Consider the following 288,358-nt stretch of genomic DNA (forward strand, 5'->3'; position numbering starts at 1 on the left):
TTCAGGGATCTCCATGAGAATCATCGGGGCTTGTCTGGTCTTCAAGCGTTTGTCACTATTGAGACACTTGTGGCATCTCTCAATCATGGAGCATATTTCCTGGTCCATGGCAGGCCACTAGTACGCATCCCACCCTCATTGCCAAATATGTGGTATGATAAATGAGCAATCAGCCAGCTATAATTGACAACTTTATTTGTCGAGGAAATAACTTGGAATAAACAGAGAACGAGGTTCCTTGAATGTCTCTGAGCAAGGAAGTTTATATGGTGCTGGACAACAGTGTCCTGGGCTGCCCTCAGGCACAGGGGTAGTCTTGGGTCTCCGGTAAGGAGGATGTCCAGACGTGGATTACCGTGTGGACTAGAATACCTCCCTCCCCAAGCATCAGTCAGGGAGAGTATGTTCATTCGCTGACCGGTTATTGAGGGGATCATACCAGAAGCCGTTGCCAACTGCATGGCCCCTTTAATGAATGTACTTGCCCTCTCCACTAGACCATTTGACTGGGGATGGTACAGCGCAGCTTTCCTCTGCTTTATGTTATGTTTGCACAGGAATGACTCAATTTCCCATGAAACTAGTTGTACTCCATTGTCCGTGACTAAGTCTTTGCGGAGGCCTTCCCTCTGAAAAATGGATGTGAGGACTTCTATGACGGTGGCGGTAGAAATGTTGGAGACGAAATCTGTGTCTACCCATTTTGACAGTTAGTCTGCCATCACTATACCATAACGATGCTCCGGGGCCATTTCCTCCAATGGTCCTATGAAGTCCAACCCCACTTTGTGCCACACCGCTTCTGGGATCTCCGTGGGAATCATCAGGGCTTGTCTGGTCTTCTAGCATTTGTCACTATTGAGACACTCGTGGCATCTCTCAATCATGGAGTATATTTCCTGGTCCACGGCAGGCCACTAGTACGCGTCCCATCCTTGTCACCAAATATGTTGTATAATAAATGCGGAATCAGCCAGCTATAATTGACAACTTTATTTGTCGAGGAAATAACTTGCAATAAACAGAGAACGAGGTTGCTTGAATGTCTCTGAGCAAGTAAGTGTATGTGGTGCTGGACAACAGTGTCCTGGGCTGCCCTCGGGCACAGGGGCAGTCTTGGTTCTCCGGTAAGGAGGATATCCAGACGTGGATTACCTCCATCCCCAAACATCAGTCAGGGAGAGTATGTTCACTCGCTGACCGGTTATTGAAGCCACAGGTGGCTGAACAACAGCACTGGGCCTCCAGGTAGCTGCAAAGGAAACAGAACAGGTAAGAAACTATACAGTGTGTGTTATGAGCTGATAACCTGCAAAACCCAGCCATCTCACCTACCTACAAGGAGACTGTCAAAAGGCGCCGAAATGAGGAAGGATGAATAGCTCTCGATGTACAGGAGGCGCTTCCCCACCGGACGTGTTGCAGTTCAGATAACAAGCTGGTTCCAGCGGCCAAAGGGGAGCCCCAGGGGAACCTGGATACAAGGCGCAACCCACCAGCGTAGCGCAGAAACAGTTCCAGAAAAATTCAGGAAAAAGATGCAGAAAGGAAGGTCAAATGCGAGGTACAATGGAGGTAGTCCAGTAAGCAATCAGGGGTCATACACAGAAGTAATCCAGTACGAAGAAAAATCAGAGGAAAACAGGTACAGGAGGATCCAGTAGAGCAATCCAGGATAGAGTAGCCAGAGGTCAGGTAGAGATGAAAAACCAGAAACCAGAAACGCCAAACGCCGGCCAGAGACACAGCTGAGAAGCAATGAGTGCCGTGCTGTATGCACGTTTATACTTGGCAATAGAACACGTGACCTCCTATGCGTCACGTGAGCGGATGCGAGCACTCCCTGAGCGTCATGCAGTCGCCAGGGCAACCGCCAACAGGAACATGGCTTGAACCGCAAACGGCATGTTCTCTGCAACAAATCAGCACGCCCCCATGATGGGAGGCGGGAGTGGAGGGAGCAGCTGGGTCAGAATGCAGACAGAGTCGGCGAAGAGCTAGATGGCGAGGGGTTAGCCGCTACGTGGCCGGGGTGTAGTTGAGTGCATGACAGAGGAGCGCCGGGAGCTTGACCTGCTCCGGTGCTGTGGCACCTTCAGCGTCCTTCACTAGCCTTTAGCTGCTCTTTTCCAGCTCCCGCTCAAAATCTTGTGAGACCACGCAACCACGTAGTCTCGCGAGGTCCCTACAAATGTGTATGCGCATTATCTTGAATCCCCTTTTCCCTGTCCATTTTATGGACATCAAGGCCCTGTACCTTCTTATTGCTTTTGGGCATCTCCCTCGCTTGTCTCCATAAGATTTCCGAGGCAAACTGCACTAAAGGCGTAGGAAATGGAGGGGGCAGACCCCATCCCCCACAATTGTATGCAGGGGGATATAATGCCATTTATCCCTCCCTGTGGTGGCCCGCCTTGGGTCACCGGGCAGGCCACAGATGCCGTCTGGATCACCCGACATGGCAGATGCGCTGGGGGCAATCAGGGGATCGATGGTAGGGGAACACCCTATGGCGCCCGGGTCACCTGGCGAGGTCTTCACAATGTGAGGGATTACCCCCAGTTACCAGCAGATGCGGCTCCGAGGGCACTTTGGCCGCGCTGCAAGCCAGGCCACGATCACGTGGCAACCACACGGAACACACAGACACAAGTTGCCGCTTCCTGGGGCTCTGCTGCACTGCCGTTCGCGTGCCAGCAGGGACCCTTTTATTAGAAGAACGTTGACCACTAGACCAACACACAACATCCCTCCTTTATTATAAACAAACAAAACCATATCCCACTGCAAACGGAAACTCTCTCTACTGGGTTGCACGTGGTGCATTCTAGTCCGGGCACCCACCGTGCCCCTACATCATCACTATACCATATTCTAGTCCGAGCACCTCTTAATGGCTCCTAAAAACTTAACCATTTAGCACTGCAAACAAACAGGTGTGTTCTAGTCCGCACACCACGGTGCCCGACGACGGGCTCCTAAGACTCAGAGGATCCCGGGATCAAACTGGCCACTGGCGCTGCTGCAGGACAAAAAGAATATATTCTCTTCATATTCCTCCTCCCCCATATCATACAGTACTTCTCGGGGACCCTCTGCCACCTGGACCGCCGCCACTTGGGGGTCCTTCTCTCCTTCGACTCGTTCTCCCCCGATCCCCCTACCATGCTGGCTGGGGCGAGGCACACCCGTGCGAAGTGATCTCCTTTCCCGCACCTTCCACAGATTTGTCCCACCGCCGGGCAGTCCTGTGGGTGTGGAAGATCCCACCCACACTGATGACATATTGTGGAATTGGGGTCTCTCCTCGGCCAGTCTCCTCTCCTCATCACTCTTCCTCCTGGCCACTTGCTGACAGTGGCCACCTCCTCAATCTTCACTCGCTGCATGGGGGCCTCAATCTTGAAGTGATTCCTAGAGGAGTCCATGACCGAGGCCCGCACCTCCGCCAGTTCCTGGGCTAGGCCAAGCTCTAGTATTCGATCGAGGGTGAGCGTCGGGTCCCTCAGGACTTGTTTGCGTAGCTTCGAGGAGCTGCAGCCATAAATGATCTGCACTCTGATCTCATCCCCCTGGAAGTTCCCCAGGACGCAGGACAGTGCAATGCCACACAGCCTCCCATGGAACGCATCAAGGCTCTCCCCTTCCTCCTGCTTTGCACACCTCATCCAGAATCGTTCGTAGTCCCTGTTGACCATGGGACGAAAATACTCATTCAGGGCTGCAACAGCTGCATCGTACGACTGATCTCGGGGCCTCAAAGTCTTAGATAGCCTCTGAACCGCCAGGCCGGCGCAGTACAGGAATGTTGGGCGTTTTAGCTGCATCCTTGATCTCCATCACCTCGAAGTATAGTTCTAGGTTTTCAACCCAGGCTGTCCACCGGGGTCCCAGACTGGCGGGCGAGCCCATCACATCGAAGTTGGACAGGGGCGCAAGCTGTCCTCGACATATGCCCTCATTATCTTCCCCCGTCATGGTGCCTGCTGGGCCGGGTGACTGTTATGGCGATGGAGGCTGGCTGTTGCGGATCGTTCAGTCACTGCGCCGCTGGTGTTCTGACCCCTTGTGTGGATATTGACGGTGGCAGGGGTGTCCAGATGGGGGCAGCCCGTCAGGGTAGCACACTGGGCGAACCCCCCCATTGTTGCCGCTGTAGGCCCCACCCTCAGCACTCACTGATCATGGGCCTCCGTGATGCCACCCGGCAGGTCTTTCCCAGTGGGCGCACGAGCACTCCGAATGGAGCCGCTATCCCTGAGGCGGAAGGCATGCAAAGGGAACAGGGCGGATTAACATGGAATGGCTTTTGTTGTCACTGCTGCCCTGTCTGCCGCTCACCAGTTGTTCTGGAGCATGAGATGAGGCCCCGCCCCTTTTCTTTGTAGGGCTGCTGCTCCCCCTCCCCACGCAGCTCCAGCCACGCGGATTCCGCTAGACTCGATCGAGGCCACCTGGGTATGCTTGCAGCTCAGTTTCATGCGCCCTCCTCACCAGGCACCAGGTGACCCATGCACAGTTGTCAGTGCACGGTCCCTGGATCACAAGCAGCGTGGCGCCCCTCCTTCTCGCACCACGAGGAAAAGAAAAACCCGTTTGTGGCTTTTTTTTTCAAAATACAAACGTTGTCACCTGTCGGCAGCCCGGGGCTCAGCGGGTGTGCTCCCCGCTCTGGTAGACAATGCCGCCGCGGGCCGTAGCTCCAGGCCCTGCCCACTTCCTTTGATCTTGGGCAGGACGGCCGCACCGTACTTACTCACATGGCCGCCGGCTGCGGCCGTGTCCGCGGGTCCTTTCGCCCGCTGCGAACACCAGCAGGCGGGCGTGACTTCCTCATTGCCAATGTGGTGGCCCGCCTCCGGTCACCGGGGCGGGCCACAGATGCCGTCGGGATCACCCGACACGGCAGATGCGCTGGGGGCAATCAGCGGATCGATGGTAGGGGAACACCCTACGGCACCCGGGTCACCGGGCGAGGTCTTCACAATGTGGGGAATTACCCCCAGTTACCAGCAGACGCGGCTCCAAGGGCACTTGGGCCGCGCTGCAAGCCAGGCCACGATCATGTGGCAACCACACGGAACACACAGACACAAGTTGCCGCTTCTTGGGGCTCTGCTGCACTGCTTTTTCGCGTGCCAGCAGAGCCCCTTTTATTAGAAGAGAGTCATGACACAGTGATGACGCTCACGTAACGTTGACCACTAGACCAACACACAACACCCCTGGGCATGTGGGGCTGAATGACTGTCTGCATCGAGTGGGGAAGCGTGTGTCGAGGGACTGTGCAGTGTGTGGGGTGCCTTAGACTGTGGGACATTTTTTGCTTAGATGTGAGAGATATATTGTGGAGAGAGAATTGATGAGGGTTCTGTGATGTCCTCACTCTTTCTCTCCGTGGACGGAAGTCCTCTGTTTATGTTTGTTTGTTTCGCGGGCTGCGACTCGCGTGTGTTAAGGGGCGGGGTTACCGCCCGCAAGGCAGTTCGAGCCTGGGCTCACCGAATAAAGACGTGTTGCACCCCAGCTCTGCGTTGGCCCTCTCTTGGCATGAATGAGTATGATTCCGACGACAGAGCGTGAGGAGGTCCATGTGTGAGCACATTACACTGGCGACAAGGCGGACACGAAGCCCCACCGTGCCTGCAATCTCCGGTCCGCTGCTCGTGGTGTGCTACCTGACACCACTGGGAGCCTAGGACTTTGGTTGCCTGGGGGCCTGTCACGGTGGGTGGAGCGCAAAATCTCCCCACCATCCGCCCCCCCCGGCGCGAGCGGCTCTGCTGATCCGCGGGTGGAGCAGCTGCGACTGCTCCCCGCAGGAGCAGGTAATCCGGGCGGTGGAGAACGTTTTCTCCCGCCGACGGCAACGCCTGGGAGGCCCAGCCCACGCACATTGGAAACATCAGCGGGTAGAGCGGAGACTCCCCGTTTGCACATCCCGGGCGGTAGAGGAGCACTGGCCTCCCGCCAACGGCATCACGCGCAGTCGAGCGGTGGAGGCGCGAACCTCCCGCTCCAACGACATACATCAGAGGGGTAAGAGCAAGCCCCTCTCCCCTTCCAACACAACTTTCACGAGCCACACTACGCACCCGCTGACACACGGCACGGTGCCTTTTCCTTTCCCCACCAACCGGCACTCATCGCTGCAGAACATTTGAGCGGGAAAGGCCCACCAGAGACTCCCAACCCACTACAGCACCCCCTGCTGGCACCAAGGCGCCATCGCGCCAGGAAAAAGGAACGACCATCCAGCAAACTGCTATAGCACCGCTGCTGGTGCCAAGACTCCACTGTGTCTAAGCAAAGGAACCACCAGCCAGCTCAGCCACAACAACACATATTGCACACCTTCCCATGAGCAACTCAGAGGAGGACTCACTGACCGTTCCAGTGACTCCAATCAGCACAGGCCTTAGAAAAATGACGGACAGCCTGTTAACCCAGCTGCCAGCAAATTTCGACCTCACCGACACCGGCACTCTAGGATCAAGGTGGAAGAGGTGGCTGAGGGACTTCAAAGTGTGCTTGAAAGCAGCAGGTACTTTAGAAGACGAACAAAAGCTCAATCTCCTAAATCACGCTGTAGTACCAAATGTGCGAGACATTCTTGAGGAAATACCTGAGAGCAACATAGACACGTACATCAAGCTAAAAACAACGCTCATGGAATATTTCACACCTCACACAAATGTGGATTATGAACGGCACATCTTCCACACCGCCAAACAGCACAAAGGCGAAACCATAGATGCGTTCGTCATGAGATTCTGAGCAACAATGAAGCACTGTGATTTCAATAATTACTCCAATGAGGAGGCCCTCAGATCACAAATCATAGTGAGGCGGGAAAGTGCTGATTTCCGCAAACGACTGTTGCAGCAGCCACGCACCTTAGATGAAATCCTGCGCCTGGCTCGATCTGACGCGGCCCTTGCCGCACAAGTTGAAGGTCTGGACGACGTAAAGATCACCCACGGAAAATACGAAAGCCTCAACAAACTGGAGGGGACAGCAAGAAACAGTGACCCTTTCTGCTACCGGTGCGGACATGAATACCCCCACGAAGGAGCGTGCCCCGCAATGGGTCAGAACTGCTCCGTGTGTGGTGGAGAAAACCATTACAAAGCCGTATGTCTAATTTTCTGCAGCAAAATGAGAGGAGCAGGAAGAAACTACAAGTCCATGCCAGAACCGGAACAGAATCAAGCAACACCACAGCACCACCGGGGATCACACCAACCCCATGAGCAAGGGCGCCACAAACACCGCAATGAACCAACGGAAAGAAGGCACGACAGGAGAGAATGGAGGGAGAACAAGACCCCACTTCCCAAAGTGAGAAGAAAACCACAAATGTACATACAGTGCCTCATCGAAAAGTCACAGTCAGACAGCGACGAAAAAGCACACCAACCGGAAAGACACCAGGAAACACCAAGAAAGAAAGGATACCTATACGCCTTAGGAAACACCACAGCAAACTAACATAGCCCAATACTCAGAATACAGGTGAATCAGACGGCAGCAGAGTTCCTAATTGACACGGGGGCAAACATAAACGTAATCAGCGAAAAGGTCTATAAAAGCATACCAAATGCCCCCTGCCTGCAACCAGCTCGAACACTCATTTTTCCATATGGATCAAAGACCCCGCTGGCATGCAAAGGGTTCTTCATGGCATCGTGTCAATATAAGGAACATGAAAAGAAGATCCCCATGCACGTCCTGGAGGCAGCTACTGAAAGTGGATGCATACTGAGCTATCGAGCAGCTATAGAAATGGGACTAATCCACATATTGTACCGTCTCATGGTACACAAATATCTAGACCCCACCGCAAGCATAGACCAAGTCTTCCCATCACTGTACAAAGGCCTCGGAAAGTTGAAGGGCAGGCAGATAGAACTCCACATCGACACCACGGTCAAGCCCATAGCACAACACTACCGAGGAATACCCATCAATATTCAAAAACAAGTTGAGAATGAATTGACAAAGCTGCTGGAGGCAGACATCATTCAGCACGCGGAAGGACCCACCCCATGGGTCTCTCCAATTGTACCCGTGCCCAAAAGAGACTCCCAAGACATCCGAATATGCGTAGACATGAGAAGGCCAAACGAGGCCATATTAAGGGAACGCCACCAAGCCCCAAGAATAACCGACATGGTACATCTGTTGAATGGGGCCACCGTGTTCTCAAAGCTGGACCTCAACAAAGGGTATCACCAGTTGGAACTCAGCAAAAGCTCCCGATACATAACCACGTTCGCCACCCACCTAGGACTCTTCCGTTACAAACGGCTAAGTTTTGGTGTGTCGTCAGCGGCTGAAATTTTTCAAGCAGAAATTCATAACGTCATCAAACATGTACCAAACTGCCTGAACTACAGTGACGACATACTGGTGTTCGGACAAAATCAAGAGCAACACGACGACACGCTGATGAGAGTGTGCATGGCCTTGGAAGAGGCACCGCTCACACTAAACAAGGACAGGTGTGAATTTCGCAAGAAAACACTCCGTTTCTTTGGTCACATATTCTCTGAGAAGGGAATGACACCCGACCCGGAGAAAGTCAGCGCACTCCAAGAAGCCAAGCCGGCCGCCACCACATCAGACCTCAGGTCATTCCTGGGCCTTGCAAGTTACTGCACCAGATACATAAGAGACTTCGCCTCCATTAGCGAACCCCTCCGAGTGCTCACCAAGCTCAACACAGACTTCACATGGACATCACAGTGCCAAGAAGCGTTTCAAGCAATCAAGGACGGCATCTCCGACGCCCGAAACATGGCATATTTCGACCCCAAAAGAAAGACAGAACTTATTGTCGACGCTAGTCCAGTTGGCCTAGGCGCCATCTTAACACAACTGGACGACAGAGAAGAAGCCAGAAAGCACATTGTGGCCTATGCCAGTCGAAGCCTTTCCAAGACCGACCAAGCCTACTCCCAGGCGGAGAAGGAAGGCCTGGCTGTAGTGTGGGCCTGCGAACACTTTCATTTATTCCTATATGGGAAACCTTTTGTAGTCGTAACGGACCATCAAGCTCTCATCTTCATCTATGGCAATCCTCAGGCAAAAATGCTGCCAGGAATAGCTCGATGGGCACTCCAACTACAAGACTATCAATTCTCCATCATGCACAGACCCGGAAAGGAGCAGAACCCTGCAGATTTCCTCTCGAGACATCCAAAGGACGCGTGTGGACCAGAACCATCCATAGCTGACCAGTATATAAGATATGTCATTCACAGCAACACACCGCAAGGACTAGACATGGATCACATAACTCGTGAGTCAAACACGGACCAAGGAATACAAACTATCCTCCGATGCCTAGAAACAGGGCGATGGAAGCAAGCCAAACAAATTCGAGAGACGATGAACGAAGACACCAAGCAGGACATCAAGTGCTTTCTAGCGGTGAAAGAAGAACTTGCAAAATCAGACGAAGGAATGCTGCTAAAAGGCACAAAGCTCGTGATACCGCGCAGCCTGCGCCAGAAAGTACTAGAACTCGCCCATGAAGGACACCGAGGGATCGTATCCACCAAAAGGATGCTAAGGCAGAGACTATGGTTCCCACAACTAGACACTGCAGTAGAGGAACTATTACAAGACTGCCCCACCTGTGCACATGTAAAGCCATACACCTCCCCAGAACCCCTAAACATGACCGCACTGCCCGAGGGGACCTGGGAAGAAATAGCCGTGGATCATTTTGGGCCCATGGAAGGAGGAGAATACATTCTGGTGGCCGTTGATGAATACTCAAGGTACCCCGATCTACAGATAGTCCCATCAACATCAGCACATCATACCATACCAGCCCTGGATCGCATGTTCGCAACATACGGAGTACCTAAGGTAGTAAAGTCCGACAATGGACCTCCGTTCACCGGGCAGGACTTCCAAAGATTCGCCGAATACATAGGTTTCAGGCACAGAAAAGTGACACCCCTATGGCCACAGGCCAATGGAACAGTCGAGCGGTTCATGAGCAACATCAAACGCACTACACAAATTGCTCGCATTACGGGAGAACCTGTCGAGAAGCTGTTATACCAACTCATGCGAGACTACAGGAATACGCCACACAGCACCACTGGGAAAACACCTTCCGAAATAATGTTTGGGCGAACGATAAGAACATGAATACCTCACGTGGCCGTTGAGGAAGACCAATACGAAAGGAATGCAGAAATGAGGGAAAAGGACAAACGCATGAAGGAGAACATGAAAAGAGCTGCGGATACCACACGACGAGCCAAAACAAGTGATTTGGCACCCGGAGACATGGTGGTAGTCCGTCAGCCCCAGCATAGGAAAAACATAGCACCATTCAACGAGGACCCTCTCCTCATCGTCCACAAGAAGGGGTCACTCATCACTGCGGAGGGAGACCGCAAGTCCATAACGAGAAACTCCTCTCACTTTAGACGAGTGTCGAGGGTCCCAGCTTTAGGTGACACAAACTTGAGTGATGAGTTCACCCCATGGTACGTTCCATATGAAGGAGACAGAGTAGACTCGGACGGAGACGTAACTTCCAAGACCCGGACAGACCTGTCGACCAGGACCGAGAGTCGACCAGCGAGAACGAAAAGAAAACCCCATCGCCTCATCGAGGAAATGAACTGAGCCGGACTTAAGGTTTAGTGACGGGAGGGTGTGATGTCCTCACTCTTTCTCTCCGTGGACGGAAGTCCTCTGTTTATGTTTATGTTTGTTTCGCGGGCTGCGACCCGCGTGTGTTAAGGGGCGGGGTTACCGCCCGCAAGGCAGTTCGAGCCTGGGCTCACCGAATAAAGACGTGTTGCACCCCAGCTCTGCGTTGGCCCTTTCTTGGCATGAATGAGTGTGAGTCCAACGGCAGAGCGTGAGGAGGTCCATGTGTGAGCACATTACAGGTTCGGTTGTCTGTGCTGGGTGTGGTTGAGATGAGTGGGAAGGCTTTGCTGGGAGGTTACGGGTGAGAGGCAGGAGGAGGAGCAGGGTGTTGGATTTTGTGAGACAGACGGGGCGGTGGGAGGAGTTGTGAGTTTATGTGGGCTATGTGTTGATTGGTGGTTTGGTGCACATCATCCTATTCAGTGGTGGAAATGGAAAAAATGTGGTGGGGGATCCCACGAGTGCCGGGGTGGGGGAGGAGTTGGGGGGACACAGGGGGCGTGGTCTGGAAGGGGCGGGGTTGGTAGTGGCCATCCGATCAAATAAATACTTTTAAAAAAAGAAAGAAAAATAAGCACCCACAACGGTAACATTGCCTTTTACCGCTGGCCAGGGCTTTAAGTGGGACGGGGCCGGCCGGGGATTAGCCCCGGCAGGCTCCGAAATTTCCTTTGAGGCGGGGCCCTGTGGGGCCCACTAATCTCCCCTGGCACTACATGAAAAGGATTTTTTTCTGAAGCCTGAAGCTCTCGCTCGTGTGCGAAAGCTTCAGGCTCCAGAAAAAAATGCCTTTCAGCCATAATGGTGGCGCCGCACCTGCGAGGCATCCCTTTAAGCAAGAGATGCCCGTGGGCCGGCGCCACCAGTATGGAGAAAACTCGAGGCCGCTGGAAGCGGAGGCCGTTTTCCTGGAGAGTTTCAATCTTCAGGAAAACGGCCTCTGCTTCCAGCGGCCTCACCCCTTCAGCCTTAATGGTGACGCTGTGCCTACCCAGCTGGCAAGGGGCAGCGCCGCCATTAAGGCTGAATAGGCGAGGCCCTGTCCCCTGCCAGGCAAGCCTATAGAATATAAATGCAGAGATCAACATGTTGATCACTACAAAAGGTTGCCTGGCAGGGGTGCCATTAGCCCATTGAGCCGGGGCTCGTCAGGGGGGCGTGGCCCAACGGCCCGCAGGACCCCTGCAATTAGGCCAGACCCCCTTGATGAGCCCTGGCTCATTTTGTTGTGCGAAAAAAGGAAAAGGAAAAAAAACGCCCGCGAGGGTAGCATTGACTTTTACGCGGCTTTGGCACTGGTGTGTAATGCACGATGCTCGCTGTGTGTAATGCACAATGTTCGCTACATGTACAACTGATTCCTTTCAGTTGTACATGTAGTGAGCATTGTGCATTACACATCAGGGCCAAAGCCACAGTAAACGGCAAATGCTGCCGTCGCGGACGCTTTTTTTTTCTTTTTCTTTTTTTCCAGCGCGGTTCATGGGCTTGGGCGCTGACTCTGGCCGGATCCCGAGATCCGGCTACACATCTGGTGCCGGATCTCGGATCCGCCGAGAGCCTGCCCAATGACCAGCACTGATCCTATTGGATGGGGAAGCGCTATTCTGTAATTAAGAAGAAGAACCCCCACAATCAGAAGCAAGGCGAGGGAAAGCAGGCGTTTTATTTTTATTTTTCCAAGTGAAGTGATGAAGCAGCGTTAATAAAACCAGGGCTGGACTAGACTGTATTGGTGAAAGCGAACTTCCAGGCCGGTCCGAGTAGTTCGTTCATCGCTGTCAGTCACTCTGGCTGTGGCAAGCTGCCTGGTTGTGCTGGTGCACATAATTCATTTGTGCCCGGGCTCGCGCGCGCCTGCGCATTTCTAAGGAAGGGCTCCTCCCGTGCGTGGCCTCTGTGCTCGCATCACGTGATGGGCTTCTCAGCCCGCTGTCCAGTAGTGCAGGGTTTGCCTGCTGCTGGCTGAGCGGAAGGATAAGCCCGCGAGACGAGCGGGCAGCGGCAATGGCCAGTCACCAGTGCTTGTAGATCGTTTGACCTAGCCGCGAGACGAGAGCGCCTGGAAAGGTCAGTGAACCCCTGTGGGGAAAACAGATGTGCTCGCGTTAGAAATACGATGCCAGGGCCGCTCTGGGCGTGTGCAGCAACAGACTCCCTCTTCTGCTGCAGGCTGCACGGGCCGTGTGTTTGTCCCAGTGCCCAGGCTGCAGGCACACACACACGGCCGGCCCATGCACCTGCAGCAGAGAGGAGGTTAAAAGTAAAAGTTTCGATCAACACAGCTTGAAGTCAGTCACCAAGAGGTGCAAATAACTCTGAAAAGCCGAGCCAGCCAGTAGACGGAGCGGGCGGCGGAGTGACTCCATACATTGCCCTGTGCCTGGACTCTGGACTGGAGGACCTCTGGGCTTGCGCAGCGTTGAGTTGTGCCGATAGCGGCAACGGCAGCACCTGCAGCAGCATGGGCAGTTACCTTGAAACATTTGCCATTAGTAATGAAGGAGACAGTAATGCACGCGACGTCCATTATATGATTTGTATCTATTAGGCTGAGTAGTGTGGTTTCACTTTGCTTCTCTTACCAGATCCCTACCCAAGTAATACATTACTGACAACTTATGTGTATGGAAAAGTTGTAGGCCGTAGGCATTTTATTTTCTTATAGAAAATACAACACAACAAAATAATTACACTGCCATATGCTTTTGGGCACATTGTGTCCAGTTCCGAAGTTGCCCAAGGCTCCTCCTGAGTCCTTGTTATCCCTGAGCCTTCGTTCCTGGGCATATGCTGCCTACGACGTGTCTTGGACCGTGTACCGAAAGAGTACTCGGCGTTCTTACTTTTGCCCGCTCCTTCTTTTTTGGACCGTGTACCGAGAGAGTACTCGGCGTCCTGGCTCCTGCCTGCACCCCTTCTTCTTCTGTTCTTCTTGTAGGGTGGGTTGGGTGGCAAACATTTTTCCTTCCCCCTTCTCCAGGTACTAAGAGTCTACCTGAGAGAGGTGAGCTCTTACTTGGTTTGTGCCGCCTCTCCTTTTCCAGGCTTACTTATACCCCCCGGCCTCTTGTTCCTTCCTGGGGGCGGCCGGGTTACCCCCCTGACCCCTTGCTGTTACAATTCGCACCTTCCCAGGTGCTGTTTCCTGGCCATCCTGGGCTTTTGTTTCTTGTGGCGCCATTCAGACGCCCCTCCCTACGCTTTCGCGCCGTTTTCCCCCACCCCGCGCCTAAACTCCCAGACCCTCTATCGTCCTGCATTTCATGCCGCCCGGGGCCTGGGTCATAGGCTGAATAGTGTGGGTTCACTTTGCTTCTCTTACCAGATCCCTACCTAAGTAATAAATTAGACAACTTATGTGTATGGAAAAGTTGTAGGCCGTAGGCATTTTATTTTCTTACAGAAAATACAACACAACAAAATAATTACACTGCCATATGCTTTTGGGCACATTGTGTCCAGTTCCGAAGTTGCCCAAGGCTCCTCCTGAGTCCTTGTTCTCCCTGATTCTTCGTTCCTGGGCACACACCTGAGTGGGTGTTCCTTACGCCTGCTCAGGTCCCCCACAAAAGCACCTTGCGTACAACCCCGTTCCTGGAGTGGCCTAAAAATGTTGTTGGAAAAAACCCCCATCCCTTCCTTTGAAAGGTGCACCCCATCCTGGTGAAACATGTCCGGATTGTTCCGGTGTAAGCCATGTCTTATGAAATGCAGCCCTGTGCTCTTGCAATACGTTTCTACTGATTTATTTAGTTTCTTTCTGGCTATCTCATTTGCGTGCCTCTTCTGTGCCCCATGCCAGACCCTTCTTGGTATTATCTCTGACATAAAAATCTCGGTTTTCCACCAGCTGTGGGCTATGCTATGCAGTGACTCGCAGATGTTCCTTTGTAATTTACCCCTGTTTGTGCTCACCAGGTCTCCCCGCCCCCCCCCCTTGAGATGTATAACCAGGTACTCTTGGGGGGGGGGGGTAGGGGTCCCTGAAACCTATCAGGTACGATAGCCTGTCGTGGATGTCCTCCCAGTGCATCCCCGGGAGGCCCCACCATGACGTAATTGTGTTCCTGAAATGTAGTCCTTGCTTCACCTCTTCCAGCCACCTGCCTGCCCGGGTCACGAAAGTGTGCCCCACTAACCATGCCGATTTGTATGGTCCGGCCTCTGTAGAAACGGGGGACAGAAGTGTCATATCAGTTTCTCCCTTATGTATTTCTTAAAACATTGCGACTTCATCCCCCAATTCGTCTCACCCCATTTGCTCCCAAATTCGGCCGCATCCCATCCCGCTTTCGCCACCGCCTGTTTTAAAACTGGTACCTGCTGAGCGCGCTGCCGTCCCTATGGATCAATAACTGTCCGTCGACCTCTGGTCACAGCTCCAGGAATTCTTGGGTGATGCATCTGGGACAGTGGTCCTTTTCTCTGATGCAATTGAGATCTATTGCTCTCCCCTTCCCCATTTGGTCTGTCTTAGATTTCCTTAGCATTATAGACATCCCCTTGATACCCATACTAACGTCTTTTCTTGCCAGGCCGCTCCTGCCTCCAGTTCCCCTATTCTGAATGCTCCATAGTATGCTAGCGCAAATGCTGCCCTGAACAGCACGGTTTCGTACACGCTGCTGCACGTGTCTTGCAGCACTTTTAGCAGAATTATCAACTTCCCAGAATTTACCGGCCTTCTGCTATCTGTTTTTTTCCCCTCTAACTTTGCCCATCCCCTCATAGCGTATTTTATCTTAGCGCTGTTAGTCGGGTCCGGTATGCCCGCCACTTTTGTGGTATATGCCACCGCCGCCAGGTGCGCTGCTGCCCAGCTTTTCTTTTTCCCTTTGGTAAATGCCCCTTCAAGAAATTCACGAATTTTTTCCGCTGAAATTTTTTCCACCTTTTTCTACACCTGTTTCCATCAACACATCTTTTACATGTTTTTCGTATTGCTTACCTGTTTTGTATGTCAGGGCATTTCTGGTCAGCTTGTCAATGACCCTTTCTTTTCTCCGTTCTTCTCCCACTTCTTTTGAGTCGACTTTGAGGCCAACCGTGCTTTCCTTTCTAGTGCCTCAAACGGGACCCATGCCTTCCGTGGCGTGGGCGTTCTTTCCTTGTCGGCGTCCGGTCTCAGCTCCCTGAATTTCTCCCACTGAAAGCGAGAGATTGCATCAGCCACCACATTTTCTTCCCCAGCGATATGCCTCGCCTTTATGCATGTATTCATTTTTAGGCTTTCCAGTGTGATTGCCCTCATTAACTCTAATACTATCATACATGACGCACTTCCTTTGTTTAACACGTGCACCACCGCCATGTTATCTGACCATACTGCCAACTCCTTGTTCCCTAGCTCTTCCCTCCATGCGCATAACGCGACCCATATCGGGAAGAGCTCCAGCAGCGTTATGTTCTTTGTCCATTCCGCAACTTGCCACGATTTTGGCCACTTGCCTGCACACCATTTTTTTCCCAGTATTGCGCCAAAACCAAAGCCACCGGCTGCATCAGTGAACAACACCCTTTTACCTTCATCGTTCACCGGTGAGCGCCATATTACCGCCCCCTTGAAGCTTTTCAGAAATTCTGCCCATACTTCCAGATCTCTCTTGATTCCTCCCCCTAGCCTGACCCTGTGGTGCCCTTTGGTAGCACCTCTCGTTTTCAGCTTGATACTTCTCTGGAACACCTTCCCCTGCGGTATGACTCTTCCTGCGAAGTTCATTTTTCCTGCCAGCTCTTGCAATTCTCTCACTGTTGCTTTGTTTCTTCCTTGTAGTTCCTTTATTGTTTTCAGCAGTTCCGTCACCTTGTCCTCCGGGATCCGACACCTCCCCTTGTTTGAGTCAATTTCTATACCTAGGAATTGGATAACAGGCGTTGGCCCCATCGTTTTCTCTTCCGCCAAAGGAAAACCCCACTCGCTCGTTATTTCCACAAATTTCTCCAAGGTTGCCCTGCATAGATCCGCCCCTTTGGGGCCGACGAATAAGAAATCGTCCAGGTAATGCACCATCATGGACTCCCTCATCTCCTGTGTTACTGCCCATTGTAAGAATGAACTTACCCTCTCGAAATATGCGCATGAGATGCCGCACCCCATCAGGAGGCATTTGTCGATGAAGTATTCCCCCTCCCAATGCATGCATAACCATCTTTGTGATCTGCTGTTGACTGGCAACAGGCGAAATGCCTATTTAATGTCTGCTTTCGCCATCCATGCCCCTTCCCTTGCCTTTCTTACCAGTTCCACCGCCTCCTTGAAGCCTTAATATGATACTGTCGCCTCGCTCTGAGCGATGCCGTTGTTCACCGAGGCACCTGGTGGGTAGGACAGGTGGGGTATCAGCCTGTAATCCCCTTAGTCTTTTTTCGGCACCAGTCCTAGTGGTGAACATAAAAAGTCTTCGAATGGTAAGGCCGTGAACAGGCCCTCTACCCTCCCTAGTTCTACTTCCTTCCTGATCTTACTGGTCACTATCTCCCTGTTTTCGATTGCCGATTTTAGATTCCTAGGAATGTCATGTGCTCCCTCCCCGTTAAACGGGATGTTAAAACCTTCTCTAAAACCTTGCCTGATTTGTTCTGCCGCTTCTTGGTCGGGGTATTTCCGGAGCCACCTTTCCATCCTCTCGATTTTTACCGGCACGGCCCCTTTCCTGCCCCAATTTTTATTTCCGCGTCTCATCTCTTCTGCTGTTTGGCGCCGCGGCCATTGTGCACTTGGAGCAGCTGTGGTCACCTTTGCATCTCTCGCACTTGTGGCTGAATTTGCACTTCCATCCCCAGCTACATGGTACCCCCTTTTCAAAGCGCCTGCATTGACCTGGTTCCGCTCGTGCTGTCCCCGTGCTCCCACTGCCCCCCCACTCTGTGTTGGGGGGGCAGGCTGTTCTGCCATCCTCTCTGTGACCCGTAATTTCTGCTCCGAAAACTCTGGTCTCTATTCCTGTCATAGCTGGATTTGTACCTTCTGTCACTCGATCTATAATCTGTTTTGTAATCCTTCTGCCAGTACTGTCTTCTCTGCTGTCCCCCTGTGCTCCGCTCCTTGGAATCCCATTTCTCTTTTAGCACGTTAAAAATGTAGAGGTTAAAGTTTTCTTCGTCGCAGTCCATCTCCTTTCTGAACTCATGGTCATACTCCAGCCATGCATCCCCTCCAAATGCTGCGTGGACCTTCAGCACCCTCTGTTGATATGCAACTAATGCTACCCCGTCTTCCGGGAATTTTTGTAATATAATTGTAGACATTATGGTGAAGGCCGACATCCAATTGTCAAAACTCCTTACTACTGCCCCCTTTCATAGTAAGCTTTTTTCATCCTCCTTCATGTCCTCTAGGGCCACATTCATCCCCCTCTTTTGACAATCTAACAATGTAAATATATCGCTTTCATTGACCTGCCCTGTGCGTCTTTACCCATAGTTGGCCTGCCATATTTCGTCATGAGTGGCCCCTCATTTTCTGCTGCTGCCACCGTCGGTGCTGCCCCCGGGGGTGTCCCCTGCCCATATGTTTGGCCCTGTCGGTACACCTTGTGGTGTCGGTAAAATTGATGCTCCTTGCGGCACCGAGACTACTGGTGCCCCCTGTGGTGCCGGGACTGGGGCCTCCCTGGGCTCAGCTGGTGCCCCCTGTGGTGCCGGGACCGGGGCCTCTCTGGGTTCTGCCCCTGCCCCCCCTGCACCTGCTCACCACTCCTCTCCATTTAACCCAAGCCTTTAGGTGATCCCTTTCTTCGTCATCACTGCTTGATTCGTCTGATGAACTCCCCTGCCACTCCTCCCTGCTTTTCTTCCCCCGTCTGCTCTTCTTGTCATTGGTTCTGGGCGACTTATCCGAAACCGTAACACAATTTTCTTAACATTCTTACTATTTTATTCCCCACATTATTATTCACAGTACCTTCCTTTTTTTCTTTCTCTTGGTCGGTGCCTCCGTCTGTTCCTCTGATCTCTTCGACTCCGCTCTTCCCCTTTTCTGTCCTTGCGGTACCTCGTCTTCTCCTTCGCTGTTGCTGGGCTCTATGAACAGCAGAGGTGACATTGCCTTTGCTCTTTCCTCCTTCTGCATTACTTCTAGCACCCATTGTGTCCCATACTCCTTCTCCGCCTTTCTTGCCCATTCTGAGAAATCTCGCGCCCTCTTCGCTCTTCCTTCCGCCATCCTTCTCGTCTGAATTCTGTCGGTCGTGCTTCCGTTTGACCACTGCGAAAATGTCCTTCGTTCGTTCGCAGCTGGTACTTCTGGGTCGCTCCTGCTCTGGCACCAATGTAACCACCGCGATAGTTTGACTTTTAGAGAGGTAGGAAAATGCGTGAGCCCGCAAGAGCAAACGTTTTTCCTTCCCCTTCTCCAGGTACTAAGAGCCTACCCGAGAGAGTTGAGCTCTTACCTGGTTTGTGCTGCCTCTTTTTCCAGGCTTACCTATACCCCCCACCCCGGCCTTTTGTACCTTCCTGTGGGCGGCCGGGTTACCCCCATGACCCCTTGCTGTTACAATTTGCACCTTCCCAGGTGCTGTTACCTGCCCTAGCTGGGCTTTTGTTTCTTGTGGCGCCATTCGGAAGCCCCTCCCTACGCTTTCACGCCGTTTTCCCCCACCCCGCGCCTAAACTCCCAGACCCTCTATCGTCCCGCATTTCATGCGGCCCGGGGCCTGGGTCAGTGGCAGTGTACGTAGCGCCGACAACCTCAGTGGGGGCATGGCCCACCTGCTGCACCCACACATACCACTGTTTTCCCTTGATTCCTACCTGCTACCCTCCTCCCAGTGAGTCCCCCCACCCCACTTGCAGCCCAAAATGAGAGGCAAAGACCAGTTGACTGAGTGGAAGTAAAATTGCCACAGCAAACTTTATTCACATTCGTAAAGTTAGGAGTTAACTGACAGGTGTCCCGTTTCACCGCTAGCCTCAGGATTCTGCGCTGAGGAATATCATCCTAACCCCCCCCACCCCTTCTGGTCCTTGCAGACCCGTTGAGGAACCCGTCCCTCCTTATCCGTCCCTCTCTACCCTTTTGGCCATTTTCTTTTTCATTTTTCTTTAATTTTCTTTTCCCCCATTCTATTTAAGGGCATTTTCATTTCCTTTTCAATTCTCTTGTTCTTCTTTCATTAGGATCGTCCACCTCTCCTTTTGCCCTCATCCTGATTCCCTTTTCCCCTAAATTTTCTTTTCTTCCCCCTTCCCTTGGGTGGCCTCTCTATTCCTACCACTGTGGCTCCCCCTGCGAGCATACCTTTTCCTGTCTGGAATTCCCCCCCTTAAGTGGAAACCCAGGGCTACCCTACCCCCTGGAGCCCAAAGTCCTTCCCACCCCATCCTACTCCCTTTACCCATGCTTAACAAGGTCCTCCTCAGCTCTCCTCCTGCTCTGCTTATGCCTCCACCCACCGGCTGCCAAATGCCTTGCTCAGTGATCTCCCTAAGCGGTCCCTTGTAGCTGCCCCCATATCTCCTCCTAACCCCCCCCTTAGCCGATCCCACGTCCCAGGTTCCCCTCCCCGTTTTAACCCCCAACCTTTCCACCTCCTTGCCCGAGCCAGTTCCTCTAAGATTCTTTCTTACCTTCAGCTCCCTTAGTTGTATTTGTTGTTACTCTCCTTTTCCTTTCCCATCAATGCACTTCCCCTTTTTCCCCCACCCCTGTTTGGAGATGGAAGGTCTTCCAAGCCCCCTATCCCTCCCCTTTTATCAGGGCCTCCCCTGAGCCTAATACTCCTGGGCGCCGTTCATTATAAGCTGATGGCTGTACAATTCCCTTGTAGTCCGCCAGTACTTTCTAAAGGGAACACCTTGTAACATCCGCTGGGCATGTCTGAGAGATACCTGTCACTGCGACCAGTGCCTCTGCCATGACTCACTGCGGGCAACCGGCAGCAGTGAGTTCCCCCTCAGGCACCTGGTCGCCTGTGCTGCACCAACCCCCTCATTATCGTCAGACCTGCTCTTTTCCCCATTCGCTCCATTCTCAAACAGACATTCTGGCCCTCCGGACTCTCCCGGCAGCGTGATGATTTGTGCTGCGGATTGCTGTCCCCGACCGACACCCTTGCGGGATGGCGTTCCTTGTCCGTTGCTGCTCCATTGTCTGTGCACCATTGCAGGAGGGCCAACTGTCTTACCAGTGGTGTGTTGGAAAAAAGGCCTTCCCTTGACCGTGTGGTTCCGGATCGGAGGCCCCCCTCCCCAAGTGGGGGAAGGGGCGTATTTAGCCCAGCCAGGGCATTTGTTTGATGTCCTAGCATATTGTATCCTTCTTCAACCCGACCTGCCGTTCCCACCCCCCTCGCGATTCTGCCCTCCCTCTCAGCTATGTGCAGCCCACCCCCTCCAAAGCGTCCTTCAGATTTGCTGGGTCCCCTTTTATAGGACTCTCGGCTGACGCCGACCTCGTTGCACCTCAGTGATGTCACCCCTTCGGGGCGTTGCTAGGCAAGGTGGCTGTAGCTGCCCCCCCCCGCCCTGCCATGCCCAATGAGGGTGTCGGCACTAAGGAGGGCCCCCGCCAGGGGCCATTCTGCGAATGGCGCGGGAGCCCAGCGGAGTGAGGCTTTATTTTAAATAGCAGATTTAACGAGAAGGGGAAACTCATCAAGGTACCCCCTGATCCTTCACTGGATGGGTGAGTGGGCTAATACTGTTTGGCGGGTTACCCGGTTACAGGAGTGGAAAGAAGAAGCAGAACAGAAACAGTGTCTCCATGTCAGCTGAGCAGGTTGCGTGGCTGTCACGGAGAGGTTGTTTTGTATCTTCTTGTGGATCATACAGCTTTCCCGTTCCTGCTGCTAAATGAGGTGGTTAAACAATGAGACGGCACGGTTCCCTCGCATCGCTAGGTGGGGAACCTCTGGCGCCATAGTAAAACATTTTCTTTTTAAAAAAGAAAAAGCGGCCCACACAAAAAGGAAAATAACATCTGCAGGATTGCAGCGTCTGGCCACATCCAGGACATGTGTATTTTGCTTGTCTGCTCATGGTTTCCCCCTCACCCTCTTGTTTGGCTTTGAACTGTACTCTGTTTTCACTGTAAAGTACATATGCCACAGTGGGGTAGTCGCACAAGTTATGAATGGTTATAGAATTATGTTAAACTACATTGGACACGTGTGGCATTATTCTCCATATTGAATGGGTGACTACAAATTCCAGAATGCTCTTCAGTAGTAGGTTACATGGCATTTGAGGCTTGGATATGCACTTTCATGACTTTACCTTTAACGCAATCTGTTTTGTATTTTAGTGTTGGACAAATACAAGCTTTAGATATGGTGTGAGGAAAACTTAACATTCTACAAACCATCTGTTGTTGTGTTAAATATGAGCATCTGGTAGTAATGTGTTTTGGAGCTGCTTTGTATGAAGTGTTTAAGTGAGGGGTAGATATGGGCAGCTAACTGGTGCTTTCTGTGTGCTTTGCTTTCTGAGCACGGTCTCTTAAATGATCCATGACACGGAAATGGCTCCTGCCTTGGAGCTAAGGTAGTACAGGGCCTGAAGCAGATAAGGGGGCCTAGGTAGTGCATAATAGCAAGGGTAAGTGGGCGGGACAGCAGGGACAAATTGACTCAACCGTGTTATATTGTGTAAAAATCTATTTGTATTTCAGTGAAAGAGCAGCGATGTCCGTTTTGCTCTGCTATGGCCAGGTTCATAGTTTAGCTGTTATCTCCGTTAGTCTTTGGGCATGGGAGTCTGGTGCTCCTACATGGGATGATGGGAGGAGGTTTGGGGGAGCAGAGTTTATTGTTGGAATTGGCGACCTTTATTAAGGGTGGCACCTCTTAGGTGGTTGAAGGCACATGGCGGGGGGTCATGTATTTATGGAACATAAGTACGATTTGTTGGGCAACGTATGTTGCTTTGGTGGTGAATTGCATGCATGCATGGAGGTGTTTTTTCCAGCACAACGGGTGTTGGGTTCCAGGAGGATGTAAGTGAGGTTTTATCGTAATAATGGCCACGGTGGCCTCTAAGAGCCTCCGAGTTAATGCTTTAGCCATACCCGTCAAGCGAGAGTCTTATATCTTGTATGGCGAGAGGTACTTGCCTTTGTGGACGCCGGGTCATTCTGGTTTGATTGGGGTTTAGTGTCGGTGGGTTTGGGCCTAGAGAAGGGCAAAGTTTTAGGAAGAATTCGTATGACTAGAGAGAGCGTTTATATGTGGTCACTGCATCATGGCACAGTCCTGAGTTAATTATATCTACCTAGGAGTGTTAAAAACTCTGCATGTAAACCACTTGGGAGGCCGTTGAAGCTACTCAAGGTGCATCCAAAGTGTTCTCGGGATTAATAAGGGAGGCTAATTGTACTGAGCACATTTAGCATACTCAGATGAAAGGAAATGCAGGCTTGCGGAGCGTCACCGTTTGACCAGGGTTTCAATTGGCCCAGCTGGGTACCTTTCCCACAGGATGTTTTCAGACGGGGGAGTTGGTGATCTGGTTGGAATTCAGGGTGGGTGGGTAGTGGTATACAACATTTAACACTGTGAAAGTGATGTGGCACAATAAGTATGCACCAAAGAATTGAGCATGTTTATTAGAAGAACAGGGATGTTTTATGATGAGTTCATAGACACGGACACCGCAAGTATAAGAACTAAGTATTTATTTAATAATACGGGGAGAGCAACAGGCACTCAGCCCGGCCCAGCTCCAACTGAACACTGGTTCCAGAAACCTGCTTGATACTGGAACCACATTAGAACATAAGCAGAAATAACAAAGTAACAAACACAACACATGCAACTTAACCACAATAAAAGTCTTTAAGCCTGATCGGAATTTGATCCTTCTTTGACTTGACCACTTCCTTAACCTCGTGAAAACGATCAAACCTTTTCTCAATCTCATCTTTCCTGGGCCACCCCCTTACTGTCGATTCCTTCACCCTGTTTAGCACCACATCCTCTCTCTCTGCGCCACCCATTCTTTTTTCCTCCGCTCCAAGTTTAATACTTGCAATAATCATTTAATCCTCCTTTACTGCCCCATCTCCTCCACAGGCAGCCGTAACAAGCAGTCTGCAACTACGTTCTCCCTGCCTGGCACATAACACATCTGAAAATTGTATCCCTGAAATCCCATCATCCACCTTGATATCCTGGGAGAACCTTTCATCCAACCTTCACTAGCCATAATTTGCACCAATGGCCTATGATCTGTTCTAATCATAAAAACCTGACCTCAAAACATTTTTGGGAAATGCAACACCGCCCAATATACGGCTAGGTCCTCCCTCTCTCACTGGGTAGTTCTCAGCACCCCTCAAAGGTCTTGAAGCAAAGACAATAACATGTTCTTCCTTCCCCGCATCCATTTTCTAAAGTGAAGCTCCTAGCCCTAACAAGCTTGCATCCACCAACATGACGGTTTTCCTGCCGCTCACACCCAAAGGAAAGGCGCACCACCAATACCTTCTTTAATTCTTTCGAAAGCATCCTGACATTCTTCTAACCACACAAACCCAGCGCCCTTCTTAGCAACTCTCTCAAGGGACCTGAAATAGTGGCAAAATCATTCACAAACTTGTGATAAAACTCAGCCATCCCCATAAAGGACCATAACTGATCCTTATCCTGTTGAGCATGATCTTTGCAAATACTCTAGTTTGGGCGTGATACCGTGTCCCGATATCTTGTGACCTAGATATTCCACCTCACATACTCCTAGCCTACACTTGTTCTTCTGCACTTTCAAACAAGTTCCTTCCAATCTTCCCAACACAGACTTCAAGATATCATCATGCTGCACTTCACTCAGACCAGTATATCATCTTGAAACGCTATCACATTCCCCATGCCCTCCAATACTTTCTCCATCACCCGTTGAAATACAGCAGCAGCAGATGTCAAGTCAAAAGGCATTCTGCAGGTATTTAAATGTTCCTTCTGGTGTGATGAAAGCAGTAACGTCCTGACTCTCCTTGGATAAGGGCACCTGGTTAAGCCACCGATAGGTCAATGACAGAAAACCAACTGGAGTCTCCCAAAACGACTAGAGCCTCCGAAATGATTTGGCAGAGGGTGTCTTCTCCCAAAAATGTTTTTGTTGAGATCTGAGATCCACACATAGTCTCATCCTGCCATTGCTCTTCGCCACCAAAACCACCGGAGACAACCATTCTGTCCCTTGGATCTGCTCTATCGCACCATTTCGTAAAAGGTTACTTAACCCTTCGTGTAGTTGCTGGCTCATTTATATGGAACGTGTCTCGCTTTGTGAACTACGGGACAAGCATTAGATTTCAGCTGGATGTCATGTTCAAAGTCTCTCAATTTCCCAAGAATCTCTGAAAATACCTCCGGAAATTCCAAAGCCCATTTATCGTTCACTTCAGTTATACATCTGGGTGTCGTGCGGTAGCCTGAATCCTCACCCACAGGCTCCCTTGCTCCTCACATCCTAGTAGCGAATCGCCTTTCCTTACCACCAGAATGTTGGCTGGACATTCTCTGCCCTTGTAACTCACATGTCCTTGGAATCTCCCCACCAGGTCTATCACACTCTCTCCTCTCCATAGCGGCACAGCTGTACTTGTGCCGGGGATTGATCTCTCACATTTTTGTGAAAAGTTCGTTTGAGGGTGTCTTCTGACACAATTGTCGAAGGTGATGCAGAATCCACCTTCATAGACAACTTGTACCCGTCTATCAGGAAATCGTCCACTGGGCCACTTGTTCCCTCTGACAGCAGAGAGATTTCAAAGATGTGTTGTGGCCTGCCCTCCTGACTGGAGATGATTGACGAACCTGGTGTTGAAGAACCTGACTGACCACCATTGCTCTCTCTGCTCCACCATGTTAATAGTTGCTTCTTTGCACACACATGCAAAGTGACCTGTCTGCCTGCCCTTAAAACACTCTATGTTTCTTGCAAGACAGAATGTACTGCTCGCCGGATGTCTCGGGTTTCCACATCTGATGCACTTATGTCCCCACCATTCTTTCTTAGGCCCAGGTGGTCTTCTCTTTTGAGCTATTGCACATACTTCTTGTCCTCCATGTTTCTCTACTCCTAAATGTACTGGATGGTTTGTTCCATACTTCTCACAAGTTCCACCGCTTGCTCCAAGGTCATGTCTTTTGTTAGCAGCTTCTCCTGGACCCTAGGATTGTTGGTGCACCTGATTAAAGATTTAGTTATGTCCCCAACGTCACAGATATTGCTCGGTGTCCTCAGCGTAGCCACATAAGTCTCTACATACTCAGCTGATTCTTGACTCCTCTGAAAAAATGTATGCCTTTCAAAAGTAAAATCTTTCTTTGGCTCAAAATGATCTTCAATCTTCTTTATGGCCATAGAAAATGCATCCAAATCTCCTGCCCCTACTTCCAGTAGATTTGGGAGGCCATCAAATACACAGCACCATTCCGGGCCTATATTGTGGAGTAAGAGTGCCTGTTTCCTTGATGGACTGAATCTGTCACCACCCATAGCCACCAGGTATGTCTCAAACATCTTGGGTGGAGCGCAGGTTTTGCCAAAAATGGAGGTGGAGTTGAGATAGCTGCTGCCATTATGGATACTGTGCCACCTGTCTCACACTCTGCCAGTGTTCAATACAATGTCTTTACACAAGCCTTTCATTTGAAGGCAAGTAATGTGACACAGTACAGTCTAAATAGGCCGCTTGGTTGCCTCTCTATTCAGATTCCTTCATTAATGTGGCCACTACAGTAGCATTAGCGTAATTACCTGGTTGGATAATCCTGCACATAAATTCCACTGAACTGTACCCTTTCCTCCTTTCTGCTTTGCCGTGCCAGCAGCGCTTCTATTGTCAGTTGCTTGGCAACGTAGGTTCTGTAACAGGTTGCGTATCTGAACACACGTCGTGGCTGCTACTGATGCAAAGCGCGCGCTTGACCTGCACAACAATGCCGGGATGCGCACGCATGGGGCTGATATTATGGGGCACTGGCTCCACCCCCTTCACTTTACGTGGCACTTGTTCCCTCTGACCTGATATTCTCCTGCTGCGGTGCCTGTCACTCTGCTGCTGCACTCGTTTAATGCCGGCAGGGCTCTGAATCTTCCGCCACAGCCTCGGGGCAGCCGACAGCTAACCTCCTGTTCGTTCTTCGGTCTTGTTATCTTCGTCGGCACTGATAAGTTCATAAACACGGACACCGCAAGTAGAAGAACTAAGTATTTATTTAATAGTATGGTGAGAGCAACAGTCACCCAGCTCCAACTGAACACTGGTTCCAGAACCCTGTTGGATTCTGGAACCACATTAGAACATAAGCAGAAATAACAAAGTAACAAACGCAACATTTTACTTGGGGGGTGCGGGGGTAATGACTTGAGGGCGCTAACGTTGGAGAATAAATAATTAATACATTGGCAAGATAACTTGGTTGGGAAGTAAAAGGGGGTGGGAAAGAAAACAAATTGTTATGGAGGATGACGCATAAGGGCAGGGGGGTGTCTAGGAGGTGGGGACACATTGGGATATCACAATTGACTGGGGTGGGGTGTGCGAATGATGACACCGCCAGGTCATTGGTCTGCGATGTCGAGCAAAAAAGGCCGGTTGGGGCGTATTACTTTATAAAATATAGAAGGAACTATTTACTATGGCTATTTCAGTGGAGTGTCCGAGATGGGAACAAGAAAAAGGGGGATGGCAATTGGATGTGAAATCATATCGGGTAGCGCAGTGGCAGATGGTGAATGCTGTCCGGAGGGTGGGGGGGTCCGTTAGACAGCACGAAAAGGCGACCTAGTTGGGAGCCGGTTCTGAGCGAAATAATAGTGGTACACATACCAGGGTCAATGCAAGATAAAGGTGACATGCAGAGGCAGTAATACCCAAGCGTGCAGGTGCAGTAGAGGGAGCATCCCACGTATCATAACAAATTACATTGCGGATGTCACCGGGAGCAGGGTTGTTCGGGACAGGTCGGCGGAGTGGCTGTAGGAGTAAATTATTAAGCCCAAGGCAACTATATCTGAAAGAGGCCTATCAACCGTAGTCAGAATTTTTCCCGTTTTGTCAGGATTATGTGCAAACAGGCCAGGCTCTGAGAACTCCCAGTTGCAGGCAAGAGGAGGGAGTGTAAATTGTTAGCCAAGGAGCACACACCTTGTCTAAGCAGTGTATCCCAGATCTTCAACACAAACGTCCACCCTGTTGTCAAAAAATAAAAAAGAATTGCGACTTCACTTTTACATTTCGCACCAGCAGTTATAGCTGTAAACGGAGCTTTGAAAGGGGAATGGTTAGTAATTATCATTAGTAGGGGTGGAACACTGTAAGATGGGCAATTGCTTCTAGGGTCCACATTAATGCCCAGACAATTGAAGTTGGGGTGTACTCCCACATAAGGATAGAGTAAGGGGGAGGAAGTGAACCTGAAATGGGAACACATTTGTAAAGCATGGGCATGGTCCACCAAACACCATCTAATCACATTGAAAAGGCCTGGTTACTTTAGGGGCGGATAAGGAACACCTGTCCACTACAACAGCCTACATTTGGCTGTGGGCCTGGGACAGGGGGTCCCCCTTGTAGTTCATCACGCCACCATCTGCAGGCTGAGGGCCCTACTGGTAAGGAGCTAAGTTTGTAACAGAACTTGAGACACCTTCCGTCGAGGGCCAGGTTACCCTCCATAATACAGCACGCCACCGTCCACAGATGAGGGACCCTCCCAGCATGGAGCCGTATTGGAATAAGGATGAAACGTAGGCCATCACGCCGCTGTCTGCGGACACACCTTAGAAAAGGACGGCACCCAGGAGTACCAGACTCTGGGGAGAGCCCCAGTAAATGTGAGGTGTAGGGGGCTTGGAAGTCCCCTGGGGAATGATGGTTGGTGTAAGGGAAGGAATATGGGAACGAAAGAAGTGGGGCATGGAAGGAAGACTGTAGATTTGGGGTCAGGAAAGAATTGGGGAAGATAAGACCTAGAGTTTGGAAAGTGTCAGCGAGGGGAAGAGTTGGCGAAAGAAAAGCATTGAGTGATAAAGAAGTGGGGCATATAAAGAGCTGGGGGATGCAAGGAATAGGGAAATAAAGCGAATTGAGGTATGGACAGAATTGGGGAAGGAATGTATTGGGAATGCATAGATTTGGGGAAATGAACAACTTGGGAACGGGCAGAAACGGTGAAATGGGGGTAGGGTAAATGATGGGGTGAATTGGGAAATTGAAAAAAAATTCACATTGATTGAGGGATGGACTAGGTTGTGAAGGGGTACACCCAACTGGGTCATCTTGGATGTTGACGGGGAGGGGCAGAGACAAAGCAAGCTATACCCAGTGCAGAATCTTGAGGTGTTGTGGAGAAAAGGCTTATATGTAATGCTCACAGCTTGCTGCAGCAATTTTGACTTCCACCTTGACAACTCTTTGTTCAGGGGAAATGACTAAGGAGGTTTTAGGGAGGGGGTGGGTTAAGGGAAGTATGGGTACAAGTCAGTGTGTCTGGTATGATTGCATGGGTGACAGTATGGGTAGCTGACATTGGAAATGGATGATCCCTCCGCTCCAGGGGTCGCAGCTCCTTTGCAGGACTGCTCGAGATATTCTATAGAACAGGGCTCTACCAGGGCAGCAGAAGTTGGTCGCTAAGCCTTCTTCCGGCGGGTCCACGGTCTCCTTGCAAGTCCTGTCGCTGGACAGGAGTCTTGGCTCTTTCCTTTTCTTCCAGGATCTCTCAAGATTGGGTGCAGGGGCCGTCTTATCCTAAAAGCCAGATAAGAGCAGCAGCCCCCACTAGCCAATAGTAGATTGACCCACACACACCCCAGCATTGGTCCAAGCAGGACCACTGGCGGAACATTCATGCATAGCACTAGACCCACTCATCAGTTTGTGGATTGGGACCAGACAGTCCAGCCCACTTCCTGGCAGCACACATAGCCCTCCAGTAGCCGCCAAAAGTGCCTGCTTTCCTGGGCATTGGAAGTCAATATAAGGATTTTTCCTGACCTCTTAGGCCAGGAAGAAGGCTTAAAGATGGCCAAAGACCAGCAAAAAAACCTTGTGGCATGGCAATGTTTGAAACGCGGTAAAGCAAAAACGAATTAAACAAAAAATTTGGAAAAGGTTGCTGCTGCAGCCAGTTTGTTCATTGAGCACACCTAGAGTAACCATAAATCCTCTGAGTGTTAGTCTAGGGCAAAACAAAAAGTGTAACCCATTTTACTGCATTGTAAGATGCTTTGTACAGTGATAAGTTACCTCAGGTGATACCGAAAGTAGAAACGAAGTAACTAGACTAAGGGAAACCTTCTTTCCCAGTATTGACAGCCTGAAGAACATGCCAGTTTCCCCATAACACATCAGCAAAGGCCAGTGTAGTGAAGCTTAAGGCTTCAGTGCACTGTCATAAGAGAAGGTCAGATTCAAAAATAAAAGCCAAAGGTTTGGGGGTCCATAGAAATGGAAGGAAAGGTGCAGTAAAGGGGAATCTTTCTTAACAACCGCTATGTAGGAGAATACTGATCCACTGAATTTACACCGAGTATTGTTTCGTTTTGAGGCGAACGTTGTTGCTGGACCTTAATGTTAGTTTTGGTTTGTAGATGGAGATTTTTTCCTTGCATGAATTCTGCTCCTTGGTCATGGTTTCTCTGTGTAATGCAGAGCATTTTGAAGAAAATCAATTTTTTGACCGTTAGCCAATGTAGTGTTCTCCGTGCCAGTGTGATGTCGTCTTGAGTCTGAGGAGAAGCCTTGCGGCTGCGTTCTGTAGTTGTAGTATTTTCATAAGGTATTCTGGCATTCTGAGATAGATGCGGTTAGCATAGTCTATTCTTGACTAGAGAAATAATGGCGAGTGTTCTGTGCGGTAAGGTGAAGAATGGGAGTATCCACTTAATAGTGTGTAGGCCGAAGAAACATTTTGTTACTACTACGTTCACTTGCGGTTCAAGGGTTAGTTCATTGTCCATTAATATTACAAGATTTATGACCACTTTGGATGGTTCTGCTGGGTTTCCCAATTCGGTAGGCCTTAGAATGTGGTGATGGTTCGATGGGTCGTTGGGCACGATCCCGATTTCTGTTTTGTGCGTGTTGACTGTTGGTACTCATTCAATAGTTTATTTCTGTGAGGCAGTTGGTAAGGATTGGGTTTTGTTCTTCACTAGCGTTGATTTCTTTTTAAATTATTTTATTTAGATGTGTTTTGTCTGCTTAGTTGTAATGGGTGAGGCCTTGTCTTTTGATGAGGTTAATGTGGGGTCAGGGAGGGTCCTGTAGATGTTGAATAGTAGTTATGAGCCTTGTAGGACTCCCCGTCATTTTGAGGGGTGGTAACTCGAATGGTGTAATCCAAGTAGTTTCCGTTCTTTCTTTCGTTAAGGATTTTGGCCAGAGTAGCGCAGTGTTGACGATTCGTAGGTCTTTGAGTCTTTTGATGAATGTTTTGTGGCGGACTGTGTCGAAGGCGGCTGATAGATCAAGTGGTATTAGTGCTGATTTGATAGGGTCTGCATTGGGTTTTAGGTTGCCCCATATCGATAGTAATGCTGTTTCCGTTCCCCTGATGGGTCTGAAGCCTACTTGTGCCGCTCATTGTTTTGAGATGGTTTCTGTGACGAATGCAGGAAATTTGTCCCTTCTCCCCAAAGGGGAGCCACCCCCTTTGGAGCTAGGGAGATGAGCTCACTAAGCACTACCATCTCTAGGGGTCAGAACAAGTGGGATCCCACTGGGAGTGACGCATCCTTCTTGGAATACCCAAGTAAGGATTATATTCTACCTCCCTTCACTTCAAACTCCCCAATGTTTGCTGGTTATGACAATTGAATATGGCAATTGGGGTACAGGACCTTTTTAAAGTGGATGGCCTGGTTTCTAACATGGATTTGTTACTGCTTTCTTGATAAAGACCAACACCAATGGAATCATCCCTTATATTCCACTGAGGTACCTAAATGCAGCAGGACACCAAGGGCGAATGTGGGAAACAGCCGTAGAGTGAGAAACGCCAGCCTGTGCGGAGGAGAGTTGCTCCCTTGCAGGAGGAGATGCAAGACATGCAGTCTGCGTGGTGGGTGGAGACTGAGGCAGCCCAAGGAGCACTGCTGCCTCAACAAAGGAGGAATACCCAACGAGCCAGGGACTACTGAGGAAGTAACCAGAACGGAAGTAATTCAGACCTACTGGCATCTTGGCCTGCCGATGCCCAGAGAAGGGCGAAGCAATGCGGAACAGCTGACCGTGCAGACCAGAGCAAAGTCAGTCACAGATCCGCATGGGCCAGAGAGACTGCCTCCATTACAGATCTGCGTCGCCATAGAGAAGGTATGTGGCAGCATGTGAGGTGCATCTGGAGGGTGCTGAGGCCACAACCAATCTCACGCTGGGTTGAAAATACGGATTCCCCAGGAGGGGGTGAGAGAACTGAGAAACAAAACCAGGCTGAGCAGGCTCATAGCCCACACATGACTAATGACCTGAATACCCCAGGAGAGGAAGCAATAGACCAAACCAGGCTGAGCAGGCCCGTAACCCACGCTTGGTTGAGAATACCAATAGTGCAGGAGGGGAGAGAAAAGAAAGAACCATAGGAGGACTAAGCAGACCTGTAGCTCGCTGTGGCTGCGAAACAGACTACCCCATGAGTGGGTGAAAAAAATGGAGAAATCAAACGGAGCAGAACAGACCTGAACCTTCACGAGGCACAGACTGTAAACCACCCAGGAGGAACAACACTTTTTGTTGTGAATACAAGCCTATCCAGGTCAAGAAGACACATCACAGGAAGAGACATGAGCCAGATATTTTAGACTAGACTACCTGACGTGGCCATTATCTGAATGAAAAGAACAGTTGAGACATTTTGTTTTTGTTGGAAGCACTTGACGAAAGCAAGAGCTGAAAGGGAGCATGAGACCTCTTTGGTGGGGGACGGGGACGGGGGACCGAGAACCAGCCACCACAAAATGGGGAGTAACCCTATATTAAGCTGGAGCTTCGATTCCATTCATTTCTTTTCATAGTGGTAGGGAAAATAGTAGGTTAGCATAGATTTGGACAGAGGACGGAGTTTATTTGAGACTTCCTGACGTCCACCCGTTGTTTTCTAGCATAGGGAATCCATCATAGAGATTGGGACTGGAGGAGGTTTACTTTAATAAAGCATCTGAATCGAACAGGTCCTCTTGTCCGTCTCCTATGTCTGATGTACCACATTTCTTTTAAAAAAAAGTTAGATCAGACACAGTTTTCATTTTATATTAAACACAATGTCGGGTAGTCTGAATTCTGGATGTTTTCTTAGCCATTGGCTCGGTTGATCAGTCTTGAGCTCAATAGCTGGCTCAAGCTGTTGTTGATGCCCATCCAGTACAGTCTTTCCCCTGAATCATTCTTTGATACTGCTGGGAATTTGAGCTTCAATTTTCAAAGGACCATGTAATTTATTCTCAATCTCTTCTTTAGTTTACTCAATGAATTTTGAATTCACTTCAGCAAAACACTGTTACTCTGTCACTTTGACGGAGGGTGTGTAAGCTTGGACTTTAGTTTCCTGTTTGCAATCATGGTTCACTTTGTCTTCCCAGCCTCAGAGGTCTGTAAGGAACCAGGAGTAAGATGCAGACACAGTCGTGTCATAGCAGTTGGTAAAGACTTTTATTAACCAAAGAAAAAGGGGGTTTGGAGAAAATACTATTCCACCCCCCCTGACGTTTCCCTGCCTCAACAAAACGAAATGGTGTTTGTGTCAGAATGTCCAAAGTAAAGTTCTGTCCTGTCCAAATCCTAACCTGACCCTTGCATGCTAAACTCCATATAAAGTGAAAAGGGAAATGTCTCTCAGCTGGTTACTCGCAGCTGTTTTCCAAAGTTCCAACATCAAGCTCCAAAGAAGGTGCAGAAAAAAAGTTCCACACACTCAGGAGTGGGGCTTCCCTTCCCCTGAGTTCCTTCAGGTATTGTAAAATTCACACTCAAGAGGTATGGGTCTTCCCTTGCTTTCTGCAATTCACAATCTCAATGGGTTTGACTCTTCCTTTTTGAGCTTTCGCAGATTCTTACAGTTCCATAATTCCGAGAAGCAGCTCCACTTCTCTTGGCTCTTTGATAACACCAGGAGGAAATTATTCACTGGTCACAATGTCTGTTCCGGGGGGGGGATTAGGGAGGAGGATTGACTCCATTCCTCTGGATCTCCACACACTCCAGAAAATGCAACAAATGTGAGAGTGAGTCTGTCAGTCGAAGTCTGGTACGCTCTCCTATTATGCTTTCAATGATTTGTATTAACACAATTGGGTGCGGGTCCCAGATTCTCGATCCGTATGCCTGGTATACTCCCCTGCCAGGGCTTTCTTTCGATGAACAGACTTCCCTTCTTTCTCATTGTTGAACAGTTCCACAATTTGATGTTTGCTTCCTTTTTATACATTGGGTCCTCGACCAGTTCTCATCTGCCTTTTGTTTCTCTCAACAAATGTCTCGGTCTTCCCAGCTCCCCTGTCGGGCTCACCCAGTTCATGATTTTTTTTTTTTTTTAACGGCACACGATATATGCCACAAAGAGCCCCGGCGTCCAACTTCCCTCTATGGGCTCACCGGCTTTACTCTGCAGCTTCTGTGTCCTTCGTGGTTTTTGTTTCTCAACCAGCAGTTTGCTCCCTTATCTGACGGGCTTCTTGTCGGCTCTCCGGTTCCCGTGATCTTCGACTTCCCTCAGCAGCTTTGTCCGCTCATGGCATTCACATGGTGAACTTCCCACTTCAGAGCTTCTTCTGGCGGTGCTTCCAGGAGCTAACTCATTCTACACTGCAGCTTGCTTCCATCAGGTTTCTCGACTCTAGAGTAGTGACGACTCCATCTTTCCTGATGCTTAGTCCTTTTGAATGTCCCAGAACCTATTGAATTCTCCCAACAACGAGAGCGCATATCTTGCTCCTCTGCCTCTGTAATCTTCATTGCTCTAGTCCTCCACCACCTTTGTTTTGTCTGAGGTTTTCTTATAAGGATATGACGGAACTTTGCTATTAGTCATGGATGTTCTTGACTAACATTATGTCATGGAGGATTGGGGAGTTACAGGGGTGTTGTCAGGCTCATAGGAGAAGGGGTGGGGGGTATACCATGTTCCATCTAGCGAATCCACTTCACTTCCATGAGGGTCCTCTCCCCTCATATGGCCCTCCCCCAGACAGCCCCAGGGTCTGTATTGCGTAGCTTCTGCCTTTCCCTGGTCGCATGAGGAGAGACTTTCCCCAAGGAGGTAGCAATGACCTTGCTAGATTCTTCCCAGGTTTTACAAAAAAATCATACCTTTTTGTTTCCACAATGCACTGATTCTTTATTTCACAATTTCTCAACACAACCTTGTTCTCAGTGGGATTTTGTAATGCAGACTTTAAGTTCACTGTGTAGTGTTGGACTGTTTCTCCATACAGCTGCTTCCTTGGATGAATTTGGAATGCAGACTTCAATTTATATGCTGCAGATTTTCTCGATCTTTGCTACGAAGAATGCAGACACTTCCCTGAAGGCTGGTTCCCTGTGTCACTGCTCCTATGCATCTGGATCAGTTCTGTTAGTTTTGCCGCCATCACAATTCCTCCTGACCATTCGCGCTCTGACTCTGCTTCTAGTCTTCCTGATTCTGTCCCCTGCTCTGGCCCTCATTCCAGATTGGCTGTGCGGGTGCATTCTTTGCTGCAACTGACCTCTGTCTGACTCCTTTAAGCGGTACTACTCCACAGATGGCAACACCTTTTTCCCCATCGCAGGCTCACTTACATGGCTCATATAAGGACTAGTCTTGCCTTCCCGCCTCTCTCATTTGCTTAGTTGGGTAGCTCCACATCGCAGTGCTTCTCATGGTGATGTTGCTTCTGCCCTTGCAGCTGCTTACAACTTCTATCTTGGACATAGGCCAGCGTTTCCTGATTGATTGATTTTTTATTTTTTTTTCTTCTCCCAACTTGAACATCACTCGTCTGCCTCTCCTCCACCCTCCCGTTGCTCACAGGTGTTTTGTGTATCCCGCACACAGCCTCAATCTGAATTCCCACGGTCCCTCCTCTGAATTTCCCATGAGTGGCGCCACACAATGAAAGGATTTGAAACAAAAACCTCTTGAAGGGGATGGCTCGCAGGTTCTGAGGGGATTTACCACATATACTTATTTATATCTGAACCTAGCTACCCCAATACACCACTATAGGTTTACATTATGTACAGTTGTCAATTTACCTTATGGCTACTAAGCAGAACATTGCCCGTTTCTATTCTTCCCAGCTGGCACATGGTGGCCAATTATCAGTATGCCCCATAAGACATCATTGGTAGTTTATATAATGCTCGCGTTCCACTTAATTGCCAGTATCTTTTGGATCCCAGGTCAAGACTGGTTTACAATATGTTTACTTAACCAATCATTGCCTGCACTTGACTGCCTTCTACAAGCAGGTTTAACTTTTCTTGTGGATGCAGGCACCTAATAGGCCAGTGCTTCTCCTGGTGATCTAGAGCCTCGGTGGACAGTAAGGCTGCAGCTCCTGCTGGACTCGGCAGTAAAAACTCGGACCCTCAGGCAATATCTGCTATTTTCTTGGAGGCTAGCCACGATGAGCTGAACTGCGTCTCCATACCATCCTGCAAGCAGACCGATCTGGATGGGGTATCTGACTGTACCTTTCTCTGGGAACTTTTTTGTGGCCAACATGTTACTTATATCAATATAGCAATTTCCCCATTTGCACTTGCCTTCGTGCTGGGTCAGTGTTTGGATCTTCACGTGTTGTAGCGCCAGTGGAATAAGTACATATGGATAGTGGCAGCACCTGTCTACAATCCCAGTCCACTCTCATTTTGACAAACCTAGGATAGTGTAAGTTTTCCCAATCCCACTGCATGCACAGATGTGCACTTTCTTTGCATGCAGCTTGAAAAACCCAGTGCACCCTCCATTTTAGCAATCCAAAGTTTGATTAACCTCTATTATATTTCTACTAAGACAACCTCAGTATAATCAGTGTGCACTATGTATTTCCAGTTTGAAAATCAGTGTACTGTTGCGTGATGAGTAAGGAGGTTGACTAGGTGTTATCATTTTGGCTATATATGGACTTTAATTCAAATAAAGAAAAAAACTTGCCTTTCTCGTATTTCTAGAGAGGTTTTCCCGACCTCAACACAGATTAACTCAGGTGCTCATCAGGATGCAAGTCCAAAACCAATATACCGTCTTCTGTCCAAACTGACTACTCTCTCCATGTCACTAAGAAATCAACCACAAAGGATTCAATAAACTTCTTGTCAAATTCACCAGGAGAATGGCTGCCTTCTACTGATGGAGCCATCCAGTCTAAAGCTGACTTAATAGCGGTCTCTTGCACCAGGGTCTGATTTTACCAAATAAACCTAGACGAGGAGAATGACTCCCTGCGACTGTTCCTTGATAGTCCTTTGTACAAGTCTCTTTACTTCTCACAAGGCTTGTTGCGAACAACAAAGTTAAGGCTTTATCAACTCTTAATATTGTTGGCACGTTGTTGACTTTTTTTATATCTTGACTATTGGGAAGATTATTCCTTGTGTTATCTTTCATGTGTGTTGGGTTTCCCACTGTGAGGAGGGAGTACACTCCTGAGGAATACTTGACCTTTTTGGCTCCTTGGACCCCACCTGGCTTTCCTGCAATTCCTGTTACCTGTAACTTCACTAGGGAGTGCTTCCCAGGTTCACAGGTCCCTGTTGGTTCTGCGCGTATTCCTGCTTTCCTCCTCTTTGGTCTGTGCTTCGCCAAGGAGCCGTTGATGCAGTGTTCTTGGCGTGTTTTGTGGAGCACACGGTCCACCTCGGAGAGGCCACACCACCGCTGGATCCTTTCTGCAATGAGTTGGGTTTGCTTCGGCTCACGAGGTTCCTTCAGCTTCTTCTTCTGAGACACTGTCTCTCAATACTTCGGGCAGCGCAGGTTTGAATTTCCCAGGCCCTGCAGGACGGACGCCCATTTCCCTCCCTGCACTTCCTGCTCCCCGGACACAGTCCTTCCTCGGTCTTTACTTTATATTGCTGGGACCACCCCAGCGCAGCATCAATGTTGGTCGTCCTTGCCTCTGAAATGACCTTCCTGCCTCCTGGAGGCCACCTCATCCCGCTACTGTGGTAATCCCTTCTACTGTTCTGTTTCTTTGGATCTTCCTTGTCAGTTCTATCTGGTCTTACAGGTGAGCTAATGGAGACTTCACAGGAACAAACAGTAGAAGTTTCAGTTTGAGAGGGAAAAGGAGTCAGTAGGGCCATGGCTTCTGGGCACATTCGTTTAGGGAAGTATTTCATGGGACGGGAGCCCTTATCTCCGGTAGGGCAGTCTCTCCTCATGAGGTCCTCCAGCTTTTTACCACCCCTAGGGGGGACTATTGGGTAGCAGCCTCACCTCTCTAGCCTCATAGTGAAGGGCTCCCCCCTGGGGAGAAGGGATGAGATCCTGTGACTCGTCGCAGTACCCACATTTGACATAGAGTATATTGCATTTGTTAATCCCAGTCAGCTCCCAGTTTGACAATTCCAACATACTCTGACTTGACAACGCAGTATGTCTCTAATTTGGCACACCCAATTGTGGTGTGATGGAGTAAGGAGGCTGATAAGATTATATCATTTTCGATATAGACTTTTATTCAAGAGAAAAGAAGAAACCTACTGCTCCCTATTTCTAGAGGGGTTGCCCCTAAATCAACACAGGACAACTGGTGCTCATCAGGATGCAAGTCAAAAGAAACCAAAATACTGTCCACTGTCCAAACTAACTACTCTATCCCTACCACTAACAAATAAACCAAGAAGAAAAGGGACTTAAGGAACGTCTAATCGAAGGTAAAATGGCTCCCTTCTATTGGTGAAAAGTCCAACCTTAGACTTCTCAACAGTCTCTTGCTCTATAGTCTGATTTACCAAATATGCTCAGATTAGGAGAATGACTCCCTTCTTCTGCTCTATTTGGAAAAGCTCTGGAGACTGTTCTTTATTCCTCCCAAGGGTGTGTGCACCACAGAGTTAAGACTTGATCAATTCTTTGTTTTATTACTGAAGCCTCATCAGGACCTTTTTTTTTATTTCTTGACCATTGAGGATATTACTCCTTAGCAGTTCTTTGGTGTCTTTCACATATACTGGTGTCAGTGAAAGATTTTGAAAAGGCCAACTGGTGTGGGACTCCACAAGACCTATCTGCTTGGTATTCTAGGACCCAACCTTTGACATAGGCTTGTACTGCACATGTTAGTAGAGTGACTGAGTAGTCGGGCGTATCTCAGAAGGGGTAATGTGAGCTGTAGAGTAGTACAATTAAATCAGTATGCACAAGGATCCAAGTAAAACACTTACAGACTTTAAAAGTTACATTAAAAATGTGTTTTATACATACACAAAGCAATTGATCACGTTTAAGCCAAGCAGCAACTAATAGTAAAATTCAGTGGCATTTCAAATAGTCATTTAAACTACAATAATGCAGGGGAGTAATTTATTTTTGTACTAAAACATTTCCAGCACACTGAGTGACTTCAATCAAGGTAAGTAATAGCACTGTTTGGTTCACCAGTACAATACTGAGTTTTTAGAGGGGGGAAAAAGTAGTTGATCATAGGATAACACACTTTAGCAACTATTACAATAGTCTTTTTTTTTCCCCCAGAGGGATGTAGAAGGCATGTTCCCCCAGCAATAAGAGTGAAATACAATTAAAACCCTTGTAGGGAACAAGCACTGCCCAGAGCCAATAGGGTACAGAATGGATGCCTTTAGGGAGCCAGGACAGCCAAAGTCAATGGGAAAGTTCAAGTTCTGATGCAGTCTTCTTAGAAAAAGTTAGTTGAATAGTCGGTAGTTCATTGATGGAAAAACACAGGAGCTCCAGTGAGCCACCTGATGCGCACAAGCTGTTAAGCCTACACAAGTGAATTGAGGATAACTCAACAGTAGATAAAGGAGCCCTTCCCAAGCTAGGAAGCACTAGTTTTGGCAAAAGGTGGTTAAACCCCAAGCCCACAATACCTGTCAATTGAAGCAGATGTCCAGCGGTTTTCCTTCTTGGTGCAGCGTGCAGACCCTTGTTCCTGGGCCGTGGCCGTGGTGACAAAAGGGAGGACGTCTGGCATGCTTCTGTGGCAGCACTCTCGAGAGTGACTCTGCAGCAATGTATTCCACATGATTTAGCGGCGCTTTGTGGTTTTGGCGCCTTTTCTTCAGCACCAAGAAGTGAACAGCTTGGTTGGATTTTCCTCAGTCCTGGACTCTGGACAAAGATTTCCTACTTGTGTAGATGCATAAGGGTGCCCACAAAGTTTTGCCCGTATTCGATCTTTGCAAGACTTAGCACTCAATGGTGGTTGCAGGTCCCCTGGTATTGGGCTTCTGTAGCCTAGGAAAGTTGGGGGATGCACCAAAATGAAGCAGGTCTTGAGGCTAGTTGGTCCCACCAGCCTAAGGAAGGAACACGTCCTTCACAGGCCTTCCCTGTCGAAACCAAAACTGGGTCAGCACAGTTGCAGGGCTTCACTGGTTTTGGAAGGTGCTGCTGGCGTCGCTCTGTGGATTTGGTGTTCCAGTGGTCGACTCTGCCTTCATTCCCTAAACTTTCGCCTTATATGCGTTATTTCCTTCACAGCCATAAGGCTGTCCCTCACAGGAGGGGCATCCTCCTGGACACCCTCCCACCCAGTTGGTACTGGTTTTGGTGAGGCATGCCTACAACAAAGGACAGTGAAGTTTCGGACTCCTCCCTCACTTCCTGTCTTCAGACACACTGGAGCCGGGGCGGATTTAGGGGCTGAAGCCCGCCAAAGGCAAAACACACAAAGGAGTCAAACCTGATCTAACTGACAGAGTAAAAGCCCAAAAAGAACTAACAAACAAGAAATGCTGATAAAAGAAGACCGGGGCCATTTTGGAAAGATGCTCACCCATGGGTGCTGCACTGCAGCCGAGAAATCAGCCTGCAAGTACTTGGCACAAAAGGTAGGTAAAAGTAACCACTGCCACCAGCCATTCAAGTAGGTTAGTGTAACAAAATGTTACATGTGGGATAAGGAGTTACTATGTAACCCTCAGCACTCCACATAGGGTGGTGTGCTGGATCCACAAAGGAAAAAGTTAAGTTATCGCACTGTTCTTTGGAATTGTAGTTCACACAAAAAAATGTATTTAACCATTTGGAGAATTCTTAAGGGTTCCTCAGTGGCACTGCACATGGGGTTCTGTGTGTCACTATAAGCCAAACGGTATAAGCCAAACTGATGCCTATGGAGTTTACCAGACTCCAGAAAAACAATAAGAACAAAATCCCAGTCAGAAAGAAATGCATGAGTGAGTAGAAAAAACCCTACTCAAGAGGTCAAAAAAACAAAAAGGTCCCAGATTCCAGCAAAGGGCTGCAGGGTGAGGGGCTCTCTAAGGTTAAAGGGAATTGTCAAAGAAACTGAAAATTCTCCATAACAGCCGGTCTTCCCTCCTGTGGCGAGGGAGTACAGACCAGAGGCACTCTTTGAGGTTTAGGGTTTTTGTCACCAATGGGATGAGGGAGGTTGCTCCCGAAGAATACTTGGCTGTTGGTCTCCAGAGTGTCACTACTGTGATAAGGCAGGTCCCTCTTGGGTAAATACTAGACTCTTTGGGCTCCCGGGACCCCACCCAGCATTCTCTCAACTCGTTTTACTGCATCTTCACTGGGGAGTACTACTGTTCTTCCCGGGGTCTTGTGTCGCTGTTGCTTCTGCATGCGTTCAGTGCGTCTGGTATGTTTTTCTCTGCTCTGCGCCTCCGTGGAGCCGCTGCGGTGGTCTCAGTATGTTTTATGGACCACTTGGTCAACCTTGGTGAGGCCATGACACTGCTGAGTTTTTCCTGCTTCTGCAGCAAGTCGGGTTCCCTCGACTTGCATAATTCCTTTCGGCCTCCTCTTGAGAGACCGACTGTCACTTGATACTTCATGCAGCCCAGTATGGATGCCTGCTTCCCTTGCTGCTCTTCCTGCTTCTGAGCACACTGTCTTTCCTGTCTTTACTTTATACTCCTGGGCCTGCCCAATGTTTGTTGTACAAGCCTTTGAGGTTGTCTTCATGCCTCCTACTGGCCACATTGTCCCAGTTCCTGAATAATCCCTTCTTCTGTATATTTCTTTGGTTCTTCTTCGTCTCAGTCCTATCTTATCGGGTAGATGCAATTGTAGAGACTTCACAATAACATACCGTAGTAGTTTCTGGTTGGGAGGGAGAAGTGGTCAAACAAGGGGTTAGTGAGGTCTTTCATAGGATGGGATTACTTATCCCCATGAGTCCATGGGGCTTGTAGGGTGACTATTGGGTTGCATCCTCACCTCTCTAGCCTCATAGGGAAGGCGACGAGATCCCTTAAATCGTCACACAATATACTTGCATGTTGATAAACAGTTTGTAAAACCCTGGTTTGACAGACATAAACGCTACTTTGTGAAATCTCAGCATAAGTTTGCAAAATTACTGTATATACACATTTTATCATCCAGGTTGCAGAATCCCAGTATTCCCCTATTTACTGTTAAACATTTTCAGTATATTGCTGGTTGCAAAATCTCTCTCGGGAAACATCATTCCAATGGCCATTTGGCTGGAACCTTCCATGTTGCTGACTGCATGTGATTGAGTAGTAAGGCAGATATAATGTGCCTTTCTTCAAATGCAACTGCATTGAGGATTTGCATGTTTTTCTTGTGCGGTGCAAACATTTTAACGTAATGTTCTCAAGTATTGATGACTTGTTTGTTTTTGTCAAACATTTGTTTTTCAGGTGAATTCTGTTTCCTTTGGCTGTGGCTAGAGAACCAGTGAAATAACTGGTCAAAGACTGTGGAGCAGGCCCAATGGCATCCCCTACGTGTGGAAGCAGCAGATCTGGGAACGATCATGGAGCTCCAAAGAGAAAAAGAGGACCAGGCGCTTTAGCTACAGCCTACTTGGTTATTTACAATGTAATCATGACAGCTGGGTATGTGTTCTGTTTTCCAATGTTTATTGGGTTGGGGTAATCCCATTATCTGTGTATAATCTGTTAGTCTTCGTAACATTAGTAGATTAAATGGTTTGGTGGTTTGGTGCAGGATTAGAGGGCTTGCAACTCTTGTCGCATGTTAGCCACATTTAAGTGTCTTCTTTGTAATTTGTTCAGTTGATCCTAGCTCATTGAAACTTTAGGAAAACTTCTAAGTGACCTATGCGTCAGAAGATCTGCCCGAGGTCTGACCCATTAGCCCCAGTCCTCGGTTATAAAAGTTTTCAGGCCAAAGAGTCATCCAATCCCATTTTAATTGCTGCCTTTGTCATGGACAAATGCTCAAAATGTGAGCATAAATGTGCCATCATTGCTGGGAGAGGGAATTCTCCTCACCACATTTACAACCTATACATTTAGCAGGTGGAGGAATGGAGAAATGGGAAGTTACCTCTTTGCGGATTTACTTTGGCTTTGTGTCACTTTTTGTATTTTGTTCTAAGGGAGAAAACCTAGATTGCTTGCTTACCTTTAAGAATCCTCAATATTGACATTTTGAAAAAAAAAATAAAATGAATGGTGGAATGGCCAGTTCATATAGATTGAGACTAGGTCAAAGATTGAGAATGGATGCAGGGCTCGCAAAATCTACTCGCCCATTTGCATAGTCAAGTAGATTTTATTAACTAAGAATGCCATTTGCATGGTACTTTACCTTCATGGTGAGTATGGGGATGTTTGACGCTTATTTGACTTTTTCTTCAAACAACCTTGTTTTCACTGAGTGGCAAATAAGTTTCACTGCGCGTGGTTGGCCTCTGGGTGGCTGCAATGCCCCAAATATGAACTGTTTTATCTTAGATGGTGACATGTACCATTTAGCAGAAAGCACAGGTAGTGTGTGTGTGTGTTTTTTTTTTTTTTTTTTTTTTTTTTTTTTTTGGTCACCCGTTCCTCATGGGGCAAGTGAATTTCTCAGGTTGAGTATGAAAATGAAGGCGCTTGACTTGCAGGGCCAATTGGATTTTAAAGAATTTGTAATGCCTCTGGCGTATTGACATTAAGCTCTTAATTTTTTTTTGTCTAATGTTGGAAAAGCCAAAGTTATTACTAAGTATATTGGCTTTACGATTTTTGTAACGAAAGAGTAGTTCAGCTTGCTGTTTCCCTGTTGAACATTCTTCCAATCAAACATTTGCCTAGCCCTTACATGACAATGTCTGGCAGACCCCGATTGGATAAGTACTCCTCACTCCATTCATACATCTAAAGCTGGTCCTCTGCCCTTCACAGCCCCATAGCAAAAAAGAAAAGAAAATAAAAGTGCAAATTATAATTTGATGGTTATGTAGTACTTGTAAGGCGAGACCAGCAGACAATAAAAACAATCCTTTAAGGAAAAAAAGCTTGGTGCAGCTTGTTGCAAGGAAAAGCCGATTTATTTTGAATACCAAAAGGAAAAAGGTGCTTGTCCCGTAGAACTGAACTGCCACAGAACTCTGTTAGTTAAAAGAAAACACAAGGTTTTAAGTAAAGAAATCTGCACACATGACATAGCAAATATAGTGTTCATCTCCCACACACATTGACTGTCACCTGTATACACACTACCAGTCCCCTATAGTCCCTTGACTGATTGGCCACATCCGAATCTACCACTGCCCTCTAACTGGTGGTGCCCCTAGTCTATCACCTTGGTTCTTGCTACGGGATTGGTGAGTTACCTGAAATGATACCCGCACCATTGGTCTGGTTATTCACATGCGCTCAGAGATCAATTTGGCCCTTTGAAACCAACGTGTGCTTCTCCTTTTTTTAAATTTTATTTTCTTTCATTTTTTTATTTTTTGTAAATTAGTTTTATTTAAACCTTATACAATGTAAAAAGAATCGGAAACAAAACTCAATCATTTGCAGAGGGATTCACAATACAGTAGATTACATAAATTACTCAAATTATTAAACATTCAGTACATTTGTTTAAAAAGAAAGACATTTCATTCTATAATATTTTTTGAAAGATATTGCACAATTCGTATTGGGAGCAATGTTGGGTCTGCACTGCAACATATACAACCATACTTAATCACTATTCAGATGTTCAGTGCAATGTATAAAACTAAAATATTCCTCTCAGACCACGGAGCACAGGGCACAATGTCATTAAGTGTTTTAATGATTCCATAGGGTCTTGACAAAACCTACATATTGCACTTTCTCGTTGGTCTCTTGGGTACAAAACCTCTCCACCTCTCCTGTATATAACATATTAAAACTAAATCTCATGAGGGCCACCAGGGGGCGCAGAGATGAGCGAACGCTCTTGCGTCGGTCCTCACCGTCGAGGCTGTAAAAGGGCTGAAGCCCCCTAGCAGCCCCCAGTGAGCAGACCCGACCCTCCCCAAATTGCGATTAGCCCCTGCTGATCCCTCTGGTGTAAGAACAGGGACCGGAGCCCCCATGGTAGAGAAGAAACTCTGTGGTGAAGGGGAAGCGGAACGCAGAGCAAACTCGTTCTGACTGGCAGTTCCATATGACCACGGCGGGGGACTGAGCCCGGTGGATAGCGTGCCCATTCCCCCGCCTGAACGGTACTCCGGAGCCCTCTTCAGGTACAGAAAAGGAGCCCCAGTGGAGGCAGAGAAACGCTGTGGCCAGGAGGCAGCTGACCGTGGAGAAAGTGTACACGGTCTTGCAGCTCAACGCAGAACCTGGCGCGGAGGGTGCTAAGCAGCAGACACTAAGTGAGGCAGCATTGAACCTAGCGGAGCTGCCCATGAGGGCGGGAGCTGCAGCCTGACTGCATTCCACCACCAGAGGTACCCAGGAGGGGGGTGCGAGGCGCAGTCCTCTTGGTGCCGCAACCTCCCAGATCCTGAGGGAGGCGGGTGCGGTAGCCCAACAAAAGGTTAGCGGGAAGGAGCCACAGCTGTTGGGGAGAGGTCACGGCTCATCCTCTGGTCCGCTTCATCTGCCGGAGCGGGAGAGAGGGGGCGAGTATTCGTTGATAGCCCGCTGGAGGTGCCCATCTCACCCTGAACCCCTGGGGCCTACCGCCACCAGGGGAACCATCCCCTCGGCCCGAGGGAAGTGCGTGAGCCCAGGAGGGTGTGCAGCGAAGACCCAGACACCAGCAACAGGGGAGTGGGGCATACGAACACAGCCCCTTCTGCAGGGAGAGAGCTTCTTTTCCCCTGGAAACGAGGCCCCTATCATAAAGTGAGGAACCATGCCCTGTCCCTCTTCAACCTAGGGGGCTCGCAGAAAGTGCAAGAGCGGCAATCTCCCTGGGCACGGGAGCCTGGGCATAGTGGTTGGGACCACACACGGCTTCTCGCAAGTGGCAAGTTGACTTTGAACTGGATGGAACTGGCTTGCTCCACTGATCCATTGCGGTGACCCCCTTTTTGTTGATGGTCCATGAATCCTGCAATGGGCATGGACACCCACCGCCATCAAAGTATCTGGTGACCCTGCCAGCAACCACCGAACCCCTGTTTCTGAAAACACCCAGAGAGCTCCCCCTGGGGGAAGCAAGGGGTGTATGCTCATTACACGGCCAGACTCCAGCTCGAACCCTGGGAGGGTCTCCCAGTGGTGCTCGCCCATGAGTTGATCCGATGTACTTCAACAGTTTTGGTGCGACCAGACCGTAACCACGGCACCAACAACTTTGCCAACTTCATCGATAGCAGGCGCAGATGAGGCACAATCAGTGAGCAAGGGCATGGCGCCCCTATCGGATGAAATTAGGTGCTTCAGAGCGGATATTGGGAAGAGGCTTAAAGCACTGGACAAAAAAAATGGACGGTATGGATGAACGCATCTGGGATCTGGAGGCTAACCGAATGTCCGTAGATCTCTTGGAGACCCAAATCGATATGAGCCTCTCGGAGCTGGAGAGGCAGGAAGAAAAGTGTGCCCTTAAAATGATCTAGAAAATCGGGAGCGCTGCAGTAACCTGAGGTTCCTTGGCTTCCCGGAATGCGAAGGCGAGACGCAGTGGTCAGTAAGCTATTTGACAAGTGAAATACTATTGAGGCAAGGTTCCATTACTTTGACAAGAAGGCAAAGATTTCGGAGTTGGCTAGAAAGAGGGGCCCGATAGTTATGTGTGTGTCCCCCTTCTATCTATCAATCAAGATCTTTGAGCATTCACCCTGAATAGAAAAATGTTGTGTGGCCCCCTAACAAAGAGGCTCCAGAAGAAAGGGATCCATTACAGGTGGGGCTTTCCCTTCTCACTCTCCTTCGAATATGAGGGATACAAGTTTAACCTTGTTACGGAAGATGACATCGAGTGTGCGACACATGAGCTTCTGGGAGATGCCGCCCAAAACGCGGGCAACTCAGGAATCCATGGGAGGGAGCCGACTGAATCCCAGAAAGTAGACCGCTCTGTCGAGACTCCGCGGCAACAGGAAGTTTAGAAAGCTGACCCCGCCATCCCCAACAGTTCCCAACGGAGGAAAACATGGGGACCCAGTGCACTGCAAGCCTCCCGGTTCCTGTGAAGATCTGTGATTTGGTCCGAGGCGGGGGCTGGCCTGGTAGCTCGCCATGGCCCAGTTGAACGTGGCTACGTGGGCCGGTTTTGATTTATAGCCTGTTAGATGCCCAAGCCGGTGCTCCTGTAACAGGCTCTTGCCCCGGGAGATGTTTTGTACACCGGTCGAGGTGGCTGTATGGTTCATAGTGTGATGTTTTGGGGGGGTGGTTATGTTTTGGTTCCTAGTTTTGCTGGGCTAAATGGGGGTGGGGGGGTTACCTCCAGAGGCGGTATTTGGGTTCAAACTAAGCCCGGGGTGGTAGGGACTGGTGTCCTGGCCCAGCTGCAACTCTTACGTCACAGGCAGTCCAGGTGCTCAAGAGGTGGGGAGGGTATATGGTGGGGGTTTGTTAATTACATTGGTTCTTTTCTTACAAGCTACCAAGCTCCATTCCAGCCCACAGGGGGACAGGCCTGTGGTCACAGTCTGAGCTTGCCAATCCCTAGATGGGGGCGCACATACTGCATTTCACACAGGTGGGCTCATAAGACTGTTGCACCCCCCCATCCCCGGGTCCCTCTGAGGTATGTCTCGAAACGAGCACCGGCGCTAGGTTCACTAAACGTACAAGGTTTGAACTCCCCACACAAGATCCCTAGTGGTCGGGGAATTCGATCGGCTAAAATGTCATGGTTCTGCAAGAGACCCACTGTGTGTGGGGAAGGGAGCCGGCCATGAGAGCCAGATCAATACAAGAGTTATTTCATTCGTCGGGCCCATAAGAAAAAAAGTTGCATTTGTGGTATCCAGAGGGGCACAATTCACAACAGCACCACGTAACGACTCAGAGGTTCGCTACTAGATGGGCAAGGCGGAGATTAGTGGAGCTAATTGTCCGAATGAATTGGGGAAGGGGTTAGAACCAAAATAACGTCCTTTGCTGAGGGTGCCCGGATAGCGGGTGTGGATTTTAATATGGTCTTGCAGCCTGAGAGTGATAGAAAAAGCGAGGGCCCCTACTCGGAAACACCGGTGCAGCGAAGGATAGCTGCCTGCTTCCGAAAGGTCAACAATGACCTGGGGCTGTTGGACATGCACACGAGAGTGCAGGGGCGCCCCCTTATTCACATACTTTTCCAAAGTTCACGCCACGTTTTCGAGAATAGATTATATTCTGGTCGACTCCTCCATGCTGGAGCGAGTAGCTGAGTTTACGGTGGAAACTGCCCTGTGGTCAGACCACAACTTAGTGAGTCCTAATGAGTGTCCCCCCGAAAACCCAAAACAAGGTGGTCATGCAATGAATTACTGCTACGGGATAAAGTGCTATTGCAGGCGCTCCTCTGTGACATTATGGGGAAGTTGGTATAGAGGGGGTCTGGGAGGCTGCTTTTAAGTCTATGATAAGGTGGACCCTCATTGGCATGGGAGTGAGGAGAAAAAGGCAGAGGGCGAATGAGGAGAAGCTCCTCGGGGAGAAAATTGAGGCCATCCATCCGGGGATAGAGGGAGGGGGGTTTTAAGTCCCAAATGTTCCCGGGCAGATGGACTGAACTTCAACAACACAAAGAGAAATTATATGCACTGCTGGTCCAGTCAAATAGACTGGAAACTAGCCTTCTTGTAACAGAAGTACATGGAAAAAGGAGAAAAGGCAGACCAGATCTTAGCATGGAGGTTGAAGGACCTTACGAACAGCTGTAGAGTAGATGCCCTGTCCTCTGCCGAAGGCTCGCAACTTCTCGAAAGACTCGCCAGCGGAGAAATTCCGCCGGTTCTATGAGTGCCTTTACACCTCAGAATATAAATGACGTGGTCGACGTTGACTTGTTTCCTTGATTCCCTCCTGATCCCGCGCCTCCTGACGGAAAAGGCCGATCCCATAGCGCCCATCACTCCCCAGGAAATAATAGATGCCATTAGTGGAATGAAAGGGGCACCACTCCCGGGGACGATGGTTTTACGATCTAATTCTATAAGGTATTCTGCTCCACCCTGGCACCTTTCCAGGGCCAAATTAAATAGCTTGGCCTTGAAACGGGCTCCCTTAACCAGTCTGTTAGCAGCCCTAATTGTAGTCCTACCAAAATAAGGGAAAGACCCTGCTCTGTGCTCATCCTACAGGCCCATCTCCCTCCTGAATACTGACGTGAAAATTCTGGCAACACTCCTAGCCAATAGGTTGGCTCAGCAGTTGCCATTGTTGGTTCATGGCCATCAGGTAGGGTTCGTTCTGGGCAGACAGGGAGCGGATAATAGAAGGAAGACCATAGACTCAATGTCTGAGACCACACGCAGAGACCTAGGGGCTCACCTTGTATCCATAGATACGGAAAAGGCATTCAACCGGGTTGAATGGCAGTACATAGTTTTGCAGAGGATGGAGCTAGGAGAACAATGCAGAGTGGATTGCAACTCTATAACAGCCGAACGGCGAGAGTGGCAGTCAATGGCATTGTTTCATCCCCCTTTGGGAGCCCTTGGCGATCACCATTAGGTTGGACCAGGGGATTGTGGGAATCCAATGCGGGAAACTGGACTTTAAATTGTCGTTTGCCGATGACATTCTTTGCTACCCAACTAATCTGGTGGAATCTCGCCCACGCCTCCTGGATCAGATACAAACAGTTGGCGGATTCTCGGGCCTGAAAATAAATCTCTCCAAGTCCAGCGTGATGCCCATGGGAGGAGATGACTGGGGTACCGCTGGTAGTAAAACAGGTGGAATGAGAGTCGAGTGTAAGGCCTTCCCGTACCTGGGAATTCATCTCCCTAGGGACCTGGGATCATTGTTTGACCTCAACTACACTCCAATCCTTGAGAAAATTAAAGCAGATCTGTGAAGCTGGGGCCCTCTTACCCTCTCCTGGTTTGGCCGAATGGTATCTGTAATAATTAACATCCTCCCCTGTCTCGTATCTTTTCACGGCTCTCCTCACCACCCTACCAGACTCCTCCTTCGTGACGCTCAAAGGCAAAGTGCAACACTTTACCTGGAAACGGAAAAGGCAGAGTTAAATATCCAACCTTGACTCTCCCTAGGGATCTGAGGAGCTTTGGCCTTCCAGACTTTAAATTCTATTACAGTGTAGCACAGCTCCCGGTAATGAGGGATGACATGGGTACCTATTGGACATGCATAGAGGACGCCCACACTCACCCCTAGAAAGTGAGAGACCTTTTATGGTTGCCTCCCAGGGGAATCCCCACCCGCATGTTAGATCCCACTTCACATTGGCAGACCTCTGGAAGTTATGGACACTTAAGGCAAATGCTCATTTCCTCCTAGCCCTCGCCCCTGAGCTTGTTGTGGCCCCCGCCCCCTGGATCTGGGTAACATAGGGCTTTGTAACACTGTGATGGTCAGATATGGAACTTGAGAGAGCCGCTCGGTTGTTTAGGGAGAGTAGCTTTATTTAATACGAGACCTTAGCTGAGGCCATGGGCACGTCCCCGCTGTCGATCTTTGAAAACCTCTGTGTGAAGGGCATCTTGACGGACCTCAGGTGGTGTAAGAAGCTCCCGCCTCCTCAACCCCTTTGAGAAAATAATTGCAGAGTTCCACAAAAGGAAGGGAGCACTGTCCAGAATTTACAGATCCTGGTCACAGTGGATCTGGAGGGGAGACTGAATTTTAAAAGGTTTTGGCCGGAAAGGGTGGGCGCGGAGATGGAAGACGCAACCTTGGGTACAGTCTGTAAATTAATGCTGGCTGGGTCTCTATATGGCGACGATGGAAAACGACTTTAAAATTCGACCTGCCCCCGGAAAGGCAAGACTTTGTAAAATGTTTGTGGGAGTCTCTCCTCTCTGCCCCGGGGGATGTGGGCAACATGGAACATGGTACCATATGTGGTGGCAGTGCCCAACCAATCAAATTTGGCAGAACTGAGCTGGAATAGGGACATGGTAGGTGTCTCCCTGAATTTGCACCCCCATTGAATTCTTGCTGGGCGTTCCATTCCCTGAATCTGAAACATCTAGTTTCTCAAGAGTTGTGGAAGCCATGTTAAAAGCCGGAAGGTTTGCCCTGGCTCAGAAATGGAAACAAACGTCTGCTCCGACCGGAAAGGAGTGTAGTGGCTCTCTAAGCTCTGGCCTATTTTTTACATATGAAAAACTTTCAGTGATTGTTAATGATGAGATGGACAGCTTTCTGTTGGAGTGGAGTGTGGTACTGTTAAAAAAAGGTTGTGAGGCCCTGAAACTGTGATCATGTCTGCCTCTAGGTTTGTGTTACTCCCGAGGTCTAAGGGGGGAGGGTCTCGAGAAATGTGTAGTCCCCGTGCATATAACCCACCTGGCCAGTTAGTACTTGAAGGCTTGGTTTCAATTTCACTTATGTGCATGTCCCTGTCAGATGGTTGGTGTTGGTAGCTATAGCGCGGGGGAGGGAAAGAGAGGGAGGTTGGGGTAAAAATGTTGGGTGACTTTGGTGTGTTCAATTGAATTACAATGTATTGTTGAATGACAAATCAATAAAAATTAAAGTGGAAAAAAAAATCTCATAAGTTTCACTAAAGCATCTGTCTGGACATTTTTGTAAGTAAGGCAGAAGATTCCCCCTCTTTTTGGAATCTAGACTAATATCTTTTTTTAGTCTATAGTTTGTTCTTTCATCACACGTAAAAGCCCAGTCTCAGTGTAACCTTTTTTTTCTTTTTGCCTAAACAGGATTGAATAACATTTCAAAATATAATATTTTGTCATTATTTGCTGGTATTGTTGGAAATATGTATGAAATATCTTTCCTGTCCTTTTTCTCTAATGGGCTCCCATTATATAGAGTACAGTGAGTCTTGAGAGTGTACCATTTAGTTTTCGAAGCAGTGACATTTTCAATTGGATTAACGAGGACAGATAATTGAGTCCCAATTCCCAACAGAGAATAGAGAGTGGTACACTTGTTGGAATATGTCATTCCTTCAAGTTTATTCAATTCCATTTTTTTCCCATTGGCTGAATATCTCTAGCCCGTATATTAGAGATGCACAACTTTAGCTGTATAAAATGATCACAAGAAAGTGTGAAGCAACAGGATTTCTTTTGAATACATTTCATTTGGCCAGCATATTGATTACCTATCCATTACCTGCCCATAATGCTAATTCTCCTGTCTTGTGTTCCTTTTGGTCTTAATAAGGTAAATCCCAGATATTTTATCCTTGCGGTTGTGCTAATTGATATGGAGACCAAATACCACCTAAATTCTGTTTGTTTAGATTTATTTCCATTGAAACATAGAATGCTGGACTTGGTTGGGTATATAGCAAGACTGTTTGTTTTGACATATTCTGATAAACAGTTGAGTAGCTTTTCAGGCCTATCCGTGTCCTGTCTAAGAGCAACAGATCATCCCCAACCCAAAACCAATGCTCACCACTTATTTGTGGTGCAATAAAAGATGCTTCTCCAAGAGATTTCCCTACATCAGACAGTATACGTTGAAAAGGCATGCGGCTAAAATATACACCCTTGTCTCACTCCTCAGTGAGTTTCTATTGGCCTAGACACCTCCCCATTAGCTCCAAGTCGAACTCTCACACCGTATTGCTATGTAGAAGTATCAAAATGTCCAGCAGATGTGTTAGAATGCCCCACGCTAATAGCTTCGAGCATACCCTTATTCTGTCGACCTTATCACAGGCAAGACTTAGATTGATGCTGGCCACATACAGAGGGGACTTCCTTCTTGCACGCTTCATCAATCATAGTCTGGACAAAAAGATCACTTGCCTCGGTTCCTGTTCTCCCCCCCCCCCCTAAAGCCTGTTTTGAAATATTATTAATCTATTTGTAGAGGAAATCCATTCCTCCAGACAACTCGGGACACTGTGCAAATATTTTGCTCTCTACATCGAGGAGAGCAATATGGTGATAGGTTGCTGGATTCATGCAATCGCCTTTTTTGAATATCGGCGCAACCGATGTATGCCAAGTGGAGGGGAAGACCTTACTAGCCAAAATGTCTTGCAACAGCATGTGTAATACTCTGGCCCACATATCTGGTTGTTTTTGCAACAAAAGGTTACATAGCCCATTGGGACCAGGTGTGTGAAAATTCGAACCAGACTTTGATTTCCACTAGACTTGCAATTAAAATGTCTAGGGTTTATGGATCAATGAGATTTGGGTTTATGATTTTATTACCCACCTTTTTGTACAATTCATCAAAGGGCCTACACCATATTTCTTCTGAAACAGGATTCATGTTTTCAAGGGATTCTGATCCTGCGTGAGTTTGACATCCCAAAAATGTCTATTTTTCTGCACAACTTATCCTATGGTTCTTAATCCAATTTACGATAGAACTGTCTCTTTCCGAATCTGTTCAAATGTCTCCTCTTTATTACGGGAGAGAAGTCTCACATTTTTCCTTTTTGGTGTAAACGTTTGGGCGAATTGAGCCCTTCCTGATAAGTTTATTGCCTATATGAGTGGAGGCTTTTTCTTTCATGAAAGTGCAGAAATGTTCAGCTGATGGGCCTTTTACTTTTTGGGGATAGTTTGTAGTATGCCAGAAATTCTCAACAAGTCGATTTAAAGTTTGCAGGGCTCTTCTCATTCCATGTAACTAAATTATTTTTCTGGTTAGCAATGATATTTTTACAGCATGTTATTTTGGATTCCCTGAGGATTAAATTTAAGTGAAGTGTGACTAGATCATGATCACTGTAAGGGTGATCTATAACATCGAACCGTGTAGAGATGGAGAACACATTTTTTAAAAATAATAACCTAATCAAGCCATGAGGTTTGACTGTCTCTATGCCAAGTGGGGTGGGCAGGGATACGTCCAATCAATTGTCCGTTAGCAACTAATAGTCCCCATTCTTCCCAAAAGTCTCTCCATTGAGAACCTTATTCAATTAATAGTATGGTATGCGGGCTGGTGAGATCTTTCCTTTTCCCCAGATCTGTGCCCTCTGGGAAGCAATGAGCATTCAGATCTCCTACCATGATATCGGAAACTGGAAAGGTTTCTTTATAGTTCACAAGAATTGTCTCTATAGAACTGATCATGGCTGCGAGTTTGCAATGGGCCGGGTGCCACTAGACGTTCAACAGGAGAATATGGGATACTGGTTCCTCCAGAAGTAATTCTAATTTTACTGCTAGTACACCTCTGCCTTCATCTGAAAGCGCACTTGCAATTTTTTCATGACCATTCTTGATCAGTGCATAGACCACCTGAGGGTCGTCCACCATTAGTCCTAGTTGTTGCCTGATGGAAAATCACATGCCCATCCCATAAAACATTTTGTATGGCACAAGTCCCTTTGAAACACAATATGGAGTTGTCCTTTTAGCATTGAAATGAAATTTTATTTATATCGCGCTCATACACAAGTTTTTCAGAGCGTGACTGGGCAAAGGGAGGGGAACAGGGGAGAGAACAAAAACAGTCTTACTAGGCCCAGTGACCTAAAGAGCGCGTAAGTGCATGGGAAAGGGGCAAAGTGCATGGAATAAATAGTAGTAAGTAAAAAATAAATAAAGGCGATAAGCAGTGGTAGTGCAGCCAGCAAATGGTAAAGTGCTTAGTCAGATAGGGTGTATCTGAAAAGTGCAGAAGAAAAGTGGGTGGGGGACATTGAGCATGTTGTTTTCAATGATATGGCATTTATAATGCACCTATACACAAGTGTTTCAAGGTGCGGCAAGGCGAGGGAGGGGAAATGGAGGGAGGACAAAAAAACAATCTTACTAGTCCCAGTGACATTCAGATGGCTAAAGTGCAAGGGAAAGGGGAGGGGAGTGGAGAAGTCGGGGGAGGGGGGTTGGAGGATGGAGAAGTTAAGGACAAAGGAAAAACGGTAACAAGTAGTGCAGCCAACAGGTGACAAGTGGAGGTGCAAACAACTTGTATCTAATAAGTGCAGGAGAAGGGACTGTAAGGTTACAGATACAGACCACAAGTGCAGGGGGTGCCAAGAGGCAGTGCGGATTTGCAGCTGGACAGGCGGGGAATTCAGAAGGTGGCCAGGTGACTAATGCGTGAATCAAACAGGAGATCAGCAGGGGAAAAGAAGGGAGAAGGCAGAAGCAAAGAGGAAAGTCTTGAGGTGTTTCCGGAACCGGAGATGGTTCTGCTCAAGTTTCAGGGAGGCTGTTCCAGAGGGAGGTTCCAGCCGAAGAAAGAGATCTGCCCCCAACTCGTTGCTTGGTGAAGCGAATGACCCTCAAGAAGTTGGAGGAGCAGAGGGCCTGAGTAGGAAGATTTCTCGGTAGAGAGATTTGGAGGTATTGCGGTCCTCGGCCCCAGAAAGCCTTGTGGACAATGCAAAGGGTCTTGAACTTGATCCTTGCTGCCACTGGGAGCCAATGAAGAGATTTCAGTGTTGGAGAGATACGATCCCTAGGCTTGAGGCCAAGTACCAGTCTCGCAGTCCTGTTTTGGATGAGTTGTAGAGGCAGGTAGATTTGGAACGAGGCTGTTGCAGTAGTTCAGCCTAGAGACTACCATAGCTCTGGAGACGGTGAGCTTCTTGGGGAAAGTGAGAAAATGAAGAATATCTCTGAGGAGGTGCAGCTGGTAGTTTGACTTCTTAGAGACGTCGGAGATGTGAGAAGAGGAGAGGGTGGACTTGAAGATGACCCTGAGGTTCTTGGCCTCACAGGTAGGAGCAGGAAGTGGGCCCAGGGTAGGTGGCCAGAGTGAGAGGAAAGGAGGGAGCAGGTAATCCAGTGAGGAGGATCACCATCTTACTGGCATTAAGGCACAGATCATTGGCAGCACACCACTCCTGGATTGCGGACAGATAATCCGGGATGAGAGAGGAGAGGTGCCCGAGGGGAGCCTGAAAGAGAGCTTTGTCGTCCGCATATGACTGGAAGTTGGAGCAGAGAGCAACTATGCAGTGGGCAATTGGCCGAGGAGAAAGATTAGACCCCTGGGGAACACCACAGGTAGAGGGGGGGGGGGGGGGGGAGAGAGATAAGAGAGAAAGCACCCAACTTGAACCTAGGAGGGTCGGTCAGAGAAAGGTGGTCAGCCAGGTCTGGGCCTGATCAGAGATACCTAGGTTATCACGGAGCCAGTTGAGCAGGATGGCATGGTTAACCGTATCAAAAGCAGAAGAGAGATTGAGGAGGAGAAGGTCAGAAGGGTGGTTAGTGTTGAGAGCAGGTCTTCACAGATGTTAGGAGAGCAGTTTCTGTGCTTCTGGGCGTTCTGAAGCTAGACTGATTGTCATGGAGACGACCAACAGATTCAGCGTGAAGGTTAAACTGGGAGATGGCCATCTTTTCCAAGAGTTTGCCCAGAAAAGGAGTAATGGGAGATTGGGCGATAGTTAGGGATTGGCTGAGGGTTTCTTAAGAGGGTGCACAAGGGAATGAATCTGGGGAAGGGAAGGTTCCAGTGGCGAAAGATTGGTTGCAGAAGTCAGCCAAGGCTGCAGTGAGGGTGTCAATGTGGTCCTTGATGGTTTTGGATGAACAGGGAAGAACCTGTTTTGAGACTTTCATAGATCAGATTTGTCTAGAGATTTCATCAGGGGTGAACAAAGGAAAGGAAGAGAAGGGAGCAGGAGAGGCAGCCACAAGAAGGCAGAGATGGTGGACAGGATGTCCTGTGTTTGAGGTGAAATGTGAGGCCAAGGCCATGCAGAGGGCCTGGGAGGGAACAGGAGATGTAGAGACTGCAGCAGGGTTGGCCAGCTACTTGCAGATTTTAGAGAGTTCAGCCGAGTTAGATGCTGCAGATACGTGGGCTTGGATGTGTGATCTCTTCTTAGTGTGGACAGAGTCGGTACTGCCTTCAGAGCAGGCGGTGGGCCAGTTTGTCAGAGGGTGCACATGATACCCTCCATTTCCTCTCAGCCACCCTGCACTTGCATTTAAGGATGATGAGGTCTGAGTCGTGCCAAGAGTTGCACTTGGCTTTAGGCTTCAAACGAATCCTCATGACAGGGGTAACTAGATGGAGACGGGGCCGGTCTTAAACCAGATTGCACCCCAGGCGGGAAGCATCCTTGGCGGCCCCCAATCCCTCATTCAGCAGAATGCGCCCTTTCTCCCCCGACTGGCTCACGTCACTCCCAAACTACACCTCTGTTGTGTGACAAAACCCCTCCTCAATATGAATAAATAATTGCAATATAAATGAAGCTAGTTTCATTACATTGTAATTCAAGTACTTTACAGAAGAATTCTAATGTGAAAACACAGCTGTTGCTTCCCAAGTAAATGGTTTGTCTGTCACCTGCTCTTAGGGAAGCAGTTTCAAACTGTCCGTACTGGCACACTGCAGTGTGACCAGCCTGCAGGGGCCTGAGGGACCACTGGCCCTGTGTTGCAGCTAGGTGTTCTGTTCATACCACCTCACATGTATTTCACAAGGGGCAATACTAGACTAACCATATGAATAATTTTCTGATAGTAGGTTATCATTCCAAGATGTGACAGATGGAAATGTGAGGAGAACGTGGTTTTACTTTGTTTCAGGAGGCGACAACAACTCCAGGCATCTCCCAATAGACAAACCAAGCTGCTGCACAAATTGTGAAAATTCTAAATGGCCCAGAAAACAGAGGCACTTTGACAGCACTCGGGGTCTGCGGTGCTAGGCAAACCAACCAAAACAAGTCGGTTCCCAAAATCTTCCGGAGAGTGGCATATTATATCGATGAGTATAACCTGGCTGGCAGTACATGTTTCAAACTTTAGTCTGCATGCCGTGCTCGATCTCCAGGTGCTTGGAATTCCCACCTCCCCCTTGAGCTGGCAGCCCTTCATTGCCAACAAACGCCCATTACTTAATACAGGTCATACATAAAGTAAGAAATCGCCATCTTAAGACAACTGAGCATGCTAGAACGAGTGCAACTAGCATTAAAATAGATGTGATAACAGACATGGACATCATAATGACAAACTATACAATGACGCCAACCGATTTTAGCTGCTCCCATCATGCCTAGTATAAAGCTTATTAAACGTAGCCCCTATACGCAAGACGATATCACCACTGCCACTATATGCCAAGTAAACCTCATCAAAAGAATGCAAGTAAGTAGAGGTCTTGCACGCATCACATTTTCATAGTTCGACAACATCTTCAGTTCAGTGACCTAGGCCACCTGGGCGCCTAAAAAGGTGGCTAACCTCTGGATCTTTCCCGGAGACTCAGGAATTTTAACCACTTCTCCAGATCTCCGGGAAAGACCCTGGAATCTCAGGAAATTTGGTGGGGGTCAGCTTTCACTGATTTCACTGATTACTTTTTTTTGTTTGTTTTGTAATGTTATGCTTGCAGGACTGCACTGCCATAGACTCCCTGCCTGAGTGTGGCTTTGTCTCTGTATTAATGACTGTAACGCTTCCAGCACATTGGCAAAAAGAATGCAGGTGAAGCAAAATAACGCACGTTTATTTTGCTTCTCCTGTCATTCTTTTTTGCCAACTTTCAATGCAAACGTGCATTTCTTCTGCTTTGTTTCTTTTTGCCCAGGTTAGGGTGGACTCAGCCCCATTGAACCACAGCCATCAGGTTTGCAGTCTGGACAACTCACCACTGCACTACATAACCTGATGAAAAACAACTAAGGTGAATTGTCCAATTTTGGTACTGCAAAATTCAGGGAAAACCTTTCGTCTTGGTTCTTGGAGTTGATTTTTATGGAAGGCGAATGCCTTTTGCCCTATGCAATTTGGGTGGTTGTGAAAAGGAAATTTAATGAAATATGCATATTTCAATTGGAACTGCAAATTTGACATCACATTACAACAGAGTTTACCTTTTTAACATGTGGGCGGAGGCATGTGAAAATGGGCAGTGTTTTGTGTGACTGTGGGCAGTGCCTAAATCTCAGGAATTTTGATTTTTCAAACGTAGGTAGGCATGCTTGGTGCACTGCCGTACCGTTTCACACTGGATTCCAACTTCCAAGCGATGCACTCTAATAATGGACGCAGTCCGCCATAGGAGTGGGCAGGCGTTGGACAGGAAGCCGTGCCTTCCCATGCGGCCTGCCCTGTCCCTTTTTCGGTATGGGGATACACTTAGGGGGAATCTGCCCAAGTTTGCGTACGGCTGGTAAACAGCTGTGAGGGGTCAGGCCAGTCGGCTGCACAGCAGACAACTTCCCTCAGCCTTAACTCCTGATTAACCACCCATTGGTTAATATTGTGAAATACATAGAAAAGTGCAGCCGATACATGCCACACAAGCATTGCCTGGCTAACCAAATGCCCTGCTTTTTAGTACCCCCTCTCTTTAGTTAGCATTACTTTAGTCAAGCCCATGTATATACAGGCACCTGGTTTAATGGACACCGGAACAAGAGAACTGGACCGAACTATGCATCACGCGGACACACTGAGGCCTGCATGGATGGACATACACTTGCATATGTCTTAAGCTACGTGGAGGAGAAGCACATGTTTGGAGCAATAAACAAAATCAAATGCCGGCACACAGGTGGCAAGATTAGATACCATAGAGGAGTGTGTGTGTATAGGGAAACATTTGTCTTGAACATTTGTCAGGGAAACATTTGTCTTGAAAGGTATATAAAAAGCAGCACAGGCGCAACTGGGAATAGCCTCAAACAACTGCAGAAGCCGAGATTAGGGATAGACCGTAAGAAGTAGGTGCACAGCAATAGCCGCAGATGCCATAAATGAGGCCCAGAGCGTTAAGCAATACACAGGGCCTACGTTTTGGGACAATTTGTGGAAAAGGGATCTTTTAACCTTTTGGGCCACAAACACTGGTCAGACCTGCTAGTTGCACCAAGTCAAACTGGCCCATATTAGCTAGCCATTATGCCTTGTCCCAAATGGCGTGTAGACACGCAAGAGAAGAAATGCAAGAGAAGAAATGCCATTGCGAAGATGAGCATGGAGTAATTTATAGAGGTGGCCACCAGTAGTACAGCAGACGCTTCAGGGTTGTTGGGGCCTGGTGAGTTTATGAATACTTGTTTCCTTGATGCTGACTTGCTCTTCTCCGGCAAGCCCTGGAAACTCACTCAATAGCAGGAGAGACAAACACGCATTGCAAATTCTTGTGCTGACTCAACTGGTGGCAAGCAGTCTGCGCTCCCAGGTATTTTGCCCCGGTAAATCCTCTTATGAAGCTCGATCACTGCCGGGTGTTGTTTTTTAAGTTCTACACACTTGTGCTACTAGTGCACCTTGACCGAGATTGTTTGCCTCCAATCTCTGTCAAAGTGCACTAGAGCACTGGGAGACGCATGCAGAGTTGGCCCAAACTAACCCTTACCTAATGTGTTGCTGGCTCCACTGGTACTCGCTCCACTTTCCCGAATGGCGGGGGTGCCAGCCTGCCCCAATCTCAATCTATCAGTGTGTGTGCGCGCGCGGCGTGCACATAGCCTAAGGGCACGCCGCACGTGCTGTGTGCCCATGGGCCTGGCTGGCACCAGCGGGGCCCGGGGCGGGGAAGTGAAAGCAACAAAAATGTTGCTAATTTATTAGTCAGTTGCTGCACGGCCTGTCCTGCCACAGGGCAAAGGCTGCAGCCTGAAGCAGCAGTAATGCAAACCGGATATGAGTGACGTGACGTTGTTTTTTTGTTTGTGACATGAATCATTTTTTATAATTTCATGATGACATTATAAAAATGATTTTCAATAAAAAATGAGTGAAAAAATGGCCCGAAAGAATTGGTTTAGCACCACTTGAAACAATTGCACTGCCATAGCATTTATGCTAGCATGATATTTTCATGCTGCCAAAAATGCTGTAGATTTCAATGGGAATGGGCTGTTGGGGGGGGGGGGGGTGGGGGGTGGGGGAAACCAGTCACATTGCATAGGATTTCATTGTAAATGCTGTCTGGCGTGCGTAAATGGCAAACACCATTTACTACATTTGCCCAGCGAAGTGCAAAAGTGAGAAATTAAGGTAATTTCATCTGCTTGTTACACTTGCCTTTTACAATTCTTAGTGCAAGCTTCCTCCTAATGCTGCCTGGTAGAAGTACTTTTGCCCAATGCTTTCATAGGCCACAGTTAGACAAGCATATACAGTGGGATGGCTGCCAATTGTTCAGGGTCACTTTGTAACAGTGGCTTACTGCCTTGTCAACTACCTTACCCTTTCATGTGCACTATATTCCAGCAGAGTGTTTGGATACCAGGCCTCCCCTTCCCAAGAGGGCTGTGCCTGCTGTTCTCATCCCCCCTGTTATAGCTCGAGGTATCACACAAGTCTTTCTCATAGTGGTGACAGTTCATTCCACTGCGCATTTTAATTTTGAATTGGCCATTGCTGTCCACTGCCAATAATTTTTAGTTCATTATTCCTCTCGTTTAAAAAAAAAAAAAAAAAAATGTTCTGTGCTGAAAGTGCTTTAATTTTTTGTTTGGTCATCTACCCTTTGCATCTGCTGGCAGCACAGGCCTGGCTGGGTGCTTTTGGCCTGGCTTGCAGGACTCCGAGAACCGCCGCACGGCGCCCCCTAGTGGCTGTCAGACACCTGAGCTGCTTGACGCAAAGACCGGCCCTGCATAGAGAGTATCGGAGATAGAACAGTGGAGTTTAGAAAGGGCTGTCAGGATGCGAGTCAGATACAGGTGCAGGAGGGGGAGAGATAGTGGCGGCGAAAGCTTCAACTGCCACATGCTTCATGGGTTGGATGACCGAGAAGGTGGGTGGCAGTGCTGGAGTTGGCTCGGCCTGAAAAGGGGCAGGGGGAGAGATATCCAGTGGATGTTGAAAATCAGTGGTGCAGGCAAGGAGGGAGGAGGAGAGGTCTGCCCACTCTGAGAGGAAGGAAATTATCTGGGCAGGTGGCCGTTAAATAGTAGCCACAGTGAGAGAGAGCCTGCAGATCAGGAATTCGAAGGAGGAGTTCTCCTGCATGGGGTATGGCATGGATTCACGTGCTCATGAATATTCCCCGTCAGGCCGGGAATCCTTGGTAAAAGTAACAGTTTCACATTCACTTACAAACTGTGTTTCTCCTCCAAACCAAGCTCTGGGCTCTGGGTCATACTGCCCCCAGTCAATTACTGCCCTCTCCCTAAGCAGCTTCTCTGGCAGCCATCTTCAGATTTTTACCACACGTTCAAGTGTCGGGAGTCCTCGTGTTTTGTTTGTGAGCTGATCTATGTTTTTTGCGCTTTTCCGGTAAAAAGTTAGATTTTTGTCAAGCAGAGCCTGTGTGCTCTTTCTCTACATCGGCCGACAAGCGGGGATCCGTTTATCAGTGAATTTCAATGCCCCTCAAGGGCAAGAATCGTCAAAGTTTTCATCAAAGATTCTAGAAGGCCGTTGGGCCTACTCTGCACTCCGGACCAGGAGAAGGAGGGAAGCTCCCTTTTCAAGCTCTGCTCCAGCTGCAGACTGCAGAATATGTGTGACAAACACCTCCAGTGCCTCTACTGTCTCCATGCGGATCACAAGGGTAGCGGATTGTGAAATCTGCCTTGGCTTCTCCAAACTAACAGTGAATGATCGTCCCAGTAGGCTGGCGGTGTAGCTCAGCGCCAAGGCCTCTGCCCCGTGCAGCAAGTAGGAGCATGCCTCACCCAGGACCGGCTGGTCCGAAGAGCGTGCTTCTAAGTCCTTTGCCTGAGAAGACCAAGGCGACCGACAAGGCCTAGGCGGTCCAGGTGAAGTAGTCGTCGTCTATCGAGTTGGTGTCTGCCGCCTTCTCGAAGGCCAAGGGTGCTGACCCAGTCAAGCTAGCACCAGCAAGCCCCGAGTGTCCCTACCCCGAGGCGGGAGGCCTCGGCCAAGCCTGTGGAGAAGAGGATGCCATCACTGAGCTCGAACCCGACCCTCTGGGATGCAAAAAAGGGTGGCGGAGGAGGAGGCCTCAACTGTCCTCCAGGGCACTGATATTTCTTCCTCGGACGAGGAGGACTAGGCGTCCATACACACGATCCCGGCGGATGTGAGGGATGACGGCGACAACTCTGATGGGGATGATGATGGTGGTGATGACGGCAGACCTGCCGATGGCGCGGGGCCCAGTAAGCCTACCTCCCTGACCCCTCTGAGGGATGTGTCGGCGGACATCTTTTTGACCCTACACACCCTGGTGTCGGAGATTCGGAAACTGATGCCAGGTGGCCCCGGACCAACCTCTGGCGAAAAAGAGGCGGCGGCACCCTAAGCCGCTGCATCAACCTCCACACAAGAGCCTCAGAGGGTTTATCTTCTTCACCCCCCCCCACCACCCCACCCCAGAGACACAGGTATGGACACGACTGCTATGGATATTGATATTTTATTTCTATCACGCTCGTACACAAGTGATTCAGGCAAGGGAGGGAAACGGGGGAGAACCAAACGAATGATCTTACTAGGCCCAGTGACATTGAGAACACACAATTGCATGGGGGAGGGGAAAAGTGCATGGAAGGGGGGGAACAAGTGGAAAGTGTGGAGCAAAGGAGAAACAGATTAATAATAAATAATAAAGGAACCATACAGTGGTTGTGCAGCCAGCAATAGGCAGTTGCTGGGTATAAGGCAGCAGACAGGTTAGGTCTGATAAGTGCAGAAATAAAAAATGGAGGGTGGGGGGACTGTATGGGTACAGATACAGACCCCAGTGCAAGGATACAGACGATGGCATGGCCACTGTGGGCAGTTCGCTGCAGCGAAGGGCATCTTCCCCCAGATGAGGTGGGATTGTTCCATGCCATGGTTGCCAGTGTTGAAACTCTTCCAATTGACACCAGAGGAGACCAGTAAGGAAGGTTTCCTATATCAATGACACGAGGCCAAGAGGAAGACCATCTTGGCAGTGCCTCTTCTGTATGACATTTGGGAGGAAGGCCTGGCTTTGATGAAAAATCCAGCCAAGAAGGATCGGCTGGAGAAAAAATACTGGGTGCCGGAGTCTGCACCCAAGTAAGTATGTTCACAGCCTTCCCCCAGACTCTGTGGTCTCAGCAGCAGCAGCAAGAAAGAAGTCGTCTAACCCTTAGTCTTTGTCCTCCGTCCTTCCGGATAGTGAGGGGAAAAAGTTAGATGCCCTGGGAAGAAAAGTAATCTCCTCGGCAGCGTCAACAGTCCAGGCGGACAACGCTCTTGCAATCCTGGCCAGATACGACCGGGAGCTGTGGTATAAAATGGCCCCACTGCTGGAGTTCCTACCTGACAAGTGGGTTGAGGCACTTTCCGACCTCCAGGAGGAGGAGGTGGCATCGGACCATACCATCACAGTGGCCTTGGACATCGCGGACACGGGTTTCCAGCAGATGGGGTCAACAGTGTCTGCCTCAGTCGTCGTGGCTGGCTGAAGGCCACCAACTTCCGTCAGGATGTCCAGACGAGGGTACTGGACATGCCCTTTGACGGGGACAACCTCTTTGGGAAGGCCGTCGACGAGTCGTTGCATGCCTTTAAGACTGAGACGGCCCGTGCCTTGGGCACTCTTCAACGCCACCTGTTCTTTCGTGCTTCTGGCAGGAAGTCAGCAGATTGTCGAAGGGTTTCGGTGGAGGGTCCTCTTTGTATCGTCAACCCTCCCGGTCCACGACCCAGGAGGCCTACAGAGGCCGTTCCAAGGCTTTTGGTGGAGGTGGCTGTTGTCGTCATTCCCAAGGCAGCATGCAGGCCCTGAAGCAAGATTGAACTGGCCAGGACGTCGGGCCCCCACCCAGTGGGAGGCCGGCTGACGGGCTTCATCAGCGAGTGGAAGATCTCCACCGACCGATGGGTGCTGGATGCTCTCGCCCACGGACACACTGAGTTCCAGCAGAAGTGTCCGCGGATACTGCTGGTGGCTCAGCAGGAGCAGCACATCCCTCAGCTCCTGCAGGAAGTACAAGCCATGTTAAGAAAAGGGGTGATGGAGCTGGTTCCAAAGCGACTCCCGGGCTCCGGAGTCTATTCCAGATACTTCTTGGTAAAGAAGTCCGGGGGATGGAGGCCCATTCTAGACCTGCAGCATCTCAAACACCAAGTCCCAAAAATTCAGGCTAGTCATGTTGCAGCACATGCTTGGCCAACTGGAGGAAGACGACTTCTTGACATCGCTGGATCTGGAGGACCCATACTTCCACGTCCCCATCCACGTGAAACATCTCAAGTTCCTGTGCTTCGTAGTACAGGGAAGGCCCTACCAATTCAAGGCTTCGGACTGAAGTCAGCACCCAGGTTGTTTACGAAATGCCTGGCTTCAGTGGCGGCCCATCTGCGTCTAAGGGGTTACACGTGTACCTGTACCTTGACAGCTGGTTCATCTGGACCAAGTCAAGGGAGGTAGCTGTCGAACACACGTGTGGACCGTCCGGCTGCTGACAGATCTGGGGTTCTCCATCAACTATCCAAAGTCTTGCTTGATACCATTGCAGAACGCACTGTTCCTAGGGGCCAGGCTCAACACTGTCTCCTACCTGGCGGGTCCCTCGGAGGAGAGGACAGCAGCCCTGTTGGGCAAGGTGCAACGGCTGTTGGCACTGAAGATCACCACGGTGCAGACCATCAAGTCGCTGCTTGGCATGATGTTGCCATGCATCTACCTGATCCGGCTCTGCAGGATGCGGGTGCAACCCCTGCAGGAATTCCTGTACGCTCTATAGATCTAGGTGTCCAGAAGCTTTGCTGACAGGATTACCCTCTGAGGAAATCTATCCAGCGATAGGGTGGTGGGGCATACGCTCAAACATCGCCGGGGGCACAGGATTTCAGAGCCCTCTCGTACCAGGAGACTGTCGCCACAGACGCTTCCCTGTAGAGCTGGGGAGCTCACACCTGACGTCTCAACGGCAGAGGCTTGTGGCCCTTAGGTCATTCTTTCTGTCCCTCAAGGGCAAAGTGGTAAGGGTCTTAACGGACAACCCCACCACAATGTTCTACATCAGGAAGCTGGGGGGCACCAGATCCCCAGCGCTCTCCAGAGAGGTGCAGGACTGTGGAACTGGGCCGTCACCCAAGAGATGTTCCTCATCCCCTTTCACTTGGTGGGAGTCGAGAACAGCATTGCCGACTCCCTCAACAGGCAGCTGCACTCCTGCCACGAGTGGGAACTTTGACAGGATCAAGTGGACCGCTTCTTCCTCAAGTGGGGTGATGAATTCCAAATGCCAAAAATTCACCAGCTGGTTCAACCAGCCAAAGAGCATGCGGGAGGTGTTTACATTCCTGTGGGAAGGCCTGTTCCTGTACGCATTCCCTTATTTGCCTCTCCTGCTGCGAGCCATCAATCAACTCAAACTGTGCCGATGCAAGATGATCCTCGTCGCCCCGGCGTGGCAGAGGCAGATTTGGTACCCAGACCTTCTCAGCCTGTCAACGTCAAGCTGCCAGTGATCGCGGATCTGCTCACCAGAGAAGGAGGCGCAATCCTGCATCGCGTCCCATGGTCGCTGTACCCGGCACTTGGCTCCTACTGCCTTAGAATTTGGAGGGTACCAATTGCCGGCAGATTGCAGTGAGGTCCTTGCCAGAGCATCATCTTCTCTGGCGTGCTTCGGGCACACGTGGAAGCGTTTCGCTATTTGGTGCCGGGTGCATAAGATCAACCCTCTAAGGGTCTCGAATCTTCTTCCGTACTTGGCCTTGGCGGGGCTGGCACACGCCTCTATCAAGGTGCATCTGGCGGCTATCTCCCGCTATGCCAGGTCTCCAGGATGGTCTTCTCTTTGGTCCCACCGTCTAGTCGAGGAGTTCCTCAAAGGACAGTTTTGATCGTTCCTGCCGGTGAAGGCCCCTGCCCCATGTGTGGTAACTCAATGTGGTGCTGACGAGGCTCATGGGGGCTCCCTTCGAGCCTATGCATCGGGCCCCTCTCAAGTTACTGTCGTTGAACGGCTTTTCTTGTGACCATCAACTCTGCCAGGAGGGTAGGTGAGATCCAGGCCCTTTCCTGCAAACCGCCTTAACTGACTTTTCACGACACGAGGGTGGTGTTACGGACGCACCCATCCTTCATGCCAAAGGTTCCATCCGAATTCCACCTCAACGATCCTTTGGCGTTGCCTGTGTTTTTTCCAAAACCTTTGTCGCTGTCTGAAAGAACTTTGCACTCGCTGGATGTGGCTTGTGCGCTGAAGTTCCATGTGTCACGCACAAAGTGTGTCCGGAAGAAGTCTCAACTATTCGTGAACTTTGGTCCTGTGACCCATGGGAAGGCCTTGTCCAAGCCTTCCATCTCCAGGTGGCTCTCCGGCTATATCACACGGTCATTGTTTGGAAAACCGACTGCTGCCCGGCCGTCCGAGAGCCCCATTCCACCACAGCAATCGCTGCGGTGACGGCGTTCCTGTCTGGTGTGCCCTTGCTGGACATCTGCAGGGCTGCAATGTGGAGGTCCATGCACACCTTCACAAGATTCTAATACGTTGACAGGGAGTCCACGGTCAGCCGAGCAGTGCTACTTGTTTGCTTGAAGGTGAGCCGTTCCGGAGATGAGAGTAATGGCTTCTATTGAGGCTTGCCACCTTCTGTGGTTTTGTAATGTTGTACTGCTATGTATTCTTTATTCATGAGCGTGTGAATCCATGCCAGACCCCATGCTGGAGAAGGAACTAGTTACTTACCTGTAACTATTGTTCTCCAGCATGGGTCTGGCATGGATTCACATGCAAACTCTCCTGCTGTCCCCTTTGCATTATCTTTTGGTCATACTGCCACTTTACGTTTTGCCATATCTGAAGATGACTGCCAGAGGAGGGGCTTATGGAAAGGGCAGTTATTGGCTGGGGGCAGTATGACCCACAGCTCAGTTATTGGTTAGAGGAGAAATACAGTTTGTAAGTTAAAGTTTTTTTCTTTTACTGAGGATTCCTGGCCTGATGACGGGGATTATTCATGAGCATGTGAATCCATGCCGTATCCATGCTGGAGAACAATAGTTACAGGTAACTACCTAGTCCTGCATAGGAATGATGGAGGCAGGGATCCACTCCGGGAAGATCAAGGCTAAACCCCCCACCGGGCCAGGTGGTTCTGGACGCAAGATGATCGTGTAGCCATCAGGGAGGAGAGTGTCAAAATATGTGACCGATCTGGCTGTAAACCACGTCTCGGTCGGACCAAGGACATCCAGGTCGAGTTCTTCCAGGAGACGGCAGATGTCAGAGGAGTTTGACAGCGGAGCGAGAATTGCGCGTGGCAATGTGGAGAAGGTTGCCACCCTTGAAAGACTTCCCTGGAGGGGTACAGGTCTGAGGTATGTCCTGTCGAGGTGTAGAAGGAGTCTGAGGGTGGGCAGAGGAGGAAGGAGGAGAGGGAAAGGTAGCCAAGGAGGTGGATGAATATGCCAGGGAGGTGGTGTAGGAGGGAGGCGGAGAAGAAGTAGAGGAAATAAAATGGGTGGCAGAGGGTGGAGGCAGATGAGCCGAAAGAAGGGACAGCAGCAACAGTTGGGGCAATCGGTTTGCCATAAACCCCTGATGTTCCAAGAACCCACAGTACACTTGGCGTTAACAATTGCTTTCATGATTCCGTTAGGTACTCTAGGTGCCGACATCGGTGGTGGTTTCTCGAATATTGCATTTATCAACACGATCTTCGCCACAAGGTGTAGATGACAGCCGCCCAATCTGTCTTTGTTGGAGTCTTTTGGGGGCATTGATGTATCTTTTACAATTGTTTTTATATTCCCCACTGCTGTCATCTCTACTTAATCTATGGGGCAATAATAAAATCTAGGCCACACAGACACCTTCTCTCCAACAGAACAAGGTCAAACACAATTTTTTTTAAATTAAAGTGTAGTATACAGCAATTTGTGTCTCCTTATGTCTGGGAATTCCAATCTATCAATGCCAGCAGATACTAATGCTTTTAGATTGGGTATTTCATTGAAAATTAGAAATTACATTCGATCTATTGAGACAAAGTGTGTTATCTTGGCCCAGGGAGTGTGTGAGCCGATACGTTTTTTCAGAGTCAAGTCATGTTTTGATTGCCCCTGAGGTCATTTATTTTCCTGATTCTCGTTAGGCCTCTCATTACTCTCATAGTTAAAGTTGTGGGGGAACCTTTGATGTTGGCATCCCTTCTTCCCTGTACGTGCACTTCACCCCTTGGTCATCTGTGTGGTTTATAGCTGAGGAAGGAAGATTCCCATCTGTTTCTCGTAGCCATTCAAGAGCTGACCACCTCCCTCTGTCATCAAGCTAGACAGTGTTTTTTTTTTATTTGCGTCTGTTGCCATAAGATCGCAATGTTTATTTAGCCCTTCCGGCGGAATCGTACTCCATCTTTGAAGAGAATCACCTTTGTTGGTAACCTTAGCCTGTGAAGTGTAATTGTATGCATTCTGCACAGTCATTTGTTCTAGTAACGATTTTCTTTCAATTTGGTATTCCGTAGTCCCTAATCATTCTCCTTGGAGATTCTCCTTTCCTTTTGGCACAGTGCCACTCTCAACTCTAAGGGTTTCTATGTGTTTTGTGAGTCGGCCAACAAGGGGTCATTGTGTCTTTTGTATTCATTAGGGGGAAATGTGGTATCTGACTTTTGACAGCAACATTGGGGAGTCCCATGGTGGGGGAAGAATAATGCTCTGTTCTCTGCTAATGTTGTTCCTTGTTTCTCCCCCAGTTTATATGTCCTCATTGAGGGCCTAGAATTTGATGACTTCAGGGGAGATCATGGACCATCGTTCACCAAGTTTGCAGCCCTGGCTGGCGGTCCCCCTAGCCCCCAGAGATCTAAACTAGTTGAGTGGTACAGGAGACAGTAGTCTTAATTCTATCCATTTCCCTCCACCTAAATGCAAGATTGTTTTAACATAGGCTCCCAGAGATTTATGTCACTGATGAGTCGCTACTTTCTGCATGCAACAACTTTCTTTCATATGCTTATTGTTTTCATGGTTATTCACATTTTTACAATTATACAAGCCAAGTTCTTTTTCAAGTTCAATTGTCACTCACTGGGGTCAGGTGTGCATTTTTAACTTTCTCATGAGTCTTATTTTCACTCTGCTCCAACTCGGCGCCAGTGAACACTTTTATTATTACAAATGTTCAGATAGCCACATTTTTTTTCTTTTTGCAGTTCTCTGGTTCTTAGGTTTTTTTAATTGGGTGAGTGAAACGTTCTGTTCTTTTCTTATAGGTTGTTTCTTCCTCTTTTGCTGTCATTGGGCATGGCTGATAAGAAGCTTTGAGGATTTTAGCATCTATTATTTATGGGGATTTCACTTATTTCTTGGGTTTCTGAGTCTCTTAATTCTTCTTCAGAATCATTCACAATTACGATGGGCGGATGAAGGGTTACTTTGTCTGTTTCTCCTTCTGCAAAAACATTTGGTTGACCGCCCCTATTGTCCAAACACTTTGTGTGCCATATCCTCTCTTTTTACATTAAGATCCGCTAACATATTTGTTTGGGCCCTCACCTCATCCCAAATGTTACACAGGGTGACACATTAGCTCATGACCACTTTTAAAGCGGATAGAATTGGTGATGTCAGGCGAATACGTTTGTATACTTCTCTCTGGGTATGATGGATGTTTTCTTCAGAACCAATACCCTCGGTTATTTAACCAGGATTGAGATTCTGTCAATGAAATTTGTTGGGGAGGTCAAAGGTCTGTTGCATCACACTCTCCCTGGTAATGTCTTACTTCAAGGGCAGTGGAATTGGTGTGTTCAATTAGACTGAGGTCGTTCATGCCTTTGCCTTCATTAAAATCATGCATGTAGGAACCATGTGGGGCTGCTAAAGCAATTATGCCCCTCGGTTTTATTGTGGTGTTCGGGTTTGATACTTTTGAAATAATCTGTCAAAGCTTGCCCTGCAATTGGGTGCGTTTTGTAGGCGCGGGGAAGAGTGGTTAGCTCGACTTCATGAATTACTTGTATATGGATTTTAGTCGTTTTGGGCGAGCTCCCAAATGCAAGAATTCATCTGGCTCAAAAGCATGGTTATTTTTCAGCTCTTCAAAGCTTTGTGCTTTCTTGGCTGGTACTCCCATATTCGTCAATGTTTGATCTTCTCTTGGGTTTCCAGGCTGTCTGCCCCCTTCGGCTGGCTGACTTCGCCATTGCCATGGTCAAATTAAGAGTGAGGGTGCAGGATACAAGGAGGGTAAGAAATTACGTGATCAATGCTTCTTGCTCAAACTTTATATAATGACAAGAGGAGGGAAGCTGGATTTAAGCTGTTTTTCCACGTAGGTTGTGAATCGGTAAAGTGGGAGGAGGAGGGAAGGCAATAACTACTGCTCAAAGGGTATGACCCCAACAGTTGGGGTAGTATTCACTATAGCATTTTATTTTCAGTGTTTATGGCGAGTCTGCAATACCTACCAGGAATGCCTGGTGTGCATGAAAAATACCCTTAGCATGGTGGTTGGTGCTGCTCCTCGTCCGCAACAGACCACGACAGACTACTTCTGTCCCACTTCTGGCCTCAGGGACCCTCCGACTCTCGCAGACTCACAGACCCCCCCCCCCCCTGATGGTGCAGTGGAAGGGCTGCTTGAAATGTGTGGACCAGTCGCCCATTTCACCTTCCTTAGTTTGCTGGTTGGCAGATTGTGAGATGCCTCCATCCTTAACATTATAAGGTGCTATGCTTTGTTTTTTACTGGGGCTTCAGGGACTGTCGAGGCAGAGCACCATCACCACCAAAAGCCTCCTCTCTCCTCTTAAGATTTAGCAGCGACCACTTGGAGAAATCTCAAGACTTTTTCAAGAAGACTGCCCTTACTCTGTTAAGCCTTTTCACAGTTTAAGCTAATGACCATCACTACCTCATCGGAGACTCGTGCAGCTCCAATCCGTGTGAGAAACCTGAGGGTGTCCTCACATGTAATCCCCTTGGATCCTTTGCTCAGGTGAACACGGAAGGTCCATTGCTTTTGCATCTTGACCCTGGGGATGGACAAGTGAGGGAGGGTTATCGGAGTAGGGGTTCCTTTGGGAAGGGAAGGGGCTACTGGAGGGTGAGATGCAGTATCACCCTTTTCCCGATGTTGACCTTCCTATGCCCCCTCTGTCTTCATGGGGATATTGTACACCTAGCTATCTCAAAACCCTTCCCCCACAAGCTGTTATGAAGATGGAACAGGGAAGGAGGAACACTTCCCCTTTAAGACATTACTCACACAGGGCTGAAGGACAGTCCTGTCCTGTCAATTGGACTATTAGAGGTCAGGCAAGCCCAGTCCTGAAGACACATTTGCAGCTTTTTAACGGTGGGGCAGGGGTGGGGGTGTTTGGGGATGGGGGGGGGGCGAGAGAGAGAGAGTTATGCGCGCAACACGGAGGCCTAGGAAGTGCTGGAGGAGAACCGCAGATGAGAATGCTATCCTGTGGCAGAACGCAATGCTCTGGGGTGAAGAGGATAGGGAGCAGTGTATGCAGGGAGCCAGCAAAGTCGGAAGGGGAAGGCCTTGGATAGGGCTGTCCTCTCCCGGTGTGGGCCGACCTTGCTTGTTCTCCTGATGGGACCAGGAGTGTCTGAGGGGCAGGCGGAGATACCGACCTCAGCTGCAGCATTCAACCGAGTGAGCAGCCTGGGGCGCGAGAGTGCAGTCCCTGCCGGTGACCCTGAAGCTGAGAGAGACTCGCAATGTGATGTGCGTGACTGAAACACTTAGTAGCGAGTGAACGCGGGTATGCGCAAACCCATTATTCCAAGTCTCCGGTCATTGCACAGCAATTGAACAATACAAGCTGAATGTTAGAAACACAATGGAACTACGCGAAGGCGAGTGAAAGGTAAAATACAATTCTGAAAGCCCTCCAAGGTGGGAAGTTAAACTCGGCTAGACAAATGAGGAGCCTGAGAGTGATACAGTTACCGAGTGGTCGCGTAAGTCATTACGTTGTCGAGTCTCGGTAAGGAAGAAAAAGAAAACTGACACACTGACACACCAACGGAGCTGTGCGAAGTGCAAGCACAGTGGCGCTGGCAAGCGGAATGCAATGCGAGAGCTGCAAGGTCCAAACACACAGTTAAATTCATAGATGTGCTTATTTGTTGTCATTTGGCCTTGGGTGCCAAAAGTAGCTTCTGGTGCCTGTTTGTGTCAAGCTAACCAGACTCTTCTAGGCTACAAGCAGGAGCAGGAGCTACATGGCTCCCAGCTCACCTCAGTTTCAAACACTGCACTCAACCTTTCAGTATATAATTTAGGAGACCGGTTCATGTGGGTTTCTCACACTGCATGCATTGTCCCACAAGAAGTGTCCAGTCCCTTTTTGGTTTCAGAAGTCAAAACTCCCCACGTAGTAGATATTTAAATATATGCTTTAGATGTACGCTATGAACCAGTGTTCCCATTTTCAGATGCGGCAAAGCACTAGTGACATACGTGTGCATGAGGTCACTATGAGGAAGCGGAACCAAATCCACAGGTGCTATTCACATATCTAGAAATTGGGGAGGACTTGGACACATACAGAAAGAAGTGACTTTGTAGTAGGGTGTTATTTTTATTGAAGTAGATTTCTAAACGCTGGTGCTTCTATTTCTGTGATACAGTGAAATGAGTGTTGATACCCTTTGGCGACATTAGGCTATTACCCACAATTTGATACAAATATAATATCCTTCATCTACAAACACTGTTCTGTCATCACCAGTCACTTTCAGTTGTGCTCCGCTTAAGGTTATTACTACCACCTCACTGCTCTTGCCTTTTGAGTTTTGGCTATTGGTTGGTGCTGCTGAAATCGCCAACTACATGCTGAAATAATTGTCACAGGAAGTGGAGATGGGAGAGTGATGAGATGAGGGGCACGTAGCTTGTGGGTATGGTTTGGTTATTTACACCCATTAGCATGCAAGTCATTATGACCATTCCCACCCACTAACTGCTGCTCTCGGGTCAAAACACATGATGATCCGAGTCTAGTGTTATGCTCTCTGAGCAGCCTTCTGAAATGTAATGGCTTAATTGCAGCTATAAACCATCCCTTGATGTAATACATTGGTCTTACCTAAATGTGTCTTCTAAATGAAAGTAGTAGGTGTCCTTGTATCTGATCCTTGCAAGAATTGGTATAGTCACCCGTTTTGGCTCTTGTAGAGTTATTTGCCAGACACTATTATAACATTCGCAAGTACTAGCACCATTTGCCAACTGTTGCCATCATATGGCCAGGTACTATCATTATGGCAGTGCAAGGAAAATGGAGATCCCATGACATGCAAAAGGAAAATCTGTTGGCCTGGTTAATGATGGCTAAAGATGGTTATTGCTTCTAATGTTTAGTTTTGTCCTTTCTCTTTTTCTCAAAAATTGGTCCTCTGAATTGTGGCAGACTAAGCAGGAAGACACTATGGGCCTCATCACGAGTTGGGTGGTAACGCCGGCGCTATTAGCGCCGGTGCTAATAGCCCTACCACCAAACCACCGGCGCTATTAGCGCCGGTGCTAATAGCCCTACCACCAAACCCCCCGGCGGTATTAGCGCCGGATCACGGGTTTGGCGGAAGTGTTATTGCCCATTCCCCATTGGGCCCATTCGGGAATTCCTCATTCCCCATTGGGCCCAATGGGGAAAATTTGTGCTATTACCGCTGGCGGATTTCCCGCCAGCGTACTCAGACATGTGCTAGCTGGTCTCTCCCCAACCTCGGCTTTCGGGTCTCCCAACAGCTCTCATACCAGATTAAGGCTCGGGATTAATGAGGGCTCACTTCCCAGACCTCGTTTTCAGTAGACCCCTTACTTGGGGCCCTTTGGTACAGAACATTCAAGTCTCTTTATAGACCTTTGTCTTCTGAAGGTATCTGTAGTGAATGTTCATCACATGCTGCGAGTCCGGGGTCTAGTTCTGCTCTCTCCCATGCCTCTGCTGCTACATTGAATAAGATTGCATGGTCACAACCTCACCTCCTGATGAACATTATATATCGCATATTCTGGCTGTGCTCAGATCTAATCTCTCCTGTATATTGTGTCAGATGCATTCAGCAACTCATCCTTTACTCGGTCCTCTTCTGCCCCAGTGTTGTGGATCCAGGGAACACAACGTTCCATGGAGGACAGAGGGCCTGTGGGAACCCCGCCATCTGGGATGCACATCGGGTAGTGCCTGGACCAAACGCATCCCTACTGGCCCGATACCCCAAATTTTAGTATAGGCAATTGTGGCAACTGTGAGGAGCCAGGAATGAGACACAGGTCCAAAGCTTATGGTTTTTGGTTACAAACATTTATTGACAATAAAGGAGTTGAGGGTAAAATGCCCCACCATCCCTAATCTAGGCGGTGTTTCCCTACTTGAACCAAAAATGAAGGGTTCTGGCCTTTTGTCAAGATGTCCAAAGTAAAGTATGTCCTGTGTCCAAAATCCTATTCTGGCTGTTGCATTCTAAAACTAACGCTGAGGTGCCAAGGATAGTGTCTCTGGTTTTCAAAGTGCACAAATGTTACAATCCAACACAAAAGTATTACTCGAACCGAAAAGTTCCAAGTGGACCATGTTCACCATTCCAGCGAAAGACTCCCTTCCTCATTTCTTTTATCAGTATGAAAATGTCAAGAAAAGAATGACCAGGTTTCTTGTAGCCAAAGAGGGTAACTGCCTCTTGGTGTGTTCACAGTTCTGGGGAATTACTCCCTTACCCAGGTTTCACCTCACCTTTAAGACTGTTCAAAAACACTCCAAGGGTATGTGTTCTCCTTGGGTTTCTTCTTTTGACTGTATTTACAATGTGGGTGCGCATCCCAGACTCGCAGGTCACCTGGTATACTTCCATTGTTGGGTTCCTTTCTTCCTTGACAACAACTTACAATCCCAAGAGCATGAGTCTGCCTTGAGATTCTCTTATTACACACACTTGACTTTGCCTGGTATGCTCTCCCGTCAGGTCTTGGAGATTATCTTTTCTCTGCCTTGCCTAATCTCAAGGAAGTGGACCTTCCTTGAGATTCATTTATTACACACACTCGACTTTTCCTGGTGTAGTCGCCTGCCAGGACTTTTATGCAGTATTTTAAATATTTGGGTTGCATTCTTTCACACCATTGGCTTTGCCTGCTATACTCCTTCCAGGACTTCCATGCAGCCACTTTATCTTTTGACTATGGAGCAATATTAGACCAATATTGGCTCCTTGACTCTTGTTTACCAATGTTTGTTTAAATATTCCGTTTTGTATGATATCCTTTCAAATGTGGGTTCACCGACCCGTTCGGTTCGTAGCAAGCTTTGCAAACATGTTACTCTCTTGACAGTCTCTCCTCTGTGTCTCTCGCATTACTTCTCCCGAAGCGGCATACACCTTCTAGGAGCCCGGTAACCATTTTGTCTTCCCTTGGCTTACCGGGAGTTGTCTGTGTCCTTTGCGCTTCTCTGTTGCTGTTTTGCTGGCTTGGCATGTGTCCTGTTAGCCGTTGAGCTTTCTCCGTGTCCTGCTTCAATGAACAAGGGTCCTGTTATCTTGCACTCTCGGGCAGCATGCTTTCAGCTGCCCAGGCTCTCTCCTCGTTATCTGGATTCACCTCCACACCACTTCTCATGGCGCATCTTCCTTCAGTGTTCTGACTGGTGCTAGCGCCGGTCGCGGTATCTCCTGGCCTCTGCAGCACTCTCGCCCTTCTCTTGGTGTCTTGTCAGCTGCGGCGCATTTAAACTTCCCGGCAGGATTAAGCAACCCCCAGAGACTAGACTGCTGCGTCGTTTTACCGAACTTGGTCATCTTCATTGCTCCATCCCTCTTTCTCATCTCAGTTGATCTCATGCCATTCCTCAGCTAACGTTTAGCAACCTCAGATGCAGTTTCATTGGGAATGTTCATTAATGCTCCTTGCCTCTTCCATGTTCCCAGTTTTAACATATTATTCTGTTTTACATTGGTGAATGAGTGGATCCGACAGATGGGTGAGGGAGGGCGTTGCAATACACCATCGGCGTATGTGCTATGGAGGGGACATCCCTAAAAGGGAATGGTATGTGACTTCCTTCAAAGATGTCATCATCCCTTCGAAGGTCACCTCCTTCCGATGGTAGTCCCTCTTATAGCTGCCCTGAGGTCCAGGATCCCGTAGCGGCTGCTGTCCCCTGGTCACATGAGAGCTTTCCCCTGGGGAATTGGTGATGACATCAGATTCATCACAGAACTGACTACATAATGTTTTAAAGGAATATATCATATGTTTTACCCTCAAAAAATCCATTCAGTATATTTTATAGTGTTAAATTCACTCTTCTGAGATATATTTGCCTTTTTAATGTTATGTTATAGTGCATTTGTATAGTGCTTTATGTATCATTGGTATGATCGCAAAGCGCTGTTGGAATGCCCTCGGGAGCCGCGATCCATATCAGTTGAGAGTAGTGCAGCATACAGTGTTTGGGTTCACTTGTACACTTTAATTGTGTTTTAGGTTACTAATGTATCCTGACATTTTTCTGCATGGCCATCCTGTAAATGATCAAATTTATGATTGCAGGTGTATGTTCTGTGTCACTGTTTGGGTTTTGATTTTCCAACACCCCAAAAACTATGATAAATAGTTTGCTTTTGTAAACCAGTTGGCACTTTGATCAGAAATTCTCTTTCGAACATTAGTTAGATTATCTTCCAGTAATCAAGTAGGATGGTGGATGATCACATGAAAGAAAACATGCAGGCCTCGAAATGGACCCTGCACAATTTAACATTTGCACTTTTGTGCAAGATGGACTGTATTGATTTTACAAAGCACTGTTTAGTAGCAGTTACTTGGTTTAATAGTATCCAGGCCCTCAAATGAGCCGCTCCTGATGGTTTTTGTTAAGATTGTTGTGGATACAACAAAACATGACACAAGTACTACACATTTGAAAAGAAAATCATTTTACAGAATACTGTTAATGAAATCGAACCTAACAGGATCAAGTATGTGTGCAGTGAGAAGATCATGAATTGATACAATAGACTTCACATTCTGAACCGCAATTTCAACTAAATATGTAGATGGGGCATCATACCAATAAAACTGGTGAAGATCATAAAAGTATGGTAAAACTTTTGTCAAGATTGGATTAGGGCAAACCTCGGCAGGAGTAGTGGTTTAGATACAATAAAAGGGATTTTTTTCAGAAGGGACAGGATCCGTGAAAAGTGGTTGCTTTTATTGTGCCCATGTGCAACATCCTTAAATAAACCTACAGCGCCACACCATCTGGTTCATGTCACTGGAGGTCTTCCAGAGGACGGTTGACGTCCAGGGTTTTCTGCATCAGCTGGGTGTCTGCTCCTTCTTGCTCTTATGCACTGGTGTTTGTCTCGAGAGTCTCCTCGTATGCCTGCCATAGGAGAAAACTCTGCTAACACTCAGTTTGTGAATTCACTGCTTTTATACCTCTTTTTAGGACTCAGTTGAGAGTGCCTATAAGGTGGATGTAGCCTGCCTCTTCCCCTAGTGTGGTTGTCCTTCCTTAGTGTGGGCCGCTCCCTAACTGCAGAGCATTCTGCTCAGGCCCCTCCCTGTGATGGGTCATGCTGATACTACAGTGTTTGGGGAGTTTACTATAACGTGTTAGTTATATCCGCATGTCTTTGGCCTTGATTTTCACACAACACTGGGTGAAATATTGAACAATTGGCCACCATATTACCATTATACAGCCTACTCTAGCTCTATAGTGCACACACAGGAATAAAATGGGTACCCTTCTCCCCTTCACAAAAGTATTGCTCTTTTACTGGGATAGACACCAGATTGTGGCACGCTCCCTCTTCCAGTTTTCAGAAACCAGAACTTCTCCTCAAGCCTCTAAGGCAGAGATTTTACGGCATGGCAAAAGGGGGGGGGGGGGGCACAATTGTACTATGGGGGATGCCGCCCACTGTCGAAGATTGTAAAAACACCTTCCAAATACCACAGGCCGCGCACTTTAGATGCTGTCAGCTTGGACTCTGGGTCACAAATCCCATTGTCTGTAAGGCTGGGACACGCCCTCCCACCGCGCAAGAACTGACGATGAAGGAAGGGTGCTCTATACAACTCATCCAGCAGCCAGGCTCTCCTATATGATGCAGTGGGAAAGTGACTTGCCGTGGACTATAGATGAGGAGTCGTCCTGGGGGAGAAAAAGGACCAGAGAGGCAACCTCCTCCTGCTACGTGACAAATGGAGGACATGCTTACAAAGTCCTTTTCAGATGGTACAAGTACAGAGCCCATTGCAACGGATTAACTCTTCTCTCTTCAAACCTCCACCCGCTCAGCCCTCTATCCCCTGCCACCCCATGCTCGAGAAGCTGTGGACCGAGCGGTGACTTGTGGGAAAGGCCAATCATTTTGGAAGGAGCGATTGGCCCTAATAAGAGATTACAGGCTTCACTACCAATGGACACAATAGTAGTCTTATTGGGGTAGAGTCGAAACCTTATTGAAAGGGTCCAAAGCATCATTGATTAGCCTTCTAATATTGTCTGCTTCAATTACTCAATAAATATTGGAAATCGTCAGGCGGTCCGCAGATCAACATTTGGTGGTACAAAATCTGGGAAATGGCCTCGGCAGAATAGATCTGCATCACCTCCCTAGTTATTCCAAAGTCTGGCTTCCCATTCACGATTTGTCATCCGCTCTGTCAAACCTCAACTACTTAAATATTTCTCGCTGATTTAATGTCCATCTAGCACAGACTGCTGCTTTAATGTCTCCTAAAAACGCGCCACGTTTGTGGTTGGATGGCGAGGATGGTCTTTGCCATTGCCTCGTGTGTGCTTGTTAGTGTTGACGCTTGACACTTAAGCCAGTCAAGTGGCACAGCGAGTAGAGCGCTCGCTTTGACATCTGTGCAGAGCCTGCTGATGCTGGTTCGGATCCCGGCGGCGCCAAACTCAGCCAGGGCCAAACTCAGCCTTTCATCCTTCCGAGGTCGATAAATGAGCACCACACACGTGGCAAAGACCATCCTCGCCATCCAACCACAAACGTGGCGCGTTTTTAGGAGACATTAAAGCAGCAGTCTGTGCTAGATGGACATTAAATCAGCGAGAAATATTTAAGTAGTTGAGGTTTGACAGAGCGTAGGGATTAGTTCTGACAAATCGTGAATGGGAAGCCAGACTTTGGAATAACTAGGGAGGTGATGCAGATCTATTCTGCCGAGGCCATCTCCCAGATTTTGTACCACCAAATGTTGATCTGCGGACCGCCTGACGATTTCCAATATTTATTGAGTAATTGAAGCAGACAATATTAGAAGGCGCTATATAAATGCCAAATTATTATTATTATTATTGACACTAAACTATTCTCGGGTGTGCCGCATTGCAAATGCCTTAACTGTAGTGATATGAGCTTCCCTGAGTGTTACTCATTGTTTAGTTGTTTTACATGTGTTCTAACAAAAAATAAAAATGTTTAAGACTTTCGCATTACACTTTTCTTTTTTTACTAGATGGCTCGTAATTGCTGTTGGTTTGGTCCGAGCCTATCTGACCAAGGGCAGCCACCACAGACTTTATTACGCAATCGAGAAACCCTTGAAATATTTCCAAACCGGAGCTCTACTTGAGGTGAGTTGACTGGTTTGTTTTTTAAACACCCTGCCATGTTTTTGTTTGTAATGGTTAACTAGAAATTGCAGCACAACTAATGCATTTCCTAATGCAATTCTCCATAGATTTCCAGTTGGACATATGGTTTACAATATGAAATGCTTCCGTTCTACAGTTCATGGAAAACAAATTGTCATGTGGTTACGTGAACAATAAATATGCATGTAACCTGGAGAGGAAGGGGAGCTTAGGGGCAAAGCGTTTGTCTTGGAAGCAAGACAACAGGGTAACACAGGTTCAAATCCTGATCCCGCGCTTAGAAACCACTCGTTGGTATTAAGCGTGTTATAAAAGAACAATTCTCATATGTATGCGACTTGCCGTAAGAATTATTATTCTTGTAGCTGCAGCAGTTTTTTTTAGATGAATGCGTACATGTTTGATGTGGACAAATCGCCCCAAGTCTTTATTTTGACATTGTGTTCTTTTCAATGTTATTGGCTCTTTCTCCAAGTGCATATAGTCATGTAATTCGTAAACATGGTATAGGTTGTGACGTTGCCGTCTACTGAACTCTTCAATGCGTATCTGTTCTCTAAACCAAGCTTTCCTGCTACTGCTTTTTTGTGTACCAAATGTGCATAGTGTGAAGGCATCAAGAAGTAGACAGACAACAGAAATAACTTTGGGCTACAAACCTTTTTATTGAAGAACAAGATTGGGTTGGTAAAAGGCCTAACTTGCCCTATGCTAAGGTGAGATTCCTTTACTTACCTGAAACTAAGGATAGTCTGCCTCAGGAAGTCCAAAGCAAATGTTGGTCTGTGTCCAAATCTATACTTGCCCTCACGTCTAATAGCATCAAACAGCTTCTTCCAGCTCTGCAAATAGTCGTAGGGTTTCTCCGTTCCCTAAGATTCACACTGTTCTGGTTGCCAAAAGAGGGCTATTGTGTCACATCAAGCAGGTGGTGTTCCCGAGTCTCTCTTGTTGAATCAAGTATTCACAAAACAAAGTTCCCTGGTTTCTCAAAGTTCACTAAACCAAAGTTCCTTTTATATCCGCTCAATGTAGGTTCAACAAGCGGTTTCTTTCTACTTGTCAGAATGGCTTTTCATTGGGCATGTGTCCCACACACTCCTGCTAGGAAACTGGTTTCAGGGGTCTTGCCAATGTTTACATAGTTTAACGTGTGCGATTCCACAAAAATGACTTCCATTCATCACGGTATACACATGTGCTGCTTTCATTCATTTCAATATTCAAAGTATTTTGCTTTCATATAATTTGGTGATTTCAGGCACTTTACTGTAGCTATTTTATTTTTTAACATTTGTATAGCGCACAAGCAGCCCAAGGGCATTGTGGCGCTATTACAGGCAGACTTGCTTAGTTACATGAGACGAGCAGTAGGGAGGAAGACAATTGAGACATAAGGGAGACAGGGAAGAGACAGCCTGACTGGTTCATGGTTGCAGCAAACCTACTAACAGTGAGGTAAAACAGTGTTCATGACAATATTTATACCGAAAAGGAGAGGGGATGTAGTTCAGAGTTGCACAGCAAGGTTGAGGGAGTCTTTGGGGGAGAACTGTGGCTGGTGAATAGTGGGGGGAGGATGGTTTAGTTAAATAGCATAGTTTTAACTTTTTCCAGAAGGACAGATGTGACGTCTCTGCCCTAAGGGTATTTGGTAGGGCATTCCATAGTTGGGAGCAATGCGAGGGAAGCTTGCGCCGCCCACTTTGACTCTTTTTATAGTGAGGGATGTACAACTGAATGGTGTGACTTGCTCTTTTGGGTCTAGCAGAAGTGGGTCTACTAATTTTCTCAGACAACTAGGAAGGGGTTGTGAGCGCCAAGCACTTACGAGTTATGGCGAGTGTCTTAAAGGTGATCCTTTCTTTGACGGGGAGCCAGTGGTCCGTACGCCCGGCATGTGAGATATGCTCTCTTTGGGTTCAGTGCGGTTTGGAGAGCATTGTTTTCAATTACCTGAAGTCTAGTCAGAGTTTTTCTTTTTACAGAAGTGCAGGCTAGAAGGACATTACAATAGTCTAATTTTGCCCATATGGTATCCCTGGCTATTGAGAGGCAGTTCTGCTTGGACAGGTAGGGTTTGACTGCATTTATTAATTTGGTTGTGAATGAGGCAGAGGAGGCAATTGCGCTCACCTGGCGTGACATGGAGAGCGTGGAGTCCAGGTATACCCCCTAGGGTCTTCACTGAAGGTGAGACAGGGATGACTCTATTGTCAATGGTGAAGTTGCTATATTTGCTGAGAGATGCTTTAGGGCCGACTATGAGAATCTGTTTTGTCTCCATTGATACAGAGCCCAGTAGCTGCCATCCATGCTTGAATGGTGGTGTAGATGGTGTGGAGAGATTTAGCATCTTGGGCATAAGAACCCGTGAGAGGTATGAGGACCTGAGTGTCGTCGGCATAATTTATATATACGCTATGCCGATGGTGTCCAGATTGTCGAATAGCGGTTTAGTGAATAGGTTGTACAAGGTAGGTGCCGTGCAGGAGCCCTGGGGGACTGCGCAGTGGATGGTGGTTGGTGCAGCACACACCTGGTTGGAGAAGAACTTCGTGGCTCTCTTCCAGGAAAGAGGTAATCCAAGCTGTGGCTTCTGCAGAGAATGGAACTGTGTTGGTGAGGTGTTTACTAAGAGTCTTATGGTCTACAAGATGGAACGCAACTGAGAGATCTAGGAGAAGCGCTGGTTTGCCTTCGGCCATGAACTCTATTTGGTTTTGAAGCCCGAGCAACGCGGATTCCGTGCCATGACCGTGTCGAAGCCTAATTGCCTCTTTCCAAAGATACAGTTGGACTCGTGCTGGATTTGATTGTGCGCAGCCTTGTCGAGGATTATTAGGAGAAACTGAACTTTGGTAATAGGACGGTAGTTGCTCGGGGAGGTGTAGGGTCTAAGGAAGTGATATTTTCTAAAAATTATTTTTATTCTTTTTTTAAGAAGAGGGTGTACCCATGCTTCTTTAAGATAGGCGGGACCAGGCCGTATGCGAATGATGCGTTAATGAAGGCTGTCGGAAAGGGTGCAAGGGAGTCGGCACATTCTTTAATGATGTTAGTTGGACAGCTGTCACCTTTGCAAATGGACGGTGTTAAGTGTTTGAGGAGGTCTAGTACTGTAACGCTCACCTTGTATCCACAGGGACGCCTCTGGACTGGTCTGGGACACCTCTGGGCTCTCCGCAACTCCCCCCGGACTTCGTTCTTCCTGGGATCAGTTCTAGGAAAAAGGAGGAATGTTTTAGCGACTTCTCCTTGTCTCCCGTGGCCCACCTCCCAGTCTTACCTTGCGGTTTTCCCTTGGGACTTCACTCACCTTGATTTTCGTAATGCTGCACACTCCGTCCTGCCGAGCTAGGCAGGGGCGCCTCGTTGTTGGCTTGGTCCGCCAAGTTACTCCACTGGCGTTCGCCTGGAGTCCAGACCGGCTGTGGTGACTCCTTTTCAGGTAAGTCTTTAATGCTTTTTGAATAATGTCTGTTGATGAATGTTCGAGTAACCCTCTTCTTTTGTCTTGCAGAGGCTGATGAGAATGCAGAGGCCGACTACTGAGTTCAAGAAGGTAAGGATGCGCTAGTTGCGGTGCTGGAAGCGTTCTTGCAAGTGAGCTGACCTGTGCTTTGTTTGTTCTCAGGTCACAGAGAATTCCTGGAAGCAACGATGGAGTGGAGGACAGAACGCCAAAGGTAATGTTCGGAATGGCGGAGGCCTTCCAGGAGTGATGGTAAGTAGCTTCTAATTCTTGCCTCTTTAGTCCTGAATACTTGGCAGAGGATCGATGGAAAGGTCTTTGAAGGCTCCTGCTGGATGGAAGAGCTGGAGCAGAGCAGGTAAGAATAGCGGTGTTCTTCCAAGTTGTTCGCCAAAGCAGGCCAGGATACAGAGCAGGACCCGGTGAACGTCACGCTGCTAAAGAAGAATTACACAAAGCGCGTGCCTCGGGTCGGGCATGGTTTAAATACCCGGCAGGTATCCCAGATGCCTTAGGGGCGGACCCCGCCCTAAAGCTAGCCTGCTCGTTGCAGTTCCCTGATAATCCTCGCGGGGGCAGCCATGTTCACCCACTGTCCATTGGAAACCATACATGCCAAGTGCACCTGGTGCCAACGGCGTCATGACTGCATCCAGGGCACCTGCAACGGGCTAGTGTGCATCTTTCTGACCTTGGAACAGTACTGAGGTGGGGGCCATGGTGCCCAAGATCCATAGCCTTGGTTCGAGGCCGTGACAAGTACCTCCGCTTCCGTAACCTCTCTGAAGGAGAAGAGGCTATACTTGGCGAGCGAGGTGCGTTGGACTTGGGCAAGGCTTTGTGGTGAGCACAAATTTTGTTCTGCAGCAGGTCTATTTTGTTAAGCATAGCTGTTTGAATACTAGAGCACCATGCTTCATCTTTAACAATGTCCTCGGTGCTTGTGGAGGGAGTGATTAAGTCTTTGAAGGTAGCAAACATTTCCTTGGAGTGGGACTTTGCATTTGTTATTCTACTGTTGAAGGAGTTGGCCTTTGCTTGGCTTTTTTATAGCTCTAAGCTTGAATTCGATACGTTATCACTGACATTACCTTGCCAAATAGTCAATGCATTACATTTGAGGGTACGTAGTGAAAAGTTCTGGTGTGTACCAGGAGTTGGTGTGCATGGATTTTATATTTGCTTTTTTAGGTTCAAGTGGGGCGATGGCGTTGATCGCTAGTTTGAGGGTGTCATTTTACAGATTTGCTAGCAAGGCCGGATCGTTGGAGAATGAGGATGGGTGCTTGAAGGCAGGAGCTTCAAGATACGGTAGGAGGTTGTCCAGGTTTCTGAACACTTTAGCCAGCAGTGGCGAGTACTTTGGTACGGGCTATAGGGACGGTGAATTGAATTAGGTGGTGCTCCGTCCATGGGCATGAAGTATTGGAGATGATAGTAACGGAACAGTTCTGGTTGGCTATCCAGTCAAGGGTGCGACTGCGACATTTGCAGTGAGTGGGGATGGTGATTTTTTGCACGAAATCCAAATTGATTTCTTTTGCAAGTGCTTTGTCTTTAGGGTCATTGCGACCCAAGTTAAGGTCGCCAAGTAGAATGGCTTTGGTGGATGTCTTGGCAAATCTGTACAATGACACCGTTATCCGCTAGGGTATGGAGGAGGGTACCCTGGAAGTCTGAGGCCGGGCCTGGTGGCCGGTAGACAGTATGCATAGTAATAGTGCACTAAGAGAGATGGATAGTTTTGCAGATAGGATTTCGGCGTCGCCTTCCCAGTGTAGGTTGACTAATGTGCAGGGTAGGTCTTCTTTGATTATAATGGCTACACCGCCTCCTTTCAAGAGCAGTCTGTCTTGTTGGTGGATGGTGAAGCAAGGTGGGAGGGCTAATGAAATGGCAGGACCGGATGCTTCATGAAGCCAGGACTCTGTGATGGCTAAGATGTCAAGGTCAAGATTGCTGGTGAGATCGCAAAGCTCAGTGGCATGGGCAGGGAGAGAACGTGTGTTAAGAGGGCACATTTGGGAGGAGGGATGGGAGTGTTATTAGTTGAGGAGGTGACGATGGGTGCTGTTGGAGAGAGGAGGGGGGCTCCCAGTAGGCACGGCTTTGTCAAAAAATTCAGAAGGGGGAGCCCTTGGTTTGGCGTGCATGTTGGTGATGAGTGGAGTGGACTCGTTAAGGGGAGTAGTTTAACTGAGACTGGGAAGCATAGTAAACCTAATGCAATTGGCGCCTGGGGGCGTGATGTGAGTGTGCCCAGCATGAGGTTCTTTTAAGTCGTTGGCCTTGGGCAACTCTGGTATTGTATATCGATTTGGTGCACGACCGAACTAATGCTTGCTTCACCTTTCTCGGCATTAGCTAATGCTTGTTTCACTTCTTGACTTATTTCCTTAACTTTAATTCAAATCGGTATTCAAAAAATTAACTGGAAGGTAAGATTTTCATAGTAATGATAAATCTTCCTGACCTGTGTCAACCCCAGAACTTTTTTGCTTTTACTGGTGGATTATTTTTCCTTATACCTCCAGGAAGCTTTTTCCATACTCTGTTGTTTATTCTTTTTATGGGTGTCATTTTTAAGACACTCCATGGTGTCTTTTAAAAGTTATCCTTTTTTTGCTGGGTTGCCCTAGAGGCTCCCCTTTTAACTTTCTCTGACTAACCTTGTGAGAATTACTGTTCCCAAGTAGTAAAGAGGCATTTTCATTCCCTTTTACATTTTATATAAGTGAGCCAGGCCATCCACCCCATACCTTATGTGGAGTGCTGGGGCATACAATGTATCCCCTTTCTTATTTAACTGATAACATTTTGTTATAATTGCAAGTTTCATTGAATGGCTGGTGGCAGTTTAACTACTTTCATGACTTTAAGTCACTATTACTCGCAGGCTGTGAATTCCGCCTTGGAAATTCACAGAAAAATGATGGGCGCCTTCTTTTTTTGCCATTTCTTGTGTGCTTGTTTGAGGTCTTCCCCAGCCATCTAGGTGGGAACGACCTCTGCAAAAGCTGTCTTTGGCGGGAATCAATTGACCAGGCTCTCTCGGAGTGACACCCACGTGGTGCAGGTTCCCTCTGCAGCTGGTCTCTCCTCGACACTTGTACAGTTCTTTCACAGTTCAAACTTGCCACTTTGCGTTCCTCGTTCAACTCAGCCCGGCTCTTATCGGTTTTCCACTTGACTTTGCCGGCTGTGATAAACCGCTCGGTTTTCTGCTTTATTGGAGTCAAGGCCGGTAACACAGTAGCAGGCGTTTCTCTCACTCCCGCTTATCGTCGTTAATGCGCTCCGTGTACCGTTGACATCTGCTGGAAGACACTTGTGCTATTGTCTGCGTTCTTAGGTTCTCCTCCACGAAGGTTCTGCGGGTCTGCGAAGGAAAGGGCAAGTTCACTTCTCTCCTCACCACCCTCTCGCTTCCAGCCGCCTTTCTCCTTCTCTTGAACTGACACCCTTGGTTAGCCATCTCGTTGTGCTATCTCCCGCGCTCGTAGTGTGCTCTCTTGCTCCACCTTTTATCCCTGTGGGGAAATTAAAGGGCTGTCGGGTGTGTGTGGTTATTGCCAGCAATTACCTGACTCTGCCTGACCCTTGAGTTGGGACATGCCAGGTAAACAGAAAACGGACTAATGATGACACTATCAGGGTAACAAAGTTATTAATATTGGAAAAATGGTAAACTGAAAGCGGGGCTCATGACATGAACAAAGGGGATTGTGGAAATTGTAGTTTTTTTGTCCGATCAGGTTGGGAATGTGGAAAATGATAGAGGGACGGGAAGAAGGATGGGGAGTATTCGACTGTAGACTGGTGAAACAGTGATTTTGGGAGTTATGCTTTTTGGGTATAACCGGGTTTGGGAACTTAGAGGATTGATTACGTACGGAGGGGATGTTGGATCAGGGCAGGAGAGTTCTAACGGGAGGCAGATGCAATACAATCCATGAAAGCCTCGGATATTTCGCCCTTCTCTCCTTCTCTGGCAAGATACTGCGTCTACCTTTTGGGCATTCTCCTGAGCATAACCCCGGGCTCCCCTACACAGGTGATCTTTTCCCGCTCATCTGCCTTTCGGGTCGGGATAAGAGAAGGTCCTCCCTTTTCTTGGCCACCTAAATAAGGGACTCTTGAGGTTTGCTAGGTGAGATGCCCTCATGTATTGGAAGTGAAATACCATTGGAACAAGTCTTGTAGCTGGTGTAGAGATGGGAATTACCTTTATTTACTTGTGACACACCATCTGTGCTATCTATATCTAGCCCATCAAGGGTTGCAGATTTCTGCTGCAAAGGGTTTCTGGCAGCGCTTTCCATTTTCAAGAGGTCTCCTGAACAAGGTTCTTAATTAAAACTCCATATTGTCATCCAGTTCCTGAAGGGACTGACTAACATCTTCCCACCAGTTATTTTTATTGATCCAGTTTGGGACCTTAATTTAGTGCTAAACCTCTTGATGGAAACTCCTTTTGAGCCTCTTCATTCGTGCCCACTTATGATGCTGACATTGAAGACTGCCTTTTTGACAGTGATCACCTTGGCTCGCAGGGTGAGCGTGCTTCAAGCCTTGTCTTCCAAGCCACCTTTTAGTAACTTCTATAAGGAAAAAGTTGTTCTGAGGGTTCGACCTTCATTTCTACCTAAGGCAGTGTCTGAATTTCATCTGGCACAAAAGATTGTTTCATACCGAAGATGCTGCAGTATGCACACCCTAATGTTACATTTAAGTATAGTAGTGATTAACTAATTAAATGGGAGTCCAGATGCAGGGGAGAACCTCAACCCTGGCACATGGGCTGAATATGAATGTATAGGAAAATAAGTGATGGGTAACTCCTGTCCCCTGCACACTACTTTGGGCAAATTAAAGCCAGACTATTTAGTACATTCTTAAATATAATGTTAACCTCTAACCTCTGATGTAATTCTATGTCTCACCTCCTAGAAGTGAATGTGGACATATGACATTCATTCTTCAGAAATCTATGGCGTTAAATGTCCTATGCTACAAATGTTCAATGACGTGAACAGATGAATAGCCATACAAGTGACCCTGCTCAAAGTATAATTCAGGCAAACCACGTATTCCAATGGTCCCCCTTTGAGGTACAGACGATTGTGTGCTCCGAGAATGTACAAGAGTCCAACCCAGACGAGTATCGCTGTGATGCTGGAAGCCTAAACATGTGAACGACCAATTAGGGGATTTAATGTATTGCATCATATGTGGTACAATTAGACAAAGACATTAAATGGAAACTTAGTTAGGCCCACTTATGGTCAGTTGCTTCATATGGGAGAGAAGTACAGAGAGACCAAAACTGAAATCCCCAAGGTCAGAAGCTGTACTCTAAAAGCTTCTAGCATTCCTAAAAATTAAGATAAAGGAATACTTAATATGACGGAACACAAGTCAAACATTCGGACTGCAAACACCAAATCCCCAGTTTAGACTTTTTATGGAAAACCGTTATACAGTCGCACAAATTAGTGTGTTGTGCTTGAAATTGTACACCCTCCACCAAGGGGTGGTTTACATTAAAAAAAAAAAACGGGCACAACGCAGACTCTTCTGGATCCACCATAGCAAAGCTATTGCCCCGTTAGGGATGAAATAATGGCGAGTAGCACCACTGTTGCTTTTGTTTAAAATATTTTAATAGAACCTTAAGTACATTGTTTGTTTTAAATACGTGGATCAGACTTTTTATCTTTCGCTAAGTTTATATTTGCAGGTACATACCTGGCATAATGAAACTGATTAATGTTTTCTTTTGTTTTTAGATTCTACACTGTGCTTTTGGTAAGTCATGGGCCTCTATTTTATGTACTGTATTGAAACAAAATGGGGCATACACAACCTGTCCTAACATAGACCCGTTAGTGAGGCATTTAAGTGATGCCTATTGTGAATCAGACAGCCTTTTGGTCATGGCAAGAAGAGAAAGCTGGGAGAGAGTGGTTTGGGCGGCTGCACAACCAAGACATGCTTGCATATAGTGACAGGTAAGTGAAGGTAAATGGAGTCTTTATCAATTACCTTACTTACTGCAGCAGTTTCTAGAGTTTAAATCCTCTGTTAGTAGCAGTGCTGTGTTGCATTTTTTTCACACATCACTAATGCACTTCTGGTCAGTCTCCATTTTCCTATACTTGTGGGATATCCAGACCTTACAAGCTCAGAACTGGAGAATGCTTTGCACAACTTTCAAAGAATTGAATTGTGCAGCTTGAGTGTTGGGATGTGACCACATCCATAACCCTGGGTTCACATTCCAATTAGCCTTTTGAGAATTGTTTGCATCCCATTTACATGTTGAATTTCATTGATTTATGTGAATTCTGCCATTCCATGAAATTTCATCAATTGGGAGTTCCTGACAAGGACTGCAGGAGAATGGCTGGGTAAAAAGGTTTGCACCATCAGTGCTTTGGCATATATGGCCTCCATCATACAGCTCCAATGGCCAGGTATGGTTGCTCAATGTCGAACAAAGTTTCAGGATTGTCACAACTTTGTGCCACCAGAAGGAATACAAGAAGCCTTCAGTAAAGCAGGTGACTGCAGCAATGTTCTTTCCATGAGGCCATTTTCCTACTTGAGACTAACCGTATACACCTAACATAACACTTGGCGATTTGTCATTCTCTGCAAATGAACCCTTTCAGCACTAAAACAAATTTTAACGGTCCTGTTGAGAAACCCCCATCCAAGAAAGAATTTTTACGAAGCAAACCACATTACGAGTCTGCTTGACCCTTGCATTTGAGTCATCGCAGAAATTGTTCAAATGCTGATATGTATCTCTTTAAATTGTGGCAGAGGAGATCTACAGTAGCTACCTTACTTTCCCCTGACAGCACCATTATCTTCTCCCGTGGGGAGAAAGGTAACATTATTCCTTCCCACTTGGAATTGCATTGCAGAAAATGGGTGCTGGATATTGTGGCCGATTGCTCCATCTTAGTTCCAGGTGACGCCACCCTGATTTGTGCCGCAGAGTGAGTCTAAGCACCAGTCATCTAACACTTTTAAGTGATGAATGGCACACTGTGTTAGAGAAGGGAGGTGGTAGAAAATGTTCTTGGGTAGTTTTTCATTTAATCAAAGCTTCTCCCAGGTGTCTTAATGTCATTCTAGACTTGAAGTACGTCAACATGTTCACAAAGAAACGGCAAGATAATGATTTGATTCATGTTTTTATATCAGAACGCTAAACGGATCAAACTAAACTGCGGTTAGTCATAGCAGTGGACATCGAAATGGATTACAACTCCTGATGCAAAAACTCTTATTAATAAACAGTAGTTTTAGCAGAATAGAACTGGTTTTTGACTGATTTCCGGAAAACAATGACCCAGGACATGTCTAGTCTCCACTGGTAGTTCTTGTACAGAGAGACATTGGTCCTGTCTAGTTTTACAGTTAAGAAGGTGGGGAGGTGCAGCAAATCGCCAACATCCCAGGGCTGGGGAATTTGGGAAATTACCTTTAAATGCTAGACATTGTAGAGCCATCCCCCTATAGACACACGAAACCTAGACCGCACAGTTCAGACTGAACCAGTTATTCAACTGGAAGCCAATGTATTTGCCATTGAAATGAGGGGACATATTTGCACTGCCCGAAAACCAATCCTACTGCAGTGCTGCCAATCTGTACAGTAATTTGCATAATCCAATCTATAATGAACCTGTCATCCTACAACTCCTAGAAAGGTTGCGTAGAAAAAAAAAGAGGTGACGGTCTTGGATGGCAGATTTACAAAAAAAAAACTAATCTGTGAATTTAGATCAGCATTAAGGTTAATCATATTTTTATCCGATTTCCCAAATTGTGCAAAAAGCTGGGTTGGTAGGGGGGGGGCTTGTTGTGTTTCACAGGAGGTGGTGGTGTGCAGTAAGAGTAGTTCCATCTTGAGTTCATATTTAATCCACTCATTCTCATCCACTGATTTAATCCACCACAGTGGAAATTGACATTGAAAAGAACAAGAGTCTGGAGCGACTCTTGAGGCATCAAGGAATCCATTAAAGCTACTGGGGACTACAAAGAGCCAAGCTGAACTTGTCAGTGTATGCTCAAATATGAGTAATACTAACCTAGGGAGTTACACTCGACCTGAGCAGTATCCGCTAAAAGTTTTTAAAGAATTTGACTGGTCATGGTATTGAAAGCTGCCGGTGGGTAAAGCATAGTTAACAGGGGCAATCATCTGGAGTGAGGATGTTGTCCTGGACTGACAACGACCATCTTTCAATACAAAAATGCTGTCTCATTTTCATTGAAATCAGCAGATTGTTTTGCCAGTCTTCGATGCTAGATAGCACAATTACTCAGCAGCAGCAGAAGAGGAGACTCTGTACAATCTCAAGATCTTTGACGTTCTACCTGAAAAGAATTAGGTCTTTCAGGAAGTTCGGACATCTGTTCATCACTTATGGAGGACTATCTCCTAAGAGCAATGCAAGTAATGCTACCATCTCCAAATGGATCATATCTTGTATTTTAAAAGCTTACAAACTTGCTGGTCTTTAGGTTCCTGGAAGACTAAAAGCTCATTCTACCATAGCTAAGGCAGCATCGGGGGCTTTTCAGAAACGTATCCCCATTGCAGACAACTTCAGATCTGCTGCTTGGGCTACTACTTGCTTCTTTGTGAAGCATTATTCTTTCTATGCCTGCTTCAGGAGGCAGGCTCTTTTTGGCAAGCAAGTGACCTCTGACCTTCCTCACACTCCCTCCTACGTTTTACACTCTGCCTACTCTACCATCATCCTCTGTCTCCATCTCCCACTTTAGTCACACTAATACTGACAAAGTGTTATCTCTACTGATGAAGGCTAACCCGTCTTGTGCCTCATCAGGCCCTCTTGCTCCTCAGCTGGTCAAGCCTATTGCCCCTTTCATGGCCTCTCACCTTGCTGAACTCTTCAACCTGCCCTTTGAGTGCTTGCTTTCCCCCTGTTTTCAAAACAGCCATGGTCATCACTCTCCTAAAAAAGCAAGGGCCTGACCAAAACCTACTGGCTAACTTACGCCCTGTGTCTCTCCTTCCGCACTACTCTCGAAGGGTTGTGTTCCAACAGTCTTACCAATTTCTTAGACATTCACAACACTTGAGACCCCCTACAAGCAGGTTTACGCTTCTGTCTCTCCACAGAAGCTGCTCTCATGAATGTATCCAACTTAAACGCTTCTGCTAAGCACTCAAACCTACCCTCTATCCTAATTTTCCTTGACTTGTTCGCTGTCTTTGTCACTGTTGATCACTCTGATCTCTTTAATACCATTTCTTCCTGGGATTCACAGTTGAGCCCTTGCCTGGCTTGAATCCTACCTTGCACCTTGCCAATTCTGTCTCCTGGAGCAACACCGCCTCTCAACTCACTCCTCTAGCTGTTGGTGTTCCACAAGGCCCCTGGGTCCACTACTCTTTTCACCTCTGCTCTTGGGGCACTAATCTCCTCCTTTGGGTTCTCATACACACTCTTGGCAGATGAGACACACATCTTTTCCTGAACTCTCTTCTGATCTCTAACAAAATATCCAACTGTCTCTCTGCCATTAAATATTGGATGGCCTGGCACTCTCTGATGTTATACTCTACCTGAACAGAGTTGCTCTTCTTCGATGCAAAAAGCTCTCATCTCTTCTTCTGCCTATCCAATTCCCACCTGGCACACTCCCTTAATCTTCTTTGGCTAGAAACCAACACGTCATCTATGACCCTTCTCTACTTTCATGTCCAAAACTGGAATAGCAGCTCGCCAAAACCTCCAAAATATTCGGGCAATCGGGCACCTCTACATTTCAAAACCGCCAAGCATCACTTAACCACTCGTGTCTTTTCTAAACTGGACTACTGTACCAGCATACCCTTTGTTCTCCCCACTATGCTGTCTGTCCTCTCGAAAAGAGAATTAACTACGCTACAGAACTCTCTGAAACTCCCTCACTTCACACCCACTTCCTCATACCATCACCAGGCTGGATGGCTGACGATGCAAAACAGGGCCAAATTAAAATTTCTTCTCCTGGTTCATAAATGTATCCCCAGTAAGGCACCACTATCTATCCACTATCCAACTCTACAAGCCTTATCATAATCTCTGCTCTACCTCGTCGACTACCCTTGCGGCTCCTTGCTCACCCTCTGCTTCCTCTCGCTTCATTTTTTTTTTAAATCAATTTTTATTAAGTTTTGTATATGTAGTACGACATTACATAGCATGTGTAAGCATAAGTTAACAAACAACCAATCGTAACACCCCACCTCCCCCCTGACCTCCCTACAGTTCAAGTTCTCGTTAGCTGCTTGTTGCTTGTTTGATGGACTTTCCTCAGACAGTAGTATCGTTACACAGTGCACTTGGCGCGCCGAGGTCATGGGTCCAACTGGAAGAAGTCCGCAATCAGGTCGGTGTGCAATGGTCCAGCGCCCCCGGGGGAAGACCCCGGGCCCAGGCGCGGGGCGTTAAGTTGGTCGGCCATATTTGTCAAAAAAGGGGAGCCAGATTTCCTCGATGTTGGACTTGGACTCGTCGAGTAGGTGTGTGAGAAACTCCATGTCATATATGGCCCGCACCTTGGTCACCCACGTTTTTTCCCCTGGCATTTCCAGGTGTTTCCATTCTTGTGCAAGGCAGCATCTGGCTGCCACCAACATGATTTGGAGCATATGGTCTTGAGTGCCCTCCTGACCCGCCCCAACGTCGATTCCAAAGAGGAGGAGCCAAGGGCAGGGAGACCGCTCAACCCCGTCCACCCCTTTGGTCCAGGCAAGTACCTTTTCCCAATAGTTTTGGACCACTGGGCATCCCCACCACATGTGGATATAGTCCCCCCCCCCCCCCCTCTGTCCTACATTTCCAACAGTGTGGGTCATATCCTGGTTTTATCCTAGCAATCCTCTGTGGGGGGTAGTGCCATCAGTGTAGTATCTTGAGGGCTTGATGGCAATATTGGAGGGAGGCCGTGGATCGGTTGGCCCGCCTGCACATCTCCGCCCATCTTTCATCATCAATCTCCTCTCCTAGGTCCCTACCCCACTGTGTGCGTGCCGGTGGAGGATCCCTGGGGACAGAGAACAGGAAGAGTTTGCACAGGCGAGATATTATCCCCTTGGAACCCCTCGCAGACAGGAGTAGCTTTTCGAACTCTGTGAGATCCCTCCTGAGGGTGTGCCCCAGGATGGCTCGGTGAGGACACCCTTAAGCTGGAGGTAGCGAAAGGGGGACAGGGTGCCAATTCCCAGAGCCTCCTCGAGATCACTTAAGGGCAGGAAAGAACCCTTCACCCACAGATGGCCGGTCCTACTAAGGCCTGCCTCAAACCACGACTGATACGCCGCTGGTTCTGCTATTTTGGCCTAGAAGGGAGGGGCCCAAATGCAGCTCAACGGGGGCGGCCACGTCATGAGCCACCGATAGTAACCTCCCTCTCCCCACAGGGACCACAGCACCTTCAGGATTGGATGATTTAGGAAGCTTCTGGGGATCTTTTTACTTGGGACCCAGAGCCATTCCTCTATTGTGACCGGGGCAAGGGGCCTGTTATCCATGGCAACCCATTGTTTTTTCGTATCTGGGGAGAAGTGATCGACCAAAACCCTCAGCTGAGAAGCTCTGTGATACGTTTCCAGGTCAGGATACAGCACTCCCCCATCTTCCTTAACCCTAGTCAACACTTCGTAGGAAATCCTATGCTTTTTGCCTGACCAGAGGAAATTGAGCAGGACTCGCTTCGTTTCTATAAAAGTCTTGGGGATTATCACCGGGAGCATTTGGAAGAAAAATAGAAACTTTGGGAGGAGAACCATTTTTATGAGGTTAAGGCGCGCCATCCAGGAGAGCCCCAATCCCGCCCACCTCTCCACATCTCTTCTGATTGCGGACCAGAGGGCGGGGCGGGGGAAGTTAGCTGTGTACAGTTCCTCAAGGTCACAGGTAATCTGCACTCCCAAGTAACGGAATCCCTCTTCATTCCGTTCAAAGGGGAGCCCTTTCACATAGGCCATCTCCGGATCTGACAGGTTCCCACCTATAAATGCCACTGACTTATCCAGATTAACTTTATAACCCGATAGCTCCCCATAGCGCGAGAGGCCCTGTAATAACCGGGGGACTGTTTGGGACGGCTTGGTGACGTAGAGTAGGGCGTCGTCCGCGAAGAGGCAGATTTTGCATTGCATGTCTCCCATCTGTACTCCCCTAATAGCCTCGTCATTGCGGACTGAGATTGCCCATGGTTCCATTACTAGTGCGTAAATTAGCGGGGACAGGGGACATCCCTGCCTTGTACCATGTTGGAGAGGGAACTCTCTCGATTCTGTCCCGTTTGCCACCACTCTAGCCAAGGGGGGAGAGTAAAGCGCGGCCATCCACCCCAGCCACCTAGGACCCATCCCCAGAGATGCGAAAACCTCTCCCATGAAAGCCCAGCTGACCCTGTCGAAGGCTTTTTCCGCATCGAGAGCCAGTAAAAGAGCCCCCTCGTCCCGGACCCCCACTGTGGCAAGTATATGGAGTGTCTTCTGTATGTTGTCAGAGCCCTGCCTGTTGAGGACGAATCCCGCTTGGTCAGGGTGTATCAGGCGTGGAAGGCAGTTCTCAAGTCTGGAGGCCAAGATTCTGGTAAAAATCTTGGCATCTAAGTTAAGGAGTGAGATGGGTCTATAGGACCCACATTCTGTCTGGTCTTTACCGGGCTTGGGTACGACGGTGATGAGGGCTTGCAGAAACGTCAGTGGAATTGAGTTTCGGCTCTTACTCTGATTGAACAGTTTGGCCAAGGGCTTCACCAAGATTGATTGGGTCTGTTTATAGAAATCAGCTGTGTAGCCGCTCCCCCTCCCCCGGTGCCTTTCCTGCCTTCAGTCTCTTAATGGCGCTCTCCACCTCTTCCTCTGAAATCTCCCCCTCAAGGGCCTCTAGGTCTTCGTCGGATAGCTTGGGGATGGGGTGCTCCGCCAAATAGGCTGAGATATCTTCCAGTGATTCCCCTGCTTGCCTGGAGTAAAGTTTGCTGTAATAGTCAGCAAAGCAGTCCGCTATTCCCTCCCGGCCCCTGTGAGTCCTACCTTCTCCATCGCTAAGCTGGGCAACCCCCCTTTCCACCCTGCAGCCCCGGGATCATTGTGCCAAAAGAGTTCCCACCCTGTCTCCCCGTTCATAGTATCTTTGCTTGGTGTACCGCATTTTCTTAATAACCTCCCCTATAAGAACCGTGTGTAGCTCTTGTCTTTTGCCCTGCGTCTCCTCCAGAAGTGCGTCTGTCTATCCCGGGAGCGCCCAGTCTGGCTCGCAAGACCCCCAAGTCTGCCCGGAGCTTGCCCTCAATCGGGCCCCTTTCCCGTTTACGCCTCAAGCCCTCTGCTATGAGGAGACCCCTAAAAGTGGCTTTTCCGGCTTCCCATACTGTGGACATGTCGGTCTCACCATTGTCATTTGTCTCAAAGTAAGCCGACATTTCTTGTTTCATAAAGTCCCGAAACGCGGGGTCCCTAAGAAGCGTGCCGTTGCACCACCAACGGGTGGATCTTGGGGCAACAGGCAGTGACCAGTCAGCCACAAGTAGTTTGTGATCCGACCACGTTATGGCCTCCACCCTCTGCCGTTGAACCACCCCGCCGCCCTCTTCGGAGATTAGCATGAGATCAATTCTAGTGTAGGTACAATGTGGGGGAGAGAAAAAGGTGTAACCTCCCTGACCCGGGTATGCCTTGCGCCAGACGTCCACCCAGTAATGGTCCCTCAGGAGGGCCTGCAGGGGCAGATTATCCTTGGAGATCCCCTTGGGCACATCTCCCTTGGCAGACCACCAGTCCAGACGGGGGGTCAGCTATCAGGTTGAAATCCCCGCCTAGTATCATGGCCCCTTCTGCCCATTCATCCTTGACACTAAAGATCCGAGTGAGGAACTGCACTTGACCCGAATTGGGCGCGTATAAGGTGGCCAGAGTGATGCGTTGTCCCTCGCAGAACCCCTTGACGCCCAAGAATCGGCTCCCAAAACCTCTTGGTTTCCACCCCCATGAGGTGGAACGCTCTTCCCAGGAGAATACCTACCGCCTTTTTCTTGGAGTTCGCATTTGAGGCCCAGTAGTTGGAACCAATATCCTTCCCCTTAATTCTGGATTCCCTTCCCCGTTTGTAATGCGTTTCCTGTAGGAAGAGGACTGTCAGATGTTGTTTTCGGAACATATTGCTTGTGAGGGACCTCTTATTTTGGGAGTTAAGACCCTTGACGTTCAGCGTGCCTATCCTTCCTTCAATCATTATCGCCTTTTAGGTTGTGCAACTTGAACCCCTCGTAACACCTGTGTTTCAGAGCCCGCAGCCAAGCAAGTATCTGTGATTTGAAATGGTCCCCCCCCCTTCCTCCCTACCTCTTTCGCTGGTCATTCCACCCCCAAGCCCAAGCCTCCCCCTTTGCCCCCTCCCGCCACCCCCCCTTACCTTGTAATGTAAGGCGTTCGTCAACGAACCACCAAGGACTCTAACCACAGCCCTGGGATTTTTTGTATTAGGGAATCTCAAATCTTACATTGATTTTAAGTCAACCCCCCCCCCCCCAATCCTCGGTGCAAATGACCGAGGTGGAATTCTGGAACCCTGAACCCCGGCCTCAGCCTGTAAACACCAAACGCAGACTTTCTACGTGGGTCACCACAACAAAACAACCAACATTTAACAAAGTTCTGCCCGCCCACCAAGGCAGCAGGCCGCGTGCCTCGATAACGCGGCACACAGGTGTGGCCCCTCCGGGCCCTAGGACCCCTTACTGCCAGGTCCTGGAACTGATGCTCATTGTAGGCTTTCCTCGATCTCCGGAAGGGCGATGCTGTTATGGCTTTGGGTGGTCCTCTGAGGTCGTTGACGGGTGCCTGGTTTTCCGAAATTTCCGAGCCCCCTTGACTTTAGATTTGCTACTAAGCTGTCCCAGTCTGTCGGGGCCCCTCGGGGGGGGGGGGTCTCGGGCTCCTCCTTCCTGGCCATTTGAGTGGCCCGCCTGGTCGCCAACCAGGTCGTCCGTGGCCCTTTGAATGTCTTCCTCAGGCACCAAGCAATGTTTCTCCCCAGCCACTCAAATTCCAAACAGAAGGGGTGGCCCCAGCGGTATCGGACCCCGTTTCCCTGAAGCCATCTTGTGAGATTTCCACATTTCCTTCTCATAGACGGGGTGAGAGCCGATAGGTCCTGAAAGATGGACACCCTGGAGTCACCGTATTGAATATTGCCAAGGTTCCTCGCTTTCTCCAGAATTTTGGCTTTGTCCTTGTAATAGTGCAGCCGGGCCAGGACCAAACGCGGGCCTCTGCCCCCTCCTCCTGCCCAATGGACCCTGTCAAACTTAATCGCACCTTCGGCGTCTGCTCCCAAGACAATCCTTACAATGTCATGTACTTTGCCCTCAAGGCCTTGTATGGTTTCTCCCTCGGCCTCCACTAAACCAAAAATACGCAGGTTATTTCTTCTCTCCCTGTTTTCCATATCGTCCACCTTGAGTCGAGTTCTTCTTCGCGTCTCTCCATGTCCCGGAATCTGATCTCCATTTGGGTCTCATGGAGGGTTGTGGAGAGCTGATTGTTTTCGACTCCCTCCATTCTGTCTTCCAAGGTGGTGACTTTAGTCGGGAGGTCTGCCAATTTGGCACCCATGTCCGTCCTTATCCCGCGGATCTCCTCCAGAATCGTTTGGATATTGTTCTGGATAGCGCCCAAGTCTGGGGGCAGGGTGGAGGGGCACCCGGTCGCCATGATGTTCTCGCTGGCCACAAATTGGTATTTCGACAGGTTTTCTTTCCAGCTCATGGGAGGTTTGTTTTGGCCACCTGCTAATGGCGGAGTGGCGGGGTAGCGCGTTTTCTTTGTACGTGTCTGGCTTGTCTGGATCTGTTAGTTACCCCTGTGGTGATCCCGGGATTTTGTGGCTCGGGGGCTCTGGATCACAGACCGTGGGGTGCGTATTGGGGGGGGCGCGCTCCCGCGTCAGCCCTCCGGCGATGTCGCTGCTCTGTGGGCCTCTATGATTCCGGGCGCACCCTCGTCTCTCTTCACCTGGCTCCGGGTTTCTGGGATCACGCCGGGTCGCGGCCCGTCACGATGAGGGAAATGGGGGGGGGGGTCGGGGGGGTGCACTCCCCCATCAGCCCCCCGGCGACTTTGCCGTTCCGTGGGCTGTTGGCCTTCTCTGATTCATGCCTCTTCTGCGTTGGGCCGCGTCGTTCGCACTCTGCCCGATCCGTGCCCAGTATCGAGGGCCGGGGCGGGAAGCCCTGATGCGCTGCGGGTGTACGGCCTCGGGGTCTTCCTCCGTGTAGCGCTGCCTGCTTCTCACCCTCGGCTTCCTTACTCCCGGAGTGGCTGCGTGTGCGCGGGAGCTGCGGCCTCCTTCACTGCGCCGCGCCGAGCCGTGGGGGAGGGGGCCGCAGGAACTTCCAGCCCGTAGAACTCGGCCCAGGGGTGTCGGATCGTCACCGGAGTTGGATGCAGCGGGGGGCCACAGGTTCCTGCAGTGTATGGTGGGGGTCTCGCAGCTCGTGGGACCCCCGTTCCGTGCTAGCACCGTCACTCACCCAGGGCTGGGTACGGAGCTCGAAGCTCAGGCGACCATCCTGCCTGCGCCCCCTGGTGGCCTCCCCTCTCGCTTCATTTAAAACCAAACTAAAAGCCTACCACCTCGCCTCAGTGTTGCCCTATTAACTTATCATGCTATATGGCATTTTATATTCTCATCTGCCTGCTAGCTAATATTTTCCCTCGCCTCTAACCTGCCACTTCCTCTGCCTCCACTCTAGCACTGCACCCATCCTGGTCACATCCCGAGCACAGCTGGCCATACCGCCTACCTGTGCTTAAAAATGTCAAATGTTCATTGGTCTTAATCTATGTATTTTGTGAAGGCATCATGAGTCGGACACAGACCACAACAGGCTCATGTTATTTTTTTTAAATATTTTTTTTAAATTATTTTTACTGGCATTTCTTAAGGTTACAAAACAATCCCCACCCCTTCTATCAGCCCCCTGCCCCCCCTTCCCCACGACCAGCAGTGCCTTTAATAATAAAACAAGACTTCAGTAAAGCGTTCATCATAGGTTTCATGCAGTCTTGGGGCCTTAGGCAATGTCCAAAATCCCAATAGTTTGTGGGCATAGATAAATTCTATAGTCATCCCTCAAATAGTCCAGAAATGTGCCCCAGTCTGACCAAAACTTGCGATCTTCCCCTTATAAATTGTAGGTCGCCCATTCCATGGCTAATATTTGCCAAAATGTGTATAGCCACTCATGGTAGGTTGGTGCCACCTCCTTCTGTGCGATCACAAGTTGGGCCGTCAACGTCAAAACTACGAATGCCTTTTTATGACCTTTCTCGTAAACTCATATTTATTTTTTTACCAAAGGCCCAGTAAGCATTCGCCTGCCCCTATTGGTATATTCACCCCCACCCCCCTTAAACTTCCCACATGATCCTGTTAACCTGGCCCGATGGAGTCCCTATGCAAATCATATGAAGTCTCTCTGGGGTATAGTGCCATTGTGTGAGAATTTTAAAACAGTTCCCTTAGTTGGATAGACCGTGTTAGTTTCAAGATAACCCAGCGTGACTCCCATTACTCCTCTGGTATTGGACGTTCCAAAGTACCTTCCCATTTGGCCATGTACAGTCACCTCTCCCGAGGGCCCTCTTCACTAAACAAAGTGTAAAACATTGAGATCAAGTGGGTGTCCCCTGTATGTGATGTAATATATTTCTCAAATGCGGTTAGCTGTCTACCCGCTTCAGGTTTATTTGGGGGTTACAGGAGCCAGAGCTGGTAACGAAGTTGGTCCTTTTCCAAGAGTGTAAAGAATTGTTTGCATTGTTCAAAAGTTTTAATTTCTTGTCCTAATGTGAGATCTTTGAGTCTTGTACAGCGCCCCTCCTTCCATTTTACAAAAGCTTCAGTCTCCATCCTCTGGTGTAAACGGAGGATTTCCAAATATTGGTGTAAAAGGCCCCAGAATCATTGTGATGTGTTTGTTTCACCATTTCATCCCATACATCGCTCACCAGTGCCGTTATTCATGATGCCTTCATACTCAAATGGCGATTGGCTCTAGGTAACCAGAGAACCTCGGCTAATGGAGCACCCACCACTGCCCTGTTCATAGCGAACCAGTGTTTGCCATCATCTCCTGCCAAACATGTTTTCAATATTCTCAACTGTGCCGCCCAGTAATAGGTTCTAAAATCCAGAAGGCCATCCCTCTATTCTTCGGTGCCATCAACATCTGCAAGGCCACCAGAGGTCTTTCATTCTGCCGAACAAAGGTGAATAATTCAGTGATTTGAAAACTCATGGGAATTGCTACTGGTAAAGCCTGAAAGTAGTAAAGGAACCATGATAAGGTCACCATTTTTATCAAGGCCATGCGCTCCATCCATGATCTGTGTAAGGGGTTCCACTTATGAAAGTCCCTTCTGAAGGTATCCAACAGCTGAGGATAGTTTGCTTCATACAGCGTTGTCATAGATTTTGTTATAAAAACCCCTAGGTACTTGATTTTTTTCTTCTGCTCATGAGAATTGGGTGAATCCACAGATTTCTGCTGTTATTTTTTTGCTAGTGTGAGGTGAAGTATTTCCTTTCAGAGATTCGCCTGGGTCTGATATGACCAGCATGTCATTGGCAAATGCCATTATTTTGTCAGTTTTTCCAAATTGGATCCCCTTCACACCCAGCGCTTCTCTTATATGTTGCAAGAAAGGTTCTAGATAATGCATGAAGCAGTGGGGGGACAAGGGACATCCCTGTCTGTTACCCCTCTCTTAGCGTAACTGGTGTGACAATTGTCCTTTAATGTATAGCCGTAAGGTTGGGGTTTGATAGTTTGCCTGTATCCTCTGCAGAAAACTCTCGCTGAACCCCATTTTATGCATTTTGATAAAGGGCCACTCCACCAGATCAAATTCTTTTTCAGCATCTAATGCGAGGAGTAGCACAGGGATACCCCGCCGCTCCACTGTCTCTTTTGTGGCAAACCCTTCTTAAATTATCAAAGGTAAGAACCCCTGCTTGATCGGGCCCTATTAACGTATGAAGTCTGACCTCCATTATTGTGGCTACTATCTTGGTGTACATTTTTGCGTCAGTTAGTTAGCGCTGTTGGTATACAAGACACACACCATGCCGGGTCTTTGCACGGTTTCAGAAATACCACCAGTTTAGCTTCATCAATTGACGCTGTGACATGGCCGCTTTTTTCAAAGGAGTTATATAAGCACGTCAAATGGGGGGGCAGAATTTGCCCAATTTCTGTAATGGCTGTAAAACCATCTGGTCCCGGGGCCTTTTTCGATGGGAGTCTCTATTGCTGCGATCACTTCTTGTGTAATATACTCTTCAAGCTCCTCCCTATCTGTTCCTGATAGTTTTGGGAGAGATATTCCAGCTAAGTATGTATTTAATGGACCTTCCTGTAGCTTTTTAGAAGAATATAACGCTTCATACAATTTTTCAAAGCATCTTATCCCTTCCGTGTCAATAACTTCCTCACCTTCCTATTTCTTAATCTTCAATATCGTTTGGGTGGCCTTTCTTTGCCTTAATTGCCATGCTAATAACTTTCCTGCCCTATTCCCCCTGAACAGAATGTTATTTAGTTTTAAGTAAGGTCCTCTCTGCCTTTTTTGCCCTTGATAGGTCTAATTGTCCTCTAATTATTCTATGTTTTCATTGTTTCCCTCATAGGGTAATTGCTTATTTTTAGCATTATATTCTTAAGTTGAATCCCTAAATCATCTTCTAGCCACCTAGACAGCCTAGTTCCCATCTGACTACCGCTTTAAAGGCATCCCACCATATACCCGGGGAGGTATCCCCCATTGAGTTTTCCCTAAAGTAGGCTTGCATGCGTTTTTCTATTTCCCCCGAAAAGACTATCCGCAAGGATCCATTCCGGTAGAACCCAATTCCACAACCCTCTATTTCGAGTTGCCATGGTCAATATCACCCCAAGCGGTGCATGGTCCAATAGTGCTAACGATCTCATCGAGACTTCTTGAATGTGACCCGCATGTTTAGCGGATACCCATATGTAATCTGTTTGTGACTGGGTTTTGTGTATGTGCGAATAAAACGTAAACCCTGGTTCCCTTCCTCTGTTAGCCCACCACACCTCTACTACCCCTAAATGTGAACATTTGTCTTTAAGCTGTTGTGATGGTGTGCCCCGTGCTGTCAGTTCTGCGCGACTAGTATCAATTCCCCCTTCCCATATTAAATTAAAATCCCCTGTCAGTATTACTTGACCCTCTGTGTATTTTCTAATCTCTATTGTTGCCATCAAAAAGCTTTCCTGTCCCAAATTGGGTGCATATACTGTCTCCACTGTAAATACTTTCCTTTTATTTTTTTAAACCTTTATTTTTTATAAGCAGACAGAAAGTAGAAGTTACACACAATAAGCTTGGCACGAGCAATCACACGAATACATTACATTATATATTAGCGGACAGTTCATGTGAGTACAGAATACGGGCCAGTTTTGTGGCACGTGGGTTCAGGTTAATCTTGCACTGCCGGAGAAATGGGTAGGTCAGGTTCCTCTTCGGCCTGTTTATTGAGGTAGCTGCAGAAGGCAGACCATACCTTTTTGGGGCGTGAGTGCGCCGGGAGAGATTTGATATATTCCTTTTCGCAGGTTTGCGTCCATGTGAGTGATTTCAGCCACATTGTAAAGGTGATGGGAGAGGTGAGTTTAACGTTCACAAATTTACCCATTCTCCTCATTTCATCACCCTTCCACACCCCGAACAAAACACCAATCGGGTCTGGGTCAATGTCAGTCAGACTATGTAGGAAAGAGCACTGAGGATCTCCCCCAGCCCCTTAAATGTGTTTAGTGTGGTACTGGACCAGAACATATGCATATGATCTGCGCTCTGAGAGCGGCATCTGGGGCAGGTGTGTACCTGATTCCGATTAAATCTGGTCAGTTTAAGTGGGGTGTAGTATACTGTTTATTAGTTTCTCCAGCATGGGGTCTGGCATGGATTCACATGCTCATGAATATTCCCCGTCGTCAGGCTGGGAATCCTCGGTAAAGAAAAAACCAGTATCAGTTTCGTTTCTGATCTGTCTTTCGTAGTAATAACCAATCACTGGTCTCTGCGTCATACTGACCACAGCCAATGACTGCCCTCTACCTAAGCACCTCCTCCGGCAGCCATCTTCAGATTTTTACCGCACGCTCATGTGTTGGGATCCTCGTGCTATTGCTCTCGAGCGTTAGTGCTATTTTTCGCGCTTTTTCACAAAAAACTTCGATTCTTTCGGTCAAAAGAGCCTCAAGCTCCACCGATCCTACATCCGATCTGCGGGGACCTGTGTCGGATTCATCTGTGCCCCTCAAGGGTGAAGATTTCGTCGAGCTACACTTCGGAGGACTCCAGAAGCTCCTCAGGCCCGATCTCGGAGATGGCCCAGGAGAAGGGAAGCTCGACGCCCGGAAAGCTGTTCAGGGTCTGCCCTGGATGCCAGCTGCAGAACGTCTTCAAGGAGGACGAACACTCTTTCTGCCTTTACTGCCTTCACGAGGACAAGACGCACGTGGAGAAGGACTGTGCGTTTTGCGGCAACATGTCGGAACGGACCATGAAGGACCGCCATCAACGTCTCGCCAACTGGCTGGAGGGTAAGAGCCCGTCTGGCGAGAAGAAGAAGAAATCCGAGCGGTCTTCTAAGACCTTTGAGGGCGCCCCGGCGACGGGGGCCCAACATAAGGCCAAGCACCGCGAGTCCGCTGGCACCGGGAGCGCCGAACGGTCGGGCTCTACGGGCGCCAGGCAGGGCGCACCCTCCCCGGCACCATCAACCACGAGCCAATGCTCTGGGTCGGGTAAGAGGAAGGCCGAGCACCCGGCGAAGCTCCTGGAGAGGCCCCGGTCGAGCTCTAAGGCAGAGGAGGAGCGTGGCAGTGCCCCCTCCCTCAAGGATAAGGCGGTGAGCGCACCTAAGGTGGTGAAGGCCTTGATCCATCCGACCAAGCCCTCTATCGAAACGGTCGCGGCGGCCCTGGCTCAGCCTGTGGTGGCTGCACCAGTGGTGGCGACCTCAGGGCCCAGAATCTCCCTGCCTCCTCGGAGGGAGTCTTCCTTTGTGCCCATCGATAGGACCCCCGTGAAACCCTCCGTGGGGAAGAAGAAGGGGGGGCAGGGCGTCGTCGTAGATTCGGCCTCAACCTCAGAAGAGGAACTGATCGAGGTCTTAAGCCATGGCCTAGGCGTGGAAGAAGGCCAGCCCGTCGGAATGGACCCCGACGCAGGTGACGACGACATCGTCGAGGATACCGACGGGGCCCCTGCTCGCCCGTCGGATTCCCCTCTGCCAGCGCCGCAAGACAACTCGGCGGCCATTTTGTTGGCTATACAGTCCTTATGCTCCGAGATAAGGACGAGTCTACCGTTACCGACGGAGGAACCTCTCCCGTCGGGGGATCCAGAACCGGGACCTTCTGGTGTTCCCCCTACCAAGAAAAGAAGGATCCATCCACCACCTCCTTTTCAACCGTCGCGCCCCGTCCAGCACTCCTCCCCGTCCACCCGAGGGGATGATACGGGGACTGACACGGCAGCGACGGGTACGGACGACGAGGCATACGACGAGGATTTTCCGTCGTCGCCTCCCACCAGGGCTTCTCCGCCCGACGAGATTGGATCGTTCCACTCAATGATCGCCAGGGCATCCGAGCTTTTCCAACTCTGCCCTGAGGAGAAGAAAAAGGAAGGCTTCCTTTACCAGCGGCGCGAGGCCAAGAGGAAGACGGTCCTCGCAGTGCCTCTGTTGGACGACATTTGGGATGAGGGCCTTTCCCTCCTCAAGAACCCTTCCACGACGCCAGCGAGAAGAGACCGGTACGAGAAAAAGTACCGGGTCCCGGACACGGCCCCCCTATGCCTCCGGGCGCAGCCTACCCCGGACTCCGTCGTCTCCGCGGCAGCCAGGAAGAAAGCGGGGGGGGGTGCGGCCTCCACGTCGACTTCCCCGCCGGACGGCGAGGGAAAGAAATTGGATGCTATGGGACGTAGAGTCATCTCGTCGGCAGCGATGACGATTAAAGCGGCCAACGCCTTGGCTATCGTGGCCCCTACGACAGGGAACTCTGGTACAAGATAGCTCCCCTGCTGGATTTTCTGCCGGACAACAAGAGGGCGGAGGCCCTTGAGATCCTGCAGGAAGGTGAGGTGGCTTCGGACCACGCCATCACCGTGGCGACGGACATCGCCGACACTGGGTTCCGCCAGCTGGGCAACGGCGTTTGCCTTCGACGTCGTGGATGGCTCAAAGCTACGGACTTTCGGCAGGACGTCCAGACCAGAGTCCTGGACATGCCCTTCGACGGGAACAACCTGTTTGGGAAGACAGTGGACGATTCCCTTCAGGCCATCAAGGCGGATACTGAGACGGCCCGGGCCCTTGGGGTACTGCAGCAACGACGGACGCCCTTTCGGAGCGGCGGAGGCAAGGGCGCCTCCAAAGGTTCCGGCGGCGGTTTCGCTTCCTACCGTCAAGCGGCCCGCTCGTCGTCGCAAGAGGCCTACAGAGGACGAGGCAAGTCTAGCGGACCCCGCCGTCGTCGCCAAGGAGGTCAAGGCGGCAAGGCCGCGTCCAAGCAGGATTGAACCGGCCGTGGGGTCGGGCCCCCACCGAAGCACCCCGGTGGGAGGCCGGCTGGCAGGCTTCGTCAGCGTGTGGGAGTCCATCTCCACCGACCGTTGGGTGCTGGACGCCCTGGCCCGGGGCCACGCGCTCGAATTTCAAAAAAGGTGCCCGCGCGTCCCCCCCGTGGCCAGGAAAGAACTTCACGTCCCTCAACTTCTCCTGGAGGTAAAGGCGATGCTCAGAAAGGGCGCCATCGAACTCGTCCCAAAGAGGCTTCGGGGCTCCGGAGTCTACTCGCGATACTTCCTCGTGAAGAAGAAGACGGGAGGATGGCGCCCCATTCTGGACCTGCGACGTCTGAACAAGTTCATCAAGGCGCAGAAGTTCCGGATGGTCACCCTCCAGCACGTCCTGGGTCAGCTGGAGGAAGGAGACTTCCTATCGTCGTTGGATTTGGAGGATGCCTACTTCCACATTCCCATCCTAAAGGGGCACCGAAAATTCCTCAGATTCGTGGTCCAAGGGCGTCATTACCAGTTCAAAGCCCTTCCCTTCGGACTACGGTCGGCACCCAGGGTTTTCACCAAGTGCCTCGCACCGGTGGCGGCGCAGCTGCGCCGCGAGGGGATTCACGTCTACCCCTACCTGGACGACTGGCTCATCCTCGCCAAGACGAGGGAGCTCGCCGTGGTCCACACGGCAAGGACCATCCAACTCCTCACGGACCTGGGATTCTCCGTGAACTACGCCAAATCCCACCTGGTGCCCGCGCAAGTCGCACTGTTTCTGGGAGCGAGGCTCGACACAGTGTCCCTTCTGGCCTCCCCGTCGGAGGAGAGGACCAGGACCATCTTGGGCAAGGTGCAACGGATGTTGGTGGCCGACGCGGCCAAAGTGAGGTCCATCAAGTCCCTCCTCGGGATGATGTCTTCCTGCATCTACCTCATTCCCATGTGCAGGCTCCGGATGCGCCCGTTGCAAGAATTCCTGGATGCGCGCTGGATCCAGACGACGGGCAGCTTCGAGGAAAGGATCAAGCTCGACGAGAGTTTCCGACGAGCGATACGGTGGTGGGGCACCCGCGCGCATCTGACGGCGGGCATGGACTTCCAGACCCCAGCCCACCAGGTGACTGTGACCACGGATGCCTCCCTAGAAGGGTGGGGAGCGCACACCGAAAATCTGCACGCAAGGGGACTCTGGCTCCCGACGGAGAAGTCCCTGCATATCAACGTCCTGGAGCTCCGTGCAGTGTTTTGGGCCCTCAGGTCCTTCCTTCCGTCCCTCAAGGGCAAGGTGGTGAGGATCTTCACCGACAACACCACCACCATGTTTTACATCAGGAAACAGGGCGGAACCAGGTCCCCAGCGCTGTCCAAGGAGGCGCAGGACCTGTGGCATTGGGCCGTCGCCCAAGGGATTCTTCTGGTGCCGTTTCATCTGGCAGGGATAAAAAACACCATCGCCGACTCACTCAGCAGGGAGCTGCGCTCGTGCCACGAGTGGGAACTACGGCAGGATCTGGTGGATCGCCTCTTCCGACGGTGGGGCACACCCCAGATCGACCTGTTCGCGACGGCGACGAACACCAAGTGCCGGAGGTTCGCCAGCAGGTTTCCCCAGACGAGGAGCATGGGCGATGCTTTCTCGTTCCCCTGGGAGGGCCTGTTCCTCTACGCGTTCCCTCCCTTGCCTCTGCTAATCCGGCTCGTCAACCAGCTCAAGAGGTCACGGTGCAGGATGATCCTCGTCGCACCTGCGTGGCCGAGGCAGATATGGTTCCCGGACCTTCTGGACTTGTCAGCGTCCCCGCCAATCAAGCTGCCGGCGGACGCGGATCTACTCTCCAGGGAAGGAGGCGCCATCCTCCACCACGACCCGAAGTCGCTGAACTTGCAGGCCTGGCTCCTGCAGCGCTAGAGTTTGGAGGATACGACATACCGGCTGATTGCAGAGAGGTTCTTGCAAAGGCCAGGGCGTCCTCGACTCTTAAATGCTACGGACACAAATGGAAGAGGTTCTCTGTCTGGTGCCACGCACAGAAGATTAACCCTCTACGGATTACGGCTCCCCAAGTACTGCCGTACCTGCTGACGCTGGCCAAAGCTGGTCTGGCACACGCGTCCATCAAGATTCATCTTGCTGCGATCTCCCGATACACCAGAACCACGGGCCGGACGTCCTTGTGGTCTCATCGTCTGGTGAAAGAGTTCAGAAGGGACTGTTCAGATCGTTCCCGCCGGTGAAGGCTCCGGCCCCGACGTGGGAGCTCAACGTGGTGCTGACCAAGCTCATGGGACCTCCGTTCGAGCCTCTGCACTCGGCCCCGTTGAAGTTTCTATCGTGGAAAACAGCTTTTCTCGTGGCCATCACCTCCGCACGACGAGTGGGAGAGATCCAGGCCCTTTCCTGCAAGGCCCCGTACTTGACTTTCCACGACACGAGGGTAGTGCTCAGGACGCACCCCTCCTTCATGCCCAAGGTACCGTCGGACTTCCATCTCAACGAACCCTTGGTGTTACCTGTGTTCTTCCCGTCGCCTTCGTCGCCGGCTGAGAGGACTTTGCACTCGCTGGATGTAGCTAGAGCGCTGAAGTTCCACGTGGACCGCACGAAAGGTTTTCGGAAGACGTCACAACTCTTTGTGAACTTTGGACCTGTCAATCAGGGGAAGGCTCTCTCGAAGGCTTCCATCTCCAGATGGCTCTCCGGCTGTATCATGTACTGTCACCGGTTGGCAAACCGACCGCTGCCTGGCCGTCCGAGAGCCCATTCCACCAGAGCGATCGCAGCTACCACGGCGTTCCTATCTGGTGTGCCCCTGCTGGACATATGCAGGGCTGCTACGTGGAGGTCGACGCACACCTTCACGAAATTCTACTGCGTCGACCGGGATTCCAGGGAGGAGTCCAGGGTCGGCCAAGCAGTGCTGCGCAACCTGTTCGCCTGAGGTGAGCCTGGTGAGGAGGTAAGATGCTTAATGTTGAGCCTTTGCCACCTCCCGTGGTTGTGCATGTGTGTACTGCTATGTATTCTTTATTCATGAGCATGTGAATCCATGCCAGACCCCATGCTGGAGAAGGAACAAGTTACTTACCTGTAACTGTTGTTCTCCAGCATGGGTCTGGCATGGATTCACATGCGAACCCTCCCGCCTACCCCTCTGCGGCTCTTCACTTGGTCTTACTGCCACTTCACGTGCTTCCAAATCTGAAGATGGCTGCCGGAGGAGGTGCTTAGGTAGAGGGCAGTCATTGGCTGTGGTCAGTATGACGCAGAGACCAGTGATTGGTTATTACTACGAAAGACAGATCAGAAACGAAACTGATACTGGTTTTTTCTTTACCGAGGATTCCCAGCCTGACGACGGGGAATATTCATGAGCATGTGAATCCATGCCAGACCCATGCTGGAGAACAACAGTTACAGGTAAGTAACTTGTTCCTTATATTGCATACAGCGGAATCTGAAATTTAGTGACACTTTGCAGGTGTGGAGGCACATTCTCTTCCACAAGCCATCTGTAATCTCTAGGCCAAGTTCCTCGGCCCACGCGTTGCGTGCTTTAGGGGGTTGGTCCTGAGACTTCGCCAGACGTATTCGGTATAGTGATGAAACCACCCCCCCCCCCCGACTATTACTAGAGTTGGCTATGTAGTGTAGTTCGGGTGTAGTTGGAGGTTCGTTCAGGTACGATGACCACCTAGCACAGATTGCGGCTCGGAGCCTATAATACTGCAGCATCTCCAATGCTGATCCCGAATGACCCGGGTGCCATGTCTGTGGTAATAAACTTCCCGTCAGGGACTAGGTCAGTCAGAGTTTGGTACCCTAGTTCGAGCCAGCGCTGAGATAGGGGCTTATGCGTGGGTTCAAGTCCGGTAAACTCCCACATGCCCCTTATGTACACTTTAAAGGCCTCCCAACGGACCCCATTGGATGTGTTTTGTTGTGCGTTGCATTCAAAGAAGGTTTTTATGTCTGAGGTTCTCTGCCTTCAACACTGTTCAGCAGTGAAGTGCCAGGCAGCACGGGGAGGCGTGGAAGTCCCGAGCTCCACCAGCACTGGGGCGTGGTCAGATAGGGTGCGCGTTAATATCTTGGCATCCACAACCTTACCCATTAGTCCGCCTGTTACCAAGAGCAGGTCTATCCTAGACGAACTATTCTGCGCCGAGGAATAGTATGTATATTCTCGCATTTGGGGATGGAGAGTCCTCCAGACGTCCCGCATGCTAAGCGCAGCGATGTGTGTGTGTAATCTCCTAGCCGCACGAGACAGAGCCCTCTGTGCCATTCCAGTTCTATCTAGATCATTGTCTAGTATCAAGTTCATATCACTCCCCTGCCCCGCAGATTATTTGAACCACAATATACCCCATAATTAGGGAAACCACAGTATCATAAAATTTAGGGGTATCGACATTTGGCCCAAATGTGTTCACTAGCAGGTACTCTGTGTTTGCTATTACACAATGTAGGTTGACATATCTGCCCTCCAGAGTCTGTGGCTTTTCTTCAGAACAAATTTAACAGATTTGTGAACGTCAACACTCCCCTGGACTGTGTGGAGTATGTTGTGTAAAATCTATTGGGTCCCCAAGATGGTGCCAGGTATGATGCCAGGCGACCCAGGGCATGGGTCTCCTGCAGGAGGAGTATCCTCACCCCGTGTCTCCGTGCATAAGCTGTGATCCTGCAGGCCTTGGTGAAGTTACCTATCCCCCAGACCGTCCATGTCATTATTCGAGTGGCCATAGCTACATTTCAGGGGACATCCAAGCTGTCGCGCCTTTGCGAGTATAGGGTTGTAAAAGCGTATGTCTTGTGTTGTCTGCTCACCATGCGCACCGCCACTCCTTTGCCGTTTTTTTGTGTGCAAGTTACCCCAAAGTCCCCACCCCCACTGCCCTTCCCCAACCAGCATTGCGTCTGACCCTCCCAACGGACCCCATACCAGTGAGCCACCCCCAACTCGGCCCACACGTGTTACGGGCCCAACAGTATCTCATGAACAAGAGAACCATACCAAAAACCATTGCAGCCGCAGTGGGGTGCGCCGCTGCTGCGTAACCAGCTTAGAGGAGACCTGGTAAATACCACGTCATACTTAGATTGTGGCAGTTCTTAGCTCCCACCCCGCGTGCTGAGGCCTGAGAAGCAGGATACTGAGCCTCAAAGATGCAGACGTTAGATGAGGCACTCACTACGACAATCCATACACATGACCCAGAATATGGTACAAGGGAGATATGAGCACATGTTTGATATCGGCTAATGGATATCGGGATTATGAGAGTCTACAATGAGGCTAACCAATCCAGACATACAACGTTCAATTTGATAAGTGGGGCAAATTTCCTTAGGGTGCCAACAGCTCATGAAACAAAAGGATATCAGAGTTTAGGAGTGGGATAACAATGCATACAGGGCAGCCCAGCCCCTATTTTCAGTCATTTTCCATCAGTTCATCCATGGGATCGTGCAGCGGAGTGTGTGCCTCCTATAAATTTCACAGCTTCTTCCAGGACCTTAAAGAAGTAGAGTTTATTCTTGAAGGTGAACTTGAGGTGTGCTGGGAATAGTACCGCATAGATGATATGTCTCTGAGCAGTTTTTTGACCCCAGTGAATTGGTGCTGTTCCTGTTGCACTCCTGTGGAAAAGTCAGGGAAGATCCTGATGACCTGCGAATCCAGCCTGAGTTCCCCTTTCTCTCTGGGGAAATCGCCAGGCTTGGGACGTGGGGCCAGTGCACGGTGGGCATGCTGAACCGCCAAGAAGGGAGACAGTTTGGGGTTCTCTAGTCGGGCTTTAAGCAGATTTTCAGTTGCCTGTTCCATTCGACCCTTGTGTGCATTCTCCGGGACCCCAATAATGCAAATGTTATGTTATTCCTGCACGATCTGGACTCTAAATCGTCGCCTTTGGGTTTGACGAATTTCATATCCTGAGCTAGGGTGGCCACCGTGTCCTGTAACACTTGAATTCCATCTTTGTTGGCACCCCCACTACCCCCTCCTAGCCACCCGCCCACTCCTCCCAACCACCACCCCTACAACATCCCCCCGTACTGAAGTAAGATGCATCCTCTTTAATGCCCGATCTGTAGCAAAAACAGACACAGCATCTTTGACTTCCTTGCCTCAGACAACCCAGACCTAGTCTTTTTTATCACGGAAAGTGAGCCCCTTGCTCACTAGTCTTAGAGAGGCACAGCTCCACCCTCCTGATGAGGTCCAACCCGAGACTGAAACACGTGTCTGGGGTTGCTGTTGATACTCTTGTTCAGAGAATTGCCTAGCATTTCGGTGCTGGACTGCCCCAGGGCAGGACAAAGACTGATATGTTTGGGATATTTCTTCTCTGTGAATGATAGTGAGCTAAAGACTCTGGGTAAGTCTCTCGTAACCAGGACTAATGCCTGGTAGAGGGACTCCTGTTAATCTGAACGTTTTTCAGACACAACTGCAGGGAAAGACGGTCCTGATCCTCACAGATAGCACCACAGCCATGTGCTATCTGAACAAGCAAGGGGGCACTCGCACTACAGGGCTGTCCAAACTGTCCCAGAACATTTGGAAGTGGGTCTCCAACACATGTTCCAGGGGAACTCGGTCTTCTGGCAGACGTACTCAGCAGAGATTTCCCACTACCCATGGAGTACGAATGGCGATTACGTGAAGACATTCTCCAACGTTTTTGCAGAATGGGGCTTCCCTCAAGATGGACTTGTTTGCAACTCTTGAACGCTCAATGCCAAGATTACGCCTCCAGGTACCCCCAGAACCCTTCCAAGGGGAACGGCCTCTGGTCAGGGAAATTTGTTTACGCTCCCCTCCACCCCCCCGCCCGAGACTGCTACTCAACAAGATAGTGCACAAGATGCACCAGGAACCAGTCACAATGATATTGGTGGCCCCCATGTGGGCCCGTACAACATGTTGTCGCAAGACAAAGGTGTTGGGGAGAATTCTCTTATAAGGCTAATTTCCCAAACCTAGGGAGTCCCCCAGTAGCTTTGCTGGATTTTTGGGGTTTGTTTTTTTCTCCTGCTAAGAGTGAGACTCTCTTACTCCCACTCATGATTTGAGGTATGTCCCTGACTATTTGTGTGATTTTGGGCTATGGGGTCTTTTACTCCATAGGGTATCATCTGTTCGTTGTGTATGTGTTACACAGCACCCTCAGTGCAGTAGCATAGGGGTGTCATAGTGACCCCCAAACATAAACTCCATACCCTGGGACTGACTACTGTCTCCCAGGGCATGTAAAGTCACCATTGACTTTACTAGTCCTAAATTTTGAACAGAACCAGTACAAACCATCATTTTGTGTAAGTACTGGAAGGGGTTAATGATATTGCCCCTGGGTCTGTTTTCAAGGGGGCACTGTCCAGTCTCCCCTTGTCGAGTTTCTGGCTGGTGGCAGTGGTTACCACGCCAAATATTCCACCGGAATATTTCCTATAGGATTTTCTCATTGATTTTAAACGCAGCTCTTTTTGGTGCAATGTTAAAGATACCGCCGGTTCATTTAATATTAAATTCACGGTTGGGTCTTTTTGCCAGAACTCTTTTCTAAAATGGCGTTTGTGTCAGTCTCTGTATGTCTGACCAAGGTCGAGCCCTTTGTTCCACTTTTTGGCGGGCTTCTCCACAGAAGCCCTCCAAATGGTGCCACTCTGTCTGGGTTCCACAGGATGTGTGGGGAGGGGAATTTGCACCCTGGACTGCGTTGCCTTAGCAACTCAAGTCGCACTCTATTCTGATTGGCCCAGTGGTGAGCCGCCCGGCTCACCACTTAGCATGTTTGAGTGACAGCTAGACTGTTGAATGGGGGGTTTTCTGCATAAAAGCAGGGCTTTTGGGACTGGAACTTCAGAAGTCGCCACATGACCTAAGAAGAAATCCGAAGAGGGAAGAAGCTGAGCCATCTGCAACGACGACACCACCGGTGGAGCCCTGCTGCAACGACCTCACCACTTTCCCGACGACAAGAGGAGATCTTCTGCTGGAAGAGTCTTCTCCCTCTGAGCTGGTGGGATCAACCAGTCGCCCCTTTCGCCTTCCAAAGACGTCTCTTGGTCGACTCGCCCGTGCCAAGCACCCGGGCAACCGGATAGCCAAGCTTCACCACTTTGACCGCAAATAAAAGGAACGCGCCTTTTACCGACAAACTCTGCGGCTGGTCTCTTCCGTGGGCAGTGCAATGACTACAAGGTTCCTCCTCAACGAGATCTTCTCTTCCCCTGATCGAATCCACGACTTGCATCCACTGCCAGGAACAACTGCCGCCGCTGGAGCTTCCTCTATCTTTAAGGTACTGTGTTCCACCTAGCCTCCCTGTCTTTGGATTGCTAAAGGTGACCCTTAAATCCTTGGCTTTCCAACTGGGTTGGCTCCAGCCCTTCTAACTTTACTTTTCGAATCACCCCAACCTCTTTTGAACACACTGCAAAGACCTTTAGTGCATTTTAAACCGTGTGATCCTGGGCACATTTCACTTTGCTCCATTTAAAGTGGGCTTGGCCTATGAACTTTGGCCCTACAGTGTATACTGCCTTCACTGACTTGCTTGGACTTTTGGGAACTGTTTTATTTTCATGCTCTGCCTTTTTCTCTCCCTTTAACCTAACTATTGGAGGGCCATCTAGGTTATGCGCTCACATCTGTTTGAACAAATAATGGTGTTTGAACTCTGACTTGTCTAATAGTTATCAAGGGAGGTGTTAATACTTTTCTGATTGTGTTTTGAACTTGCTTTGACTTATAGTGCTAGTGTATTTTTTAAAAGTGTGTGTGTTAAATAATTATATACTTTTGATACAAAGCTATGGTCAGTGTTTGCTTGTTCCACTGTGTTTTTGGCCTTATTTTGTATACTCTATATACTGCCTTACTCTTCTTGAGAGAAGTCTGACTGCTCAGCCACAGCTACCAGGTAAATCTGGGTGGTACAGACTGCTACCAATTGGGTTTACTGCTTACTCCTGTGGTCTTAATCTTTTTGCAGTGGTCCCAAAGGGAACTGCACAGGATTCTGCCTAACAAAAGGGGAGACCCTTCACCCATGCCCGCAAACATTGAACTGATCGGCCTGGCTCCTGAGGTCGTAGAGTTCGGGCACCTGCAACTCACACTCAGATGTATGGACATACTCAGAGAGGCAAGGAAACCTAACACACGATATTATGTTCCAGTAAGTGGAAACGTTTTGTCATCTGGTGCAACTGTAAGAGCATCAACCCTATTGACTGCCCTCCTACACATCGTTTTGTACCTGACTCATTTACTTGACTCAGGCTTGGTCTTTAACTCTCTAAAAGTTCACTTAGTTGCTCTTTCAGCCTACACTATATCACAACAAAGGGTGTTGTGGTGGAAGGTACCAGTTATTAAGGCTTTCATGGAGGAAGTAGAGAATTCACCCTCCCATTTCTAACCCAGCTCCCGGATGGGACCTAAACGTGATATTGACTAGACTTATGGGGTGCCCTTTCGAGCCCATGCATAAAGCAAGTCTCAAAGATCTCGCCTACAAAACTGCCATTTTAATAGCCATTACTTCCATTAGTCAGCGAACTACAAGCTAGGGATGTAACGGTATTACGGTATACCGTTAAAGATACCGTGAACCACTTAATTGAACAATAATAACCGTCACATTGTTTATACCAGTATACCGCTCATACCGTTAAGTGTGCTTTTCAATCTGATTTGGAAAGGCTGCAGTAAGCAAGTGCTGCGCAGTCTTCGACTTGCACTATTGGATGTGCCATCTGCCAAGCAGTTTCAGTTGGAGCAGTTTTTAATGCCATTCCATAAACCACACGTGCCTGACACAGAATCAATATGTTAGCAACAGGAAGAATAAATACAGTGCCAAGAAGGAAAAGGGTTTACTTTGGGTTGGCGGCTTTGGGGTTTATATATTTATAATGGATAAGGTTTTCTAAACATATGACGATGGGGGATTTCCCTGGTTCTATCATTGAATTTACATATAATAGTCACACTGCGAAATTTACTCATCTCTGTGGGTATTCCCTGCTGCCATACAAAGGGTAACATGTCCGTGATTACTGAACACCTTTTGGCCAGCAAGTAAACTAAATGCTGTAAACGTAAAGAGAGTGCGTGTGTGTGTGTATGCGCACAAGTGTAAACTACCACCAGACTCTATTGATCTGTGGCATGCAGGTTATCAAGATGGCAACATGTTCATCTTCACCAGTAGCCAGTGGGGGGAGCTAAAAGCTTAAATGACCACTTAAGAAAAGCTATTCAGTTTGATTTGCCAGTTGCAGCAGGACTCCTCCCCCCCCCTCCTCCTCCTCCACACGTGTGTGTGTGTGTGTGTGTGTGTGTGTTTGGTGGAAGCAAGGGGTGGCATTTCAGTGGAAAGTATGTTGAAAAGCCCAATTCTGGCCCTGGGTGCCTGGTTTTGTTTGTGATGATAAATCTGAGAATTTATGACCTTTTAGAAAATATTTGTTAAGATTAGTTAACACCACCTGCTATACCGCGATAACCATGATATATAACGTAATTTGGCAAGAAGGTTATTGTACCGTCATAAAACTAATAGTGTCACCCCTACTATAAGCACACTCAGTTCTTGACCCCTTTGTTAGTTCACAGCGATAAGGTGGTTCTGCGCACTCGCACCAGGTTTGCGCCTAAATTTATTTCAAAGTTCCATGTGAACCAATCCATAGAACTATCAACGTTCTTTCAGAACCCCTCAAACATGGGAGAAAGAAGCCTGCACACAGTGGATGTACGCAGAGCAGTCATGTTTTACATGGAAAGAACTCGACCACTAAGAAAGACAAATCAGTTTTTCGTTTCAGTGGCAGCAGGTAGAGAAGGAGACCCTGTCTCCAAATCTACGATCAATAGGTGGATTATCAAATGCATCACACTGTTACTCTTGCTAAGAGAGAACTGCTCTTCAAGCCTAGAGCACACTCTACTAAGGCACTGGGGCTTCCATAGCATTCATTGCAAATGTTCCCCTAGAGTCCATTTGCAAAGCGGCAACCTGGAGTTCTGTACACACCTTTACAAAACACTAATGCCTAGACACGCATTCTAGGTCTGATTCTCAGGTGGGACAAGCAGTACTAAGACATCTTTTCACTACTGTTCCTTCTCACAATCCACCTCCAACTCCGGGTACTGCTCGCTAGTCTATGCACAGCATGTGATTCTAAGCAGATTAACAAGCATGAGAAGACACGCATTACTTACTGTAAAAGCATTTCTGATGATTGTATCTGCTTAGATTCACACGCGCCCACCCTTCCTCCCCGCTCGGATGGAAGGAACATAGACGTCTTACTACTTTCGTTTTTCTGTACGCCCTCACGGCAGAAAAAATACAATCCGAGGGACCTCGACGCGTGGGGGATTTTGGGTACACTACAAGTCACGTTGGGGATAGTGTTACAGGCACGCCCATGTCGACGTCCCCTTTCGATTCTAGAAAGACAAGATGCAATACTCTGCTGTGACCACTGGATGTCGGACTATATGCACAGCATGCAGATCTAAGCAGCGACAAATTATCAGAAATGCTTTTACGGTAAGTAATGCATGTCATACTAAAAAAGCAACACCTATCATGTAGGCTTTACCTTCTGGTCTGCTAGGCACCAACTTCTTGACATAATGAACAACTCTGAAGAGATGGGCTTGCCCCAGCGCGGGTAGCTGCAATCCTTCTGGTCTGATGTAAACAAAGTCTAAAATTGAGAAATTGCATATGCTAATAACCACTTGGAAATCGCTCAAGATACTTTTGCGAAGTGCCTACTTTGTCCCTTCCTCTCAAAGGGGAGCCACTCCCTTTGGAACTAGAGAAGTGAGCCTGCTATGTAAGATACTCCCAAGGGGACAGGGCAAGCATGATCTCACTGGGAGTGATTCCCACCTGCCACCTTAGAGTACAGGGAGGACCTGAATAAGGATGCAATGACCCCTTCCTTTGAGCCGGAAGACCCAGTTTTTGGGTTATATGGGAGACTATCCATATTATGAGGCTAAGGGCCCTTTAGTTGGGAAGGCTTGCCTGCTGACCCCACTCTGTGGATGTCTGTGCAAGAAACAGGGAACCAATCCAGTTCAGTATCTTGCTTTATAGAAGAAAGGAAGCAAGAGGGTACCTGGAGCAGAGGAATAGGAAACCTGAAGGAGCCAGCATACAGGCAGCGCCTTTGCCGCAGCGCTGGGTGGATCAACCTTGGAGGCAGGACCACCTCCAAAACGTGGTGGGCGGAGGAATCCCAGAGCCTGCAGAAGACTGACAGGATGCTAGAGGGGGAGACAAGTGCAGCAGAAACTGGACGCTTCCGAGCCCAGGTGTGGAAGCGACAAACGCGAAGGTGTAGCTCTACCGAGTCTACTCCACTTTTTCTGATAGATGCTTGTTTGGCAGAATTGCATGCAGTACCCTCAGGGACCACCAGATACAATTGGGACTACAGGTGTAAGCAAAAAACAACCTTTAGTTTAAGTCTGTACTACACAGTTTTGTGTGAGCAAGATGAGCAGCCAGGCTTATCTCAAGAGGGAATGTGAGCAGTACAAAAAGTTTGCACAGAAACTCTACAATTACAGTGGTTCAAGTAGACACTTGCACTCCAGTTTTCTAGGTAAAACACTTAAAAAATGTATTACACAATCATTTAGAAAACATTCTCTAGAAGGAGGCAACTTAATATTATACACAAATATACTTTAACACAAACCCAATAAGTTTCTGACCAATTTAAGCTCCACTGAAATAGGAGCCAAAGGGCATTTCAGTCACTTTGAATGGGAAGGTAAAGGCGCATAGAATAGATCACAATTACTTTCTTGGGCAGTGCAAATAGTTATAGTTCACTAGAGGACTCGATTCAGTTCAATAGGCCAAAGTCAATGTACTAGTGTCTTGGATAGGAAAGAGCATTTCTTGAAGTAAACGGTGAAGTCTTAGCCAAAGTTCTCAAAAGTCGTTTGTACGAAAAAGAATCATATGTTGGGTCACAAACTGATTAGGCCTCTCAATCGGGTTGGCACAGTACCTTTTAGTATGAAGCAAAAGATGCATCTGAAGACGTTGGTTCCTGGCAGTTCCTGCAGATCTCACTGTTCCTAAACCTGAGTTGTGGGAACAAGAGGGAGGACGTCGGGGGACTCCTGCACTGCACGGAAGCGTCAGAAAAAGCTGACAAAATGTAGTCACTTCAGGTCGAGTAGCTGTTCAAGCACACAAGGTGGTGTCCTTCCCCCTGGTTAATCCTAACCAGCTTCGAGAATGGTATCCAGGTAGCTTACGAGTTGATTGGTCCCACCAACTCAAAGGGAGAAGTCTTGAAGGGCTTCTCTGTCGAGATTAACTTGGCGATTCGGACCTGCAGCAGGGCTTCACCGGGTTAACCAACGGTCCAGGAGTTGCAGCAGCTGTCCTCTTTCAGCTTGTCTTCGGTTCTTTCGTTCCAGTGGTCGACTCTGCCTTCCAAGCCAAGAGGCTCGCCTTTTAAACAGTTTTCTCCCATTCATTCCAGCCTAGCTGCCACTCAACCAGCAGGGTGGCTGTCCTTGCCGGACAGTCAGCCAGCCAATCGCGCCAGAGTGCATTTGGGTCTCCTAGAAGACTAAGCACAGGGAGTTTCGGGCACCTCCCTCAGTTCCTGCCCATCCCAGACACTCGGGTGCCAGAGGCGTTCTTCAGTCCTGAAGCCTGCCAAAGGCGTAGGAACAAAGGAACCAAACCTGGTTTGGCGCGCAGACACACTCTAGAAGGACCTTTCCAAAAAGAAATGGCGAAAAAAGACGAGGACCCATTAAAACAAAGGAGACTCAGATGCCATCTTGAAAGACATGGCTCCCGCGATTTAACGCTACCGGTGTTCGCCGTCGGGGAAAAAATCATGGTAGTTAGTTGTAAAACCACTGCCACCAGCCATTTCGAGAGGAAAGGGTAGCATTTGACTGCTACATGAGTTTCTAGACATGGGGGGGGGGAATACTAAGTAACCCCTCCAGCACTCTATTGTAAGATGGTGTTTGCTGAGTCTAGGAATTTTGAAAGACTAGTAAAGAGTAGTTTATCCCAGAGAAGGTATTTAAACCTTTGGACTGCCTGAAAGGCTTCCGTGTCACTGCACTTAGGGTGCTGTGTGACGCACATGAAAAGATGCCTATGGAGTTGTGTTCTTTGATTGTGGAGTTTTAGACAAAAGTAAAACACACATGAAATTACATGAGAGAGTGGGGAAAAAGGCTCACACTCTCCAGGTAAAAAAAGTCCTCAAAATCCAGCAAAGTTGCTGGGCATCTCTAAGGTGAAGGGAATTAGCACATTTATGAGAATTCTCCCTAACAGGGCCATACTTCTATCCTGCATATACAGCAGTCTCCTAGTAGGCACCACAGACCAACAGTCCACAACCCAGCCCTCATTCACCGAGATTTTGACCCTCACAAGTAACAGTCCAGCCACCATGCCTCTCCAGGCAGACAGTGTCAATTGGATTAACCCCACCTTGTTTCTGCCACCTCCTGATAATCACCGACCAGATTAAGCCCATCCATTCTTACCACCTTTGCTACCTGCTCCTGTCACATCTGCACGGCTAGAATACCCTACCCTCAAATACCCCAATACCCCTCAGGTCAACCTCCCAGATGACCTCCCCCAGCAGACCAGACATAATACAGAACTGCCCATGCCCCACTGCAAGTAGGAACAATAGACTTGGAACAAGATTAGGCAATACTTACACAATCCCATCGGCTCCCCCCTCCCACCCCGTACCTCCAATCGCCAGCTGTTCACAAGAAACCATAAAACCCCCCTCCAAACTCCACAAACATCTCACTAAAACCAAGTTGTCAGTCGCCACCCATGTCATCACTGACCGCAATAACAACCCCACTTCTATCAATGGGGCCTTGATCAACGTTCAATCCCTAGTAGCACCTTTAGGAGACATTGCTGACTTAATCATTGACAAAAAACTGGACTTCATAGCAATAACAGAGACCTGGCTACATGCTACCCTGCCACAGCCCATCTCTCCTTATTGCTACACGGGACCTGCGACCTGCATGGTGGTGCTGCGCGGTTGCCCCGGAATTGCAGTGCGGCTGGCACGTTCAACCAATGCGAGTCTGCGCCTTTGGAGATCTTCGGCAGCTGTGCCTACCCCCCTGCCACTGAGTCGCTGCTTCTGTGAGCCTTACCATCTGCAGCCTCCCCTCATGAGACCTGGCGGTGGGAGCCGGGCTGCTGTGTGCCCTGGGGGACCAGCCAGGGCCTCGGAGCGGAGGAGTTGCCTGGTCTAGCGGGCTCTGTTACACTCGGTACCTCTGGAGCAGACGGGCCCTGAGCCCACGACGGAACCCTGTCTAGTGCTGCCGCAAGCCTGCGGAACCTTGGTGGCCTGCATCCCGACTCTGTGGGCCGGCCCTCCTTCTACCCAGGTGGGTGATACCCCATTGTGGCATTGCCAAGAGAACTGAGCGCGGTTGCTCCTACATCCGCGGAAATAGGCGGGGACCGCCATGCACCTGGTATGTGTCCCCCATCTTGCCCTGCATTGACCCAGGGGCCCCGCTAACATCACCCACGATGCTGCATTCAAATGGCACGGGTGCTGCTGCGTGGGCGCGACTGTCGCATTTCAGTTTGCAACGAACATCCTCTGCAGTCCGACTGCGAGCAGAGGCCATGTGCTCGCCTGCCTGCATTGCGGATTCCTGAGCTGCGGGCGCAGCATTACCTTCCTTGCAGGATCTTGGCCGCATGGGGGACGGCTCTCCCCTGACACCAGCCATGGGTGAGTTTACTGCTGGGGCGGGTTGGGAGCTGACGTACTGCTCTCATAAGTGCCTTCTGGTGCACAGACAACACTGGGCCCGTGCTACAGTGATACTTGCCTCTACAGCTCTGTCTGCTGCGCCTGGTGCCGGCGCTTTGTCTGATGTGGAAACACTCGCCCACCTGGTAATTACAACTGCTTTGCTCTGGGGGTGTGAGCACAGGTCTCCTTTGAGTCCTGTGGGCTCTGCATTCTCGGTGCGGCAGTGCTCTGCTGTGCCACATGGACCTGCACTTCTGTCCCACTTACCCATAGAGACTGGGCCAGCAGCCCTGTGACCACGCGGCGCCTCCCTGCAAACACTCGGCAGTGGGGCCTGTCCACACACACACGGCGCCCACTCAGTGGCCACACATACCATAGAACTCCTTGTGAATTGCCCAGCCTACATTTATGCATTCCGGGATCACCGTGGCTATTTATTCTATGCCATCACACTGAAGCTCGGCCCTCTGAATTACAATCCGGCCCTTGTGGGTGCATATTAGGCGTCCCTGCCCTGCTGCCCGGCTGGGTCTCCACCCTGACTTCCCATCATCCTAAAGGGCAACGATTGTATCAGTGGCCCTCAGCCTTAACTGTGTATTTACCACGTCTGACACTACACACTTGGGCCCCACTGCGGAGGCAGTAGATCAGAGATGTCGAATCGCTCCCGGGGCACTGGCAAGGTGGGGGCAATGGATACGTTCGCTAAGGTGGTGCCTAGAGCGGAACCTGATCACTAATCCCTGAAGATCCTGTCTTGTCTTCTGGCACGCCTGCCCCGGATCTCACCGCAATGATAGTCCATGGCCAAGAATTTTGCTTCCTTTCATGAGAAGCTTTATGAAGATATAAACGCCAACGTTGCAACACTCAGATCCCAAATCGATCATGCTGGCACCAGGATCACTGAGGCAGAGTCTCGAATAGGAGCCAACGAAGATACGTTGCAATCCCTCCAGGACACTGTCACCTCGCTCACGCAGGATATGAAGTCAGTAAAGGCGAAATGTGATGACTTGGAGTCCAGATCACGTAGGAATAACATACATATCATAAGTGTTCCGGAAACTGCACTCAAAGGGCGCATGGAATTTGTCGTCGAGAACCTGATTGGGGGAACTGCTGGGCGACCCCCGATTTGTCCCCCTTCACTGTTGAGCATGCACACTGCGCTCTGGCCCCTCGGCCCAAACCCAGAGATTTCCCTTGGCCTATCGCTAAAATTCTGAATTATAAGGACAGGGATCTCATTCTCCCCCTTGCACGTGAGAAGGGGGAGCTGTGCCTCGGCTCCCAAACCATCTGGATTTTCCCTGACTTCTCTGTGCGTATTCGGCAGGAGAGGAGGCAATTCCTGAGCGTGAAAAAACTACTGAGAACGCAACATCTCCTATGCAATCCTTTTTCCTGCGCACCTCAAATTTACCTTCAGGGAAAAACTTTACTTCTTTACAGTCCCTGATGAGGCAGTGAAGTTCATTGAGGCGCAGATACCACTTAACAATCCCGCCGCTAATCTCATGGAAAACGACTGACCCACTGTGGGTCTATACTGGAGTAGCCTACAGTGACTGTTTACTGGTTTATCTGCTTCCTTGTTATCCATGTTTGTTCATTGACATTCCCTCAATAACGTGATGATGGTAATACTGGCCACTCCGCCTTTCTTATGACATATGTGCTTGGTCCCTGTTGGCACTGGTGCGTTTGGTAAACCGTGCCAGCTCCACCATGGCCTGCGCACTACGCCACTAAATCATTATGTGACACATGGTTATACTTGAAACAGTGACCAGGCCACTTGTACGCTTGCTGTTTGATGCTATTGGCCCACGTCAATCCATGCTTCACTGATGGTGTCCTTTGTTACACATAATGGTAATTATGTACTCCGCCGATGTAGGTACCGGACTGGTACATCATTGATCCTGTTTTTGTCTTTCCTTGGTGTCCTCGCGGCAACAGCGCACCCCATTGCGGTTGCAACGGCCAATCTGGCGGGGTTCTTGATTGTTGGCCCCTGTTGGGCCCACAGAGCAGTCGGACCAGGTTGTGTTGGGTCTGCCGACGTCTGGTTAAGTAGAATTGTTGGTAATTGTGGGTGGATGGGGTGTGGATGTGGGTATTGTTAGGTGGTGAGGGAGGGGGGAAGGGGTGTTTGGGTTGAACCTATGAAAAATGGCGGTAGTAGAGCAGCATCTCATGTCAAGAAGGAGTTGCATAATGGTGATGACGCTAGATGGAATTGCACACGGAGCCACATGTGCTGGGATGTACCTTAGACCTTGCGTGATGCCCGCTAAGGTAATGTCCGGGGCTTAGACAATTACACTAAATCCTGCAAAATGATTGCTTATGCCCAAAGACACAGTATTAAAATACTCATGCTGCAGGAAATTCATGCACGGTCACACCTGGCAACTACCATTCTCCAGCATGGGGTCTGGCATGGATTCACATGCTCATGAATATTCCCCGTCATTAGGCTGGGAATCCTCGGTAAAGAAAAAATCAGTTTCAGTTTTGTTTCTGAACTGTCTTACTCCTAATAACCAATCACTGGTCTCTTGGTCATACTGCCCCCAGCCAATGACTGCCCTCTACCTAAGCCCCTCCTCTGGCAGCCATCTTCAGATTTCTACCGCACATTCAAGTGTTGGGAGTCCTCGTGCTACAGCTCTCGAGCTTTTACTGCGTTTTGCAATTTTTCAAAGAGTTTAATCTCATTTTTTCGGTCAGTCGAGCCTCAAGCTCCACCGTTTCTACTTCTGATCAACGGGGACCCGTTTCGGAATTTTCTATGCCCCTCAAGGGCAAAGGTATCGTCGAGTTTTACTTCTTGGAGCATTCTGGAAGATCTTTGAGGCCTACCCCGTGTGGACATGGCCCAGGACAAAGGAAACATGACGCCCGGATCCAAGCTGTTTAGGAACTTGCTGGATGCGGATTGTAGAATGTTTTCAATGAGGATGAGCATTCCAGATGCCTCTACTGCCTTCACGAAGACAATGCACGTGGAGAAGAACTGTGCGTTTTGCAAAAACATGTCGGAACGGACTATGAAGGATCGGCGTATCCGCCTCACCAACTGGCTGGAAGGGAAGAGCCCAGCAGTAGGTGAGAAGTCGTCGTCTGACCATTCTTCTAAGACCTTTGAGGGCGCTCCGGCGACGGGGGCCCAACAAAAGGCAAAGCACCACGAATCCGCGGGCACCGGGAGTGCCGATCGGTCAGGCTCCTCAGCTGCCAGGCATGGCGCACTTTCACCAACGCCATCAACCACGAGCCAACGCTCTGGCTCGGCGAAGAGGAAATCGGAGAACCCGGGTAAGCTTCGGGAGACCGGAGACAGCCGAGGGGGAGCAAGGCAGTGCCCCCCCCCCCCCCAAGGTGAAGGCCTCGGGCGTGCCCAAAGTCACGAAGGCCCTGATTCACCCGGCTATGGCCTCTATCGAGGGAGTCGTGGCTGCCCTGGCGAAGCCTGTGGAGGCTACCCCAGTGGAGGCGACCTCGGGGCCTAGAGTTTCCCTGCCACCATGGAGGGAAATCCTCTTTTCAGCCCATCGATAAGACCCATGTGAAACCCCAGGTGGAAAAAGAGGGGGATGGCCCTCACAGACACAGCCTCTGAAGAAGAAGTTCGAGGAGGTCCGGTCCCACGGGAGGGAACCCGACGAGGCAGACTATGAAAGTGACGGTGGTGCCGACGAGGAGCCCGTGGAGGCGGAGGATGCCACTCCCCAACCGTCGCAGCCGGTGCCTGGGCCACAAGACAACTCTGGAGCAATCTTGATGGCGATCCAGGCCTTGTGTACGGAGATGAGGACAAGGTTGCCCTTACCACCAACGGACGGTCCAGCGGAGCCTGGACCGTCGGGAAGCCCCCCAAGCAAGCGGAGGAGAATTCACCCTCTCCCCCTTTCCAGCCTTCACAGCCTTCATCTCCTTCTTCTGATCCGAGGGATGACACGGGAACGGAGACTATGACGACGATGGTGGTGATGACGGGATGGGCCTTCCATCACCACCTCCTCGGGCCTCCCCGCCTGACGAAATTGGCTCCTTCCGCGACATGATCGCCAGGGCATCAGAGCTCTTCCAGCTCTGCCCTGAGGAACAGAAGGAAGGTTTCCTCTATCAGCAGCGTGAGGCCAAGAGGAAGACCGTACTCTCGGTTCCTTTACTTGACATCTGGGACGAGGGGCTGTCACTCCTGAAGAACCCTTCCACGACTCCTGCCAAGAGAGACCGGTACTGTACCGGGTCCCGGATTACGCCCCCATGTGCCTTAGGGCGCAGCCGACCCCGGATTCGGTCGTCTCCACGGCGGCCAAGAAGAAAGCGGCGGGGGCGACTGCTTCAAATTCGACCTCCCGCCGGACGGCGAGGGGAAGAAACTGGACGCCATGGGACGGCGGGTTATGTCGGCGGCGACGACGATCAAAGACGCCAACGCCCTTGCGATTGTGGGCTGCTACGACAGGAAGCTTTGGTTTAAGATTGCTCCCCTACTGGACTTCCTCCCAGACAAGAGGGCTGAGGCACTGGAGATCCTACAGGAAGACGAGGTGGCGTCGGACCACACCATAACAGTGGCCACAGACATTGTTGACACCGGCTTTCGCCAGATGGGCAACAGCGTTTGCCTTCGCCGACATGGTTGGCTCAAGGCAACCAATTTCCGCCAAGATGTGCAAACCAGAGTCCTGGACATTCCTTTCGACGGGAACAACCTGTTTGGCAAGACAGTGGACGAGTCACTGCAGGCCATCAAGGCCGACACGGAGACAGCTCGGGCCTTGGGTGTTCAACGACGACGGCCGCCCTTTCGGAACGCCGGAGGCAAGCAAGGCGCCTCCAAAGGATTCGGCGGCGGCTCCTCGACATACCGCCAGGCGGCCCGCTCCTCGTCGCAGGAGGCCTACAGAGGACGCGGCAAGTCAGGAGGATCTTGTCGCCCTCGCCAAGGCCGCTGCCAAGCAGGACTGAATGGGCTGTGGCGTCGGGCACCCACCTGAGCACCCTGGTGGGAGGCCGGCTAGCGAAGTTAGTCAGCGTGTGGGAGTCCATCTCCACCGACCGATGGGTGCTGGATGCCCTGGCCCGCGGGCACTCGTTTCTAAAGAAGTGCCCTCGCATTCCACCCGTGGCCAGGAAGGAAAACCACGTTCCTAAACTGCTGCTGGAAGTAAGGGCGATGCTGAAGAAAGGAGCCATCAAGCAGAGGCTCAGGGGCTCCAGAGTGTACTCGCGTGACTTCCTCCTAAGAAAGAAGACCGGCGGCTGGCAACCCATCCTAGACCTTTGTCGTCTAAACAAGTATATAAAGTCCCAGACTCGCCCTCCAGCACATGCTGGGACAGCTGGAGGAAGGCGACTTCCTATCGTTGCTGGACTTCGAGGATGCCTACTTTCACATCCCCATTCTAAAAGGACATTGAAAGTTTCTGAGATTCGTAGTCCAAGGGTGACACTATCAGTTCAAGGCCCTTACCTCCGGATTGCAGTCGGCGCCCAGGGTATTCACCAAGTGCCTGGCACCGGTGGCGGTGCGGCTGCACCTGGAGGGGGTCCACGTCTACCCCTACCTGGACGATTGGCTCATCAGAGCAAAGACAAGAGAACTCGCTGTCGTGCACACAGCGAAGACTGTCCAACTGCTCACGGATCTGGGTTTCTCGATCAACTAAGCGAAATCCCACTTGGTGCCGTCGCAAGTCGCCCTGTTCCTGAGAGCTAGGCTCGACACAGTGGCGCAATTGGCTTCTCCTTCGGAGGAAAGGACGAAGGCCATCCTGGGCAAGGTGCAACGGCTGTCGACCATGGACGTGGCCAGGGTGAGGTCCATAAAGTCCCTGCTCGGCATGATGTCCTCGTTCGCCTGTGCAGGTTGCGGATGCGTCCACTACAAGAGTTTCTCGACGCCCTTTCGATGCAGGCGGCGGGCAGCTTCGAAGACCGGATCTTGCTTAACGAAACCTTCCGCCAAGCGATCCGGTGGTGGGGCACCCGCACGCATCTGGCGGCGGGTATGGAATTCCAGACCCTGGCACATCAGGAGACGGTGACAACAGACACCTCCCTGGAGGGATGGGGAGCGCACACTGGAGATCTCCACGCAAGAGGCCTTTGGCTCCCGGAGGAGAGGTCGCTACACATCAATGTCCTGGAGCTCCGAGCAGTGTTCTGGGCCCTCAGGTCGTTCCTGTAAAGACCGGAGGGGGTGGGGGGGGGTCTGTACTTCCCCTCTACCATAGGGAGAGCGGAGGCACAGAGGACCCCTGCCAAGATTCTCTATTGTGGTAGCAATGGACGAGCAATCAAGGCCTAGCTTCTCAGGAGGTGATGCGAGCTGGTTCTTAAGTACAGTGTAGTCCCCGAGCACCCACAAAGGAATGTCCACACACTGTATCGGTTAAAACAGTCTTTATATAATTAATATTCATAGGTATGTACACTATCACGATAACTCACTTTGTACTCGGAAATCAACAATGGTAAATATATACAGTTCTAAAGTGGTACCGCTAACGTTCTCAGATCTCAAAGTGCATACGGTCAGAATGACACACAGTTCGAAATAAAGAGGAAACTAGCAGTAGAGAGAGGAAGGAAAGCAAGATGGTTGATCAATTGGCAGAGCACTGGTAACTACCGGTAAACACAGCTCTGTGTGGAGATCCCCCCCCCCCACCCTAGGCAACCTGTAGAAGAAAGATACAAGCCCAGTCCATATATTGTTCACACTAGACTTTCGACTAGTTCTGTAACCCCAAAGTACATTGGCGTTGTAGCGTTCCTCGTCTGGGAATCGACGGCCCTTCTTGAGTGTCCTCCCTTTCAGGCAGGAGTCGAGGGTCGTCGAACGTCCGATGGAGAACAGGTAGAGCTACGACGGTGAAGTGGTCGCTTCATTCCTAGCGGTGCTCGTTGACGGGGGAAGTGTAAACGTCCTGCAAGGAAGAGGCGTGCGGGGCACCTCGGTGTCGATAGTTCTGGAACGGAAAGTGTTGGATGAACTGTGGCCCAGGAAGGGCGTCGAGTCGTCAGCGTCTGAGGTCTTTGGGTGGTGGGAAACCCACCGGTGGATGCTCCTCGGCGCGTCGACGGTTAGGCCTTCTCCAGCAGGATACAGTGGCGACGATGTGGACGAGTGTGCCCTTGGATCAATGAAGTTCTTAGGCAAATGGGAGCACGGCGGTCGTCGACAGTGGCGGGCAAAAGTCCGGGCGCTTCTCCTTGGAGTCCCGCTCAGACCTGTATCGGGTCGGCAGCCTGTCGAAGGTCTGTCTACCAGGGAGCTTAGGCAAAGATCAGCTGTGCACAATGGTCCCTCGTAGCTCGGGAAGAGGGCGCCTTACCAGGTCTTCTCTGGGTCAGTCCTTGAGGCACAGCAGCTTTCAGATTGCAAAGGAGAGCAACAGCAATTCTTCTCGTCCAGCGGGGCTTCAAGATCAAGCTTCAGTTACTCCAGTTACTTGTCGTAGTGGACTTCAGCTTCTGAACACGGTTCCTAGCAGTGAGAGGTCCCCAGATATACTGTTGATCTCCCATTCATTCTGCTGGGTCACACTCAAGCATCCAATCACGACTAAGGGCATTCATGCAGGCAGGCAGCCAATCAGGCACACAGTGCATTCAGGCCATTCACTTCTCTCCAGACACTCACAAAAAGTTGTGTATTGGGAGAAGTACCGAGCCATTCAACACTCCATACTGCATTCATACCGGTTTCGGGCAGGGCTGTCTCAGCCATTGTGTCAAGCACCAGATACTAGACGCCCACAACATTGAATGCATATTCGTCACACTCTCCATTCACCCAGGTCCCACCCACAGGCGTACGCACAACATACGGTCGTTGAGAAGGCTCCAGCCAGTCTGGTCGGCACTTCCCCACACTAAAATATATGGAGCTTCCACCCAACAGCCAGTCAGTGGGAAGGGACAGAGGCAGGGCTTCCCGGGACTTCGGGACGATCAAGGTAACGGGTGATGGAAGGCAAGAGGCCATGGGGGCCATTTTGTCTCCATCAGGAATTACCGATTTCAATGACAGGGCCTGGGCATCCCAAAATGGAGGACGCTCAGGGCACCAGTCATTTCAGCACAGAGCTGCCACCAGCCCGTACCCTGCTCTGTGGGTCACACACAGGTGCCCAAAAACGTACACTAGAGGCACAGGGTTGTACCCCTACCCATGTGTGCCATAAGGGTATCCCACGGGTCTGTTCACCAAACCAAAAGAGAGAGAGCTGCACCGCCAGGAGTCCCACATGAAGTCCTGTGCGAAGAACACGACAGAACAGCAGTAAATGACAAGGATACGGAGGCCCTGTCCCTCCGATGCATTTCTAGCATCACAGTTCCTCCCTTCCCTCAAGGGCAAGGTGGTAAGTATCTTCACCGACAACACCACCACAATGTTCTACATCCGGAAGCAGGGAGGCATCAGATCCCCAGCCCTATCTAAGGAAGCCCAGGATCTTTGGCACTGGGCCGTCTCCCAAGGGATGTTTCTGGTACCCTTCCATCTGGCAGGAATAAAGAACACCATCGCCGACTCGCTCAGCAGGGAGCTGCGCTCGTGCCATGAGTGGGAACTGCGTCAGGATAAAGTGGATCTACTTTTCCTACGATGGGGCAATCCCCAGATCCACCTATTTGCGATGGCGACGAACACCAAGTGCCAGAGGTTCGCCAGCAGGTTTCCCCAGCCGGGGAGCATGGGCGATGACTTCTCATTCCCCTGGGATGGACTGTTCCTGTAGGTGTTCCCACTCTTGCCGTTGCTACTGCGACTCGACCAACTCAGACGGTCCCGGTGCAGGATGATCCTCGTTGCACCGGCGTGGCCGAGGCAGAGCTGGTTCGCGGACCTTCTGGACATGTCAGCGTCCCCCCCAGTCAGACTGCCGGCAGACGCGGATCTCCTCGCCAGAGAAGGAGGCGCCATCCTCCACTATGAGGGGTTGCTGAACTTGCACGCCTGGCTCCTGCAGCACTAGAGTTTGGAGGGTACGATATCCCGGCGGACTGCAAGGAGGTGCTTGCCAAGGCCAGGGCGTCCTCAACTCAAGTGCTATAGCACAATTGGAAGAGGTTCTCTGTCTGGTGCCGTGCACAGAAGATTAACTCTCTGCGGATTACGGCCCCTCAAGTACTGCCGTACCTACTGTCACTGGCCAAGGAGGGGCTAGCTCATGCCTCAATCAAGATAGATCTAGTGGCGATTTCCCGCTACACCAGAACTCTGGGGCGTTCATCTCTGTGGTCTCATCGCCTGGTGAAGGAGTTTATGAAGGGACTATTCCGATCATTCCTGCCGGTGAAGGCTCCGGCCCCGGCGTGGGACCTCAACGTGGTGCTGAGCAGGCTCATGGGGCTGCCATTCTAGCCTCTGTTTTCTGCACGTTGAAATTCCTATCGTGTAAGACGGCATTTCTTGTGGTCATCACCTCTGCACGACGAGTGGGAGATATCCAGGCCCTCTCTTGCAAGCCACCCTAGCTGACATTCCACGAGACGAGGGTGATGCTGAGGACGCACCCCTCCTTCATGCCCAAGGTGCCATCAGACTTCCATCTCACTGAGCCCTTGGTGTTACCTGTTTTCTTCCCGTCGCCTTCGTCGCCGGCCGAGAGGACTTTGCACTTGCTGGATGTGGCTAGAGCGCTGAAGTTCTACGTGGACCGCACGAAGAGTTTTCGGAAGACATCCCAGCTGTTTGTGAACTTTGGACCTGTGAACCAAGGGAAGGCCCTCTCGAAGGCTTCCATTTCCAGATGGCTCTCCTGCTGCATCATGCACTGTCACCGGTTGGAAAACCGACCGTTGCCCAGCCGCCCGAGAGCCCATTCAACCAGAGCGATAGCTGCTACCACGGCGTTCCTGTCTGGTCTGCCCTTGCTGGACATCTGCAGGGCTGCTACGTGGAGGTCGACGCACACCTTCACGAGATTCTACTGCGTCGACCGGGATTCCAGTGAGGAGTCCAGAGTCGGCCAGGCAGTGCTGCGCAACCTGTTCGCCTGAAGGTGGGCCTGGTGAGAGGGTAAGAGATGCTTAATGTTGAGTTGATGTAAATGCTTAATGTTGAGCCTTGCCACCTCCCGTGGTTGTGCATGTGTGTACTGCTATGTATTCTTGTTTTCATGAGCATGTGAATCCATGCCAGACCCCATGCTGGAGAAGGAACAAGTTACTTACCTGTAACTGTTGTTCTCCAGCGTGGGTCTGGCATGGATTCACCTGCGAACCCTCCCTCCTGCCCCTCTACGGCTCTTCTCTTGGTCCTACTGCCACTTTACGTGCTACCAAATCTTAAGATGGCTGCCAGAGGAGGGGCTTAGGTAGAGGGCAGACATTGGCTGGGGGCAGTATGACCCAGAGACCAGTGATTGGTTATTAGGAGAAAGACAGTTCAGAAACTAAACTGAAACTGATTTTTTCCTTACCGAGGATTGGTAAGCTTGACGACGGGGAATATTAATGAGCATGTGAATCCATGCCAGACCCACGCTGGAGAACAGTTACAGTTAAGTAACTTGTTCCTTACATCATCTTGGGGACCCAACATTCTACCCAACATATTCTACCCAGGCTAGAGGGTTACTGACACTGGTTCCCAAATCTATAAAATTCACTCTTAAAAAGCTACCTTGACCCCGGTGGCAGATACGTCATACTACACTGCATGCTGGAAGACAGGGAATACCTCCTGGTAAACACTTACGGCCCCAATGTGGACTCCCCTGACTTCTTTGAGGCGGTGGCTGCAATACTGCTGGGCTATGTGGCGGTCCAAATCATCTGGAGGAGTGATATGAACCTGGTTCTTGATGTCGACCTTGACGGGACAATATTGGCACCTAGGGCATTATGGCGTGCAGCACCAAATTGCATTCACATTGTGCTGCAGTAGACATCCGCGACATCTGGAGGACCTTCCATCCCCACCTGCGAGAATACTTCTTATTCAACTGTGCACAATAGCTCATCCCGAATAGATCTTTTTGGTGTCAAATGGCCTCGTTGGCAAGGTCTGTGAGGCCCAGATACTGACCTGTACAATATCCGACCACGCACCCATCACCTTGACTGTGGAGCTTGGATCACTGGCCCCCACATGTAGCACCTGGCGCTTTAAATCTGCAACCCTCCTTGACATAGTATTCAAAGCCGACATGGTATTCAAAGCAGACATACTGGCTGACATCGTCACCTACGTTGAATGTAACTCCCCACAGTACACCACAGCGGGCGTCTAGTGGGGCGCATTCAAGGTGTTGATCAGGGGATCTCTATCTCCAGGTAGGCTGGCGTGTTGAAGACCATAAGAAACTACCATAATTGCTCCGAAGCTAAGGTCGGGTACCTAGAGCAGGACTGTGTCACTGCAGCTGACACTGCTAAACTTGCACAGATCAATGAGAAGCTTGGTGTCTTCGATGCACATGCCACCAGAGAGGTCCGGTACTTCAGTCGGCCGCAAGATGCGCGTAGGTACGGGGAGGTAGACAGACCTGGGAAAACATTAGCCGGGCTAGTGAGAGGGGAGTGGGGCCAGACCCATATTGTGTCCATCAAAGACGCTGCAGGAACGCCTCAATGGTCAGACCAGGAGATACTAGAAATCTTTACTGAGTTCTATACTAACTTCTACGCACTGCCCCAGAGCATAGTGAGCAACATATGAGTGACCTCCTCGCCCAGATCTCCATGACACTCCTCTCCGGCTCCACCAGAGATCAACTTGTCTCCCCGATCTCACTGGAGGAAATAGTTGAGGCAATTTCTAACCTTCCGAAGGGCAAGGCACCTGGGCCCGATGGACTTAGCCCGGAGTTTTACCAGGAACATGTTGCCATTCTGGCTCCCAGGCTCCTTGAGGTATGGGAGGAGTCACTCCGGCGTGCCGTCCCCTCGCCCCCTCGTTGCATGCGGCTATCATCATGGTGCTGCACAAACCAGGCAAGCCAAGTGATGAATGCGGCTCATATAGACCCCTCTCACTTATTAACATTGACACCAACATTTTTGCTAAGGTGATTGCTAACCGCTTCCCCCCACTCATGACACATTTGGTACATGAGGACCAGGCAGGGTTTGTGCCGGGGAGGTCCACATCCCTGAACATCCGGCGGCTTTTTAATGTAATGGCCAGAATTGACCAGGACTCCAATGCCATCGCCGTCGCACTTGATGCCAAGAAGGCATTCAATATGGTCTCATGGAAATATGAGGCTGGTTCTGGAGACCATGGGTATCGGCCCCAATAGGTTTAGATACATTAAATTGCTGTACACTGACCCAGTAGCCAGGGTGCGGGTTAACTCTTTGACCTCTGCGATATTCACACCCTTTAGAGGTACTCGCCAGGGCTGCCCGTTCTCGCCGATACTCTTCGTACTTGTCATAGAGCCCATGGCTGATCACGTCAGAGCTCAATACACTCACAGGGGAGTTCGATTGACGGGTACCCTGAAATAATTTCCCTGTACGCCGATGATGTATTATACACTAGAGATATCACCACCCACCTTGACCCCATACTTCGCGATATCACCCGCATTGGCACCTGCTCAGGATTTGCGATCAACTATTCCAAATCGGAAGTTTTCCCACTTACCGCCAACACTTCACAACCTGCCTCTGAATATCCACTCCGCTGGTCCCCGGCGGTATCCGATACTTGGGAGTCCAGATGTCCCTCTCTGCGTCCACCCTGCTGGCGGATAACTACGTTGCTGCTGCAGAACTGGATGCGTCCAAGATGTCCAGATGGCGCACCCTTCCATTGTCACTAGCTGGGAAGCTTTCCCTTTATTAAAATGATCGTGGTCCCTAAACTGCTATATGTGTTCTGCAACGTACCCGTTTGGCCCGGGAGAAACTACTTCATTAACCTACACAAAACCTGTGCACAGTTCCTGTGGCATTCGGGTGCAGTCCGCAAGAAATGGCTTGACATGGTGCTCCCATATGAGCGAGGTGGACTAACGGCGCCTGATCTGATGCTGTATTGGGTTGCTGCACAGCCCCAATACGCTACATACTGGTACCAGAGTCCCTTAACCCGCCCGCATGTTAAGCTGGAAACACTGGCTGCAGCTGGGACCAACATCATGACCCTGGTATTCCAACGAGACTTCGTGCCTGACTCCCCATTTTCGGCTACCATACACTCTTGGGGCCGCCTCCTCAACACAGCAGCTGACACATGCCCCAATTATAAGTGGCTTCCTGCTTGGAGATTTCCTGGGCTGGAACCCACACACGATGCTGCTCTCACTCGCCACTGGGTAGCTCTGGGATACCAAGCAATAACCGACTTCTTCCCTAACGGGAGGTTCATCGATCGATCGATCGGTCGTGGAGGTGGGGCCACACAGGATCTGCACTAGAAATGCTACAGTACTACAGACTCCGTGCCTCTTTCCGTGCTATGTGGCCCTCCTTCCCTGACGAACCTCCCGATCCCCCTGAGATTGCCTTCATAGCCAACTCGAGCGGCACTTGCGGCATTGTTTCCTCCCTATACAAACTACTGATAGCCCGGATCCCCTCCCGGCTCTCCCGCGCACCTTCTGAGTGAGTGGGTGGATGAGCTGGGCCTAGAGATCTCTGACCACTTGTGGAAGATGTGTTCCCACACAAAAAAGACTATCCCTGAATTTCCGCTATCGCCTTATCCAGTTTAAACTGCTTAACGGACTGTACTACACTCCTCGCAGACTCTCCAAATGTGCTGACGTGCACACACATGTGCTTGCTGCAAAGTGGAGGGTGCAGACCACTTACGCATGTTCTGGTTGTGCCATAAACTGGTGGACTTTTGGGAGGGGATCCTTCGGGCCCTTGCTGACATCACAGTTGTGGAAATTGACCCAGATCTGTTGGGGATCTTGTTTGGAGTGTGGGAATCCGATGACACTAGACGATAGGCTAAATATCTTGACAAAAGCTGCATGGTGGCCAAGAAATAAGTGCTTCAAAGCTGGAAAAGTCCCTCCCCGACCTTTCAGAAATGGCTCGGTGCACTCACCTGGTCCCGTAGCTGTGAGGAGTACCTCACAATGCTCCCAATACACTCCGTCCCAAGAATGTGTGGTCAGTCTTTAACAGTTACCTTATTAATCAATCTGAAAATGTGTCCGGCAGCAACTCTCCCATTGCCCCATAATTGCATTCCTGTATACTGTGCATTGGGCAGATCTTGTTCCTCTCCTTGATCGATGCATTGCCGATTCTGTATGTGTGCTATGTTAATGCTTTTACTATACAATGTGCTCTGACATGTGTGATTGCTGTAAACTGCTGCCTATGAAAAATACCGCGGGAGCCATTACTGTAATTCTTTAAGATTGGGTATCCAAATCCTCAATCTTTAACGCTCCTGACAATAATGTACGTTGGAATTCTAGCACCCTTCCCTTCACCCCATAGGAAATTTTGAAACAACTTATCTATACGCCCATGTGCTTTCTTAGTAAAGTTCAGGGGCAACGATTGGATCACATACAAAACCTTTGGCAATACAAGTATTTTAGCTGCATTAACTTTAGCCCAAATGGTCAATGTTATACACCCCCATTTCCTGATATCCTTTTGAAGGGTCTCAATGATTTCTATCCACATTATACTGGACTATTTTTCTGATATCTCAAACTAAATGAATACCCAAATATTTTACACATGTTTTCCCATTTACAGTTCCAACCTAATTGCTCCCCTCCCGGTGAATGCCTTATTGGAAATACTACTGTTTTACCCCAATTGATCCGATAATCTTCCCACCTCTTCAAATATCCCTTTTAAACGCGGACCTCCCTCCACAGGAGTATTCAGAATAACCGCTACATCATCCGCATGTGCCAATGCTTTTACCTATCATCCCCTATACATAGACCTCAAACTCCCCTATGCTATCTAATATATGCCAACAGAGGCTCTAAAACCGTATTAAACAAGGGACAACCTTGCCGGGTCCCTCTAAATAGTGGGAAAGATGCTGAAAACCCCTCATTCACCCACACCTTAGCCGTAATATCAGTTTGGAACGCTTTGATTGCAAAAAGTGTCTAGCTTCTCATGTGGGGAGCGTGATTAGATGCCTTGGTGGGTACAAATAGAACTTGAGAAATGTTTACTGTATGACATTAAGAATCTGTATTCCTTTGGAAAGCTACCTGGGAAGTTAGAGTTTAAAGATGATCTTGGCAACTAAGGATAGTTGATAGCGGACAAGGATTCTTTATGTATAAAGAGGCACCCATTTGGCATAATCCGGGGCTGCAAGTCAATAACAAGGTATTGAATTGGAGGAGTTGGATCAATAGAGGCATTTTAATGATTGGTGATGTTTGGGATGATGGAGCGGTCGCGTTTGGGAGTTTGGTAGAGAAGTTTGGTATACAATTTAGGGAGTTAAGAAGGTATCATGACTTGGTAAGTTTAATCGTTGAAAGACAGAGGATGATGACTGCCCCACTCTCAAAGAAACCAGAAGTTTTTTCTGTATTGACTAGTGGATCGCAAAAGGTATCAAACTATTTGAAATTCATGCAGCCAGAAGTGAAGTGGTTAGATTCTTGGGAAAGATGACGATTGATAAGGTCGGAGGAGTTCGGTAGAGAACTAATGCAGGAGGAGTGGGAAAGGGTGTGTAGAGCTCCAATAAAGGCTAAGGTGGATTTACTGTTGCGCTATACGCACCAGTGAATATTGGGTAGATTCTATTGGACTCCGGTGCGTATGCGTGCCCTAGGAATGATTGATGATGAATGCTGGGGTTGTGGGAAGGAGAGGGGTAATTTGGTTCATATGTTGTGGAGCTGTGAAAGGGTAGTACAGTTTTGGAGGGATGTGCTGGACAGAAGCGATCAGGTTTGGAAAATTGCTTACCCGCGTAATCCCCTAGCAGTCATTCTACACTTATTCGATGGTAGACATAATTTTGGTTGGGAAACATTGTGCTGGATTAATCAAGTCTTATTGATGGTGAATAAACAGATATTTAAGGTTTGGAAGACGAGGAAGAAACCATCAAGAGGATTGGATTTTAGATGTGCAAGTTCTGTTGAGATATGAGAAAACCATGCTTTTTAAGCAGCACAAAGAACTTTATGATGATCTGTGGGGAAGCTTCATTGATCCTTATGGGTGATCCTGGTTTGTACTATTGAAAAATTGGGTTTAACTTCTGAAAAGGTGTTGGGGGGGAGGGGAGTTTTGTATGTCACATGTCTGTGTTGTAGTCTTCTTTGTCGTGGTTGCTGGATTCTTACTCATGGTTATGTTTTAGGTTAGAATATATTAGGATGTTCATTAGGGGATTAATGTTCCAAGATTGTCTATTGTACTGCTTAAATTTACTGCTTAAATTCTATTTTTTTGTATTATTGTTGTGATATGGTTCAATTACCATTTATCATTAAGACCTAAAATTAACTTTTATTACAGTTGATGTATATGTTTTTGTTCATGGATAATAAGAAATAGTTTTAAAAAAGAAATTGCAGGAGCCATGTTTTTCAAGATGGCACCTTAAGCCCCTTTGTTTAAACGGATCCTGGTCTTCTTTTTTCACCATTTCTTTTTGGAAAGGTCCTTCTAATGTTTGTCTCCGAGCGCCAAACCAGGTTTGGTCCCTTTGCTTCCATGCATTTGGTGGGCTTCAGGACTGAACACTGCCTCTGGCTTCTGAGTGTTTGGGGTGGGCAGGAAGTGAGGGAGGGGCCCGAAACTCCCTGTGCTTAGTCTCCTAGGAGACCCAAATGCACTCTTGCGTGATTGGCTGGCTATCTGTCCGTCAAAGACAGCCACCCTGCTGGGTGAGTGGCAGCTAGTCTGGAATGAATGGGAGAAAACTGTTTAAAGGCAAGTCTCCTGGACTGGAAAGCAGAGTCGACCACTGGAACGAAAGAAGCGAAGACGAGCTGGAAGAGAACAGCTGCTGCAACTCCTGGACCGTTTGTTTGCAGCCCCGAATTGCCAAGTTCATCTCGACAGAGAAGCCCCTTCAAGGACGACTTCTTCCTTTGAGTTGGTGGGAGTAATCAACTTGTAAGCCACCTGGATACCATTCTCGAAGCTGGTTAGGATTAACCAGGGGGGGAAGGACACCAGCTTGTGTGCTTGATGAACAGCTACACGAACTAAAGGGACTCCATTTTTGTTAGTGTTTTCTGACGATCACGTGCAGTGCAGGAGTACCCCCGACGTCCTCCCTTTTGTCCCCACGACTGAGGCTCAGGAACAGTGAGATCTGCAGGAACTGCCAGGAAACAACGTCTTCAGCCTCATCTTTTGCTTCATACTAAGGTACTGTGCCAACCCAATTGAGGGAACGCTTCTCTCGCGGTGAAAGTTTGTGGAACTTTCCCAACTTGCAGGCCTAATCAGCTTGTAACCCAACATATGATTCTTTTTCGTACAAACTACTTCTGTGAACTTTGGCAAAGACTTTACCGGAATTGAGTCCTCTAGTGAACTATAACTATTTGCACTGCCTAAGAAAGTATTTGTGATCTATTCGGCTAACTTGTGCCTTTTTGCTCCCATTGAAATTAACTGAAATGCCATTTTGCTTCTGTTTCAGGGGAGCTTAATTTGTTCTGAAACTTATTGGTTTGGTATTGTAGTGTGTTTGTGCATAATAAGTTGCCTCCTTTTAGTGAATGTTTTCTAAATAATTGTGTAATAAATTAGTGTTTTACCAAGAAACCTTGAGTAAAAGTGTCTACTTGAACCACTGTGATTGTATTCCCTCTTGAGATAAGCCTGGCTGCTCCGCTCGCTACCACAAAACTGTGTAGTACAGACTTATACCAAAGGTTGGTCTTTGCTTACACCTCTAGTCCTAATTTTATGTGGTGGTCCCAGAGGGTACTGCATGCAATTCTGCCTAACACTCGCACAGAGTTCTCCTACCTACACATGAAAAAGGCAGAACCCTAGATTGGGTTGTCGACCTGAATTGTGCAACCACAATCGCCTCCATTGAACCATACCCTTCAACTGACCGCTCCCTACTTTCCTTTACCATCTCAGACTGCACAAGTCAGAACAAACATAACTTCATTGCCCTGTCCACCAAGACCTGCAATAAAAAAAATCACACTGCACAATCTCAAGCAATTCCTCCTACCCCTACTAAATCCCTTACCTGCCTCATCCAACCCTACAAAACTAGTGGATCTATACAATAAGACCATTACACTAGCTTTAGACAAAATCGTACCTTTTAAATTGCGCAAGAGTAAACCTAAAGCCCATCTGAATACTTGGTTTACACCTAAACATAAGTCGCTACGAAATGAAAAAAGAAAATGTGAAACAATCTGGAAAAACAATCCTTCACCAGCCAACAAAGATATACTACTTAAAATCTCAGCTAACTACAAATCTGAAATCATTGCAGCCAAACGAGATGCCTGCAACTAAAGGATTGACAAAGCGAGCTCTAGTACCAGAGAACTCTTTACCATACTAAGAACTAGATTTCCCCCTCCCTACAGACCACTGCATCAAAGACAGAACTTGGTGCACTAAAATCCAAGATTCACTAGCAAACAAGAATAAAATGTCCACCAAAAAAAAAACCTTCAAATGCAAGATTCTCAAGAAAATATCTTGGATTCCTTTACTAACCGTCCTAAACCCCTTCAATGATTTTACATTTTCCCAAGTATCTACACTAGAAGTGGTAAGAATTATAGCTTCACTCAAACCCGCTAACTGCCAAGGAGATGCCTGTCCTGCATCTACCATTAAAGAAGCTGCCAATGAACTAGCCCCTTTCATCGCCACACTAATCGACGACTCCTTTCACACTGGTACCGTCCCCACTAACCTAAAACATTCATAGGTCCTCCCACTTCTAAAGAAACCTCCTTTAGACCAGAGTATCCCCACCAACTTTAGACCATCTCAACGGCCCCCTTCTTATTAAAGATTATCGACAAAGCAGCACACAGCCAAACACAATCATACCTAGAAACTAACATACTAGGAGTATACCCCAGCATGGCACCGAAACAGCCCTGGTCGACCTAAAGGTTCAGATTGATGCCCTGAAGGACAAAGGAAAACCTGCCCTCTTGCTTCTGCTGGACTTGTCATCTGCTTTTGACCTCGTCCACCACAAAGTCCTCTGCAAACACCTATCATCAGCAGCAGCCGACTTCTCAGTAGAAGCAACAGCATGGATCCAATCTTTCCTGTCCAACAGATTTATGAGCCTTCTCTGCCTCAGCAGAAGCTGACCCCATACCTATAACGTGTGTAGTCCCTCAGGGTTCATGTCTCTCCTGCCATGCATAATGTGTTTACCAAACCATTGTTTGATGACCTGGACCTTCTGGGTGTCACCTACACTAACTATGCAGATGACACCCAGATCCTCATACCCCCGACAGGCGACTATGGGAAAGATCTAGCTCTGGTTAACAAAATCTGTCTTGTCATTCAGGCGTGGATGGCCACACTTGGTCTGTGCCTGAATGACTAGAAGACTGAGCTGCTTCTCCTTGCCTCTCCCTCCAACCAGAAGAAACTGGGCTCTCAATACCTCTCATTCAACATTGATGGCAATGACATCAGGGTTGCCAGAGAGGTAAAAACCCTAGGCTTCTGTCTAGATTCCTCCCTGAACCTGCATAAACAAGTCACTGCCACTGCCTCTTCGACAGCTTATATGTGTAAGCTAATTCACGCCTGCAAGCCTTTTCTCTCCAGACAGCTGCATCACATTGGCTAAAGCTCTCCTTCTCTCTAAAATTGATTATTGTAATGCCCTGTACATAGCCAACAAATACATAATAAACTCCAGATCCTGGAAAACAATGCCCTTAGAACAGCCCTAGGCATCCCCAGAAGACCGCACATGTCTGTATTCAGACAAAACAATAATTGGTTACCCATAAACGATAGAATCCAACTCAAAACAGCCTCTTTGACTCACAAATGCCTCAACAATGCTGCTCCGCCCCAGTAGCTTGCTGAAGAATTTACTAAGAACATCTCTGCTCGACACACTAGAGCCACCAACTCAGGCTACCTCAGTCCCTATGTTCAAACTGATGAAAGCTGGTGGCAGTAGCTTTCCTGTAAAGGCGGCCCAACTCTGGAACTCATTACCTACTACCTTAAGAACAGACCAATCTCTATCCAAATTCAGAAAGAACTTCAAACTCTGTCTCACCTCCAAAGATATCCCACCTTGCTAGCTTCCTCATCCTAATTAACAAAGCTAACCCAAGCATTCTTGTATATTTTGGTACTCTCACTATCACTAACTTGCCTTATATTCTATTATAACCTGTAAACATTATGTATTCTGCTATTTGCATCATATCCCGTAATTGTACTTTATTGTATTATAACATGTAAATCTGCCTATATACATCTTATTGTATCATATTCTGTAATTACTGTAACTAAGAAACTGCATATCCTTGTAACGCGCCCAGATACCTACGGGTGAGGAGCGCTCTATAAATAATAAACTATGTTGCTATTTATATTTTTAATTTTCTTTAGTTTCTTAAAATAATACAAACGTGAAACTGTGTTGGATCACTGCAATCCTGTTTTTATACTACTTTTTTTTGTTTTTCTTAGGCATTGTACCCTCATCAGTTGTCCTAACTGCCTTCCAAGTTATGTCCAGGGTATTCCTGACATGGGCAGTTACACATAGTGTAAGAGAGGTAAGTACTTCATAGATGCATTCAATACAAATATTGAAATCAAATCTCCCGGAAGTAGCCGGTTCCATACATTTCTGGCTGTTTTAAAATATCTTATTGGTAATGGCAGCTTCCTTCTGTGAAATTTTAGCTGAAGAAGCAATTTAACGTGTCTGTGTAAAAAATGGTCCAAAGCATTACAGTGGAAGATGCAAAATCACTTTGCTGATGTGAATAACAAACCGTTTATTTTCTGATCATTTTGTGTTGATGAGGGGCTCACATTTTAAACTGTTCAATATAAGTTTAGAACAATGGTTCTTAAGCTACGTAACTACGACCAAACAATATGTTGGAGTATTTTCTCATGGCATAGACAGTTTAATTTTCTTTTGTGTTGTAAAATGTAGACTTTGCAGCATTCAGTGAAATATTTCTCTGCTTATTTCATTTTTTTTTCATTTTTTTTACCCGATGGTGTTTTTGTCAGTACCAAAATATTTCCATTTTATGTTGCTAAATTAAAATAGTGGTTTAAAGGTTACTGCAAATAATTTAACCTCCCTGATCAAATCTGTTAATTTCTCCATTTGATAGGTTCAAAATGAAGACTCAGTGCTGCTATTTGTTGTGGCGTGGACAGTCACAGAAATAATCAGATACTCTTTTTACACATTCAGTTTATTAAATCACCTACCGTACATCGTCAAGTGGGCTAGGTATGTATGGTAGCAGATGCAATATATGGAACCGAAATGTCCGGTAAAACAAATTGGATGAATCCCCAACCTTCGTGAAATGAGAGGATGGTGGCTTGAGTTGGGGAGCATATATATATTTTTTTCTAGCAGTATACATTTAATAGTGGTTTGTAAGTGCTGGCATCCGCTCCCTTCAGACTCCAGGATATTAGTAATGTAGGTGTCAAGAAAATATTTTTTTTTGCAAAGCATATGAACCTGAAAGCATATGGACCGATACAGCACTGTCCGTGCACCCCCCACCCCATACACAAGTACCAGATTCCACCTTTGTGTTTCCTAACCTTACTCCAAAAGTTATCCCGAGGCCCTCACTGGGTTAAATTCCTCCTCCGTGTTCTCCAAGGGAGTTCAGGGCTTGCTTCTGGAACCCCTTCTCACTGGTACTAGTAAGACTTCTGAGGTTGCGAAGAGCTTTTCCTTTCCAACACCAACTCAGAGCTACACACCGGACACCACCATGACACCCTTTCATTTCCCCTTCACCAGTACTCCTACAATGCCCTCAGGAACTTCTTTCCGCCACAGTCTGCAAAGGTCCTATCAGAACAGAACTCGGGACACCGCCCAAAGCTGAAGAAGGCCACTTTGAGACACAGCTCAGACTTGTGACAAAAGGATGCCACCCACCTTTAAGATACTAGTCCAGTCCCACAAGGTGTCGGCAAGTATTGTAGAACCTTCCTCGCGTTCAGACTCTGGCACTGTCTGCCTTTACTACAGTCCCCAGGTACCCTTGCCCATATGACCACACTTTAAGTCATTAGTACTCTCCCACCATGTTCCACTCCTAGGGTACCATGGCAGGACATTGACCTTCGTTAGGTAAGATTGTATGTAGTGACCCTGTGGGAGACTACACAGGCCTTGTTCTCTTGGCAATAGGTGACTGAACCTTTGGTATATGCCTGTACTACACACGTTGGTAGAGTGACTGAGCAGCCAGGCTTATCTCAAGAGGAGTCAATGTGAGATGTAGGGTTGTAACCTAGAGATTCACAGTGACATGTTTTCAAATAGCAATTATACTCAAGGTTTCTTGATTAAAATAATTATTAATTTAACAGTCTGTTTTAAAATAGGCCTTCTTTAGAAGGGGGCAATATGCAATACATAAATGATCCTCAAAAGTACACTCCTTCAGTTAAGTAAGTAGATACCCTTTTGGGATAACACACAGATTCTTCCTACACCCTAACGTAACTTCAATAGTTAGGACACTGTGGACTTTAATATGTCACTTTTCACCCTTAAAAGGTAATACTGAAGTTATGGCAAAAAAGAAAAGGTTGGGGAAGAAAACATGGTTAACGGGTTTCTCAAACAGGTAAGCACTTTAGAATCCCCCAATGCAGTATAGGTTAACCCTTTCCCAACTGTACAAGTAAGGTATGTATGGCTTTTTGGAGGTTAGTCATATGGTAAGAAGAATCTGCAGGGAGCCGGGACAGCCAATGTTAATTGAGCAAAGTCTAGGGAAGTTGATTCTTGAAGATAACACAATAGTTTTGTTGTAAATAAGAATCACTGTGGGGCCACAAGCTGGTAAGCTTGTGAATGGCAAAGCTACAAGCAACTCTGCAAAGGGCAGGAAATGCAAGTCTCCGGTGAGATCAAGAAAGCTCCACACAAGTAGGAAGTAACCCTATTTACACAATACTTTGAGTCTGAAGACAAGGTTCCAGCTGGCTTCTGTTCCTGCTCTAGTCCTGTTGTTCCTGGGCCTCAGTCGTGGGGACAAGAGAGAGGACGTCTGGGGACTCCTGCACTACAGTTTGAAGGTCGGCGGCACCAATGGGCACAATTCAGATCAGCAACACTTCACGGTTTCAGCTAATTGCAAATAGCACCACTGCGGTTTTTGGACACTTTGTGGACTTTCCTTGCTTCTGGGGTCCAGCACTCTCTATTGAGGTGGCTCAGGCTTGGTTAGTCCTGCTTCGAGGGAGTTTGGAGGATTTTTTTTACTGGAGCTCGGTTCCGGCTTAAATGCGATGCACTCGATTCTGGTGTTCCTGTCCCCCGGCACTCAGTTCCAGCAGCTGCGAAGAAGTACAGCCAGCAGGGAGAGGGGTTCCATTCGGGTTCGTCTTGAGGGTGATTGGTCCCACCAACCCAAGGGCAGAAGTCATCCTTTCCGGGCTTCTCTAGTCGATTAGAAATTCAGAGCTTCAGCACTGCAGCAGGGCTTCACCGGGCAAACCAACGGTCCAGGAGGGTGCAGCAAGCTTCTCTTCCAGTTTCTTCTTCGGTTCCTTCGTCCAGTGGTACACTCTGCCTTCCTCGCAAAAGATCTCACCTTTTATGCAAGTCTCTCCCGTTCATTCGCAGCCACTTCGCATTCCATCAGAATATCATCCATCTACGTAGCCATTCAATCTTGAATGTCTGCACACAGCCTTGGTCTCAATGGCAACAAAACTGAACTCCTCCTTATCGATCTGCTATCCCACCTTTCAAAACTGGACCAAGCCTACACAGCCTTCACCATCGAAGGCCACACCTTCCCAGTAGCCACCGCTATCAAGACTCTTTTTGTCTACCTGGATTCTGCACTAACCATGACATGCCAAGTCAACCACATTGTGGCTTCCTCAGGCTACGCCACTAAGCTCATTAATGCTAGCAAACCCTTCATTTCACCCAAGAACCGGCTTGTAGTAGCATGTGGCCTCATAGAATCCAAACTTTACTGTAACTCCCCTGTGCTTCACCACTGAAAAGAACGTCCAAAAACTACAAGTCCTACAAAACAATGCCCTCTGCGCTGCCCTTGACATTGGCAGACAGGAACACATCTCGCAAGCCAGAAAATCTGCCCATTGGCTCCTGGTCAAGGACAGAATTCAATTCAAGAGTCTGTTCACTCATCAAGAGAAATGCAAGGAACGTAACAAGTAAATCACAGAAGCTACTTACTATGAGAGTTGCAGTTAAGGGGCTCTGTTTCTGGGCAGCGTTACACCTTATGTGCTGGAGAAACGGGATGTGGCAATTCCAGGTTGTGAACGTTTAGTGTGACATCACATGTTCCCTCTTTCCACAGCCCCTGCTTGGGTTAGCTGTAGTTTTCCTAGCAGTCTGTTGATGCCAGGCACCCGAAGAGCTATGCGGCCAGGCCTGCTGTAGAGAACGCCGACCAGGCAAGATCCTGACACAAGGGCCTGGCTATTGTGCAATTTTTAGAAAGCACTCTGCTAAGGGTGTGAACTCCTGACTGGATACAGATACATTTTTAGGCCCTCGTCCTATAGGTTGTCCCAAACACACATGCAGCACTTGTCACTCCAATCTCTGACTCGACAGGTATGAGTGCCTTGCTGCCATTGCCTTGCTACTCCAATAGGAGACCCGGCTATGCAGGATTAGCCCATGATGTTCACCCTTTAGTCAAAATAGCCCAATACTGATCCAGACATTGATCCTCCGGCTACACTGGGGAAACCTGAAAGACTTGCTGCAAGCCTAGATAGTCTAAAGGTAACTAGACAACCCTAATGGCCTAAATGTGTTTGAAAATCAAAAATCTCTGGTCTGGTGTCTACCAAGTGCTGCTCTTGAGAAGCAAACTGGCGTGGTATCCTGATTGGGAAGAATGTCCAAAACATGGCATCAGAAATCTGGCAAAACCCTTCTTTGCCCTGGTTTCAGACATCGGAGACCATGTACAGAACCTAATCTGGCTAATTCTCTCACTTTACAACTGTCACCCGAGTCCTGTGTCATGACCATAATTCTCCATAAGGGTCAAGAGCCAGCCTATTCCTACTACTGTGCCTTTTGACAAGGAGTGCAAGCAGAAGCACGCCATTAAGAACTACAAGACCTCAAAGGCCTTTCAGCATTTGAAGTTGGCCTTACTAGAAGCCCAAAGATGTGCCCGGTTGCCCTTGGGCCTGGCTGCGCTTTATAAATAAACTAAATGCAAAATACAAATACAAACACGGCTGTGGTTAACGAGGGAAGCGGATCAGTGTCCCTGCTGAAGACTTTACTTTATATGGCCTTATGTGGCATTAGTGGGATTGAGACTTGTGAGGGGTCAGAAATGAGAGCTGGACACAAGGTAGCCATATTTCCAAACAAAGTGATTTTATTAAAATAAAGAGTTAGGGAAACTGCCTTTCTGACACCTATTCTAAAGAGGAATTTCCTAGAAATCAAAACTAAGGATCAATTTGTGTCAGGAAGTCAGTAACTGAAAAGCTGTACTTGTGTCCAAAACACCCTATCGGGACATTCACACTAAAAAAAAAATAAATAAATAAAAAAAACAACAAAGGGTTGCAAGGAAACGTCTTCATCTTGATGATGGCAAAAGTGTTGAAAAACAATGTCGCCAAAAAAATTGTTCTGCAAGGTAAAGACACTTGTATTCAGAGAGAGGTCCACTTCCGCTGGATTCTTAAATAGGATGGCAAAAATGTTTCTTTAACTAATAGTTCATCTGTGTTTTCACTGGACTCAAAGGTATTATTTAAACAATAGGTTCTGTAACAGTCTTTCTGTAGACTTTCCTTTAACTTTATAAATTGCCTGGTCTAGTACCCTTCCAGGAATCTTTATTCAATTTCAGCTGCCTGGTGTACCTGCCTGCTAGGACTTCCTATGTGTTTATTTGATGATACCACAATGGCATATAACGTGAGATGCTTGGTATATTTGCCTATGGTAACACTTGCTTTAACCTCTCCCCCACATTTGCCTCTCATGCATCTGCATTTGATTGGGGTCTGTCTTTGTACTTTGTTGTGTCTGCTTTCAAACATTCTTCTTAAGTGTTGAATTTGTACTTTGGCTTGACTGCATTCAAACATACTTCGGGTATTTAATGCATCAGCAACTTTGTGCCATTCAAATACTTTGTGCGCTTGTTGGAACAGCTGTTTTGGGCAGACTCGCTCGTCTCTTCCAGCATCTCGGACTCTTCTCGCGCCTCTGTGTTGTGGCTCCTTCACCTGCTGTCCTCTTTGGAGTGTGCGTATATTCTTCCTGCTTCCTGCGTAGCTCTGCAGTTACATGCCGGCTTTCCTTTTTTTCCATAGTGCAGATGCCATCTTTAAATGTCCTGTACTTCGAGCTCCTGTCACTTTGCACAAACTCCCTCATCCTCGTCACAGTACCTAGGTGGTTATGGGAGTCCATGGATGTCGTTGGACTTGGGGATTCCACATGGAGGCACATTAGAAGCAAAAGGTGTAATGTGAATTATGGGTGTTTGGGTCAAAGGTGGGGGCTACATCAGAATGACAATAGGCCATTAAGAACTCTGGTATTAGAGGGCCTTCCTCATGGGGAAAGGGGGGAATGCTGCGTTTTCTCCAATGAAGTCAATAGGTCTCCCTGTTAGTTGTCTCCTCCCTCATATTACCACCCCTAGGTTCAGGATCAGGTAGCTGCTGCTGTTCCCCTGGCCACATGGGAGGAGGTTACCACCGGGGAATCTGTGATGACGCCATTGGATTCATCACAGACTGAGCATGGCTAAAATCCACCTTCACTTCCCAGAGGTTCACAACCTGGTCTTATACCTGACATTCAATGGCAAACAGATGTTAGGCCTGGAGACTAGCTACCTGTTGGGTACATTTAAATCTGATACTCCCATTACCAAGTCCCCATAGATGGTTTTAAAAGCATATTTACAAGTAGGTGATTGAGACAGATCACTGCTATCCACCACAATTCTTTGTGCTACGCTACTGGAAGCTTTGAAACTTTAATGTGACGTTCATGCTGGAACCATGCAACAAAATGTGCTGCACTGGAAGGCATGGAATCTATCTTTCAGCAGTCTTGCATCTGCCTACATTCACTATCATCAAACCATTCAATCAGCACAAACACTACCAGCTCATGTGCCCCATGTAGCTATCGAGTCAGAAGTTTCACTTGCAAATTATGCTTACAACAAACTGTGTTTGATATAATAGTCACACGGCAGGGAGGAAAATAGGATGATGTGGTTGGATTATTACAGAGATTTGCAAAAAATTACCAAAGGTACATTGGGGCTAATGTCACAGTTTCTATGATGCTTGGATGAGATCATCAGTGAGATTGGCTGGGTGTTACACTCACCTGGTATCCATACCCAGCCGTATGGACACTGGTATCCATCTCTGCGGTTCCCAGATGGTGGGGGGGGGGGCTGGGGGGATTCTGCCTGTAATACAGGAGGACTATGCTCAAGACTGGCCAACTGGGGTAATTAGCCTCCCACCGTCCCGTATGCCTTCAGCCCCTCTGAGGCCTCTCCTCACCTTATTGTTGATTCAGGTGTGCTCTCCTGCCTGCCTTCTTGGCAGGGGCGCGTTGTCCTTTGTGGGTGGATGCGATCTAGTTACTTCACTGATGCCGGCCCGTTTGTAGTCTTTCAGGTAGGTCTTATTGCTGTTGTATAGTGCTGTTATTCCGCCATGCCTTTCTTGGTTTAATAATGTCTCTTCCTTAGATGTGCGGAAGTCCAGTGTGGTGCCTTGGCTGAATTGGGTTTCGCCAGTAAATGATGGCGTGTAATGAGCGCTATGATGCGGTAAGTAGACGCTATGCGCAGCGCAGTGATGCCTTGCCTTTGCTAACATGTTTTCTTTCCTTTTCCCATAGGTCGCGCCGTTCACCCTGGGTGTGGAATTCCGAGGCGATGCTGGTCGAGGGGCGACCTGCTAGGTAAGCCTTTCGGCACAGTTTGTGATGTTGTAATGTCTCTAATACCTTGTTTCTTTCCTTTTTTCAGATCAGTCGGTCCGGGAGACGCGCTGATCCTAGGAAGCTGTTCGCAGGAGCTGTGGGCAGCTAAAGATGAAAATTGCAGGTTAGATGCTGCTGCTAACAATGTTCCTTTTTGTCTCCTTACAGGTGCCGTTTCTCAGAGGTTCACCGGTTTAGCTGGACACGGTGAACGTTGCGTTGCAAGATTGCAAAGTAATGCGAAGTGTGTAATCTTAGTCGGGTGTGGTTTAAATAGTTTCAAGAAAGTAGTCCCTAGGCTACCACACCCAAAACACTATACCGCATAGCTTGGTTCCAAGGAGCCAAGCTATGTAGATGCCTCCATGTTGGCTGGTAGTTTCAAAATAATGCACATGTCATCCCTGTGTATGAGTCTGGCGCCATAGGCTCCAAGAGGGCCTAGGAAATGGATGCCAAGGCTTATTGGAGACCCGAGCCAAGACCTCTCCTGGCCTATGGGCTTGCCAGAGGGGTTTTTGGATGTGGGTCTTGACACTGGGCCCCTCTAGGACATTTGTAAAACCTCTGGGATGAAATCCCAGTAAAGATAGTGGGGAATTAAAGTGAATTTGCACATGTCATAGTATCATAAATTGAAACCAGACCCATTTCATTCAGGAGGTGCTCAGCCAAACCTTTTTTTTTACATTAATATTATTATTTTTTTTTTTAAACATTGCGGTCTGAAAGGTTTGCTTTTCTCATTTGAAATCCAAGACTTAAGTCTGAGTTGAAGGAAAAAACTGGATTGAATCAGCATCTCACAAATGACATTGGGCATATTGGAGTGTGTGGGTCCTCCATATTGAGATAGGCTGGCAGTATTCCGGCACATGTACACTGCTTTATGGTGGGGACTTCCATTTCTTATACTTGCACTTTTTTCCATTACCCACGCTATAACCTTCTCGTAGAGGCACCTGCAATCAGTGCACGTAATCCTCCCCTCCGCCATCCTGCCCACGTACGCTTCCTGCAGCACATATGCATTATTTTATCTCCCAAATCTGACTGGGAATTTGCTTGAGTTTTGGAGAAAATATATGCCTGTGCACCCCAAACTCGATTACCGTTGCCACCACTTGGTCCACTGACTTACCGCAGGATTACAAGTGGTGGCAGGGTGGTGTACATTCCCATTTGTGGAGTCCATAGGGCTCCATGGTGTTTTTGGCGGGTTTAACGCAAGCAGTAATTCCATCATGGCAATTCTGACGATTTTTGGAGGCAAAGTGGAGGATCCTACAAACTCAGTATCCTGGCCTAGTTATCTGTGTGCGCCCCAGAAGATGGTGGCTTTAGGGGACTGGGGCAAGTAGCCCAAGCACTTGCTAGTCATGTTGAACTAGAGGGAATTCCTGTTCTTTCACAGAGCCCCTAAGATAAGAGGTGCTCTCAAATTAGTCTCTGAAGGGGTTACGCAGGTAAATTTGACTTCCTTTTGTGTGAAAGGAGATGAATGGCTTTATTTGATAATTGCTACCTAGAGCCTCGGTAGACTGAGCCGTGAGCACTTTGACGAATTGAGGGATTTCGTTCCTTCTCCCAAATGGGAAGCCCCTCTCTGTGAGTCTAGGGAGGTGAGCCCACTCTGCAAAACCCTCCCTAGGCGTAGAGGCAAGTGGGACATCCCTGGGAGACACGCCCCCCCCCTTTTACTCTGCCCACCTTTTGGCGACAAGGACTCCTGTTCCCGTGAGTGACTCGCTGATGCCCTCAAAGTGGTGGCCTATATGGCTTCGTCTAACATAAAAGAACATTATCAATTCCATAAAGACGAAGTGAATTTATGCTATTCACAACAGGAAACAGACTATCCCTTTAAATCAGTCCATCCAATAGATGTGCCGAGGATACTGAAAAGGGATGATATGATGAGAGAGTGAGGCAGAGAGAGAGGGCGAGAAGCCAGAAAGCAGGGCGAATGAGTGGGAGCTCTCCCTGTGCGTAGCTCTCACAGAACACGGAGCTTGCGCAAGCCAGTCGTACTCTGACGCAGAGCCAAAGACGCTGGGAGACCGACGTATGAGAACGGTAGAAAACACAACACGAGGGAAGAGTGTGGTGGTGGCGTGACCACACTGCAACAGTTTGGGTAGTCTGCCCACAGAATAGCACCGATGCACTGACTGGAGAAACCCGCTCCCGAGCTGAGATACTGTGCAAGTGCAATTCGGAAGACTGGAACAAAACACATGTAAAATGTATCACACAAGTGAGCCGCAGAGCCAAGAAGAAGCACAAAGATAGTTTGAGACCGGTGACATTACCCCTCGGATTAGAAGGTAATACAGGGACCAGGATTACTGAACAGTTAAGAGGGACTTGTAACTCGAACAAAACTCGTCCCAGTGTTAATGGAAGTATTGAAAATAAGCAGAGGAATGAGTACTATCTTCCTGAATGGCAGAGCTACATTATATACAGAAAGTGAGAGAGGAGTAGAGTTGAGAACTTGTTGCCTTGGGGAAAGGGAAAAGTCAACCCAGGTCCCGAAGATGAGAAGGAGGAGAATATAAGACATTTGGGAAACACAACCCAGGAGACAAAAGCAAATACATGAAACAGCACTCTGGAAAGAGAGGGTAAAACCGGACCAGAAAGAGGCACGGAACTTATACAAAAGGAAGATTGTTTGCATAAAAGGGGAGAGGAAAACTGTCCGTCCCCTACAAGAGTCATTGAACTTAAACCATAAGATAACAAGACTATTTGTGTATGGTCTGTTTAGTGGAATGAAAGAACATGGAACACCCTGCGACAAAACACAGCAACCAGGAGAAGGGAGTCCTTCTCTGTCCTTAGTTAGAGTAATTGTAGGGTCAGATAGCTTAGATTTGGACAGTGGACGGACTTGTTTTTGGACTTTCAGCCTGACTGGCGACAACCTTAGTTAGTAAAATGGGTAGGGAACACTCCATAGATATAGGGAGAGTTGGGCCTTATTTTACTTTAGAAGAAGTATCATTCTGAAAATGTCTTCACAGCCTCCGTGTACTTCTGAACCTCCACAGCAGCCAAGACTAGATCGGCGAAGTATTTTCAGAGTAATTCTGAGATATGGGGGTGGGGTGAGGGAGCCCTCCCAAGCCTCCCTAATCCCCAATAATTAAGTGGCTGACCAATATTTGAAAGGATTTACGATTGTGCTTAGGGTCTGAATTTGCACTCCACTTCCATACTCTTTAGGATATGCAATGCTGCATCTAAACTTTCAGGCCCTTGGACTAGTCCTAAAGCACAGACAATCATCCTTGACCTGATGATGACCTACGGAGCGTCTTCTCTGGCAACCTGCCCAAGATCACACCAAAGAGATGCTGGGGTCTGCGGATACCAGCCTCCTTTCCTGACCAGAGGCAAGTGTGAGCTGCTTTTTTTACTCTTTGCTAACCCTGTGGGCCCAGCTTGCTGAGAACACTCATGCTCTAAGGGAAAAGACTTTGAAGGGATTGGGACTTCTGCCTAGAAAAGAAATCAAGTGTTTTTACTTACTTGTAAAGAGTTGGTTGGTAACTGTAATTCTGAACACAAAAGTTCTTACTGATCTTGGATGTGTGATGCACTATTCTTAAAAGTATGGTTAACATCTTTCCTTCCTTAGCCACTGTTTTGCCAGTCTAAAAGAAAGTAGATGTGAAGGTATTTTACTCTCCTGTGATTAGGTTGTGCCTCTTTACAAAAGTAATGTGTTGGTTTCACCAGATTATTCCTGAAGGGTAATTGTATGAGTGTCCTCCAACTGTTGGTATCACCAGGTTAGTCCTGTTAGGATAACTGTATGAGTGTCCCCCAACTGGGTCTTGCTTCCCCTGACTTGCTGCTAGCCTGTCTTTAATAAGTCTACATTAGGTTGTTGCCTACCTAAAATATCTATTCTGCAAAGTGTGACATTGGGTTTTACTTTCCCCTTCATTGTGAAGTTAAAGTAAGTGGGTTTTACTTACCTTGTGTTAGCTGTGTGCCATCCAAAACAAGTTACAAGAGTTATTGCTTATCTCCATCTGGGGTTCCCTGATTTCCAAAGCATCTGTAATTGTATATTACATCCATTAGGTTTTGCCACCTGGTATAACTGTGTGTTATGACAAAAGTAGTTATAGGTTTTTACTGCACCTAGAATAAGTGTTTCACTATTCACCAAAAGTATATTGTCCAGTTGACTGTTTATGTGATTTGTTCCAAGAGTCACTGTACAACTGGAAGGGCCTACTGTCCTTGTATTACCAAAAGTAATCTAAAAGTAACCATTGGTCTTTTACTCCCAAAGAATAGGCTTGACCTCTACTAAATGTATAACAAGGTTTTGACTTCCCTAGAACTACTGTTAGGTGTTCCAAATAAGGTCTATACTTGGGTCTGTGTACTTTCAAGTATAGTGTTGTGTTTTATATTGTGATTTCATATAATGTTTCAGTATTTACTTAACCCCTAGATTTATCTGGGCCTACTTGTATTTAAATAAATCCTTTATTTTTATAATACATAGTGTTTCAGTGTTTCTTTGGATCATTTGTATTACAATTTTCACTTGTACTGTATCTACTGCCCTCTCTCCCTCCTAAGATAAGCCTGGCTGCTCTGCCTACGCTACCATGTACTCAGGTGGTACAGTCTTATACTAAGAGTGGAGTCTTGTACTGCCTCAGTTGAATGGTTTTACTAGGCCCTTAACTGGACTTCAGAAAAACTGTCCTAACAGGGGGGATGCAGCACCTTAAATATGTCAGAGAAGATAAACAAAAGCCTGTTTTTAAACATTTAAGCAAGTGTTGAGGACGTTCTCCTCACCTAGTCAGACCATAATGCCCCTAATTCACGAATATCTGCCAAAGATTTAATGTGAAAACCAGGAAGGAAAGGTTTCCGAGTGTCCTTTATGTGGAGTCTGGACATGAAGTCTCAGTTCGGACAGTTTTTCTGAAGTCCAACTAAGGGCTTAGTAAAACCATTCAACTGGGACAGTACAGGACTGCACTCTTAACATAAGACTGTACAACCTGAGTTCATGGTGCGTAGACCGAGCAGCCAGGCTTATTTTAGGAGGGAGAGAGGGCTGTAGAATCAGTACAAATGAAATTGTAATACAAATGGTCCAACGAAACACTGAAACACTGAAACACTATGTATTGTAAAAATAAATGGTTTATTTAAATACAAGTAGGCCCAGATAAATCTTGGGGGAAAGAAGTACCATCACATTATATATAAACACAATTATAAAAACACAACACTATGCTGGAAGGTACACAGACCAAAGCATATAACCTAATTTGGAACACCTAACGGGAGTTGTAGAGAAGTCAAAACCAATAGTTACTTTTAGATACCTTTCAGTAATACAAGGGTGGTAGACCCTATCAGTTGTAATGTGACGCTCTGCAAGAAATTACATAGTACTATCAACTGGACAATGTACTTTTCTGATCTAGTGAAACAGATTCTAGGAACAGTATAAACCTATAACTTTGATTCAGGATAACAGTTATTCTAGGAGAGTTGGACCTATTCAATTAGTTGCTTTTCAGTTAAGAGACTAAGAGAAGCAATAACTCGAACTTATTCTAGGATAACACAGTACTACTCCAGGGACTATTTTTGTATCCGTCTACATCATACCAGGGAAAGCAAACTCCAGTGTTACACTTTATGAATGACTCAGTTATTCTAGATAGGTAAAATCTAAGACCTACTTATTCTGGACAGGCTAACAGCAAGTCGGGGGAAGCAAGACAGTTGGGGACACTCATACATTTATCCTAACAGGAATAGTGAAGTGAAACCAACCCCATTAATTTTGGGAAGAGGCACAACCAAAAATTAACCTTACAACTACTGGCGAAACCGTTTCTAAGGAAGAAAGATGTTGCATATACTTTTCAGAATGGCAGAACATTTCAAAGGTAAGTAAAACGGTTCTATGTCATCATCGACAGTTATTTTTACGAAAGCATTTTGCTGAAAAAAGTAATAAAATTTTGACTCTTTATTCAGCAGTGTTTTCGTAAAAAAACACGCGCCGGAAAAAAGACTGTATTTAAAACAACGTTGTACCAGTAAAACAACCTTTATATATACTTTGAATATACAGAATGCCAGAACATTTGTAAGGTAAGTAATTACTTTTGTAACTGTTCACTCTCAGAGTTAGTTACCAGACGTTTTTTGCAAGTAAGTAACTTTTAAACACTTCTGCGGATTGGGCCTTTTGCCTAGAATAGAGAAGTCTTTCCCTTATTCTTGGAGCATGAGTGTTCTCAGTGGCAGAAGGGTTTGTGGGGGTCAGTAGGGTCTTGTGTCCAAAAGGCAGGTCAGGATAGGTTCTTAAGTAGCAAAAGTCAGAGTTCCTAAGGAAGACTGTTAGAACAATTAAGTACTTGGAGTTAGTTGAAGGACCAGGGGCTTCAGAGAAGACACCCTAGGAAGATTCCAGCAGGGGCCTAGGTGCACTGGACGCGAGGACTCCCAATCACAGAAAACACCCCAAAACTACACAGGAATCACAATAGACTTGAGGTAAGTAAATACCTAAGCCAGCACAGTACTTCAGCACAGAAGAGTTTGCAGCAGGAGAATTTCAGGATCTGCAACCAAAAACCTGGTCTTTGAATTCCTTCGTCCAGAAAACGGGACACTGGAAGGACCTTTGCAGCAAGGATCACGGGAAAGGCTCTAGGCAAGGTTTTCCTCACGACTGGATGCGGTTCTGGGATTTTGGTGCCCTTTTCAGGAGCCATGAGAAGACCTGAATATCTCCTAGTTGGTTTCTCATTGTTTTTAATGTCTCTGGAGGTCCAGCAGAATGCCACCAATGTTTCAGCTCAATTCGAAAGACGGTGCACCGCACACTGTCTTGAGGTCCTAGGGTATTGGGGTATTACTGCCCGCACGGTTGCTGCACGATGGCTCAAAATGCAGGTCTTGAGTCTAGTGGATCTCACCAGGCTCTGAATCGGGGTCGTCATGTTCGGAGTCCCCACTTCGCTTTCAAGGAAGAGCTGCAACAGGCTCTGGTTACACAGCAGTCTTTCCGGCTGCTGGAAATCGTCTCAGCTGCATTTTCTTCATCTTACTCTTCGGAATTTGGTTCCAGTGGTCAACTTCTCTTAAGCTTCCAGGATCACAATACTTAACAGGAACAGCAGCTAATCGTCTGCATTCTCGGGAGGGAACGGGAGAAGCAGTGGACATAGGAGTGATGTAAAATCAAAATGTTATTATATGCACTGCAAGTTTGGTTTGTGTTTGTTGAAATAAAATTTTAAAAAATTGTTTTAAAAAAAACAAATAATCTTCTGCATTTTACAGCTAAGAGGCGGTTGGCTGTCCAATCAGGCTGTCCAAATGCAGCTCCCCGATAGGAACAGGTTTCTGGCAGGCAAGGTGGAAGACAAAGGGCTGTGGAGTTTTGCACTCTCCCTTGCTTCCTCCCGTCTCAGACACACTGGAGCCTGGGCAGGCTTGCCCAGGATCTCCCGCCGAAGACTATCGCACAAAGAACTTTCCAGCCCTGAATTATGGGGGAAGGACCAAGAAAAGGACAAGCAAAAGAAAAAAGGCAAAAAAAGAAGACTGGGCCATTTTGGGGAAAATGGTCACCCACGGGTGCCTTGCTGCAGCTGTGAACACAGCCTTGCGAGTAAGTTGAACAAACACGGTAGAAAAGCATCCACTGCCGCCAGCCATTTAGGTTTAGCTTGTGCCAGTAACAGAAATGTTACATAGTATTCCTTCCTAACTACCCCAGTATTGCCCCAGCACTCCACATACGGTGGGGTGTGCTGGTCTCAAAATTAAATCTAATGGGAATGGCATTCCCTCTCTACCCTTGGGAACAGTAGTTTTCACAAGTTAAGCCAGACAGAACAAAAATGGAAGCCCAGGGGGCAACCCAGCAACACTGCACAGAAAGTGCTATGTGCTGCAACAATAAAATGTAGATGACCAAAAAGGATAAAATCAAACATACATTATGGAGAGTCCACAAAATGGCACACATAGAGTAAAAGAAAAAGTGAGTGTGGATAAAGGTTCCCACTCACTGGGGACCAAGGAAAAATTATCCACAAGTGCAGTAGAATTTTCTGGGGGGTGTCACAAGTGAGGGAGATTTGGCCTTGAAATTAAAATCTTACCTAACCATGCTCAATCTGGGCACTAGAGAAACCTTGGCGTAAAAACGATAACCGGGGAGACCTCACTGATACCACAAATCTCTCTGCGCAAACTGTAGGATTCAGATTAGAGGCCAAAGCTGCTTACTGTTCCACCACAATTGCGGCAGCGTCTAAGCGGAGCAAAGCCCTCCTTGAAGTAGTAAAGCGTTGTACCGAACCCTAGGTACCAGGAAGTAAGGAAAAATGTGATGAAATAAACATTTTTTATTGAAAAAATAGACAAAATCTGAGAGACCTTCAAATCAACCTCTTGCAGCATTAGCATCCCATGCACCCCCAGTACGCGCACTGGCCCGCTGTACTGAATTTTCTCCTCTGTTCCCCAGATCTCCTAAAAAAGGATTGCCTCTCTAAAACCTACTTCTTATTCTAACGATATAATCCCTGCCTCCATCATTAAACAATTTGACGGGCCCGGTGCTGAATGCGCTCCTCAGCATTATCAATGCCTCCCTTACAGAAGGGTCATTCCCAGACACCCTCAAGATTGGTCTCATATGACCTCTTTTTAAAAAACCAACCCTAGATCCAGACGACCTTTCCAACTACCGACCCATTACGAACCTTCCGTTTATTGGTAAAATCTTGGAAAAAGTAGTTGCTACACAACTACTTGCCAGAATCGAACAGCTCACCTCCTAAATGACCATCATTCAGGTTTATGCCCCAAGTGTAGCATCGAGCCAGGTGCTGGATGTTGCCCTCCAAATCGTGGATAAAGGTGACTCCTGCCGCCTCATCCTCCTTGACCTCTGAGCTGCATTCGACAACAGCATCTCTCCCTCCTTGCTGAAAGGATGGGATTCTCTGGCACTGTCCTGAACTGGTTTACCTGCTACCTCACAGGCAGATACCCGGCTGCCCAGGTGAACTTGTTATATTGTAAAAGACTGCAGGTCTCCTGCGCAGTCCCCCAAGACTCCACCTTCTCACAAATCCTTTTTAACCTTTACATGGAGCCCCTTGGCACTCTCCTCAAAGATCCCAATATAGCCATCCACCATTACGCAAACGATACTCAGTTGTACATGAAGTTAAATATCCTGCAGGACATCATTCGTCTCCTTTTGAGCCATGATCCGGTCCTAGATGTCGACTGCCTACCTCAAATCAAGCCCACCAAAGACTGAATTTGTCCACATTGGCCCACCCACAAAAAAAACTTGTCCAAAAATGGCTGACTATGTGCATTTGATCCACAACTGTCTCTGCAAAATCCTTAGGCTTCATCTTTCACAGCAGCCTGTCCTTCCATAAACAAATACCTAAAGAAGGCTGAAATAGCCTAGCTCAGAATCTCTACCCTTCGAAAATCAAACCCTCCATCCTGCCACAGGACTTTACGGACTGTAAGTGCAGGCCCTTGTGGTCTTGCACATGGATGGGGGAAATGCTCCCCTGACAGGGGCTCCCAGCTGCTCACTTGGCTCACCTAAAAGTAGTCCACCACACTGTAGCACATCATTTTATGGGAGCACGGAAATGTAACTGAATGACCCTAATCTTTCACAAACTACATTGGCTTCCTCTCCCAGCCAGGTTACTGTTCAAGACTGCATGTGTCATCTACAAAGCAGTCACAAGTAGCACACAGCGTACCTGCCAGCTAAGCTCTACATATCTGGTGGCACATGCACCACGTGCAGCAAATCGACCAACCGTCACAACCGCAAAGAGAGTACCCGCAAACAATCCTTCTCTTGACATGCACCCCCCACCCCCCTGGCACTCGATCCCATTGTCGGCTTGGAATGCCCCCACAATTCTCCAATTTCGCAAATCTTTCAAAACCTGGCACTTTCAGTAACCCCTGACCAAGGACCATTCCAATGGACTCCCAGCATTGCACTATTGTTAAAGATGCCAGCCCACGTGCTGGCTACCGATACTCTGTACAGCACTCTGCTGCTCTCAAGCTAGGTCTGCGCTTTTAAACTAAATAACCTAGCAATTTGATCAGAAACCAATACCACAGCCACTGTGTCCGATGATGCACAGCAACACCCATTTGTGCTTGGTAAGGAAGGAAGTTATCCGAATGTGGGAACAGGGTGATGCTGTGCAACGTGGGTTTGATTTCTCTGTTAGGTCGACCGAGGCAGTCATCCACCTGAAGTTGATAAATTGAGTGATATATGTGCCCTAGATCATTTATAGTATTTGGAAACTCTAATAATACAATATGAAGTAATGTATAAATCCAGCACAAAAATGTTGTAGAACTTGTACGAAAGGAGCATCGAGGACAGGGAGTGTACTTCTGTTACTTGTTGAAAGGCCACGAAGCACAAACAGCCAATCATGAACAGTTTGATTCTAAGCAAATCAGTCCGGCGTCCAACCTTCTGAACATTTTCTGTGTTCACTTGACATTCTACCTAATGTGGTAGACCGTTAAAAAAAAAAAAATGAAGCAGAACATAACTTTTGATCACCATTTGTATTCAAAACTAAGCCTTGTTTGGGATAAACACCTATTGGGGCTAGGCATTTGGTCAGTCGGTGAAATCAAAATATGTATTTTTTGGTTTTTTTTTGTTTTGTTGGGACAAGCCTTTCAACATCAATTATGTCAAAATAGTTACCGTAGATCTTTCAATATCAACATTATAAATAGTATATAAAATATAGTTGCAATGTTATTAATTCAACAATAGCAACATTCTCATTGTCCCTAGGAGGTCAAAGCATCACATGAACAATCACAACTGTTATAAATTAAGAACCATCTAGTAGCTGTAACCAGTACTCATAGAACAATATATTTGCTTCTGAAATTAGATGATTACAAACCACTCCTTTGAAATCAATTCACTATTAAGCTTCTTAAATTCATTATTCTTTTGACACCAAACCGAATTTGCTGTTGCTAGCCTGGTAAATGACAGAAAGCAGTTTTTTGTTTACATTCATATAAGTAGGACAAAATGACACTTCCTTGATATTTGCACAGTATACACAAATCTCTACAGAATTTTGTCCACTTCCAAAAAACGGCATATTTTGGCAAAAACCTCATCTGAATGACGAAGAAAACTTTGGAGAGCAAATTCTCAATGATATTAAAATAAATCTTATATCCCAACTAAATTGTGTAAGTGATGGTGCAAGATGCTGCTTTGTGACATTTATCAGGAGAACATGACAAAAGCCGATCCTGGACCAAGTTCTTTCTTTGATGTGAGGGCATCCGCATCCTTTCTGGCCATATATCTTCCAAGTTCAAATTCATAGCTATTAATTGAGTATATTTAAACCACGGTCAAGGTCTTACCCTAACCTGTGATTGGGAGCATGCCTGTCAAAGCTCTGCGGTACACCAGTAAGGATGGATTGCTCCAAAGTCTTAGCCAATAAAGCAATGGTTTAGTTTTCACTTTTATGCTCTGTTTAACCCTAACTTAGTTCCTGCCAAGAGAAGAGCGGAAGGTTGCCACACCGGATTGACTCCAAGCAATTGATCGGAAGAAAAAGAAATAGCTCTGCTACAACAGTAGACTACTAGCAATGCCTGCTTAATGTAGAAGGGACTGGTTCATGCAAACTGAAAAAATGGCTTGCTTTAACAAACCCACACTCTTTTACTCACTGCTTGTTTGCACCTGATGCAAGTACGTTCTGTCATTGGTCGGCTTTGTCTTGAAGGAGGAAATTATTTAAGCTTCTCAAGACACAAGTAGTCTAATCTGTTAATCAAAACTACACCAGTGTTACAGGTGATGGGGAGGGGTTAGATAATGAAGTAGAGGTGGTGACTAAAAGACAAAACGTTTGTAACAAATACGATTATTTTGTATTTGTTCTGTTGTGATTTTTAAATTGTGATAAATGACCAGTGAATGTAAAACATAATTGTTCTTGTGTCCCTGCCCCTTCAATCCTCTGAATGGATGAATTTCTAAATACAGTACACAACTAGAACCACCTTGAAAAGTCTGCCCGCTACACAGCAACACCCCTTTCCTCTGCTTCATCTTAAAGTCATTGTTCAGTATCCTGCTGCTTTGAAAGGATTTATGCAGGCCATGTTACTTTAGCCTTTCCTGTATTTTTATGTAGCAACTGCTCTGTACATTTCTAGACTTTTCAGATTCCATTCTAAAAAAAAATGCAGTAAGTGGTGTGATGGTTTCCAATCAGAAAAAAAGATGTCACTTGATTTTTCTCAGTAGAAAAGTATTTCTTTATTTTTATTCCAGTTGGCATATCTACTTTCTTGATTATCTGACATTTCAGGGTCCTAGCAATGCCACACCAGGATCTAAAAATTATAATCAACCTGTTAGGATGGATTTCTAGAAACTGTCCTGGAGGACAGATGTTAGGCCACCCTAGTTATGATGTACCGGAACCTCTGAAAGGTTGGCCAAAACCCAATCAAGATACGTGGACGAGCAGTCAAGGCTTAGTCTCAAGAGAGTATGAGTGGATTCCAAGATGGCAGCCCTGAAAAAGGAGCAATGAGCAGCACCAGGATGCGTCCTGACAGCGGGAAACACACTGTCATTAGCCCGTAATCCAAGCGGAACTGAAAAGAAAGCCGTACGGGACCGGCAGATGGTAGGGATACACTGAGCGGGCACTGGCCAAATAAGAGCAGCCCCGCTGATCAGTACAGCTTCAGCACGCGCCCTGGCTGCGGGAAACTCGCTGCAGACAGCCTGGGATCCCAGAGAAACCAAAAAGAAAGCCAAGCGGCGCTGGCAGAAGGAAGAGGCTCGCCGAGCAGTGGACGCCTATAGAATCACAGTGGGCAGCCAATAGGTGGTGAGAGGGGGCCACCCCGCTAGGACAGCAGGCAATGCTGGGAACCCCTCCCCCAGCAAAAGACTCCTAAAGCAGGAGAAGCAAGGCGCAGAGGTGGATTGGGAGAGCACGAGTGTCGGAACGCCAGATAGTATCCAGGACTGATGGTGTGCTTCCCGCGAGGCGCTAACGCTGCACTGGCCACCCGGACGTACATGTAAGGAAGGGGGCGTGTGAACACCTCCCGACAAGATCGCCCCGGGCCCCTGCTGTCAACCCGGCCCCAAGAGGGGGAGAGCCCCAGCCACCGGGATACCCCACCGTGGACAAAGGGCAGGAGCCACCACAAGGTCTGCACCCCCAGGTAGCTGCTTAGCAAAATCTGTCACCATCTGCCCAGAGGGCTTGGCTTGAGCGGACGGCCCAGTGGACCGTGGCGCGATCCCAGGTGTACCAGGGACCAGCATATAGTGAAGGCACTCAACCGCTATACCTCCATGCGTGATCATAGTGCCCAGACCTCCTAAGCTAATCTTAGCAGCCGTAGCTCGCCACAGCGGAACTGAGGCCTCCAGGGAGACCCGGTCCCCACGAGACAGCGCCCCAGCTACCCCTGAAAGCCTATTCACCAGAAGCAGGACTCCGCAGGGAGGCAACGCCGTGGGGCCTGCAGCCAACACTCCCTCCAACCGCAGCAGTTCCAACTCAGCAAAGGCGGCCTGCAGAACCAGGGCGGCGGTGCCCATCCAAGCGGGCACCACTTTGGCTTCCTGCTCATGGGAGGGGTTCAGGCAGTTCGCTGCCCCCTTCTTGGGTGAGCCAGTGACCCCTTTACCAATGAAGACGGCTCCCATCTCTGCACGTTAAAGGAAGGGGATCCATAACCAACACATGAGGGAACGCACCACCAAGGGAGCAGGTGCAGGACGTTAACCCGGGAGATGAAGAGCATGACATGCAACTCAAGAAGGGACCTGGGCAATCCTGCGAGGTGGGTCACTGAACCCACAAGCTGAACTGGGCCAGTGCCGAATTCATCAGCACCCCCGGGGTAACATCTATCCCAACGCCCAAAGGGCCCCATAGCACCCCTGTCTAAACCCTCAGGCCAGCTGGGCGGAGCAGAGCAGCCTCGACCGGGGGGACCAAACCCACGCCATAAAGCTCAATCGGGAGCCGGAGACTACCAGAAGATGTCATGCAACAAAGCCAAGGAGCCCAGGGCGGGCACTGCAGGTCCCAAATGCATGAAAAAATAGGATTGGACACTCAAGAAACTCTGGAGGAAAGAAGGGGATAACCCGGAGGAAGAGGAAAAGCCAACGGCAGGGATGGAGAAGCATGCACACCCTATCCCCCATTAGGGCAGCATGTTGCAAGCGAGGTGCTGCAGCAGTGCTTCAAAGCCTTCAGTGACCAGATGACCGCCACACTGTAGGCACAACTTATTTTAGTAAGTATATTATATATATCTACACTATCTCCCTTCTTCCCATCCTCGTTGCCAGTGTAGATATGCAATTTCCTTAGACACATCTGTCAGGTTCCATAAGTTAGCTTTATTCCAGTCACGTTATGATCCATTAAGATGACATGAACCATTGGCTCCCATCACCTCGGCAGGAGCTCTCTCCAACTGACATACTGTGGAACCTTCACTACAAGCATTCCTACACACGCAGCTAAACAGTCTCTCAGGCACACCAACATTCTCTCATGCATTCCCAAGCACCTGTATTCACACCAAGTACGATACAACACTTACCAACTTTCTATTTTTAAATGCAGATCTATTTCCTTTAAATAGATTAAAGAATATATCGCAGGAGCTCATTTGAAAAGGGGTAGCCAGTTTACTTGAGCCATGGTTTACAGATTTCCCCTTACTGTACCTTTTGGAAGTTAGTGATTTTTAACTTTAAAAGGTTCAGATGTGATAGGGGTTTTACATTAACTTTACCCACATTAAGATGTTCAGATTGTAGGTCAGCCAAATCGTAACGACAATAAGCCATTACATGCTCTGGTACTTGAAATGGGTCTTTCCCCTTTCTGGACAAATACCACGTCTCGTCCCACGGAATCTCCTCACTACCCTGAGCCTTGTCTTCTCCCAGGTGATCCTCCTGCAGAACACCACCTCCAAGGTCAGGATCAGAAAGCGCCTGCCTTTCCTTGGCCACCTGGCAGGAGACATTAGGCAGGGGTTTCATGAGGGATCCATTAGATTAATTACAGATCATTGTGTGGGTCAAGTACAAGTCAAAAGGATTCCAAGTATCCCTAGACCTAGTGGGAGAAGGTATTAGGTTATAATCAGTCTCAACACTGTGTACACTATCATATTTTTCACATCCAGTCTGCATGTTACGTTCTCTCTGGCCAGCAACAATATGAAGCGAATGAAGTTCATATTTGTCGCTCCACCACCTTCATCAAACAGCCCCAACAGGCAATTTATAGGGGATAGAGTAACCTCTTTGCTTACTATATCACTCAACACTTTGACATTCTGCCAATTCGCGAGTTCTCTGCACAGATATACTATATGCATAAATCTGCTGATTGAGCCCTGTACTTAAGGCACAACCCTGATTGTGATGGATCCAACATTTTAGGCCTCACTGGTGTGTGATGGAGAGGATGTACTATTATTGGAGTATTTATTGAATGCGGATATAACTTCAGGAAGCACTGAATGCTTTACAATCATAGGGTGAAGACTGAAGTTAGGGAGCAGAGAAACGAGGGAGTGGGGGATCTAACAGGGGAGGGAGGGAAATTGTCCATGTTAGGGTCTATAAGTAACCAGGGGAGGAAACAGTGGGGGTCAGATCACCCAGTCTCTGGTATCGCGAGTACTGTAAAGTTTATGGGCCTAGGCGTTGGGGAGGAGCCATTCCTTGAACATGTGGGTCTTGAACTCCTTTCTGAACTGTAGAGGTGAGAGAGTGAGTTGGTGTAGACCGAAAAGGCCTGCCTTCTGTTTTTTTTTCTTTCTTGCACCGGCCGAGTTAAAGTTTGCACATGTCCGTCCTTCTGGTGGATTGTAGGCCCCCAGAGATGAGATACTGAGTTTTTCAGGGAGGTAGCTTGGGGACTTCAGGTTGACAGCCTTGTAGATGATGCAGCAGGATTTGAAGATTATACGAGCCTGCAGCGGGGAGCCAGTGCAGTTCAATGAGAGTCTTGGGAGGGGGGGGGGTCAGCGGGATGTGTGGTTGAATTTGCAGAGTCCTTTGAGTCATGCTGCAGCATGCAGGGCACATCTCTGGGGGAGGTGCCAGAAGGCCTTACAAGAGGGCATTGCCACCATCCAGGTGGGAGAGGACCAAGGCTTGGACCGCATATCTGAAGTTTTCTGGGATGAAGGGCTTAATTTTCTGCAAGAGAAAGTTGGTACCAAGCCGTTAGTTTCTTCCTTGCTATGTTGTTTGAAGGAGAGGTGTCTGTGAATGTCAAACCCAAGGGACTTGGTGCAGGTGCTCGGTCTGGATGTTCGGTGTTGCTGGTGAGCAGTAGGGGTTCAGTCTTGGAGGGGTTGAGAAATGTACATATTTAAAATTGGTTAAATCATGGGACTCTGTGAAGTATTCCTAGTGAGCTCAAAAATGGGGGACCGTCGATGATGTAAGCAAGATCTGTACTCCATTTAAGCAAGGCTGGGTGTTTGGGGGTAGTTCTATATTCTATGTGAGCATACATGTTGGATATCGGACCAGATATTGATTATTACCCAATTGCCAGATCTAACTTACTTTTGGTAAAAATCTTTGAAATCAACCCTAAAAGTAGAATGGCCTGACTCACCAATCTATAATAATGTAGTGCAGGTATTGGTTTGACTGACGAGTGTGGTAAATGGGGGATTGAAGGAGTGATTTTCCTGTCCACCAGTAAGTCTTCCCCACATTTAATTCCCAGTTGTGACCATGTTCTACACAGTAAAAGATAGACAGTCACGGTTAAACCTTTCAGCTTTCAACAGTGTAATTTGTTTAAAAACAGTAATGTAGCATTCAGTAGTCTGCCAGTCCCACACCCACTGTGAGCACAGTACAGGGTTTGAACTGGCTGCAGGGCATTTAATCCCACCAGTCAGTGATGCAGTAAAGTTATTGGGATGCGCAAGGTGCAATTGTACCAGTGTATATGGGAATCTGTCACGTAGCCTAGACCAATACATAGCGAAATGTGCTTGCGATTCAGGACAATAGAAATCAAGAACCGCAAATCTGCCCTTCAAATGGTTTTTTTATTTTAGGAACTTCCATCTCAATCTGGGCTGCAAACCTTCCCTAAAATAATTTGGTGAGCATGCTTCTCAGTTGCGTGCAACTGCAACAATAGGTGAATGGGCATGGCCTGGAATAGATAGAGAAATTTAGGAAAACACAATTTGCATAATAGCTGTCAGCCACAATAAGTGGCAATGTAACCCATCAGTTTGTTTTTTGCTTTAGACACTGTATGGCCGGGATTTGATTAGATCTGGCCTGCTGTATCAGAATAAATCTGAATCCATATTTAACTCCCATTTTGGCACCACAGAAGCCACTATGCATAAGGAGGTTCAATTCCATGGGAGTTAAAGGAAACTGACTAATTTAATAGTCACCCTTGCAAACTGTCTACAAAGGATCGGATCAGCACCTGCCGAGAGACACATTTGCCTCCTCATTTAAGGTTTATAGTGCTAGATCCTCTGCAACCAATGGCATTAGGTAGTGATGCTATGAAATCTGTGCCCCATTTCACATATTTCTGCTGGGATGACTAGACAAACGGTTTTATCCCAAGCTAAAAACAGGTTATAATGAACACGACTGGCTCGGTCAGAATTTAGGCAAATGTTAAGGTTTGCCATTACACTTGCCACAGGTGCTGTTTCACAATTTAATCTATTGTACTAAATTTGGTCCTATGCTGAATTTGGACAATAATTTCCATATACATTGCCATTCTATAGAATTGGTGCCTTGTGTGCGTCTAAAAAGTAGCTGCAATATTTTGAGGTGCCAATATAGGCTAAGGTATTACAACTGTGTAGTAAATTAAGTTTTGTACAGCTTCCTGCAACATTCGCTATTTTAGCAAGGTTTTTTTTATTATGTGTTGAGCATCGAGAGTGTTCTGTAAGAGCAGCAATTTTCTGGGGATTTGCCTGGCTTTAGTCACAAAACTATAATGGCTTCTAACATAGAACCAGGGGAATTGTTAGAATTAAAAGCCTCTTGATATATTTTTCAATCGTTCTAAGCTTTATAAAAGTTGGCAGAAATGTCCTCTATGTCCGGCACCTTATTAGACCGGCTCATAATTGCTCTATTTTCTTTTCTTCTTCACTACTAATTGATGTTCTATGAGCTCTTCCTCTTTTCCATCGAGAGAGGGCGGGCAGTTCAATTCCATTTATATATTCATCTAATTTTACATCCGAGTAGCTCTTTTTGAGATGTATCTGTATAGTCGGTCCATATTGGTATAGTCAGTCCATAGTAAACACTTTATTTGCACATGCATCATGAGTGAAACTTTCATTTGTATCAGTCGTGATAGCGTGAATATTCGTACTCTACTATTTGCTAGTTACCCATACAAACAATCTACTCTACCGTTGCTCTCTCCATATCCCCTAGCCACTCTGGGTCTGTTGAGATACAATTTCCAATTGAGTGAGGAATGGTTCTGGCTGACCTCTTGTCCCGCAAACCAGCCTCAAGTGCAATTACAATCCATGCGGCCATAATTGGAGAGGCCAGAAAAATCTTGCCAAAGCCCTATAATTTGGCTCGGACTAACAAATAGCTGGACGCATGTTACCAAAAAGTGCTTTCCAAAATATAATGCTTGGACACCAACCCTCCTGCTCAGTCGGTGGTGTTAGTCACTGTTTTGACTCAAGGCAAGCCCCATCAACCGCAGCCTGTGGTGTTACTAACCTTGCCCCCTTGTGCAGGTAAAAGGCCTGAGGTGCCATGGGGAAAATAGTGCATAGAAATATGGCACTCAATTTACGCCAAACAAACTAATGCCATCCTTGCTGCTAGTGCTAACAAGTTCTGGTGAGAAATTGAAGACTTTGGTTCAGACCTGCCTTGAAGCAACAATTTCTCACCAGGTTAAGGGAGATAAAAATCATATTCCCCAACATCCTCGAGGGCTGTGGCTGAATATGACCCGAAAGGGATGTGCCTGGGCCTGGATCTGAGAAGGGTTGCTTGGTTGGAGATGCACTAATTCCTTCAAGATGTTCAAGAGAAGGTCATGGATATCATGTTTGATGAATTTACTCTTTTTCATCCCATCACGGATGAGGAACTTGAGAAAACGCATATGCGAACAACCAAAAGCCTCTCAGCATCACCAGGTCAGGTAAAAATCTACTTCCTCTCAAAAAGCTTGGGTGGCTTCGGGTGCTACCTAGGTCACTCAGAGCAGGGACAGATGGGGCTGGGGGAGGGCAGGCATCTGGCCTTGCACTGAGAAAGACTGCCTACTAGAAAGGTTTCTTTGGCACTGCCATGTAACAGGGGGGCAAACTCAAATTGTGGCACCCCAAAGGTTCAGTAGCATGTCATCCAAGTTGTGGGAGGGGATGGATATCCTTTCACTTATCATGTGGGAAGGAGATGACTGCCGATACTTGGATCCTTTCAATAGGCAGGAACCCACTTCTCAAACTACCTAACCCAATTTCTAGCCTCTTCCCCAGCAATTATCAAACCTCATGATGGTGTTAAGAAATTAGTGAAGCTGGGTGCAACAGAAAGGATCCCACTGGGGGAAGCTTGTCAGGGTTATTAATTCCTCTTATTTTCCCCTCACCAAGAAGGACAAGGTGGGAGGGTGCATGATAACAGCCCTCTCCAGTTTAAACAATTTTCTTTTGAACAACAAGCTCAGGATTGTCAGTGCTCAGAGAATGTTGCCTGGAGTGATAGAGAGGGATCAGCTGTGTACGCTAAATTAGCAGGATGCCCACATGCACATACCAATCTGGGAGCCACACAACATTTTTCGGCTTCTCAATTTAGGATGCCCATTGCCAATACAATTTCCTGCCGCTTTGGCTGAATTTTGCCCATGGCTGCTCACTAAGACCATGGACTTCAGGAAGCACCATCTGCGTCAACAAGGCATTCACATCTGCCCATATCTAGAAAACTGGCTGATCTTGAGTTCTTGGGAATAAATCTGTGCCCCTCGAGTTCTTGGGGATCAGTCTGTCCTCCAACTGGCTTATGTGCTTGTCCTAACAGTGGCAAAGGACAAATCAGTCCTTGCCTCAACTCAGAGCATATAATACATTCATCTGATCGGGACCGTGGTGTCTTCTCCATATGAAAAGAATACAGGATCTTCACTCGATTTGCAAAGAGTTCCTGAGGACCAACCGCTTCCTACTGTCCAGGTCCTACTATTGCTTGGCCTGATGGCTTTGTGTATTCTGGTGGTTCGCCATGCCAGGCTACACGTGAGATGAACTTTACTCCAACTTCCCTCTCATTTGACAGAGGACTCGCAGCCTCAAAGGAAATCCAAACTGTTAGGTTAATGTTCTTCTGCCCTCCCCCTTATGCACCTCTTACACCGCATACAAGACAACTCTATACACCAATTTATTTCTGACAGTTTTGGGAAAGGTGATGGACCTCTGGGTGGGCCATGACCTCTGGAAACCAGAGAAGGCTCTGCGACATATACATTACCTGGAACTGCAGGCAGTCTTCAGGATGAGGATCTTCTTCCCACCGCTTCAGGGCCATCAGATGTACACTTCAGCAATATTCTACATGAGTAAGCCGGTGGGGTGGGGACCAAATTGCCTCTTGCTGTTAGAAATCGGAACTTTGTCTCTTATGCTTGTTAATTTGCTTAGAAACATGTGCTGTGCATATGGTCTGATATCCAGTGGTAACAGCGGAGTATTGCATCTGGTTGCACCATTGCGGATACTCTTCATAAGAGACATTGTTTATCCTTGTTTCCAGACTTTGTCAGTTTATTCCCCTAAAGTCACTTCAACGGTGCTTCAAATACTACAATGAAGACTGCTGGAACTTTCGACAGTGGTGGACCTCGACGCCAAAGATCCAGCAGTCGTCCATGTGGCTGGGCCCTCTGGCCGGCCTACACAGTAGGGAGAGTGGGGTCGGGTTGGTCATATCTTTCGCTGTGTCTCTCCTCTTTCCCCCTCTTTAGCCTCTAGGTCTGGTCATCCATATGTTTTACCTTTAGCTATGGAAAGGACACCATTTAGGTTTTACCCCTCTTGCAGGGTCAGATACCTGTGGAAAGACGAGCACGATAAGTGCAATTATTGTCTGCCCCTTGACCACGACGAAGCGCGGTGCGCTATTTGTAGACTCTTTCGTCCCAAAACACTTAAGGAGCGCTGCGTTAAGCGTTGGGCCGCTTACGGCATGTCGCGGGTCGGATCTTCTTCCCCCACCGCCGAAAGTGATGGGGGCACTAGCGATGACCAAGCATCCATAGCGGATGCAATGGACCTTAAGACGGACCCTTCTAGTTCCGCCACGCCCGTCCCCTTCAGGCCTGATGCAAGTCATGCTATGGGGACAACACCCGACGACAGGGGTGTACATAAAACACATGCTAAACACACAACCCCTTCCCCAATTTCGACGGTTTCATCAAAACTGGTGAAAGCGCCAACAGGACCGCCGAAAAGTTTGACGGAATCCTCTGATCCTGCAGATCAACAGCCTTCCATGCATCCACAGCAGCGTCTTGCGACTGGGCCTTCTAAAATTAAGGGCGCTATCTCAAAATCACGTTTGGCTGGCGAGGTGCGCTCTTCTGACGCTCCAGCGCCCCCTAAGGCCCCTGTAGGACAAAAATCTTCCGTTAGACCTTCTAGTCAATTGATAGGTGAGAAACCTACCGCTAAGCCTCCTTCAACTTCTAGGCCTCCTTCTACCGCTGGGCCTGCGGCACGCCCCGATTCGCCAGACATCGCCGAAAAGTATTGCGAGGATCACTTCGGCAGTGGGGCTGATGCTTAAGAAATCATTGAAACGCAAGGAGCATGCCGCGGACACGTCTGAAGACGCGCCACAGCACCCCGATGCTCGTGAAGACTGAGGCTAGTCAAGAGCCTTTGTCTAGCACTATTATTAATACATTTCGGCACCAAAAGGCAAGAAAATCAAGATTTTCCACCTTTTGCACCTTCTGGTTCATCTAAATGGACCAGGGAAAAATGTGAAGGGTGCATGGACCGCCTGGAAAGGATTGTCGCTTTGAGCACCCTACACCCAAGACCTCAGGAGGATCCCCTTTCTGTGTCAACCTTAAGGTTCCCGGGAAATTTAGACTCTTCTCAGGACCATTTCATTTCTGGCCACCCTGAGGAGGAAATTCAAATGGACACATATCAAGATATTTATGGTGAGGGAGAAGAGAATATCTTCCTACAAGAATATATTGCAGATGACCAGGCGGATGCCACGGACAACTGGGAGGACATTCATCAGGTTGGTACGGAGCCATGGGCACTCTCTACAATCCGGACACAGATGTCCTGTGTGTGGACTCCCCTTCTTCCACCCTGGCCCGCCAGGCTTCACCTATAGACGATCAGAGGGCCATTAATGAAATCTTAAGAAAGGCATATTTATGGTGAGGGAGAAGAGAATACCTTCCTACAAGACTATATTGCAGATGACCAGGCGGATGCCACGGACAACTGGGAGGACATTCATCAGGTTGGTACGGAGCCATGGGCACTCTCTACAATCCGGACACAGATCTCCTGTGTGTGGACTCCCCTTCTTCCACCCTGGCCCGCCAGGCTTCACCTATAGACGATCAGAGGGCCATTAATGCAATCTTAAGAAAGGCAGCCGATCACTTTCAGATCGGCACCCAAGAAAGCCTAACTGTCGTGGACATTCTTAAAGAAAAGCCCCCCCCCCTCCTCCAGTCAAGCCATTCTTCTCGTGAATTCCACTAAGAGGAGACTGGCTCCTTCTCTTGTCACACCAGCCCAGACCAGGGCAGTCAATCCAAGGGTGGAGAAATAATTGCGGCCATCGCCTAATGACCTTCAATATATTAAAAGCCACGCCACCCCTAATTCCATAGTGGTTACCACCACCCGGAAACGGGCAGGATTACCCCTTGCTACGGGAGAAGCACCTCCTGATAAGGAGTCGAAAAGATGATGCCTTGGGTAAACATATTACCATGGCAGCTGCCTTTACCACGCGCATAGCAAACACCACTTTGCTTGCCAGTTATGCTGATGCGCAATGGAACCTTATACAAGAGGGTCTCCAGGGGGTAGCTGAACCCGCAAGATCCAAATTACTCGCCATCGTGGCTGAGGGCAGGCAAGTCAATCGAAATGTTTTAAACACTCTGGATACTGCAGAGACGGAAGGAAGATCCCTGGCTCAGGGCACTCTGCTTAAACGGCACGCTTGGCTCTGAAACTCAGGCTATAGGCCGGAAACCCAAGCTACTCATATTAACAAACCGGAAGAGTCTAATCTCTTTGGTAAAGCAGTCGACGATGCTCTGGAGACTGCCAAAGAAGAGCATGAGACTCTGAAGTCCCTGCAACAGATCACACAAAAATCCTTCACCCCCCCCCCCACCCCACAGAGGGAAAGTGGATCCCGACGGTCCTTTCGAGGCCAATCCCGTTACGGCCAAAACATCTACAACACGGGAAACGACTGAAACTCAAGCCAAACATCCAGCACCCCCGCCAACTATCCACCTAGGGGTCAGCGACGCGGGAAGGGCAGAGGCAGAGGCCCCAACTCCAGGGGTACTGCAGCCTCTGGTCAGAAATGACCTACGGATCCAGGTCCCCTCCCATGTCACCCTGGTCGGGGGGGCGCTTAACCTCTTTCCTTTTGGCATGGGAGGGGATTACTTCAGACCAGTGGGTTCTAAAGACGGTCGCCCACGGTTACTGCATGGAATTCGCCCGGCCTCCACAGTTCAGACCGCCCAAGACAAGACACCTGACGCCAGATCATCTGAGAATCCTGAAGCAAGAGGTGGAAGCACTTCTGGAAAAGGACGCCATAGAGGCCGTCCCTATTCTTCAGGTAAACAAGGGTATTTATTCAGTGTACTTCCTTGTACCCAAAAAGGACCTCACCATGCGCCCTGTACTAGACTTGCGTCCAGCGAACAAATGTGTCAAACCTCAAAAGTTTCGTATGGTAACTCTGCAGGAAGTCATTCCACTGTTGAAATAGGGGGATTACATGGCAACATTGGACATGAAAGAAGCATACTTTCATATTTCAATGTTGCCGGCGTACAGAAAATACTTAAGGTACATGATAGAGGACAAGCACTATTAGTTCAAAGTACTCCCCTTCGGCATTGCCCCGGCGCCAAGGGTGTTTACGGAAGTCCTAGCAGTGGCAGCAGCACACCTGCGCAGACTATTGGACCCTGTGTACCCTTACCTCGACCACTGGCTCATAACAGGGGACTCTTGCGAGACATGCCTAAGAAATACGCAGAAGACAATAGACCTCCTATTCAGTCTAGGATTCTCCATCAATGAGAAGAAATCCAGCTTAGACCCCAGTCAAGCCAAACCATTCCTAGATGCTCTGATTCAGACAGAGGGTCTCGTCTTCCCCTCCAACGAGAGGGTTCAGAACATGCTTTCTCAGATCCCTCAATATGTAGCCATTCGGGAATTGACGGTACACAAGGCTATGCAAGAGTTGTTGAACAGCCAGTGGTGTCAGGCCAGCGGACAATGGGAAGATCTGGTAGTTGTCTCGCCAGCCCTCGTTCTCTGCAGTGGTGGTCGAAGGAAAACCTCTTGAAGGGGAAGACCTTCACCACCCCTGCAGTGGAAGCCACTCTCACGACAGACTCATCTCTCACGGGGTGAGGGGAGGCTCACCTACTCCAGCAGCAAGCGCATGGAGTGTGGTCCTCACAAGTAGCATCCAACCATATAAATCTGTTAGCGCTATTAGCAGTATTCAAGGCACTAAAGGCCTTTCAGACTCCACTACAAGGGAAGACAGTTGTGGTCCTGACAGACCACATCACAGCATGTACTACCAAAACAAACAAGGGGAGCACACACTCTCCAGCGCTATCCAAGCTGTCCCAAAACATTTGGCTGTGGGATCTCAAACACCAGATGATCCTGTTGTCCCAACATGTTCCAGGCGAACTCAATCTTCTGGCGGATGTGCTCAGCAGAGATTTCCCACTGCCCTTGGAGTACGAATGGCGTCTACGCGAAGACCTCATCTTCAACGTCTTCGCAGAATGGGGCTTCCCAGAGAGAGATCTCTTCGCTACTCAGGAGAACGCCCAATGCCAAGACTACACCTCCAGGTATTCCCAGAACGATCCAAGGGGAACGGACTCTGGATAGCATGGTACGGGAAATCTGTCTACGCTTCTTCCCCCCCTCCCCCCTTCTCAACAAGATAGTGCACAAGATGCACCAGGAACCAGTTACCATGATATTGGTGGGCCCGCCAACCCTGGTTCGCTCATCTAATGGAGATGTCCCTTCTCCCCCTCCTCCCCCTAGTAAAACTACCCTGCCCGTATAACATGCTGTCTCAGGACGGGGGTCGGAGACCCTACACCCATGCCCACAAACTCTGAACTTGGCGGCCTGGCTCCTGAGATCATAGAGTTTGGACGCCTTCAGCTCCCTCAGAGATTCATGGACATACTCAGGGAAGCTAGGAAACCTAACACGAGCTATTGCTACTCCAGTAAATGGAAACGCTTTGTCATCTGGTGCAATACCAAGGGCGTCAATCCCCATTGATTGCTCACCCACACACATTGTGCTGTACCTAACCCATTTGTTAGACTCAGGGCTGGTCTCCAATTCCCTAACGGTTCATCTGGCTGCTCTTTCAGCCTACACTACGTCGCAACAGAAAATGTTGTGGTGGAAAATACCAGTTATTAAGGATTTTATGGAAGCGGTTAAGAGAATCCATCCCCCCCCACCCCCTCTCAATTCTCACCCAGCTCCTGGATGGGATCTAAATGTGGTTTTGACCAGACTCATGGGATCTCTTTTTGAGCCTATGTATAAAGCAAGTCTAAAAGACCTTACTTACAAGACGGCCTTCATAGTGGCTATTACTTCTATTAGAAGGGTTAGCGAACTACAGGCCCTTTCAGTTCTAGACCCTTTTGTTACAGTCCACAGGGATAAGGTGGTTCTGTGCACTCATCCCAGATTTGCACCTAAGTTCCATGTGAACCAATCGATCGAACTACCCACTTTCTTCCAGAATCCCACTAGCATGGCCGAAAGAAGTCTACACACACTAGATGTGCGCAGGGCAGTCATGTTTTACCTGGAAAGAACGAAACCACTGAGGAAGAAAACAGTTTTTAGTTTCAGTGGCAGCTGCTGTAGAAGGGGATCCTGTCTCTAAATAAGCTATCTCAAGGTGGATTGTCAAATGCATCACACTGTGTTACACTCTTGCTAAGAGAGAACTGGCCTTCAAGCCTAGAGCGCACACTATTCTGAGCACTGAGGCTTCCATAGCATTCATTGCAAATGTTCCCCTAGAGTCCATTTGCAAAGCGACAACCTGAAGTTCTGTACACACCTTTACAAAACACTATTGCCTAGACGGTCATTCTAGATCTGATTCTCAGGTGGGCCAAGCAGTATTAAGACATCTTTTCACTACTGTTCCTTCTCACAACCCACCTCCAACTCCGGGTACTGCTTGCTAGTTTATGCACAGCATGTAATTCTAAGCAGATTAACAAGCATCAGAAGACGTGGATTACTCACCGTAATAGCATTTCTGATGATTGTATCTGCTTAGATTCACATGCGACCTCCCTGCCTCCACGCTCGGGGTGGAAGGAACATAGACTTCCTACTACTTTCTCTCTTTATGTACTCACAATAGCCTGGGGCTACCTCATGGCAGAAAAAATGCAATCGGAGGAAACTCGGCGCATGAGGGATTTTGGGTACACTACATGTCACGATGGGGATAGTGTTACAGACGCGCCTATGGCGACGTCCCCTTTCGGTCCCCGAAAGACAAGCTGCAATACTCCGCGGTTACCACTGGATATCGGACCATATGCACAGCATGTGAATCTAAGCCGATACAATCATCAGAAATGCTATTACGGTGAGTAATGCATGTCGTATGCAGCAATCAATCTCCCTCCTCCCGATTCACGCTGTACACTCCAGTTCGCTCACTTAGATCTACCCTGAACCAGAGCTTACTGATACCTAGATACAAGCTCCAAACAGTTGGTGGTTCTAGCTTCCCAGTCCTGGCAGCCAAACTGTGGAATACTGTCACCTTGACTATCAGAAACCTCCCCTCCCTCAACCTTTTCAAACATAGAGCCAAATGTTGGCTCGCCTCCTCCAATGCCTAAGCTTCATTCTAAAACGTGTTGCAATAACCTATGTAAGGAAGTATTACTTGAGATTCCATGTATCGTTGTACTACCTACCTATGTCTATTTCTATGCCATATTTATTGTTTGATATATTATCACTGTATGCAACTTATGTAACCATTGCCTTAAGGAATGCGCCCGGTAGCCTCCGGGCCTGGTCTGCGCTATACAAATAAAATAAATACAAATACATTTGACGGGAGAGGACAAAATGAGGGCAGCACAGTCATCGTGCCCACGTGAATGTAACCCCATAAGGATGTATTGAGTCTTCCAATCCTGGGGTGTACCGGTCCCTTCTAGACTTACTTGTGATGGCGTACAACCGGAAGAGCCTTAGGTATACTTTATGGAAGGGGGAGGAACCAGATTCTCAAGGGGAGACGTTTCTCCTGTCCCGGTATGCTCGAGCTTCCCTTTCCCACTACTAACAAAGGTTCTGCACAAGCGGACTTCAGGCTGTTGCTTCTTTCTAATAGCACCAAACTGGCCATAACGAGTTAGGTAAGAATTGGTGTAGTAACACTGTGTGAGACTACACAACAGTTATCTGCTTTTTATTAGGTAACCCACCTTTTGGTATAGGTCTGTACTACACAAGTTGGTAGTGTGACTGAGCAGCCAGACCTATCTCAAGAGCGGTAAATGTGAGCTGTAGCAATGAAATTCACAAATACAAGTATCCAAGTAACACTTACACTCAAGGTTTCAGTTATAAATATTTATTTAACATATTTTTAAATAAGCATTCTCCAGCATGGGGTCTGGCATGGATTCACATGCTCATGAATATTCCCTGTCGTCAGGCTGGGAGTCCTCGGTAAAGAAAAAAATCAGTTTCAGTTTTGTTTCTGAACTGTCTTTCTCCTAATAACCAGTCACTGGTCTCTGGGTCATACTGCCCCCAGCCAATGACTGCCCTCTACATAAACCCCTCCTCTGGCAGCCTTCAGATTTTTACCGCACGTTCAAGTGTTGGGAGTCCTCGTGCTATAGCTCTCGAGCATTTACTGCGTTTTGCAAATTTTTTTTTAAATTTATTTATTTATTTATTTTCAAAGAGTTTAATCTCATTTTTTCGGTCCATCGAGCCTCAGGCTCCACCGATTCTACTTCCAATTAACGGGGACCCGTTTCTGAATTTTCTACGCCCCTCAAGGGAGAAGTTTTCATCGAGTTTCACTTCTTGTAGGATTCCGGGAAGATCTTTGAGGCCTACCCTGCGTGGACATGGCCCAGGACAAAGGAAACCCGACGCCCGGATCCAAGCTTTTCAGGAGCTGCCCTGGATGCGGATTACAAAATGTCTTCAAAGAGGATGAGCATTCTCGATGCCTCTACTGCCTTCACGAAGACAAAAGGCACGTGGAGAAGAACTATGCGTTTTGCAAGAATATGTCCGAACGGACTATGAAGGATCGTCGTATCCAACTCACCAAATGGCTGGAGGGGAAGAGCCCAGCAGCAGGTGAGAAGTCCGAGCGGTCTTTTAAGGCCTTTGAGGGCGCTCTGGCGACGGGGCCCAACAAAAGGCAAAGAGTCCGCGGGCACCAGGAGCACTGAACGGTCAGGCTCCTCGGCTGCCAGGTAGGGCGCATTATCACCGACGCCATCAACCACGAGCTAACTCTCTGGCTCGGTGAAGAGGAAGCCAGAGAACCCGGTTAAGCTTCGGGAGAAGCCCCGGTCGATCCCGACAGACAGCCGAGGGGGAGCAAGGCGGTGACCCTCCCCTCAAGGTGAAGGCCTCGGGCACGGCCAAGGTAGTGAAGGCCCTGATTCACCCGGCTAAGACCTCGATTGAGGGAGTCGTGGCGGCCCTGGCGAAACCTAAGGAGGCTTCCCCAGTGGAGACGGCTTCAGGGGCTAGAGTTTCCCTGCCACCCCAGAGGGAATCCTCTTTTCTGCCTATCGAGAAGACCCCCGTGAAACCCCAGCAAGGAAAAGAGGGGGGGCACGGGAGCCATAATGGACACGGAAACCACCTCTGAGGATGAGTTGGCAAGTGTCAAAAGGATCCTGGACAAGATGTTCGAGGAATCCAGGGCCCACGAAAGGATCCCGACGAGGAGATCGGGGGGGGGCGAGGAGGATCCCACGCCCCATCCGTCGGTACCGTTGCAGCCGGTGGCCGTACCACAGGACAATTCAGGAGCTATCTTGATGGCTATACAGAACCTGTGCACAGAGATAAGGTCAAGGATGCCCTTACCCCCCCACCGACGACCCAGCGGAGACAAGTCCATCCTCCCCCCCCCCCCACCCCCTTCTCCGAGGGATGAGATGGGAACGGCGACGACGGGGACGGATGACGACGGTGGTGACGATGGAATGGACCTCTCTTCACCACCTCCTCGGGCCTACAACCCCCCCCCCACCCCGGCGGAATTGGCTCCTTCCACGCCATTATTGCCAGAGCATCTGAGGTCTTCCAGCTCTGCCCAGAAGAACAGAAGAAGGAAGGTTTCCTCTACCAACGGCGGGAGGCCAAGAAGACTGTCCTCTCAGTCCTGTTACTGGACAACATCTGGGACGAGGGGCTGGCGCTCCTGAAGAACCCTTCCATGGCCCTGGAAATCCTACAGGAAGGAGAAGTGTCCTCGGACCACGCCATTACGGTGGCCACGGACATCGCTGACACCGGTTTTCGTCAGATGGGCAACAGCGTTTGCCTACGCCGGCGCGGTTGGCTCAAGGCCACCGACTTCCGCCAGGACGTGCAGTCTAGAGTTCTGGACATGCCCTTCGACTGGGACAACCTGTTCAGCAAGATAGTGGACGAGTCACTGCAGGCCATCAAGGCATGCACCGACGACTCGTGCCTTGGGTGTTCTTCAACAACCACGGCCGGCCTTTCGGAACTCCGGAGGCAAGCTAGGTGCTTCCAAAGGATTCGGCGGCGGTTCCTCACCATGCCGCCAATTGGCCTGCTCCTCGTCGCAGGAGGCCTACAGAGGACGCAGCAAGACGGGAGTATCCTGTCATCGTCGCCAAGGTGGCAAGACCGCGACCAAGCAGGATTGAACCGGCCGTAGAGTCGGGCCCCCACCTGAGCACCCCGGTGGGAGGCCGGCTGGCGAAATTCATCAGCGTGTGCGAGTCCATCTCCACCAACCGTTGGGTGCTGGATGCCCTGGCCCGCGGGCACACTCTGGAATTTCTAAAGTGTCCCCGTATTCCACCCGTGGCCAGGAAGGAAAACCGCGTCCCTCAACTGCTGCTGGAGGTACGTGCGATGCTAAGAAAGGGAGCCATCAAGCTCGTCCCAAAGAGGCTCCAGAGTGTACTCGCGATACTTCTTCGTCCGGAAGAAGACCGGCGGTTGGCGACCCATCCTGGACCTTCATCGTCTAAACAAGTACATCAAGTCCCAGACTCGCCCTCCAGCACGTGCTGGGACTGCTGGAGGAAGGCGACTTCCTATCGTCACTGGACTTGGAGGATGCCTACTTTCACATCCCCATTCTAAAAGGACACCGCAAATTCCTGCAATTTGTGGTCCAAGGGCAGCACTATAAGTTCAAGGACCTTCGGAATGAAGTCGGCTTCAGGCTGTTCACCAAGTGCCTAGCACCAGTGGCGGCGCGGCTGCGCCTGCAGGGGATCCACGTCTGCCCCTACCTGGACGATTGGCTCATCTGGGCAAAGTCGAGAGAACTCGCTGTCGATCACACAGCGAAGACCGTTCAACTGCTCACGGATCTGGGATTCTCGATCAACTTTGCAAAATCCCACTTGGTACCGTCGCAAGTCGCCCTGTTCCTGGGGGCCAGGCTCGACATAGTGGCGCGATTGGCTTCTCCGTCGGAGTAAAGGAAGAAGGCCATCCTGGGCAAGGTACAACGGCTGTTGACCATGGACGTGGCCAGGGTGAGGTCCATCAAGTCCCTGCTCGGCATGATGTCCTCGTGCATCTACCTCGTGCGCCTCTGCAGACTGCGGATGCAACCACTGGGATGTTTCTGGCACCCTTCCATCTGGCAGGAATAAAGCACACCATCGCCGACTCACTCAGCAGGGAGCTACGAGTGGGAGCTGCAGCAGGATCAAGTGGATCTCCTATTCCGACGATGGGGCAATCCCCAGATCGACCTATTCACGACGGCGACAAACGCCAAGTGCCGGAGGTTCGCCAACCAGTTTCCCCAGCCAGAGAGCATGGGCGATGACTTCTCATTCCCCTCGGACGGCCTGTTCCTGTATGCGTTCCCACCGTTGCAGCTGCGACTCATCAGTCAACTCAGACGGTCCCGGTGCAGGATGATCCTCGTCGCACCGGCGTGGCCGAGGCAGATCTTGTTCCCCGACCTTCTGGACATGTCAGCTCCCCCCCCCCCAGTCAAACTGCTGACGGACGCGGATCTTCTTGCCAGAGAAGGAGGCGCCATCCTACACCACGACCTGGGGTCGCTGAACTTGCAGGCCTGGCTCCTGCAGCACTCGAGTTTGGAGGATACGATATCCCGGTGGACTGCAAGGAGGTGCTTGCAAAGTTCAGGGCGTCCTTGACCCTCAAGTGCTATGGACACAAATGGAAGAAGTTCTCTGTCTGGTGCCGTGCACAGAAGATTAACCCTCTGTGGATTACGGCCCCTCAAGTGAAACCGTAGCTACTGTCGCTAGCCAAGACTGGGCTAGCTCATGCCTCCATCAAAATCCATCTAGCTGCGATTTCCCGCTATACCAGAAATCTGGGACGATCATCTCTGTGGTCCCATCACCCGGTGAAGGAGTTCATGAAACGACTGTTCCGGTCATTCCCGCTGGTGAATGCTCTGGCCCTGCCGTGGGAGCTCAACGTGGTGCTGAGCAGGCTCATGGAACCGCCATTCGAGCCTCTGCATTCGGCACCGTTGAAATTCCTATCGTGGAAGACAGCGTTTCTTGTGGCCATCACCTCCGCACGACGAGTGGGAGAGATCCAGGCCCTCTCCTGTAAACCTCCATACCCAACATTCCACGAGACGGGGGTAGTGCTGAGGATGCACCCCTCCTTCCTGCCCAAGGTGCCGTCAGACTCCCATCTCAACGAGCCCTTGGTGTTACCTGTTTTCTTCCCGTCGCCTTCGTCGCCGGCCGAGAGGACTCTGCACTCGCTGGATGTGACTAGAGCGCTGAAGTTCTACGTGGACCGCACGAAGACCCTTCGGAAGACATCACAGCTATTTGTGAACTTTGGACCTGTGAACCAAGGGAAGTCCCTTGAAGGCTTCCATTTCCAGATGGCTCTCCGGCTGCATCATTCATGCACTGTCACCGGTTGGCCAACCGACCGTTGCCCGGCCGCTCGAGAGCCCATTCAAGCAGGGCGATCGCTGCTACCACAGCGTTCCTGTCTGGTGTGCCCTTGCTGGACAGCTGCAGGGCTGCAACGTGGAGGTCGACGCACACCTTCACGAGATTCTACTGCGTCGACCGGGATGCCAGGCAGGAATCCAGAGTCGGCCATGCAGTGCTGCGCAACCTGTTCACCTGAAGGTGGGCCTGGTGAGGAGGTAAGAGATGCTTAATGTTGAGTTGATGAAATGCTTAATGTTGAGCCTTGCCACCTCCTGTGGTTGTGCATGTGTGTACTGCTATGTATTCTTGAGCATGTGAATCCATGCCAGACCCCATGCTGAAGAAGGAACAAGTTACTTACCTGTAACTGTTGTTCTCCACCATGGGTCTGGCATAGATTCACATGCGAACCCTCCCTCCTACCCCTCTGCGGCTCTTCTCTTGGTCCTATTGCCACTTTACGTGCTACCAAATCTGAAGATGGCTGCCAGAGGAGGGGCTTAGGTCAAGGGCAGTCATTGGCTGGGGGCAGTATGACCCAGAGACCAGTGATTGGTTATTAGGAGAAGGACAGTTCAGAAACAAATCTGTTTTTTTTTTTTCTTTACCGAGGATTCCCAGCTTGACGACGGAATATTCATGAGCATGTGAATCCATGCCAGACCCATGGTGGAGAACAACAGTTACAGGTAAGTAACTTGTTCCTTCTTTAAAAGGGGCAATGTATGTAGCAATCAAATATACTTCTCACGATCATCACAAGTTAGTGGATACTCTTTGGATATGCTCTTTACACAATTCCTACATCCGGAGGTGACTTCATTCACAAGGACAGTAATGGCATTTATATGAGTAGTTATGCTATACAATTAAATCTTCCAATGAGATCTAGACAAGCCTTTCCCAGCAATAACAGTCTTAGACAAGTTACCACCTACGAGGGACAGAAATGTCAATGTCAATCGACTAGCAGAGTCTACAGGGAGCCGGACAGCCAAAATCAATTGGAACACACTCTATCGAGCTGAGGCACTTCTTATGTAGAAAAGTCTTGCACAAAGTTTTGTAGAAATCACTTGTAGCGTCACAAGCTGTATAGCCTGTGAAAGGAGAGCTGGGATCAACTCTCAAAAGCAGCCAATGCAAATCTCAACTGAGAAGGACACAGCCAAAAAGACAATGAGGTAAGTACCCCAAGTCTAAATAGTGCCTGAGATTTGAAGAAGAGTGGTCCAGCTGGATTCTGTCCTGTTGCAGCAATGCAGACCCTATGTTCCTGAGCCTCGGTCGGGGGGGCAAGAGGGAGGATGTCTGGAGGGCTCTTGCGCCAGCAATTTGCAGGTTGCTGGCAGCTACGGGCTCTCGGATACCGGTTGGGCTTCCTTCACTCCTTGGGTCCTGCACTCTGCTGAGAGGACTCGAGCTCTGGTCGCCATGCTTCTGGAGGGTCCTTGGACTCCTGGAGCTTCTGACTGGATTTCAGACGTTGCACTCGACTACGGATTTCTGGACACCTGGCCAGGTAATTCAATGGTGCAGGAGGATGCAGCAAGCTTTGTTCACGGTTTCTTCATTGGGTGTTTCTCCCAGTGGTCGGCTTTGTCGCTAGTCCCAAAACCCTCGCCTTTTTAAGCAGGTTTCTCCCATTCATGCACAGCGTAGGCTGTCAATCACACAGCCAGCCAATCAGGACTGGTTGCATTCAGGAATTCCTAGAGACAAAGGACAGAGGAGTTTCAGGAACCTCCCTCAAATCCTGCCTTTCCAGACACACTGGAGCCAGAGGCGGGCTCCAAGGCTGAAGCCTGTCAAAGGCAAAATTAACAAAGTGCTCAAACCTGGCTCAAAGCGCAGAGTAAAACCCAGGAAAGACCTTGCAAACAGAAAATGGCGAAAAAGAATACCAGGGCCATTGTCACAAAATGGTCACCCATGGGTGTTATACTGCAGCTGAGTGTTCAGCCTGCGGTAGAGAAGCACAATGGTAGAAAAATAAACTGCCACCAGCCATTTCAAGTAGTGAGGGTAACATAGAAAATGTTATGTGAGAATGTAGGATAAGGGGCTACTAGGTAAACCCCCAGCACTCCACATAGGATGGTGTCTGCTGGACCTGCAAAGAGAAAAGGTAAGTAAAGTCAATTTCACTCTACTATTCCTGGGAGCTGTAGTTCACACAAGAAAAGGTAGTTAAACCGTATGAGAAATCTAAAGGATTTCTCTGTGACACTGCACTGAAGGTGCTGTGTGTCGCCATACAAAAAGTAGATGGATGCCTATGGAGTTTGTCAAACTTCAAAAAACAGAGGAAACACCTAATGTAAATCGGGTCAAAAACAGAGTGATAAAAGGTCTCACCCACTCCAGGGTTAAAATGGAAAAGTCCTAAAGTCCAGCAAAAGAGCTTTGGGGTCTCTAAGCTTGAAGGGAATTAACACAAATGAGAATTTTTTGAAAACAAGGAGTATGTTTCTCAGACATCCCGATAATTAGGTGCAGGCTACCCCGACTTCTTCCAAATTGTCACACATGTACAAAAAGGAGCCTGCACTGGAATAAAGCTTAATTAAGAGATTAACTTAATTCACTGATTTTATATAGCAGAAGTGGGCCTTTCCATCTCCAAATTCAATTCTAATTAAAAACACCGAAAAATTGTCTAGTAAAATAATTCTTAGTTTTTTACTTAAGATTTGTTGAAGTGAACAAAAATATGAAGACCTAATGTGTACATTGACAAAAAAAAGTGAATTAATCATTTGAAGTAAAAATTACAGAAATTGACAAAGACGGTGCAGTGTTATTTCATTAGCACAATCTTATTCCTTATGTAGTTTCATGTTTCGGTGTATGACCCATTCCAAAACGCCTTCCTCGGGACAATATAATTAATGTGAAGGTCACCTCATTTATTTTTATTTTTTTTGTTTAATAATTTTGAGTTTATATGAAGTAAGGACAATAAATCTTAGTAACAATGCAAACATCCATGAAGAAGGATAATAATCAAAACATCCACATCAATGTATATATGTAATCGGTGAATTAATAGTCATGTGGATAATAATATAATAAAGACATTGATGAGGATAGTTTGACAACCATGAGATCTGCACTGGCGTGAAGTTCACTTACAAAGACATACAGGGGGGGACAAACGAGGGAACAGGCGAAAAACTAACATGAGAACAGAGGGAGGAGTATGTGACGTAATGATAATTGATACTTGTGATATGTAGGAATAATAAAATTAAATGAACAAATAACCAGAGTCCAGCATTATTCAAAAAGAAAAGGGAGGAAATGAAATGCAAAAACAAGAGCTCAGGTGCCATGTGAGATTGCATTGAAACAGTCTAAATAACGAATAAAAAAAAGTCTGTTTGGCATTATACTTGGGAATACTGTTCAGGCCGGTAGCCATACATAGTTCCATTCTTTGTACATGACAAACATTGTTCCACCAACTCCTGATGGAAAGGCGGTGTGAATCCTTCCAGTTGGCGGTGATGAGCTTCAGAGCAAGTGCAATTAAAACCTCTTATAGTTTAGCAGAGGTGTACAAATCCATGTTCCTAACTGCTAGGCTACCCAAAAAGATATTCAAAAAAGATAGTGGGACATTTACTGTGAAGATGACTTTGAGGTATTTCCAAACATCTTGACAAAATGTATATACAAAAGGACATATAAAGGACATATGTTCATAGGAGGCAGGGGCACCACCACAAGTCCAACACTTCTCATCAGCATCTTTCTTGGATTTGGATAGTCTCAAGGGGGTAATAAAAGCTCTGTGAGTAAAGAAAAACAGATGCTGAGTCATGTTGGCTGATGCAGAAATGTCTCTGATCCTAGAGTATAATTGAGACCATATGTGGTCATCAAGGGTATGGCCGAAGTCATTTTCCCATAGCAAACGTGCAGGCCATACATTAATCTCTGAGGTCAAACCATGGTCAATTGTAATAGTCTAGATGCATTGGGCAGAAGGATTATATTCAGAAAATGGTGGAGTGCATCAAGGCAAGAATTAACCAAATTTTTATAAAAATTTAAATCTGACATAGGGATGGAGAACTGATATCCCAGTTATTGGAATGAGAGAATGGCGGGGGCGTTGACAATTTGTTGAATAAATCTGATGCCTTTTTTTTTTTTTTTTTTTTTTAACCAGGATTTACGAAACAAGGTTCTATTATTATTATTTTTATTGTGCCAAAGCAGCGGGCAGAGGGTCTTGGAAGGGCTTTTCGTGTGAGGGAAAAGAAATGTTTTTAGAGCAGAGATGGAGGCCTTAATGGGATCTGATATGGCCATGGAGGAGTTAAATATATAGATGAGGTCAGCAATCTCATAGGGATGAGCCAACTGTTTTTCTAACAAACACCAGGGGGGATATCTGAAGTATCAGGGGAAGCAAACCAACAGTGGGATTGTTTAAGAAGCAATGCAGAATATGATTTGAAGTCTGGAAACCTAACCCCTCCCATGTCATATGGGGCTTTTAATTTAGCAACCGCAATCCTCTTGCATTTACCATGACCACATAAGAAATTAAGAAGAACAGAGCAAATGGATTTAAAGAATGAAGGGGGTAATGGGACTGGAAGAAGTTGTAAGTAGTATAAAACAATGGGGGACAATATCATCTTAATGGTGTCAAGCCTACCCGACCAGGCGAGGTAAAGGGGAGACCACATGTAGGTTAATTCATTAAGTCTATCGAGTAATATTTGCATGTTAAGTTTAATAGGGTCTGTTATTGTGGGAGCAAAGTGAATACCAAGATATTTGATAGAATCAGAACACCATTTCAAACCAAAGACATCCAAGTCATGCTTGACACGAAAGGAATTGAGGGGTAATATCTCATATTTTTCCTTGTTGAGGTTGTAGCCCGATACTAGGGCAAATTGGTCGAGTCTGTTAAGCAGATGAGGAAGGTGAAGTTTAGGGTTCCTAATGAGAATAAGAACATCATCGGCATACGCTGCAATTTTAATAATCGATTTTCTGCACGGTATACCAGGGATGTTTCTGTCAGCTCTAATGAGTTCCAGTAAGGGTTCAAGGGAGAGGATATAAAGAATGGGGGAGAGAGGACAGCCTTGTCGAGTTCATCTACGTAGGGGAAAGAAGAATGTGGATAGACCGTTAATACTAATTGAGGATTTGGGACACAAGTAGAGAAGTTTGACAAGGGAAATAAACTGATCGCCACAACCATGCCATCGGAGAGACTGAAACATAAAGTCCCAGTTGACCCGGTCAAAAGCTTTTTCTGCATCAAGTGCGATTGCAGAATATCCTTGTCGATCTTTCTTGTCTTTGGAGACTATGCGCAGGGCGTCAAAGTAATAATCTGCCATTAGCAGAGGTGTTACGCCCTTTCACATATCCAGCTTGGTCAGATTTAATCAAAGCTGGGAGAGATGATTCAATTCTATTGGCGAGGATTTTAGCAAAGATTTTACTTTCAATATTAATGAGAGAGATTGGTCGATAATTACTGGGAAGAGTGGGATCTTTGTCTGCTTTAGGAAACAATATGAGAAGAGTCTGAGAAAAGGAGCCAGAAGAGGATTTTTGAGATATAAAGTAGAACAGCGATTTAACTTTAGGAGTGAGGGAATGGGCTAGACTGTCATAGAATTCTGTGGAAAGACCATCTGGCCCAGGGGCCTTACCTGTACCCAGCCCTTTAATGGCGCGAGAGATTTCAGAAGGTTCAGTATCGTCCTCTAAAGGAGATGGGTTAGTTTGAGGATATGAAGATCTGTTAATATTGTTGAGAAATGAATTAATATTCTCAGGAGGGACAGAGTTGTCAGGGATATATGTCAGTATACATTGTTTTAAAACAGTTTAAAATATCATCAGGGTGTTTATGGGACGTGCCAGGTGAATCCTTAATGTGTGATATGTTTTCTTTTCTGGTCTTGAGAGGCAAGTTTATTACCGGCTTTATTCAAAGTTTGGTAGACTTTGGTTTTATATTTCAATATAGTTCCAGCAGCCAATTCAGTGAGATCCTTGTTGATTTGGAAGCGTAGGGCCATAACCAGACAAACGTTTGTAGTGTTGGGGTCTAAATAATGTTTTTCAGCACAGGATAGCTGTTTTCTGCACAGTTTTTTAAAATTTTTTATTACCGGACTAGGCCATGATATGGCCTCTAAGCGCAGCTTTGAACGCATCCCAGTTGTTCACTACAGAAGTGTCAATCATGATTAACGGCAAAGAAACTTTGTAGGAACAGCTGAACAGAATGAATAAACTGTGGGTCTTGTAACAAGTAGTTGTTGAATTGCCATCTAGACGACGGTTTTTCAATATCATCAAAGTTAAAGGAAGTGCAAACAGGGGTGTGATCCGAAATAATATTATAAATTGAAGAATCAATAATAGTACCGGTAAGGGATTTGGAAGAGAAAATGTAATCTAGACGGGAGAGTGTATTATGTGGAGATGAATGAGAAGTGTACTCTAACTGTGTAGGATAGGAAAGCCTCCAGGAGTCGATGAGGCCCATCTCAGCAAGACATCCTGCAATGGATTTGTGGGATTTGCATATTTTAAAAGCGCAATTAGATTTCCGGTTCAGGAACGGATCCAGGACCTGATTGAAGTCCCCACACAAAATGAGATTGGTGAAGTTATTCTTGAGAATCATTTGTTTGATGGAAACCCAGAAGTTAGGATCAGGAAGGGTAGGCCCATTATTGTTAAGAATGGAGACATGCACAGATCCAATCAAAAGCTTGACCCATACCCACCGCCCGTTGGTGTCAGCATCTTGGCCCAATATCTTGAATGATAGTTTGTTACTGAGCAGAATAGTAACTCAATTTATCTTGCCCACCGTAGGGATAGTAATGACCTTGTTGACCCAAAGGGATTTGAGCTTCATAGCTTCAGTACAAGATAGATGAGTTTCTTGTGTGCATGCCAGTGACTGAGTTTATTGAGGTGGGATAGGATCTTACATCTTTTAATAGGATGGTTACAGCCCTTAATATTCCAGGTAACACACTTACATAACATTGACTATTAGATAATAGTAAAAACAGGATAGAGATCAGTAATGGACAAAAAGTATGTGTAATCCTGAAAGAAGAATGCAGTACTTGAACAATAAGATTCTGTGAGGTGCAGGTACACTTGGGACCTCCAACAATAGGAATGAGATGCACACGGAAAACACAAGAGGATAAGGGAACATGGAAGGGGAGTCTGATCAAGGACTGCCAGATTAGAGTCAGGAAGTGAGATGGAAGCCTCGAGTTTAGAAAGAACAAACAATAGCATCTATGGTTTGAGAGCAAAAAGGAAATCAGACCAGGAAGTGGGGGTGGAGGGGGTGGAGAGGAGAAAAAGATGGGTAGGCGGCACCTACCGAGCTGTCAAAAGGAAAAAGACGGCCCACAGCAGGAGAGGGACGCCGGAACAGCACCTGTCTCACCACTGTTATCAAATTTAGATAATCACGGCATTAAGTAATGATCAACGTAGGCAAGTTGATTTAAAAAAAAGTTCCGTAAGAGGTAGAGGGATTAGCCGGTGATGAAGTGTCCATGCCTTCAGTCTTAATGAAGCATATGAAAACTTTCAGGTCAGCCGGATCGTCAAACATGGCAGTACGTCCCTTGTGGGTGACTTTGAAGGGAACATGGGTGATCACAATCCATACCTAATATTGAGCTGCTTCAATGCAGAAAGGAAGGATAATAATTCTTTTCTGATCTGTATTCCTAGCCACATCTTCTGAGATGTGTAGTCTGCTTCCATGCCAAGTAATAGATTTATTTCTCCTTAAATGATAATAATTAAGTGGAGCTGGGTATATTCCAGCATGTAGAATATAATGGTACAGGGAGGAGAGGAGTGTGGGGGATGCAGAATTTCTTACAGGGCCAATTCTGTGAGCTTGTTGTATATTGAAAGAAGTTTCCATAGGTAGATGAATGGCAGGTAGTAATTTCTGAAAAATGCTATGGGATCTGAGCACTCACAACCTTCCGGTAGGCCTGCAATACGTCGATTGTTGCGTCTGCTATGATTTTCTAAATTACAGTTTTTTCAAGCTGTGCAACTCTAGGAGACACATTGTCCTTGTGACCAATTCTTCTCTCCACCGCCTCCATTCTATCCTCAAAGCCCTTCCACCTGTCATTCAATTGTTGAACTTTTTGATTGGTGGACTCAATGAAGGGTTTTAGTGCTCCGATTTCCTGCAGAATTCTATCGATAGCTGAATCTGTTAAAGAAAATGGAGGAGGTGAATCGCTTTTAGGCCTTTTCAGATTAGTTGAGATTGGGGTCTTTGATGACAGGTATTTTTTGGTTATTTTTGCAAGTTGCCATTGTGTCTAGAGGTACAAATTAGGTAGATGTTGAGAATAGAAGCCACTAATTTGGAAGTACTGTGGACACAGAGCTGAGCAGTAGGATCCAAGAGAAGCAGAATGTTTAATAATGTAGAGGGTGGTGGCAGGGGCTACACAATACCCAAAAGTCAGCTTCTGAGAGTGCAGCAGATGTAGCATATGTAAGTACAGTGATGAGTTAGGAAGAAGATTCAGCCAATATGAAAAAGTTGGACCAAAATGATCATATGTTGGACAAAAATGCTACCTCTGTGCTAACAATTCTTTGGGTAAAGTTTGCAGTTTGTTCTCACTGCCTATTAGTCCTTTATTTATCCTCTTTCTCTGTTATGTAAGCAAAGTTCATTCTTTGTAGCAGCGCATGAGAGGGAATATAATTATTTTTCCAATATTCTCACACTTCCTGCCTCCTGTTACAGGTGTAATGCTAATCAGTATACTTCAAAGCAGAATTACTGAATTGTTCTTCCTTTTCCAACCACACGCCGTCGTGAGAGCCGTTTATAATCAGTTATACCGTGAGAGACCCTTAACTTGCATCTATTTGCTGCAGCCTTGCAATATTAAAGTACCACAGATGGTGGTGGTGTTGTGTAGGAGCAGGAGGAGCCGACAAGGCCCAAGCCGGCGCACTACAGTAGGAGCGCCGAGCATCGCCTCACTCAGGGGAGGCACTGCAGGAAGCAGCTGATGCTGGGATGACGCAACTGAAGGCTCTGAACTCCTAGAACACCGAAACGAAGTCTGGATTCGCTGGGAGAATACACCATAATTAACAACGATAACTGGTCAGGGACACAGCAAGGAAGTACGATGGAAAAGAAGCAAAACGCTGTTAATTATAAAGCAGTCAGATGGAGCAACTGTATCGGGCGGCCATCTTCCACGGTGCCAGACCACGCCCCCAGATGGTCACCTTTTTCGTATCGCATGAATTCATTTTGAGTCCAGTTTGAGAAGAATTAAAAATACCAGATCAAAAGTGAAGGTGTCCTTTTCGACAAGTCGGAATCGGGCCATGTTTCCAGTTTGCGAGGGTTTAAATGTGCTCGATCCACTGCAGATTATTTGTTATTAGTCCTTTCTTTTTATGCATTAGGACTCAGAGTTGAAGTCAACAGCACATTTAAAACTTTTTTTTTTGTGCACCTCCAGAGGATGCCATAAGAATTGTCTGCATCAACTGGCCGGAGGGGTTGCTTCACGCATCCTTATCCCCCTCAATTGCTCTTCATATGGCCTGGCCCCTGAAAAACCAAATTTATAGTGACTTTAATCTCCATATGGGAGACCTGTGAAGGCTGCAAAGAGGCACTCAACCATGTCCCAGTATATCAATAAATAGGCCAATTTTTGTTAGTGGTGTCTTGGGAATATCCCAAATCCTCTGGATTTATGCATCAATTATGTGTTTTCCTTTTATTCCTTTTTGCTAAACCAGGTGTCTCCGATTCCTAGTGAACATACTTCATGGATATCTGGCTATTTAAACTGTTTCCACCAAAAGGAAAAACTAATGCTTCTTGTGACATGAACGTTGCTCTCAACACACAACATACAGAAACCTTTTGAGTCCATGGTTTCTATGGAGCTATGGTGGCGTGCTCTCAAAACTGACTTTCTGTTAAACATTACATCAGCCCGGAGGATATGTGAATTACAGGCCCGCTGCTCTGAGGAACCCTGTGTTATTTTCCACAGGATAAAGGTTATTTTCTAGACTCGCCCTTCTTTTCTACCGAAAGGTGCGACAAGTTTTCACCTCAACCAAAATATCTTGCTGCCCATCTTCTTTATGAACCTCTCTTCTGAGGCATACAGGACTATGCTGTGCCTGGACGTGGCAAGGGCTCTAAAATTCTACCTCCAGAGAACTAACGGGGTAAAGACCGCACAGCTTTTCATGACCTTTGGCAGAACCACCTGAGACTCAGCAGCCTCTCTAAGGCTAGTATAGCTTGCTTTTCATCATCCTGGGATCCATCCAATTTAGAAATAAGGTCCCTTCGTAGGACCTTCATGCGCATCTGTTCAGGGCAAAATTGGCCTCGGTTTCCTCTAGAGGCATATTTCTTTGGACAAAATATGAAAGTTGGCCACCTGCAAACACTAAGCACTTAAATCCATCTAGTTCAAGAGGCCATGCTGCAGTTTAAGGAAATCTTTGTGGGAGAGCAATACATTTCTGGTCTCCCTTATTCTTTTAGAAGTCCTTAGGAATTGGCAAAGTATGAACCAAAGTGTGTGGGATGTAAGTGTAAGAAAGCTGCTGTCATGACAACGGTTCATAGTCCCCTTCCTCCATACGCCCTCCAACCTTAACTGCGTAAAAAGATTTTAGCGCAGGAGCCTTATCAATAGCAGTTTTAATAAATTCAAACTCTTCCTCGCATTTGTTGTTCCACGTAAAAACCTTTTTTTTTTATTGGCTTCACGTAGGGGAACAGTATGTACAGCAAAATTACGGACAAACTTTGAGTAGTATTCTGCCATACCTAAAAACCTACGTACTTCTTCTTTGATACTTGGTTTGGGCACATTCTTTATGGCATTGACTAATTGTTCCTTTGGAGATATTCCCTCGGCTGAAATCTTATGCCCTAAATACTCAATTTCAGAACAGTCAATTTTGCATTTCTCTTTGCTTAAAGTCATTCGTGCTCCACAGGGTTTTCCATGCACATTTCAATCTTTCATCATGATTTTTTTTACTATTCGCATGAATCAGTATATCATCTTGGAAACATATCACTCCTCGCACTCTTTCGAATAGTCTATGCATAATCTTCTGAAAGACGGATGCTGCCGACACGAGACCGAACGGCATTCTCTTAAACTGGTATGACCCATCCGGTGTGATAAAGGCCGTAAGATGTTTCAACTTCTCGTGTAACTTGACTTGATGGTAAACTGATGAAAGATCAAGGGTGGAGAAATGACTTGAAGGCCCAATGGTAGATATCAGCTCTTGAATATTGGGCAAAGGATGTCTCTCCGGTATAATACATTTATTGAGTTCTCTCATATCAATGCAAATTCGTAGCTTTCCTGACTTCTTCCTGAGAACTACCAATGGCAACACCCATTCACTGGCGTCTATGCTTTCAATTATGCCTCGACTTTCCATGAGTTTGATCTCTCTCCTGACTTAATCTCTCATGGATATTGGAACACTCCTTAATTTCTGAACTACCGGCGTATGATTTGATTTAAGTCTTATCTCATGCACATATCCCCAAAGACATCCTATACCATTGCGAAACACTTCCGTCATGACATCCTCAGAAATATAATTCTTCACTGTGGGGGTCAATCTTTTGTTTATTAGGCTCATCCTGAACAGCAAACACAGATTCTTCGGCAATTGAATCTATTTTCACTTGTAATTTGCTTTGATGAGTCCAGCTCAATAGGGGCGTTTGACCTGAGTCAGTGATGTAGATCTTTCCATTTGCTCTTCTTCCGTTGAATTTCAAATTGCCCCAAAACCATCCTATGGTATCTATCTTCACACCACCATACGCTTTGGGTTTGATATCTGTTTCATGTAGATATTCATGTCTTTTTTTTTTAATCCCATAGTTGTTGTGGTACCAAAGTATACTTTGCTCCTGTATCAATCATCATGTCAATTTCGACACCATCAAGATGAACTTTGGCTTTGGGACTATCTAATACCTTTTCATCTTCGTCATCCATGACCACAAATACACATTCTTCACCTTCATCTTGATCACTGCGATCACTACTAGAATTTCCACCTATCCAGTTGGTGGACATGCTGCGAGATCTACAACACTTGGAATAGTGTCCCTTTCCTTTACAGCTACTACATATGATCTTCAATGCTGGGCATTCAGGATCATCTGCCCAATGATTTGCACTGTCGCATCTGTAACATCTGCCTTGACGCTTCTTTCTTGAGTTGGTAATGGAATTTTCCTTCCTGTAGTAGCTGCTTGTATTGCCTTTTTGATTGGATCTGTGCTTTCCTCTGTCCAGTGGTGATTGATGTGACTTATTGGATATTTTCTTCTTAATTCTGTAGTTAGTCACCAAAGCAATGGATTCTTTATCATCAGTATTGTCACATGTTAATTTGGCAAGTTTTACATTGCTTGACTCTAATTTTACAGATTTCATCTTGTTCTCAATTTCTTTCACACACTCTTCAGTGTGCTCCGCTTCTTTTGCCACTCTAAGCACAATATCTAGCGAAGGATCATTTTCAGACCATAACTTCTCTCTTACTTTTGCACTTCTGCATTCCAACATGAATTGGTCTCTTAACCTTTCATCTAATTGCTCATTAAAGTTGCATGTTTTGGCAAGTTTGCGTAAAGCAGTCATATTTTTTTCAACACTTTCTCCCTCCTCCTGTGTTTGTTTGCCAAACTTGTATCTCTCCAGGATGATACTCACTTTTTTTTCATAATGTTTATCTTCTTTATAGTGCGTTCATATTCATTGTCTACATCTTCATCAGCAGGAAGTTCTGGTAAAGACTCATATTTTTCTTGACCAGCAGGTCCTAAACAGTGTAATAACAGTGATTTCTCTTGTCAGCACTACAATTTGGACCACACACCACACCTGCATAGTGTTCCAAGGACCGTATCCACCTTTTCCAAGGAATATTAGGTTCTTCTGCATCAAGCATAAATAATGCTGGAGGAGGCACACTGCTGAATGCCATCACTACCAACTGGGTATGATAGTATACCCACTAAAGTCAAGTCAATGTGTGGTTAAATAATTTGAATTGAATTATGCTGAAATTCCTTAGAGGCAATGCACATACGAGTCTCCTTTTGTTGGTATGGAACAGTTAATGAAAACAGAAAATTAATTGCATAAGCCCTCAATATGCTCCCAGTAGCTGCTGTATATTCTCTGCACAGTGCAATGTTATTTCACCTTATTTCCTTATAATTGTATGTGGATATAACATGTAAAATGCAGCTTTTCTTTTCCATTAAAAGTCTTTCTGAAATGATGTGCGTGTCCCTTTAAGTACTTGTATTGACACGCTCTCTAAACGTTTCTCCTTTACGTTATTTACAAACGTAGAAATAAGCGTGTATGTCTCTTTAAGGGCACCCATCTAATGCGCATGCGTCTCCAACGGTGGAGGAAGTGAAGAAAGGCGTATCGGGAAAACACTCACGGATGCACGGCACAGCAGTGTAATGATCGGAGGAGCTCCCTGAACAATACAATGGGAAACGTTACCGTATTGACAAATCGGGCCGCTGCAACGCTCGGGCTTGAGCGGAGCGGCCTGGTGGATGTCAGCTGTGAGAGGTTCACTGCAATCCTCGTCGCCAATTGAAGTGTCCGGTGACAAATGAGGATACTATGGGGCTGAAGTAAGTAAGTTTAATGTATATATGAAGTACATTATAACATATAAGAAGGAGGGAGACAATGAGTCCATCGGCCAAGGCCAGCAGCTGTTGTGGTTCAATCTACATTCCACATTCCTTTTCCTCGCTTCTTGCTTCCGGCACGCTCTCCCTCTCGCTCAGCTGGCTGATGCGTGCTGCATGAACGTTCTGCAGCGATAAGAATCTGCAGGCAGCTATAAACTTCTATGTAACAAGGATATTACACTTACCAATCCACTTACTCTAGAGCCCTCCCTTCTTGCCTCTACTAACAATTTTTATCAAACAACTTCCCGTAATTCTCAACCCCAGCAAAAATCAATTTCAAACATTAGAACATGAATTGATTTCAAGTGAACCATAACTGAGACTCCCTGATGTGGGCACCTCCTGATTTTGGCCCCCCTCAAGTGTCCACCGTAGAGATATGCCCTGGTGCCCGTAGGTCAGGTCCCCTTTGCTGGTGGGTGGCGGGGGGGTATTCAACTTCCTGAACTTCCAGGAGTGTGGGATACGTCTCCTTCTTGAGCCCTTAGTCTGCCATTGTCCTTAAACTGCAGTCCTTTTCCTTTGAGGTCTGTGGGGTCTCAGCGTCTCCCACAAACTCCCTGGTGACCCTGCTAATGTTCTCCGTAGTAAGCTTGTATTTGTACCCATCTATTTAAAAAGCGATCGGGAACGGGAACCCTCACCTGTATCTGACCCCTTTCTCATTTAACCACTTAGTGAGGGGTGAGCACAGCCTTCTTTTGGTAAGGGTCAGAGGGACAAGTCCTGGAAAACCGTAACACTTGTCGTTCTGTACATCACTGGTCCCTTTTTCCTAGCTTCTTCCAGGATCTTGAGTTTGTAGCCATAGTTGTGGAAGCGGGCGAGGACTGACCTGGGGCCCCCGGCTAGGGCCCCCGGCTACGCCCCCCGCCATGTGAATCCTCTCAATCTTTGTTTTGTCAATTGTATCATTCAAGATGAGTTTCGTAACTTCATATTGGGTTCTGCTCAAGTCCTTCTCTGTCTCTCCATCTTTGTCTGAGGTTGTTGTGCCTTTCGCTATTTTTTTAGGTCGTCCATTTTAACCATAATCTCCTTCTCTCTCCTCTCCAACTCTTTAAAGATGCACATCTATCTGGATCTCCAGAGTATCCAGGGAGGACTGTTTATGCTCTACCTCCTCCAGCCTTTCCTCCATTTTGTGGATCCTTTGGGTAATTTTATAGACCCTTGCTCCAATGTCAGCTCTCATGCTCTAATGTTCCTAATCTCCTCCTTTAGCGCTGCAACATCTTTTTCGGTTGCAGTGGATTCCTCCTCCACAGAAGACATGGTGTCCTGCTGGCTGTTCCTCTTCCATTTGTTCTTGGGGTATATTCACAGTTGGCTAGTTTCGATCTTCCATCCATGTGCCACCTCTCTTCAGCTTGTGCACTCGAGCGTGTGTAGTGACCCTGCTGAGGTTAGCTGGCACAGCTACCCTCTTGTAATGAAGGGGCTGCCGGAATTTCGACGGCCTCTGGATCCGTATCATGAGACCCGTCTCCGGTCTCCTGTTTAGCTTGTCAACAGTGCCAATCCACCTCAAACCACTGTACGGTGGACGAGCCACAACCTCACTCCATGGGCCGTGAGGGCTCCTGCGATGCCAGGCCATTATGTTGCTGTCAGGGGTGTGCCACCAAGGCCAGACAAACCCAGGCCCCCACTACTACTTGGCCAGGGGGAGGCGGGCACACACCTGGGAGGGGGCCCACACCTTCCTGTTCTTTCACAGGCCACACAAGCCTTCTTGATCCCTTCAGGCTCCTCGGTCCCACCCAAACTGCCCACGCTCCCAGGACCTTATTCCTTTCTTGCGGGTGCTCTACGCCTGGCTAAGGGGTCCAGAGACCTCAGACTCCACCCCGCACTCATTCACTATGCCATGTGGCAGCGGGCGAGGGTACACCGCTGCCACTGTCCACTGCATGTCTCTGGGTCTCGAGCGCCTCCCCGGGGGCAGGTCATGTGGAGCCACTCCTCCCGCATCTACCCCTTACCACCTTGGGGGCGTGCCACCCCCGTGGGTATCTATGGGCTCTGGGAGCACCCCCAGCCCCGATTCTCCTACTCCCTCACACTCTGGTTGCCAGCTCAGACCACCAATCTCCTGGGGGTCCCCGGCAAACTCTGGGGTCCAGAGTAATTTCTGCAGTGGCCCAGAATTCAGTTCAGGTTATTGAGGAGAGAGCCTCGGGCAGTGTAAAGTCCCAGGAAGTCCTGCGGGGTTGGGGGCGGCTTACCCACATTGATGCAGCATGTCAGCACGGTTCTTCTGCTGTTGGCGCCTCCCTCCAGGCTGGGCAGCTGTGCTCTGATGCGCCGTCCCATGTCCCAGGCGGGACGGAGCACTTTTGTTTTCAGCCACCTATTCTGCACAGCAGTACTCAACAAGCACTGCACGGATTCTCTGTTTCTTCCTCCAGGTTTGGGGGATCACCACCTCTCCTGTAGCGCAGGGTTGATTACTCCGGGGGACGAAAAGTGGGGTCTCCTCGAGTGCGCTAAGCAGAGACGTGCAATCAGGCACCAACCATCAGCGTGCCCCCTGAATATATTTTTAAGTGCACTAATACATAAAACATTTGAGCATATTGCTTTGGTTAACTTGGTCCTAGTTATTATTAAAAAGGTTTTTTTTGTTGGCAATACTCTCTGCAAGATGAGGGATTGAGCTGCAATTTCTAGACAAACGTTAATTTAATGGGAAACAAAGTTGTTTTGCTGCTCTCGCCTAGTTTCTTCCAAAAGCAGCTTTTGTAGCTTATTTCAGAGGCCTGTCTATTTTGATGTTATTTGCAAAGACGCTGGGAACTCCTGATGCTTTTTGTGACCATTTTTGTCTGATTTTCAGTTTGTCCTCAAAACTGTTCCAATTTACATTTAAATAGTTTAAATCCACAAAATCATGAACAAATAATTAAATGCATTATAATGAACCATCTTTAACAAACACATTGCAATGTTATTTTAACAAAGCATTAACAAATGCAGCTAGTGTTGAGAACCTTCAATATGGTCTTGATGTTTTCTTTAAACTGGCTGGCCGACGATATGCTTCATCCAAGCACTGGCTGTGCTGCGAATTGTACTTCATTGCACTTAAAGGTGAAAATTGTGTCTTGGACATATTCTTGCACCATGTAGGTGAAAAAGATGCTTTGAAACTTAACCTGCAAATAGATTATTTTGCTTTAACATCCTTTTGATTTATTCTTAGGTATACACTTTTCATTGTTTTATATCCAATGGGAGTCACTGGCGAGCTCCTTACCATATATGCTGCTTTACCATTTGTGAGGAAAACCAGTCTATATTCTATAATGCTACCAAACAGATATAACTTTTCCTTCGACTACTACACATTCCTCATCCTGGTTATGATCTCTTACATTCCACGTAAGTATAGTACACTTCAATATCATGTTTTTAATTGTTTACTAATGTTGCCTTTGTTTTGCTTTTGTATTGATACAATCAGTTTTAAAAAAAACATTGTTTGAAGCATCGCATTTTTGTGATTAAGCATCTCGTTTTGTGATTATTTTGTTACATAAACCGTCCACTTCTATTGAGTTGTCTTCATATTTTAACTCTGCTTTATCTTTACAAATGCACATCTCCTAACCGCTCTTTCGTGACAATTTTTACCATCTTGAAAGCGTTAAGTATTCTCCTCACTTAGTGTATGGAATATGTTTTGAAGTATGACTTTGAAGTTGGATTGTTTTGCAGCCTTCATTTTGGGAGTTAAATGGATTGTTAGGCCAAGCGAACATGTTCAGTGACCGAAACTTCAAGTAGGTTGTTGTTGGTGATTTTATTTGCTTACATGTGTGCATGGTACAGATGTTCATTCCCAGATCAAGATTTGAAATAAAAGGTAATTGTTCTAAGAAGACTCTTCTATATTACCAAGCCGCAAAGTGTCAACTGCCTATATCACATTAAAGTTGGTCTGGGTGTGTTAAGTCTCATACTCTGTTTACTTACTGTTATGGGTGACGCTATAGCACAGGATTTGACTTTTTATGCTTTCTACCATTAATTGTGAAATGCAAAGGAACTGTCCATTCTTGTGAATAGTCAAGTAAAATGTAGTGTGGTGGGTGCTTAAACATAGGGGACAACTGGCCTTTACAACATATGGGATCACTGCCTATTCTACCACAGAGCTGCTTCCTTGTTAGTTGTCACATAGTGCTGTCTAATACAATCCCCCTGCCGAAAAGTAAGAAGTCAAAATGTATTTTTAGCGGAAGCAATGGTCATTGTGTGGCACTGCATATGCTGATAAAAATGGTTCTCCAGCATGTGTTAATTAATTGAGTCCAGGAAGAAGAGAAGCTTAGCTTGAATTTTTGAGTCTGTGATCTTTTTATTTTGTAATTTCTTGTGCTCCTTTTTGAATTATTTTCAAGCTGAAGAAGCGCCACCCAATCAGTATGAATATTAAACTCTGTTATATCACTGTAGTAAAAGAAAGGAAATGTAAAGTGATGGGTAGGGCTGTACTGGAACTGCCATATTTGTAGGAGAAATGGAGGAGGTTGTACTTGTAAAACCTTACTTGTGCCTTTTAGACATTAGTCTGATTATGTAATTCACTGGGGAAAGGGCACATGTTAGGATGCAGGAGATATTCAAAATGACGATCCATTATTCCATTATTCCACACAGCTCAAATGTAAATCCTAGAATTATCAGTATTCAAATAAGTGTTTTAAAAATGATCAATAGTCCCAAATTTAATCACAATCCCAGTGATCTAGAATATCCACAGTTGTCAAGATCCTTGTGGACAACTCTACTCCAAAATGAAAAATGATTCCAAAGTCAGCTGTTTCTCCCTTTTAATGGGAATAAAATACTTTCCCATAACTAATAACACATTAGCAAGTCATACAAGAAATATAGAGGCACTGTTTCCCTAGGAAAAATTGAAAAAAGCAGCACAGTATGGAGGAATTTGCGCCTGCTATGCTTGCCGTGGAGAAATACCAGGCTCTGAGAGCAGAGACGCAAGACAGGGCCCCAGGGAGTAGAGCCGTATCTGCACTGACATTGTCCGCAATCCACAAGGAGGTGTGATACAGGAGAACTGCTCAAACCCAGTCTGATGCAGCAGTGCTTAAGTGGGTTTAGCACCAGAGGAAGAAGGCAGCCAAGACCAGAGTTTATGATGGAGAGGACAGGATTGCAGCACTTTTGGTGCAGATATAAGAGGTTGTCATCAGTGGTGCAATCGTCAGGGGCCTAGATGGATCAAGAGGGCATGTTAGTAAGAGCAATCTTCATATTCAGGGGATGCTGAAAACCTCTGCCGGTTTGAGCTTGATTATAGGCTTGCTACCTTATCCTAGCAATAGCTCTCAAGGCACTTGGGCAGCGTCCACCTGTGTGAGGCTCTCCTAGATTTGTAGCTTCCCTGAGGCTCCCTTTTCAAGACAATTACTTTTCTTCTGACATCTCACTGGAGGTGGTACGTAAACACCTCAAACAGCCTTTTGCCCCCAAACAGGGCATTGGGCAGAGAGGTGGAAGTCTGCAGCAGCAACCGCCCAAACTGCAAAGAAAGAATGCAACACTATTTAGTACAGAGCCCACTTAGTATATCTGTCAAACACACCGTCCAGCTCTTCAAAGGTTTGGACATCTATCTTGCACCTCATTATCTCCCTCTGGACATCCACGGTATGGCTCACCTAGGGAATGAGGTATGCCGAGTGTCCATAGGACAGAATACCACCTGACGATGTTTCTCCCTCTGGTCAACTGGATGGTTCCTTCAGGGAATGGTGCAGAAGACAGGTGAGGGAAATCAAGTGTGCTCCATGTGGGAAGTTCAGGCGAAGATGCATGGTACAGATCCACCACAAGCATTTCTGCAGAGTTCTAACGGGTAACTCCATACAAAGCGAAGTGCCAGGTAACCAGACTCTCAAATCGCACAGGTAATATCCACCACAATCCATCAAGCACATCTTTCCAACAAAGCATATCTGGCCAGAAGCCAAGAATCCAAAACCTAGTAATCATAACGCTGCTTGCAGAGTAAATCTGTTGAGAAGCATGTAGTGACGGTAACCTGTCAGGTCATTCTGATCTCCCATCTCCATGATACCCTGGGCATCACAGATCAGGCCCTGGTGTGGCTTGCCTCCCTTCTCTCCGGCCGTCCTTCCCAGGTGTAAGTTTGGCCCTTTCTTTCCTCTATTACTCTACTTGTGGTGTCCCACAGAGATCTAACCTATTCCCCTAGTTCTTCAATGTCTAGATGGCCCATCTGGACCACAGGATCGCTAACTTTCAGTGTTATGCGTATGACACGCAGCTCTCATTCAGGCTACCTTCGGCCTCTTCTTCCTCCTTGCTCATTCCTGACTGTTCGCAATTCAATCTTGGTTTGCAGCAAATGACCTCTGCCTCAATGACTGTAAGACGGAGCGTCCTCATTGGTCCCCTGCTTTCCCACTCTCACTCTGGGCAGCCTCCCTTGGCCCTGCGCCCCCACCTGCTAGTGAGGCAAAAAACCTGGAGGTCATCTTTGACTCCACTTGCTCCTTTTCTTCTCACATCTTGGACATCTCCAAAAAGTCCCACTACCAGCTGCACCTCCTCAGGGGTATTCTACCTTTCCTCACTCCCCTCCCCCCACCCCATAGACTCACCGTCTCCAGAGCCCTGGTTCTCTCTAGCCTGGACTACTGTATCTTCCTACTTCCACCTTCCGTCCTCTACAGCTTATCCAGAACAGAACCGCAAGACTAATCCTTGGCCTCAAGCCCAGGGACCGCATCTCTCCAGCACTGAAATCCCTCCACTGGCTCCTCCACATTCTCTTCCTAAACACTCTCCTTCCAGAGCACTCAACTCTGCATCCTCCAACTCTCTGCGGGTGAGTTGTTTCTCCAAACAGAGATTTGGGGGTAGATCTCTAGCCTTTGCAGGTACCTCCCTTTGGAACAGTCTCCCTGCCTCCCTCCATCTTTAGCCATAGCTCCTTAAGTTCCGGAAACTCCTCAAGACCTTCCTCTTCTCTTCCTCTTTCTTGCTCCCTCTCCCCTGCTAGCCTTCTTTCTCTCCTGCTTCCCTCCGCCTTCCCTTTCCTAAATCTGCTCAGTTTGCATACTGGTTGCCTGGTGCACCTCCAGAGCCACACAGGTCCCAGGCTCCCCCGCCAGTCTTTGCACTTGCCTACGGGCTGCTGCACTATGCTCAGCACTTCTACCCTATCAGTTTATGAGAGGGGTAACCTTCCAACACCCAGGGCACTGCCGGACTGGGCGCACTTGCCCCACCCCTCTTTCCCCCCTACCTCTCACTTCTGTTTGCACATTTGCATGATTGTATCCCCCCTTTCTCTCCTTCCTTCTTGTCATACACTTGCACTAGTAGAAATGCCGTCAGGTCTAGTGTGCTAGTTATTATTTTTTGTTAGATCATTCGGAAACTTCAAGGCCTAAGAATGACTACTGTATCCCCTTGCTCCCTTCCTGCCTTGAAGCGCTTTGAAGCACTTCACCTGTGTTTCAGCTCTGTACAAATGAAAAATAAATACATTCCATCCTGCGCTCCAGAGCAGTGCTTGAACGCCATTGGTCAAGCATGCAGCACTGTGCTGCTGTCACTTCCTGGAGGAATATGGGAAACAGTCTGGTAAATCCCAGTTCAGTGCATCAGCAATGGAAAGTTGCCAGCGGGTATACAGCTTTCAAGCTTGGCCGGGATGATGCCTGACCAATTACTGAGACAGAGATCATATACCGTGGGAAGTGAAGATTGACTGCAACATTGTTACAATGGCCCATGTATCAACTTTTATCCTCCCCTTGCACGCAGGGTACAGAGAGCTAATAAAGAATGCATGCAAGCGAAAGATTTGGTGGCAGCTGGAAGGTGCTCAAGATGTCCATGATGGCTGCCAAGCCAGATATCTGCTTGTTCTGTGTCGCTGCACACAACGTCAGGGAGACTGGTGAATTTGGTATAGGACAAGCACTGCTCATATCCAAAATAAGCATGCACAGGTGTCTGTTGGAGGAATGGGTAGGGATGAGGGTGGAAGAAGCTGGCAAGTGACTTCTGGAGATTGCTATAGGTGGGGAGATGTGGTGAAAAAGAGCCAGCAAGGAGGGGGAAGAGAAGATTCTGAAGAGGAATCTGACATATGGAGGAGGCGGGTCGAGCAAAGGGAGGCAGGGAGACTATAAGTAGCTTAAACGAGGTGGAGGAAGGAGGTTGAGCGTAGAGGAAAAGACATTAAGGGAGGTGCTTTGGGGAGCAGATAAAGGAGGGAAAGAATTTACAAGTAAAGGTGGGAGTAAGAGACCAGTCAGGAAGAGGGACATCAGAAAAGAGATGGAAGAGCGTTGAAATTGGTAGAGGGTGAAAACAACAAGGAAGGGAGGGAAGTACACAAGGAGGATATGATATGGCATTTATAACGCACCTATACACAAGACTTTCAAGGCGCAACGAGACAAGGGAGGGGGAACAGAGGGAGGACAGAGACAACAATCCTACTAGGCCAGGTGTCATTCAGATCACGCAAGTGCAGGAGGGAAGGGGGAAAGTGGGAGGGGACAGTGCAGTACATGGATAAATAGAATAAATAAAAGCAATAAGTAAAAAGTGCAGCCAGCTGCTGGCAAGTGCATGGGTAAGTGCAGACATCAGGTGTCAAGTGCTGGTAGGGTACTGCAGGGATACAGAAAACAGTCCACAAGTGCGGGGTTTGCCAGGGAGGCAGTGCAGGTGTGCAACTGGCAGGGGAGCAGACCTGGGCCGAAGATCAGAGGGTGACCAGGTAACCAGTGCAGTTTCAATTTCAGCCAGTAGTTCAGCAGGGGAGAGGAGGAGAGAAAGCAGAAGCAAAGAGGAGGGTTTTGAGGTGCTTTCGGGACCGGAGATGGTTCTCCTCATGTTTCAGGGATGCTGTTCCAGAGGGAGGCCCCAACCGAAGAAAGAGATCTACTACCAACTTGTTGCTTGGAGAAGCGACTGACCCTGAGCGAGTTAGAGGTGGATGAGCGAAGAGCTCGAGAGGGAAGATATTTAGGAAAGGCGAGTTTAAAGTATTGAGGTCCCAGACCCCAAAAGGCCTTGTGTACAATGCAGAGGGTTTTGAATTTAATCCTCGCAGCCAGTGCAGAGATTTCAGTCCTGGAGAGAGATGATCCCTGGCCATGAGGCCAAGGACAAGTTTTGGATGAGTTGCAGGGGGTGGAGAGTAGAAGCAGGCAGATTGAGAAAGAGGCTGTTACAGTAGCCCGGCCTAGAGCGAACCAGAGCTCTGGAGACAGTGAGCTTCTGGGGGAAGGAGAGGAAAGGAAGAATAGCTCTGAGGAGGTGCAGCTGGTAGTGTGACTTCTTAGCGACGTCAGAGATATGAGGAGAGAAGGAAAGTGTGGAGTCGAAGATGACACTGAGGTTTTTAGCCTCACCGGTGGGAGGAGGGTCAAGGAAAGCCCGCCAGATAGTGACAGGAAAGGAGGAAGCAGGTGTGCTGATAAGGAGAATCTTGATCTTACTGGCATTAAGGCAGAGATCATTGGCGACACACCACTCCTGGATAGCAGAAAGACAGTCTGAGATGAGAGAAGTAGTGGCGGAAGGGAGCCTGAAAATGAGTTGGTTGTCATCCGCATAGCACTAAAAGTTGGGGCAGAGAGTAGCAATGCGGTGGGCAAGAAGTGCCAGGTATTGGTTGAACAGCCAGGGAGAGAGGTTAGACCAGCACCACAGGTAGAGATGGAGGAGAGTAAGGACCCAAGTTGGACCTGGGAGGGTCGATTGGAGAAGAAAGAAGTTAGCCAAGCCAGGGCCTGATCGGTGATACCCAGGTTATCACGAAGATGGCTGAGCAGGATGGCATGGTTGACCGTGTGAAAGGCTGAAGAAAGATAAAGTCAGATGAGGACACAGGGCGTGTTGGAGTCGATGTTGGAGAGCAGGTCTTCACGGATGTTCAGAAGAGCAGTTTCCGTGCTTCTGGCAGCTCTGAAGCCAGACTGATGCTCATGGAGACAACCAACAGATTCAGTGTGAAGGTTGAGCTGAGAGATGGCAAGCTTTTCCAGGAGTTTGCCCAGGAAGGGAGTGATGGAGTTTGGATGATAGTTAGCCGGGCAGGAAGGGTCGGCAGAGGGTTTCTTAAGACGAGTGTGCACAATGGAGTGCTTCCGGGGTGGAGGGGAAGACTCCACTGGCGAAAGATTGGTTGCAGAAATCAACCAGAGTAGGAGCCAGCGTGTCAATGTGGTCCTTGATGGTTTTGGAGGAACAGGGGTGAACCTGTTTTGATGCGACGTTCATAGATCTGACTTGTCTAGAAACCGCGTCAGGGGAGAAGATATTGGAGAGAATATGCAGGTGAAGGAAAGGAGGCAGAGTGAAAGGTTTAGCGGAAATACTTCAGAGGAATGCAGCAAGGAGAACTGGGAGGAGGTTGGAGAAAAAACAGCCTGCAACCATGAGTCATGTCACGAAGAGGGGGGGGGGGAGGGGGAGAGAGGGAAAGAAAGAAAAAAAAAATCTCTGGTTACCAGCCTCTTGGTGGAAGCTCTGGGATTTTGGCCACCACTGTCCTGCTACCCTTGTTGATTTAGACATCTTGCAAATTTCAATCTGGGCTCCCTTAGCAAAGACTAGCTGTTGGACGCAATGTGAAGCCATTCAGCTGTTTACATTTTTACATGGCTTTTTCCTCGTTTGGCCCAAACCTGTAACTAGCCCTAATAAACATTTGTCAGTACATACCTCTTTGTGTCTGCCTTTTCAGTTTCATGACGAGCTGGAATGTACAGGAGTGCTGCATGCTAGAGCATGATGCCCAAAGAACCAGAGCATGACCAATATATAGTAATAAAGAATGTTGCAGGCTGTAACTTCAAAATACCAAGAGACCTTGAGAAATTGATTAGCCAGAGAAACATTGAGCACTGGGCCCCGCAGAATCATGAGCGACATTGAGAAAGTGAGCAACGACAAATGGTTGCAGATTGAGACTTGAACTCCAACATTCCAAGAAACATTGCTAGGCTGAGAACCAGGACAACCCTTGCACAGTGGGGCTTGAAATTCAATGTTCCAAAAGACATTGAGACCCTGCAACAAATGGCCTGCCGGGGGCTTTAGTCCAAAATTCCCTAGAACATTTTGGCAAATAAATTTCATGACAAGCCAGAGATCAAGATTAGCCTTAAACCTATCAAAATTATGTTAGAAATAGAATTTATGACCTTTATCTAATAGATGAAGCCACTGTTTAACAAAACTGTCACTATACCTATTGATCTAGTCCACAGAACGGTTCCAATGATGCTGCATAATGCAGCGACAGAATTTGTAATTGAGAATCCTCGGTACGCAAAGCTCCCTTAAAACCCTCTGGTACTTGCTCCCCTACAAACAACAACCTCACTGTCCGAACCATCAATTCCAATTTTTCTGCCTTTTCGTCGGATCGCAGAGCTGCTTCTTGCGTCGTTGTTTCGGGGTGAGTTTTATTCTATTTAATTCTTTGATGGTTTTTAATAAGAAGCCCCCTTTTTTTTCTTTTAAGATATGCAGGGTTCTTGCCAAACAGTTTTCAATATTCAACTACAAGACTATTCAGTTCAGTGGGGGGTTTGTGGAAACATCTCTGCAAGATTGCATGCTACCTGTAACTGGCTTTGGTGGCGTGTCAGAAGAACACAGACTCTTGTTAGAGCTTTCTTAATGTGTATTCATTAAAGAAAAAGGTGAAAGCATGTCTCTCCCTACTTCTATGGGGTATTCCATACTTAAACTAACTCTGTGAATGTCGTAAAATAATCTGTCCACTGTCCCAAACTAACCCTAATTAACCCTACCACTATCTTACCAACTAAGTACAGGGGAATGGCTCACTTCCTGCTCCTCACAAAGTTATATTCAATAACTGATCTTCAAAAAGTTCTTGGTTCTTCTCATCATGTGGTTTCCTTGGTTCTGTACTGATATTGTTGCTCTTGTCAGTGTCTGTTATTTCTTGGTTACTTTCTTCTTTAATTCTATTTCCAAATGTTATTTTTCCCTTTCCCAGGGTAGGGGTTATCCAACCTCTGAGATTCTCTGTTGCGGTTTCTTTCTCTTCTATTTGATTCACCGTTTTTAGTCTCTGTAGCGTATATATCCCTTAAGATATAACTTTTTGTCTTTACTCACAGGACTCACACAAGTTCCCTCCCTTGGATAGTGATGCTTTCCTTGCGTTTACTGCAACGAGTATGATTACTCTTGTAATGATTAGCCTCCAATTAATCTTTTTGCATAACACTCACTCTCTTTACTGCAACGACTAGGAATAGTTTCAGAACTATTCCCCTTTTCTCTTTTTCTCGCTATTGTATTTTTGTTATCTCAACTGTGATGAGTAGGAGTACTCAAACTATCTTTTAGTCTTATTCTCCAGGCTAATTCCGGGTTGCCTTGCCTGGGGTGAGTATGAATATTCTTACAATGATTCTCGTTTACTTCTCTCACTGATATATTCTCATTATATTGATTGGGATGAGTATGAATATTTACATCATGATTTTTATTTGATTCACTTATTTTCACTGGTATATTCTCATTCTCAAGTATGAATGTTCATATAATGACTGTCTGCTCCCCAGGTCTGCCGGTTTCCCTGTTGCCAGATTTTCTCAGGAATAACGTCACTGAGTTTTCTTTTAGTCCGGTTTGGCTTTTCTCATTCCAAACCCTTTTCCTCTTACGATGTTTCGTTCTCTGTATCTTCCTTCCTGATGGCTTTTCAGTGTCCCAAGGTACCAGTTTGTTGCACTGTCTAGGCTATGTGATTACTAGGACATCTGTTCCGCCACTGGCTCTCCGTGACCACGCCATCACTTGCTACTTCTCCCTTCCTGCAGTTGCCAAGACGCACTGGGTCCGCCACCTAGACTCTGGCTCGACAGCCGGTTTGTAACTCGCTGGCTTCTTGGAGTTCCTAGTCTCCTCCCCTTGCAGACGTGACGTAGCTGTGGGCCTTCCCCGGCATACCCTTGTCTCTTTTTCGCTCTCTCAACCTCTTAAAGCCCTTTGTCTTCATTATCCTTCGTCTTCAGCTCAGTTAAATACAGTTCTCCAGCATGGGGTCTGGCATGGATTCACATGCTCATGAATATTCCCCGTCGTCAGGCTGGGAATCCTGGGTAAAGAAAAAATCAGTATCAGTTTCGTTTCTGATCTGTCTTTCGTAGTAGTAACCAATCACTGATCTCTGCGTCATACTGACCACAGCCAATGACTGCCCTCTACCTAAGCCCCGCCTCTGGCAGCCATCTTCAGATTTTTACCGCACGTTCAAGTGTTGGGATCCTCGTGCTATTGCTCTCGAGCGTTAGTGCTATTTTTTCACGTTTTTTCTCAAAAAACTATTTTTCGGTCAAAAGAGCCTCAAGCTCCAACGTTTCTTCCGATCAACGGGGACCCCTGTCGGATTCGTCTACGCCCCTCAAGGGTGAAGATTTCGTCGAGCCACGCTTTTGGAGGACTCCAGAAGTTTCTCAGGCCCATCTCGGACATGGCCCAGGAGAAGGGAAGCTCGACGCCCGGAAAGCTGTTCAGGGTCTGCCCTGGATGCCAGCTTCAGAATGTCTTTAAGGAGGACGAACACTCCCTTTGTCTTTACTGCCTACATGAGGACAAGACGCACGTGGAGAAGGACTGTGCGTTTTGCGGCAATATGTCGGAGCGGACCATGAAGGACCGCCATCAACGTCTCGCCAACTGGCTGGAAGGGAATAGCCAGTCAGGCGAGAAGAAGTCGTCCGAGCAGTCTTCTAAGACCTTTGAGGACGCCCCGGCGACGGGGGTCCAACACAAGGCCAAGCACCGCGAGTCCACTGGCACCGGGAGCGCCGAACGGTCGGGCTCTACGGGCGCCAGGCAGGGCGCATCCTCCCCGGCGCCATCAACCACGAGCCAACGCTCTGGTTCGGGTAAGAGGAAGGCCGAGCACCCGGCGAAGCTCCTGGAGAGACCCCGGTCGAGCTCGAAGGCCCCATCGGAGGGGGGAGCGAGGCAGTGACCCTCCCCCCAAGGAGAAGGCGGTGAGCGCACCTAAGGTGGTGAAAGCCTTAATCCATCCGGCCAAGGCCTCTATCGAGACAGTCGCGGCGGCCCTGGCTCAGCCTGTGGAGGCTACACCAGTGGTGGCGACCTCGGGGCTCAGTCTCCCTGCCACCGCGGAGGGAGTCCTCTTTTATGCCCATCGACAGGACCCCCGTGAAACCTCCGACGGAGAAGAAAAAGGGGGGGCAGGAGGTCGTCGTGGATTCGGCCTCAACCTCTGAGGAAGAGCTGATCGAAGTCTTAAGCCACGCCTTTGGCGTGGAAGAAGACCAGCCCGTCGGGAGGGACCCCGACGTAGGAGACAACGATAACGTTGAGGGTGCCAACGGGGCCCCTGACCGCCCGTCGGACTCCCCCCAACCAGTGCCGCAAGACAACTCACGGCCATTTTGTTGGCTATACAGTCCCTATGCTCGGAGATAAGGACGAGACTGCCGTTACCACCAGCGGAGGAACCGCTCCCGACGGGGGACCCGGAGCCAGGCCCTTCTGGGAGCCCTCCCCCTAAGAGAAGAAGGATTCATCCTCCACCTCCTTTTCAGCCATCGCGCCCTGTTCAGCCCTCCTCCCCGTCCACGACTCGTGGGGATGATACGGGGACTGACACGGCCGCGACTGGTACGGACGACGAGGTTTACGACGAGGATCTGCCGTCGTCACCTCCCACCCGGGCTTCCCCGCCCGACGAGATTGGATCGTTTCACTCCATGATCGCCAGGGCATCCGAGCTTTTCCAGCTCTGCCCGGAAGAGAAGAAGGAAGGTTTCCTTCATCAACGGCGCGAGGCCAAGAGGAAGACGGTCCTCTCTGTACTTCTACTGGACGATATTTGGGATGAGGGCCTCGTCCTCCTCAAGAACCCATCCACAACGCCGGCTAGAAGGGATCGGTACGAGAAGAAGTAACGGGTCCCGGACGCGGCCCCCTTGTGCCTTCGGGCACAGCCGACCCCGGACTCGGTCGTCTCCACGGCGGCCAGGAAGAAAGCGGGGGGGGGGGGGCGCGGCCTCTACGTCGACCTCCCCGCTGGACGGCGAGGGAAAGAAATTAGATACGATGGGACGCAGAGTCATCTCGTCTGCAGCGACGACGATTAAGGCGGCCAATGCCTTGGCTATCGTAGCCCGCTACGACAGGGAGTTGTGGTACAAACTGGCCCCCCTGCTGGACTTCCTACCGGACGACAAGAGGGCGGAAGCCTTAGAGATCTTGCAGGAAGGAGAGGTGGCGTCGGACCACGCCATTACGATTGCGACGGACATCGCTGACACTGGATTTCGCCAGTTGGGCAACGGCGTGTGCCTTAGGCGGCGTGGATGGCTCAAGGCTACTGACTTCCGTCAGGATGTGCAGACCAGAGTCTTGGACATGCCGTTCGACGGAAACAACCTGTTTGGGAAAACAGTGGACGATTCCCTTCAAGCCATCAAGGCAGACACGGAGACAGCCTGGGCTCTTGGGGTTCTCCAGCAACGGCGGCCGCCCTTTCGGAGCCACGGGGGCATACAGGGTGCCTCCAAATGTTCCGGTGGTGGATTTTCCACCTACCGTCAAGCGGTCCGTTCGTCGTCGCAGGAAGCTCACAGGGGACGAGGCAAGTCAGGCGGACCCCGCCGTCGTCGCCAAGGAGGACAAGGCGGCAAAGCCTCGTCGAAGCAGGACTGAACCGGCCGTGGGGTCAGGCCCCCACCGAAGCACCCCGGTGGGAGGCCGGCTGGCGAGCTTCGTCAGCGTGTGGGAGTCCATCTCCACCGACGGTTGGGTGCTGGACGCCTTAGCTCAGGGTCACGCGCTCGAGTTTCTAAAGAGGTGCCCGCGCGTCCCCCCTGTGGCCAGGAAAGAACATCACGTCCCTCAACTTCTCTAGGAGGTAAAGGCGATGCTCAAGAAGGGCGCCATCGAGCTCGTCCCAAAGAGGCTTCGGGGCTCCGGAGTTTACTCAAGATACTTCCTCGTGAAGAAGACGGGAGGATGGCGTCCCATCCTGGACCTACGACGACTGAACAAATTCATCAAGGCACAGAAATTCCGGATGGTCCCTCCAACACGTTCTGGGTCAGCTGGAGGAGGGCGATTTCCTGTCGTCGTTGGATTTGGAGGATGCCTACTTCCATATTCCCATCCTAAAGGGACACCGAATGTTTCTCAGGTTCGTGGTCCAAGGGCGTCACTACCAGTTCAGAGCCCTTCCCTTCGGACTGAGGTCGGCACCCAGGGTGTTCAAGTGCCTCGCACCGGTGGCGGCGCAGCTGCGCCGAGAGGGGATCCACGTCTACCCCTAACTGGACGACTGGCTCATCCGAGCGAAGATGAAGGAGCTCGCCGTGGAGCACACGGCAAGGACCGTCCAACTTCTCACGGACCTGGGATTCTCCATAAACTACGCCAAGTCCCACCTGGTGCCCGCGCAAGACGCACTGATTCTGGGAGCGAAGCTCGACAGTGTCGCTTCTGGCCTCTCCGTCGGAGGAAAGGACGAGAGCCATCTTGGGCAAGGTGCAGCGGATGCTGGTTGCGGACGCGGCCAGAGTGAAAGTCCCTCCTCGGAATGATGTCTTCTTGCATTTACCTCATCCGCCTGTGCAGGCTCCGGATGCGCCCGTTGCAGGAGTTTTTGGACGCGTGCTGGATCCAGACGATGGGCAGCTTCGAGGAGAGGATCACACTCGAGAGTTTCCGACGAGCGATCCGGTGGTGGGGTACCCTCGCGCATCTGACGGCAGGCATGGACTTCCAGACCCCCGGCCACCAGGAGACAGTGACCACGGATGCCTCCCTGGAAGGGTGGGGAGCGCACCCCGAAAATCTGCACGCGAGAGGCCTGTGGCTCCCGACGGAGAAGTCCCTCCATATCAACGTCCTGGAGCTCCGTGCAGTGTTTTGGGCCCTCAGGTCCTTTCTTCCGTCCCTCAAGGGCAAGGTGGTGAGGATCTTCACCGACAATACCACCACCATGTTCTACATCAGGAAACAGGGCAGAACCAGGTCCCCAGTCCTGTCCATGGAGGCGCAGGATCTGTGGCATTGGGCCGTCGCCGTTTCATCTGGCAGGGATAAAAAAACACCATCGCCGACTCACTCAGCAGGGAGCTGCGCTCGTGCCACGAGTGGGAACTACGACAGGATCTAGTGGACCGCCTCTTCCGACAGTGGGGCACACCCCAGATCGATCTGTTCGCGACGGCGACAAACTCCAAGTGCCGGAGGTTCGCCAGCAGGTTTCCCCAGCCGAGGAGCATGGGCGATGCTTTCTCGTTCCCCTGGGAGGGCCTGTTTCTATACGCGTTCCCTCCATTGCCATTGCTGATCCGGCTCATCAACCAGCTCAAGAGGTCACAGTGCAGGATGATCCTCGTCGCACCTGCGTGGCCGAGGCAGATACGGTTCCCGGACCTTCTGGACTTGTCAGCGTCCCTGTCAATCAAGCTGCCAGTGGACGCAGATCTTCTCTCCAGGGAAGGAGGCGCCATCCTGCATCACGACCCGAAGTCGCTGAACTTGCAGGCCTGGCTCCTGCAGCGTTAGAGTTTGGAGGATACGACATACCGGCCGACTGCAGAGAGGTTCTTGCAAAGGCCAGGGCGCCCTCAACTCTTAAATGCTACGGACACAAATGGAAGAGGTTCTCTGTCTGGTGCCACGCACAGAAGATTAACCCTCTACGGATTACGGCTCCCCAAGTACTGCTGTACCTACTGACGCTGGCCAAAGCTGGACTGGCGCACGCGTCCATCAAGATTCATCTTGCTGCGATCTCCCGATACACCAGAACCACGGGGCGGACGTCTTTGTGGTCTCATTGTCTGGTGAAAGAGTTCATGAAGGGACTGTTCAGATCGTTCCCGCCGGTGAAGGCTCTGGCCTCGGCGTGGGAGCTCAACGTGGTGCTGACCAAGCTCATGGGACCTCCGTTCGAGCCTCTGCACTCGGCTCTGTTGAAGTTCTTGTCGTGGAAAACAGCGTTTCTTGTGGCCATCACCTCCGCACGACGGGTGGGAGAGATCCAGGCCCTTTCCTGCAAGGCCCCGTACTTGACTTTTCACGAGGGTAGTGCTCAGGACGCACCCCTCCTTCATGCCCAAGGTGCCGTCGGACTTCCACCTCAACGAACCCTTGGTGTTGCCTGTTTTCTTCCCGTCGCCTTCGTCGCCGGCTGAAAGGACTTTGCACTCGCTGGATGTGGCTAGAGCGCTGAAGTTCTACGTGGACCGCACGAAGTGTTTTTCGGAAGACGTCACAACTCTTTGTGAACTTTGGACCTGTCAATCAGGGGAAGGCTCTCTCGAAGGCTTCCATTTCCAGATGGCTCTCCTGCTGTATCATGTACTGTCATCGGTTGGCAAACCGACCGCTGCCTGGCCGTCCGAGAGCCCATTCCACCAGAGTGATCGCAGCTACCACGGCGTTCCTATCTGGTATGCCCTTGCTGGACATCTGCAGGGCTGCTACGTGGAGGTCGACGCACACCTTCACGAAATTCTACTGCGTCGATCGGGATTCCAGGGAGGAGTCCAGGGTCGGCCAAGCAGTGCTGCGCAACCTGTTCGCCTAAGGTGAGCCTGGTGAGGAGGTAAGAATTGCTTAATGTTGAGTTTGATGTAATGCTTAATGTTGAGCCTTTGCCACCTCCCGTGGTTGTGCATGTGTGTACTGCTATGTATTCTTTATTCATGAGCACGTGAATCCATGCCAGACCCCATGCTGGAGAAGGAACAAGTTACTTACCTGTAACTGTTGTTCTCCAGCATGGGTTTGGCATGGATTCACATGCGAACCCTCCCGCCTATCCCTCTGCGGCTCTTCACTTGGTCATAATGCCACTTCACGTGCTACCAAATCTGAAGATGGCTGCCAGAGGCAGGGCTTAGGTAGAGGGCAGTCATTGGCTGTGGTCAGTATGACGCAGAGATCAGTGATTGGTTACTACTACGAAAGACAGATCAGAAACGAAACTGATACTGATTTTTTCTTTACCGAGGATTCCCAGCCTGACGACGGGGAATATTCATGAGCATGTGAATCCATGCCAGACCCATGCTGGAGAACAACAGTTACAGATAAGTAACTTGTTCCTTCTTCCTTTAAAGGGATAGTTACATTTTCTGTTTCACAATAACGCATATTGGTTACTTCTTCTCATACAAGTCCTTGTGGGGTATGGTTGAAGTAAAGTTAGATTCTTTAGGGGGTTCCTCACGGGAACGGGAGTCCTTCTCCCCACAGGGAGAGTCTCCCGGTGAGGTCCAGCTTGCCTCTACCTCTAGGGAGGGAATTGCAGAGCAGGTTTGCCTCCCTGGCCCCACAGGGGGGCTGCCCCTTGGGGAGAAGGGACAAATTGCTGTGATTCGTTACACCTCCAAGCATATAACTGGTGCAAGTATCCCGTATCTCGTGGTGGCCCACACACAACCTACATCACCTGCTCGGGAAGTCTACATCCAGTGAAGTATTGTGCCTTGTGTGCAGAAATCGCACAACAGCCCCAGTCTCCAACATATGCAAGCAAAAGGTAGAAGACCAGCTTCAGAGTTGCTGGATGTGGTTACCACTGGTAGTTGAATACCTATGTTGATAAACGATTGCCTTGGTTTTGTAGTTGATAGCTGGCATGGATACCTCAGAATGGCTGTAGTTTGTAATTGATGTGTGTACTGTATATAAACAGAATAGAATAAGTATTATGCCAATACATAGTTTTTTTTGTTTTAACTCAAGACCATTCCATCCAGTTTCCGTTTGTATGAGTGTTTGAGATTAGTTCTTAAAATGCAGTTTATTTTTAACTGAAATGTGAATTGTTTTTTGTGTTTGAATTTTATTTTAGTTTCTAGAGCGCCTTCACCAAGGCGCTGTAAATACAGAACAAATGTGGTACAGTAGATAAGGCAATGATAGAAGACCATTTCAAAGAAAAAGATTTAAGGAGAAGATGACGAAGATGGAAGATGCACTTTTAAGCAGGAGCGAAATATGTGAAGGAAGGGGAATGCACGGATATCAGGAGGGAGAGCATTCCAAGATTTTGGGGCAAGTAGAGGGAACTAACAAAAACATGAGGGCGCACAGGCGGGTTTAGGGGTAGTGTGAAGATGAGTGTTGAGAATGGAGAGAATGTGAGGGAGTATAAGGTGAGATGAGAGAAGTGAGATGTAGTGCAGCAAGGCAATGATAGCACTTGTAAACTATACAAAGGAGTTGAGTCGTAAGGAAGGAGGGAAAGCAGAGTTAAGAAATGACGTAATAGAAGATCGAGGGCGGAGCAGATAAAGAAGGCAAATAGCCAAGTTATAAACAGAACAAAGAGTAAGGTGGGAGGAGTGTAGTCCAAAGAGTAAAGCTGAACATTAGTCAAGTTCGAAAAAATAGAACAAGTGATAAGGAGTTTAGCAGCGTGAAAGGAAGTGGTGAATTTTGCGTACAATGAAGAGCAGAACGCGTTAAGTGTGGGCAATCCCACATAATCCGATCTATGTGAGGCAAAGGAAAGTGATGGGGCACAAATGACTCTGATTGCGGGCAGAAGCTGAGAAAGATGAGAGGGAGAAGGGGGGGGGGGACAGATACCCGAAGAGGGGATGGGGCGGAGGAGGGGGAGAAATGAGTCAAATTGAGGACTCCGTTTTCGAGGGATTAGGATGAAGAAAGTGGGAATGAATCCAAGATTACAGAGCAGAAAGGTAGGATGAGACAGAGGCATGAAGAGAATAAAGTATTGAGAAGGAGAAAGGTGTGCGTCCTGTAAACTCCAGCGCCCGAAGACGCTTAAGGAGCGCTGCGTTAAGCGGTGGGCGGCCTACGGCATGTTGCAGGCTGTATCCTCGGTTCCATGTCATTCCATCACGTTTTTTTTTTTTTTTTTTTTTTTTTTTTTTTTTTTTTGCTTGCAGCCTTTTTTGCCGCAGATTTTTTGCCGCAAAAACTCATCGATTCTATTCATTTTTTTCTTTTTGCGAGGTTATCCCCCCAAATCCCGCTTCCCACTGATATGAAATCTAGCCCCGAAACACCCAGAAATCTTATTTCTGATGTTTGTTAATCTGCTTAGATTCACATGCTGTGCATAGGTCCGACATCCAGTGGTCACTGCGGAGTATTGCATCTTGTTTTTCGTAGTCGAAAAGGGACGTCGACAAGGCGTGTCTGAAACACTATCCCTATAGTGACGTGCGTTGTACCCACAATCCCTCACGCGTCGAGGTCCCTCAGATTGTTTTTTTTCCCGCCTAGCTACTGGTCGCCTTTACGCGGAGCTCCTCGAGAGACATTGCAGATTTCATCTCCTCGACCTTTGGTCGTTTTCTCATTAATATTCAACACACAGATCCCTCCCTCGACGCAGTTGTGAAGCTGTTCTCCGCCGAGCAGAGGGTACGAGCGGAGGAGATCCTTCGGCGTTGCCGAACACATGGCCTGGCCTCGCAGGCCATATACAATAGGGAGAGTGGGGTCGTGGGACATCTCTGGTTCTTTTCTGAGAATGCCTTTCCTTTTCCCCTTTCTTTCCCTTGGGGTGGTTATCACGTTTTATTGCCTCGGCTATGGAGAGGACACCCTTTAGGTTTTGCCCGCTTTGCAAAGGCAAGTTTACTTGGAAGGACAAGCATTCACGGTGTAACCGCTGCTTGCCCCTCGATCACAAGGAGGAAGGTTGCGCGGCTTGTCGGCTTCTTAAGCCTAAGACTCTAAAAGACCGTAGGGTTAAAAGGTGGGCGGCCTATGCGATGTCGAAGGCCGAGGTTTCACCCGCCGCTGCTACCACCGACAGTGACGAGGAACGTGCTAACACGACCTCCGCTACGGAAGTCGAAAACACCTCTAAGGAGCGCTTGCGCGCTTCGTCGTCTGTCCCCGGCCCCGACGGGCTCGGCTCACGCCCTGCTTATGGGGATGAACACCCCGGCAACATTGACGCACACAAGAACTCACATAAGCACACAACCCACGGCTCTTCTTCGTCAAAGACGAAGAGAGCATCAGCGCCCAAGGAGACGCAGGTTCCACCGGCGGCCTCCTCGGACCGTTCGGGTTCGAAGCCCCTCTCGCAACCGCAGCCGCGACCAGCGACTGGGCTTTCGGCAAATAAGGGCGCCGCCCCCAAATCATCGGCCGGCGCGCATCAGCAGAAAGCGCATGCCGCCGTAGAGCGATCGACACCCGTAGCGTCGAAACCGCAGCCCTCCGCTGACAAACGAGTCGCCGAGAGCTTGGCAAGGATCGCTGTAGCCGACGCCCAGAAGCGTACGCCGAAGGACACGTCCAGCGCTACGCAGAGGTCGAAAGACATGCCAAAAAAGCCCGAAGAAAGGCAGGGACTACCCCCTTCAGTCGGGGGGGGTCACCCAGCACACCTGAAGGCTTTTCGGAGGGCGACGGGACACTTTCCTCGACACTTTGGGAGAGGTCGAGCCGTTTTCAGCTAGATGACTCTACTTTTCCCCCGCTAGACCGCTCAGGGGTACCCCATGAAACCATGGAAAGGCTCCATCTCTGTATGGAGAGAATGGAGAGGTTTATGAATACCCAGACCCCTCAAACTCACAAGAGAAGGGCCTCAGGAGGACCCCAGGGCCAAATATCCGAGGCTAGTCAATCCCCAGCATGACACAGCCTCAGACTTCCATAATGTGTATGACCTCACTGGGGAGGAACATTACTTGGAGGAGGAGGATGATTTTATGGACGACGAAGAGGGACAGAACCAGGAGGAAGGTCTGGAAAACAGTCCAGACATTATAGGAGAAGGCTTCAGAGAAAACCCAGAAGAAGGACCTTCGCACCCCTGGCAATCCCCATCAGTATATTCCGACACTGATGTCCTGAACCTAAATCCTCCTGACAATTCACCTGTTAGGAACACGTCTCCCATTGACGATCAACCCACTTTCAATGCCCTGTTGCGCAGAGCAGCAGCACATTTCGAACTGGACACTGGGGAGCTCTCTCCAGAATTAGACTTTGTGGAAAGAGTAATTAAGGAGAAACCCCCGGTCAGCCAGACCATTCCCCTCCTCGCTTCAGTGAAGAGAAGAATCATCCCTTCGCTGTCCACTCCCGCATTGATCAGGGGGGTCAATCCAAGAATTGAAAAACTTTTCACTCCTTCACCCTCAGACCCGCTCTACATTAGGGGACATTCCATTCCGGATTCCCTGGTAGTAACTAATACAAGGAAGAGGGCAGGGGTACCACTTTCCACCAGTGGGGCACCTCCTGACAAGGAGGGCAAGAGGTTATATGCCCTTGCAAAAAGAGTAACTTCCTCGGCTGCCTTTTCGGCAAGAATTGCGAACAACAATTCTTCGCTCGCTAGCTATGCAGACGCGCAGTGGGCCAAACTGCGCAAGGACGCCGAAGAGGCACCGGAGCAATTACGTACACGCCTGCTTTCAACTATTGGCGAAGGAACCCAGGTCAACCAGAGTATTGTAAAGAACTCTCTGGATGCGGCAGAAACAGCGGGACGTTCCCTGGTGCAGGGAATACTCCTAAAACGCCATGTTATGGCTGCGCAACTCAGGGTTTAAACCGGAGACACAGGCGTCTTTAATAAATAAACCTGTGGAAGACTCTAACCTCTTCGGCAAAGCGGTGGATGAAGCTCTAGAGATGGCTAAAAAAGAGTTTGATACTATCAAGACTCTTGACCAGATCTCTAAGCCCACCATCAGACGCGGCTATGGCAACAAACGCTTTTTTCGTGGCCAACGCCAACAACAACAAAATCAGCATCAACAGTACCCTGCCACCAATTACCAGACCAATAGTGGGCAGTACAGCCAAAGAGGCCAGCGCCGGGGTAAAGGGAGAGGTCGGGGGTCCACCCCCAGAGGCTCCCAAGCCCCCAACAACTCCAAGTGACACGAAGATTCGCGTCCCCTCCCATGCAACACCGGTCGGGGGCCGGATAACATCCTTTCTTCCTGCATGGGAGGGTATAACGTCAGACCGTTGGGTACTTTCCACCGTAGCCCACGGATACTGCATCGAATTCAACAGTTCCCCATCCTACAGACCCCCGAGGGGACGACGCATGACACCGGAACATCTTGCCATCCTTCTCCAAGAAGTACAACAACTGCTGGAAAAAGGAGCCATAGAGGTCGTGCCTCTATCTCAGGTAACGGAAGGTATTTATTCAGTGTACTTCCTTGTACCCAAAAAGGATCTAACCATGCGCCCTGTATTAGATCTGCGCCCAGGGAACAGTTTCGTATGGTAACCTTACAGGAAGTGATCCCACTGCTTTCACAAGGAGATTACATGACAACATTGGACATGAAAGATGCATACTTTCATATTTTAATGTTGCCAGCGCACAGAAGATACCTCAGGTTCATGATAGAGGGCAAACACTACCAGTTCAGAGTGCTACCCTTCGGCATAGCATCAGCACCAAGGGTATTCACGAAGGTGCTGGCAGTGGCCCACCTGCGCAGGTTGTCCATCCCAGTTTACCCTTACCTCGACGACTGGCTCATAACAGGGGATTCTTACGAAACATGCTTCTCCAATACCCAAAAGACGGTAGACCTTTTGTTCCAGTTGGGCTTCTCAATCAACGAAAAGAAGTCCAGTTTAGACCCCAGTCAAATCAAGCAATTCCTAGGGGCTCTAATTCAAACAAGGGACGGCCTCGTCTTCCCCTCCAAAGAGAGGGTCCAAAACATGCTGTTTCAGATCCCTCAATATGTGACCGGTCGAGAGGTGACGGTACGCAAAGCAATGCGCTTGCTAGGAATGATGGCGTTGTGTATTTATTTGGTACCTCATGCGCGCCTGTGCATGCGCCCAATGCAAGAGTGGCTCAACAGCCAGTGGTGTCAGGCCAGCGGACTATGGGACGATCTAGTGGTGGTCTCGCAAGCCTTGGTTCTCTCGCTACGGTGGTGGACAAAGGAAAACATGGAAAAAGGGAAACCCTTTGCCACACCCGCGGCGGAAGCCACTCTAACCACAGACGCATCCCTCACAGGATGGGGGGGCGCACCTATCCCATCAGACTGCTCACGGAGTGTGGACTCCGAACGTAGCATCCAAACACATAAATCTACTGGAGCTACTAGCTGTGTTCAAGTCGCTAAAAGCCTTCCAGGAACACCTACAAGGCAAGACAGTGATGGTCCTTACAGACAGCACCACAGCCATGTACTACATCAACAAGCAGGGGGGCACCCACTCTCCAGGCCTGTCCAAACTGGCCCAGAATATATGGAAGTGGGCTCTCAAACAGGACATGTTCCTACTGTCACATGTACCAGGGGAACTCAATCTGCTGGCAGACAAACTCAGCAGAGATTTCCCCCTGCCCGAAGAGTACGATTGGCGCCTGCACGAAGACATCGTCTTCGACGTCTTCACACAATGGGGATTCCCAGAAATAGACCTGTTCGCAACCCTGGAAAACTCACAATGCCTAAGTTACGCCTCCAGGTACCCCCAGAACCAATCCAAGGGGAACGGTCTGTCGATGCAATGGTCAGGGAAATTTGTTTACGCTTTTCCCCCCGACTCCCCTTCTCAACAGGGTGGTGCACAAGATGCACCAGGAACAAGTGACCATGATACTAGTGGCCCCAATGTGGGCCCGACAGCCATGGTTCGCTCACTTGATGGAGATGTCTCTATCTCCCCCAGTGAAACTCCCCTGCCCGTACAACATGCTGTCTCAGGACAAGGGCAGGACTCTGCATCAATGCCCCCAGAACATGAACTTAGCAGCTTGGCTCCTGAGATCATAGAGTTCGGACATCTACAGCTCCCGCAGAGATGCATGGACATCCTCAAAGAAGCCAGAAAACCTAACACTCGCCACTGCTATTCTAGCAAGTGGAAAAGATTTGTCATCTGGTGCAGGAGTAAAAGCATCAACCCTATTGACTGCTCTCCCACACATATTGTTCTATACCTGACCCACCTATTGGATTCAGGTCTAGTATTTAACTCCATTAAAGTCCACCTCGCGGCACTTTCTGCATACACCACTTCCCAACTCAGTGTCGTGGTGGAGGATCCCTGTTATAAAGGCCTTCATGGAGAGAGTAAAGAGAATACACCCCCCGATAGCTGACCCAGCTCCCGGATGGGACCTTAATGTGGTACTTACCAGACTCATGGGCTCACCATTCAAACCCATGCACAAAGCATCTCTTAAACACCTCACTCTTAAGACTGCTTTTTTAATAGCTATCACCTCCATCAGGAGAGTAAGTGAACTTCAGGCTCTTTCTATTCTAGACCCCTTCGTTACAGTTCACAGAGATAAGGTGGTTCTACGCACTCACCCTAGGTTTGCTCCAAAATTTATTTCTAAATTCCACGTAAACCAATCTATAGAACTACCAACGTTCTTTCAAAATCCTTCCAATTTGGGAGAAAGGACTCTGCACACACTAGATGTACGCAGAGCGGTCATGTTCTACATGGAAAGAACCAGACCACTGAGGAAGACTAATCAGTTCTTCGTCTCGGTGGCAGCAGGAAGAGAAGGAGATGCAGTTTCAAAGTCCACTATTTCTAGATGGATTGTTCAATGCATCACTCTCTGCTATACTCTTGCTAAGAGAGAACTGCCCTTTAGGCCAAGAGCACACTCTACTCGAGGCACGGGGGCGTCCATAGCATTCATTGCAAATGTTCCCCTTGAGTCCATCTGCAAAGCGGCTACATGGAGTTCTGTGCGCACCTTTACAAAACACTACTGTCTAGATGCACACTCTAGATCTGACTCCCAGGTGGGACAGGCAGTATTAAGACACCTTTTCTCTACTGTTCCTTCTCATAACCCACCGCCAACTCCGGGTACTGCTCGCTAGTCTATGCACAGCATGTGATTCTAAGCAGATTAACAAACATCAGAAGACAATGCATTACTTACCGTAAAAGCATTTCTGATGGTTGTATCTGCTTAGATTCACATGCGCCCACCCTTCCTCCCCGCTCGGATGGAAGGAACATAGACTTCCTTTTATATCTCTCTTTCTGTACTCACTCACGTCTAAAGGCTCCCTCAGGGCAGAAAAATACAAACAGAGGGACCTCGACGCGTGAGGGATTGTGGGTACAACGCACGTCACTATAGGGATAGTGTTTCAGACACGCCTTGTCGACGTCCCTTTTCGACTACGAAAAACAAGATGCAATACTCCGCAGTGACCACTGGATGTCGGACCTATGCACAGCATGTGAATCTAAGCAGATACAACCATCAGAAATGCTTTTACGGTAAGTAATGCAGTGTCATCCCTCTACCCACCCCCCATATTTTTCGATGAATTGTTTTGCGGTAAAAAAAATCTGCAGCGAAAAATAAAACTGCGATGAATGGACATCGTACCGGATCCTCTTCCCCCTCCACCGCACCCGCCAAAAGTGACGGGGGGACCAGTGATGACCAGGCATCCGTGTCTGATGCCATTGACCTTACGGCAGATGTTTCAGGGTCCAACCTGCCCGTCCCCTCTAGGCCTGACGCAAGTCACGCTATGGGGAAAACACCCGGCGACAGGGGTGTACAAGATCGCAACACTAAACTCACAACCCCGTTCCCAGTTTCGACGGTACCGTCGAAACGGGCTAAAGCGCCAACGGAACCGCTGAAAACTTCGACAGGGTTCACTGGTCCTCAGGATCAGCAGCCTTCCCCGCATCCGCAGCAGCGTCTTGCGACTGGGCCTACTAAAACAGCGTGTGCTACCTTCAAAACTCATGCGGCCATCGAAGCACCCTTAACTGACGCTCCGGCGCCCCCTAAGGCCCCGGTAGGGGAAAGATCTACTGCTATGCCTCAGTCAACCGGCACAGTGCCTCGCTAGGATTGCTTCGGCAGTGGGGTTAAAGGAGAGGTCTAGGGAGACGTTGAAACACAAAGAGCGTCATGCAGACGTGCCACAGCGTCCCGATGCTCATGAGAACTACGTAGAAAGTCCTGTGCCTTTGTCAAGCTCTATGGGAAATACATTTCGGTGCAATTGGGAAGAAAACAAAAATGTTCAACTCTTAGACCCTTCTGGTTCGTCTAGATCAGTGATCACCACTGTGTTGCTTGGGAGCAACATGTTGCTTGCAGCACACCAAAATGTTGCTTGCCAGTTTCTCTGGACTGCTGTATGGAGGCCAAGAATGAGGAGGTGCCACAGTAATACAAAAACAATGTCAGTGTAGGATGAACTAGGATAGCGAGGGAAGGCTAGCAGAAGGAAGACATATTACATGTTGTGGAGACATCACAATAGGTTTAAGGCCAGGGGATGGGGGGCACATAGGTTTACATAGCACAGAGAGCATGGTTGGAAGCTCATGAAGTGAATGTTGAAGCTGTAGATAAGGACAGCCGCATGAAGATCTTAACTATTAAAATCAGAAGCCATGACCACCTCCTCTTGCATCCACATTGCCTGGGCCATTTGGGTGTGTAGTTTACATTGACCCAATGAGATGGGAAAATCAGTTGAACCTGGCTGCCAAACCTAGGCCAACCTGTTAAGACAGGAATGAACAATGCTCCTGCTGCTGTAATCGCCAGTAAAACCATCCATTTAACCTACATTTACAAGGCCTGCCTATCTTGGCCTCTCCAACATCACTACATGACTTGGAACAGGAGCACTGGCTGGAGAAGGTACTTTATTTGTCCAGAAAGCACTTTAACCAAGTGGGCCTCTCCTTTTCATATGATGATATTGTATCAGGCTCAATTGGCCTTTTTGTACATGGAAGTTTTGGGTTTGTACCCATCATTCACATCATTTGTTAGAAATGTTCCATACTCCAATTAAATTGTATGCTGGTTGTATGATAATTGTTTTTCATAAACCCAATGTATACTTTGCCAAGGCATCTTGGCACTCTAAAAAAAAAAAAAACTCAAACTAGATACACAGACCAATCTAATTACAGTTGCAATAAAAGTGTTTTGAAATCATGACAACACTCTGGTTTCAGATGCTAGTGCGTTGATGCTTCCACAGTTTGGCTGCTTGTACTGAAAAGGAGTGCCCACCCCATGGTTTGTACCTGCCTTTGGTACAGTGAGCAAACCTTCTAATTCTGAATAAAGTGTTCTGATTGGGATCTGGATTGGTAGCTCGCAAGAATGAAATGAGGGTGTGTTGTTGGAACTCTGACCCTGCCGCCTCTCATTATTGCACTAAAAGCAAACACACACTGACTGACAGTCCTCTCCTATCATTCAGCATGTTCACCCTACAGAGAAGAGGGACGTGTGTGTGTGTGTGTGTGTGTGTGTGTGTATATAGGTACTTTGTGTATGAAATGTATTTGAATTTATGTATGTGCGCGTGCATGTTTGAGTGCTTAATTTTATGTATGGATGCATGCAAGGAGTTGTTTGAATTATGTCTGAATTTGTGGGTGAAAGAGTGTATGTTGTGTGTATGAGAGCATATGTGCCTGCATGTATAAAGGGGAAGCAACACCAAATTTAGGTTTGGGGCTGCTGGGGGCGTGGAATCAGTGGTCGAAGTGTATGAAAAGAAGTAGTGGAGCTATGTTCCCTGCTGGTCTGCCTCACTCCCCACAAAACCTATCTCTGCGCCCCCTCCCACACACAATCCAAACACCCAAAGAAACACACCTGCTATTTATGGGAATGTGCACGGCAGTGCACTGATGTGCAAGCTCTAACTTCTTCCTACACTTTTATTTTACAACTAAACCATTCCAGAACAGTTTCTTTTTAAAATAAAAGTATAGGAACTGTGACACTTAAAAATAAAAAGTATGGGAGCACCGCTCCCGCCCACTTCGACCTTTGTGTGGAGTTGTTTTTTGCTTTACTTTTGATGCACAGTAACGATTCTTTATGGTGCATCAAGGGTAAAGCAAACATAAGTGTTATTACATGGCTTGTCTGGCAAAGATTGGTGGTGCCAGTCTACATTCACTTTCTTAATATGGCATTTATTTACTAGGCATCAATGGTAAAACGAACGTACTAAGTGCTATTATTATATTTCCAGTGTGGCGTGGTGTTTTTGTACTGGGTGTCGAGGATAAAAAGCAAGCATAAGTCATTATGTGGCTAGACTGGCCTACATTGTTATAGCCAGTCTGGATATACCTCTTTCTGTGGCATGGAATTTCTTTCGTAGCTGAGAGTTCTGATGTGGTAACACTGGCATATATTGGTGTAGCCTGCATGAAGATATACGGCAAGGGCCAGCATGAAAAGGGTTCTTATACTGGCATTACGTTGGGCTTATTCATGTACTTCATACAAAACCTGAGTATAAACTGTTGCTTTTTATCCATTTTCGCAAAATAAAGTGTGCTGTAAAATGCACCATTTTAACCCATTATTTTAAAAATGTTCTTGCAGTGGACAAACCACCGTAACCACCTCTTGGTTGGTTTGGGCACCCACTCTATGCTCGGTGACATCCATATATTTTGAGCTAATATTTATGCCCCTCCAATTCAATAACTCATTAGCCGCCACTACTCATTGCAGTGTTCCTGTGAAAAAACTCATCTGATGCTTTGCCGATCTGGCATTTAGATAATGCACAAATAAACAAGGGGCTTACCAAATTGTCAGTGATTGAATACATTGCATTTGAAAATTAATTTCTTGTTACCAATCTCTAGTGGAAATGCCAATATGTTTCTCCAAATAGCAAAGGTAGAACTACCAAACCACTCTGTACAGCGGTATTTGAATGTTCCGCTATTTGACCAAAATGACTGGCCTAACTTGATCACAAATGCATCATTTGCCACTGTTTCCCAAATATGTCTTGGACAATAGCCCTAAAGCTTCAGTAATGTACACTTTAAATCCTATTTGTTTTGACCAGTGTTAATGGTCTTTTGTGATTACAAATGCTCCATTTGCCACTTGCACTCCTTGGAAACATACGCTTAATCTCAAATTCAGTTAATAACTATTGCAAGATAGCTTGGCCTAGATTTGGACCTCAACTTACTATTAAATTGCTGCACATTAACTTGTTCTATTAGTAAATGGAATTTTACAACCATTGCAATTTGGGTTGCAATAATTTTGCCACCACCCGAAAGACCATATGTTCTGTCGCGGTACGGCTGTTGCTCACCATTTCATTTGATAAGCAAATATTGCTCACTGCCCACAAAAGATTGGGGACCCCTGATCTAAATGGACCAGAGAAAAATGTGAAGGGTGAATGGGAAGATTGGAGAAATGTCTCACTTTCAGAGAACCCTACCCCCAAAAGACCTCAGGATGACCACCCTTCTGTGCCTGCTTCTAAGTTTCGGAAAACTTTACAACCCACTCAGGCAGATTACACTTGCGTCCTCTCCGAGGATGAGATCCACATGGACATGTATCAGGACATTTATGACCAGGAGGAGGATACTACCTTCCTAGAGGATTACACTGTGGATGAACAGGCGAATACTACAGGCAACTGGGAGGATAGCTGCCAGGTTGAGTCAAAACCCTGAGCGCTCACGACCAGGACCATGATGTCCTATGTTTGTATTCACCTCCCTCCACTCCTGCCCGCCAGGCTTCCCCAGTGGACGACCAGATGGCCTTCAACGCCATCTTGAGAAAGGCGGCTGACCATTTTCAAATCGCCACCCAAGAGGCCTTGCGTGAACAGCATTTTGTGGAAGATATCCTCAAAGAAAAGCCCCCGTCCAGCCAAGCCATTCCTCTTCTGAATTTCATTAAGAGGAGATTGGCTCCTTCATTGGTCACGCAAACCCAGACTAGGGCGGTAAATCCGAGGGTGGGAAAGCTATTTCGCATGTCACCTACTGACCCTACCTACATTAAGGGCCATGCCACCCCGATTCCCTAGTGGTCACCACCACCAGGAAACTGGCGGGGGTACCCCTTTCCACGGGAGAGGCGCCTCATGATAAGAGTCGAAAAGGTTGTACGCTTTGGGAAAGCGTATCGCCACAGTAGCTGCTTTTTCCACACGCATAGCAAACACCACCACGTTGCTTGCCAGTTATGCCGATGTACAGTGCAACCTACTGCAAGAAGGTCTCCAGGAAAGGCCTGAACCTGCAAAGACCAAATTACTCGCCATTATGGCCGAGGGCAGACAGGTCAATCATAACGTGCTGAAAAATACCCAGGATGCTGCGGAGACGGTAGAAAGAGCCCTGGCACAGGGCACTCTGCTGAAACGGCACGCTTGGCTCAGGAACTCTGACTTCAAGCCAAAGACCCAAGCAACTCTTATTAATAAACCTGTCGAGGATGCAAACCTCTTTGCTAAGGCAGTGGACAATGCAGACTGCCAAGAAGGAGCATGAGACTCTGAAGTCCCTTCAGCAAATAACACAAACCTCCCCCCCTTTCGGGGCCATTCCCGTTCCACACAAAATCAGTATCATATGGGAAATACCTGGAGCCGCAACCTCTGGTCAGAAATGACCTACGGATCCAGGTCCCCTCCCATGTCACCCCGGTCAGGGGTGTGGGGGGGCTCTTAACATCTTTCATTTTTGGCATGGCAGGGGATAACGTCAGACCAGTGGGTTCTCAAGACCGTCGCCCATGGGTACTGTGTTGAATTCGCCCGACTGCCACAATTCAGACCGCCCAAAGCAAGACGCCTGACGCTAGACCATATGCGAATCCTGATACAAGAGGTAGAGGTGCTTCTGAAAAAGGACGCCATAGAACCTGTCCCTATTCTTCAGGTAAACACAGGTATTTATTCAGTGTACTTCCTTGTACCCAAAAAGGACCTCCCCATGCACCCTGTCGTAGATTTGCACCCAGCTAACAAATTTGTCAAACCTCAAAAGTTTTGTATGGTAACTATGCAGGTGGTAATCCCACTGCTGAAACAGGGGGATTAAATGGCAACACTGGACATGAAAGATGCATACATTCATATTTCAATGTTGCTAGCGCACAGAAAATACTTAAGGTTCAGGATAGAGGATAAATACTACCAGTTCAAGGTACTTCCCTTCGGCATTGGCTCGGCGCTAAGGGTGTTTACAAAGGTCCTGGCAGTGGCGGCAGCACACCTGCGCAGACTATGCGTCCCAGTTTTCCCTTACCTCGACGACTGGCTCATAACAGGGGACTCTTACGAAACATTCCTATTGAACACTCAGACAGTAGACCTCTTGTTCAGTCTGGGATTCTCCATCAACAAGAAGAAATCCAGCTTAGACCCCAGTCAGGTCAAACAGTTTCTGGAAGGCCTCGTCTTCCTCTCCAACATTCAGAACATGCTTTTTCAGATCCCTCAATATGTAGCCAGTTGGGAAGTGGCGGTATGCAAGGCCATGCGACTACTAGGAATGATGGCGTCATGCATTTATTTTGTTCCTCATGCACGGCTGCGCATGTGTCCCATGCAAGAGTGGCTCAACAGCTAGTGGTGTCAGACCAGTGGACAATGGGAAGATCTGGTAGTTGTCTCGCCAGCCCTCGTTCTCTCTGCAGTGGTGGTCGAAGGAAAACCTCTTGAAGGGGAAGACCTTCACCACCCCTGCAGTAGAAGCCACTCTCACGACAGACTCATCTGTCACGGGGTGGGGGGCTCATCTGCTACAGCAGACAGCGCATGAAGTGTGGTCCCCACAAGTAGCATCCAACCACATAAACCTGTTAGAGCTATTAGCAGTATTCAAAGCACTGAAGGCCTTTCAGATACAGCTATAGGGGAAGACAGTTCTGATCTTGACAGATAGCACCACAGCTATGTATTACCTAAACAAACAGGGGGGCACACATACTCCAGGGCTATCCAAGCTGTCCCAGAACATTTGGATGTGGGCTCTCAAACACAAGATGTTCCTGCTGTCCCAAAACGTTCCCGGCAATCTCAACCTTCTAGCGGACGTGCTCAGCAGAGATTTCCCACTGCCCATAGAGTACTAATGGCGTCTACACAAAGACATCGTCTCCAACGTCTTTGCAGAATGGGGCTCCCCAGAGATTGACTTGTTCGCCACTCAGGAGAACGCCCAATGCCAAGATTACGCCTCCAGGTATCCCCAGAACTGCTCCAAGGGGAACGGGCTCTGGATAACATGGCATGGTCAGGGAAATGTGTTTACTTTTCCCCCAACTCCCCTACTCAACATGATTGTGCACAAGATGCACCAGCAACCAGTCACCTTGATATTGGTGGCCCCCATGTGGGCACGCCAACCCTAGTTCTTTCAACTGGTAGAGATGTCCCCCCCCCCCTCCACCCCCCCTATGAAGTTGCCCTGCCCGTACAACATGTTGTCCCAGGACAGAGGGTTAACACTACACCCATGCCCACAAACTCTGAATTTAGCAGCCTGGCTCCTGAGGTCATAGAGTTCGGACACCTCCAAATCCCTCAGTTATGCATGGACATCCTTAGGGAAGCTAGGAAACCTAACACCCGGTATTACTATTCCAGCAAGTGGAAACGCTTTGTCATCTGGTGCAGTTCCAAGGGCATCAACCTGATTGACTGCTCTCCTACCCACATTTTGTTGTACCTGACTCACTTGTTGGACTCAGGACTGGTTTTTAATTCCCTAAAGGTCCACCTAGCGGGTCTCTCGGCCTACACAACGTCACAACTAAAGGTGTTGTGGTGGGAAATACCTGTTATTAAGGCTTTCATGGAAGGGGTTAAAAGAATTCATCTTCCCCCCCCCCCATTTCAAACCCAACTCCCGGATGGGATCTAAATGTGGTTTTGACCAGATTTATGGGGTCTCCCTTTGAACCGATGCTTAAGGAAAGTCTCAAAGACCTTACTTATAAGACGGCCTTTCTAGTGGCTATCACTTCTATCAGAAGGGTTAGCGAACTACAGGCCCTTTCAGTTCTAGACCCTTTTGTCGTTACAGTACACAGGGATAAGGTGGTTCTGCGCACTCATCCCCGTTTTGCGCCTGAATTCATTTCAAAGTTCCATGTGAACCAATCAATTGAACTACCATACTTTCTTCCAGAATCCCACGAACATGGCCGAAAGAAGCCTACACACACTAGATGTACTACCCTAGCATTTATATAGCGCCTATACACAATGTGTTTCAAAGCGTTTCAAGGCAAGGGAGAGAACAAGGGAAAATACCATGACATTCTTACAGGCCATGAACAGTAAGGATGTGAAATTAACTATCGTACTCGGCCTGACAACATTTCACATAGTGCAAGAGCTAAGACATAGATAAGGAAGGGAGGGGGAGAGTGGAAGGAAATGGAAACTGACGGGTGACTACTGTACTAGGCTTGACAACATTTCTGGTAGAGCCGGAGAAAAACAAACCGTGAGGGAGAGGGGTGGAGAAAGGGAGGGGAGGAACAAAACCATCGACTATCGTACTAGGCCTGACGACATTTCAGATAGTCCTGGAGGGGGTGAGGGGAGGCAGAAGGGAAAAAATAGTAAGGGAAGGGGGAGGATATGGACGAGGTTGCTATCATACCAGGTCCAGGGACAATTCTGATAGAGTAAGTGCATAGAAGAAAGTAAGGGGGGGAGCTAGGAAAGGGGGAAAAAAGAGAGAGGAGAACAGAGAGTAAGCAGTCAAAGAGTGGAGAAGCAAGAGGGGAGAGCGAATACAATTGCAGAAGTCTGTAGTAACTCATAATGTTGCAGGCCAGAATACAAGATGAAGATGGGAACAGCATGATTCAGGGCCACCATGAGTACAAGATGCAAAGGAAGTCCTGCATGAGAGTTGAGAAAGGGTGACGCACCTTGAATCAATGAGGTCCATAAAAGTCAAATCTAGCATTGGCCACAAGAAGGTGATGGTGAAACCAGAATGTATCAGAACAGACTCCTGCAGAAGTAGGCTGGAGGGTGGGGGAGGGGGAGCAGGGTTGAAGAATCCAGCAACACAGGCAGCACCTGTGTGTGAGAAGGGTGGGGGCACAAGGGAACATCACAGGGGGACCAGAGGCGGTGGTGATGGCCTGTGGGGGCAGGGGGAGTAAACCTATGTTGGTGCATGCTTACCTGCTGTCTGAGCAGGGGTCGGGCCCTGGGTCCTCCTGGTCCGAACAGGTCCAAAGAGGAATTGCCCTTTTCTTTGTCTGACCGGGTCCAAAAAGGAATTGCCCTTTTCTTTGTCTGCCATTCGCTTCGGACGAGAGACACCCTTGATCTCAGAGTTAAGAGCAGGAAGGAAGAGACCGGGCTAAGAAGGTAGGTGGTGCTTAGGCCAGGTGACCTAGATTAACTTGCACCTGCTCCCCATCTGCCTACCATACTTTAAACTGAACCTAATTTTCTTGAGCGTAAAACGTACTTTTCGTTCTGACATATCTGGTGGATCTAAAGCCTCTAAGAATGTATCAAAAACTCATATTGACTCTTAAGTAGTGTCTAGCTCTATGCAAGGTTACTTTGTGCCTCTTTAGGGGCCTACACAAGTGCCGTTCGAGGTAAGGTGATCGTCAGTGGCCTTCCTGGTACATTTGTATAGCTATGATCATCCAGGCTGCTATTTGGGCTAATCCATTTGGGTACTGTGACCACACTGCACAGAATGCTAATTCTACATCCTGTGCTCAGTTTTCAACTTGGTCGTTTTAGTTTTACTCCTACCCCACAGAGTCCAGCTTGACTGGGAATCCTACTGCTCGTGAGAACCGGGGATTAGAATGTTGAATTACAGCTCAGTGTCCCTGATACCATATTTAGTGTTAACCTGTCTGCTACCGTTTTCTAATTGAGTAAGCCACCGAACTCTCGACTAGATGGAACTCTAGTCTGCTCGTTCTATCATGTTAGTGTGGAGTCGAGGTGAGGTAAGAAAACACGGGTGGGCCTACTGCCAGGTGACGCTATTCATGTGTTTCGACTTCTTGTTTGATTTCACTGCTAAGGCAGGTACTTGTGTTGCTTGACGTAGTTGTTGAGCAACCCACATATTGGAGTAAGGAAGCGGGTGGTATGTGAGCTCTGACTCTGAAGATACTACAGGGCGTATCATGCCTGTTTAGGTTTTTCTTTTTTTATGCTATTTGTTACTACGCAGATCTAGCTCCACTAATCATCATAGCGCTTTGCTGATCGCTTCTATTGCATCTGGAATACCCCAACTACAAGATGTCATGTGTAGAACATTATGGTGTAAGGGCTCCGGCTAAAAGTGAATTACAGAAACCAGCTAAGACTGTATTACAGAAACCTGGATGTGATGAGGAGGAAGCGTCCGATTGTGACACCTCTCGACCGAACATTGTGTATTTTATTTTTTTAGATGTTCATACTCTATTTCACACGTTTAAAATTGTACGCACAGGTAGGTTTGCGCTGAACGATATGGGTCTGTTTTTGTGGTATGTTTAGTTACTAAACTGGTGTATGCTTGCATTCACGTCAGCCTCTTTCTTTCCAGTCTTCCCCCAGCTGTACTTTCACATGCTTCACCAAAGGAAAAAGGTGCTTGGTAGTCAAGAAGAGCTCAAGAAATCGGAGTAATTCAAGGCCCAGTCCTTGTTGGTCATTTCCCACAGAATGCTGCAGATATCTTAAGTACACAGTGCTAATTTTCCCTCGTAATCCTGGAAGAGGTAAAAAGACAAAGGGCTGCAAGATCGAGTTTGAATTGAAACTAACCAACCTGAACTAACGTGTATCTGAATGCACCCTGTGATGGTACCGTTTCCGCATGAATTGCTATGAGGATGTCCAAAAAGACGACAATATTGCCTTCTTTTATAAGCTAAATGACTTGCAGTTACTACTTCTTGCTTGGTTGGTATGTACGGTGATGCTCAACGGAGTTAAATCGGTGCTTGAATATGGAGGTATACGCATTGTTGTTGAAAAGCAGTTTTTGCTGCATGCAAAAGTTATGGTATTGCTGAGAAAGCAAGCTATTATACCTTGGAGTGGAGCGTTCCACTAGGATTAAATATGAAGCGGATGCTATAATATGTCAGGTACTTTTATGTAGCGATTACTTTACAGAAATGGTCATGTTGAAAAATATTTTTACCGGGTAATACAAAAAAAAAAAGATTTTTACTTTGAATTTAGAAAATTGTGGATATTCGTTTTGTTTTCTCACACAATTGATTTTCAAAAAAGCTCAGTAAATTATGAATCTTAGACTATTTCTTTTTTTTTTTAATTTTGAATTCCAGGAGGGATCATCTCTTGCTAAAATACACGACTAATCTACATTTATTAAATCTGTTTATTACCAATTGATATATTCTTTGATTTCCTTTATATTGGAAAACATGACCTCATAAAACACTAATATAAAATATATAACAAAGTATTTTAAAAACAATATTGGTCTTGTAATGGTATTCGTATTTAAATCTTTTGTCTGCTGGAGTATGGGAAGCTACAGATGTGTTTTCTGCACACCCTTGGCAAAAAATAAGCACAATGCACGGTAGTAGCAGGTTAAAAAAAAAACTAATGTGCCGTGGTGAAAATGAATGGGCTTCTCAAGGACATGCCTGCTCTTGTCCCTTAGCGAGTGCTATGCAGTAAAAATATTGTCGATGCACTGTTGCAGTTCTGTATAAGGATCAAACACAAAATTGAGTATTTCATGGAAATTCTACTGGAATTACATGTGTCTGTCATGGGATATGTATTAATGACAGGCACTGAATCTATCTGCTTATTTGCTTATTCCCAGATCACGCTTCAAACCATTTTAAAATGCATATGGCTTACATTTTACTTTTTCTATTTATGTAAGTAATTCAAAAGAACCAAATTGCTACTTTGTTCACCTTCCCCGTGAAAAGGAAAAGGAATAGCAAGGGAAACTGGCCAGCAATTTCGAACATGCAAAGGAACCATATAACTTTATTGTAGCCAAAGTGATCCAGACTCTCAATACAATGCAGTGTTGGTTAGTTAGTGTAACTTCTTTTTCTGCTCAGAGCAATCTCAGAACTTTGGTTAAAAGCCATTTAGCTAGTTCTACATTTCCAAATCTCATTTGGAAGCACTTCTGTTAACTATATTGAACATACTTCACTGGCACCTAGTCTGTGAAAGTTTTTGTTTTTTGGTGTGTGGAGCCTAATGGTTTTTTATATCTGTTTATTCTCCTTGAACAAGTATTTTTCTCAGAATCCCAATACAAATTCCAGCACCTTTTACCAATTTTCATTTCTATGGTGGTAAAACGTCTATGAAAGTGAATATTATTCTATGTTTTCTTAGAGTCAAGGAATGCCAGTTTGCCAACAAATAATTCAGGGAATACCAGGCAAGCCTGTCTTAGTGTAACATCTAGTAGTGACACCCTACAAAATTAGCCATGTCTAGACCCAGGTTTGGGCGATTCACACCGATAAGGCCTCAAAGGTTAGTCAAGCCACCAAGGCCTCAAAGCGTACACTACACCTAAACTACAAATACGTTTGGATAAATTACGTTGTCGCTTTTATTGATTTCACCATCCAAGCTCTAGCAAACTGAAAATCCAAACTTCAATCTCAAGCTAAAAGAGTCCCATTATTTTCTAGAGACTCTAGCCAAGAGACCCTCCTCATCCACTGATCTGGTTGGTGCATACGGTTTGGAAAACACACAAAGGAAACGTTACTGATGCCAGTCCCGGCAAGTGATCTGAAGTGGAGGCAAGAGAACAGTTTAAACGTTTTGAGAAACCAGCCACTGAGTCAATATGGTTTTGTGAACTAATCTTATATTTTCCAAACGTCTTATATTACTGAATGATCTATAGAGGCATAATATGTACTCCACATAATATCTGGATTGTAAAGGATCTCTCTCTTAGGAAAGGACTAATATTGAGAACTGGAATTTTCAAAGTAACGTCATTTTGGAAGATTGGATATGATGATCCTACCCAACACACATTGTTTTCTACGGGAATAATGCTGCATAATACAATTGTAACATAATCTGAAAGAGTTGCTATAGATGAATCAGGGTTGTGTTAATCTAAAATATTCTTCATTTTTGTTGCATTAGTTATTTTTTACATATTTTGGCTGGCTCAATTAATCTTTCTGGATATTAAATTTCTCCTTGTGTATTATAAATTCTAATTAATATATTTATCTGCCTACGTAAACGTCTACATCAACAGCACTCCAGGAGGGCAGCCACCTGCCTAGGTGTTGTAGGGAGGAAAGTGACAACACTGCAAGCTGCCAGCTGAACACCTTGTTAGGGTCAGTAGGACAACTGAACATCCGTTCAGCTATAAAATATTCTGGTAATTTTAGCGCCGGTTAGTGTAGCTTTTAATTGGATCATAACTGCAGCAAAAGCATTGGGGAGTTTTTGTTAAACGTCTATTCCCAAAACATCTCTGTGAATGGCCTAATGGCTTGGACTAACTTGAAACTGCACACTCAATAGATTATCATGTATGGTCTATTTTCAAGTTACTGTTTTTGGTTCTCATGTAGCTTGAAAAGGTGAAACATGATCTTGGAAGCTGACGCACTAAAATCTGTAGGCCTGGGCTAGAAAAAAACCTTGCAAAGTCAAACTATTGTAATGTCTTCAAGGTACTTTCTCAAGCATTTTCAATGGCCATGCTGATGACCCACTACCAACATTATCCTCAAGGGTACAGCCCACTATTTCAGCATCAAAAGTATTATTTAGGAGGAATAGCTAGTCTGAGCAATCCAACCAGGGGCATTATTGACTAAACATCCACTGCCTGAAGAATGGCTTCATTACTAGAAGGCATCCAAGGAGCAAGGATGCATTTTTTAGTAATTTTGAGGTTTGTCATGCCACAACAAAAGATAATAGCTTGTTCAATATTGTAAAGAATGGATGTTCTCTCGGGTTCAGAATTTCCCAAATAAACATTCATCTGCCAAAGAAATTCAGGTGCTGTAACCTGGACTGCCTGGTTCAAGAAGTGTCTGCAATTCTACAAAAACGTGTGATAAATGTACCCAGTCTTGAACAAGACAAAAAGATTTAACTCCACTGCTTAAAAGGGACACATTGAGGTTTTTGGCACTCCACCAAAATGTTCCACACCTCTCAAAAGGCACCATAGCCAATAGGCTTAGATGTAACCCACATGCATTACCAGTATATAGACTTACTGGTTGGCCTAAAGGCAATTCCACAAGACAAAGTGCATAGTATTGGCACATCTCAGCAACAAGAGATATTAGTTCACCCATTACTTTGATGTCAGGCTCTTCACAGCAGGTTCATTCCACAGAGCTCTACAAGATTTTAAGTTTGCCTCCTTCAGTTGACTCTCAGCAAAGCAGCTCTTTTCGTCAGAGAAGGCATGTGTGTGACCTTCAGAGAAGGAACAGTCCCTTATCTTCCTGAAGTATCTCAGTCCCTGATGCAATCTTAATTGGAGTGCCAGGCAATTTTAGCATCTTAGTGTGTTCATCTGCATAGGAGTCCTCGTAAGTAGTGTCTTTAGACCACTGACCCCACACCTCAAGTTCATAGGAGCAGACATTGAACCAGCCACGGACTGCTGCTCTGTTGCTTGTGGTTTTGGGAGCAAAGGGCTCTTCAGAAAATATTTCTACATCAATCACTGCAAACAGATCCATTGATGAAGAATGGTTCCAAGTATCTGCCTCTTATGTATTTACAGTGCAGGTCTTTCCTGTGCAGAAAATAAATTGAAGCTCATTCCCACCCTCCACGATCCTACCCCGATGAGCATCCACAAAGGGTCCCCCCTTCACTCTGTGTCAAGCGCTGACAAAGATCTATGAAGTGATGCACTTCCCACCGTGCCACATCTGTGCCTCCACCTTCCCTCCTCAAACTGTAAATCCATTATTTAGCTCAGTCTGGTCTGCTTCCTCCACTTTCGCTCCTATGCTGGCCCTTCCTTGCTCCTCCCTGTAAACTCTCCCTACCAGTCCACTCGCCACACGACGAAACCAGCTGCACTCTTTCCCCCCTGCCCCAGTGCATGTTTTCTTGTCATACATCGTACTTCGTTGTGAAGACTTACATTGCATGTGCAGCACAGCAGCCATGCCACCACCTGGCTGAAGAAGACTTATCACTTTAATATGCTAGAGTAAAGTGTACTTCACCTGACCTAAAAAGCTATTCTTCTATCAATTGCATAGAACTCAGTACTTGTAAAGACATGCAACATGATCACTGTGTAGTGCCTAAACAAGTAGGTCTGGACACGTTTCAGGAACTTCTTGAGTAAGGCTCGAGCGATTTGGCTTTGGCTTGTTTGACAGTCTCCCAATCCATCAATTTAGTTATCAAGAATAAAACATTTAAGAGCAGACACAACGTGCAAGAGCAGACATCTTAAGTAGACCATTTTCATTGGATAATAAATCTGTTTTGGAAAATCAGATGCCTTAGGAAACATTTTTGCTCTCTTGCAAAGACCTAACTTGTACATCTTTTTTTGAAGGAAGACAACACAAAATGCATGCAGAGCCTTTATCAATGTATTATGAACACCAACTGAGGGAGACTGGGGCACTCTCGGCATGAGGGGAAGCCACCAGCTATGCGATGCAACCACTATAGGTGGTGTATATGGGAGAATCCCCAAGAGTGCCCCCAATCTTCTCAGTCTTCCCAGTGCCCCGATAAACACTAGACAGTCGCCCTTCATAGACCAGTCCATAGCACATTCCACCATGATATATGCTTGAGGAGTGCAGAAAAATAACCAGTTTTATTATCGCAGTCTGTTGGTAATAGTGTTTAGTGGAGAAAACCTAGGGGGAATCTTCATAAGGGGCATGCCATTACTACCACACAAGCATAGGCTTTCGGGTTGACCCTGCTCAAGAATCCACAGACGGAACAGGAGTCTACAAGCACATGTCTGGTGCACAAACCCCAAAGAGGATTGCAGAACGGAGCCCAACAAGAAACTGCCTGCCGTGGAAAGGCACAGAACTTGAGTGCACAGTGCAGAAATGCTCAAAACAGGCAAGCTCAAGGCAGCTGTGGGGCTGGTGAAGTGACTGTATTGAATGGTTAAGGAACACTTAAACCATATTACAAAACAGTGGCATGCCACATGGTGAAGAAATGGAACTAGTTAGCCAATAACCCTATCAGAATACTGGTTTAAGGGGCAAATGGACCCACCAATCACAACAATTATTGGAACATTTGGTATCTAAGGCAACAGATAAAAAGTGGCAGAAGCAAGCCAATAATGTGGATGATAGGTCTGTGTTTTAGAGAGTTGGTGTTACAGCAGTGACAGTAGGAGTACAACTGACAGAAAGGACAATCTAGGGTTGCAGAGCCAAATAGGCCACTAATAATATTGCAGAACAAAAGCCAAACCAAGCGAACCACACTATAAGGCTTGCATCAAAGGCTTTACTAAGGAACCTGCTAGGGGCTTCGACCCAATGACTGCCAGGACAGGCTGTAAGGAGAATATGCAACAGAGAAGCATGTGCTTGGCCCTTGCCCAGATACTAGTTGTAACTGCAGGGCCACCATAGCCAACTAAAGACGTTTTGGTAGGCCTTGATCATCTAAGCTGAGCCTCTGGTGATCTCAGCCCAAGGGAACATCTCTTGACTGAGCGGACAGGGGTTATAATTCTTGTTGCCCCACAAAAGACCCAGGTAAGGGGAAGAACATCCTACCCAAAAGACCCCTTGGGCAAGAGAGGAAATTGCAAAGATTTGACCCTGTAGAAAGAAGCATGAGGAGACCCCTATGACAAGAGAGGGAAAGCTACAGGTCTTGCCCCGGTGTGAGTACATTGTGGTTAGAGATCATCTGCCAATTCAAAGTAAAGATGTGTGCTGGTGCTTTTAAAACTCCGAGACTGAGGTTTTGGAAGGATGCTTTCCTGGTTGCGGATCGGACCACCACCTCCGATTGAAAGATGCAAAGAGGTACTAATAACCAATGTCCATTCCCTATTCAGATCCACAATATTCCAAATGTTTTAATTTCATCCTGACACTGATGTCTTAGAATCTTCCATTTTAGTTGGTTCCTGTCCAATAGGTATTGCACTAACCTTTCCACTCAAGGAGCAAATAAAGATATTGAAACTTCTTGTGCATTCTATGTTCTGTTGCATCTTACTGGTGACATTACACAGAGCTAAACATCAAAGAGACATTCCCTGTTAGTCAACTGGTCATTACTCTTCTGTCAATGGTTGATGTCCAAGCCCAAGCGACCCAAGACAAAAATGATCCTGAATTCCTCGGATGTGGCCTTGGCAGTGACAGTGTTCCGGCTTTCTGTGCCGATCATTAGAACCACACTGGAGACTAGTGCAAACTCAATTCTCTATTGGAAGAACAGCATGTATTATGGCAACATTTCATGGCTGATCTTCGCTTCATGACCCCTAAATAACTGTAGCACAGGGGCAAATCTACCTCCCAAACTGCATGAACATGGGAATCCAGTTATCAGCTGCCTTTAAATGAAAGATGTTCTAATTATGTTGTCTGGGTAGAGGCTGTAATCTGGTAACATGTTAAGAATTTACACTTAGCAAAATCTGGTTTACAGCTTTCTTCCATTAGAGTTCAGCCTGCTTGTTCTACAGTACATATCACGAATCTTGGTGTAATTAAAGATTTTTCTTTGGAGGGTCAAAAAAAAGGGCCATACACTTGTGGTAAAAACTTGCCTTCCATCAGAGTTAAATGTAGCTGGCAAAGGTGATGCCACCATTTGAACCTAGGCACAAGGTTCACGGTCAACACATTTTCATATCTACTTCAATTCTTTTATTCGGCACAAAACCCTTAAAAGAACATCATAAATAAATACACAACATTGAAACCTAAAAAGCATAGTGTTAAAAGCAACACTTTTTGTAGAAAGCAGCATTTTTGGCAGCCTCCTTGGGATTATTGCAAGTGCAAGCTTTGTGCACTCATGACTCCACCACTGATGCTATAATATAAATGCTTCTGCTCAAACGCATCCTTCTTTCCTTCCACATGTTCACATTAGTCACATCTACCACTGTTCTTGCCCAGTCCGTCCCCTCCTGGGGCGTTGGATTTACACACTGACAATCTGAACTAAATGCTACCATGACAAAAACATGAAAATCGAAACAAATGTTTATCTATCGGGCTATTTAAACCGTTTTTCCCTTGTCTACAGTGTTGATTGCCCATTGGACAGTCTCTTGCATTATACACTTTAATAAGCTAGCCAACAAGCATCTTTTGGGTACGCTCAGAGTTCGAATGCACGGAAAGCAGTGACTGCTCTACTACATGGGAATGGTGCATACTTAACTAAGCATGTTTTACTATGAATTTTACTAGTAAGTTGATTCATAAGTGTTGAACGAGGACACTGGTCCCTGAAAACTGCAGAACGTCATTTTCTTTCTCACTTTGTATTTTATGGTTCTCCCTCGTCTACTGCAAACAAGCGGAGCTAAACTTTCTTTCCACTGCTTATGGAGCACCTGCCTATCTATTTGTTCACCTTTTTATTTTCATTTAACTTTTTATCAGAAAGGTCAAAAATACAATTTAAAGTAGTACTTTGGTGCTTTTAAGGGAACTGTAAACAAATGGAAATAGCTAGTCAGTGTTCATACATTTGATACCTTGGGCAATGACCCTGTCATCATGACAACCCTTTACCAGTCCTGATCTTTAGTTTAATAATTCGATGTATTATGGGAGTTTTAGTCTGGTTTATTTTGGATTAAACCACTGGTTACCAATCATTTCTGAAAGGAAAGCCCAAAACTGGAAAAGTGGTGTCCCAGTAACATGGAGCCATCGGGTTACCATACTGTATTTTGCATAAGGTTTTGCAAGACCGTGGATCATCTTCATTCTTCGAGCAAACATAACTGCCTCTTGGGTCTCTTTTATAATGACAGAAGAACCGCTGCTGGACAGATATTGTGCTGAGTAAATGCTCCGACCTACGCCCTCTAATTCATGTTGTTCCAGCACACCTATTGCAGTACTACAAAAGCCGTTTTTACCATGAGTCACATTTCCCTCCTGGATGCTAGTGAACACTTTATGTCCAGTGCCTCCCACTCCTAAACCCTTTAATGATGAGTGTTGTAACCCTTTCCATAAGTGTTCATTTTACTGACCTTGGAAGGATGAAAGGATGAGTCTGCCCTGTCTGGATTCGAACCTGTGCCTGCAGGTTGCGCACACAGTCGTAGGAAGGCACTTAACTAACTGAGCTATTTTACGATTTATAGTTCTTTTCGTTCTCTTTTAAACACACACACACACACGTATTTTTGATGTTTGTCTAGATCTTCACTTTTTTCCTAAACACCTCTACCATAAAAATGTCCTCTGAAGAAAGGTGATGTGATTTGCAACATATACGCATTTTGTGGAACAGGCACATTGTGTACAGTTTGCATTGGGTGGAAGCGAAAGCTGAAAACAAAAGTTAACCTAAATATTCTGTAAACAAGCACATAATACCACTCTACCACATCCTCCAAGCTGCTCTACCCTAAACGGGTTCTATAATGAGGAATGCATGTTCCATGCCGTCTGTGGTCTTAGGCGGTTGACCAAATCAGGAACACAAGTAGGAAGGTGTAGGTGAGAACAAATGCTTCATAGTGATGAACAGAAAGTACCTGTTTTTTAATGGAAAAATATACATGTATGGTGCAAATGGACTTTTGGGTCTTATAATTTAATCGCACACGATAATCCAGCAAAAGTGTTACTAATAAACTGAGAGATGGATGGTCTATTTTTGTTTACTTCTTAAATGAAAATGTTGATTTTCCCATTTTCTACACTTTTTTTGTCTTCTGCCCATTGAGTTTGGCTATTCTGTTTATGCCTTGAACCATCTTGTTGTTCCATTGGCATAACAGTCTGCAAGCCTCTAACTTAAAATTAAAGTAATCCATAGTTCCTTACATATTATTCTTTCCACATATTTGGAATTTATTTGGCACCTGAAAATGTCCAACATGCAATCCATGTAGGATCCAACCATTTCTAAATCACTGCTGGCATCAGGTGGAATTTTGAGTAAACTCTAAAGTAACTGACGTCATGTATGCACATTCCCTTCCTCACATGGGTGCAAGAAGATTTGTGGTATACGTTTCCGTTCCTCTATATTCTGCTATACACTAGTTATGCTTTTTAATGTTATTGCTATCACTGATAATTTGGCTACATCTATTTGTTCTTCAGAGGTGCAGCACATCATTTTGCTTTTCATTTTTTGTTTTTCTACCTTTCTTTGCTTGAGTGTCTGTTTTCTACTTCTTTTTCTTAGTTTATTTGCTCTGCTTTGTTTTCCAGTCTCTGCATGCTGATAACACAAAAGTATAGGCGGCCTTGGAAACACTGGGTGACCCTGAGACTTGTGATTGTGTCCAAGAGGCAAGCACATGTGCTACTCCTTTCCAAAAATGTATCATCTATCAATTTTCATTGACCTCCACAATTTGTTTTGCCCAAGTGCCCTCTTTAAGCCCATTCCTTATTACTGTTTTCTAAAATCTCTTTTATATCTGTGTCACTGTAATTCTTTCAGTTAGCAGGTCTCCATGACCTATTCCTTTATTTGCCAGTGTACAAGTTTTCTATTGCATGTACTGGCATCAGCTGTTGCATGTTGACATTAAAACCAATGTGTGTTTGTACAAATAAGTGTTTTCGAAGAGGGCACAAGGAGAAAAGCAACTTGAGAAAACAGCTTTCTTGTAAGAAGAATTCGCTTTACTGAGCTGTGCTTTGCACTTCTATTTTTTCATTCATTCCTAAAATGCAGTTTCCCTCCAAATGCCAGTAGATTGTTCACCATGAGATAATGGTGACACAGTTTGTGGGATAGATGGTCCAATATATGATGGTTGGCTTCAGTTCTAAAATGGACTGCTTCTTTTAAGGTTTACCTCTTGTCAGTTAAAACTCTTAACACCTTGTATAAAGTACAGGAACGTAAAACTGCTTGGTTATTAGTAGCCTGATTTTTACCATAAATTCCAATATTTTCACCATATTTCTTCACCACCTCTGATCAGAGTTTTCAGTTTAGGTCATTACACCATGAGATTTCGACGGGATGGATCATTTTCAAAATGTCTCTTTTAATGCCCTTAAAATTAACCAAGATTCTGAGCTAAAGAAAGTATCTCTTTGGTGCTAATGGCCCCCCTTATCCTGAAAGCAAACAACATAACATGTTGCATCACTCTCCGGAAAAAAAAAGTCAGTTGCTTAGTAATAATAATGAAAATCTACAGCAAACCAGTTTCAAAGCTCTTTCCTGCCCAATCCAGCTTCAAATGAATCACAGAAAATGAATATCTGTCTTATACCTTAACATGCACATTCTAGAAATGGAGTGTGAGAGAAATTAGTTCCTAGTGTTTGTAAATGTCATATGCGTGGATGTCTGTTAAGACACCTGTGTACATCTACATATATGGTATGGTCTCTAGCATCACCTTCATGCATTCCTGTATTTTATATTCATACAACATGTATATTGGATACCTACTAGAAATAATTTACTTAAACCTTGGTAAAATGCAAACCAGCGACTGATCAGTCCCTTTAGAATTACAGAGAAATTAACCCCCTGTCAGTTTCTTTATTTCTACAGGAGTTGCTTATATTTTGGAAGAGTAGGGACCGTCTTCTTCAGATGATTTTCCCACTCGTAGTCAAAATCCTTGTAGCTCTGCCACATATTTGAAAACATTTGGTGGATGTTTGGAAACTGCTTTGACAATAATCTCACATCCTTAATTCACACAATTCTGCTTCCATAAAAATCCACCTGTTCTCCATACCTTATAAGATGTATATCCACTGTTCTCATTGTGGAGGAATCTTGGTTGTCTGCATTAGGGATTTCACATAGGCCTGTGCTTTCCCCCCGAGTCCTGCATCTTTACTTAAGCCTTTGTTTTTACTGTTCTTGTTTCTCCGCTCTCACCACATTGTGCTTTCCAGTAGCTAAAACAAATCTGCACTTGTTTCCATATCAAAAATGCAGTTTTCTGTGCTCCAAATAGGGAGTCAAGTCTTCCATCACATCTGCCAATAGTATCCAGCAGATTTTGGATCTAATCGCTTCAGATCCAATGAATTGTATCTGCAGATATTGGTCTGTGAGATTTGAATTGGTATCTTTTGGCATAGTGGGCATTTAAGAAAGCCCAGCCCTCCAAAAGCTGTATGTGTTTTCCAGTTTCAGAAATCTACCTAATTCAGATACTGTTTTAACCAAATGTCTTGAAGGAGATTTCCCTTTTCTGTTTCTTCAACAGCCTTGACAATGACCATCACATGTGACAGACATCTTCAAGCTTATGATCAGAAAGTGTACCTGTTTCTTTCTGAGAACTAGCATCTTTAACTGTAGGAGGGTATGGAAGACCCAGTTTGGCAAAGAGGAAACAAGGCCAGCATCATTACTTTTTAAAATCTGATAGGCAACATGTGTTCCTCCTTTCTGTATTCATCTTTACAGCTCTTCTCTGCAATGATCCCTTTGTGCATATTATACCATTGATGCGTAGTAATTCAGAACAGTCTATGGGAAGCATTAAGAATGTTTTTTTTTTGTTTGAGTATGTCTGTTTAGCAAATTGTGTTTTGGAGTGGACTCTTGAAAAGGATATAACCTCCCTTAATTACAATACTGCTTGCTTCATGAAGTGGCCCCTTCTGCAAATAAAATGTTTGGAATCTTACATTTGTATTACTTGATGAAGGTTCTGCTGAAAGCTGTGTTGTTCGTCTGCCTGATGTGGGATTGTCTGTTGTAGTTATTGTTCCCCCCCCCACCAGCAAGCAATAACATCAGGTTCTCCAACTTTCCTGAATGGAATTCACAAGTTGCTAAGAATATTGACACCTTAATGGAGAAACTACCGGTACTGTGGTGATGGAGATGAATCTGTCCTGGATATGAATTTTAAATGGCCACAAAAGTTGGTAGGCTGGACACAGAGGAGATATTCAAATTAATTTATAGTACAAGTTTTTTCAGAAATCATTGCATACCCATGGCGTTTTCTTTCCAGGTCCCATCTTTAAGTTTGTATGGTGTATAAAAAAAAAGATTTTTGTGACCACAAATTTATAACTAGCTTTTTAAATTCAGGTTCAGATTTGTTCATTGCCTCTGAGATGCATTCAAAAGTAATGGCTTAACTCTAATTTAGAACTTTTGCAGAAAATACTAATTTCTATAACCTTTTTGAAGACTACTATGACATTACTAAAAATCAAGAGTGAAAAACAATTTTGCTCGCGGGCATTCAAATTTAAATACAAAATTATTTAATAGGTACTTTTGATGGATATGCATGGGTTGCGAAACAAATGCGCAAAAATGTACTATAGACCTTTTTGTATTTTTGTATGTGGTGTAGAGAACAGTTGTAATTTTATAAGTCTTTTCTTATTAATTTTGACTAACGTTTAATGTATTTTTCTTTTGTACATTTAGAATCTGTCTAATATTACACTGAGCTCTCAGACAGTCTGAACTTTTTGTATGCATGTATTTGGAAGGCATTGTTCTTGATTGTGTCCATTGTTTGACATGTTGGTTAGATTTGGATGTTTGTGCTGCTCTGAATAAAGTAAACCATAGAGCTTACAATTTGTCAATTTCAGAATTATTAAATAAAGATATTTGTTACCAAAACATTCTCATCTTTGCAAAGCAAAAACTACAAATATCAGCTATTGTATTACTCAAAACTCAGTTACATAACCAATTGCGTGTTTATTAATAATGTTGAAAAATGGCTTCTGTTACTTTTCTAATTCATGTTTGATTTGATATCTGCCTTAATGCTTTTGAATCCGAAATAACATGCTACTTGAAATTAATATGATGATGATAATAGCAATGCTTTTGGTGGCACAAAATGTGGCCATTGAGAGAATTCCTGGCAATGCTTGCCTAGAGTGTTATTTCTGGTAATACTTTCACCTTTGAGCAGGTGATTTTGACTGGCAGGGTTTGCAGAATCCTTTATATCTCTTGGTTATGATTTATTTCTCAACATGGTATTTTCTTCAGTCTGAATTACTTCTTCGTAACCCAGGCTGATATCTGGCTAGTAGTGAAGGCTTTTTAGTGCAGCACAATATCTTATCAATATGTTAGTCTGCAAGCCCAACCACACAGTTTTCGATAATTTGAAAAATCAGTATTAACAGCAAGATATGTAACTTTAAAAAAACAGGCTCAAAATTTGAAAGGCACACATTGTTTAACCTTATCTATTATTCTTTTGTGATCAAAAAATCATTGTTCCTCCCTGTGTATATTAACATATAAATATCCCAAAAGCTATGGTAAATATTTCCATGGTCCATTTGAAAACCTGGCCTGCAACGGGGACACCAAAATCCAAGATCATTTTGTAGGATTTTAATGATCAGTTTTAGGTGGTTACACATTTCAAAATGGAATGCAGTAAGTTCACTGTGCCAGCTGGTCTGTGTGAGAGTCAAGTAATGTGAGAGTGCAGTAAAGTAATAAACAATGTTTATGTGTGTGCCTTCCTCCTACACAATGTTTCTGATCTTTATTAGAGATATAAGAACTCATTAACAGATTGTCACGAGAGAAGTTGCTGGTTTACTTGTAGGCTCCCTTTAATTCGGATTGAAAATATTGTTTGTATTCGGTACAAATATACAAATAAAGGCTAATTTGCAACAAATTTACTTCAGATGAAATTCACAGATGTGTCCTAGGTAGATGTGCCCTCTAGAGATGAATTGTTATCGATTCATTATGAGCGTACAAGAGTGTGTGGTGGGAAATGATCACCCACAATTCTGGTGGTTTGGTGAACAATTTAGTAGTAAAAAACATTGACCGGAGAGTCCCAACAGCAACACATCATGCCCCATTCTCTTATACCCAATGGAACACATGCTTTTCAGTGGAAGGTGTGGTCCCAACAGGTTGCATACTGAACTTGGAGGCAGAGAACAAGGCCTCATTATATCAGCCTTTGACACCAGCTGCACTCTTTCTTGTAAGCCAGTGTTATCAGAGAGGTCAATCTGTTGTAATTCAGTAGACAAGGGGAATATACGCCTCAAAGATTCCCACACGCTTTGAAGCAGGTGAGAGCACTGGCAATATGACTTCCGCCCCCTAGTGCCACTTTACATAAGAAAGCTAGAGCCTAAAACACGCTTGCCTATGCCAAAAGGGAAATGCCTCAGAAGCGAGAGATGTAGAGGCGAACAGTCCAACAAGCTAAGCTAGGAACCTTCATTGCAAAGACCTGCACAGTACACTACAGTCTTCACCTTGCATAAGCAAGAAACAGTGTTTAAACATGACTTGATACATTACAGTGCCTATTCAATATCATACTGCAGTATTGTGCCTGGGGGAGTACATAACTTTTTCATTTTCCAACGTTTCCGCCATGAGGAAGGCAAATGCTTTTTCACAAGGGAGCACAGCATCCAGAGTTTAAATGGCTACCGTTTATTCATGAATGTGGAAGAGGAAAAGGCAAATCATGATATGCCGTTCTGGGTGCAGGTTTACTAAAAGCATATAAGTACACTGATTTTAATTCCTGTCACAATTCACTTTCTTGCCCGGAATACACAAGTAATAAAAAATGCTTCATTTACCAGTGAATGTGTTTTCTGTTGCAAGTACTGGCATCAGCTGTTGCATGCTGAAATTAAAATCAATGCGTGTTTGTACAAATATGTGTTTTTGACGAGAGCACACGTAGAAAAGCAACTTGCAAAAAAACTGCTTTCACAATGGATGGCTTCAGTTCTACAATTGACTGCTTCTTTTAACGTTTACCTCTTGTCAGTCCCACCTCTAACTCCTTGTATAATTTGCAGGAATGTAAAACATATGGCTTGGAAGGATGGATCATTATGAAAATGGCTTTTTTAATGCCTTTGAAATTAACTCTGATTTAGAGCTGAAGAAAGTATCTCTGTGCTGCTACTTGCATAATAAATATAAGTTTCTTAGATTACTTACTAACAGTCTTCAAGACACTGATTAATAATCAAAAACGTACAATTTAAAATGTAACCAGTAGGAGTCTTGCTGGAGAAATGGGCAAACATTTGGCCCCTTTAATTTGAACAAAAATGTCATTACCAACCGCCAGCTTTGAGGGTATAACATTTCTGACCAATCAACTATGATCCTATTTGTGATGCCCAAACACTACTAAAACGGTTTTAAAAAAATGTGTATTACACAGAAAGTTACCAAGGAAGAGGTAGGGCAAATCCAAAACTGTGGCAAAGGAATATGTTAGGCACATTTCTAAAGTGCATCTTATACCGATGAGGGCGTTGTAGCGCTGAGTAACTGGCAGAGAGGAAAAGGGGAAAATGACTGGAACAAAAAGTTTTAAGAGCGTCGGAAGGACAGATGAACCTGAATATCGCCAAACAACAAAGGAGTACAGTTCCAAAGAAAAGCCACTGCGATGGAAAAAGCAAGGGGAATCGAGGAACAGTGATGCACAGTGCTGCAGCAGAGCACAATGAGCGGGAGGCCACGCAGGGGTGGAATTTGGCCTGCAAGTACTCTGGCCCAGTGCCATACAAGGCAACATGTACAATACAAAGGTCCTTGAACTACACACGTTGCAACATGGGGAGCCAGAGAAGGAAAGCAAAAACAGAGCAATGGAAGCATGAGGCCGAGTGCCAGTAGCTACTCTGGCTGCAGTTTTTTGCAACCGTTGAAGAAGGTAAGCAGGTTGAGCCAGATAGTTACAATAGTCAAGGGAACCTGACACAATAGAAGGTAATCACAAAAGGTCACAGATGAGACTGTAAGCAGAGAAGAAATGTATGAAGAAGCTTCAGCTTTAGGTGAACAGTCTGGCAGAAAGAGCTAACAGGCGAACAGCTTGACTCCAGATTCCTCACAACTGAGGCAGACTTGGTTAGCGGGCCAAGAACAGGCAGCCAAAAAGCAGAGGTCCATAGGTTAGCCGCAATAGCAGGGCCAACCACCAGAACCTCAGTCCTGGCGCCATGAAGACAATGCCAGTTATTGCTCATCCAAGTATGCAAAGAAATGAGGCAAAAGCGGCAATGCTCTGCCGGAGCTTGCAGAGAAAGATTGAGATGGACAAGGATCTGGGTGTCATCCACGTATGAATAACAGTGACAACCAAAAGCGTGAATAAGCTTGACTAAAGGTTGGATATACTCATTAAAAAGAGGAGGAGAGCCTGCACAAGATTCGAATCTTGGACATATTATGATCTACCAACACCAGGCAAAGGAGAGCAAGAGACAGAACGCACTTCTGGGGGGAGGGGCAGACGGTGCAGGAGAGTTGGAAGTTAAATTGGAACAATGTTGAAGTGAAGCGATGTACATTTGAAAATAATCAAAATATTTAATTAAAAAAGAGAAGGATCAGAGCCTTGGGGGACACCACAAGTGATGGGAATCAGTGAAGAAGTGTAAGGGGAGAGAAAGCGTTTGGGTCAGTCAGATAAGAAACAGTGAAACCAGGCAAGGACTGAGCCAGAGATGTCCACCGAAGACAACCAACCGATCTGGATGGAGCGATTAATGGTGTTGAAAGCCCCACTAGATCTAATCAAATCGGGGCTCCAACATCACCCTGATCAACAAGTCAGGTAATGTCCAGGGCAGACACCAACACAGTCTCAGTACCTGGGCTCGGCCGGAAACCAGACTGAAAGGAATCAAGGCAGCTACAGTCCCCAAAAAAGGAATGGAGCAAAGGGGTGACCAGGGACTCTAGCAACTTCAGAGAGAAAGAAGAGAAGTAGTACGATAATTCAGAGGAAGGAGAGGATCCAGAGAAGATTTCTTAAGTAGAGTAATATCCAGAGCGTGTTTAAGTGAGGAAGGGATGAACCTATTTGAAAATGGCAAATTTATCGCAGAAGACACAAGGGATGCAATGTAGGGAATAATATCCTGAAGGATAGTAAGAGGAATAGGCTCGGAAGGAGAAACCGATTTCAAACCAATCGTGGCAGAAACAATATTATGAACTTCGAATACAAGAACAGAGGACCAGGAGAAAGAGTGATTCAAAAAGACAGGTGATTTGACAGGAAGATGAGACTGAGAACCTGAGTCAGATATGTTCTGTTGAAAAGAAACTATCTTATCTTGGAAGAAGAAAGATAGTGAGTCACAGAATATTTTAGAAAGAACAACAGAATTGGAAGAAGGGTCGGATGACAAGGAATGAACATGCTTAAATAATTCCTTTGGTTGGTTGACCACCGATTCTAGCCGAGTAGTAAAAAAAGCATGTTTAGGGTCAATGATGGTGGCCGGATAAGAACTAACCCTGCACTGAGTGAGGCGGACAGACGGGCAGTAGGTGACACGGCACTTGCGCTCGGCTCCGAAGGGAGTCTGTGGTTTTTTCTTTTAACAGAGATAAAAGATTGGCAGTAGAAATAAAAGCCGATGATAACAAGTAAAGGTCAACTGTATTAATGGACGCGCAAGCTTCCATAATATTGGCAGAGATATCAGGATAGCTATAGCCCCCCAGCTCCTATGAGAAGGGCGAGGAAGGGAAGAAGTAACAGGAAGAGGTGAAACCATAAAAGCAAAAGGGATAATGAAATGATCTGACCATGTGACTGGTAAAAAAGGAAGCAAAGAAACCAGCTAGGTGGAAGCAAATGTAAGATCCAAGGTGTTGCCACAGATATGGGTCGGGCCGGTGACCAACTGCCGGAGATTGAGATAGATAAGGCAGGAATCCAGCCAGAAGCTAGCAGATCGGTCACATCATTAGGAAGTAAATTGAAGTCCCCAATAAATGTCAAATCAGCGTAGTGGATTTTCAGGATGAAAGAAGAATCCTAGGTGGGAGGGCGGTAAACTAAAAGTACAAACATTGTTCTAGAAAAACATAATCCGAAGGAGCAGAGCCTCCATATTAATGTGATGGGTAAAAGGTAGAGAAGAGCAATAGATCAGCGCCACTACACCCTCAGGTCGGTTAGGAAGGGAGCGCCTGAGCCATACTCAGGCCAGAAGAGATGTTCAGCCAAGTCTCGGTGACCTACAGAAGCTTGTAGCAAGCAAGCATACATTAATTAAGAAATTACTAACCTGAGAGGGCATTCCAGCCCGGCTCTTGGTGGTCGGGGCAGGTGGAGAAGTCCAACCCCTTGGTAAAATAATATTGGCGGGAGCGAGCTGCAACAAGGCTTTGCAAGTAATAACGTTACAGGGAATAGGCAATGCTGGTGTCCAAGCCCCATCTGAGGCACAGATGGGCTGGACTGAGGCACGATTTCGGCAGGATGACTTGTCGGACCGCTGCACCTCTGGTGCAAGCATTCAGATAAGAGGCATGATATTGGCATAGTAGCACTCCAGGCATTCAGGATTTCTGGTAGGTAATGCGAGCATCAACATTTAGTTCTTTCTCCTGGCATTCTTAATAACAATATTACCTTTTCATATATTGCTTCATGACTTTTTTCATTAGATTGTATTTGCTGTAACAATAGATGAATGCTAATCATTTTTATCAACCTCTGTAGAAAAAGTGACAGTGTCAGCCTGCACGGGATTAATTCCAGATGTCTGCAGTATGAATACAGGTAACTGGGGCGAGCACTTAATTCACTGATCTACAAGCATTGTCAAGTTGTGCTTCTGTAACTGAGATATCCATTCTATACATTTGTAACAACACGTCTCGTGCCCGCAGGCCACAGGGCACTCACAAGACGGACAACGAAAAACAGAGGGAAGAGGTTAGATGAAAAGGTATTACCCAAATTGGTCGTTTACAATTGTTCGAATGAACAATTGACCGAATTTAAAGGGTCACAATTGACCTTTTCACAATTTACCGAATATATATATATATATGGGTTTTGGCGTTGGGTGGGCGGTTGTGGGGGGTTTCCGCCCACATATATGGTACAATTGACCTTCACAATTCGGTCAATTGTGAAAAGGGCAATTGTCATTCGAGCAGTTTTAAACGATCAATTCGTATACAACCGATGAAAAGTCAGAAAAATCAGTCTATGATGGTATCGAAGAGGAATGTCTTCAGGCACTTTTTATTGTGCTAAGGATGGAATTGGTCTGAGTGAGAGGGGAAGGGTATTCCAATGGAAAGGGGCCCATGCATCAGAGCTAGAACCTCTGACTTTCTTTAAGGAGAAACGAGGTTTGGAAAAGCAGGGCATCTTTATTTAAAAGCAGGGTGCGTCTAATAGGCGTTTTCTTGATACGAGTGCAAAGGTAAGCTGGAGCATTGCCGCCAAGCATTACACCAGGGTAGACGCCTTAAATTGAACTCTGTTTAACTGGAATCCAGCTCAGTTTACAACGGGCCTCAGACGCATGGGGCGGGGCGTTATCCATTTCTACAGATCGCGACTGCTTCGCTTTGGATAACGTGTAGCCTCTCAATGTTGGCCTGAGTAGTACCTACAAGGAGGCTATTACAATAATCCAATCTAGTGTTTATGGTGGCGGACGCAATCAAGGTGCTGTTTTTTTATGATAGATAAGGGAGGATCTGTCACAGTAAATTTGTCATATAGGAACAAGCAGAATCTTAAATATGACACATGTTTCCTGAAGGTTAATTGTGAATCTAAATGTACGCCCAGTGTTTTTACATGCTCAAGAACAGGAATGACTTTTTCCTGCAATCAGGAAGTCACTATATTGAGAGTCCAGATTTTTTAGCTTAGCGCTTGTTAAGAGAATACGAAACTCTTGTCTGTGGTTTCAGTGTCATCCAGGACTGAACAGCTGTGAAGACCTCACTTACCCTTTCCAAATCCTTGTAATATGTCCCTGATAGCTCAAGGATGATGTGAGTGTCATCTGTATAATTAGCAAATTGCACACCCAGGCCATCCAAGAGATCACATAAAGGCCTGGAGTACACATTAAACAACAATGGCGAAAGGCAGAAGCCCTGTGGTACACCTCAGGTAAGAGAAGATGGCAGGGATTGTGCATCATCTTTGACAACTTTCGCCTATCTTGGGCCAAGGAAGCATTTAAACCTGTTAGCAGCACTATTGGAGCATTTTTCCTATCTTGACCAATCTGTCCGCGAGCATAGCATGGTTGACTAAAGAAGCAGAGAGGGCAAGTAACAGGAAAAAGGCTGTGCCATCCTTGTCAATGATTTTTACAATGTTCGATTTTAAATCTAAAAGAGCGGTCTCTGTGCCATGCTTTGATCAAAATCCTGATTGTTGAACAACAAGGAATTCTTGCGCTGGGACAAAGTCCTGGTATTGGCAACAGGTCACTTTATTGAGAATTTTCAACATATAAGGCACATTAGTTATGGGCCTATAGTGTCATTAGGGTCAAGGTTCTCTTTCTTTAATAAGGGCAATATCCATGCCTCTTTGAGGCAGTCTGGGACGTGAGCCTCCAAGAAGGACAGATTGATAAGGCTAGTGACCCAGGGAATAAATGATGCCAGGAACTCTTTAAAATAAGATGCCAGGAGAATATCTCCTTTACAAGAGGTGAGTTTCATCCCATGAACAATGTTTAAAATCTCACTATCTGGTACCGCCCTAAAAGAAAAAGATGTAGAAGAGTCTAGTATGTCAGCTGGAGGGACAAAAGATGTTTCAGCCCCAGTGCTCATCAAGGTTTTAACTCGTTCTGTAATGAGAGATTGGTGGCGAGATATTTTCTGAAAAACTCATCATGGATATTTTGATACCAATTATTGTCAATGGCAGTATATAGTTTGGCCAGTTTGCCTTCCAATTCATGCAAAATGGAGGACACTTCTCTTGAGTTTGATTTGGCTGAGTTAATACGATCATTATGTTTAGTCTCCTTAGCTTTAAAAATAGTCTCCTTAAAGCTTTTTACAGCAGTCTTATAGACCCTAAGGTTGGAGTCAGGGGGATGTGTCCTCCAACTGCATTGGGCCATACGTGTAACCTTCCTAGTGGGTAGTACTTCAAGTGTGAACCGGTGATTCTGTTCGGTTATTTTCTTCTGGGCGCCCGGGTGTCAAAGGTATAATTGGTAATAGTTCTAAGGTGACCTAGTCAGATTGACTAGGGCTATATCGCCAGCCAAGGTTGATAGCTGAGGAATAACCAATTAATGAAATGCTTCTTGTGTAACCTTCTGAGTGTTCCTGGATCAAACATTTTTCATGAAAAGGCATTCTGAGACAATAGGGCAAGGAACAAAAAGATGGTCTGACCATATACAACGTTCCACTACTGTGGGCGTGATAGCCTGGTTTCTGGTCATAATCCAGTCCAGGGTATTCCCCCCACTAATGGGCTAATGTGTAGCGGTATTAACGTGTTATTGATAGCCAAGGGCCTCAAGTACATTCAACTATGAAGAGGCAGCTTGTTCCAATGCATTATTTGCCCATAGATTCAAGTATAAGGAGAGACGAAGAGGGTTTAAAAAGGACACCAAGAGAAGCTAACAATTGTTCCACTAAATCCAAGCTTTCAGTGGGAGGTCTATAAAGTAGTAAAATACTGAGAGAAGTAGGGTTAAGATTTAACTTAATCAGCATGGATTCGCAATGATCCAGCTCTCAAGTATCAGATCTAAAGATGTTTAACTGTTCTTTATAGATCAAAGCCACGCCTCCTCTTGATCCAATTCAGTATGTAAGATATTATAGCCCTTGGGAGTAGCAATCTGGGTGGCATGTAATGCTGTACCCTGGAGCCATGTTTCCGTAATGGCAACAAGATAAGCTTGTGATGCAAGGATAAAATCTGCCGGTTCCACGGCATGGTGCACCAGTGAACGTGTGTTTAACAGCACTATTTTCAATGTTGGTGCTTTGATTGACATAAAAGAGTGTCGCTCTAAGGTGTAGAAGAAAACACATCAGTTACAGGTAATTCATTGTGTATCTCATTTGACAGCCTGACCCACCGTTGTACAGGCTAATGGGCTATTAATATTCCTGAGTAGTTCAGGACTCGTGGGTGGGGAGTCAGCCTTAAGATCGATAATCAGATTTGTCTTAGTATCCAAAGATGAGTAGCGTGATGTGGTTTCTAACCTTGCGCATCGATTCCTCTGAACGGCTTTGAGGAGTTCACAGAGAGACATTCTTCAATCAGTGATCCGAAGCTGTGCAAAGATGAGGAGTAGCTACTATGGGTCGTGGAAAACGGAGCTGGGGCTAAGCAAACAAAGCAAGTTGTGCATGGAGACATCCCCGGACATGAACCGGCACAAACAGGCTCCAGCGCTGACACTCTTGACTCCAAAGAAATGGGGCACGCAAACTAAAGAATAACAGGGCACTGTAGTCCAAGCGCGTAGCTAGTGCAAGAAGGCAAGTTTAAGTATGTAGAATAGTTAGAGCAACAGGATTTCAATGTAAACAATGCTAATCGGGTGCAGCTGATAAAATAAAGTCTAAAACTGACAGTTAAAATTAAAATCAAGATAGTTCTAAAAAGAATTAAAACATTGTTTAATCTGGCAGCTTGGCAGTATCCAACAATATTAAATAAATATCAACAACCATGACTTCTTAGGAAGCATTGCCTCCAACACAAGTGAGACAATATCCAAAAATGTGATAGTCCCTCTAAGAACAATGAACAGTACCAAACAGTTATTTTATCTCTGCTGTACCAGAGGAGAAATATGAATTTGCATATTAGTCTGGTCTCGCCCACATGGACACTCCAAAAGTACCAACAGTAACCCCTGAAACAGCCCCCGCCCCACACTCTTTGCCACCACACATTGTGGCCTAAGTAATCTTTACTGTGCTATCACTTGCATGTCTCAGGCTTAAGTGCTCTGCTTAGCCAACTCAGCCCACACATCTTTCCTTCAATAACAAATGTTGACCCTTCTTCTATTTCCCTGCCTGTCCTTTTATTCAATTGTTGGCCCTACAGGTGCTCTTCCTATGTATAGATGTTCCCTTTGTCCATCTTTTGATCACAATAGGGATCAGTTGTTTTGTTCTTGGCCCTTCCCTACTGGGTTGCTGGCCTGCTCCAAGAGGTTAAACAATCACAGGCTTCTGTTTTGTTTTCTTCTCACTGTCTACCTCACACGTGAAACGTTTACATCGCCAACATTCTCCAGGTGTCTGTTGGTTCTCTCCAGTTAAACTTGCTGTGCCTTAGACAAGATCACAAAGATCTTAAATCCGTGAACTGGCAGTATCTCTCCAGGGCTGAGGTATATCTATTGTTTACTCACAAACGGCTAATGGCTGCTGGTCCCATCCTGGCAATATACAGTTTTGATATTTGAGCTCTTGTCAGTGCTTCATAAAATATCCCTTTGCAAAAGCCTTAAGCATATTCTGTGTAACCTTCGTGGTCATGCGACCGTGTGAATGTTTTTGGTGGAAAAATAAACTTGTCCTCTCTCAAATTAATGACTTACATCTCCATGGGAGATTGAGGATGCCTTTGCATGTATATAGTCAAAGTTGATATTCCCCAATGTATTGTATTGGTAATGGAGAATGGTACTGTCACCGATGGTTTTAAGAATTCAAGGATGTTTGAGAAGTTCGCTATAACCAACTCGGGAACCAGGAAGCTGGAATCGACCCTCTATAAATTCATCAATGTGCAGGGGGAAAGGGTCAGTTGGACCTATATGGTGAAATGGGAGCAAACCTTGGGGGAGCCCATCAGTAGGGAGCAATGGGAAGAACTATGGGGCGGTATACCAAGATTGACCCAATTGGTCCAGATGAGGAAGATGTGGGTAAAGGTGATGACACAGTGGCACCTGACTCCAGTGAGGCTGAAAGGGATGTTTCCGCAGGTGTCCAATCGGTGCTGGAGAGAGAGTGGAGGCGAAGGCACTTGGAGGCACATTTGGTGGGACTGTAAAAGGATACAGGGCTTCTGGGTCGAAATAAAGGCACAGTTGCAGGGGATCTTCCCGAATGTGGCTCGAATGGGGGAGCGGGTTTGGATGTATGGTCTCAAGGACTTCGCAGCAAAAGAGTTGTCTAAATCACAATGGAGGTGCTTTATGGGACTGCTAATAGCGGCCTGGGCAGCTATAGCCCAGAGTTGGAAGCACCCAGATCCCCTGTTGGTTTTCAGCTGGTTGCAGAAGGTCTGGATGCTAGTCACAATGGAAAAACTATCCTACACCCTGAAAGGCGCTAGTGGCTCCTTTACAAAAGAATGGGGAAAGGTGTTGGAATATCTTCAATCGGATTACATGGAACCGTGGTGCCCACACAAAATAAAAATATTGGACTTGTTCAGGGCATGAGCGATTCCCAGAGGGCTTCGAGAATATTCTCTGGTGGGGAGAGGAAGGGGGCAGAGGGGTGTTATCTGTTGTATGTTCTGCTTATGAAAATAATAAATACATTTTTAAAAAAGAATTCAAGGATGTGGTTCATAATTTCAGGGTTTATATTGTCAAATTGCACAACTTGGTTGACAATAGACTGCGGGACGGCCAGATTAATTGTAGCTCCTGGTCTATCCCTCGTCGTCCTTTGTGCTTCTTCCACCCCAGCTCAGCGTTCCCTGCTCCCCAGCTGGTTGTCGGGGAAGACTAGCGACCGGAACCTCTGCTATCTAACGCTAACCTATACTTACGGTGAGGATTTAAAGACAGTTGTTTGATCTCACTGCCTCTGGAGTTTCTCTAAGGAACCCCCTATTCTGATGATGTCAGACAATCTAATATTCCAGATGTGCCTTTTTCCTCATAGATACACTCTCCCTGTTCTGGTCCCTCCTACCTCCTAGTACTCGACCTACTCCTCTCCCCACGCCCTATCCTCTTCCTTCTCTTTCCATCTCCTACTACTCCCTCTTCTCAATTCTTCCCTCCTTTTCGCTCTGCCTATCTGTCCTTACAATTGTTTGCAAACTACTCCTCTCTCGCTCCTGCTGCTCCCTCCTATTCCATCTGCCCTTTTGATCTTTCTCTTCCTCTGTCCCTCACCTGCTGTTTCCTCCTTATCTCCCGACTCTGTTCCTCCAATCTTTCTATCTTTCCTCATACCCTTCACCACCACTTCTATACCCCTTTCTTTTTCATACTCACATCTACCCTCAATCGCACCTTCCAATATCTGTCTCGACCCTCTACTCAAATTCTCTTCTAGCTCATATGCTCTCTCTACTCCCATTCGTTGTCGCACTCAGTCTCCCGACAGCCACTCCACTCTCATGTTTGGTATCACCCTCCCACATGCAATAATGTACCTGCACATGGTCCCCAATATCTCCCAACAACTGCCCAGCACTCTGCTCCAACCTCTCCTTCTTCCACCTTGTCTCTCGATTTACCCACTCTCCTCCTGGCCTCTCCCGAACACTGTTCATCCATATTTGTGCGAATGTGTCTTGTATACCTGGGCTTCCCATCTCTGTTGCCACCTTATCTTTCCCATTGGTCCCTACTGTCTCCTGAACACTGGGACCAGTCCCTATCTTTTCCCCAGGGGACGGGTCACTCTGGCCCGGGGTTTCAAAAGCCACATTATCTTTCCCATTGGCCTCTACTGTCTCCATATACTGGGACAAGTCCCTTTCTTTTCCCCAGGGGACGGGTCACTCTGGCCCGTGGTTTCAAAAGCCCTACTTGCCCTGCCCCCTTTTCTCTTTCATGTTTCTATCGCATCTGTGGCACACATCTCCTTCCTAAGTGGAGCTCTCTGCTGCCGCCAAACAGGTTTCTGGAGCAGGTGTAACTCTGTCACACCATTCCTTCTAGCCCCTGGCCTGCCCAGTTTGTACTACCACTACTACAAGTACACCAGGCACATTCAGGGGGTACAGGGACTGGGCCTCCAACTCCCTCACTCCACCTGTGTGCTAGGAACGACTCGAGCATGCACCCTGATGGGCTGCACTCCCTTACAGGGTCAAGCCCTGGTTACAGTATATATATATATATATGCCCATATCATATGATATTTTCCTGCTCTACCATAAGGAGCTATTGGTTTGTAGTGTGGATACTATTAAGCAAATTCTGTCAATTCAAGGGGCTCCCTCCCTGCCCTGATTATATCGAGGTTGGTAATCATTGTTAAGCTGGATATGCTACTTTCTACTGTTCTCATGACTGTCATGGTCAGATTGAAATTACTTCAGTGAATCTCAGTTCACTCTTGGTGGCCCTGAGTGTCTTTTATGAGGGGCATGAATAAGCTGGATTCCCGATTGGCCTGAGTCGTATCGAGTGTTTTGAGAATATGCTCTGGGCATCTCTAATTATTTATGGGTAGGAATATTAAATGATGGTGTGAAGGATTACAGGTTATCAGTTGTTCTGAAATGCCTTTCAATTCACTCCCCATGGATGATGTTTGTTCAATACATATTATGTGACCTTCTATGTATGATAAAACACTACCAAAATCCCTGGTTTCTTATATCCAGCTCTTTCTGCTTCCATTCTATGGCAGTCGACTGTATTTTTGTTCTTGCCCCTCACCCTCTCCTTTTTAGCTTGTGCTCAGTTACTAGCATTACCCCCGACAATCCTACAAATGCTTGGCACCGGAGAAGATCCATCCACATGTTCAATCAATTTTGACAGGGTGTCAGAAACAGCAGGGTGGCACTGTGATCGCTTGACCAAGTTCATGGCCACACACTGTTGAATGGAAAAGCCCAACAAGCCTTTCAAGATCTTAATCCAGACTGGAGAACCCCATATGAGGATTTGAAGAGAGGCATCCTCGAGCGACGGTCACCATGACCGATGTCCTATCGAGCATGGGATCTGCTAAATAAATGGCTGTCGGATTAGATTTATGAGGAGGTGATGGATGTGTTGGTTTTAAAGCCGTTTATAGATTCCATACTACCATATCTATAAAACGTCATCTGGCGGCTTCTTTTCTTTATTTTATTATGTGTTGCAGTTCAAAGAACATTTCAAAAATGTACTTTTATACACTAAAATTACAGTTATCACACCATAGTAGAACATCTAAATTAAGAATTAAAAAAGGGGAAAACAAAGGAAAAAATGAATTATGTTTTATGAATAAAATTATATAAAATCTACAAAAAGTAATAGTACATTTCCTGTTTCTCCAATTCTTCTTTTAGCTTCTGACACATTTTGTATAGGGACATATTCTTATCACTATTTCCTGCAAGCAGGCAGGGCAGGTGGTCCAGAAGGAATCCTATTTGCGTCATGTGTGAGTTCCCCTAGGTACATCATACAGACGTCTCCCTGTGAGCTACATTGAGTGAGAACGTGTGTGTTTCCATAATTTCTGTATGTCTGCAAAGCTGGCACCATCTGCCACTCTTTAGAGTTCTGGTACGCGGGCTGGTTACTGATCAAGTAGGCAGTTGGTTAAGGCGAAATACGAGGACACATCTCCTCAAAGCAGGGGAGGGTGGCAGAGTCAGGGACATCTACAGGCATAGATAGTCGCATTGGATTCTGACGTATTCTTGGTAAGAGCCAAGATTACTCAGATGTTCAAAGTTGCAACCCCAGTCCCATAACCTGCGCTTGTTTTTGAACATACTTTCAACTATGCCCACCTCGTACTCCCAACACGGAGACCATCCTATTGCATCAAAGACGCATTCATTCTGTCGGACATACAATTTGGTTAATGCTTTACCACCCCCCATCATGTGTTGCCCCAATAGGCTAAGTAGAGGAGACATGGGAGCCTTAATCTTAATAAACAGTAGGCCCTTACACATGAAATGTGTGCCCACCAGGGATGTCAGGCCCAGCTATATCCTTAATGCCTGGACTGGCACACACTGTGGGAGGCTAAGGTGTGCCCTCCAATTCCCCTCCAGCTTATTTAGACAGGACACATTTGACATAAGGGTCATTTCCAGGACATATGGTATTGCTGGCACTTTACGTTGTTTGTAGACCAAGGACTGCCTCACTGCTATATCCTGCCATTTGTCCCGCATAGGCCCTCAAGAGTGCATTGCATGTCTTTGATTTGATTAGGTTGTCATAGTTCTTGTCGGCCCTCATTTGTATGCCCAGAAATATGTAAACTGGCACCCTTTTTATGTCAGCCAGAATGATGTTTGTTCTCCTAGCTACTGCATGGTATCCACTTACTATCATTGCCTGGGTCTTATTCATATTGATGATCAGCCCTTCTGATCCCAACTAAGATGTGGTCCATCAGGACCATGTCATCGGCATATGATAGCCTGTGGATCCGCTGTGTGCCAACCCTAGGGGGAAACTATGTGCGGAAGCCAGTCTTAAAGGTAGGTTTGCCAGGAAGAAGTTGAAAAGCATAGGTGCAAGTACACAGCCCTGTTTTAATCACTTTATGGTAGTGATCCTGGCTGTGCAAGCATCCGTGCTACTCAACCTCACCTGTACACTTGTTTCCTCATGGAGCTGGTGTATCAATATCCAACAAAGACTCGAGTATAGCCCAGCCCTCCAACTTGCCCCTTAATCGCTCTCTGTCAGTCGTATCAAACACTGACTTGAAGTCCACGTAAACCACATATAATGTAGGGTTCCCACGTCTTCTTGCTTCAGTAGTGCTAACATAAGGATGTTTTCTGCCGTTGAGAAGCCTGCTCTGAATCCTGTTTGGAAGGGAGAGAGTATTTGTTTTAAGTGTACCCATATTTTCAGTTCTCTCAATAGCTGGTATGCATAGATCTTCCCAGTAAAGTCGAGCATTGACATTGGTTTTCTCGATCCTTATTCTTAAAGATGGGTATTAGTTCTGCCCTTCTCCAGGACTCGGGATGATGCCTACAAACCCAGGTAACCGGCGCCAGTAGGATCTCAGTCCATAGTATTCTCAATGATCACTATACTGGCAAGACCATCTGGTCCAGGTGCTCAGGACTTTTTTAAGTTTATGCACCATTAAGGATATATCATCCCTGTCGAAAGTAAGGTCAAAACCTTTGAGCGCGCTGTGTGAGCAGTTTTTCTGTTTTTCGGCCCTCCCCCCAAATGATCTACCAACGTTTTTAACCCTTTGGCATAGGGTTTGTTACACTTTTTATTTGTGGTCTCGTTTCACTGTGGATTTTCCACAGTTGTTTGGCGTCTCCTTTTTTTTTGATGAGGGTCAGCATTCGTTGCCACTGGCCATTTTTTATTGAAAGCTGACATCTTTTCACATAGTTCTGATAGTTGATTTTTCTCCCTTTTTTATTAACTTACACCTTTTTGCCTGCTGCCCTCCACGTGTAGTTGCCCGGCACGTCCCCTGCCACGCACCCATTTAACATGCAAAATCCCTGCATTTTCCAAAATGTCATCCACTTCCCACCTGCCACATTTTGGGAACTGTGTCTCATCTTGCTCAAGGGCTGTAGATATTGTGTTGCCGCGTCCTTTGGTTAGCTATACGTTGGGCGTTAAAATCACACCCAATTATAATAACTCTATGCCCTATCATTTGGCAACCATAGGCTACTATTGAGGACAGACTGTCTTGTATACTACTAGTGCTTTTGCCACCTAGAGGATCATACACATTTGCCAGCAATATTACACACGTGCCCCCAATGGCGGGTATTTCAATTTCTACCAACAGCAAATGTATGCTATTTAATACAATGCGTGTCATAAGCAAAGATGATGTTCCAATTATCAGCCCTCCCATCGGCCTCCCTTTTTCCCCCCTCTGGTGGCCATCGATTGTGTGCTGCAGTAGCCATCGATAGGCATAGGCTGCATCAACCAGCTTTCCTGAAGCATAGAAATGTCATAGCAGGATAGCAAATTGTGACCGCACCCCGCCTTATCAACTAGATGGTGGAAGCCACAGCTGTCCAACTTCACTCCTGTACTTGTCAACTTGCTCTGCAGCAGCTGCGTCTGGTTTCTCTGTTTGGGGCTGTTGTTACTTAATGTAGCTGTCCTAGATGTATGCCCGATTTTACCTAAAGGAAAGAAAGTAGAAATGGCAGAAATACAACGCGTCCTAAAATGGTTGGCTGAAGCGCTTCCTGAAGCTCTATCCAATCATTGAACCTGGACATTACTGTCGTGGAATTGTAGAGGATTCACGCACCTGCTGTCCCCCGAGGGGTCAGCAAACTTTGTCGCCAAACATGAGTTACTATGTTTACAAGAGACCTGGGCGATGGACCCATTATTACTGGATGGTTTTGTGATTTATCAGTCTTTTGCGAATAGGGGAGAGAAGGGCAGACCATTCGGCGGATTGTTGATTGGGGTGGCAAGTTGTTTGATCTCTAAACAGATACCCTGTAGCCTAGACAATAATCTTTTGGCAGTGGAAGTCAAATATGGGCCTAAGGACAAAGAAGAAAAGCTACTTTTGATAAATATATATAATCCTCCTCATGCCCGTATAAGTGAACCACTTCAAGCGGCCCTTCAAGAATTGTTGGCCTTCTGGTCAGCAACTCAGGGAAAGGGCGCGGTAATGGTAGTTGGAGATTTTAATTGCCGAATACCAGGGGAGGGAGGGATACACCCACAAAATACTAGGCTTAGAAACAAGCGGTCACTCACACATAGCAAAAAAGATACTGAAGGCCCGCAATGGCGTCTTCTGTTTGACGACTGGGATCTTGAGATGGTGAACGGTTACACTATTAGTGATCATCCAGGAAAACAAACATGGACCAATGGTTCTGCCTCCAGTACAATTGACTATATATTTATGTGCCCTAAAATGTTGCAATGTGTTGCTGACCTAACGGTATCTTTAAATGAATGGAGTGACCATGCTGCACTTCAGTGTGTATTAAATATTGTTCACACTAAATCGAAGAAGAGCAATCTGGGTACAATCCAGGTAAATAAAAAGGGCTCTAGCATCAGGTGGACTACCCAGAACATACATTTAGCCTCAGAAGCATTAAACATGGAGTATTGGTCCCTATTACCCAATTTCAATGATATGTCTATAGAAGCCATAGAAACCTGGATCAGTCGTTTTTCTAATATTCATGCCTTATCCCCTAATCGGAATATGATCAATATAGAGGGTGGGATACCCCCGTTTAACAAAAAGATTAGAGACATTAAGAGGGAACATAGAAGGGAGCTGCGTATGATCAATCAAAGGAGGGAACCCTTAGAAAATCTTAGGGCGGCTCTTAGGAAATGCAAGAATAAATATAGAACGAATATCAAAAAACTACGGCTTACCGAAAGAACTCTGGCATACCAGAAGTTGATTCACACCATCTGCTCGAAAAACACTCGTAGCATTTGGGCACTCCTACGTGAAGCTAGAGAAACTACTAAGGGGCAACTTGCAAATCCTATTGGTGTAAAGGAATGGGAGAATTTCCTGTTGAATCGTAATGCTATCATGCAGCAAGAGGAGAGTCTGCCATCGCCTCTGCCGAGATCAAGTATATCATTTGACATGTCATACTCAGCAATACTTTGTAAGATAAAAACTCTAAAATCCTCTAGAGCTCCCGGCCCTAATGGCCTAGCGAACATAGTTATCAAAACCCAACCTGAGTTTTGGGAGGGATTGTTGACAATTATGTTTGAGAAAATTCTGAGCCAAGGAGTTATACCGAAGACATGGCAAACGGCCGTGTTGATCCCGGTATTTAAAAAGGGAAACCGTCTTGACCCGAATAATTACAGACTCCTCTCTATGCTAGACACGACAGGCAAATTGTTTGCCGCTCTGGTGCTTAAGGACCTTCAGATATGGGTAGATGAGGCCAATATATTATCCAAATTTCAATGTGGTTTTAGAAAAGGCTACTCCACAGGCTATAACTTGATGGTAATGAACCTACTAAGAGCAAGAGCTCGCAAAAGGGATGAGCCACCATTGTATGCACTATACATTGACTTTAAAGCAGCTTTTGATATGGTACCCAGAGAACGCCTATGGTCTAAACTGGCTTCCCTAGGCTGCCCTGCTGACGTACTATATTTTCTCAGATTACTGCATCATAACACCTCAGTCAGGTTAAAATTGGATCAGGAGGGGCATCTGACTGGTAAGGTATATCAAAACAGGGGGGTCAAACAGGGCTGTGTGACTGCCCCTCTAGTGTACAATCTTTATGTGCATGATATCCCGCTTGCTCTATCCTCTATTCGTAATTGCCCCCCCAAAATAGGGGACTCCGCTTGTCCCGTCATGGCATATGCTGATGATTTGGTCATTTTCGACCATACCATCAGTGGCTTACGTAGATCAGCTACTGCATTATGGGAGTATGCCGAATCTAATGGTCTCATCATTAATCTAGACAAAACGAAGGTACTGAGATTTACTAGCAAAAAAGTGTCTCGTGTGAACCTTATGGTAAATAACAACCTGATTTCATACGCCCCACTCTACCGTTATTTAGGTATTGATTTTGAACCTAACGGGGACTATGCGGCCCTTAAGCTTTCACGTACGATGCGAGCAGCACAAGTAACATCCTTAATAGCCAATTTTACTAATCAACAAGGAGGATTTACACTTTGGGGTACGCGTCAATTATATATGCAGGTATTTATCCCTATGATGACCTATGGTCTAGATTCACTCCTAGAATTAGATTTTAGTTGGCTTCAAATCATTGAGGGTAAGTTCTGGCGTCGCATACTTGGCCTGGGCCCGGGAGTCCCGATGGCAATTATTCGACTAGAACTAGGGTTACCCTCAATGAAGGCTATCGTCATGAAAAGGAGATTGGGGCATTTTCTGAAAATGCGCAGTACAACAGCTAATCCGCTCCTGCTTACCATCTTCCAAGAATTGTGTAATAGACAAAACCCTCAGTCTCCATCTGTGACGATGACAAAATTTCTTGCTACCATTGGATGGACCTGGCGAGCAGGCCCATATACCAAGCAAGTCCAAAATGCACTTGATAAGAGGGTAGAAATGTGGGATTGGCTAGAGAATTTCGATCATCTTAGTACGTTAAAAAGCTACGCATTTGTACAATATAGGCTGTACTCATTCTTGCAACCTCAAGGGTATCTCAATCTATGCCCTTCAAAAAAACTGCGACGATTTATCCTTTTATTAAGGATGGGCCAACTGCCCATTCTGTTGGTCACGGGCAGAAGACCGCAGCTGCCATTGGAACAACGCATATGTCGGCTGTGTGTAAGAAACAAAGTACTAGAGTCAGCAAGACATGTTTTGACAGAATGTGGCACTATGATTGATGTAATTCATTGTCATCTGGGAAAGTTTTCTCATAATCTAGCATCAATCGGAACGTCATTATTCTGGCATCACTGCATGAACTCTGAGAGCATGCGAGAAATGATAGCTCTCTTCAATATCTGGATTAAGGTAGAAGAATTATTGAATATTCAGATCTAAAACCAGTATCCGTAATTTTTAGCTATCTTTGACCTGGCCAGTTGGTCTTCTCTTTTTTTCACTTGTTTTTTTGTTACCGGAGCTTTGAGCTTCGAGATTGATTTATATGTGTAAATAGGTTATTATTATTACAGTGTTGTATTTTTGCTATATTGTTATTATTCTGTTTGTGGAAGTTTAATTTTTTATATATGATGTTTACTTATTAACATGTGTAAAGTTTATTAAATAGACTGTATCACATTAAATAAATAATAATAGTTGTTACTTAATGTGTCTTTTCTCTTGCCACTCTTCAACAGAGCTCGCTGCAGAGGCAGATTTGACACATTCAAGGGAATATTTGGTACAATGTCATAGCCCATGCACTGGAAACGTTGCTGGTGAGCCATGATGAGATCGACCATGGAGCTAGTAAAGCAATACACCGCTAAGGACAATTTCTCATCTCCATAGAGGGCCATGTAGTCGATGTCACCGTAGATGGGTACTCTCTTATACATCTCATGTTCTCATCATTTTCCCGACGATGAGGAGTGGTCCATATCCGCGTATCGTTTCCCTTACAGGTCAGCTCTGTTGTTTCCACATCTGAGTTATTTGCCTGTTCATCTTCATCTACTCTCCTGTTTTTGCATTTTTGCTGCAGGGCTGTAACAAGCCAACTGGGTAGAGTGCCAGCCCTATTTTCAGCTCGCTTTAGTTTCCCTATTTGTAATTTTTCCTCTGCCTTTTCGATTTAGTTGCCTTATTTCTAGAGGCAGGAGATCCTGTTTTTTTCTTGGAGATCGAGGTTACTGGATGGTGGTTTCTGAACTGTAGGCAGTTTCAGAGCTTCTAGTCTTTTTATTCTACGCCTTTCTTTGTGTGACAACAGGAAAGTCTTTACTTCTTCCAAATTGTACACCACATCGTTAGAAGCTTGGGGATCTGTGCATCAGTTTGTCCTTCCCCCTCTGGGCCTGCTTCATCCGGTAGATTTTCAGAGTCGTGGGCATTGATGAGCTTTACGTTTTCTAGCAGCAGTCTCTGCGCCCCGATCTCGTCAAATATCCTGCCGCAAAGCTGCAGCAAGATTTTCACTGCATATTGCAGGGATCCCCAGCTGATTGTTTTCCAGTGATGTAGTACTATCATCCACCTCTGTCGATACAGTGGTCTCTGCGTGCGACCAAGACTGGTGGTGTAGATAGCTGTGCCTTTGGGGGGTCTGCCTCATTCTCTTGTGTTAATTTTCCTGTGCCCAACCCCATTGCACGCTGCCTCCATCTCTACAGTGGGAGCTGCCACTTATGGGGCTCCATTTCTCTCCTTCTGTAGTGAATAGCCTAATTCAAAATGATTGTTATCTATATTCACATAGTGCAAGGTTTGGCTTGCAGACGTTTCTTCACTAGGGGCCATAATGGATTTTTGTGCTTCTACTCCTATTTCAGTGCCAATACCCCGTACATTTCCCCAAGTTTGGATCACTGGTCATATTATATGTAGGAGGATTCACTTTACCTTTTTTTGCCACCAGAGTTTCCTGTCAGTTTGTCTTGGTCGCCTTCCGTTTTGATCGGAGTCTGGCCAGCATATTATGTGCTTTTTCGTTCCTAATTTGTTTTGGCCTCGCGGCTATCCTCTGACCTGGCAGCTAGTTCTTTGATTGTTTATTTTCTCTCTGCCTGGAAGCCTGCCAATTTTGTTATTGTCCTCACAGGGCTCCTTTACGGCTCTGTGAAGTCTGTTTACACAAACTTTAAGTATTTGTTTATATGTGTTGTTAGTGTCGGAGCACCACCGCCCACGTTGGATAATTGACCACTCTGTGTGCCACTTTACTATCACAGGCTCTGTAATGGTCACTGCTGCATAATTGATAATTCAAGGTGCCTGCAAAAAGAAAAGTGAGACTCTCCACTCCAACTCCTACTCCTACCGTGCCTCTACGTGGGGTGCCGGCTTGCATTCGCTGCGCTGATGCAGTAGGTGGTTGAGGCTGAAGAGTGCTGTATCTACGGAGGCGCCCCCTGGATGGGTTCACTGTGCCTACTAGCGTACAGCGCTCTGCTTACCGCCACTTAGGTCTTTTCTCTGTCACGCTCCAAGGCGGTAACCAACATAGCGACTAACACGGAACTCGGTTGTCACACAGATTGAAACTGCATCAAGCTCTGCACTACTCCGGCAGAGCTCTGACAAACTTCCTCCTTTGACTTTAGAGAAAGGCACCAAGAGCAAAGTGACTAGCAATGTTGTTGGGGCAAACTCCCAGGTAGACTGGAGGGCCACTAGGAGTTTGCGGACTCTTGGAAGGCCCAACACCTTTCCCCAAAAGGAACGTAGACCCAGCCAGACAGCAAGCTCAAACTGCGGTTTATTACAATAAAACCAACAGGGATCAGTACAAGGATAGAAGAAATCCGAGGACCACTCAATGTCTCCTGGCTCGCAGGCCAGTTTTGTCCTAAAGTTGTGTCATAATAACATCACAACCTGGGCCCCTCTCCAGAAAACCTATCGCACTACTGGGTTGGGTACTGAGTAATAGTCCACCTATAGTGGACACTATACATGTTATCTACTGGCCCTTGCATGTCAAGTGGCTGGCTTGGTCCATCCCCAAATTGCTTTCTCTAACAATGTTACAGTGTGAGGGTCTTACCTTTTGGTTCTTGCCCGTTGCTACCCACCGCTAGGAGCCTGAACTGTGATTTGGCTAGAGCTGACCTCCCCAGGCCTGGCATCCGCAAATGTTCTCAGCTCTTAGTGTACCTTCTCAAGGTAATAATTACGACTATGTGTCTGTATTGTAACTTGTGTGTACCACCATAGACTATGAGAGTGCTCGTTCATCTCATGCAACACTTGTCCCACATTGTAACATCTTTGTTGCAAGCTTTTGTCTGGCGGCGTGAGATCAGCTTTCTTTCCCAGCTCTGGTTTCTGTCCATTGTCTGAGTCGGCCGGGTCACGTGTTCGTAGAACATGATTTGGAACTCTGCAGCTCTGAATTATGAAGAATTATTCGCATTTATTGCAGCTGGTGTTACTGTCGTTCAGGGAATGGAATGTCATTCGTATCTGGTGGCCTTGGCAGCGGGTCCTGTCTCACACATTTGCTCTCGTCCAGCCTGAATTCAACTCAGCTCAGTTCTTGCTGAGAGGCTTGTGGCCTGCTGTAATTTTCCTAAACCATTCTGTGGTTCCTACAGTGACCATGCTATCCTATATTCTCCATATGTTAGTCACACTTGGCTCTGTCCGGTCCCATAGGTGCTCCTGCAGTTCCATAAGGTTATTTGCATACAATAATCTGCAAGCTTTACTCAGGATCTCTTGCTTCTTGCGGTTTCTGCATTGCTTCGTTAAGCTAATGACAAAATAATAAAGCAATGGAAATATGTATATGAATCTGTCCTCTAAGTATGGAACTGTACGCTCTTGTTCTTCATGTATTCAAGTGTGTATTTGTGTCCCGATGTGCGGATGGCACGTGTGCTTCCTGCCTAATGCTGCTAAGTCGTGGTGTCTCTAACGACGTCCGTGGCTTTGGCTTTTCAGTGCTTTAGTCAATACTGTCAATCGAGGTCTCTTTAGTTGCAGCCTGGGGCTCCTCGTCCACTCTGGGGAAGATTTATACCTATCCTGGTCTGTAATTGGTCCGAAATAGTATGGGCGTTCTTGGTATCTCCTGGCTTTCTTCTGTGTCATGTACCTTATAGGAGGGGGATGAGGGGGTGAATTTCCCCATCCCTCTTCAGTCCCTCCTCTGGTCGACTTTTTCGACCACATGCTTATATGACAATCCTTTTGCTCTGGGCTGCCATATCTTTCTTATTCCTCCGAGGTGTCCATAATAGTTTGTGTGGTCATTAAATGACCAGTGCATGTAACAGTGTACTCCTTTGGGGTTGCACCAAACCCACTTCCCTTCATAGAACTTTGGATCATGGGGACTGTCCAGCTTTATAGTCCTTGCTGGAAATAGTTCACACTGAGCAATCTTTGCTCTTAGCTTGTCTCATTCTGCAACAATCTCATCTTTTGTTCCTCCTATGTTTACACCCATCAGGATCTGCATTCCAATAGCCTCTTCTGCTGTTTTCATGCACCTTGCCATGCAGTTCTTGATCCCACACACTGATGCTTCTCCCAGCACGTGTGCTCCTGCTATCACCTTCACTCCATCTGACAGCCATGATGGCATCCATGACGATATATAGTCTTAACCAGCTCTTGTCCTTCCGTGCCTTGTGCTTCATCTTCCATTTTCAAATGCATCTGGCCAACTGCACTACTTCATCTGAAAGAGTTCTGCTATCTTCGTCGTTAGCTGGTATAACTGTGCAACAGGAACTCCCCATCTTTGCGCAAACTCCTCTTTCCATGGCCTTGAGGAGATTGAGAACATACCTATTCTGGAGCGCCACCAACCTTATTGCTCTGAGCTCTTCTTTTATGGTATTGAACCCATTCACTGTAGAGTTAATTGTTACCATCAGCTTCCAACGAGGGATCTGTAACCACTTGGCATTTGTGAACGTCTGTATTCCTGGTATTATTGAAGCAAAGAACATTTGTGTTCTGCTGAACAGCCTGTGTTCTGCTGGGATCTCGTCCAGTGCCATTTCTGATGCCTCTGAAAAATAAAGTCCCCACTCTTTTCACTCTGCTCAATCCGGCCTGCTTCTTCGCCCTCTCTATCTGGGCTATTGGTGCCACTGACAGATCTCTTCCTTCTTTTGTGGTTGTTGTTCATCTTTGGGAAGTCATCAAGCTTCACATCCTTCTTTGGTACAACCAACGAAGGCATGTTGATGTGTACCAACGAGCATACTCCTCCCCACTCAGGTGGCAGCTTTTCATATTCCTTTGATCCACACGCCCAGTAGTGATCCATCAGCACTGCCGTTCCTGCTCTCATTGCTGTGAGTTGTTCAATTGTTTTGCATCCTACATTCTCGCCAACCTCAACATCGCCATTGTTCTGATAGCACAGGGCTGGCATCTTCAGGGGAATTGTTGGCATCGGTCCAGCTTCATTCTCTACCCATGTCAGCAACTCTGCGCTTGCATCCCACTCCTTAAGGCACTTGTCATTTTCTTCCTGCACTTTTTTCACTGATGACTGTGCTAGTGGCAGTGCCTTGCTTCCCACCACTCCATCTTGCCATCCATTGTTAGTGTACATTCGTCCATACACTAATATCTGTGGCCTTTCCCAGCATCCAGGATCTCCTCCTATCTCCTTCACTCTTGTCCAGGGACATGTCAATTCTTTCAGTGTGATAATCTTTGTTTCTCCCTTCTCTGGCCCATCAGTTATGTACTGCAACCCGTCCTCTAGCTGCCAATAATTATCATGTCCAATGACTTTATGTAATTATCTTCATATGGGAATGTCCCTTTGGACATCCATCTCAATGTTGCTGTCTTCTACATCAAGAACTGTGCTATTGCTGTTGGTATTTCAGTTGCTATGAACGTTCTGGAGGCACTCATGGCATAGGGGATTAAAGAGCAGACATAACAGCTCTCCCCAATGGTTTCCTTACCTACTTTGGTCATGTGTTTATACCACATGCTGTTAGACACTCGTGCGGTGTCAGTGAGATACATGTCAACTCCCATTGTGTCTGTGTCAACACTGCGCTTACCTCTCCTTACCTGATCAGTAGTGTCTTCTCATCCACCTGACATGGTTGTCCCTCCTGCTTGGGTCCGGGTAATGTTAGTATAGGGTACAGTGGTAGTGCTAAAAACAACATATAATTGCCAAAATACAAATCCCATCAAGCCACTGCGAATTAATATACACACCATGATAATAAAGGTTTTTATTGTTTCTTTCATATCCACTTACGCTGCTTGATCCATGCAGCCTGGTGATAAAGTTGCCCACCTTAAACTAAAGAAGGCGTTACTGTGTTAGTATTTGTCAGTACCTTCAAGCCCTGTGAACCAAATAATCACTAATTGCGAAGGCAAATACCTCCTCACCGACCTTTCTTACTGAGGAGTCTCTCAATGTAGGCAGTACTGGGAATTGACTGTGTTCAAGTTGTTGGTATGCTTGGGCCAAGTACTCTACAAAAACAAGGAAATATACTTCAGAGGATCGTGCTGTAAATCGTCTAGGTCTCCGTATGTAGTGCACAAACTGGTTAGAGAAAATTCGGTGTGATGGACGGGAGATAGCATCAGAACTACAACCTATACAATTGTTACAACATTCGCGTCAACCTGTGTGTGTGAAAAGGAAAAATTAACAGTGTTTTATTCCTCAATCTGTATAAGTGTTCCAGTGGCAACTCGTGCTGTCTGGGATCATCGTCTAACCATAGGGGGGCCTTGTCTCCCTAAATCGGTGAGGTCCGCATGCACTTGTAGTTCATCAAGGTCCTGAACCTTGGCCCTGTCGTCACTGAGACTCTGTTGCGAGGTGAGGCCACTGCTTTGTAGGGCTTGACATCTTGAAGGTGATTCCAGATGGACTTCCCTACTAATTTAACACTTGGTCTGCTACGGCCTCAACTACATGAGGGCAGGTGAACCGAGGCACGTTCCAGCACTGCACGAAGTTGCGCAGGAGAACAATGTCTCCCACATTTACACAGTGTTTTAGTTCATTGTCTTGTGGTGTATTGTCACTGTCAATGTCTTTGCTGTCTTCTGGCCCCCCTGGATCCGCTGTATCTGGCGAGAGATAAAAGAAGCACTAGTAACCAAAGAAGTAATGTACTCATACATTTCCTGTCGTAACACATCTGCACTGTTCTCACAATCTTTCAATGCTCTTGTGGGATGAGCCAGGGGAAGATGCATGCGCTGCCCTATCACCACCTCATGGGGCGTTAAATGGCGGTTGGACCCTGGCTTATTGTGCAATTCAAACAAGGTCAATGGTAAACGATGCAGCCAGTTTTTCTTGGTGCTCTGCTGGGTTTTGGCTATGAACTCCTTTAGGAGTCCATTCAAGCGTTCACGCACCCCATTTGCTTGCAGGTGGTACGCATAGGTGAATTTGTGCGTGATGCCTAGCAAGGCTGTGATGTGCTTCAATAGTTCATTGGCGAAGTGAGGGCCATTGTCAGAACGCAGGACCTCACACACGCCCCATCTTGGGAAAAATTCCCCGACCAGAAACGTAGCCGCTCTAAGGGCATCAGCATGTGAACAGGGCCCAGCCTCTATCCACCTGGAGAATGGGCAGACAACCACTATCATGCAGCGGTAACCTTGGCAAACTTGAGTCATGTCCACGTGGAGATGCAGAAATGGGCCTACAGGTCTTGGTATGGCTCCTCTCACAACTCTCAAAGTATGCCCTGCTGTAAACTGCTGGCAGGTCAAGCAGTTGCTTATGAAATCAGCTACATGTTCATTCAAATTTGGGCAAAACCATGTTTTTCCAATGCGTGTAGCAATGACCTCCTTCCCTGTGTGTGTTGGATAATGCAATTGTGCTAATGCGGTCTTCAGCAATGCTAGTGGCATAACCATGTTTCCTGTATTGTTCCGTCACCATAAGGCATCTGTTGGAGACATGGAGCATCCTCTCTTAATCCATAGCTCCTTCTCTTTCTGGGGTACAGCTCCCTGCAGTTCCATAATCTATGTCTCTGGTATTACATTGTAACCTTCCCTCATCACCATATTCCTCACTCCTCCCTGAGCCTTGAGTCTCTCCTTCAGTTCCCACAATTGGCCAAAATACACTGCACACTTTGCCTCATAATCTGCTGCTTCATTTCGTCTTGAAATAGGGTCTTCCACTTTTGTGTGGGCCTGGCACTTCACTAGTGCTATCTGTTTTGGATATGCAATCACCTCGATCAATTTGCCCAATAATAGCGCATGCTGTATCGGGGTCCCATCTTCTCTCCTGAACCCTCTCCTGAGCCATCGCGCCAATCCTGAGTGTACGGGTGAAGTCACGTAGGCGCAGTCAGAATAAATCGTAACATAGTTTTTCTACGTTGTTTTCTAATGCTAATATAAGAGCCACGAGTTCTGCTGCCTGTGCTGAATAATGGGATGGTAGTCACGCACTCACAACCACCATGCTTGTCCCGCCCTCCTTCAGTCTTACCACTGAAGTTGCACTAATTCTAATCCCATCAGTTTGGTCAATTGTCAAAGAACTGTCAGTGTACAGCATGTCTCCCCATTCAAGTGCGTCTTCCTCCACCTTGCGTCTATCACTGAACATCTGTATGTTCTTTGTGCAGTCATGTGCATAGTCTCCTGCCTTGAGGACATCTGCCAAAAATATTGCGGGATTTACAGTTTTCATCTTACTATTTTTATTCCTACATTCGATAGTATCACCTCATATCCTGATGCTCTTTGCATGGTCAGTGTGCCCTTTGGCTTATGCAGTATCACAAAGAGGGTGTGCTCCACGTACAATGTGGTGGTACACCCCATTGTCACTGCTGAAGACTTTTCCACTGTGAAAGCTGCAGCTGCCAATGATTGCTCGCATCGATAATGCCCTCTCATCACTGGGTCAAGTTGTCCTCTGTAATAAGCAATTGGCTTATGGCCCATGCTTGTCTTCTGAGTCAGTACCACCTTCATCACTACACTGTGAGTGTGTGAAAATAAGGAAAAATCCTTATAGTCAGGGGTCCCTAACACTGGAGCAGTACTTATTGCTTCCTTCAGTTCTTCAAAGGCCTCAGTCATTTCTGTGATCCATGTCAGTGTCTTTGTTCCCCTTTGTGCCTCTTTCAGAGTGCCTAGTAGTGGCCTGGTGTATGTGCTGTAGTCAAACACCCATGCTTTCTCCAATGCGTGTAGAGAACAACCCCAAAAACTTGCATTTCCCTTACTGTCATGGGCTAGGGTGTTTTGCGTATTATTTCTGCTTTCTATGAGGCAATGTGTCGGCCGCCCTTAGATATCGTCTGGTCGATGCATAGCACCTCCTTCTGGTAGTACTGTAGTTTGGCGTTGTCCTCCTTGTACCCTTAGCCATTTAACACTGTCAGCATGTGTACCGAGTCCTTTCCGCACTCGTCTTCTGTCTCACGACAAACCAAAATGTTGTCTACATACTGTAAAACTGTGCTTTCTGTCTATGTTGCTTAGATCCATCTGGATCATTCTGTTAAAGATAGATGGTGACTCGCAGTACCTGTGTGATAAACAAGTGTGTTTCCACTTCTGGTTTTGGTAAATAAAGCTGGTTAGATCTTGTGAGTCTGGGTGTAGTGGCACTGAAAAGAATGCATTCTTTAAATCAATGAGTGTGAAACAGGTGGCTTCTGCTGGAATGCCGCACAAAATGATTGCTGGTTTGCTGCTGCAGGATTCTCTGCTTCTACAAAATGATTAAGAGGTCTTAAATCCTCAATAGAATACCATGACCCCCCATTGGCCTTGCGCACGGGGTATACTGCTGTGTTGCATGGAGAATCTGATGGTACCAGAATGCCTCTGTCAATCAAAGCTGTGATTGTTTCATAAAGGACTTCATCTGCTTCCTTGGTTAGAGGGTACTGCTTTACTGTTGGCAAAATTGCACCTAGTTTCAGTTTAATCTTCACTCCCCCTATGCTCTTTATACAGCCCACGTCATAAGGACTTGTTGTCCATAAACTGATGGGCACTTTGGCCATCAAAATGAGGGTGGCGTCTCCAGCGCCATAGCCATTTTCTGCAGCACCTCCCTGTAATGTATCTGTAATCAGTATGTTACACTCATTTCGAACACCATCTCCACTTCCTGTCTCTCCTCCAAATAGTTTATCATATGTCACTGTGGTCAGCCTGCACCCCTCTGCAACTGCAATTATTGCTCTCAATGCCCTCCCAGTGTCATCTACTCCATGCACTGCAATCCAGTCCTCCCTCACCAACACCGCCTCTATCTCTATGGACACTATCGTTCCTTCTGGCACATCCAATGGTGTCTCTGGCCTGAACAGGTATTCGCTTGGAACTCACCACCCCTTCCCTGCAATGCCTGGCATCCATGCAATGGCAATGTCAGTCCCATATTGAAACATCTCTGGGTCCACTGGCACCCCCCTCTGTACCTTGCATCCACAATATGCTTGGACGATCTGCTTTACATTTAGCATGTGTATGCCTGGTGTCAAGTACACTATGCCTTTGTCTGTGAATGAAATAGTCATGTTTAGTCTGCTCATGATGTCTCGTCCCAAAATGTTTACAGTTGTCTGTCGAGAGTAAAGTAAAGGTAGTGATAAGTCGTGATCTCCTATAGATAGCAAGATATTATCAGTAAGAGGAACCACTCCTTGAGCCCCAGAGAATCCTTGAGTGTTCATGGCATCGCCTGACAACTTTAATGTTCCTTCCCTAATATATGACCAAGTCGCCCCAGTGTCAACAAGAAAGGAAAAAGTTTTGTCACCTATCGCCACCCCTGTGCGAGGTTCCTCCGCAGAGTTGGGTGTGATCGACAGGATGAGACACATCAAGTTTGTCTGTTGGATGTCCTATTGGGGGTACTTGGATGACGCGTTACTTGCAAAGGGGTTGTTCCCCACCATTGGGACTCCTCCAGGTTGTCAGACGGTTACTGTTGCTACTGTCTCCACCTGTGCTGATGCGGCGTCATTCTGTATTTGTGCCTGTGAAATGTGTCCTAGCTGGCTGCAAGTGTGGTGGCTCCCTCCCTGGCCCTGAAAACACCCCCGAAAGGTCTCCTGGTTTCTGCTGCTGCTGTTGTCCATATCCCCGAAACCCTATTGAAAATCCTCCCTGATTTTGATGCATTTGTGGCCCGAAGCCGCGTCCCCTTTGTAATCATCCCCTTCCTCGAAATCCCTGTTGTGGGCTCCACCGCTCCATATACCCTGTCCCCATGGCCGGTGAGAACTGTTGTGGCTGCCGCTGTGTCTGTGGGGTGGGGCTGGTTATAACCGCCCGTTCCATCGCATACTTCGACAACTTTCGCTGAACTAGTTTTGCCTCATCTGCCTTCCTATCTTCCGCTTTTTGCTTAACCTTCTCCTGCCATAATCTACAATGATGCACTATTGCGAGCTGTATTTCTGACCATCCCTTTGCTTCCATCCCCACCGGTTTCTTCAAACTCTTCTGTACTGGCTCTAGCAGTCCCTGCACTAAATATGATAAAATGTTGCTATTATTTTGTCCCAAGGCTCTAGAGTGTACTGCACAGGATCTACATCTTCTGTGATGTAATCTCCCCAATGTCTGACGTGTCTGGGTATTGTGTTTGTAATGCTCACCATACTGCGGCTTTGCAGTTTGAAAATGGTGCCCCATCCTGCTCTGTATTCTGCGCCGTCACCCCTGGGAACCCTGCCCTCTTCCATACGTCATCAGCTGCATCTCCTAATATCGATACTAATAGTCCCTTTACGTCACCCACTGCTAGTCTGTGACAGGCTGTCCATTTCCCTGCTCCCGTGCTCAATGATGGTAACCTACACTTCACAATGTCTTTGTCTGTGTGCTTCCATGGCACGTACTGAGGTCTCACCCCTCCTCTCTCTAATAAAGGTATCTGCGAATATGCCTTCACCTCCTCAGGTGTCCTTCGATACAGTCTGATTTGTCGAGGCCCCCTCTCGTCCTCAATGTCTGCACATATATCTACTGGTTCCAATGTGGGCACTATCCTGTTATTGTCATAAGCTCTGGACAATCGTCCTCTCAAGCAAGCTATGGCTGTCACCCCCCCCTTCGTCCTTAATCTATTAACATGTGATGTGTGTGGTGCAAAGATTGTTCATCTCCTGTGTCTGCTGGTCTGAATCGGCCCCTCCTTCTCCGGGGGTTTTAAATTCCCATGACGCCCACTTGTCTGTTCCCGTGGACTGTGACTGGCCCTGTTTCTCCCCTCTAGTCCCAGCTGTGTTTGTCCTCATTTTTGGATCCTGTGTCCATGTTGCTACAAAAATCATCGGCAAAACTTAGTCTCCTCGATGTCAAGTCTGTGTTAGGTTTCATGCTAAGATCAATGTCCACCAAATCATATATGCTGCCTCCTGCCCAGGCCCCTAGGCCTGCTCCTCTTCCCTCTGTCACGCTCCTGCCTCGTATGTTTGTGCTGAATGGTTCTGTTTGTCTATCTTCCTCCCGTTTAGTCCTTTCCCTATCCACTGCTGTCTGTGTCTTGACCGCCCTTATTGCTCCCTCATCCTCCTCCCTGCGCGCTTGTTCCCTCGCCAATCTGGCCAACTGCGACTTTCTCTGCTCCCTCTTGGCGAACTTGCATTTTTCTTGCTCTGCTATCTCTCTCCGCCGTCTCCAGTTCTCTCTCCCTTTTCTCCCTCATCTGCCTTTCCGTCCTCTTCCTTGCCTTGAGATCCCTCTCTATTCTTTCTTCTCACTCCATTTCCAAATGCTCCCTCACGTCTTTCCTTCTTCGCTCCCTGTCTTCCTGCTCCAATGTGTCCTCTCTTCTCTCTCTGTCCTCACGCTGTAATCTCACTTCCCTATCCTTCTCCCTTCTATCCTCCTCCTCCTCCATCAGTTCTGCCCAGTCTGTCGTGTCACTGTTCCTCTTCAGGCTTTCTATTGCCTTGGTCGCCCCTTCTGCCTCCTAATTTGTCTTTCCTTGAAGCTTTAAGAGTACCTGTGCTGCTATACATTAATTTGTGCTGAGCCTCACTGCTTGCCCCTGCATCACTAGCTGGTATCGTATGGTAGTGGCTTATATGTATGTCGGATTTGAATACCTCTCTGCTGCCCTTAGTTCCCTCATTGAATACATTCCCTGTTCATCGTCTGTGTCATCAGATACTACACATCTATGCTATATTTACATATTTTTTCCTTATAAGGTGGAAATGTCTTACACAAATGCTGAAGAGGAGTAGACCCCCCAATGTTACCTTGATGTATTCCAATATCTCTTATCTGACCTCAAGTCGAGGGTTTCAATAATCTGCTGTTCAGGAATAAAAGTCACAATGCAATGATAATACTTTCCCGTCTCTATGGGCCCCTCTGGCTCCACAACTTATCAGGTGTGCAGCGCGGACCGGTCCTCCTTCACAATCGCTGCCTCCTCAGGCACACAACCACAAACCTGCGCATGCGCCTTCCGCGCACCACCCCTGGTTCACTTTGTCTGCCAATCCCAAGTTCTCAATACTAGCTCCTCCCTGTCTCAAATTATCTGTGTCCTATATGCAAACCTAAGGGTGACATCACCAAGCTATCGACACAATATAGGTAAATCAAATATTGCGCGCACACTATAATAACCCATTACTTCCAAACTCACACAAAACCCCCACATCGGTCTTCCTGCTCTACAGGCAGAGTATGCCAATAATCTCTTGTGATCAAACTGCACCCGTTGCTTGACTAAGGTGTGAAACTCCTCTCTCCAGGAGACTTAACCAGTCCACTCACCTTCCGCAATCTAGGCTAGCTCCCTTGCTAACCCTCACAGGAATACCATCATCTACCCTAATACCCTACTTACATAACTTTTGTCATCCAAGCCTTTAAGTCTGTTTGTTTATTTATTTGTATACAGTATTTAAACTTTTAAACTTTTACAAACGTACAAATTCAAATTTCCATTTTAAAATCAACTATTGATACGGCTATATAAATTACAAACCATTATTAAAATAATTTCCTATTGCAATACTTATTATTCTTAATCAAAATCACAGAAGTTTTACTCTCACATCATTCAATTTTGGATCTCCGTCTAAATCCAGACAAACTTAATTCTTTCAGAGCACAGTTCCTTCAAGTCAGGACTAGAGCCATAAATAATAACATATTCCTACAGCAATCAGTCATTACTTAATCAAAAATTCTGATATTTAAATGAATTCAAATCAAATCAAATAATAAATTAACTCAATTTCATTTTAACAATTATAAAACTGCAAGTACCAGCTTGCATATTAAAAACAGAAGAAGTGAAGGATCAATAAACCAATATCAACGGTAGCATTCATCACAAAAGGGCCTAAACTAACTGTGCCTATACAATAGGCATATTAACAATATCTTCCCTAGGTAAACGTTTCAGGACCATGTCCCACAATCTAAACAGTGCAAAATGAACCCTTACATTTTGAGTATTAAGGGAATATGTCCAGAATGAGTCCAATTATATTGAATCAAGGCAATGCACGAGACTTCCAACCACCCCAATTATAGCGGGTAATAACCCCCAACCCTCAGTAAACTGGTGCTTGGCTGTCTCCAACAAACATTTACTTTTGCAAACCCAACATATTCTTTCATTGTGAGGGATTTTTTTGTCTTGCCCAGTATTTATTAATAGCGCTAACTGATTAGTTCTTAGTTTCAATAGAAACATTCTAAGAGGCGGACTAGGGCAACACACAATATACCTTTGCGCCTTAGGGTATACATGCATCACATTTACCACTTCAATATTGGCCAGGAGGCTATATAAGTGATTGTAATTCTCCGTCCAGTCCCATTGACACAGCTTCCTTTTATATAACCGCTTCAGAGTGTTATAACTAGTACTTTGTCTAAAATCAGGCTTCCACGCAATTTTCCCAAAACATTTTGCCATACAATTATCAAAATCACTGCTTTTAGCTTTCAATTTAGGGCCAGATGGCAAAGCCAATAGTGAAAGAAGTGAACATCTCGGGTTATGAAGTATGCATGTTAGGCGGAAGGGGATTTAAATTACTTTATTTATGCTAAGTTACAAGGATATTAAAGGGGATATGAATGATGGGGCTGTCGCTGCTCACCCCGATCAACTGCCGCTCCTCAGCATTCTCTCTGCCCTCCGCATTCCTCTTCTGGAATGCCCACGCTCTGCTCCAGCTTCACATGCTACATGATACTACACGTTAGTATTCTTTTTGAAGTACAGCACACCCTGCATATTAACGCCTGACCTTTTAAAGTGGTCAAGCCAAGCTCGAGCCTAATTTATTCAATTGGCATAGATTGTGGCAGACCGAGGATCCTTTTCCAAAAGTATCCTTCAGTTCTGTCCATCCATTGCATGTCCTCCACGGCTAAAGCACTATCCCCACTGCTACCATCCATGGTCTCTGGCTAAAACAGATGCTCGTAAACCTCAGTCTGCACACCAAATCAACATGAATGCCACGGTAATGACTATCGCCCAATTAAACATACTGCATTAGCACATAATTATACTGATGCGCATCACTAGCACAGTTAGACATAACGACACCATCCAATTGGCCATTACTATGTTGTCGGAGGCATTTCTGATCTGAATGTACTAACTTGCTAGTCTTCACGATTTTACGCCATTATTATATGTATAGTCATTCATTGTCAGCTTAACGTAACAGACTAACCACCGCTGCTCATGGTCATCCAACACCCAACTGCTCTTCCACTCACAGCACGGCCACACTGATTACAGCCACATAAAAGTTACTCGCACCCACCGCGACGACCCGCTCTACCATGCTACCGAAGTTACCACACACTACACACAACAAAAATCCACGCACCCATTCACTCATTGCTGCGCTCCGCTTAGCCATCCTCATAACCTATGCTACAAACTCCACAATCATGGTCCCTTCACCTCCTCACACACACCACGCACATCCCGCTCAAGATACTGCAATGTACTCACACACCATTCCACTAGTCCAGTACACTATACAGTCACAGCCCCCTAGTACAGCAGTCAGACTCCTTAGACTCAGAAATCGTACACTACCTAGACACCTGCCATGCTCACACGCACCTCTCCCTTTGAGAAACTCCAGATTAAACACCCGCACTGCACCCACTCTGCGCACCAATTGTGGCAAGGGCTCTGCCTTCCTCTCCCCGCCTAGCCACACATCCAAAACACCTCCACACACTAAGACATACAGGACCCCGCACAACGATAAACTTACTTTATCTCACCCCAAAATGAAAGACAAATCCACACAATACCTTCCTCTCAAATGTGCATTGCTGAACATACGGTCACTCCCTGCACATGCCTTAGAGATAAATGACCTCCCAACCACCCATAACCTTACCTACTAAGCATCACTGAAACCTGGCTCAATGATGCCTCTTGCCCAGCCATCTCACTAGCCCTACCACCAGGATATGCCATTCTCAGGCAAGATAGACCTGACAGAATTGGAGGTGGAGTTGCCCTTATTTACAAAGATTCACTCTCCATCAGGCTATCAGACTCTACTACATGGGATGGAAATGTCGACATCCTATCAATTAAACTCACGCTCTCACCCAACAACTCAATCAATATCCATATCCTGTACAGGCCTCCTGGACTCCCAGCGGATTTCCAAGACCGCCTGTCCCACCGTCTCAGCAATAATATTAAAAAGTCATCAAAAATTCTACTACTAGGTAACCTAAACCTAGGCTACAATGACCCCAAAGACGAAGCTACCTCAGCTCTTTCTAAACAACTATCAGACTTAAGCTTCTCCCAAGGAGTAAACTCTCCCACCCATTCCAAGGGCCACACCCTTGATTGGGTTATGGATCACAATTGCGCATCCAACATTATCTCAAACACCGCCTACCCCTGGACAGACCACACATGCATTGAATTCCTCATCCCCACCACACTGAGTCCTAAAGCTCTTACTCACGTGCCACCAGCCGTAACAAGAAGCTAAAAAAAACTCAATGCAGACAATCTCCGGCCTTACCTTAACACCCCCTGCTTAGCTCCCCCATTCTCTCAGGATCCTAAAGTCCTATAAGACATCTTCACTGACACACTTACCAATGCTATAAACGCTATAGCACCACTCGAAAGTAAGAAAGAAAAAAATCCTTTCACTGCAACGCCTGTTACACGGGTGAGCCCCACTCTCTCCGCGCTAACACGCGTCAGGTACAAAAAAATTGGCAAGCCGACCCAAATGACCTAAATAAGGACCTCTTCAAACAGATAGCTCTCCAATATAAAAAGCTATCATCACAGCCAAAGCCAGCTCCTTTAACGATAGGATCTCCAAGGCCAACTCACAAGCAAAAGAGATATTCACAATCTTTAATGAACTGGTCACACCTCCGGCTAGCACAGACGAGATAGTCAAAGACAAAGCCTGGTGCGGACGTATCCAGTCCGCTATGCTCAACAAAATAGATCTCCTCCAAGGAAAAATCTGCAACCACTGCAAAGCTCTCCCTAACCACAAGACCAACCCCGTAGCACAAGCAAAGCGCAGTGAGCCCCATCACCCCCAATTCGTCTTTAGAGACACAACCGAATCCGAGGTCCTTGATATCATCAAGCGCCTCAAACCATCACTGCAAAGGAGACATATGCCCTCCCAAAATCATTAAGGAATGTGCCAAGGACCTCGCTCCGCTGGTTACTGCCTTCATCAATGCATCTTTCAGAACAAGCTCTGTACCCAACAGTCTCAAAGAAGCTTGGGTACGCCCCCTTCTAAAAAAGGCCACATTAGGCCCAGCACGGCCCAAAAACTACAGGCTTATAACGACAGTGCCGTTCCTGCTGAAAATCTTGGACAAGGCAGCTCACAACCAGATCCAACTATACATAGAATCCAACTCCATACTGGGTCTAAGACAATCAGGCTTCCGTGTAGGGCATGGAACAGAATCCGCACTACTAGACCTAAAAAATAAAATCTCCCAGATCATGGACAAAGTCAAACCTGCCCTACTCCTCCTTCTCAATCTATCTGCAGCATTTGATCTGGTTGATCATGAAACACTAACGACCCACCTCACTCAGGCAGCTCACTTCTCTCAACAAGCAGCATCCTGGATTATGTCCTTCTTGGAAGGCAGAGCCATGAAGGTCTTCTCTAACATAGCAAATGCGGATCCTACAACCTTACACTGCGGAGTACCCAAGGCTCGTGTACAGGCCCTACCCTCTACAACCTCTTCACTAAACCCCTCTTCGACCTACTTGACACTATAGGTATAGCATATACCAATTATGCTGATGATACTCAAGTACTCCTACCACTATCTGGCTCCTACCATCAAGATGCCACTGCCATACACGATATCTATGCTACCATCCAAGCTTGGGTGGCTATCAATGGCCTATGTCTTAAAGGGGATAAGACTGAAATCTTGATCCTCGGACAGAAAAATACAATAGCAAAACTAAGTCCTGAATACGCCAACTTTAATATAGATAACTCCTCCATCACTGTATCCTCCTCTGTCAAGACACTAGCTGTCCACATCGATGCTAACTTATCTATGAACAAACAGGTCAGCGCCATAGCCTCCGCCTCAGTTTATAGCACCAAACATATCAATGCCATTAAACCCTACCTATCCGCTCCCAACTGCCTTGCAATAGCCAGAGCAACCATAGGCGCCAAACTTTATTACTGAAATGCTCTCCTGGCTGGCACCTCCACCAATAACATACAGAGATTACAAACCACACAGAACAATGCCCTATGAGCCTCTATGAGCATTCCTAGAAAGGACCATATATCTCAAGCCAGACAAACAGCGCGATGGCTCCAAGTCAAAGACTGCATCACACTCAAAATCCTCACTATCACGCACAGATGCATCAACACCACAGCTCCCACCTACCTAGCAGAAGCCATAAACAGAACCGTCTCGACACGTCCCACAAGAACGCAGTATACCAACCAGCTACACATATCCCGCATCCAGAGAGCTACAGCTGGAGGGCTAGGTTTCTCAGACATTGCACCCAAACTATGGAACTCACTCCCTGCACCCCTCAGAGCTGAATCTTCCATCCTTGCTTTCTGCAAAAACCTAAAGACCACTCTCTTGAACCAAAGCGGCTAGCACTCCCACTGCTCCTTATATACATATTGTAATATAAATGTAATATAAATAGAATATAATCTATGTATATATCCTATCTCTGCTTATCACACGTCAAAGGTACAAGTATGTTGTACAAATATGCTTACGCCATGTAACAAATGTCAAGTGATATTTTCCTGTAACAAATATCAAGTGATATTTTCCTGTAACTAAGTATGTCTCTGTAACAAGTGCCACAATGCCTCTGGGCTGC

At 47.3% G+C, this 288,358-nt stretch overlaps 1 protein-coding gene across 2 annotated transcripts; it reads left to right on the forward strand.

Annotated features, from left to right (window-relative positions):
* Positions 1 to 12,457: 12,457 nt before the first annotated feature.
* On the forward strand, positions 12,458 to 236,394 carry HACD2 (3-hydroxyacyl-CoA dehydratase 2). Of its 2 annotated transcripts, XM_069616614.1 has the most exons (8): positions 12,458 to 12,753; positions 42,446 to 42,643; positions 80,385 to 80,502; positions 89,788 to 89,806; positions 144,142 to 144,230; positions 144,807 to 144,928; positions 201,369 to 201,547; positions 235,577 to 236,394. In XM_069616614.1, exons 2-8 carry the CDS (start codon positions 42,519 to 42,521, stop codon positions 235,657 to 235,659), a joined length of 735 nt encoding a protein of 244 aa, XP_069472715.1. In that variant the 5' UTR covers positions 12,458 to 12,753; positions 42,446 to 42,518; the 3' UTR covers positions 235,660 to 236,394. The 2 variants fall into 2 exon arrangements, with proteins under 2 accessions (XP_069472715.1, XP_069472716.1); XM_069616615.1 differs by lacking the exons at positions 12,458 to 12,753; positions 42,446 to 42,643; positions 89,788 to 89,806 and having other exon boundaries at positions 235,577 to 235,861.
* Positions 236,395 to 288,358: the final 51,964 nt, after the last annotated feature.

The sequence above is a fragment of the Ambystoma mexicanum genome, chromosome 9, assembly GCF_040938575.1.
Source record: "Ambystoma mexicanum isolate Mex_15411 chromosome 9, UKY_AmexF1_1, whole genome shotgun sequence".
NCBI classification, from domain to species: domain Eukaryota; kingdom Metazoa; phylum Chordata; class Amphibia; order Caudata; family Ambystomatidae; genus Ambystoma; species Ambystoma mexicanum.

Coding starts and splice junctions, on each gene's coding strand:
- HACD2 (XM_069616614.1), top strand. CDS start 42,519: ATGGCATCCCCTACGTGTGGAAGCAGCAGATCTGGGAACGATCATGGA. Junction 42,644..80,384: donor AATGTAATCATGACAGCTGG/GTATGTGTTCTG, acceptor TTTTTTTACTAG/ATGGCTCGTAATTGCTGTTG. Junction 144,231..144,806: donor TTACACATAGTGTAAGAGAG/GTAAGTACTTCA, acceptor TCCATTTGATAG/GTTCAAAATGAAGACTCAGT.